The sequence below is a fragment of the Maniola hyperantus genome, chromosome 22, assembly GCF_902806685.2.
Source record: "Maniola hyperantus chromosome 22, iAphHyp1.2, whole genome shotgun sequence".
NCBI lineage: Eukaryota > Metazoa > Arthropoda > Insecta > Lepidoptera > Nymphalidae > Maniola > Maniola hyperantus.
Genome location: NC_048557.2, coordinates 3,323,884 through 3,574,551, shown reverse-complemented (window position 1 = coordinate 3,574,551; position 250,668 = coordinate 3,323,884). Strand labels below are relative to the sequence as shown.

Genomic DNA, 250,668 nt, shown 5'->3' with positions numbered 1-250,668 from the left:
AGTATAATGATCCTGATCCTGATGATTTTGTAGGCACGTGCGGCGGGGGCACGGCCGCGTGCGGTGCTGGCTGCACTTGCGGCCCGAGCTGCACCTGCGGCGATGGCAAGCCTTCTGGTAAGTGTACATACTAATGTTATAAACTAGATAGACTTCGTTTACGTGGATTTAGTTTGTTAAAATCCCGTGGGAACTCTGATTTCTCGGGGTAAAAAGTATCCGTCTACAGGATGCAAGCTATCTCTGTGCTAAGCAGACGATTTTTTGGGCTGGTTTTTGAAACCCCGAGAAGGAGTTCCCACGGAAATTCACAACTCCTAATTTAAGATTCCCGGGATAAAAATAGTAGCCCAGATGTCCTTCGCTAGTATGCAAGCTATCTTGTACCGAATATCATCAAAAACGGTTAAACAGAATGAGCCTTGAAAAAAAAAACAGAATATAAACAGACACATTTTCGCATTTGTAATATTAGGTAGGTACAGTATAATATGTACTTAACGTATTTTTAGTATGGATTTGAAAGTATATCTGTCTGTTTGTCTGCTACATTTTTCGTCAAATGAGTCAAAACACTTGTACCTACCTACCCTACCTACTAAATTTTTCACTAAAACTTTCAAAAATGTTTGTCTCATTTTTCAGGGGGCAAGCCCTGCTGCCAGGGAAAGTAACCTCCAGCCTTCTTAGCTCTACAGATCTTTTCAAAATGAAAATCTATTTAAAATATAATATTTACGCATTAGATATAGCTATAACGTAGACTTAATTATCGCAAACATGTAACTTAGTTATGGAAATTCTATATTTTATATCTAATAATAGGTAATAGGACAATGTTGTGTCGTCATGAAAATAAATGTTATTAGAATTACGCTTAAAGTATTAAAAAATCTTATTATCTACTTATATTATAATTATTATTATGTTATAGGCTATGTATCGTTAGGCTAGCAGATTGCTTATGTCTATTTACTAGATATTGCTAAGTGTATTAAGTAGTTTTATCACATTCAGTGTAATACTTCGTATATAAGATGGGTCTTTAGTACTGCAATACTCATTAATCTAAGCTAAATGTGTAAGCGCACGCACACACGCATAATGTGAGTGTATGATTATGGTTTAAATAAAGGTAAGCATAAACAAGAAGTGTTTTTTTTATAAGTCCGGCAAATTGCTAAAGCGTCATTTTAGTAACATCAGCAAACGTAGTCATTATATACTCTATACACGCGCAATAATATGTATTTATGTAGGTGTGACACAAGGTGCCAATAAGTTCAAAAAATTCCCGTTGTGTAACAGTGTTACTCAACGGGAATGTTTTGAAATTGTTGGCACCTTGTGTCACAGTGTTACACACGGGGGTGTGACTCAACGGGAATAACCCCAAAAAATTCCCGTTGTGTAACAGTGTGACTCAACGGGAATAACCCTTTGGTCAGCACTAGACTGAAGTTATTTAGTTAGTTTATTTCGGCTGACGTCAAAATGACGTGGTTCCAGCTCCATAGCAATTAGCGGGATTTATACGTACAATACAGTCAATGTGGGTAACATTTGAATCGTATTTAAAATTGTCATTCGATGATGAACATCGATCACAGTCCACAGATCGATGATGTTGAATGGAGATACGGAACCCTAAAAAAGTAGTAAGGATTGCAAAACATTTTTTTTTCGAAAGCTAATTTTTTACTAGGTAGGTAGGTACCTATCAGACCTACCTATTTCAGTAGAGGTTGAATTAGGTAAATAAAACTTAATTTTTACATCAAAATCTTTATTTTTACGCCATTATGTATATAATGTTACTACTAATTTATCATGGAAGCAACGTATGGGACTTTACTTACACTATATAATAATAAAATATAGGAATTCATATCTTACCTAATACTTACAAAAAATATATATTGCCACATACAACGTCAGCTAAGTATAATATAAGATTAATTCAAACATGAGAAATCTTCACAGCATTTTATGTTGCTTATAAATACGCACTGAACTCCAACCAATTAAATTGTTATGTTATAGTCAAAAGTTGAAACTCTAGCACTCTTAGGTTTGACTAGTTTAGTAAATCCTAAAGTATGCCAAGTTGTCTTAAAAATATTTTTGATAAACTTTGCCCAAATATTTGCTAGGAAAAGGTTTGGAGTTTGGACTAGGTATGACCTTAGGAGCTGATGAGTATGAACCATTGATAGTTTATAACTTCATAACACAACCAGTCAAACATATTTTATTAGATAAAAACCATTTTGATTCAATAAAATTAATAATAAATCCATCTGTAATGTGTCAATATGTTATTTCTTGATAAATAGCAACGTTGCTAAGTAACTTAGCGACAGATCACAGATAGTTTGATTATTTGTTAATGTCGACCTGGATTGGATGTTGCTAGTGCAAAAATAACTTATTTCTACCACTACTAGATATTAGACTGCACGCAGCAGACTGCACAAGCCACAAAGCGCGAACAAAATTTCAAAAAAATCACTATAGCAATCAGTTTAAAAAACTATTGTAAGGCAACGTGTAGGCATTGTACGCGACAGCGGGGCGCGGGGGTGCCGCCAAGCATTTCCCCGTGACCGCCGCAGGCGCGTCCCGCTCCTCCGTCTGCCCCTCAGTACTCCCATGTTCGACAACGTGCACGCACGCAAGACAGCGAGCTCGTCACGAGCCCTGCCGCGTTAACATTATTTACCTCGTGCCTATGTAATTCAAATGATTGTTATTTGTAATATACTTTTATTTTATGTGAGCCAAGCATTTTATTAGCTCATAGTGGCGCCCAACGTGGGGCACGAGGAAAGAACATTCAATCGGGAGTACATACATACCTACCTTTGTGTGGTTTCGTGGAATCGCGTTCGTTCGATTTTTTCCGTCGCGCTACTTGTGGCCAACGTCAACGGACATTTTGTTACGATCCATGAACACTGCCGTGCTAAAGTGAGGTCAACTCAATAGACGTTTTACGTAACGAACGGGGATACCTATCGCGTCGAGTTAATTACATCGCGTACGAGAGGTCCGTCGCGCTTCTGGGAAGCCAACGGCCATTTTGGGTGATTGTGAAGCGACACATCGCTACCTAACCCTACTACGACGCGATGACGACGCGCAGCAAGACCCGGACGGAGTCGAAAAACGAAGGGATGGCCAGCCCGGATGACCGGGAGCAAGAAGTAGAAGATCTCATCGGAAGCGCGACCCGGGAGTCGCCTTCTGCACTGATGATAACGGAGAGCCAGCTCGCCGCACTCATCCGAGGGATCTCGGGTGGAAATATCAGCACGCCGCCCGCGCCACCGCCATGCGGGACGTTCGCGAAGTGTTCGGCTCGCTTCGCGGGGAGTTTGCCGCGCGATCCCGACGTGCTAGAAGCTTTCATCGATGCAGTCGAGGTGTATAAGGACTGCACTAACGTCTCCGATGAACACGCTCTGCGAGGCCTACCCATGCTTCTCACTGGTGAGGCAGCTGTCTGGTGGCAAGGCGTGAAGGCAACAACGACCACGTGGGCCGCTGCGATAGAGTGTCTACGAGGCATGTTCGGCGCACCACGAGCTCCATACAAGATCTTCCGTGACGTTTTCGCCGCCGAGCAACAGGACAGCGAGCGTGCCGACGTGTTCGTCGCGCGCACTCGTGCGGCGCTTTCGAAACTTCCGTACAACCTCGAGGACCACATCCAAGTAGACATGTGTTATGGACTTTTACATAAACGCGTGCGTAAACGGTTGAAGCGTGAGGAATGCGTAAGTACTGAGGGGTTGTTACGTAGGGCTAGGGAAGTCGAAGAAAACATAGAAGAATTAGTAAACGTAAGTAGTAAACCTGTTTCAAAGAACTCTTCTCATAATAATAATATGGAAAGTTTGCCTAGTACTAGTCACGCTGACAAGGTAACTATTAAACCACGGCAGAGTCGCCCCAAGTGCAGCTTTTGTCATATTTTTGGGCATGTAGTGTCAGAATGCCGTAGGTTAAAAGACAAAGAGAAAGAAAAATCTGAATCAAGCTCTAAGAGCGACAATAGTAGTACGTTGCGGTGTTATGGATGTGGCCAGCTAGGGGTAGTGAGATCTCGGTGCACTACCTGCAGGGCTGCCAGTAACAATAATAAAGCAGGCGATAAACAAGTGGATTTTCACAGCTTTTCAGAAGTCAACGAACCTACTTCTGCACCGGCTCGCCCCGTGGTGCGGGTGAGCGCCGCGGGCCGAGCAGGCGTCGCCATGCTGGATACCGGAGCGACGCACTGCATCGCCAGCCCGGGACTGCATCACATCCTGCTGGATGCAGGGGTGCAGTTCTACGAGTCGCAACGATCAGTGAGACTCGCTGATGGGACTCGCCGGGTGAGTAGAATTTTCACCGGTGACACAGAACTCGAATTGGGAGGCCGCGATTTGCCCATTACCTTTATGGTACTACCTGATGCTGCCGATGCTAGAACTTTACTCGGCCTTGACTTTATTACTCAGGCAGGCATAATAGTTGATGCGCCTCAACAAGTCTGGTACTTTAGTGACTCTCCGAGTACCAAGTATGATTTTGTTACATACCACTTACCATCTAAAAACGATGACCACTCACCATCGCAAAATGATGAACTTCTCGCTTTAAATAATGATCAGTCTGTCTACCTTAGAGATGAAGAGGGTACTAAGCTTACTAGTGACCAGAGGTCCCAGCTGGATCAGCTGCTGTCCAAGTATGCCGACGTGTTCGCAGCTGATGGCCCGCCTACCGAGTACGCTATGCACTGCATTAAGGTGAAGAAGGGTCAACAACCTATTGCGTCACCACCCTATAGAATGTCTGCAGGTAAGAAGGAGATATTAGAAAAGGAGCTGCAAAAGTTACTCGAGCAGGACATAATAGAAGAATGCGAATCACCATGGGCTGCAAACGTTGTTTTAGTAGGAAAGAAAGATGGAGGAGTGCGCTTATGCGTAGACTATAGGAAGCTTAATTCAGTCACCGAACCCGACCGGTATCCACTTCCTCGGATGGAAGATATCCTTCACGAGGCAAAGGCGAGCAACTACATGTCAACTCTTGACCTTCGCTCGGGATACTTTCAGGCTTTAGTGCAGCCTGAAGATCGGGATAAGACTGCGTTTGTCACGCCGTTAGGGACTTATAGGTTCAAACGAATGCCGATGGGTCTGAGGAACTCGGGCGCTACCTTTCAAAGGTTGATGGACCGTTTTAAATCCAACCTACAGGATATCAATATATGGGCTTACCTTGATGATTTGTGCTTACTTTCAGACTCATACGAGAAGCACCTGGAAGACCTGGAGGCTGTTTTTCAACGCCTGCGGATGTTCAAGCTGCGCGTCCATCGAGGGAAAAGCTGTTTCGCTAGAGACTCCATAAGATTTTTGGGGCATGTGATAGTGCCAGGCGGCTTGTCCACGGACTGCCAGAAAGTGACCGCCATCGCAGCCATGACCCCACCACTAAATCTTAAGCATCTCAAGAGCTTCATTCAAGCCGCAAGTTGGTTCCGGCGTTTCATCCCTAACTTTGCTGCTACAGCCAAACCGCTGACGGATCTGCTGAAGAAGGCCAGCACCTGGCGATGGGAGCAACCCCAGCAAGATGCATTCGAACAGTTAAAGGTAAAACTTACATCTGCACCTATATTACGACAAGCTGATGGCACAAAACCCTACTCGCTGTACACTGATAGTAGTGGCTACGCCCTCGGGGCTGCTTTGATGCAAGGGGAGGGGCCTGACGAACGTCCAATCGAATACGCCAGCCGCCTACTCAATAGCGCCGAGAAAAACTACACGACGACGGAGAGAGAAGCGCTCGCGGTTGTATGGGCGGTGCAGAAATTTAGAGGATATATAGAAGGATCGACAGTACGTGTGATGACCGACCACCAACCGCTGAAATGGCTCATGAGCTTGAAATCGCCGAGTGGTCGTCTAGCACGCTGGGCGCTGTCGCTACAAGAGTATAATCTTGAGATAAATTATACACCAGGTAAAAAGAACGTTATCGCCGATGCACTATCGCGTCCATCGTGCGCTAACGATGATGCGTGCGATTTCTGTTATACTATCGTGGATATGCCCACGCGAAACCCGGCAGATATCAGAGAGAACCAGATGAAAGATCTTGAAGTCAAGAAAGTTATAGACGACATGGAATCGAACGATCCCTTTAAAGCGCGAATGTGGTCCGATAAAGGCTACGTCATGTCAGACGGCATTCTGTACAGGTGCTCAGCCGACGACGAGGACGTCGAGCAGCCCTGCCTCGTGGTGCCGCAGCACGAGCGCGCGCGCGCCCTCGCCGACCTGCACGACGCACCGACCGCTGGTCACTTTGGTGTCGAGCGCACCTTGGAACGTCTGAGAGCCAGATACTACTGGCCAGGCATGAGAGCCCAAGTAGCTGACTACATCAAGCGATGCGTTCCCTGTCAGAGATATAAAGTGGATACCCGGAAACCAGCTGGCCTAGTACAGACGCCAGCTACGGCGAGAAGGTTCGAAGTCATATCTATCGACTTGTTTGGTCCTCTCCCTGAGACCCAAGAAGGGAATCGCTGGATCTTTATAGTAGAAGATGTATGTAGTCGGTGGGTCGAGCTGTTCGCACTTAAAGCTGCTACGAGCGCAGAGTGTGCTAAAATTCTCATCAACGAAATTTACTTTAGGTACGGGACGAGCCGCCGGGTGATTTCCGATAACGGAGTCCAATTCATCAGTGACGTGATGCAGCAGGCGTGCCACGCCATGGGAGTCACCCAGGCACTCACCCCACTCTATCACCCGCAAAGTAACCCAATTGAGAGGAAGAATCGAGACCTCAAGCCACAGCTCGCTATATTAGTCGGCCGAGATCACACCTCGTGGGATACTCACCTCGCCGCTATCCGCTTTGCGATGAACTCAGCTGTGACTGCCAGTACCGGATTCTCACCTGCTTATCTCACCTTCGGGCGGGAACTCCGAGCTCCTAGCGATGCCACCACCGACGTCCGCGCCATTTTAGAAGAAGACAATTTCGTCCCTAGCTTTACGCCTTACCTGAAAAAGATGGCTAATGTACTAGCCCAAGCCAGAGATGTGCATGAACGCGCGCAAGCGGAATCAAAGAAGTACGCAGATGATGGGCGACGGCCGGCGCCTTTGTATAAGGAGGGTGATTTGGTCCTGCTGAAGACCCACGGCTCCAACGACGCTGCCAGAGGGCAAACGCCGAAACTACTGCCGCGTCGCGACGGCCCGTACCGCGTGCGCCAGGTGTGCGGTCCTGCTACTTTCCAGCTGGAGAAAATCAGCGATCAGGAGGTTATTGGTAAGTACCACTCGTCTGATCTTACTCCCTTCGTTGGTCACATCCAAGCGCCGCTTCAGGAAAAGCGTAAACGGGGCCGACCCCGTAAGTTAGGTGCTAGTCCTATTGGTACCATGCTACCACCAGGACTATAGGGGGGAGATGTAAGGCAACGTGTAGGCATTGTACGCGACAGCGGGGCGCGGGGGTGCCGCCAAGCATTTCCCCGTGACCGCCGCAGGCGCGTCCCGCTCCTCCGTCTGCCCCTCAGTACTCCCATGTTCGACAACGTGCACGCACGCAAGACAGCGAGCTCGTCACGAGCCCTGCCGCGTTAACATTATTTACCTCGTGCCTATGTAATTCAAATGATTGTTATTTGTAATATACTTTTATTTTATGTGAGCCAAGCATTTTATTAGCTCATACTATTCAAATTCCTAATAATTACATAGGAGAGTTAGGTAAGGTATAAATTAAGTGAGTAGTTAAGTAGGTACCTATTTAATATCGTCGATAATGGTAGGCACTACAAAGCACAAGGAATTATCGGATTCTCTCGAATTTAACCAAATTCCGACCAAAATAGGCAAATCACTTAGGAGTTGAGTTGAGACATATTATGTCACTTTAAGAATTAGAATTTAATGTAGACTTGGACTTGCCATTGTAATTAAAAATGGCTTTACAATATTTGAATGACATTTGATTCAAGTATCATTCAACAAGAAATTACTGCCATACTAAATATTAATTTATTTATAGTTTCTTTTATCAATTACTTTCAAGTTTTTTAACGCTTGCCCTATTTTAAGTTTTTAACATAAAAACTACTTCTAAATCTACTTTCAATTTGTATAAATAATTTTCTTGGTACCTAAATAGCATCGTTAATAAAATAAAATTCAATAGGTATAGTTATCAAAATATAATAGTTAGTATTTTTAACAAACAATTCAAGTGGCGTCGCCTTTAATAAAATCTGCTCATTATATTAACATAAGTTTATTTATTTGCTTTCTTCCCACTGGGCCATTGTTCACTTTTATAACTGCAATTTTGTCTGGGATTCGTCTATAATACGTAAAAATGAGTTTTCACGCGTCATTTTAACTTTATGTGTCAAAGTTCATGTCAAAAGTACGATTTTAGTCCTTATTTTAAAGGTGAAGGTGAACCGTACTTTTGACATGACAGTTGAGATAGTCATTTTGTACTGACTATACTTCTGATGTCAAATTTTTACGGTTTTACAGTGCGACAAGCCTCTCTTGGCACTTGAATGACATTGACAGGGGAGCGCTGTTGGAGAACAAAGGCTTAGACTATTCAAACAAGAATAAAGGGGACACTTGACCACAACGTTAGTTCCGATTTTCGTCACGCGCCAAGAGAACCTTGTCGCACTGTACACGTACCTAGTTTAAGATTTTAACGTCAGAGACATTAACAGCCTTTATAATCAGTCTATCCGTTTTCTGTCGATAGCGATGTTGTTAGTTGTCAAAAATGTCCGCTTTTGCCATAGATTTTTCCTTAGTAAGTTATCGACAGATTACAGATACGATTGATTATTTATTATTAATTTTGGTCGTTGGGGAAGAAAACATGTCAACTTCTTATTATTATAGAATTTCAACACACGTACAACAATTTAGAAATATATTTTATAGACTAACATTAATTATTCGACAATACCAGACTGTAGCAAATGCACTTCGTTTTCAATTGTGCATATAAATAGAAACTACTAAAAAAATATATATTTTTATAATGGCAATACTTAAATTACCTATAAAATATACGAGTAGATAATAATATAGTCGAAAACAGTTAAAATTTAGAGCCATAAGATCAGTTACAAAAAAAAATCTACATTTTGAACACACCGATAAAGATTAAATACGACATAGCAAAACTTGGGGAAACACAAAAGTGACCCGAATGAAAAAATAATAAGTACCTAAGTAATACAAATTATTAATAACAAAGTACAATGTCATTATTCTGAGTTTTATATGTGTTAAATACAAAAAATTATCTTAATTTTATTTTAACTCTTAATAAAACACTACGGACTGTAAATAAATTGCATTTATAATCACTGAGGAGGTCACCCAATCACAAATTCATCATAAACTGCCTTTTTATCAAAAGGCAACACACATACAGTAAACCGAAGTTTCTGTCGTACCTATAGAAATAAGATTAATTGAGAAAGAGACAACATATCTACTACAAAGTTAATAAAAATTATAAACAGTAGTTAGGCTTAACACATCTATAACAAATCGGGATAGCTATAATCTTTGCTTTTAGTGTCCAATCCGATCCAATCAAATTGATCCAATTAGATATTTGCCTATATCAGAAATAAATTATTTCTCAGTAGGTACCTACCTAATTATTAAATAGAGAGTCTTCCAAAACGTAAAATCCACGTTCTTAGTTAGTTTTAAGTATAATAACCGTTTTAAATTATCAATTAACCTAAAAAACTACGTCATTATGATGTGACGTCACATCACAGTATTTCATAGAATCTCGCATATTCAGCGCGTGCTTTGACGTTTGATAAAAAGATTAAAAAATTAGAAGAAAAAGATTAACTCTAGTTGTCAAATAATGTATTTTTTGATTACAATCAGATATTTGACAACTAGTCAAATCAGTATCTTCAGTATCTTTTTATAAACGTCAAAACGCGCGCTTGATACGCGAGATTCTATGAAATACCAGCATATGACGTCACAATCATTTGACGTGCTTTTTTAGTTTAATGGATAGTTTAAAATGGTTGTTACACTTAAAACTAACAAAGGACGTGGATTTTACGTATTTTGGAGGACCCTCTATTTAATAATCACTGAGAAATAATTTATTCTTGACATAAGTATACAAATACCGTAAAGTAAAGTTACCCCGATTTAAGATTTAATGTAAGTAGTATATTGTATCATAAATTCTATTTTTTTTCCAACATGGCCCAAGTTACAGTTTTGGCTGGAAAATTTATTATATTTATGGCACTGGTTCCTCTTCCGTGCCCTCTTCGGAGTCGTACACTGGGGCGCCATTTTTCATTTGAATCACAGATTTCTTTCTGTGTCTATGCTCTTTTAAAACTTTTTCCATGTTACTGAAATGCAAATAAATTATTTCAGTTCTATGATTTTACTTATTTCTTATTTGGGTGATTAAAGTAGGTAGGTAATTAAAAAACTAGCCGCGGCTGAGACTCAACAACATCATGTAGGTTCCATGACCACCAGAAATTGCATACACTTGCTTAAAGCCAATTTGTTATGGACCCAAAAAGAAATGGAATCCAGAACCACACGGAGTAAGGCGACTATTGCGATTTGTCTGAGTTACCTATCTACTTGTAAGATCAATAACTTAAAGATATTGGATGGTAATCACTTTTGTTTGAGTAAAATCCCCTGAGTAACTATTGGCTAAAATGCACAAAGATTTAGCAAGACAACCATTAGTTTCTATGCAAGCGCGCTCTAACTTAGACCTTCATCATTGCTTTCCATATGGACATGTTTGACATCATGCCCAGGCCTATCCTGTAATTGTAATAAATTGCCAAACGAGATTAGAGACGTATTTAGTGGAATGTGATAAACACAATTTTCGTACCAAAGGATTTAAAATATAATAAAAACAAAAACAAAAAGGCAAAACAAAATAAGGTTATATGGTAGGTACAATAGTGTTGTGTTAGTGTTTACAGGAGAAAGTCGGTTTCAATTTTTCAACAAAAGTAGCTATCAAGAGGCCTTAATCCTTACCTTGCACTAATCAGCGGATGCAAAGCATTCTTCAAACTGGCGAAGATATATGGATGCATACGTTCTTGACCGCTAAGGAGTTCCTTTGCAGCAGCCAATGGATCCATCAAGGATTCTTCAAGCGATCCAGATATAGTTTCAGTTAGAGGTGCCGATATAGATTCAGTTAGCTGGCCTTCGAGAGTGACGTCTTTTGTGTTGCTACAAGGCTCGGAAGCTGATCGGTTTAGTAGTTCAGGTTTGCTGGAAAAAGAGAAAATAATGTATTGTAATATTGTTGAGGTTTTCAAGGGTACATACTTGGGTGGCTGGTTGCACTTTCCAGATAAAGATTGGTACAAATTTATCTTAACACTTCCAAAAAGGAGGTGGTTCTCAATTCGGCCCGTTTTTTTTTATAAAAGCTGAAAGTTTATCTGCGCACTGTCCCCAATATGGAGGAACGATCCGCAACCATGAAGTTTGGACCATGGTAGCTTTGGCAGATAACAAGTAATAAAGACGTATAAAATCCTTCGTCAAAGTATAAAGTAATTTTTTTATATATTTTCTTTGGAACAGATCAGGACATGTACACGTCAGTGTGTCCGCCAAGTTCTAATAAGAGAATTAGAAATCACGTCATGCATTGTCAGATACTTAGTATCGTGGCAACCCCTTGTCAGACAGCCTTAAACTTTAATATGTCTTGGGTGATAAAATAGCGAAGGTCTGGCCCTCACCCCTCACAGGTACTTTCTCTATAATACATGTCCCTAAATTCGTGCTAAACAAGATTAAGAGGCATCTTACCTTTCATCAGTGTCAGTAGGCGGTGATTCAGGCGAATGGTGTCCAAAGAGTGGAAGCGCTTGAGACCAGCCAAACGCCTCCAGTGATCGTGCTCGCACGTAGATAAATGGTCGAATTATTCGAATGTTGTGTTCTCTGGAAGAGATATTTGGTTTTTAGTTTAAAACATGACGTACAACTTAGTTTTTTAATTTTTTTAATTTTTATTCATTACAGATATACGCCTGACCACAATCACACCTGATGGGAAGTTATGATGTGGCCTAAGATGGGACGCGTTTACCTAGAAGATGCCTATTCACTCTTGTTTTAAAGATACCCGGGTTGTAATTGGTAGGAAACACATATCGCGGAAGAGTATTCCAAACCTTAGCCATACGTATGAGGAATGATGACGCAAAACGTTTCGTGCGTGTAGATGGAATGTCGACGACATAATTATGTCGTTTACTTCAAATTACTGCAGAGTTTGCGTTTTCTCTTTCCTGGGTACCTACTCGTATCTAAAACGAGTGAATGGGTATCTCACAGACTAGCGCGTCAAATTATTATTTTTGGCCATTTATTTATTATTAATTTTTATTTATTATTCTAGAAATAAGATCGTTATTCATTATAGGTGCTACTTGCTACCTTGTTCCACAGTAGGGCATCAGGTACGTAAGTAAAAAAATGTTGGATTTTTCTGTCAAGAAATTCACTGAGAATGAGAACTGATCATGTAAGTAACACCGCCATATTACATTGTGTAAAAAATCTCAGAGATTTACTAGAGAGGGCACGTATGTGGAATACAGAGCCTACTCATCCTACGAAGTTGGCTTATCTCCTTTAGCTGAAATTCGGTCGGTAGAAGGAATCTTATAGGACGAGATGACTGTGTCAACCCTCAAGTTCTGAATTATTGTAACTACATAGCCGAGCCTTGAACTCTATTTTCAGACTGTTCCAAAAGATTTATCATAGCAAAGATCCCTTGTATCTAATGAGGGCCTTGAGGTACGGTCTTCTTACCCGGATAAGGCGCAAGGTAGCTCGGTACACTGGTGGTAATTTTCTATCCGGGATTGTGCTGGCCATGGAAACCCTGTAGGTGTCTAATGAAAATCTGATCTCACTTGACTCGATAATGTGCCTCAGTGCTTCTCAAAGCGCCTCCATATAGCGCGCTGGCCAGCCTTCGCAGCATGGTCCAAGTTTTCAGCGACGGCAGCGATTTCGTAGCTATATGCCGGACCACATATAACGTCCAACGATAGAGCTAGAAACGTTTGTATGCGTAGATCTCACCTGACTCGATAGTGTGCCTTAGTGCTTCTCAAAGCGCCTCCATATAGCGCGCTGGCCAGCCTTCGCAGCATGTTCCAAGTTTTCAGCGACGGCAGCGATTTCGTAGCTATATGCCGGACCACATATAACGTCCAACGATAGAGCTAGAAACGTTTGTATGCGTAGATCTCACCTGACTCGATAGTGTGCCTTAGTGCTTCTCAAAGCGCCTCCATATAGCGCGCTGGCCAGCCTTCGCAGCATGGTCCAAGTTTTCAGCGACGGCAGCGATTTCGTAGCTATATGCCGGACCACATATAACGACCAACGATAGAGCTAGAAACGTTTGTATGCGTAGATCTCACCTGACTCGATAGTGTGCCTTAGTGCTTCTCAAAGCGCTACCATATAGCGCGCTGGCCAGCCTTCGCAGCATGGTCCAAGTTTTCAGCGACGGCAGCGATTTCGTAGCTATATGCCGGACCACATATAACGACCAACGATAGAGCTAGAAACGTTTGTATGCGGAAATCTCACCTGACTCGATAGTGTGCCTTAGAACTTCTCAAAGTGCCTCCATATAGTGCGCTGGCCAGGAACGCCTTCGCAGCATGGTCCAAGTTCTGAGCGACTGCAGCCACCCCATAGCCATGTGCCGCTGCCGCTCCATACATGCGACGCCGCACCGCATGCGACGACCAACGATGGAGCTCGGAGCTTTTGGAACCGCTGTTCTGTCCTAAACCAAAGATCTCATTAATTATTTCAAGTGCTAAAGAAGATAATGGTACTGATTCTGAGCACAACTAAGTTTGAGAGCATTTACATCCTCTTCTTACTTAATGTGATATGAAAAGGACAGATACAGTTTGACAGTTTTAAATTTAATTTAGAGCTGTCAAATCTCGTGATCTTAACCTACTGTTTAAATTTGTAGCGTGCACTAAAATTTAGAGTCTTTAAAACGTAAAATTCACGTTCCGTAATTTTTTAGCAATATTAAAAAGAAAAGGATGCAGATACTCTAAATTTAGTTTAGAGGAAGACAACAGAATCGGCGCCAATAACGCCTAGTTTTTGCTAGCGTTCTTGTTACACACTGTAGAATAAAGGTTAAGCAAATTAAGAAAAATCCAGGCGATGGTGATATCTGAATATTATATCAAGTATTACTTTAGTGGAGTTACTCACTTTGTATTTCCTCGTGGTTCAGTTTGTCCTGATAAATGAACTTGACACCAAGTGTTCTGCAATATGCCATCAGGTGCAGAGGATCTACATCTGACTCGGGCTCTTGGATAAATAGTGCACCTAGAAACATAAGATAATACCAGTTACACAAGGTAGTTATAGTGCATTCAAAATAAACTGGCGTGTTTCCACTTGAGACCGTTATTAACAATAACAATAGGCAGTGGCGGATTAGCAGTCTTGGCCGCCCTAGGCCCCAGGTCATTTAGTAAGTACCAGTTGCCCCTTTCTCAACACCCATTAATCATGGCCGTAGCCAGGAATTGATGGGAGATTGGAGGTAATTAAAAATTTACCTTCGATTTGTCAGTAAAGTACAATCCAATGATAAATAGAAGCGCGAGCACAGCAGGAGCAATTTTTTTTGTTTTTAAGTACAAAAAAGTGATTTTTGTCACGATTGGCTAATATCGTAATTATATCTGGCCCGGGCCTACCGGGCCTAAGGGCAAATTCGCCACTGGCAATAGGATTAAGTCGTGGCGCGTGAATTCAAAAGTATCAACACTATGAGGTTAACCGGCTCCTTTAAAAATGAATGGGCTCTATGTGTGTTTGGTCTCCCCGACCTCGAATAGAAGGTCGACGTCACCACTTTCTATTGGGACCACTGGGACAGATACAGCATGCCAATATTTTTTTGCAAAAGTACTACGCCACCTCCTATGCTCACCGGCTATAAATTAGGACGAAGGAAACGAACATTATATCAAAGCACTCTGAAATACATCCTACTTGTCGCAACAAGGCTATCTTGGCGCGTGGCGAAAATCGGAACTAACATTGCCGTCAAGGAGAAGGTTTCCAGGCAACGCTAACTTTCATAGATGGCGCTGAATACATTATCACCACTAAAGACGAGGAATAATACCTATATCTATATCATATATGCTTTAAATTTTAAATTTAAATCTGATATTAAATTAATTAATTACTACTATTATAGTTCACACATTTTGTGGGGAAGAAACTTAAGGAAAATTGCAGTGCACGCTAGCTCTTACTCTTCATCTATGTCATTGATTGACACGACCTAAACATTAAAGCATAGATCATAAAGATATTGTTATTTTTCCTCTTCGTGGCGACCTATGCGAAATATTCAAGAGAGATCTATGAAAATTTTATTGAAGCTGTCCCTGAAACTTCCTCAGTGTCCCCTTTGTTCTTGTTTGAATAGTCTTTGTTATCCAACAGGGCCCCACTGTCAATGTCATTCAAGTGCCAAGAGAGCATCAAGAGAGCCTTATCGCCTTGCTTGTCGCACTGTAAATTCTATCATTTTTAAGATTGTCAAAGGTGTCAGAAGATTGTCTAAGAAGTCAGGGCTCCTTACCAATACTGAAGTGTGTCCCCTTAGACCTCGCGTAGAACTGGTATTGATGCATGGTGTGAAGCAGCGCTATGGAGTCGCGACTACCGGACAGGCAGACTAGAACCTTATCGCCAGGTCTGACCATGTTGTACTCGTGAATGGCCTGAAATTAATCACTACCCCTATTATAAATGCAAAAGTGTGTTTGTTTGTTGGTTTGTTGGTTTGTCGTTCAATCACGCCGCAACGGAGCAACGGATCGAGGTGATTTTTGCATGGGTATAGTTTAAGACCTGGAGAGTGACATAGGCTACTTTTATCCCGGAAAATCAAAGAGTTCCCAAGGGATTTTTAAAAACCTAAAGACTAAAATATCGATACAATCAATTATTCTACTTAGATTTTATTCTCTTAAAAGACTTCAGTCACGTGTAAACTTAATTTTAACATAATAAAATTTTTAACAAACTTCGCCATTAGGTAAGTAGGTAAGTACATTTAGTTAAGTAAACACTAATTCAATGCATTGGTTTAATTCAAAGTATTACTCATAATGTACGCAGCTAATTCTTTACGTTTCTTGCATATCCGCAGTGGTAATACATAAAAGGATTAGAATAGACGATTGATGGCATAATTCGAAATAAGTACGACATTTGCCTTCTCAAACTGCGCAAAAAATAGTCTGATAAGTAGGTACGTAATAATGGTGTTTCTGTATCGGAATAGATCAATTTATGAAATGATTCAATAGGGTAGTTGCATGGAATTATAGACTTTGACTAACCTCTATACATACTTAGTTTCTAGTTAAATCGACAGCCTACTAAAGCCTACGACCTATTAATGAACTAACAACGTTCTCGTTCAACGTTCAACGTTCGTTCTCAAAGAAACAATAATTCAGATCTCATAATCCAGCCAGGCCTTGGATTGAAATCGACAGTTTCAGTAATATTACCTCAACAGTAGCCTTCCAGACGTCTTTAGGCGGGCAATGCCACTTGCCCTCGTCGTCGAAGGTGAAGTCCGTAAGCGAAGTGTCGCTGCAGGCGCTGCTGTCGTCCCGCTCCTCCCAGCAGCAGTCGGCCTTGAAGCGGCATTCCGACTCACTGACAATGAAACCAGAATGTTATATTATATTATGGCATCAACGTTAATACTAAGCTGGAACCTTTTTAGGGTTCCGTACCTCAAAAGGAAAAAAGAAACCCTTATAGGATCACTTCGTTGTCTGTCTGTTCGTCTGTCGTGTTAGTCAAGAAAACCTATAGGGTACTTTCCGTTGACCTAGAATCATGAAATTTGGTAGGTTAGTAGGTTTTATAGTACAAGTAAAGGATTAAATCCGAAAACCGTGAATTTGTGGTTACATCACACAAAAAAAATTAAAATGTGATAATAAAAGGGCTTTATATGTATATTCTGAAACAGATTTTTATTTATTTTTAAGCATAAAAGTTTGTTGCAAAATGTCGAAAACAAAACCTGAGTGCGCGCGTCTAACTCGCACTTGGCTGGTTTTTTTTTTTACCAAATCGGCCTCAAAATTACAAACAAACTAGTCAGTTCTCTCCTCACCTTCGATCGTAAAACTGTTCATCATTAGAAGTCCTCGGTCCATCAGTGCCATATCCACTCGACCTGGAGCTTCGGTCAGAACAACTCGACGATGCATTGGATGACCTGCTCGATCTCTTCGAATCCATTGCTGAAGAAGTGTTTCTGCAATTGAAAGAAAATATTCTTTGGTGTTGTTGTTATAAGTTGTGGTTATAAGCCTGCGACTTCTATGTCTGTTTGTGGCATTGTATCGCTCAAATTGATAGGCTGATTTGAATGAGGTGTATCTAAAATACGTATTTTATTATTCAAATTTTACGCTATGTATGGATCATCATCATTATCAACTGATAAACGTCCACTGCTGGACATAGATCTCTTGTTGGGACTTCCACACGCCACGGTCTTGCGCCGCCGCCAGGACAACTCAAAGGATTAATGGATCATTTGAATCAAATTAATTTCCAAGATTTCGATTTCGATCGTGTAAACTTCTTAGGTCAGTTACAGTGCTCCACCGACCGTCAGTGCGTACGTCAGTCGCGCTTGTCATATGTATGAAAATTCATAAACCGTACAGTGCTAGACCGACCGTACGCACGCGTATTTTGCTACGCACTGCGTACGAGGACCGTCGGTCGAGCGCGTGCGCATGCGCAGCGTACCGTCGGTCGACTGACGCGCTATGTAAACAAATGAACGCGTTCAGTGCTGTACAGACCGGTGCACCGACCGCACGCATGCATGTATTATTGTTGTCAAAACACCAGTGACTTCGTAAAAACAAATATGAACAGATATACTGAACTGATGATACTGAACGCTTGATCACCGAAGTTCGTCTTCGTGAACCACTCTGGGATTTAGGCCACAAGTTATATAAAGACCGTGATGCCAGGCTAAAGGCTCTTTGGGCGACGATCGGGTGTACGTTGTATCTACGTGTTCTGTTTCGTCGACGTCTACGAAGATAATATGCAGCAATTAAACTATTTGTAAACGCGTCCATACGTCTACGCCACGACTTTGTCGCTACGAAAAACATGAACCTTATCGATACTGAAAGCGACTGTACACGTCCGGTCAGTTTACTGGTACGCAGAGCACTGAATGATACAAACAACGGTCGGTCATTGCGCATCATCAGCACCGACGGTACGCACTGACGGTCGGTGGAGCACTGTAACTGACCTTAAGGACTTTACTTTCATTATATATAATATCTGTCCCGGCTTTACTCTCGTAAAGTCGACTTAACAGTCGACGTTAGCCCGACTAGTTTCGAACCCATCCGGGGTCCTTTTTCAACGGAGTCAGTTCGCGCACGCATCGCGGTTGTGACTGAGTCATAACCGCGACGCGTGGGAGACTGGCTAACGTCGACTATACACGTGAGTAAAGCCGGCACAGATATTATATATAATGGAACCACTCACGATAGTTTAAACGCTAAAATAGACATTACTTTCCACAAATTTCCTCAAAATTACTCTAAACTCTACTACTTTAGAGTACTAATTTAACTCACTGATTACTAGCAAGTATCAACGATAACTACCACAACCAAAACGTTAAGAAATAGGCATAATAACATCTTACTTTCAAAACCACGTACCGATTCTGTCTCTCATCATCTTGTATCTGAAACACGACTCTCCCGGGATCAGTTTCGCTGAACGTCTTGTACGACCGCGTCTGATCAGCGGAACAGACGGGGACACCTTCGATGATGTCCGGAACCTCGCTCTTGTCGTGCCTTGGGCACATTCGGAGCCTGCCTTGCAGTTTCCGAACTTTGTTCGTCGTTGGATCTGAAGAAGTTCGCCATTTTACTGTAATTGTTTGGTAGAATGGAGAAAGAAAAACGAATAAATAAAACTTTTTTGATTTTTAGGGACAATTGTACGCTTGAACAATAATTTCATTACTTTAAGTTTGATATTGTGTAAAAGAAAACTTAACGTCCATAAAACTGTAGGGTTATCTTTATAAATTGATTTGAATTGTCAGAAATAATGTAAAATTACTAATTTATCTAATGCAGGTAGTTTAATAAAATCGATATATGCAGGTAGTTTAATAAAATCGATATTTCACTCATTCGATCACAATCGGTTTCGAAAAAGGTATCTGGAGTGAATTTGTATATAAATACGGGTATTTTAAAGGTTTTTTAGTATCCCTCTGAGATTTGGAACGGATTGTTATTGAATAGGTGCCCTGAGTGTTGAGATCGTGAACTGGATAATTAGATGTTACAATAGCAATCGTGCTCTAATTAAATAATTTGTTTTATCACTGGTTTTTTTTCTCGATTAAAACTCTCGGATGTAGGCGTTGAACCTGTGTTCCTCACATAGGTCTTGATAATTCGTTAAAATTATTTAAATAATAATCCTGCATTTCTAATTGACGCTTATACCAGATTAATAAAAAAATATTTTTTGTTATATCTTCTATAAGAAATTAAAAATGCTCACCATAATCTATATAAGACTCATCAGTAAAATTCATATTGATCCCACTGTCTTGAGAGCTGACTGAAGTATTTTGGCACCACGGTTTCTTAATACAACAATGTCTACAAATCACATCTGTACAACCAACTTCGTCATCAGACAATTTGTTTGAACTTAGAGATTTAGGAAGGACGGGAGAGTTTTGGTTGGTGGTCACCACTTGAATAATTGTGTCTGGTGTAGATGTTTCACTGGAGTTAAACGAGATACTGTTAGTTCCAGAGGCTTCATGTAAAGGAGTACATTGTGTTGATTTGGGCGAGAGTGTACTTGGAGATCTCTTATAGACACGATTTTCCTCCTCATCGTACTGCGATTGGAGGATTGGACTAGTCGGGCATTTCTTTAAACTCTGTGCAGTATTCGACTTATTCAAGTCCAAACCTAATTCAGGACCGGACCCCATTCTTTTTCTTATAGGTTGTGGAGGAGAACCTCGTCTCGAACCCGCCCCTGTGAGTTCAGGAGAAATCATTTCATCGACCCTGTTTACCATCTCTCGGATTTCATGTTTAACCTCCGAAGCCATTTCTTTGGACATGCCCATTAAATATTCTGCGACATCTATGACTGACACAGAATTTCTATCACTCACCTGACTAGAAATCGACGTCATGCTTAAATTGGCTTGTTCAAGAGAATCGGAATTCTCTAAAATATCATCCACTTGGGAGATCACTTCACGTATTTCTGATTTAATCTCCGTTGCTATTTCTTTTGTCATCTCTTTGACGTAGGCTTGAAGGTCTTCTGAAGTGTGCGAAGTGATCGAGGCCGTTGGTGACGTGCGACCCACTTGGCTGCAATCAGAGACCGATGTGCTGCTCTGTGTACTGTACGGGTATTTTTTGGTGGGTGATATTAAAACATCATCCAACGATGGCAGGTCAGTTTGACTGCCACAATGGCAAAAACTGCTACCCTTCTCAGTCGTATTCGGGCTCGCTTCCTTAAGTCCAAGATTCATTTTAGCTTGCGCACTCAGCGGTACCTGTGGTAAATCTGATCCTATAGAATAGCACCTCGACCTTGTTAGTGCAAGTTTTGTATTTTGAGGAACTATACGTAAAGGAGACACGGACTCTCCTACTGCAAATTGCACTGGGCGTGGTGAGAGCGAGACAGCCTCTTCTTTCCCAGTTTCTTTCAAACTAGATTCCCTTGAATAGAATTTTTGTCTTTGATTCAATCTGAATAAGTGACAATCATCGATAGCAGAGAGACTAAAATGTCTTGCGGAACATCCTAATATAGGAGATGAGGTATTGGAAGACCTAGATACGTGATTGAGACTTTTTCTTGCTCCTGTGTAGCCGGACGGATCGAATGGTACGATGTGTTTGACATTAGCAGATTTGCCCAACAGTAGGTCGTGTGCTTCCTTTGGCAACATAAACCATCTCAAATAATCTATTTTTGGATTGAAACCGAATTCAGGTTCAACTGTTGAACATTTCATTGCCAATTTTCTGGCTCTATTAAACAAATTCCTAGCTGTTTGCAAACATTCTGTGTATGTGTGTGGAAATATTCCTGGACCTGTAAACAATTGAATAATTTTTATTAGTCATACGTCTATATAAAAGACTTTTCCTGACCGACAGATCTATCAACGCAAAGCCCAAGCCCCAAACTGCTGGAAAGTAGGTTGCTTGTATGACGTAGGCACTCACTTTGATAGATTTTTTAGAAATTCCACCCAAAGGGGTTAAATTCTTAAGGGATGAAAATTTATATGAATGCCGTCGTTTTCCAAGCTATTTTATCGATGAATCGACTAAAAATAAAGAAAGAAGTGTTTCAAGATTTTTGGAAATTCCACGCCCTCTTTATCATTGCCGGTTCCGCAATTTTTGATTATGTATTTAAAAATTATTTATATTTTCTTACCCGATATTCGCCTCTCATGAGAGGTTATCTGTCCGTCATTGAATCTCAAAGAAAACAACGATTTCTTATCTCTAAGAACAGAGCACGCGTGGTGTCTCCATTGGCCTGTTTGCGAGTTGACGACATACTGCGGCAGAATCTTCCAGCCTTCAGTAGCCACCATCTTGAGAGCTTCCAAGACGAACGCCAGCTCGTTCTCTGACATGAAGAAAGGGAGGGATACTCTGCAGAAGCCAGGCCTGAGATGCTCATTGTGGATTGGTACTTCTGGGGACTTAACGACACTCAATTTCCGAACCCGTGCTATTTCTTTTTGTCTGAAAATTAAAAAAAAACCTTTTATTGACAGTCATCTCTATATATAAAATTGAATCGCTGAATGTGTTGCTGATCGCAAATCTCGAGAACAGCTGAACCGATTTCGCTAATTCTTTCAACTCTCTACCTATTGCGGTTCACGACATACAGCCCGGTGACAGACAGACGGACGGACCGACAGCGGAGGCTTAGTAATAGAGTTCCGTTGGAACCCTTCGGGTACGGACCCCTAAAAAGCAATGATGAGGTCTATAGGATATAGGATAGTCTTATGGTAGGCCAGATATCAGGCGTATTAGCGTTCCGGTACGATGCCGTGTAGAAACAAAAGGTGTATGGGTTTAATAAAAACTGCCGTACTCCTTCCAGGTTAGCCCACTTCCATCTTAGACTGCATCATCACTTACCACCAGGTGAGATTGCAGTCAAGGGCTAACTTGTACTTATCAGAAAAAAAATTACAAATCGGTCCAGAAACCTTGAAAAAATCGATGTACATACATAAAAAAAAAAACGGGCCGTACTGAGAACTACCTTCTTTTTGGAAGTCGGACTCCTGAGTTAGGTGACAAGACAATAAAAGACTCACGCTTCAACATCCAACAGTTTCTCGTACTCCTTAAGAAGCTTTTCATCAATCCCCAGAATATCAGCTCCGTAGCTCAAGTTGCTGTTCAGGCCGCCTCTCGCCTGGATCCCAAAGACATCGTTGAGCACGGCACAGACGAAGTTGTGGTGGAGGAAGGTTCCTCTTGGGTGCTTCACCATGAGGGAGAATATGGGCAATCTTCTCGTAGTACGAGAATCACTCCCGAGCAGGATTAATTCAGGAATATTTCTGATGTGTGATACAACTTGTCTGAAAAAGAAATAGAAATGACCACGTCAGTAAAATGTTACAATTGGGTATTTTCCTACTTTTGAATTTGATAAATATTATTACTTTATTATAAACTAGCGACCCGCCCCGGCTTCGCATGGATGCAACATAGATACTAATGTGGTGTAATACATTGTTTTCGTGTAACTTTGACCATTTAGGCAGCGCACGCATCGGAAACTCTCAAATGAGAGGATTTTTTCCACCCTAATTCACATTATTTCAATTTTCCTAGGGATCTCTAATTTTTTGAGAAATACTCTATACTTATAAACCTTCCTCTTGAATCACTCTATCTATTGGTCAAAACCGCTTTAAAGATCTGCTCTTAAAAGATCTACGCGTTCATAGTTCATACATACATACAGACGCGGGAAGCGACTTTATTTTATACTATGTAGAGACTAGGATAAAAAACCGGCCAAGTGCGAGTCAGGCTCGCGCAATGAGGGTTCCGTACTACAGTGGTATTTTTTCGACATTTTGCACGATAATTCAAAAACTATGATGCATAAAAATAAATAAAAATCTGTTTTAGAATGTACAGGTGAAGACCTTTCATATGATACCTTATTGATACCACTTGATATAGTCACTCACTTCGAAAGTTGAAAATACTAATTATTAGTTCATGACCACAATTTAATTTTTTTTGTGTGATCTAACCCTAAATTCACGGTTTTCAGATTTTTTCCCAAATGTCAGCTATAAGATCTACCTACCTGCCAAATTTCATGATTCTAGGTCAACGGGAAGTACCCTGTAGGTTTCTTGACACACAGACAGACAGACAGACAGACAGACAGACAGACAGACAGACAGACAGACAGACAGACAGACAGACAGACTACAAAGTGATCCTATAAGGGTTCCGTTTTTCCTTTTGAGGTACGGAACCCTAAAAAAGTTCCTTGTATAATTTTAAGAACTGATAGACGTTGGAGTTCCAAGGTGCTGGCACCAGAAATCGGTAGCCACCAGCGTTGGTTGACGCGTCACTAAATAGACAGAGAGACAATGGTGGATCGTGGTAGTAAGAAGTCTTTTCAAAATCAAAATTGTTTGCCGGGATTCCAATTTCCAACCTGTTACCCTATAGCATCTTATGTACCTAGGTTTAAAAATAGTTTATCTCTTTTAAAAATATAAATCCACGTGTCTTTTATTAAAACAATAAACACAATAAAGTTTGTAGCTATCATTTATTCAGTGCGTGACAATATAAATATTACGTCCACAAACATAAATTGGCATTATCAGTGTATGTAGATTGTAGGTACTAAGTAATAATATTTATAAGTAAAAACCTTCATTGTTATTATCAGGAATAATTAATTTAATCATGACTGTTATTAATTATGTAACTAAAACTAAAATCTCAAGTGTTTTTGTGTGAATACACTTAGGTAAGTAATAAATACCTCTATGTAGGTATTAAGTTCATAACGTTCACCTGGGGTACCAGAAAAGGGAGACCCCGGGGCACTAGGGTGCCAGACGACATCAAACGAGTAGTAGGGACTAGGGAGCCGCTGGATTCAAGTACAGAGTCACTAAAATGGCGGCCACGCGTATTAGCAATTTGCGGGACATATACAAGGTTTTGCATGACAACAAAATCGTAAAATGATGGCGGGGAACAGGGGAGAATGCTTTGTTGTGATTGGTGGACTCAAAAGTCACGTAATCAAGACAATGTGCAGATTGAGGTTACCGAACGGGCATGGCCTGACTTTTATGCTAAGCAACTGCCTAAGCTTCGCGATCGAGGGTGTGAGGCTATTAGGCGACTATAGATGGTGGTCTGAGGCTTTAAGGAAGTCCCACTATTTATATTACATTCACACATATTTATCACATTTATCACTTCTACATCATTGTATTGCAAATTTAGCAAGTAGGACCTAATAATCAGAAAGTGTATTACAATAACAGGTACCCAATCTGAATAAATAATTTGAGTTTGATTCCCCTACAAAAGACCTAAGTATGTCTACGGACATACTCTATGTCTCTACTCACCATACTTAGTAGTTTTTAATATTATTAGATACAATTCTTTCATGTCTTTTTTGCCTCATCGACTTATTGATGTAATGTATTTTTATTTTGTAACATATTTTTGTAAATGTTGTGTTAACTTGTAAATGGCGACTACATTTAGTAAGATATATGTTCAAAATAAGTATATTTTTAATATATTAGCGTAAGTAGCCGAAAGTTAACCTAATAAATAAATAAATAAAAAATGTCTAAGTCGAAGAAAAAGAAGACTGATTTGACAACCATACAAATGCTGATGATTTAAGTATCTAAGTAGTTTACGATTAGGCACTGTATGACGATTTCTTAAGCTAAAAAGAAAAAGTGATTCGAATCAATAACAATTTTTTACCGTATCTTATAATAAAAACATAGTAAACCACATCATATTAAAATATTATTAATAATATTATGTATATATCCTAAATATCTATTTATACTACCTACTACGTAACCGCAAACGTCTATTTATGTGTAAATTTATTCAAATTGTTTGTTTTCAGACATTAAGGAAGCTGGGATGGCGCCAGTTCGAGCAAATAAATTGTTATTTTAGGTGCCTTAATATTTGCGATTATTATAGCCATCTATATAAATGACAAGATACGGTCCAGCGAACAAAATTTTTCACGGGTTAGACACCAAATAAATCAGCGCCACCTCTTAGATACTATAAATGAACGACCCGTTTGAAATCCAGACGTTACTGAGGTTGTATTGGTGCATAAGCAGTAAGCACCAATGAGTCGGTGCCATTTTGTTTGTTCAATAACCCTGTCCATACGAAGTAATATAAGTCAATGCGATTAGCTAATTCTGCTAAATTCTATAAATTTGATGATGTTGACAGAAGACGAAAAACTATCAAGGATCATGTAAATATTTTATATTTTGGTTTATTACGGTAACGTTAGTAGGTAGCTCAAGATTTATGCGGTAGACTCTATTTTTGTCTGGCGATTATACAGTTTCTATTTTGTCTTTCTGTTATACTGAATAACTTTTATTCTTTCACTAGATCCATTATTGGTAGCTATACTGGATTTTTACGGTTTTATACCCATTGGGATCCTATTTCTTATTGAGTCTCCGCTGTCCGTCCGTCCGTCCGTCCATCAGCAGGCTGTATCTCATGATGAACCGTAATTGGTAGAGTGGTGGCGCTCATTACAGAAGTCCATGACGTCTAGCAGTAGACATCCAGTTGAAGTGAATCCAACAAAAGTATACCCTTATTATAAATGCGCAAGTGAGTTTGTTTGTTGGTTTGTCCTTTAATCACATTGCAACGGTGCAACGGATTGACGTGATTTTTGCATGGGTGACATAGGCTACTTTTATCTCCGAAAATCAAAGAGTTCCCACGGGATTTTTAAAAAACCTAATTTCACGCGGATGAAGTCGCGGGCATCAGCTAGTAAAATATAAATGCCTCCTATTTGGGGACTCCGGAGTCTGATCCCGGGTTTAACTTTTCGAAGTAAAGTGCGTTTTGAGCAATGAAAATCAATTGATTTAACCGTGAAGGAAAACATCGTGAGGAAACCTGCATTGCATACCTGAGAGTTCTCCATAATGGTCTCAAAGGTGTGTGAAGCCTGGCAATCTGCACTTGGCCAGCGTGGTAAACTACGATCAAACCACTCTGGTTCTGAGTACCCGTGCTCAGTAGATACTAGATAGTAAGCCGAGCGGCGATGGGTTGTTGATGATGATAAAACGTCAACGCTAGATAATAGCTTGTAAGGTCGAGAGGGCAATCGTGGGTGGGCACACAGCCCCCGCGCTAACCCGCGGAGTGGTTACGTATCTCGCGACAGGCTTGCGACAGACGTAAATCTCGCGATCATTGCTGTCAAACGTCACACGCAACAGCGGCTAGAGCGAGACAGCAATAGCCTCAAACTCAGAACAAGGACTGTTAGAAGTAGCCCTATTGTGACACTTACTGTTAGAGCGAGATAGCTAAATGCATTTAAGCTCTTGTTAGAACGTGACATAATGATTATGTTTTGTCCTTATCACCGTGGCCACTATTTGTTGTTTGCCAAAATGTATTTATACGTGAGTATTTGGCAAACAACGTGAAGTGTAGAAGGAATGAAGTTCACAAGTAAGAAAATCTGCTTGAGCGAGAGGGACTGAGGGGGCAACGCTAGTTGCAAATCTGGTCATATCTGTGCCCTCAAAGCAAAATAAGAAGAAGAAGAAGAAGAGAAATGCAAATGAACTGTCGCATTGCTACTGCTGTCACGTTGCTGTCGCTACTGCAACGTTTTAGCGGTGACGTGCGGGTGTGCAGGGCGTCCCCCTGCCTCATACCCGTTATGAAAGGATAGAAAACGCGGAGATGCTCTAAATAATCGATTCAACTCAGACAATCAGGCGGCGATGTAGGAAATGGGAGCAGATAAGCAACAGGAAACAGCGTCTAGGAGACGCGCGACCTGAATACAGATAGTACTTATTTGCTATCCTTAGTACTTTAAACACATACATCGTAAGAACGTGTTGGTTTATTTTAGTTAAGTTTGCAGAGATAAAATATTACTTAGCACTTAAAGTGATGTTTACTTTTGTAGGTTGTCTAGATTGATTGAGAAACTTTCTACGGCGTGTTCCTTAAAATTCTCACTATGACGCTGTTCATGCCTGCATATCACCCTTGCATGCCGCAGCCTTGCTTGTTGCAGCCCATGCGGCTCGTCATGATGCCCGCGACTCCGTCCGCATGGATTTAGGTTGTGTAAATATCCCGTGGGAACTCTTTGATTCTCCGGGATAAAAAGTAGCCTATGTCCGTCCCCGGGATGTAAGCTAGCTCACATAAAGTACCAAGTTTCATCAAAATTGGTAAAACTGTTGGGCCGTGAAAAGCTAGCAAACACACAGATAGACAGACACACTTTCGCCCTTATAATATTAGTATGGATTTATTAATGGATGGTGATGGTTTTACTTAACGTTTTTAATTCAGGTTTGATTTTGTTAGATCAACATCTCAAGTTTAATTTCAGTAATCAGTAATCACTTATTATTATCGCAGTGCAGTTATATCATCATATCGCTTATAATAATTTACACATGGTTATAATTAACTTTATCACGATCGCCACATTATAGCTTTAGCCTTGATTCGTTAACGGCTCTATCAATCAGTGCTTCTATTTCTCAGTACTCTCAGAATGATAATTTGTTATTTTCCCGCCTCTATAATGTAACAAATAGGTACCTAATGAAAATAATTGGACTTTTGTGTGTTTTATGTGCTTCAACATAACCACCTTATTTTATTTACTAGATGATACCTTTACTCTTTGATTTTTCGTCATAAAAAGTCCCATATCTAGTCCAAAGGATACAAGATAGCTATGTGCCAAATTTCGTCAAAATCGGTTAAACGGATGGGCCGTGAAAAGCTAGGAGTGCAGAGACGCGCACTTTCACATTCATAATCTGTTAGTTGACAAGCTAATCTGATCGCTGAAAATAATATAAGCAGTTCAGAAATGATTCTAAACAAGAGACTGAAGAAGACGTTGAAGTAAAGTAAAGAACACAGCAGGTCAAGGAACTGTCAGTTCTGAGTTTTACCTAAAATGTGTCATACAGGGCCCTCGGAATCTGGTGTAACTTTTGAATTTGTTATCGTTAACTGTGCGCTAATGTTTCAGAAGTGAAAGACACGGAAATAACCAACAAACACTAGACCGTACGTTCGATTTCTGGCGCGAGCGCGGTGCAATACTACCTAATAAGTGATACCCGCGCAACCGCCAGTCTGTGCCTGTCGCGGGACAAACATAGGTTTTAGTGGGTGCAAGCCCCACATAACCCCTCCGTTTCCCTGATGGAGGGGTATGCGTCAGGCATTTCCTGTATATAAAAAAGGTACCTTCGATTTAATGATCGAAGACCAGAAGGTAAGGTCACATTAGACTTTGATCTAAATCACACCTTAATTTGGTTCTACCGACGTTTTGGCAAATTTCCAGCTGCCGTGTGGTCACGAACAAGCTGATTTTAATCAGGGTTGATTGCTGTGGTAGATCAGAATCGTAGGAACTGTCTGTCAATGTTGCCTCAAATGAGCAGCTTAGATGCGACCATGGCATTCGTCTAGCGTTAAGGCAAGGTTGAGGTAAAACGTGCAATAGTCAGTTTCAGAACAGACTACAATCTAAGTGGGCTGTGGGACCATGGCATTAGTTTAGCGAACGTGTATATAGACGGGTCGAGGTAAAATTATTAAGGCTCGAATGGCTCGAACACAAAATGCGAATTTAACAGTCAGAATGTCATATCAAATAAGCGCTTATGCGTATTTTATTTATATTACGAGGGACTAAAAACACAATAGATAACAAGGCAGGTAACACAGCCTACACACACTATCCGCTGTGCGATTATACAAAGATAGATTATCGACCGATAGACGTCATGTGATTATTCATAAATAGATTATTATCAAACGATAGATTTTATCAACCGATATCGGTTTATAGGTTCGCCTCGAACCGTCATCTCAACTTGTCAGTTCGAAGTCTGACCTTAGAGCATTTGGTATTAGCTTGATGAATATTAATGAGGATTTGTGAAACCTTTTACAAATAAATTTGTAAAAAACTTAAAACACCGTGAGGAAACCTGCATGCCTGAGAGTTCTCATAATATTCTCAAAGGTGTGTGAAGTCTGGCAATCCGCATTTGGTCAGCGTGGTGGGCTATGGCCAAACCCTTCTTATTCTAAGAAGAGATCCGTGCATGATGCAGCTCAATAGTGAGCCGGCGACGATGACTTGATAATAATGATAAATGATAGGTACGTCATGTGATGATTTTTATTTATGAGTTCTTTTCTAAATTTTGTTTCGAATCTTTACCTGAACTGATTCATATAGAAATTGATAGTAAGTATAAGTACCTAGTGTTGTTCCATGATAGCATTGCACTGCAGTATATTCCTGTTCACCTAAATAACGAAAACTAAGGATCTTCTGGTTTTAAATTATTTGTAAAGAATTGCTATTATAATAACCAGTAAGAAGTTAAAACTAATCTACAAAAAAAAACTGAAAGAAATAATCGCGACTATGTTGAATGGCCTAGCAGCTAACTAGAGTGCCTATAGCTTTTCACATCTCCGACAGTGCACAGTCAAAGCAGTCAAAAGCGTCTCGACTAAAAGCTTTTACTCTTGAAATTAAACAAAGACCTATTTCAGAACATTGCAAGCATTATAAAGCTGAACTTTTTATTCAGCGACACCCTTTTGTTGAAATAATATATATCTACATTAACAGTTGATGTTGACACACACAGTTGATGTGCACACTGCCAGCAAGAACTCTCTGTCCATTAGTTTGTCGCAGCGACAAGAGCTATCAAAGAATGACTCGCTTAGCGACGCTCTCTTGGCGGTCAAAACACTAGCGTTGTTTGCGCAGGGATGAATAATATTACTCGCCCGCCGCATTCGCACACTCCTCATAGCACTGCGACAAAACTATCCCAACTAATATTCACTTCTCATTGTTAGTCATCTCGCTTTATAGATTTCAGCTCAACCCGTTTCTCGCTAATCATCAGCAGTCGACCAACCCTAAATTACAACGAGGAAGTTAGGTGTCGCGGATTCCGATCATTAGGATGTGGATAAGTTCCAATGGCTTCAATTATACATTTTAGGGTTATTATACAACGACTCCTTTATTTTTAATTTTTAAAAATAAAAATAAAATTTTCTTGGCTTTTTAAAATGTTTGATATCGGCGATAGAGCATAGTAACAATATATCTACTCGTGTGGTAACAACGTAACCTGAGTCTTATCCTCTAAAATGAAAGACGTCATTTTCTCCGACTTTGCATGGCTTCTTGCCAGTTAATTACATTGAATTTAATCACTTTTTTACACCCAAATTTTATTGTCGTCCCAAATTATCGCATTGACCCATTTCATGCCGGATTTCAATATCATTCTGACCCATTAAAAATTTAAATACACTGCCGTAATAATTATGTCTGTTACGTTAAATTGAGCTTCTCATGGTTCTTCCAATGCAATGGTCGTAACATTTACTTTTTACCAGAGAATATTATGTTCATTTAACTAATTTCATTAACATTCCCACCTTATTCCTTGTCTTCCACTTTATAAAAGTAAGTCCTTTTAGGGAGTACTTTTCCCAGGTACAGGCTGAGCGTTAAAGCATAGCTATTATTTCAAACCTAAAAATGTATAGCGTGCAAAACTCGCGGCACCTATCTACGCAACGTAGTAGTAGCGTCAGTCAGATGTTTTATTTGCAACACATTGCAAACTTTAAAAAATACAGGAAGTTATTTCGCGTTTTTTGTGGTATCTTATCAGTACCTACCTAACCTTATCATCATTATTATCTCCTTTCTTGGTTTTTGCTAGCATTATAGTTAAACCCTAATCTAGTTCTTTCATCTAGAAAGAACTAGATTAGGGCCATCAAAAATAAAGGAAGCGTAATTTAGACAATAAAAATAACTTTGTGTATATTCGCACAGTTATAATATCAGTTCTTCATAATATACATAGGTATGATGACTTGATAAGCCTTCCTTATTGTACTTACATTCTTCAATTAAGTACTGACTGTATAGTTACGACCAGAAAAAACTGGGCAAGTGCGAGTCAGGTCCGCGCAATGAGGATTCCGTACTAAAGTCGTATTTTTTCGACATTTTGCAGGATAATTCAAAAACTATGATATATAAAAATAAATAAAAATCTGTTTTAGAATGCACAGGTGAAGACCTTCCACATGATACCCACCCCACTTGATATAGTTATCTTACTTAGAAAATTGAAAATACTAATTATTAGTTCATGACCACAATTTTTTTTTGTGTTATGTAACCACAAATTCACTGTTTTCAGATTTTTCCCCAAATGTCAGCTATAAGATCTACCTACCTGCCAAATTTCACGATTCTAGGTCAACGGGAAGTTCCCTGTAGGTTTCTTGACAGACCGACAGACAGACAGACAGACAACAAAGTGATCCTATGAGGGTTCCGTTTTTCCTTTTGAGGTACGGTACCCTAAAAACCAATAGCAAATCCATAGCCAGCTGCCAGATCGAACTAGACCTATGCCAATTAAACTGACCCAATCGGGAAATGGGAATCGAAACCAGGACCTTACGGCTTTCACTTGTATGGAGTGATCGTTAAGTTTTTGTCACGTAGAACACAGAGAAGGAATAGTTTTATAATTATGTAATTACTTCCTACACTAATTACTCTCAATTAGTCATTTATACCTACCATATACGGCACACTACGGCAATATATTATTATGGTTCCTACATTTGTTATGACTGATGACAATTTCTTACAACTTACAAGACATTCCATAATATTATTATCCATATTATCCATACTTAATATTATAAATGCGAAAGTGTGTCTGTCTGTCTGTCTCCTAGCCTTTCACAGCACATCCATTCAACCAGTTTTAACCAAATTGGTACAGAGTTAGCTTTTTATCCCGTAAAATCAAAGAGTTCCCACAGGATTTTCAAAAAACCGAAATCCACACGGACGAAGTCGCGAGCATCATCTAGTATTAAATAATCTACAGAGTAGCCAAGTCATGGGCTTGGGCATCATCTGGTGCTTAATAATTTTTCTTTTACTTTGTAAAGTAATACAAAGTTAAAATAATTTTTCTTTTACTTTGTATTACTATACAAAGTAATAGAAAAATTATTAAGCACCAGATGATGCCCATGACATCGTCCGCGTGGCTTTAGGTTTTCTTAAAAATCCCGTGGGAACTGTTTAATTTCCGGGATAAAAAGTAATTCCACTCGAGCGAGGCTGAGGTATTTCAGCTATAAAGCTGAATTTCAGCTATATATAATTTTTTATAGTTTCTATTTTTAAATATAGGTTTAGTTTCTTTTATTAAAAACTTGTGTAACCGGCGGTATTTTTTCTTCGAAATAGATGTACATACATATAAATGTCACCGAATATCGGATTCTCGGCTTTTATTAGCAATAAATTCAACAATTATTGGGTCAGCTGTACAGAACTACCAGATCAAAGAGTTACGCAACAAAAACATCGGAAAATGGGACGAAAAAACAAGATTTGTAGTTTTCCTGCGAACAACCTCAAATCGGAGCAATAGACTCGTTCCGAAAAGATAATATAGGGTATGTGACATTTTTGGCAAAGTGTTTGACCGATTTTTGGTTTTTGCGTAGGTTTGTTAGCGCCTACTGTTGATGTTATCAGTACGTAAAGCACCATATTATATAATATTTGTATATTATTTGGGGCACTATATTGGTCCCTTGTCGCATTTAGTTGACACCACATTAGTAATCTGTATAATTCCTGACTGACTGACTGATGTATCAACGCACAGCCTAAACCGCTAGCTAGTCCTAGACGTGGAAGGGTGTGTTTTGTGAAGAGTAGGTATCCATTAAGAAAGGATTTTTCAAAATTCCACCCCTAAGTAGGTTAAATGGGGGTTTGAAATGTATGTAGTCCATGCGGACGAAGTATAGTCTAAATATATAAAAGGAAAATGTGACTGACTGTGACTAATCTCTCAACACACAGCATAAATTGCTGAACCGATGAGAATGTGGCATTCAGATGGCTATTATGACGTAGACATCCACGGACGGATTTTTGAAAATTCAACCCCTAAGGGGGTAAAATAGGGGTTTTAAATTTGTGTAGTCCACTTGAACGAAGTCGGACAAAACTCCCTTTTTCTTAAAACTGACATAATAATCAGCACAATCGTTTGCAAAGATTTTTTCGTTCTTTCTGGATACCTGAGTAAGAAAGAAAGAAAGGAAGAAAGAAAGGGCGTTTATTTTCCAAACTGTGTCACACATCACATCTTATAACTAAGAGCTATTCCGTTGTTATTACATAATATAAGTCTTGACATAATGACTTTCATATGTTGAAGTCGTTTGCAAAGGTTTTTTCTTTCTTTCTGGATACCGAGTCTTTGATATGTTGAAAAATAGAACGCCCGAGTAGTTCAATGCTCACAATATCAAAACTAACTGTCAATTTTCCGATATAAAATTATTTTTAAAACAATTTCTTTGGCGGAAGCACAGGCGAAAATCTCACGCAAAGACACTAGTGACCTTGATATACTGCGTTATGCGTTATTTTCGCGCGGCTATTTGCGCAAAGACTGGATTACGAGACGGTTTAAGATTTTACGTCAGCAAAAATAAACTGGGAACGATGTAAACAGATCCTCGGAGCGTAACTTTTTGCTTGAATGAAACTCGCTGACTCGAAGACATCAAAGAATATTTATCAACTATCTGCACCCTCATTATAAATGTGAAAGTGTGTTTGTTAGTTTGTCCTTCAATCACGTCGCAACGGTTTGACGTGATTTTTTGTATGGGTATAGATAAAGACGTGGCGAGTGACATAGCCTACTTTTTATCCCGGAAAATCAAACAGTTCCCACGGGATTTCTTAAAAAACCTAATTCCACGCGGATGAAGGCGCGGGCATCAGCTAGTAGAAAATGTACTTCAACTATTTCAAATATTTTACCCCCTTAGGGGTTGAATTTTCTAAAATTCTTTTTTATCTGATGTCTACTTCATAATAGCTATCTGCATGGCAAATTTCAGCCCGATCTGTCCAGTTAGTTTGACCTGTGCGTTGATAGATCAAACCCCCGACCTCTCGAAGAGAAGCCGGACGTCTTAACCACTAGGCTATCACCGCTTCTAGTCCGCTTCCTGTAGTAACAAAGTATAAAACTTTGGTACCACTGTGCCTCTCACTGTATTACCACAGTTTAACGAAATACTACCAGTTGTTCGACACCTTTGAAGTCGAGCGATGCCGCCGCTCGTGTAGGTATATACGTGTTCCTACGCAAATATGCAAGGGTTGTCACAAAAAACTGATAAACTTACCTCGCATCGCGGGGAAATCGGTGAAATTTAAAATTTTAGACCCTTGTTCTGTTTAGAATTCGTATAGCATCCGTAGACAGAACAGTAATGCACCATTTTATGATAGAACTTACTAAACGACACTTAAAATATTTAAAACCACGCTCACGTAAACCCTCGTCCATCAATCACGCAGACTACGCGAGTCTGCGTGCAGCGGGCCGCGCCGCCCGCGCTTCGCAACCCACCCCACCGTTGCTCTGTACAAGTACATTCGTAATTGGACTGTATATTTCAAGGCTGTGGTATTACTTTAATCAATCAGCTTGTTTGCGGCCACTGCTGGACATAGGCCTGTCCAAGAGCGCACCACCACATACGATCCTCTGCCTTGCTCATCCACCCACTTCCCGCTACCTTCTTAAGGTCGTCAGTCCAGTGAGTTGGAGGTCGTCCCACGCGCTTGCCAATACGCGGTCTCCACTCCAGAACACGTCTGCCCCAGCGGCTATCGGTTCTGCGGCAGATGTGGCCTGGCCACTGCCACTTCAGCTGGCTGTATCACTTACCAAAGTATAATTTTTATTTTTTTTAAAGAATATTAGCCATGTTAAATAACTAATATTCCCCTTTCCTCTCCAACTAAGCGTCAGGCTTGTGCTAGGAGTAGGTACGAAAATAGTGCAACGGGCGGGATTTGAACCGTCAACCTTTCGGTTTTCAGTCCAGTCCTTTACCGGTTGAGCTATTGAGGCTCTCACTCTACTTTGGTACTACAGTGCACACACAGCCAGTGGCGTGCACATAATTCGAAGCTAGGGTAGGCATTACTTCATTAAGTTACCTTTTTACTAAGTGTCATGATGAAAAATGAGGGCGAAGCTATTTCAACTTGGGTAAGCAGTGCTTTTATGCCTCTCTGAACTGCTCGCCACTGCACACAGTGCAGGACTGAACGGAAGTCAATAACGGTTCGTCAATTTGATGTCCTCGGCGCCTCACCAGCGCGGCGTAGCAACGCACTATTTTCGTCCAGTTAATTCCCACTGTGACCTATTTGCGCTGACCCACTCTCGGCAGACACAGTTTTGCGAGTACATGCAGTAGTTCACTAATTGATTCGATATCACTAGCAAATTGCAAACATAATGCAGATATCCGCTTATAAAGTCCAGAATTACATTTCTGGGTAGAGTTAGCAATAATATTAGCAAATAGCTGATGCCCGCGACTTCGTCCGCGTGGATTTAGGTTTTTAAAAAACTCATGGGGACCATTTGATTTTCCGGCATAAAATATACTAATAAATTTGATTTTCCGGCATATAAATAACTAAATAAACTAATAATAGCCTATATTATGTCCTTCCCCGGGATTCAAGCTATCTCTGTACCAAATTTCGTCAAAATCGGTTGGACGGATGGGCCGTGAAAGGCTAGCAGACAGACTTTCACATTTATAATATTATAGTAAAGTAGTAAATAGTACCTATAGTAGGTATATAGTAATAGTATAGTATGGAAATATGGATGGATAATAATTTATTTCATTGGCGATAACATATTGGCACATTATGACATAACTATAAGATAAGATAAAATTTATTTGGCACTACAACAAATATAACATAAACATAACAAGACATGAATTTAAATCCATACTAATATTATAAATGCTAAAGTGTGTCTGTCTATCTGTCTGCTAGCTTTCACGGCCCAACAGTTTAACCGATTTTAATAAAATTTGGTACAGAGTTAACTTATGGTACGTATTAAGAATGCCCGGGCTTTATTCGGAAAACCCAACAAATTGATAACATACTTGGACCTATATTGCGTTGCAGGTAGGTACAAGGAACAATCAATTGCACAGGTAATAGACTAACTGTCTCATTTCCACCTAATGGAAGGAACTTGGAAGGGAAGCGGTCTCAGGTGGAGGCTGAAACTTCAAATTGCTTCCAACGAGCTTCCTTCCCCTAGTTTGTTCCACTTTATTGGCCTTAACTACCTAATTAAGGTTGCAGGGCCTTATTTAGGTAGTGAGTTAAGGTGAGGGATGCTAGTTTTACGTGCAATTTTGTGGTTTCTATTTTAAGGAAAAAAGGAACCCTTATAGGATCACTTCGTTGTCTGTCTGTCTGTCAAGAAACCTATAGGGTACTTCCCGTTGACTTACATAGAATCATGAAGTTTGGCAGATAGGTCTCATAGTATGTACAGTACACGTAAGGGGAAAATCCGAAAACCGTGAATTTGCGGTTACATCACAAAAAAATTAAAATGTGGTCATGAACAAATAATTAGTATTTTCAACTTTCAAAGTAATATTACTATACCAAGTGGTGTATCATTTGAAAGGGCGTTACCTGTACATTCTAAAACAGATTTTTATTTATTTTTATGAATAATAGTTTTTGATTTATCGTGCAAAATGTAAAAATAATAGGACTGTAGTACGGAACGCTCAGTGCGTGAGTCTGACTAGCTTGACCGGTTTTTTACTACGAAACCCTAGAAATCCTTTCTCTATTTATAGTCACGAAAATGTGCAATTGAAATTCCTTGGTCCTACTCCTACGGCAATGGGCAGACCACATAATTCGTAAAACCAATAGACGTTGGGGTCCCAAGGTGCTAGAATGGCGACCTCGCAGCGGAAGACGCAGTGTTGGAAGACCCCCCACTAGGCGGACGGACGATATCAGACGAGTCGCAGGGAGCCGCTGGATTCAGGCGGCGCAAGACCGTGGCGTGTGGAAGTCCCTACAAGACACGACAAGACACCTATGTCCAGCAGTGGACGTCTATCGGTTGATGATGATGATGATGACTCTTACAAACCTCATCTGGCAAACAATGTCATAACTTTGTATTACGATAATAATATGGTAATTTCTGACATGTGCTATTTATCTGACCCTCGAACTGTCATGTGACGTAGTGGGCGTATAACCTAATATGTTAATGCCTTCTGAGGGTCAACTGGGAGATAAAAGAAATAACTTTGACTTATTCATTCAGTGAGCTTTTGTTAATATTGTTATTAATGTTATTCTTGACATATATAATTATTGATATGAAAATATTCTCTTGTATTTTGTTTTGCAACTTAAGTCAGCACAAGATCATAATATTAACAAGATCAGCTGACCCGCCCCGGATTCGCTCGGGTGGAGTTCAGAAAATTGTGGTGGGCGTTGAATTTCCAAAAATCCTGAAACACGTATTTCTTCATTTGTGACCGATAACCCAAATACCTACCAATTTTTATGTAAATAACTTTTAAAATGACCGACTTTCATACAAACATTCTTCCCCTATTTAACCCACTTAGGGTTACCCCTAGGTGGGTCAAAACTATAAATATACTATAACACCCAATACCACCACTAAGTGTATAGACGTCTCTATAAAAGTGTAGGTACTAGGTACTAATGTGTTGCGAAGCGGAAGTGGCAATGGGAAGAGCACATGTGAGAAAAACCCATAAACGTTGGGATCCTAAAGTGCTCGAATGGCGACCTCACACAAGAAAACACAACGTTAGAAGACTCCCTACTAGATGGACAGATGAGATTAAACGATTAGCAGGGAGCCACCAACGGGCTGGTGGTTGTGGTTCTACTGCGTTTACCTCTACGCCGTCTCTGCTGCAGAACGCTGCCCCATCAGTCGTCGGTTCTGCGACAGACATGATCTGCCCAAAGTGGCGTGCACAGGTACTCAAGCTTGGGTAGGCAATTAAATATGAACATATTTAGTCATAGTGAAAAATAGACATTGAGATTATTAGGACTAGGGTCAATAGGGTAAGCAGTGCATTTATGCCTCTATGACCTGCACGCCACTGCCTGCCCACTATCACTTCGGCTTGCTAATCCTTTGAGCTATGTCGATCGCTTATGTTCTTCTGCAAATCTCCTCGTTCCGGATTTTATCCCTGAGAGAGATTCCCGACATAGCTTGGCTCCATAGCGCGCTGAACGACTTTTAATTTGTGGACGGTTCCATACATTATTACGTAGGTCTACTCGTGTATTTTTTTCATATGAATCGCAATGGTTCATAATTCAATTTAATAATAAGCAAGCAAAATGATTTTATATTTAGGGAAATAGAACAGAATTTATGAATCGTCTGAGCTGTTATAAAAAATTCTTAGAAGTCAACGACTATTATTTATTGCACCTACTTTAACAATTACTCCATGTCGAACATGTATATAAATCATAAGAACTATTTATTAGACAATTCGATTGTCTACAGCTTTTTTTCTCTGCCAAATGTACTTAATGTTGTTAGATTTACTGCACTGTTTTTTGTCAAAGAATTACTGAGCTCAATGAAAATATGGTGACAATTTATTATTAAACAGAAGAAACGGATGATAACCTGCTTTCGTGAAATAGGTACAGTTCGTAATTTTGTTTAAAGAGATATTTATATAGGTAGATGCTGAAAACTTTGAGTTGTTTGAAGTAGGTTTACTGAAAACCAAAAGAAGCCCGCATCGCCACCCTCCTTATTCCAAACTTTAAATAAAGCTTAATTTAAGCAACAAATCGAATCAATTAAAAAAACGACGCTGCACATCGGTTCTACTCTGCAGGTGTGCCTTGCGCCTTAGAAGTACATACGACAACATTTCTAATCAAACAAAAGCTTTCGGTATTATAAGTAATGGATAAAATGTCCAAAGTTAGTATACTTCTATATGTCTATAATAATTTTCAAGCTAATGCAAAAACGTCGTATTTATTTAATTTATCAAAATAATCTTCGCGAATCCTAAAGGCAAACAACCTCTCAATCACTCATCCATTATGATTACACCCACATCAAATATCAGTATTTATAATGTTTCGTAATTATGTAGTTTCGGATGATAGCGTGTTATGTAAACCATCTTCAACCGCGTAAAATCAATATTTGAGATTCATAAATCCTTTATGTTATATTCATAAATTTCATACTCTGCACATTATATTTGTTAATAAGAATCAATTTGGAATTCTGTTAGTATAACACCGTTGTCGGGCATTGCGCTTAATTCTGATGTAGGTATATCTCTAATCTAAACAAATCGACAGGTCTAAATCTACTTAGTACCATCTTTGTCTACAGAAAACATTAAAAATGGCACTAAAAATGGCTAAAATTCTTGCAATATTTTGCAGGAAATACTAAATGACTATCATAATCCTTTGATTAACAGAGACTTGAATTCTTGAACTGTTAGCTAAAACAATGCCATACGAAAGCTGGCAGTATTTTTCAATTTAATTGAAAGCCAGTTTTGATGTGTAGACTAATCAGTCAAAATGGCTCCTTTACCTAAGTAGAAGACACTGATGTACGCTCTCTTGTCCTCAGAGAATCATAATATTATGGTGTGATGTCATAAATGCATGCTGAACTTCAATTTTATTTCGCTGGTGATTCGAAAACTTTTACGGTCCAGAACAGAGACCAAGCTAAGCCTACTTCGAAATGTGGTGCTTGAATGAACATACCACTCATCTGTGTTGTAAATAGATATTACCTCAGGAGGCAGGGCCTCACATTAAAGCTTGTTGTAAACTACATGTTTGTTAAGAAGATATTAAAGATTATTATTATAATGATTAGATTATTATTACACTTACCTCGTAATGTGGTCCTGTTTTTCAGCTATATTCTGTACGCCGATCGCGTCCCGAAGTTGCATAACAATCGCTGCTCTCACAGCTTCTGTGCATCTGTATTCTTCAATCCTTTCTGCCAGTACCTGATTGAATGAAACAAAAAAGTTAGAAATACTTTTGTAATTTTACCAAACCTACTTGAATTTGTATGTTTAGTTAAAATTCTACGGGGATTTGCAGGAAAATATTGCACCCAAAACGACCAAGATTTCGATTTTCAAGTCTAAGTAGTCCTGTTATATAGTTTTTGGCCTGGTGTTAAATCTACTTTATATCCGCTATGAATTTAGGTTTCCAGTCGATTTTTACGAGGAAATTAAAAGGAAATGAACAAACTAACTAGTGCAGGGAATCTCTAGCGATATCGTGTTTATATAACTCATCAATTAACATAAATAGAAATACACTTACATCAACATCATCAGAATATGACGGAGTATTCTTGAAAATATCCTTCTTCACAACCGCAACGTATGGCCCCTGAACTCCGCCAACAAACTTCTCGCAATTAAAGAACAGGGCATCCTTCTTAACCATTGCATCTTCAACACCCAAAAAGGTCGGATTCATGTCCACAGCAGACGTAGGAGCAACTAGTGTAAAATCCCAAAAAGACCAGGCTCCATATTGGTGTAACAGTAAGGTTGTTGCCACATCATCAGCCAAAACTCCTGTCAACTTTGAAGCTGCTGGGAAGAACCCTATCATACGCTTGCCAGTCCCTGTATTCTCTTGAAGTTTCAACTCCAAGTTGTTGAGATCAATGAACCCTTCCTTGGTTTCCGGGATCTTGATTATCTGGAAAGATAAGTGATATTAATATTCTGTAGGATCGCTTTGGCAGCATTGTTTTCATTGTTCGCACATCCTTTACTTAGGTAATAGGTAACAGTTTGGTTTTCTAGTTGTCTGCCTTTGAATTTGATGATAGATAATGTCTGGATCACTGACCTCTTAAACGGGGGAACTAGGGTTTGATTCCGGGCACTTCTAACTTTTCGGAGTTACAGTACGCGGACAAAAGTAATGTACATTGACCTTTAGAAAGAGATAGCAAATTTGTAGAGCACTGTCTCTGTCGTTGAGACTGACAAAACGTCATATAGGAATGAGTAAAATATATCACTTGGTTTATCGGTGAAGGAAAACATCGTGACGTAACCTACTTGCCGGAGAGTTCTCCATAATGTTCTCAAAGGTGTGTGAAGTCTATCAATCCGCACTTGGCTAGCCTGATAGACTAGGGCAAAACCCTTTTCATTCTGAGAGGAGATTCGTGCTCAGTAGGTAGCGATTGGGTTGATTATGTAGAATGTCTGGATAAGGAAATGATAAATTTTCTATGCTTATTATTTTTTCTTAATTTCTTTTGTGCGAATGCCCATCTTGCTAAAACAGAATGTACCAACAGAATGTAACAGAATGTACCCAGCGGATAAATATTTTGCGAAGACGTCAAATTATATCCATGTGAAATGACTTTTAAAGACCTTCGTTCGAAATGCATTCTCTGTCAACCAATCAAAATGGTACTCAATCATAAGTATTATACTTATGAGAGCCATGGCACGAGATTAACTTTATATTACTAGGCTATTAATTATATCGATCATGTAAACAACACATGTTATGCAGATACAACTATTTAACATTGGAGAAGCAATTGCTTCTCCAATGTTAAATAGTTGTTTCTGTAGTTTCAATTTCTAAGAAGTCAGCAATTGCTGTCGACTAGAAATAGCAACGCGATTCGGACTACTTGAACTTACGGCATTGGCAGAAGGTTAACAACCTTCCAAATATGCTTGTTATACTTACTTGCTAATGTAGATAGATAAATTGTCTGTCGAGATGGTAGGTACCTACCTAATGCAGGTAGATTTACATTAAAAAATGTTAGTGTTAGAGTGTTTTTTGTGTGATCTAAGCCTAAGGTTTTCAGATTTTTCACCAAATGTCAGCTATAAGATCTACCTACCTGCCAAATTTCATGATTCTAGGTCAACGGGAAGTACCATGTAGGATTCTTGACAGACAGACGGACAGACAGACAGACAGACAACAAAGTGATCCTATAAGGGTTCCGTTTTTCTTTTGAGGTACGGAACCCTAAAAATGAGACTTTATAATTTGACGTAAGATTTTATACATCTCTGTTACTTGTTATCTCCTAAAGTCACCGTGTTCCAAACTTCATAGTTCCTCCCTGTGTTGGGAATAATACTTTCAGATTTTATAAAATTACGAACATCTGGCACGCGCTGGCTCTCTCTATAACACAACCAAGGTCACTTTACACCTGTAGAAGGACAAATCTTGCCATTTGCGATAATATTGAAATTACGAACGCCATAACAATGTAGTTATATGGTCACTTTACATGTCCATGACAAACTAGCTGACCAGTCCCTGCACTCGGGTGATATTTCTGATTTTACGTTTTAACTAAAACCTACATGTATAAGTTTCTACACCCAGGACAGCGGTTTGAGCTGTAGATACGTTTGCATCTATTAACTTACAGGCTACAGTATTTTCTATAGGTTTGGATTTGGATTCAAGGCTCACTGAGTTTGAACTTTTCTCTGACCAAAGTTCCGATATCTTATTTAAAAGCTTTGTCACAGAATAAGCATATAATTATTAATATTAACTACAGAGGTTCGTTAAAGACAGAGCAATCGTGCGGTAAGTGCGGGATGCCTACGTAGTTACTGCCCTATGTTGTAGAATCATTGTGGTTGTCATGTACCACAAGATCAAAGGGTCGGACTATATTGTGTCTCTTCATATTGTAGCTTTATTCTTACCTCAGCATCATATTCCTTCCACGGTTCTAACTGCCTCTCAGTCTCTCTTGAGGACACGAAGAGTGCGACCCGTTGTGGACGCAGCGCTCGCAGGAACCGCGTCAGAGAAGCACCAAGTATCACCACATCGTCATTGCAAGCCCCAACCGATTTGCGGATGATTTCCTTTGATTCTGACCTTTTGAATGAGAAAAAACACGAAATTAAAAGCGTAGCGTAACGTAACCTGAGTGAGGCTGGTTTTCCATCAGAGATGTGACATGCTAAGTTGTTATGAATATGTGTGAACCAATAATTTTCAATACTCCACATAGCTTCGCATTGGTGGAAACGGGTTCAACGAAGCTATATGGACGGATGCGTGCTATGGATGAGAGCTACGGATGGGAGCTATTGATGGGAGCTACGGATACACGAGTGGTGTAGCTATGTGCAACAGTGCCCCGTTCTCTTCCTACCGTGGATGCATCGCTTAGCTCGAGTCGTACTACATCTACCTCGCGGCGTCGCATCTTCATAGCACATCATACCCGCTACAGTGCACCGCGGCTTAGCGTTAGTGGAAACGGTCGCATATAGTCTCGTAGCTTAGCTTTAACCTCCTCACAGCAGAGCTGCATAGCTCATATAGGATACACTTTGATTGTATGCTCAGGAACTTCACAACCTTGTTCCTCCTTCACCGTTATGTTGTCGACATACAATCTACTCGTACGAAGCATTTCTGCTCAACGTTTCTGATATGAACCGGCGTCCGTGTTTCCTGCCAAGTAGATTCCTTCCTTGACTACTGTGAATGAGTATTCAAGGACACTCTTGCCTTGAAGGTATTCAATAGGCATACCTACTGAATAGGCATCTTTTAGGCAAGCGCACTGCAACCTAGAATTCATCATTGCTCTGTTTCTCAGGCTGATTGTTGACCTGATTGTCGTCAGGTACAAGCCTATCTGACAAGAAAAAAAATCTGCAGCGGAAAAGTGACCTAAATATGAGAGTAAATGATCGTTGTGTGATGTCACATGATGATAGTGATAGAGTGAGAGGTTGCAGTCATGACTCACCGATAGATCTCGCTCTGTCCCGAGGTGACAGAGAGTGCGGTGCAGCGAGTGGCGTGCGCCGGGAGCACATCTCGCGTCACGTACTCTTCCACCCATTGCAAGGCTCGTCCCGACCCACTGTAGTCGCAGTACACAACTGGGGACAAAAGAAAACACTATAAGTATATGTTATATAGAAGCAGGCGTTACTTTGCGGAAATCCATGATATGAACCAAAAGCTTAATTTGCTATAATCCGCTAAAACAAATTAATACGCACAGATAAAAATCCGAAGAATATCCTAGCCGTAACAAAGAAATTGGAGTTCTTGGATGATATACTTCATGGTCTTTAGTATATAGCTTTCTACAGTCGATCATCCAAGGAAAGATATGCGGTAAAAGGAGCATGTTAGGAGAAAAGCATTCCAGCAGAAATTTTGTGCCATAGAGTCAATTAAAGCTGATGTGCCCAAATATCAGTTCTGGTTGCAGAAATAATCACCAGCTTTCGTTTGTTCAGAACTGATGATGTCCAAAGTTTACTTTACAACAATCACTAACCATCGACGTGCCAAAGAATAACTCGTCCATAAAGTTAACGTACCTACTGTTAATATGCTGCGAAGACATAAGCTCCAGAGTTTTCAAGAGTACAAAAAACAACTACCTAGCTAAATATGTATTTACCTGCTAAGTTACAATTTTTATCACGACCTCAATCTTAGAAAGACCAAAAATAAAGCTTACATAAGGCACGATATAGATGAACAGTATAATTTATGAGTTTGTAACAACAAGTTCAGTGAACCTTGAAGCCAATGTCAGACAGGTTGGACATGTGCAAAAACTGGGCAAGAGTGAACAGCGCGCGTCTAGACACTAGAGTTATTTTAGGAGGTCTAATTGAATAATTCTCTTTGATTCAATTTAACCTTTAAATATACTTACATCAGTTATATACCTAGCAGTAGGCGAATATTAGTTAATCGCCCAAAAAATTACAGGTAAATAGTTTGCGACAGGTGAGATAGCAATCGGAGTAAGGAAGGAGGCAGACGAGTCGCAGGGAGCCGCTGGATCCAGGCGGCGCAAGACCGTGGCGTGTGGAAGTCCCTACAAGAGACCTATGTCCAGCGACGTCTATTGGTTGATGATGATGATGATGATGATGATGATGATGATGATGATGATGATGATGATGATTATGATGATGATGATGATGATGACTCGTGGTAACTACACTTAACATTAGTTTTTAATGAGATTAGCAGTCAACACCGAATCCTCAATCTAAGCACTGAATAATCAGCAAAAGAGACCTACTTACGTCTATTAACGAAAAGGAAAAGTCTATAAACCATGACTTCAAAGCTCAAGGCACTGAAATAATGCGTTCTAAGTTTTCAAACATAATATTTGCTCATTCTAAAAAAGGAAAACGATTAGGTACCGCATGAACAGGCAAAACAAACAAGGAACAAAATCTTAATATATAAAAGGAAAAGGTGACTGACTGACTGACTGACTGATCTATCAACGCACAGCTCAAACTACTGGACGGATCGGGCTGAAATTTGGCACGCAGATAGCTATTAAGACGTAGGCATCCGCTAAGAAAGGATTTTTGAAAACTCAAACCCTAAGGGGGTGTAATAGGGGATTGAAGTTTATGTAGTCCACGCGGACGAAGTCGCGAGCATAAGCTAGTTATTAATAATAAAGTTCCAACCGGAAGTAATCAAAAGGAAGGCGGCTCGACCTTTACTATAATATGTAAGATAAAAAAAATAGTGTAATTTGCGAATTTATCACGCAAAGACTATCCGCATATGGTAACAAATTGCTCTTATGAAGGTGATAGGTAGGTATATAATGATCTTTTAGCCTAGTGAGATGTGACATAATAATAATAATAAAAAATTATTACGGTGTATGTAAGTGGTAATATGAATATCTTCGAGATATATTCTCGTCCAAAAATCTTCAATGCTTGAAGACCAAAGTCTTTGAAGAGTGCGTATTGTCAGTGATGACATCCGAGACATGATCGTTAACTATGGGTATGAGCCTCATAAGAAAGCTCAGAATCACTCAGCGGGCGATAGAGTGAGCTATGCTTGGAGTTCTAGTGATCAAAACAGAAATGAAGAGATCCATAGTAACCGACATCGCTCGGCGGGTTGAGAACCTAAATGGGCACATAATTCGAAAACCGATAGACGTTGGGGTGGCAAGACCTGAAGCTAAAGGGATGTTAAAAGGCTAAACAGTGGACTGAAGACATCATCAAGTCAAGAGAGATCTTCACTTGCCAGCAGGTGTGATTACAGCCAAGCCAGCCAATTTAAAAAAGCGAGCAAGAACTTGATGAGTAAAGAGAGCTACGGAAGCGCTTGAAAAAAAAATGAGCCATTATTCATCATTTACAAGGAAAATACACAAAAAATCTGTGCTCACTAACATAAGTCTCAATCAAGTAGCTATATGAAAACTCCTACGCACCTTCTTCAATAAATAACTTTGAGTGCCATTTCGCAAAAGGCAAGATAAGTTACGTGAAGTAAGATGAAGTGGCTCTTCTGTAACTTAATACAGGTTCTCAAGTACAAGGAAAATGTGAACTTTAAGATTTATCCCGGATGTCAGTCTATACGAATTTAGTATGGCTCATGATCATGAACAACAATGACAAGACGTAGTACTTGACTGCGATCTCACTTGGTAGTAACGATGATACAATCACGTGGAAGCGGGCTAACTTTTGTCTGGTGGGAGGCTTCGGCCGTGGCTAGTTACCACCCTACCGGCAAAGCCGTGCCGCCAAGCGATTTAGCGTTCCGGTACGATGCCGTGTAGAAACCAAAGGGGTATGGGTTTAATAAAATTGCAATATCTCTTCCAGGTTAGCCCGCATCCATCTTAGATTGCATCATCACTACCACCAGGTAAGATTGCAATCAAAGGCTAACTTGTATCTGAATAAAAAAATAAAAAAAACTTGGAAGAGCTATGGCAGTTTAAATTAAACTGTTTATACAAGGGACCGATCTACAAATTAGTGAAAAACCGTCTACGCACTAGAGGTTCTTCTGATGCTGCAAAATATGATCTTGCGCGGCGGTATCCATACTACTATCATAAATGCGAAAGTTTGTCTATCTGTCTGCTATCTTTTCACGGCCAATATGTTTAAGCGTTTTTGAGAAAATTTGGTACTGAGATACCTTGCATGCCAAGGAAGGACAAAGGACTTTTTGTCCTGGAAACATAAGAAGTTTTCAGAGGGATAAAAAAAACTAAATCCACGTGGTCAGTGCAGTTTTATGCTCAATTTAGAACTCGAGATAGTTAACATAAAATAAAAAGCATGGAAACGTAAAATCGCTTAAAAAACTGCAAACTATTAAAAATTACATGCGCTAAGGTGTTTGCAGCTATAGCTATAGCTATTTGCAGTGACAACAATAACCAAGTTTACTTACTTATCATTCATCCAAAGCGTGATGCGCCTTAGTCGTCAAATTACTAGAGCAGCAAATGTTCTACACAATGGACTCTGCTGGTGTTTAAGCAACAATCTGCACATTGATAGGCCCTCATACATAAAAAATCGGGCTCATAAAATCAATCTGATTTTCAAAGTTAGATTGATTTGGTCAATAGCTGTAAAAATGTTTAGGTTGGGTTTTAGTTGATACTTGATAATAATAATGCTGTCGTGCTTTATTAATTCTTGCAAAAAAAACATTCGGATAAACATCAAAAAATATATTTTACACGAGCACATGTTTGTGGACGCATTTATTATGGAATGGACAAGGACAGTCGTGTTTTCTGGTGTTCAGTAAATTGACGCTGGATTTGTTTTTCATTTATCTACTGTTTATAAATAATATCGCTATCTTTATGGCTGCGTTTACACCGCGTATGTAAGTTTTACTCACGTAAGTAGCTTACGTAATTAATTGACAACAAAATTACAAGACTAAGTTAAATGACACTTAAGTTTAGATTAGTCCCTAAATTTGTCGTAAGTTAATTATGTACGCTACTTACGTAAGTAAAACTTACAGTTGTAATTGCGGGCTTAGATTATGTGACGACGCTTTTTGGTAAATAGTTGTAAAACTTAGTTGAAAACGTTTACGTATTAGCTTAGCCCTTTAGTATTACTCATTTATGTGACAAGGTCTGTTGCTCTATGACTCTAACTCAATGCTCTAAAGTAAATCGAGTTAAGAATCATGAAATCTTTGAGCAAATAGTATAAAGATATTTAGTTTACCTAGATAAATAGGAACTCTCAAGGATTTACGAATGTGTTACAGTCAAAATGTGATTTGGCTTTGATTTTAAGCTGAAAATGCTGAAATTAAACCAAAATAGGTAAACATTTCAAAGAAATAACATTTTCACCTAAAAACCATCTACACGCGTCTTGAATCTTGATGGGTCTTGATACTTGAGAGTTAGATAGCCACCCCAATACACTTAACAATTCAATACACTCACTCCACTCATAAGTCATTGACAAAAATAATACAGCGCAAAAACAATTTTGACTCTTGAACTACCTATTGACACGAGTTATTTAATATCACTTTAGTATCATAAGATTCGCCAATTTAAATATATAACAGGAAAAGGTAACTGACTGACTGACTGACTGATCTATCAACAAACAGCTCAAACTACTGGACGGATCGGGCTGAAATTTGGTATGCAGATAGCTATTAAGAGGTAGGCATCCGCTAAGAAAGGATTTTGGAAAATTCAACCCCTACCCTAAGGTGGTGAAACAGGGGTTGGAAATTCATTTAGTCCACGCAGACGAAGTCGCGAGCATGCTAGTAATAATAACGATCGAGATTGAAGTGATTACTATCGCAGATTTTTTCAAGTGAAAACTTCTTTAGGCGCGTTGGGCGTTTTTGGGACGGCTAAAAACTAAAGTTTTCAAAAACCAAACTATCAATTGATTTGAAAATCTAAAAAAAATACTGTTGTATTACACAGTTTTAAATTTTCCATGCAGTGGGGACTGACTGCCAATTTTATTTTATTTTTTGTTAATTTTACTTTTCATAAAAAAAACGATTCTTCTAACATATTATGTGCGGGTGTGGGGGGCGTCATAAGTTTTATTACAGATCATAAAGCAATACCAGCAATACACAGTGATAGGATCAAAAGTGTACTTGTCCTCGAAGGTCGTCTGAGAATCGATTACAACAACACTAAAATTGTGATCGTTATCGATGTTGCGATTACTCGATTTGTCATGGACGTGGAAAACTGGAAATGGTAAATGGAAAGTAAATACTATGGAACATCTACCTTTTTGGGCATAGACCATTACTTGACTTCCTAAGATGTATAACTTATGTTTTTTCACGTCCTGTGTCCTGACTTAAACTTTGATTGACTATCCTTGCTTGTCCTTGAATTATTTCCCTTATTATTATCCTTACCTACATTTTGCACTTCGCAGACCGTCGTCGTTGGACAAATGCTAATAGGAGTGCAAATACCATGTATTCCGATAAGATTAAGTTGCTTACCCAACCGTCTGTGCTAATACGATAAATAAATACATGAATATTGCGTTTGTATAATAATTGACAAAACTATATTGTATTGAACTATTGTCGTAAGTAATATTAAAATGAACCCTACATACTTTACTGTCCACCATGGAACAAAACAATATACCAATAAACAATTTAACTTGTTCTAAGTTCGAATGGCAGCATTATCGCTTAGAAGTTGTAAGCGGTCTCTACCAGGCTCTCTCCACCAGTCAGCCAGTACCAGGCAGTCTCAACCACGTAAGCGATATTATAATGATCAGCGAATTTTTTTCAAAAATATTTAAAAACCGACTTCAATAACCACAAACACTAACAAGTAAAAAAAAATTATTAATCTATTAGTTTATTGATTTAACCCATCCGTGTCGAGCCCCGAGTCCCGAGCTCGCTTCGCTCGCTCTTGCATCATATTAAGTTCTCTGTGACTGTATTTTCCTTTATCATAAACTTCATTTATGGCGGAGTGAGTGGAGGGGGAGGGAAGAGACTCCCCCACTGCGATGGAGGCCAGGTCGACGGAGCCGCGCTTCGCTGGACTCCTTTTTCTAGGTGGTTTAAAAGAAATAATCACTAACCCATCCGAGTCGGAAAGCCCGAGTCCCGAGCTCGTTTCGCTCGCTCTTGCAACCTAAGTTCTCTGTGCCTGTTTTTTCATATCCTAAGTATAATATCATAAACTTAATTTATGGGGGAGGGCATGTTATCAAAAAAAAAGAACAATAAAATTGCTTTACAAAGTATTTCCAAGAATGGACAATAAATTAGTTCTAAGCCATACGCAGTTGCCAACTTTTCAAGTAGATAAGCATTTTCTCTATCGTTTTTTAATAAACAACATTCCGAATTTGGCAACGTTAGCTAAAATTTCACTAAAGTATCAAGACTGGGCCTGCGAGGAAATTAATAAAAACTTGTAGCGCAATAAAACGAAACGAAAGTTATTAGATAGGTACGACCTTATTCTCCGACTTCGTTCGCATGGCTTTAGTTTTTCTACAGAATGTACATATTTAAAAAATATGTGTTCTGTTTGATTTGGGTCTACCACCTAAGAATTATAAGGTGATATTAAAACACGTTTTCTTTCAGCGCTCAGTTTTGTAGGTAGAACCTTTATATTTCTGTGCAAACAAAATAATAATACATGACCCATATGCAATTTTAAAGTCCACATGCGTACCTACAATATGCTTTGATAACCCGTTCACATAAAAAGCGAAGGATGACATCATTCGACCACCAGTATCGATTTCCCCAACTTGCCGTTTGTATGTAAATGCAAAATTTAAAATTACTAGCTGGTGTCCACGACTTCGTCCGCGTGGAATTAGGTTTTTTATAAATCCCGTGGGAACTCTTTGATTTTCCGGGATAAAAAGTAGCCTATGTCACTCTCCAGGTCTTTATCTTTATCTGTACCCATGCAAAAAATCACGTCAATCCGTTGCACTGTTGCGACGTGATTGAAGGACAAACCAACAAACAAACACACTTTCGCATTTATAATAAGGGTACTGATCATCGTCATCATCATCATCAACCAATAGACGTCCACTGCTGGACATAGGTCTCTTGTAGGGACTTCCACACGCCACGGTCTTGCGCCGCCCGCCGCCCGCCTGAATCCAGGCGATGAACGGTACCTACTGATACGCTGTGGTTATTCAGCGTTGAAAACATTACTTTATTATCGCAAAATGTCCTTGGATATACAATATTTTATTGATGACTGGTTTATGACCGCGGTTACTAGGTATAATACTACTTATAATAATTACTATAGTAATGATTATATGCCAATAAACAACAATAAACGACCTTTTGATTGATAAAGTAGACCTGTCTGATACAATACAGGAAAGTACAGTATACTTACCTTGATTCCTATAAGTACTAATAGTTCGATGATAAAAATATATGCGTCACTCAAAAAGCAGGTAGGTTATCTAGGTATTATTCAAATAATTTTAACAACTTTATTGGAATGTCTCCCAAAACGCGAGGAACACAGGCTTTTTGGTTTTAATCTAAAAATAACTATTGACAAAATAAATAATTTAAATAAAGCGAGATTGCTAACAAAATGTAAAAATCCGCTAAGAAAGGATTTTTGAAAATTCAACCCCTAAGGGGCTAAAATACTTAGGTGTTTGAAAGTGTAGTCTACGCGTCGCCGGACAAAGCTTGTAATAATAATGAAAGCGAAGTCTCAAAAGCACGGAAAATAGTCGATTTCTTTTCTGTGCTCAAAAGATATTCAACTTTGACTAAATTAGCATCCCTGATCTTGGCTGTGACCCAGAAATAATGTTTTGAATTATTTATAACGGACGAATCGCGCGCTCAAAATATTTTTACAAGTCGCAATGGTAGTGTGTTGGTTCTGGTTGTTTCTTTTTCGACTTTGTTGCTAATATTTTAGTAGTATTCTATCACAGCTTTTTGATAGAGGCAATAGGTTGATCATGATGAATACATATTACCTATACTTAATTTTTATAGCAAGAATTTTCCACACAGCAGCTTGCGCAATGTTTCTAGTGCAACAAAATAAAGTGTTGTTTGTATTTAAAACAATAGCTTGTTGATAAAGCACCACTGATCGCGAGGCACGTACTGCCTCATATACCTACTTACTTATCCAAGTGTAAAACTGCAGCTAAGTATTAACAACTTTTAGGGTTCCGTACCTCAAAAGGAAAAACCGGCCAAGTGCGAGTCAGGCTCGCACACTGAGGGTTCCGTACTACAGTCGTATTTTTTCGATATTTTGCACGATAATTCAAAAACTATGATGCATAAAAATAAATAAAAATCTGTTTTAGAATGTACAGGTGAAGACCTTTCATATGATACCCCACTTGATATAGTCACTCACTTCGAAAGTTGAAAATACTAATTATTAGTTCATGACCACAATTTAATTTTTTTGTGTGATCTAACCCTAAATTCACGGTTTTCAGATTTTTCCCCAAATGTCAGCTATAAGATCTACCTACCTGCCAAATTTCATGATTCTAGGCCAACGGGAAGTACCCTGTAGGTTTCTTGACAGACAGACAGACAGACAGACAACAAAGTGATCCTATAAGGGTTCCATTTTTCCTTTTGAGGTACGGAACCCTAAAAACGTAACCCTTATAGGATCACTTTGTTGACTGTCTGTCTGTCGGTCAATAAACCTACGGGGTACTTCCCGTTGACCTAGAATCATGAAATTTGGCAGGAAGGTAGGTCTTACCTATAGCAGACATGAGGGAAAAAATCTAAAAACCGTGAATTTGTGGTTAAATCACAAGAAAAAAATTAAAATGTGTTCATGAACAAATATTGCTATTTTCAACTTTAAAAGGAAGATTACTATACCAACTGGGGTATTATATGAAAGCGCTTTACCTGTACATTCTAAAACAAATTCATTTTTATTTTTATGCATAATAGCTTTTGATTTATCGTCGAAAAAAATATATGATTGTAGTACGGAACGCTCGGTACGCGAGTCTGACTCGCACTTGGACGGTTTTATTATTATTATATTCAAATGTAAACTACCTAAATGTTTCTGTTCGTGTTCAGTAAATTCAATTTATGCGTCGCAAATTCTCCGTCATTAAGAATCAATATTGAAGTGCATCTGCAAAATCAACTATTTTAACGACCATTTTGATATTATTGTTTTGTTTACAACAGTCAGGTACAATCTATACGGAGTCCTTTTAAAATGTATATTAGTTAGTAGGTACTATACTAAGCATATTGACATTAATTGAGTTTTATATCTCCTTATGGATTTTTCCGTCTATCTTCTTAAAACAAGAAGCACCGTATAATTTATTAATGGAACCAAATTAAACCATTTCAATTCTTTCTAACTCGAATCTCGCTAACCACAACACAGACAGGTTAACCTTGAAATGAGGAATTTATGGCAAACACGTGCAGTTGCCTTAGCGCCAAAGGCAAGGTTACCTAATAGGTACCTACCCGTATCATCGACTTAGCAAAAGATTACCTTCTACGAGTATTAAGATGTATTTGTTCAGTTCTAATTTTCAGACTTTCATTTGATGGACAAAGGACATCAGGCAACTCGTAGAGAGTAGCTTTTTTTTATTCAGATAGGTACAAGTTAGCCCTTGACTGCAATCTCACCTGGTGGTAAGTGATGATGCTGTCTAAGATGGAAGCGAGCTAATCTGGACGGGGTATAGCAGTTTTTAATTAAACCCGTCACCCCTTTGGTTTCTACATGGCATCGTAACGGAACGTTAAATCGCTCAGCGACACGGCTTTGCCGGTAGGGTGGTAACTAGCCACGGCCGAAGCCTTCCACCAGACCAGACCAAAATTCCATACCCATCATAGTTTTTGAATTACATATCGTTCAAAAATGTCGAAAAAATAGACTGTAGTACGTAACCCTCGTTGCGCGAGCCTGACTCGCACTTGGCCGGTCTTTTCCAATATACTATTCCAATATACTATGACGACCTCCCTGGCGCAGTGGTGAGCGCTGTGGTCTTAATAGTGGGAGGTCCCGGGTTCGATTCCTGGCAGGGGTTTGGAATTTTATAATTTCTAAATTTCTGGTCTGGTCTGGTGGGAGGCTTCGGCCGTGGCTAGTTACCACCCTACCGGCAAAGCCGTGCCGCCAAGCGATTTAGCGTTCCGGTACGATGCCGTGTAGAAACCAAAGGGGTATGGGTTTAATAAAAACTGCCATACCCCTTCCAGGTTAGCCCGCTATCATCTTAGACTGCATCATCACTTACCACCACGTGAGATTGCAGTCAAGGGCTAACTTGTATCTGAATAAAATAAAAATAATAAAATAAAAATAAAACTATATCTATCTGCCATCGACTTTCTAGCCATAATCAGATTTTGGGTGTGGGTTTAAAATTAATTAAAATGGAAATATTTATATTCGCAATGTGTTTTTGTGAGCTGGAGCAAATGTAACCTTGCGTCACTGATAAAATTTAACGTAATCGATACTCCACTTCCACGTGTTTTATGCAATACGATGATAGTGTTATCGACATGTTTACATTTGAGGTTTCACTTCAAACACTGTTTGTTTGTGTATTTGTGATTTGCAATCTTTCCATAGGACTATAACTAGCAATTCAGTTTCAGTCCATTATAAACATTATTGACAAATATCGGAAAGATTTTCTTGAAGCACGCAATTTTAATCTAGTTTCTAGAGCATCAGCTCTTACCTATAAGTACAAATCAAATCAAATCAAATTATTTATTGCTTATTTGGATTTACAATGGTTCTTAGTCATAAATTGTGGTACAGCCAAATACCTTATATACTAAGGCATGCAATATTATATTAGAATTATTTTATGTAATTTTTTATTATTATTTTAAATTTGCTTATTTTACAAAAAAGAAAAAAATATATAATCTTAATATATAAAAGGAAAAGGTGACTGACTGACTGACTGACTGACTGACTGACTGAATGACTGACTGACTGACTGACTGATCTATCAACGCACAGCTCAAACTACTGGACGGATCGGGCTGAAATTTGGCATGCAGATAGCTATTATGACGTAGGCATCCGCTAAGAAAGGATTTTTGAAAATTCAACCCCTAAGGGGGGGAAAAAGGGGTTTGAAATTCGTGTAGTCCACGCGGACGAAGTCGCGAGCATAAGCTAGTTATATATAAAACCTACGTACGCGATAGGTTGAGATGGCAATCGGGGTATGAGGCGGGGGGACGCGGGCGCACACCTACACGTCATCCGCCGGGTTAGAGGTAGAGCGGTGGCTATACGCGTGTGCGGGGCGGGGCATTCGCTCGCCGATTGCCATCTCGACCTGTCGCAGACTATACCTACCTACATTTATAAGTCCCGCATATTGCTAATGCGCGTGGCCGTCATTTTAGTGACGTTAGCACTAGACTGACGTTTCGAGCTGATGGTATACTTTTACTTAAACATACGGCAATAGCAATTTGCGGGGCTTACCTAGGTACACTAAATCGCACATTTAGCGATTTGTCTAAAACGGAATCACATTTTAATCGTTTATGAAAATAACAATAAGTTTTATAAAGATACGTTCTTTGAAATGGCTAAATCGTGCGTGAAATAATACGCAGCAAAGCATGCGAAAAGTAACTTTTGATCTCACTGATGACGAAATGCCTGAAAGGATCCTTTGTCCCCTCTATTGATCCGGGAGGCGGGCCACGTTACTATCAGGGTCAACTTTGTTTGACAGTGACACCTCTCCCTCTCTAACAAATACGCCTGTCCCGCTCTATCAGTGTTGCCAAAATGGTATGCTAAAAACCACCAACAGCTGGTAGAGTGCCAAATAACATTAGTTTTTATAGTCAATAAATTCTAATGATCTGTCATTCTATGAAAGGTTTTTGCTGTAAATTATTATATTTCCGTATCATGGTTTGAATTATTTTAAAAAAAAGTGTTTTCAAAGTGGTTTGTATAAAAATAATACAACTAATTTAAACGATGTTTTGTGATTACATAATCTCTTTTCCAAGAAAAGCTCCACATTTAAAGGGTATTTAAACAAGATGATTGAAATAGGTATGTTTGGAATGAAGGCACCTTACCTACCCGGAACACAATCTAGTCTAGAAGTCTTAAAGATTTTTAAAAACTACATCCATGCAGACGAAGTCACCGGCGGCGCCGGTTCACTACTGAGAAAGGGTCTCCTCTCAGATTGAGAAACGTTTGACCCATTCTCGTTGGCCAAGTGCGGATTGGCAGATTTCACACACCTTTGAGAACATACTTTACCTACTCTACAGGCATGCAGGTTTCCTCGCGATGTTTTCTTTCACCGTTAAAAAAATCCGGCCAAGTGCGAGTCAGGCCCGCGCAACGAGGTTTCCGTACTACAGTCGTATTTTTTTCGACATTTTGCACGATAATTGAAAAACTATGGTGCATAAAAATAAATAAAAATCTGTTTTAGAATGCACAAGTGAAGACTATTCATATGACACCCCACTTGATATATTTATCTTACTTCGAAAATTGAAAATACTAATTATTAGTTCATGACCACAATTTAATTTTTTTTGTGTGATGTAACCACAAATTCACGGTTTGCAGATTTTTCCCCGAATGTGTGCTATAAGACCTACCAAACTACCTGCCAAATTTCACGATTCTAGGTCAACGGAAAGTAGCCTGTAGGTTTATTGACAGATCGACAGACAACAAAGTGGTCCTATAAGGGTTCCGTTTTTCCTTTTGAGGTATGGAACCCTAAAAAGTGTTATTTTATATCTTAAAACGCACATAACAAGAAATGTTAGAGTTGCGTGCGAAGTAATAAACATAAAAACAAAAATATATACCTACTTAACTTAATAATATTATAAACTATGGAGGATATTACATTGTGCTTATCTGAATATTGACATTGGAGCTCCGTGAAAAATTTGCCGGCTGTAAAGCAGACCTTCAAATCCTGGCAACCCAATAAACGCCCTTGACAACGACCGACCCCTCTGAAACGTGCCCGGAAATAGGCCACGAAACCTTGTTATTATTGCATCGACACTCGAGGCCTAAACCATGAAAACAGGCTTTGCGAGTTGAAAATGAAATTATGTATACTGTAGGTAGGTACTATAGTGGTACAGTACATGTATCACATAATGACATTTTTTAAATTCTAATAGGTACAAGTTTTTTTTTTTAATTTATAGACTAGCGCAATCAGACCTGGTGGCAAGTGATGATGCAGCCTAAGATGGAGCGCGCTAGCCTAGAAGATGCCTATTCACTCTTGACTTGAAGGTACCCATATTATAATTGGAGGGGAAAACCTATGCTGGAAGGGTGTTCCAGATCTTAGCGGTTCGGATTAGAAATGAGGAGGCAATGCGCTTCGTACGTATTCGTGGAATTTCGACTAGCGAATTAATTGACCTAGAGAGATCAGCTGTTATGTTGTAGGTACTAAAAATAGTAATTGTTGATACAACTCATCCATACGATGACGAAGGCGTTTGCGTTGGCGCCACGCCATTGTCGCACATTCAATTCTTTGTTTCGATTCCATTGTTGTATTTATACCTAAAGTATTGAAGAAATAATTATTTACTACCGCGACTTCTTACGCGTGGATTTGGATTTTTAAAAATCACGGCGGAACTCTTTGATTTTCCGGGGTGAAAAGTAGCCTATGTCACTCTCCAGGTAGGGTTCCGTACCTCAAAAGGAAAAAGAAACTCTTATAGGACCACTTTGTTGTCTGTCTAGACAGACAAACTCTAAATCTAAAAAAGTCTAAATTAAAACAATCCCTAAATAGGTAATTTCTATACGTTAGATTTACAGATGACAACCGGGTTAAAATATTCAAGTTATCAAGGCCAAGTAAGTACAATTTACATTTATGAATTTATGTATAAAACATACCGGCTATATAGTATACCTAATTAATTATACTTTTAATACCGTCTATATTGATCACATACAGTAGTATACGTGTTGTATGTATTATACCTACTTCGATCAATAATGTAAGCCTCAATAGCTCAACGGGTAAAGGAGTGGACTGAAAACCAAAAGGTCGACGGTTCAAACCCCGCCCGTTGCACTATTGTCGTACCTACTCCTACTTCCTAGCACAAGCTTGACACTTAGTTGGAGAGGAAAGGGGAATATTAGTCATTTAACATGGCTAATATTCTTAAAAAAAATGTATTTTCCAGTCATCAAAAACTGTCCGTAAATTAAACTTTTTCATAGAGAACCGACTTCAATAGCACCAAAAAGTATTAACCCTGTATTTCCTGTCGCGCAGTCAGGTAAAAAACCCAGCCAAGTGCGAGTCGGACTCGCACACGAAAGGTTCCGTACTATCGTACAAGATATTTTAACATTTTTATGTGTAACACTGCAAGATATTGACAACAGCACCATCTGTTGCTGGCGTTTTAACTAAAATGTGTTCACGAAATTTTTAATTATATTTTTCTGTGATGTATGCACAAATTCAGGTTTTTGGAATTATTCCTTTACTTGTGCTATAAAACCTACCTACCTACCAAATTTCATGATTCTAGGTCAACGGGAAGTAACCCTATAGGTTTTCTTGACAGACATGACGGATAGATGGACAGACAGACAGACAGACAACAAAGTGATCCTATAAGGGTTCCTTTTTTCCTTTTGAGGTACACAACTTTAAAAATGTTATAGATCTAGTAAGGATAGTACCGAAATACCTACGTACCAGCGTTGCCAGTTTTTTAATTGCCAAGTCGGGATTTTGGAACTTTTTGAGTGAAAAAAGCGGAATTCTTTCGTCGAAAGCGGGACATGTTAAAAAAAACGCATGCCTATAATCAGAAGTTTTTAAATATATATCTTTTTATTTGAATTCAAATGACGTTTGCGTGATAATAGATAGCAAAAATCGCGCGCTTATCTTCATTAGGTACACTCCACACTTCCCAACAAGAAAATAGTACTCCTAAAGGTATCATAAAGACAATAAGACAACTTACAATTTTTTTTTGTCGGGCTTGTCTGTGCCACCCGCTCACGTTTCCTCAGCACGCTGCACGCACGGTCGAGTTATCCCCGAAAAGCGGGACTGAGCCTGTCCCGCGCGGGTCATTTGCTTTTGACTTGAAAAATCGGGACGCCCCGCCAAAATCGGGACGTCTGGCAACGCTGCTACGTACCCACGCTAATACCTACACGAACATCTACGCACGTGGAGAGTGGAGACTATAAACAGATATTTGCTAAATGTTATGTTATTTACAACTATGTTCTCAAGGTATCAGAATATTTCTCACAATCGCCTAGCCATAAGAGGAAATGTCCGATAACAAAACGTCAGCCAGGTCATAATTCACGTGGCAAACATAAAGGCACTTAAGCTAGTGCAATGTAAACATCGGCTTCGAATTTCACGCATTTCTACTGCCACATTCCTTTGCCTTACTACGCGCCATTCTGAAGTTATTACATAACATGCACGAGGAAAAGAAACGGCCTCTGAGGAATTCCTTGCGGTAACCCGTGTATCTTACGCAGGGTCGTATCCACGGTCAAACCAACGGAACGCATTTTTTTTCTTTTCTGGGTTCCGTAGTTCAAAAGGAAAAAAGGAACCCTAATATCCTATAACGGTTCCTTTTTTCCTTCGTTTCACTTCGTTGTCTGTCTGTCCGTCTGTCTGTCGTGTCTGTCAAGAAAACCTATAAGGTACTTCCCGTTGACCTAGAAACCTAGAATCATGAAATTTGGCAGGTAGGTAGGTCTATTTATTGTCCATGCACATGCAAACTGTGGAATCAACCCCCTTCAGGGGTGTTCCCATTAGATTACAACATAATTATGGGGTTATTCAAAGGGCGGACCAACAAATTACATACGTGGTATATAAAAGATGCATAAAAATAAATAAAATCTGTTTTAGAATGCACAGGTAATGTGCGTGCCCTTTCATATGAGACCCCACTTGGTATAGTAATCTTACTTAAAAAGTTGAAAATACTAATTATTTGTTGATGACCACAATTTAATTTTTTTGTGTGATGTAATCACAAATTCACGGTTTTCAGATTTTTCCCCTAATATCTGCTTAGTATTACCTACCTGCCAAACATGATTCTATGTCAACGGGAAGTACCCTGTAGGTTTCTTGACAGACAGACAGACAGACAACAAAGTGATCCTATAAGGGTTCCGTTTTTCCTTTTGAGGCACGGAACCCTAAAAAACATTAACTGAAAAGTTTCACCTTTCGGGGCGTAAAATCCTGCCCTGGCCTATAACCCTATAGGTAACTACCGTTACGTGTTCATATAGATAAGCTGTCTTCATTAATAACTTGTTTGAAGCTGACTTTAATCTGTAATCGGAATGGCACATTCCTTTTTTCAGGATTCCGTCTTGGCAATGGAGTCATGAACGGGGATATGAACCTGATCCTATCAGAAATGAATGAATAACTATGCCTTATATGGTTTGCCTATTGAAATGCAATAAGTACATTTTTTGCTGTATTTACTACCTATCTGTAAACTCAATGGCTGTCGACATTTTATAGTGGCGCTTTGATTTTTAAAAGCTTTTCAATGTTGACTTGCATTTCGTTTGTTGTTATTCCGTGGCCAATTTCTCACTGAAAGAATTAAAATATTGAAGATTCGCAAAAACGAAGACGGGAGATAGTCCTCATGATGAGTGATATGATAACACAAAAAAACGCAAAAAAATCCTATATTTTGTAAAAGTTCACAAAATATTGCAAATAACATCTGACTGACGCTAGAGGTCAACGAACGTTGCGTAAGTAGGCCATTCGGAGTCAATGCTACGTCGTAGGTGGGGCTATGACCCGAGTTTTGCACGCTATACATTGTGGGTTTGAAAAATATTAAATCACTAAAACTACAAGATTAGGCAAATGGTTATTGGTATTGGATTATGTTTAGGTAGTATAACAATAACGCTAAGTTTTTGCTAGCGTTCTGGTTACACCCTGTATAACTATCAATTTTATGAATAAAAAAATAAATTAAAAGATTCATAGTTAACTGTATGAAACAGAAAATAATAATTTTGTTTTGATTTAGAATAAAGAGCATTTAAAGAGGTCATTTCAGTACGAGTGTGATTCAGTGTAGGTAGGTACAATACAAATCGCAATATGCGGTTTGCGAAGTAGGTCGATCAAAACAAGGCATAACTTTGCATGTGTTGCCCATGTTTACGACTTCAAAACAATGGCACCTACCAATGAAATGAAATGATTTATTTGTTTTAAAGGGTCTTTTTTAAAATTGTGCCAGGGACCCTGAAGTAAGTTTGCAAAACCTGTATCTCAGGGTCCCCGCTCTCCCTCCTCCATCATTAACAAATAAACACTTATACAAAACTAAATTTAGTGATATGATATGAATATGAAACTTATAAATACGCGCGTGTGTGTGTGTGTATGAGTGCGTGTGTGTACATATGTGTATCAGTGTGTATTGTGTGTGAGTGTGTGTATGTGTGTGTGAGTGTGTACATGTGTACATGTGTATATTTTTAATAACAAATAACAAATTTCAAATTTAACCTACCTATTTATATTCCTACAAGTAATTCTGTTTCGTCGTACGTTTTTTCTTGTAACCACTTAGACAATGACAATGACCAATGCCTTTGTAGCTACCTACAACAAACTTTCCAGGTTACATTGAAAGAATTTCACTGAAATCAATAATTTTTCCTTTGATTGATAGATACATTTTCGCTGATTTTGCTTCTTGCTTCATAGACCTTGTTTTCATAATATTCCATCTAGTTACTAGTAGGTATTATAATTTAATATCCATACTAATATTCTAAATGCAAAAGTGTGTCTGTCTGTCTGTTTGCCTGCCTAGCCTTTCATGGGCCCATCCGTTCAGGTGATTTTGACGAAATTTGGTGCAGATTTTTTGCATTTTGCATTTGCATCCCGGGGAAGGACATAGAGGCTACTTTTTAGGGTTCCGTACCTCAAAAGGAAAAACGGAACCCTTATAGGATCACTTTGTTGTCTGTCTGTCTGTCTGTCTGTCAAGAAACCTACAGGGTACTTCCCTAGACCTAGAATCATGAAATTTGGCAGGTAGGTAGATCTTATAGCTGTCATTTGGGGAAAAATCTGAAAACCGTGAATTTAGGGTTAGATCACACAAAAAAAATTAAATTGTGGTCATGAAATAATAATTAGTATTTTCAACTTTCCAAGTGAGTGACTATATCAAGTGGGGTATCATATGAAAGGTCTTCACCTGCACATTCTAAAACAGATTTTTATTTATTTTTATGCATCATAGTTTTTGAATTATCGTGCAAAATATCGAAAAAATACGACTGTAGTACGGAACCCTCATTGCGCGAGCCTGACTCGCACTTAGCCGGTTTTTTTTGATCCCGGAAAATCAAAGAGTTCCCACAGGATTTTTAAGAACCGCGCGATGGGTTGAATTTGATACTGATGATATTATTTTTAAATAAATTCTTAAAGGGACACTTAAATAGACTTTGTATGAGACATTTTTATATCTATAGAAATATACAGGGTGTAACCAGAACGCTAGAGCAAAAAGGATACCACAAAAAAAAGGCGAAAAATTTTTCCGTAAGAACCCCCGACGTCCGATTAGAAGGCGGACGTCCTAACCACTAGGCTATCACAGCTGTCTTTTATCTACTTAATTAAAAACAATCACACATCCTGGTGACTTCCTCGTAGTAATCTCTATGTTTTATCGCCAATACCCAATACCTAAAGTCCGCGACAGGTCGAGATGGCGTTCGGGGTATGAGTCGGCGGTACGCTCCGCACACCCGCATGTCACCCGCGCTTGTCCGCACCGGGTTAGCGCGGGGGCTGTGCGGGTGTGCGGGGCATTCCCTCCCCGATTGCCATCTCGACTTGTCGCGTACTATAGCCGTCTCAAGCGGCTCTTTCCGATAATAAAGCGGGTTAGAGTAAACAAAAACATAAATCCGTCATTAACTGTGTATTTGCGTAAATAGGTACCTACTTAACTGCATGTGTAAACTCATACCTATCTCTGTATATAATGTCATACTATGTAATGACATAGAAACTTCTGATAGAGTAACTTTCATAATTTTAATATAGAAAAGGGCAGTGGCGGATTATCTCTAAGGCAAACTAGGCACGTGCCTAGGGGCGCGAGGTTAAGATGGGGCGCAGGTGATGCTGTAGAGTTACCTGGCCTACCTAATTATCCCTACTAAGTACTAAATAATATTATCTTGGAGTGACTGAAACTGCATCTTCTCTACATAGTATAAAATAAAGTCGCTTCCCGCTGTCTGTATGTATGTATGTATGTATGGACGCGTAGATTTTTTTAACTACGCAACGGATTTTAATGCGGTTTCCACCTATTGATAGTGATTTAAGAGGAAGGTTTATAGGTATAGTTTAATAATAGTGTGTTTATTTGTTGAAATATGACGATGTTTGAACAAAATGTCGGAAAAAAATCAAGCTTCTATCGAAAATTAACAAATATTACGCGCAACAAAATGAGACCGAGGCGGCGGTGGTCGTATTTATAATATTATTATGGAAGTATGGATCACTCCTCACTGACACCACATTAGTATCTATAAGCCGGGGCGGGCCGCTAGTCTTTAATATCAGAGGCGTCTCTAGCCCTCGTGACGCCCGTGTGCAACCAGTACCCTGGCGCCCTCTAGTCTAGTAGGAGCAGGTTCAAAATGGAATACTAACAGTTATATTTTCAAACGGAAGTTCGGATGCAAATGGTGCAATTTTAAATGATGATTTTAAATGATGACGGCGTCGGCCATAACACGAGCGCAGGGTCTTTGAGAGCGCCGGCATCGACGCATCTTTAGAGGTGTCGCATTAGAGGTCGCTCGGCGCCCCCTTAGACCCGGCGCCCGTGTGCGCCGCACACCCTGCACCATAGGTAAAGACGCCTCTGTTTAATATAGCAAAGTGTCATGACGTGATGTTCTTCACTCCTTCACATAAATAAATATACCTAATCACCAACTACCAGCTATGCAATGAGAAGACACCTCGTTCTTTCGAAGTTAGTTAGTAAAATTTTAATATGGCAGTTAGAGGGGCGCCTGTGACTTGTGAGGTGCTTGCCTAGGGCGTTCTTGACATTTAATCCGACTCTGGAAAAGGGCTATGTTTATGCTATGTCCACTTTGTATGTGGATTTTGGCTTTAGGGTGAATAGTAAGTACTAATATTACAGAGGTATTTAGGATTTGAACTTACTCTAATTTTAGATTCCCGTAAAATTCGGAGGGGAATGATAAATCCGGACACATAGGCAGTAAGCACATGAGTAGACATAAGTACCTGTAACAAAAAATGTAAAATTTAAATACTTGCCTACTTTAAATAAATTATGCAATCCACATAAACAGGTTGCAAATTTTATATTAAAACATAGGTATTGTATGTAGATTCTAGATACCTCATGAACTCTGAAGTAGTAAAGAGCAAAGTTTAAGAATCAAATTAAAATCTACTTGACGCTGAGAAAAGTATAGAAAAAAATAAGCATAAAATCTTCTTTGCTATCTATTTAAAATTCAAAGTTCTGACTGACTGACTGACTGACTTATATATCAACGCACAGCCTAAACCGCTGCATGGAGACATGAAATTTGGAGGGACTATGTTCTTTGTAAAGAGTAGGTAGGTAGGTATCCACTAAGAAAGGATTTTTTCGAAATTCCACCCCTAAATAGAACTATCATAAAGCTGGGGAATTAGGGTATGGAAGTTTGTATGAAGTTTTTTTAAGTTACATCGATGAAAATTGGCTTTTAAGCTTTCGATATAATAAAATAAAATACGTATTTCACGATTTTTGAAAATTCAACTAACAAGGGTAACCCCCTAGGTAATAGGGGATGAAAGATTGTATGAAAGTCCGACATTTTTCTGGTTATTTCCATGAAAATTGATATTTGGGTTTTCGGTTACTATTTCATTTATTTTATTTTATTTATTTCTATTTCATTTGATAATTTTACCCCCACGCCGATTTTCTATATTCCACCAGAGCGAAGCCGGGACGGATCAGCTAGTCTATACTATTAAAATTATTGTAAAAGCGAAAGTGTGTCGGTCTGTAATGTTACCTTTCACGGCCCGTCCGTTTACCGATTTTGACGAAGGTTGGTTTGTCCTTCAATCACGTCCCAACGGAGCAGCGGATCGACGTGATTTTTTACATGGATATAGTTTAAGACTTGGAGAGTGACACTACTTTTTATCCCGGAAAAATCAAAGAGTTCCCACGGGATTTTTAAAAACCTAAATTCACGCGTCGCGGGCATCAGCTAGTAGTTAATATTCTTTAAAAAAAACTAGTACCTAACATATTATAACATCGTACTACACTTTAAAATACTAGTATTTTATGAAGATTTTATGCAGAAATGTAAACCAACAAACCATAACATAATCTAAAATTATTCGCAGCTCTTCTTAGACTCGCCGTGTTTTTGGAATGTGATAATGACTGACGTAAGTGATAATTTGGGTTTGAGAAACAACGTAGATGAGTCGGTACTCGGTACAGTACGCGGCCGAAATAAATGAAATTAAGGTAAATGACCTTAAGAATGAGTTACCTAGCAAAATAGACCACTGTCTCTGTCGTTGAGACCGACAAAACGTCATATAGGTATGAGTGACAGATACAACGCTCTACAAAGCCGAAATGTCATTCGTAAGGCCGATGTACATTAGTTTCGGCCGCGTACTGTACCTACCTAAACCAATACAGTAGGGTGTACTTAATAAAACCAAGGGCGTGTTTACGGTGTGTGGCCATGTTGCGACAACGAGGTATGTCAATAGATTTTATGATTAGGTAAAGATGGCTGTACAGCCGTGATAACCGTGGTTAAGACATCCACCCTTTAATCGAGAAGTCGAGAATTCGATCCCGGGCACGCACCTCCCAGGCACGGAGATTGCCCGTGAACGGGCCCTCTTTTGTGGCGCCGCGCCGCGGTGTCAAAACTTAAATTATTTTTTAAAAATGAGTAATTTTTTTCGATTATATGTTTTATTACGACTTTTCTTTCACTCTATTATCGAAAATATCCACAATTACAGTTAGAATCGTAAACATCCATTTATTTTGAAGAAGTATTAATTAAATATAACCTCAATATCAGCAACATAAAAAATAAGATTTCTTTATAACCAGGGTGAATAAATGGAAATCGTTTGCAGAATATAAAAAGGTAATTATTTGTCTACAAAATAAAATTAAAACCATGGTGACATAACAATTATATTTGGGGCGGAGTTATATGTATGTTCGTTTTAAACAATTAAATATCACTTGCTTTAGCGGTTAAGGAAAACACCGCTGGGAACCAGCTGCTCGATTGCGGTAGAATGACAGCTACAATGTCACCTCTGAATGGTCGATGCCCGCTCACTGTTGGCTATAACATATTGTTGCAACAAGAATCGCACAAATTCAGCTAATCACAACAATTGAGATTTTAATAATTTTATTGATGCCGGTTTTACGAAATTGACCTACTGCATAATGTTATCAAAGGTGTGCGAAGTCTGTCAATCCGCACTTGGCCAGCATGGCGGACTATAGCCTAAACCATTCTCATTCTGAGAGGAGACCCGTGCTCTGTAGTGGGCCAGCGATGGGTTGATGAGTCTGTGGTTGATGATGATGATGAATACATGAATCCTGATCCAAATTGGAATAATACAGGTTGAAAAAGTTCGTGAAAAAGATTAAAGAAAACACGAGGCATAGCCAAACCTAGCCAAAATACAATAAAACTATAAACATGTCCCAGACCTGTTGCGCCGTAAAAGTGTAACCTTGACATTGCTGAAGGCGAAACATATCGATTAGGTGTAGGAAGTCGATGAAAGCGAATCGATTAATGCAACTCGATGGAATGTTGCTCTTCGGGAAAGCAAGTATAACTATTTATTGAGACTAACTAAAGTATTTCCTGTAATACACTGGACAGCAAATAAACCGGACCACCCGCTACCTTGGAACTCAAATTCGATTTTCTCAAAATGTATACAACTTACAACTATCAAAATTATACCTACAGAAAGTACGTTTCATGATGATTAAAATGATTGGAAACTCATTGGGATTCATCAATTAATTTAGTGTTTATTAAGGATTTTACAAAGAAGAGTCGTTTTCCAGTCGTGTTAATCGTTGCAGATAGCTATTATGACGCAGACGACCGAAAGGTTTTTTGAAAATTCAACCCCTAACGGGGAAAACGGGGGTTTTTAATTTGCGTAGTCCACGCGTAAGAAGATAACGAGCATAAAGCTAGTTATTTACAAAAAGTGTGATAAACAAACAGCGCGATAATGTGCTTATTATGTTTATTGTTTGACACAGTGTTTGAGCAGAACAATCGCATTTAGCTCGCTAACAGTTGCATAACCTCTAACCGCAAGGGAACCACAATTACTTACCTACATGGTTACAGCTTCTGACTCAGTGATCGCATCAAACGTGAACGAGATATCAACGTCCCAACTCCCATGTTTATGTTAAACAAGGTATTAAAACCGTAGGATGAAGAATAAAATATGCTGATAAATGGATAACTAAAACTTTGTATGCAGGAATATAAAACTTATCTTCGAATTTATAGAAAACTAGCTGACGCCCGCGACTTCGTACGCGTGTCGATTTAGGTTTTTTGAAAATCCCGGGGGAAATCTTTGATTTTCCTGGATATAAAGTAGTCACTCTCCAGAACTTAAACTATACCTATGCAAAAAATCACGTCGATCCGTTGCTCCGTTGCGACGTGATTGAAGGACAAACCAACAAACAAACACACTTTCTCATTTATCTATACTAATATTATAAAGAAGTAATGTCGTTAAGTTTGTTTGTAGGAGGTAATCTTTGAAACTACTGAACCGATTTTAAAAATTCATTCACCAGTAGAAAGCTACATTATTCCTGAGTGACATAGGCTATACGGGATCTTTAAAAACCTAAATCCACGAGGGCGAAGCCGCGGGGATCAGCTAGTAATTTGTAATAGTGTTTTGAATATCTGTTAAGGAATTCTGAAGTGATGATGGAGGGACTGATGCTACGGAACCCTAAAAACTACATTTAATAGCCAGTAATAATTACTTGAAGAAAAACAAAGTGTATTAAGCTGAACTTAATGCAATTAATGACTTGGAAGCAACTTATAATAATGAAATGAAATACGCTAATAATGAAAATAAACAATTATTTAATGGCTGAACTTGCAGCAATCAATCTTGGGCTATAAAATGCGTCGGCGCACCGCCACCGCCACTGAACTAAATACCTGAACTCGAGGCGAGTTTCCATTGCGTCACGAGATATTGGCCCCGATTCTCTAGTCTCTCTCTAAACTAAATTTAAAATATCTGCATCCTTTTCTTTTTACTAATGCTAAAAAAGGAACGGAACATGACTTTCACATTTAAAGACTCTAAATTTTAGTGCACAATACAAATTTAAACAGTAGGTTCGCGAGTGCGTGCTAAAATCACGGGTTTTACCATCTAACAATTAAATTTAGAAATGTCAAACTGCTTCTGTCCTTTTCATATTACAATAGTAAGAAGAGGGTGCGAATACTCTAAAATTAGGTTGTGCTTAGAATCGGTGCCATTGACCAATAAGTTAACCTGAACGAAACACAACTGCTTGGAGGTACCTACGGTCAACAGCTTCAAGTCTTTTCAACACTGATAAATGATTATTCACCACCCATATTGTAAATCAGTACCCTTATTATATCTGTAGTAGGTACCCTTATTATAAACGCGAAAGGGTGTTTCTTTGTTGGTTTGTTGGTTTTTCCTTCAATCACGTCACAACGGAGTAACGGATCGACATGAGTTTTTGCATAGATATAGTTTAAGACCTGAAGAGTGACATAGGCTACTTTTTCTCGGAAAATCAGAGTTCCCACGGGATTTTTAAAACCTAAATCCACGCGTACGAAGTCGCCGGCATCAGCTAGTAAAATATATCAGTAAAGTTTAACGAATCATTAAAAAAATATGTACCTATTTTATTTACGGTTATTTTTCTTTGAGCAGTGGAAACGTCGACCGTCGATTCTAAGCGGCTTTGTATGAACATCGCCGTTTCTCGGAAAAGGACAGGGGCACATTGAATTGCAGACAGCCGCGTGCAGTTAAAGGCTTTTTATCTTATATACCAAGCATATACCTACACTACACGCGTTTATATACATCCTATGTATCAACTGTAACATTGTATAAATAGGCATTGAAATGGACATAATATACAAGTACGCTGGAAAAGGTGTGCCATACAAAATGCCGATTCGAAGTGTCCGAGCGTACAGGGAGTTACCTAAAATTGACACTTTGTATCAAATCATGCTCGATTGCGGTAGAATGACAGCTACAATGTCACGATCGCAATCACTTCTGATTGGTTGACGCTCGCTCACTATTGGCTACAACGCATTGTTGCAACAAGAATCGCACAAATTCAGCCAATCACAACAATTGAGATTGTAGTAATGATTGATGCAGATTTTACGAAATCGACCTAACGGTCTTCATATTGACACTATGATGACAGATGTCTCATAACTAACATTTAGTTCCGACTTCCGAGTAAGCTTACAATGGTACTGATTCTGAGCACAACCTAATTTTAGAGTATTCGCATCCTCTTCTTACTAATGTAATATGAAAAGGACAGACGCAGTTAGACCGTTTTAAATTTAATTTTTAGACGGTAAAACCCGTGATTTTAGCGCTACTGTTTAAATTTGTAGCGTGCACCAAAATTTAGAGTCTGTTCATGTTCTGTCCCTTTTTAGCATTGTTAAAAAGAAAAGGATGCAGATACTCTAAATTTAGTTTGGAGAAAAACAACGGTGCCAAAATGGTGAAAATCAAGTTGCTTCAAAAACAGATCGCCAGTCGCAGATCCAGTGTACTTGTATAAGTAGAGGTTATAGGATTGGCTTCGTTCGATCGGTGTATAGTTTTCCTCGTATGTAGCCCAAGGCTTGTACGCTTCAATTTCAATTTTCTTTATCAGTTTGTGTTATATGCTTTTGTACTTGAGTTTATATACATACTAGATGAAGCCCGCGACTTCGTCCGCGAGGTTATAGGTTTTTACAAATCCCGTGGGTACTCTTTGATTTTTTGATAAAATAGCCTACATCCTTCCACGGGATGTAAGCTAGATCTGTACCAGATTTCATCAAAATCTGTTAAACTGTGGGGCCGTGAAAAGCTAGCAGACAGACAGACACACTTTCGACCACCAACGGTTTCGTGTTTCTTGTTTTCTTGATCTTCTTAATCTTCTTGATTTTCTTCCCACAGGAATTGGGAAAAATCAAGCCTAATTTCTTGGACATTTCAGCTTTCTAGGGGTTTGGAGTTAGTCAGTGATTGAGTGGACTTTTCTTTTGAACCGACTTTAACTTTCCCGGCAAAAAGGAGGTGGTTCTCAACTCGGCTCATTTTCTCTTTTAATGTATGTTCTTTGGCAAGGATTAAGGTGGTTTGATACATCGTTAAAAAATTTGTTCCTCAAAGATAATTTTCTGAATTTTCCCAGATTTGCACAAGTATGAAGTAAATGAGTATTTTTGACCAAAGTTTTTATGGAAAAACATGTAGATGCATAAGTGTTATGCCCGCAAAACTCATTACTTACCATAAGCTTTCGATGTATGATTTGTCTACTATTTTCGAAAAACTAACTAAAATTTGAAGTTTCGCGGCCGGACCTTATGGCCGAATTTTTCGAAAATCACACGAGATAGGAGATAAAGAGGATTTATATTTTCGCTTAAAAATTACATTCGAGTGAAGCCGTTGCGGATTAGCTAGTCTACAATAATATTATTTTTAATTTATTTTACCTAATAATATATATTATTATATATAGATAAAATAACTAAACCTCAAAGATCTACCGCGATCTGCACATTCCTTTGATATATTACCGTTTAATAACAACCCAGAAGCTGCCTGCGTCATTAAAATTAAATGCAATAATTATTAAATTTTTCCGAAGTCCTCGGGCTCCTCCCCCGGGATTCAAGCTATCTCTGTACTAAATTTCGTCGAAATCGGTTGAACGGTTGAGCCGTGAAAGGCTAGCAGACAGACAGACAGACAGATAGACACACTTTCACATTTATAATATTAGTATGGAATTGATGAAGTAATTTAGAAAAATAAGTTCTTCCGCATTACGGGTTCCATTTGATACTACGAGTATTTTGACTCTGAAGACCATTCCTGACCGTTGCTCGTTAGTTTCATCATAATTATCAATCTGTCTGGTGGAAGGCTTCGGCCGTGGCTAGTTACTACCCTACCGGCAAAGCCGTGCCGCCAAGCGATTTAACGTTCCGGTACAATGCCGTGTAGAAACCAAACAGGTAGGTATATAAGGGTTTAATAAAAATTGCTATACCCCGTGCAGTTTAGTCCGCTTCCATCTTAGACTGCATCATCACTTACCACCAGGTGAGATTGCAGTCATGGGCTAACTTGTATCTGAAATTTATATAACCTATGGTACCTAGCAAGTGTACTAAGTATAGTATATAGTGGATTCAATATTAACTGGCGTGTTTCCACTTGAACGTAAACAATAGGGGTAATAAACCAAACACTCATAGAGCCCATTCATTTTTAAAGGAACCGGTTCAACCTTATATATTATGTTGCAAGCCAACCAGTGTTGATACTTTTGAATTCAACCGCCACGACTCAATCCTATTGCTATTGCTAATGACGGTCTCAAGTGGAAACACGCCAGTTAATATTGAATGCACTATACCTGTTCTATACTACCGTTGAAGTAGGTCTGTACGCCGTACGTACAGCAACTCGAACAACGCTACAGGAAATCTCCAATGCCTAGCGGGTGTGTAAACAATTTACACGTGGAACCAATCTGTCTAAAGTCTAAACTCTAAACATATCAACAACAAGGAATATGCATTCAATATTCAATGACACTCACGCCGCAATCATTATAGGCTAAGAGATGGCGAATATTTTGTTCTATGTGTTTTGCGTCATTATAGGAATATACCATTATAGGAACCAATCTGTCTAAAGTCTATATCAGCAACAAGGAATATGCATTCAATGACATTCAAATCGCAGTCATTATAGGCTGAGAAATGGCGAATATTTTGTTCCATGTGTTTTGCATCATTATATTCCTCACACGCATAGCTAAGGTATGGAATACTCTTCCGCGATCTGTGTTTCCTATCAATAAAATTATAACCCGAGTATCTTTAAAAAAAGTGTGAATAGGCATCTTCTAGGTAAACGCAACTTAGGCCACATCATCACTCTCCATCAGGTGTAATTGTGGTCAAGCGTGTACTATAATGAATTTAAAAAAACTGTTCGATGTTTTCATTTTAAAAAATCTTAAAAACTAAATATTGATAAAATATTTGCTGACGTTAAAATATTCTAAAAATGGATACCTACATTACAATGGATATACTTATTGTACAATCCATACTTCCATAATTAATATTATAAATGCGAAATTGTTTCTGTCTGTCTGCTAGCTTTTCACGGCCTATCCATTCAACCGATTTTGATGAAATTTGGTACAGAGATAGCTTGCATCCCGGGAAAGGACATAGGCTACTTTTCATCCCAGAAAATCAAAGAGTTCCCACGGAATTTTTAAAAACCTAAATTCACGCGGACAAAGTCGCGGGCATCATCTAGTTCAAAATATTTGCACAAAACTAGATTTTGTCATATTTAAAACAGACATTTTTGCCCTATACTGATCATATCAATTTTGAGATACATATCTCAAAATTACATATTCTAACTCAGTAAATGATTGTATATGTATGTAAAAATTATACATACACACTTGACCGATATTTTTTATATAAAATAGTCGACCTCCTTAGCCTTTCCCGCTGCCCACTGGTCTATCTAGACCTTGCATAGATATTAAGTGCATTAGTTCCCTATTCATGACTTGCTTTTTCTCACGACTTCGGCGTAGCAACACAAAATTCATGAGAACTAGAGACAATTTTTATAAAATATATAAATAACAAAAGCGGAAGTTCTCGATCTCTAAAAAGACGCCAAAAAGGAAGTCCAAAATAAACTTCATATTTTTAGGTGCTTATTGTTTTAGAGTAAGTTAATTACCAGGAATCCATAAATCATAGAGAGACATGCTAAAGACATGTTGACATGGTCCCAAAGTAGAGTAGATCGTGTAATGACCTATTTCCCATTTGTCTGGATAGACGTTTTCTTTCACGCCACTCTCTTTCGTCAGTTTCGTCAAGCAAAATTTCATATTTCATTTATTGAGGAATGCGGCCGAAAATATTTTCACTTTTATTTTTACACGTTCACATGCAAAAATAAAGCGAAAATGGTTTTCTTATCTTGAAATTTCGTCCAATTTTGGTAATGGAATTCTTTTCTTAAATTGGTTTGAAGAGGAAAATGAACGCGGAAGTTGGTTCGTTATGAGAGTACGAATAGCTTCAATTTTCATTCGGGATAGATTTTCTCTGCCAAATATTTCCGAACCTAATACTAGAGGTTACCTTGTTACTATCCTTTTACTTACTTGGTGTTCTTGTTGTTTAAATATCTATACTTTTTCGAACAATTCAAAACTCAAATAATTTACTCTTTTTGATAGTCGTTTGTTGGATTTGTAAGATATAGTGGTGACAATTGCACTGCAGAAAATCAGATAAAGAATTTGCTCTTTAATAGATTTCAAGATTCGATCAGATGTCAAACTAGTTACTCCTTAACAAATTATTATACAATATATATGACAATGCGAATGCAGTTCGATACATTAACAAAAAACAAAGTTTTCAACATGTTTAATGTTTCGTCAGTGCAAACTCACGGTAAGAGTCGTGCAATGTCGCAAGCCTTATAAAATGTAGCCTAAATGTTTATTTATTCACAGGGCATGAATACTCATACTTATGGCGAAAAAACTGTTACAAAAACTTTGCTAGCTCTTAGACTATTTGAGGTGTTAGCCAATATGCCTGCATTTTTATCGAGAGCGCAAATTTTATCGCATGTTGATGAAATAGTTGTAAAACGAGGAAAAACAATGCGTAAATTATACCTTTTTGCGACAAAAAAAAATATTTTGTTTACAAAAAAAGACGACCCCGTTTTTCTTACCAAGAAATGCAGTAAATCGAGGCCGAGTATGTTTACGAGTTATCTCAGAAACTACTTATTACTTATTCGTGTCAAACAAACAATTACCTACTCCTCAAAACTCATACGCTGAAATGCTGTAAACAACGGATGTAGTAGAATAAACTATTACAGTACGCGGCAGAAAATAATGTACATCGGTCTTTAGAATGACATTTCGGCTTTGTAGAGCGTTGTCATTGTCACTAATACCTATATCTATATGACGTTTTGTTGGTTTCAACGACAGACACAATGCTCTACAAAATCTCCTTTAAAGGTCGATGTACATTATTTTCTGCCGCGTACTGTATTATCATATTACTAGATGATGCCTGCGACTTCGTCCGCAGGGATTTAGGTTTTTAAAAATCCCGTGGGAACTCTTTGATTTTCCGTGAAAAAAGTAGCCTATTCCTTCCTTGGGATATAAGGTAACTGTGTAGGCAAATTTCATCAAAATCGATTGAACTGTTGGACCGTGAAAAGCTAGCAGACAGACAGACACACAGATACACTTTCGTATTTATAATATTAGTATGGATATACTTACCTATAGTACGCGACAGATCGAGATCTATCTATTGTTCTTAATCCTACTTCTTTATTTGTGAACCTACACGTTCCTACGCTTGATCTCTCGGGTCGAGTCGGAATGCCGTCCCGTCTCTTTCTCTTGCGAGTGGGGGAATATAAAGAGCGCACCTGTGTACTTATTGCATCCCCCCGGTGACGCTGTAGCGGCCAGTAGGGCCTACGCAGCATAGTCAATCCGAAACAACACACAAAAACTTATTGCAAATACTTGTGTACTAAATTCGTGTGAGATTGGCCGCCACCTTGTAGGTGGCCTGTGGCTGGGGCTGGTGAACATTAGGGTCGACACTCGACACCCACGGAGATTTTTTGCAACTGAAACTTCTCTTAACTTACCATACGCCGAGGTCGATAAACTTGAGGCGTCAAGCTGTCTGTGTTTAAAAACTACAACGGTGAAAAAACAGAGAACATACTTACATTTTTTATACGTTAATGGTTTTTGTAGAATTTTTTGTATTACGCACATACAATTTGCTTAGAATAACAAGTCAAGATGACCAAGGCGGAATGTACAGTACGCGGCAGAAAGTAATGTACTTCGACATGTAGAAGGAGATAGCAGATTTGTAGTGCGTTGTCCCTGTCATTGGGACCGACAAAACGTCATATAGGTATGAATGACAGAAACAACTCTGTACAAAGCCGAAATGTCATTCTAAAGGCCGATGTACATTACTGTCTACTGCGTACGCATAATATTATATACTCATAATTATCGTAATAACTCAAACATCTACTCAGAATTTTATTAGCTACTTGGCATAGCGGCGAAAGTCCATTCTTCAAGTTTCCTCCATTTTCGGGGTTCCGTACGTAAATATAGCCTAGCCTATGTCACTCGGGAATAATGTAGTTTTCTACTGGTGAAAGAATTTTCAAAATCGGTTCAGTAGCTTCAGAGATTACCCCCTACAAATTAATATTAGTATAGACATATTATCCATATCAAAATCTCAAGTCAATCTCTGTCAAAGATTTGAAACCCTGATCGCTTGCTGATCGACCTGCGCTAACCACAAAACTACCAGGGCAATATAAACGTGGGAATTTCAACTGAAGATCATTTATCACAATTCGGCGGGTTCAGTAACCCGCTGGTGTCACGCAGTCTGACAGGGATTCGTCAGCTCTATTAATAGCTCCAAATTTTGACGGCAAAAAATACAAGCGTAATTAAAATTACGGACAATCGAATTCGGTGTCCCCACGGTGTCCCTGTGGTAAAAAAGTTACTGTCAATCATTTTAGGGCTGTCACCCCGAATGTTTTCTTTCTAAATTCTAACGAAACAAGTCAAAATGTATTTTTTGAACGAATGTGTCTAGACTCTAGAATGTGTTTTTCAAAAATAAAGTAACCCATTCTCAGTCATGTCTTTGCACTCATTTTCTCTCATTCCAAACGATATGAAAAATAAATTGCCTTTGCGCAATTTATTTTTCAATTTGTTTTGTTCTTTGTATTTAATTCAATGTGAAGTCAAAGTAAAAAAAAATTAATCAAAGTAAATAGGTAAGTGCATTTTTGAAATTCATAAAAAGAAAAAAGAAGATAAATTCCCGCCTGCTCGTTTGCTCGCTATCTCAAAAAAAAAAAATTAAAATACAGTAAAAGACTATCTGCCGCACTCAGAGTCGCTTAATCATTACTTAAGGCATTAGTATGGATAACTAATGCCTTAAGTAACGATTAAGCGACTCTGAGTGCGGCTGTAAGGCAGAGAAAAGTGAAATTAGTGTAATAAAATATTGTGATAGAAAAAGCAGTGAGAGTGGTAACCCTATGGTTTCGGTAGCTTTTTCTAATTTCAACCAATTGTGAGGTCATTGCCCCCTATCCCTATCCCGTCTGGGATTTTGGGAAGCGAAGGTCGAAGGCCTGAGGGCTGAGGGCATTGGCTTACGTCTGTATGAAAACGAAGTACGGTAAACACAGGGAAAAAAAACCCGGCAAGTGCGAGTCGGACTCTCACACGAATCCGTGCTATTGTACAAAATATAACGCTATATGTATACCTACGTATTAATTATTTTTTTAATTTGCATTGCAGCCATTTTGAAATTCGCCATCTTGGTTTTTAGGGTTCCGTACCTCAAAAGGAAAAACGGAACCCTTATAGGATCACTTTGTTGTCTGTCTGTCGGTCTGTCTTGAAACCTACAGGGTACTTCCCGTTGACCTAGAATCATAAAATTTGGCAGGTAGGTAGATCTTATATCAGACATTTGGGGAAAAATCTGAAAACCGTGAATTTATGGTTACATCACACAAAAAAATTAAATTGTGGTCAGAAACAAATATTGCTATTTTCAACTTTCAAAGTAAGATTACTATACCAAGTGGGGTATCGGGTATTTCTATGCATCATAGTTTTTGAATTATCGTGCAAAATGACGAAAAAATACGACTCTAGTACGGAAACCTCGTTACGCGAGCCTGACTCGCACTTGGGCGGTTTTTTTAATAATCTGTTGTTATATAAACTTACACACTGAAAATTTCAACTCTATCTATTACTTTCATGAGATACAGCTCGCATACAGATATACGGACATCGGGCGGACAGCGAAGACTTAGAAATAGGATCCCATTGGCACCCTTCGGGTACGGAACCCTCAACAGTTACATGGTCTGCATTTTTGTCAGTTCAGATAACTAAGTAAAAGTTAATGAAATAAAAAGTTTATTGCGAAGTATAAATTCAATAATAAATTTAATACGAAAGCCTAACTGTATATTTACAGAGTCTAACGGCAAAAATTAGCCGATAAAAATTACCTACCATCTTTATTTTAAAAAATTATTGCTGATTACTTAATTAGCCTTATTAAGCTTCAAATTTATTGTTTCTCAGTTTGAGTTAACTTGTTAGAAATAATCAAAATTAATCCTAATACTTAAGGTAGGTATATTAACTAGCTGATGCCCGCGACTTCGTTTGCGTGGAATTGTGGGAACTCTTTGATTTTCCGGCATAAAAAGTAGTCTATGTCACTCTCCATCTATACCCATGCAAAAAATCACGTCAATCCGTTGCACCGTTGCGATGTGATTGAAGGACAAACCAACAAACAAACACACTTTCGCATTTATAATGGTGGGTACTGATAAATATGAAAGTTTGGAGTTTTGTTACTTTACGCCACATTGACAGAACCGATTTCGCTGAAATTTGGGATAAAGCTTAGACCCAGAACTAACACAATATCTAGGCTACATTTTATCCAGGGAATCAAATAATTCCCATGGTATTTTTAAAAGCCTAAATCTACAACGACTAATGACGAAGTCGCAAGCACCAGCTCGTTATACGTATTTTAAACAACACAAAAAAATATAGGTAGGTAAATATAACATGAAATCCGTAACATAGTACCTACTTAATAAAATTTGTATTATTTTCTCAGTATTTACTCATTGGCCCCTTTAGTTATCTGCCCTAGTTTTATTTATAAACTATATTTTAAGTACAGTTTTATAAGAAACGATCAAGTCTGATTTCAAAACCTGATTCGAATATTTTTTCCACTTGAGATTATAAACATCAAGTTATAAATTAATTAATGTATTTTCCACGAACTCGTTAAAATCATAACTTGAACACGGCTTTATCAAAAATAATTTAAATAATAAATAGCCATTAAAACTTTTCTTCGAATCGACATAACAAAAATATAATAGTTCTATGTTCTATTCAAAATTATAAATGGTTCTTACTTCTTATGTCTCACTAATTAAGTACCACCAACACAAAAATTAATTGTAAATAACCGTTATAATGTTTTTTGTTGACCATACATAATAAATACATAAATATATTATATTATATACCGAGCTTTATATAATCAAAAGGCATGCCGACTATTTGGATGAGATGGATGTGTTAAAAGTTGTCTTGAGGTTTTAATTATTTGCATTATAGTATGGTTGGATGTTCTAAAAACTGCAGGGTGGTAATCCGAAACGGGTATAGAGCAACAAACTTTGTAATGGAAAAACCGGCCAAGTGCGAGTCAGGCTCGCGCAACGAGGGTTCCGTACTACAGTCGTATTTTTTCGACATTTTGCACGATAATTCTAAAACTATGATGCATAAAAATAAATAAAAATCTGTTTTAGAATGCACAGGTGATGACCTTTCATAATATGATACCCCACTTGATATAGTTATCTTACGTACGGATGGACGGTTTGAGGTACGGAACCCTAAAAATGCAGAAAAAGAGCAATCATCACTTTTTTCAAGCGCAATAATAAAAAAAATAAAAACCAACAATTTTATATTTCAACATCATCATCATCATTATCAACCCATAAACGGCTACTGCTCGTCATAGATCTCTTGTCCGACTTCAACACGTTATGGTCTTGCGGCCTGAATCCAGCGGCTCCCTGCGACTCGTATAATGTCGTGTGTCCACCTAGGTCCTAGTGGGGATCTCCCGACCCTGCGCTTTCTGGTGCGAGATCGTCAAACCAACACCTCAGGATCCCAACATCTTTCGATTTTTCGAACTATGTCCTCACGGCCCTTCCCATTGTCACTTTAACGTGCTTTAACTCCGTAACCCTTTTAGCTATGCCGGTTTCTCTGGTTTTCCTACGGATCTTTTCATTTCTGATTAGATCACGTAGAGAAACTCCAAGCATATAGCTCTCTATCTCGCGCTGAGTGACTAAGCTTTATTATAAGGTCCTTAGTCAGTGACCATGTGATTTTAAGTTTATTGGCATCATGATCAATCCATCGCCGGCTCACTACAGAGCTCCTCTCAGAGTGAGAAGGGTTTTGGCTATAGTCTACCACGCTAGCCATGTACAGATTGGTAGACTTCACACCCCTTTGAGAACACTCAGGCATGCAGGTTTCCCCACAATGTTTTTCTTCACCGTTAACACATGTGAACTTAAAACGCACATAACTCCGAAAAGTTAGAGGGGCGTGCCCGGGATCGAACCCCTGACCTACCGATTAGAAGGCGGAAGTCCTAACCGCTAGGCGATCACAACTTTTTTGTACCTTCTTATATTTTCTTATCAATAAAGTTTATTGTACCTCCTAATATTTTCTTATCAATAAACTTAGCTACCAATAGGTTCGCTGACGAATATTTTCTTCTCAGCCACTTGTTGAAAAAAAAAATCTTTGTCACAAATCAATACTCGTCGTTAGGTATTTATGGTACGTCAACCTCTGGCCCAGTTTTTAAAATTCCAAGCGATTAGCTGAAACGTGGAAACGTGATATTATTTCAAACAACATTCGTTTGCTGAAAGTGGATGCACGGGTTGGCTTTCCTCGTTATTTGAATAGCTTGCTTATTTTTATTTTTAAACGTAGATAAAAAATATAGGTAACTATTTGACGGCTAAAAATATAGCCACTTTGTCATCGGATATGTTTTTATTGTTGTATAGAAGCAGGCGTCACTTTGCGGAAATCACATACAAAGAACCAAAAGCTTAATTTGCTATAATCCTCTGAAACAGATCAAATCTGTATGTTGCAACCTGCAGCATGCGACATGCACCGCCCGCCCTCCCACTGCTAAACATGCAGAGAATATGTATAATAAGGCAAGCTATGATACTGTTACACACCCCTACATTCAAATGTCGAGACAGAACACGTCGACGCTGAGCTGCGTTCCGCTCACACTCCATCAGTATTTAAGCAGGTTGCAGAAAGTCAATATACAGTCGTCCACAGAGTACTAATATCAGTCGTCTCTGGGACGTTGGAATGGAAGTTGTACACTTCTAAGATACCTTGTAATAATTAACTGGATTAAAGCAGACTATAATTAGTAATATTTAAAACCACATTATAATATTATGTAAATTCGTTAATCTATGCATTATTAGTCGATGTAAACACCGCGGATTGCAAAACTTCCTTCCAGCGATATAATTGTAATGTAAAAATCGATCAAGTGCGAGTCGAACTCGCACAAGAAGGGTTCCGTACCACCGTACAAAAATAACACTTTTTAATGGCAGCCATTTTGAAATTTTTATTATTTGTTGCTATAACCGATAGCGATAGAAATACACATTCTGTGAAAATTTCATCCTTCTACCTATTACCTACTGTTCATGAGATACAGCCCACTGACATACAGACGGACGGACGGACAGCGGAAGCCTAGTAATAGGGCACGTAGCCCGTTGGCCCCCATCGTGGACGGAATCCTAAAAATGCAAAATCAATCAATTTCCTATTCTCAGAAATAGCATAACATAGAATTGTAATGAGACATATTAATTACTGTTAAGTCGGAGTTTGGGTGGAGATAATTATGAAAATTTTTATTCATTTCCTGCGGTTATCATTATCTAGTCAGGATGATCTGACTACCGAGTCACTAAAATCTAAACATGTCGATGTCTGCTGGATTTTACATTTTTTTCTTTTCTAAAGAAATAATCCGTAAAGGGCTGACGATTAAGGTGCTGATAGACTTGAGCATTCACTTATAACAGAACATCGAGCATTCGCCGTTTTTATTTTTGTCGAACTGAACAACGAGCCGAGCCAAGCATAGAGCCAAATATTGCTACGAACATCTTGAGAATTCTAGCGAACGCTCTATTCGATGCTCGTCAATTCTTCGTGATGATGTCACACTGGAGAGCAACAGAGGTGCGGGGAGGGACGTCGCAGAGCGGCGGGGCGCGGAACGATGACTGAAGCTTGGCACGCCAAAAAGCTCCAAGCAAATCTGCTCGCTAGAATGCTCGCCAGAACGCTCGATAGAATGCTCACTAAAATGTTCATGTATTTTCTGTAATGTAACATTCGCACGAATGCTCATTACAAGTGAATGCTCAAGTCTATCAGCACATTTATGCCAACGTGGAGGCACCCCTGTGGAATAGTGGTAAACGCTGTGGTCATAAAAGTGGGGTATGGTTTCGATTCCGCCAGGGGCACTATGGAATCCTACATTTTATAACAAAAATAGCTGATGCCCGCGACTTCGTCCGCGTGAATTTAGTTTTTGAAAAACCCGTGGGATCTCTTTGATTTTCTAGGATAAAAAGTAGTACTGATATCAAAAGGCAAGGTTTTTGAGTTGAAACAGTTTTGATCTAGGCGCGATGACCGAATGTGTAAGTTACTGCAGTAGGTCTTAGTCGCTATAGATATAGGTTTATCTGTATAGTAGTCTAGACTCTGGGTTTCTACGAACAATAATTTATATTTTGTAACATGTAAATTACCTTTGATTCGACAAGTCATTCCTTATTGCATGCTTATTGCAATGTTTTATGAGCACGATATATTTTACCTGCAACAAAAACAAATAAAGCTTATTCTCGGAAATTTGTACAGCTGTAAGCACAGATATTTAATAGTACTAAGTTGTAAGTATTGTATTAATATTGCCGAATCATCCCAATCACTTTCGAGCGAGTCAATAAAGCTATTGAATAAGAATAAATTGACTCATGGGTAGGAAAATACCTAAGTAACGACAGAAAGCTGATAGTCTAGTGGTTAAGACGTTCGGTGGGCCGGGGCCCGGGGTTCGATCCCGGGTTCGACCACTAACTTTTTGGGCACACAGATTATCTACTCATGTGACGCAACTCTACTTTTCGGCGTTGTGTGCACAACTTTACGATATTAAAGCTGTGGTTATGTATGTAGAAAAACATCGTGAGGAAACCTGCATGCCTGAGAGTTCTCCATAATGTTCTCAAAGGTATGTGAACTCTGCCAATCCGCACTTAGCCAGTACTAGTGAGCCGGCAATGGGTGCAAAGATAGCTTGCATCCCGGGGACGGACACAGTCTACTTTTTATCTCGTAAGAAAGAAAGAAAACTAGTTTATTCATCTTGTGCCTAAGGTACAAACAAACTTAAAATTAATGGTTAGTAGGTAGTAGTTAGTAATAAAATACTTAATAATTACTTGAAATCAGTTCTTGCACCCACTTTGCACAGGATGAAATGGCTCCAGCTCAGCTTTAATGCTGTAGGTCTTAAAAAATAAAACCTGAGCGCTGGTATTTTGCCGGGACCAAAAAAAAATAAAGTAGTAGGTAAGTAGGTATATCTAATAATTTACCTAATTTAAAAAATATCCAGTTAATACAATTAAAATACTAGCTACGGCCAGCAAAAACACATAGTGATAACAAAAGTAAATTTAATCTATCCGTCCCGCTCTTATCGAAGGCGAAGCCAAATGTCAAGTGTATGAAAACAGTGCGGTGCGATAATGCGGCCCTACTGCTAACGTAATTGAATGAAAAGCGACACAAAACACGCTGAGAAGGTCATTTAGTTATGCAAAACACATTGGGGGTCAAATAGTATTTTTCGCAATATATCTTTCTATATATAAAAATGAATCGCCGAATGTGTTGCTGATCGCAAATCTCGAGAACTTCTTCTTTTTTCATAATATTCCTTGAAGTACGGGGATGGTTCTTACGGAGAGAAAAATTAAAAAAAATCGACTGTTAGGCGGTAGGTACGAAGTTCGCCGGGGCAGCTAGTTTATTATAATAATTTGACGAACTCCTCGGCACAGTGGTGAGCACTGTGGTCTTGTGAGAGGGTCCAGGCTAGATTCCTGGCGGGGACAAAGGACCTACAAGAGCAATTACAAATAAAAAAATTGTTTTTATTTCGTTTTAATAATTTGACCGAGTGCTGGCAGCTAACTTGGTCAAAACAAGTCGTTTGGCCATCCAAAGGGGTAATGCTGCCAGCATCTTGATACGGTGGTCTTGATGAGGTTTTAGATTTAATTTAATTTATTTTAGTATTAATTCTTAAAACGTTTTACTTAGATTTAAGTTTATTTAATATAATTGTCTATCCCTTAAAAAAATAAACGTTTAATGATTTAGATTTAGTAATAGTTTTAGTTAATTTAAAAGTAAACCAAACGCATCTGTTGTCTTCCTCCTACGTAGTAAATACTTAAATAATTTATATTTGACTAGCGACTAACCCCGGCTTCGCACGGGTGCAATGGAGATACAATGTAGGTACTTAGTGTTAGTGTGGTTATTTTATTATAGTATTTCAAGTTTTCGATGAAAGCTCTCAGTCGCTGGATTTCTTCCGACATCTTGAACAATTATCAAAATCAGTTGCGTAGTTTAAAAGATCAAAGCGTACAGAGACATTGTTTTATACTATGTAGAAGATACATAATAGAAGCTAGCACAATATTATGCATAAATTAGAAAATTTACTTGCTATAAATTCAAGGTGAAGCGATAACGAGTGAATCCTTTGCCAAGACAACAAACAACACAAGATTTTACAATTTACATCACAGTATATTATTATGTAAGTATAATTATAAAGTAATACAATGTGAGGAAAATGCGTAAAATGGAGTTGCTTCTATATCATGCCAAGATGCATTAATATAATGTCTGCCAGGCGAATAAATGTGTGTTAGTTTGTAATAATCATCTGTTCCATCGAAGCTCATATTTTGGCAAAATAGTTTGGGATTGCAACACACATGAAGTATTAGGAGCGGTCTACTTTAGTCTAGTTTAGAGTTTTAGACTATTTGATCTGAATATAAAAATATATTTGTACCAATAACTTACAGCTAATAATTTCTGAATAAGTTGAAGTGAGTAAAATATGGGTTACTAGATGATGCCCGCAACTGCGTCCGCGTGGATTTTGGTTTTTTAAATCCCGCGAGAACGGAGTAGGTACCGAAGGATAATTTAAAAAAAGTGCACGCGCATGCTTCGCTCTCGCTTATATGCTATGATGACTGTATTATTGTTCTCTGTTGGTTTTCGAATCTATAGTAAAAAATCCGTCTACAGTCCTGCAAAACTTTTACAAAATTGTAGTCACCACTTCTGACTTTCACTTTAAACTTCGCTCTCCACTGACAGCATCAAGAAGCACCAAAAGAGGCCAGAGGCCTCATTTAGTAATACCGTCCGGTCCTGTGCCTCCAACGCCGTTGGAGGGGCAGGAGGGGGAGGAGGTATGAGGGGGTGCCTTAGAAATTTAACCCAGGGCGCTGGTAGCACAGGTTCGAAGGATGCAAGGACTGCACAAACCTTAGAAGGTTTTCTACGGATTGTGGAACTCTAAAAATTATTCTAATAATCTAAGAAAAAACAAATACCCAAGTAAGTGAAGTCATCTCTATCATGGCAAGTCGCCTTCATGTCTGTCGGTCGTTTTGCGTAATTATGTGTAATGTGCCTAGTTACATAATTTTACCGTTTATGCAGTTTTCTTGGGAGTGGTGATCATGTTTAACTGTTTATAGCTAAAATTATATAATCAGTATAATCATTTTGAATTAAACAGCGATAAATCAACATTTATGTCATATGTGTGATAGTTTGCAATAGACCAAGCCTATATCTATTTCAAAGAAAAAAAACCGGCCAAGTGCGAGCCAAATTCGCGCACAGATCGTTCTGATAAATCAAAAACTGTTATGCATAAAAATAAATAAAAATCTGTATTAGAATGTGCAGGTAAAGTTCTTTCAATTATGATACCGCATTTGGTAATTATTTGTTCATAAACTCATTTTAACATATTTTTTTGTAATGTAACCACAAATTCACGGTTTTCATATATTTTTCCTTATGTCTGATTTAAGACCTACCTGCCTGCCAAATTTCATGAATCTAGATCAACTTGAAGTACTGAAAAATGCGCCACTTGTAGCAAAGCTAAGAATGTGATCTCATAGTAATATAAATAGAGTAATATTCATTTTATTATGCACATCGCAACACTGTATCTATGAGAGATAAACTACAAGAGTAAGCATCTAACCATATAAGTACCTACCTATTATCTTGGTAGGGTAAATTAATGCAGGTATTTAAATTAGGTAGGTAAATTAGCATTAATCAAGTGGTAGGTATCTAACAAAACAAAACAGGCTCTCAATGTGTATTGTTAACATTATTATCTACGTGCCAGTATCCGCGAGATTTTAAAAGTTAAAACACAATAATATTACAGCAATACAGCAACAGGTTTTCCTTATAATTACGGTATGGTATTTATAGTTACATACTTATATGGCACCCCTATCAAAACTGTTTCAATTCAAAAACACATTTTTTCAGTAACAATAACGAATGGGAATATCTGCTACCAACATTCGCGAATGCGAATATTCCGTTTTTGTTTAAATTTGGCGCCATTTGTCTATGGCAATGGCTTGGTGACCTTGGCGGCAGTCCCGTTACCAAATGATAAAGAGACGACTGATAATGTGATTAAGAGGTTAAGTTACTTTTTATTACATTAAAAAACGTAAGAAATTAATGGGTTTTGTTTTATTAACCAACTAGTATGTACATAATTTTTTTCTTATTCGAAAAACATTCGCAGTAATTTTTGCAGAATGCGAATGCGAATATGCAAAAATATGCGAATATCCGCGACTTGCCTCGTGTCTGTGCTCGTGTTCACATCATAATAGCTGTAGCACGCGTCCTATAAACCGATAAAACAGATGTTTTGTGTACTAAGTAATATGCATAGGAGCCAAGGAGATCATTATCTATGTCTAAAATGACAGCCTTTAGTAATTCCTGTTAGCATTATTAGAATGCATAATAAGGCGTTTAGTATTTAGCACACAGTTTAAGCATGACAGACTGTTTACTATAATGATACATACAGTGGCGTGCAGGTCATAAAGGCATAAATGCACTGCTTACCCCAGTTGTAATAGCTCATTTTTCATTATGACCTGCATGTAAACAGCCTACCTAACTAATGCCTACCCTGGCTTCGAACACTGTGCACGCCACTGGATACATACACTATGTATACTTATTGGTAGTTGGTAATTGGTATGTCTATAGATCGTTCATATAGTCTCCTCAAACTGAGCAAGGCAAAAAAAAATATTGAGAAAATTCCCATAATACACCTCCTCAATTAGGTAGGTACTCAAAAAGGCTCAATAGCTCAACGATAGAGGAGCGGACTGAATTCCGAAAGGTCAGCGGTTCAAACCCCACCCGTTGCACTATTGTCGTACCTATTCCTAGCACAAACTTTACGCTTTTAAGAATGTTAATCATGATTAACATTAATTATTCTTTAAGAAAAAAATATATATCTTTTTTTCAAATAAGTAGGTAAGAAATATGCTGTATCTACATCTAATAATAACACAAACCTACCTATTACCTAGTAATATTCTGCGCTTGTAACCATTGACTTATATATTACTTCGTAAGGACAGGGCCATTGAACAAGCAAAATGGCACCGACTCATTGGTCCTAAAATGTTTATTTAGCACCAATGCAACCTCAGTTACGTCTGGATTTCAAACGGCTCGTTCATTAGTATCTAAGAGGTGGCGCTGATTTATTTGGTTCCAAAACCATGAAATATTTTGTTCGCTTGGGCATATTATCTTGTCATTTATATCGATGCAGTTGTAATACAATTTATTTGATGCATTTCAGCACTCATTGGGTAACTCGATACGAATTACGAACATCCTTTGAGCACGTCAACGTGGCGTGTTTGTAAACAACACAATAAATTTTGTACTTCCCTACGTACGTGTAATATATTTTTAATACTAGCTGATGCCCGCGACCTCATCCACGTGAATTTAGGTTTTTGAGGGAACTCTTTGATTTTTCGAAATAAAAAGTAGTCTATGCCACTCTCCGGGTTTTAACTATACCAACCCATGCAAAAAATCACGTCGATCCATTTTGGTGACGTTATTGAAGTACAAACCAACAAACAAACACACTTTCACATTTATACTATGGGTAGTGATTCAAGCCACAATGCCACAATCAATAATTTCAATGAAAATGCGGACGAATGAAATTAACAAGTTATAATTAAAAAATTAAAACACAACGCCCCGCCGCGAGCGTATTGAATTTTATTCGAAAAACTAGCTTATGCTCGCGACTTCATCTGCGTGGCCTACATAAATTTAAAACCCCCATTTAACCCACTTAGGGGTGGAATTTCGAAAAATCCTTTCTTAGTGGTATCTACTTACTTTTTACATAGAACACATCCTCCAAATTTCATGTCTTTAGGACCAACGGTTTAGGCTATGCGTTGATATACATAATATAAGTCAGTCAGTCAGGGCTTTCAATCTAAATATATAGAAGGAAAACGTGACTGACTGACTGACTGACTGATCTATCAACGTACAGCTCAAACTTCTGGACGGATCGGGCTGAAATTTGGCATGTAGATAACTATTATGACGTAGGCGTCCGCTAAGAAAGGATTTTTGAAAAATCAACCCCTAAGGGGTTTCAAAATTTGTGTAGTTCACGCGGACGAAGTCGCGAGCATAAGCTAGTTTTACATATTATACAGATAACTGTGGCAACCTGAAAGGGGTATGAAATGGCATATACCATGAATTGTATCCCTCGTAAATTAAATAAAAACCGGTCAAGTGCCAGTCGGACTCACACGCGAAGGTTCCGTACCATCGTGCAAAGAAATACTTTACATTTTTAATTTTTTTTGTGATGTTATCCCAAATAAACAATTTTCGGATTTTTCGTGCTATAAGACATTGCTACCTGCCTTTCATGATTCTAGGTCAACGGGAAGTACTCTAGGTTTTGATTTCCTTGACAGGCAGACAGAAAAACAGACAATGAAGTGATCCAATAAGGATTCCTTTTTCTCTGAACATACGGAACCCTAAAAAAACACCAAGTAGACTTTCATCCCCAAAAATAAGGAAAAAGCATTAAAAAAAACAAATTAATTTCTCCGTGCCTCGTAACTGCTGCCGATTACTTGAAAACATTTGCATATCAATTTGATACTTAAATCGATAATCATAAGGCTCATAATGATATAAACATGTATTCTTATAGTGACATGGAGGTTTTTGCTCCCGTCTGCCAGGAACTATTACCCATATAACCTGTTTTTTCGGTGAATGCCTTTCACCCGAGTTTTTTCTCGAAATCTTAAGAGGAAGCTAGCAGTTTTATCACAGCTTTCTGTCTATAAATATTTAATTAAATAAACGACTCACATCCAGTTTCCTTTGCTGATATTATACTTATGCCCGCGACTTCATCCGTATGGTTTACACCAAACCACTATTTTACCCTCTTAGGGGTTAATTTTCAAAAAATCCTTAGTAGATGTCTACGTCATAATAGCTATCTGCATGCCAAAATCCAGTAGTTTAAGCTGTGCGTTGATAGATCAGTCAGTCAGTGACTTTTTCCTCTTATAGGTATATTTGGGGCCCCAAGGTGCTGGAATGGCGACCTCGCACCGGAAAGCGTTTGCAAGACCCAGTAGGTGAAGACATGAAACGAGTCGCATGGGACCACTGAATTCGGGCTGGCGCAAGACCGTGGCGTGTGGAAGTCCCTACAAGAAACCTTTGTTCAGCTGTGGACGTCTATCGGTCGATGATGATGCGACGGCGAAACAGGTTTAATTTGCAGTCAGTTTAATTTCAGTTCATATTAGATATATTTCGGAGAGTGTGCTCAAGAACTTTTCGATCTTGTCCCCCCTTCACCATTTTACCACCGAACCGCAGGAAGTCGAGCGAGTTTCCATCCTTATGTCGTCGACATCCCATATACACGCACGAAACGTTTTGCGTCATCATTCCTCATACGCATGGCTAAGGTTTGGAATACTCTTCCACGATATGTGTTTCCTACCAATTACAACCCGGGTATCTTTAAAACAAGAGTGAATAGGCATCTTCTAGGTAAACGCATCCCATCTTAGGCCACATCATCTCTTTCCATCAGGTGTGATTTTGGTCAAGCGTTTGCCTATAATGAATTTAAAAAAAAAATTGTACACATAATTTGTGTAACTTTGTACAAATTAATCTTATTAGTCGTATATTGATAAAACACAGCGTGGCATATAATTCCATCTGGTTTCTATCAGACGTTTCCGTTGCTCGGCACGCGTAAACATACTCATTGATGAAATTCGGCTCTTTTATATTATTTTATAAATAGAGCAAAATAGAAGTAGAAGCCAGAAGGTCAGGATTCCAGGAAAAGAGACAGTTGTATACGCACAGAAATATTGTGGTGTAAGCAATAAGCATGGACTTGTGTAAACCATAAAATACCTACTTAATAGTACTTACTTACCTACCTTCCAGAAAAACGCCAGAAAGAATATTAGATATAGGCATCGATATAAGTGACAGACATTATAGTCAAGCGAACAAAATTTTTCACGGTTTTGGAACCAAATAAATCAGCGCCACCTCAGTAATGAACGACCCGTTTGAAATCCAGACGTTTGCACTGAGGTTGCATTGGTGCTAATGCACCACTGAGTCGGTGCCGTTTTGTTTGTTCAATAGCCCTGTCCATACGAAGTAATATATATAAGTCAGTTAGTATAGTTTTTGATATATCGTGTAAAACGTCGAAAAAATACGACTGTAATACGGAACCCTGGGTGCGCGAGTCTGACTCGCACTTGGCCGGTTATTTTTTTACATTTTCTTTGGAACAGTACTAGAAATAACGTCATGCATTGCCAGACACTTGTGTCCTGGCAACCCCCTGCCAGACGACCTTAAAGTTTAATAAATTGTTAAAGTTTAATGTTGCCTGGCAGGGGGTTACCACCATACGATAGAACGCGTTAAAATCAGGTCTTACTAAATCTCAGGTTCTATTAATTTATCGCTTGTGATCAAACTGAGTGCAGTACTAATTGCTTACGAACCGTGAAAGTTGCGCCTCGATCGGTCCAGTGATTTTGTGTGGTGCACGCACAAACAAATAACAAATTATCACGTAATTAGTTAGTAATAGAGGAAATGCAAAGATATTATAAAACTCCAGATGGGCAAACTAGTAAATAAGTTGAAGAACAATGTATTTATTTGATCACTGCGACCTACTGTAGGTAGACCAGAATCATATGAAATGAAATTCCAAATTTAGCAACACTGTACTCCGCGAACACCCCATGTACATAATACTCTGTGGTGAATATTAATAATTCACCACAATATTCACCACAGTGCACTATGTACACAGGATACTCATAGAGTACAGCGCTGATAACTCCTGAATCCCACTTCAGTCCACCTATAATACCTAATGCCTTTATGGTGTTAAAACGTGGACACTGACGGCTAGGCTTGTCCACTAAAACCAAATCTCTCAGCTTCAGATTTACATGATCAACCCATCGCCGGCCTATTACTATGCACGGGTCTTCTCTTAGAATGAGAAGGGTTTAGGCCATCGTCTCCCATGCCGGCCCAGTGCGGATTAGCGCACTTTACACACATTTGATAACATTATGGAGAACTCTGAGGCATGAGAGGCTCCCTGAAAAAAATACGAGCGTAACCCTTTCCAGTGCAGTAGCAGTAATAGAGGTCGACCTTCGATTCGGGGAGTCGGGGGTTCGATCCCGGGCGCGCACTTACAACTTTTCAGAGTTATGTGCATTTTGAGAGGTATTAACTTTTAAGCAAAAAATCACGTCTTGCTTTTACGGTGAAGGAAAACATCGTGAGGAAACCTGCATGCCTATAATTCTCCATAATGTTCTCAAAGTTGTCAGACTTCACACACCACCACCAACCCTCACTTGGCCGGAGCGTGGTGGACTATGGTCAACCCCTTCTCATTCTGAGAGGAGACCCGTGCTCAGTAATCAGCCGGCAATGAGTTGATAATGATGATGATGCCGATGAATAGGTGCTAGAAAGACTATGGCTATTTCGATTTGCATCTATTTAAGTTCACGAATGTTTGTGAAGACGACAATATGCTGACATTGCTGAGTGGCTGACGCGTTTGATACGCATACACATTCATCATGTCCATGTACCCAACATTTATACGGTATTAGAATGTAGGGCTGCCAACTTATTTTGGTTATTGATTTACATTTACATTACATCGTGATCAACCCATCGCCGCCGGCTCGCCCGCGCCGCGCTGCCAGCCGGCTTCACACACCTTTGAAAACATTAATAGAGAACACTCATCATCATCATCATAAATCCTTTATTTTGCAAGAATACATGTGACAATGATAGTTTTGCATGGCATGCAGATTTCCTTACGATCACTATTCACTTTCGTCTCGACGACGTCACCATCTTAATTTACCACGTCTTGTTAGTAAAGTTTGCTCTAAGTACGCAAAACAATTATTCGCCTGTTAATACGACAGACGAATTATTTTACACGCATAAATATAAAAAAAATTATAAGTACATGAAAAAACACCCGTAAATGGGCAATCCCAACCCTAGTTAATATTTCCAAATATTTGGACATGATCGCATGTGATTAGACAGTTCAAGGTGTTTTATGTTTTATGGATTTTCACTAATCATATACCTACCTACTTTCTGTGCCTAATTACGCACCTAAATTCTATCTCTGAATAAGTGTGGAAATTTTTGAATAGCATGCGTCATGCAAATCAGGAGGCTAGCATGTAAAAATATAGAGCGTAAGTTGTAACATGCATGTATGTAAGGAATGTTATAATAATATTGTGAATTTTCGTGAATACCTACTTAAACTTTGTAATTAATTTAAGTCCAATTTTCTTACCTAACTCTTTTATCAGAAAGAAAATACCTACTCAAGATAGAGATTACGCTTTTATAATTTATCAATTTTAAAAAAATAATGGAAAAGCTGTGATAAATTATTATGATAAAATTATTTATCACACCAGTTTTTCCATGACTCTTTTTATATTAATTAGTTCTTGGAGTCAGGTAGGTACATAATATATTAACTATGTTATTATCATCATCATCATCAACCCATATAACTCACTCACTCACTACTGAGCACGGGTCTCCTCTCAGAATAAGAAGGGTTTCCCATAGTCTACCACGCTAGCTAAGTGCGGATTAGCAGACTTCACACACCTTTGAGAACGTTAGGTAGGTATGGAGAACTCTCAGGCATGCAGGTTTCCTCACGATGTTTTTCTTCACTGTTAAAGCAATGCACACAACGCCGAAAAGTAGAGTTGCGTCACATGAGTAGATAATACCTATGCGTGCCCGAGATTGAACCCCGGACCCCGGCTAGGAGGCCGACGTCTTAACAACTAGGCTACCACAGCCTAATATGAGTACGAGTATTTTTTTTTTCACAACATTTTACATAGGGTACCTATCTATTTGTGTCTGCAATAGGTATGAATTAATTATGTATGCGAAAAATAAATTGCGTGCTATTTTCAAACCGTTTTGACTTCACGGCGAGATTGCCAACAAAAAATAAAAAAATATTAAGTAGGTACCTTTTCGTCGTCCGAAAGGCCCGCAGAAAGAATCCCCTTTGCCAATGATGTTCTCATCGATAAACTTGATCAACTTCCCAGAGTCCTCAGCCTTGTGTGGCCTGACATACCATCCAGACGGCAGGTCTTCTTGCATTGACTCCGATTTTCCTTTTGTACCCCGAGATTTCTTCAACACACTCGTCATACTCAATACTAACCCATTTAATTTACCCGCACAAAACACACAATTTTTGTTTAATTATAATTACACTATAATTTATAGCGACACTTTTTTTATTGATATATTTTTTAGCACCGGTTGATTTTCCGAAATACGCAAAGCACGCTCGAGCATGAAATACGTCGTAACGAGGTTACTTCATCGAGCGAATGAGCTAACCTTGTGCTCGGCGTACTACTACTTTACGATGAACGATATCGCGTACGACGTACATCGCCGCATTTTCAATGTTGTTGCGCCTGAAAATTTCTACCATTTAGTAGTTTTGAGGATTCCGTACCTCTGTCACTTCGTTGTCTGTCTGTCTGTCTGTCAAGACTCGGGAATCAATATTTATTGTAGTGCCAGACCATGACACTAGTGTCGTGGCAACACCCTGCCAGACGCCTTTAAACTTTTAAAATAACGAAGGTCTGGCACTCGCTGGCTTTCTCTCCATATAGGCAGGTCTTTGAGTCCAAATCTGGGTTTTATAATTTTCAGCTGATTTTCAGATGTCAATAAAATACGAATTTAGTTGCCAAAGTTGCTATGACAACTAAATAAACCATTTTTGTTAAATCGTTGGCCGCAAGTGTTTTTTATATGGTTTTTGATATATTTCGTGTACATTTCTCAGTTGCGAAGGCTTTTTGGAAACGATAGACATAGCCATGCTGAAGCTACAGATTGCCAATGCTCAGGATCGAAAGGAGGCTCAGAACAGAGAAAGGAGGAGACAATGCGAGTTGGAGAGAAGATCCCGGATCTTCAATGCCAGGAACAGGAAAATCGGTGTGAGTGGTTTTTCCTGGAAATAAGACGTTTACACCATGAGGTTTATTATACTTAGCTGATGTATAGTACCTACGCTACAGGTCGAGATGGCAATCGGCAATGGCAATCGCACAGCCCCCGCGCTAGCCCGGGGCGTTGACGTGGGGGTGTGCGGGGCGTCCCCTCGCCTCATACCCCGATTGCCAACTCAACCTTAAATGAACAAAAAAAAATTACGTTGTGTTAAAAGGAAAACCACTTTGATATAGGTACTTTAACATACATTTTAATCACTGTTTCTTATTTAATTAATTTACAAGTCGGTACAATGAACTATTCATATTCTAAGCGTCACCATAGAGTCCAGTCTAGACTATAACCAAAACCCACCTAACAGTTGATGCCATGAGTGCTCTTAGGTAATACGAAATCATGTGTATTATTGAAATACCAGTTCTTCTATCCTCTCTGTATGATTATTTTATGTATTCAGGTCGATCTGCCATTCCTCGAGCGTCAAGTGGCAGAAAAGCGCGCTGAGCGAGAGGAGCAGGAAAGAAAGAATCTGGCATTCGCTCAGCAGATGATCAAAGACAGCAACCTCGCTGCTGTACTTGAGGCAAGGGAGAACGAAGTGAGTTTTTATGACTAATCTTTATTTTTTTCGATGATGAGTTAACCTTTGATTGCGATCTCACCTGGTGCATGGTAAGGCTGCAGTTTAGATGGAAGAGGGCTAACTTGGAAGGCGGACAGTTTAATCCATTTCATATACCTTAGCCTTAGCCCTTAATCGGTTTTTACACGGGATTTACTGCCTTTGCCTAGTAACGGCTGAATAGTTACATTCTAGACAAGACCAGAGACATTTTAGAAACTACGAATTCAGAAATTGCCGCTATTGGAAATGGAACCCAGGACCTCCAAGCTCCAACTTAACAAAAGAGCAGCGCTCATCACTGCGCTATTGAGCTTGTGATTTTTTTTATTATTTGACTACGATTTCACCTAAGTGCTAGTAGTAGTAGTAGTAGTAGTAGTAGTAGTAGTAGTAGTAAAGGACACGAACCACTGCAGGATGCGTCTAACATGGAACAAGTACAATTATCAGCAAATAGTACTTAGCTAAGCTGTGATAGCCTAGTGGTTAAGACATCCGCCTCCTAATCGGAGGTCTAGGGTTCGATGCCAGGCGGAGACCCGTGCTCTGTAGTGAGCCGGCCATGGGTTGATCATCATGATGATAATGATGACTTACCTAAGTATTACAAATTTTAAACTCACAGGGAAATTACCTTTAGAATGAGATTTCGGCTTTGTATAGCGTTGTCTCTGTCACTCATACGTATAGACTATAGTGACGTTTTGTTACAATATTTTCTGCCGCGTACTGTACCCAGTAGTAAATATTAACATTTCAGGAGCGTCGTCGCATAGGCGTTGAAATAGATGAATACCGTCAGAGGTATCAGCGGAAAGAAGACAGCCGCGAATATGATCTGAACAACCCTGACGTTCTCAAGATGCAGCTTCCACCGAGGGCATCTGATGGTGAACCCGTTGGCCTGTCCAGCGCACAAAAGTAAATAAAATATCACGACCTTTGCGATCAATTTTTTTTATTAATTCCTAGCGGATGCCTGCGACTTCGTCGCGTGGATTTAGTTTTTTACAAATCCCGTCAGAGCTCTTTGATTTTCCGGGATAAAAAGTAGCCTACGTCACTCTCTAGGTCTTTATCTACACCCATGCAAAAGATACAAAAAATCAGCACAATCCGTTGCTCCGTTACGACGTGATTGAAGGACAACGCAATAAACCAAAAAACAAACACACTTTCGCATTTATAATATGGGTAGTGATGAACACACTCACACCTGATGCAAAGTGATGAAAGATGGGACGGGGCGTTTACCAAATCGGAGCAGAACTCTTTTATTTATGCATGGGTGTATTTCAAATGTCACTTGTTCAAATTGCAATGATGAATGGTTAAGACGTTGGAGTCCTATTCAGGAGGTCGGGAGTGTTCCAGGATTTTTGGAAATTCTATCCCCTCACTGATTTAAAAAAATCCACTCGAGTCAGTCGTGGCGGATATGCTAGTAATATCTAAAAAAATATTTATCACAGATTCGAAGGCGAAGACCTTGAATACGAAGAGCGTAAGAAGATAATGGCCGCCCAGAAGAACGCATGGCTGGAACAACAGGTGCAGGAACGCAAGGCTGCTCAGGAGGAACGAAGGCAGGCTGAGGCTGCTTACATGGTAACCTTTAAGGCCCTTCATACATTACGAAACTCGCAAGAGACGATACCGCAGTCGCATGCCAGTAAAAACAAAAAATTCTTTTTGAACTGTAATGTAATGTCAAACTGCTGATCCGCCGCCATTTTCCCGAGATTCTTAGGATATGCGACGCGCGGGCGATAAATTCCGCCGCCGGTGCTGCCTGAATTCAGCGTCTCCCTGCGACTTGTTTGATGTCGTCTGTCTACCTAGTGGGGAGGTCTTTCAGAGTAATCTTACTTCAAATCGATCTAGGAGCTCGACAGCACTTTATATTATTACGAGAGAAACCTAAGCATATTAATTATTATTGTTACTATTTATTGGGTTTACGATCCTTACTAGGTACCTACAGTTCTTGCAATTCACGAAGGCGAGTGGACTTTACTTGTGGTTACGTCGGATACACGGGAATTGCGTAAGTGTGCGTGCATATCGGACCAATCAGTCGCGAGCAAGCGCTCGCAAACGCACACATTCAGTGCACCTTACTTATACCGATACGACTTAAACACAAGCATGAGCCACTCGCCTTCGTGAATTGCAAGAACTGTACCAACATGGCACCTACGTACTTAATTAGGATTACGATGCATGAAACAGTTCTATGTAATAAAGAATGTGGATATTTCAGATGGCAATAAAAGCGCGAGATGCACGCGCGGGAGAGTTGGATAAACTGGAAAGAGAATGCAGATATAGGCTGGGCCAGGCCAATCTACGTTACAACGAGGCGTTGGTACGTACCTATTCATCATCATCGTGTGACCTCTTCGAAACAAAGTTGGGCATTCATCACTCAAAAAACCTCTCTATTTAATAGCGCTTCTTTTAATTTCGGTTAATTAAGCCCTCAAGTTCTTTGGGCACATTACAAGGATGAGTGGTACCATCGAACACCTCGTGGTACAAGGTCGAGTGGAGGGCACACGTCCACGTGGACATTCCCCAACTAGGTGAACGGACTTAATCCGCTCTGCAACAAACACGCCTGTCTCTGTGTGTGCACATAATGCCACCAACAGAAGTCGCTGGAGGGAGATAACACGAGCAGCAGCGAAGAAGTCATAGCCGCAACCACTCTGTCAAGAGTGAACGATTGAGAAGAAGAATTAAGCCCTGTCCTCCCTCTTATATCGTCAAACCACTTACGTCTTGGCGACCTGGAGCTCTTTTACCTGTCATTCTTCCTTTCAACACTAATCATAAATATTTCCTTTCGAATATCGATCAATGTAGGCTAGTTGTGGTCGCTTTTATAGTTTTACATTTTTTAGGCAACGGAAAAGAAACAACTGGAACAGATAATAAAGGAGCAAGAGGAGGCCGATAACACCGCCGAGATGTACAACAATCTCACATCGGATATGCTCACTGAAAACCCTGACGTTGCTAAGAGCGCTCTTGGGAAGAACAGGTAAGTATACCTTCATAGATTCACCACTTTTGGGGAAGCTTCAGAGTCTTGATCACCGCCGTAAGGTTGCCGGCCTATCGGTGTTTTACAGGATATATTTCGGAGAGTGTGTTCAAGAGCTGTTCGATCTTGTCCCCGCCTCACCTTTTTACCACCGTACCGCAAAACGCCGGGCAAGTTTCCACCCCTATGTAGTCAACATTCCATCGAAACGCGTGCAAAATGTCGAAAAAATACGACTGTAGTACGGAACCCTCAGTGCGCGAGCCTGACTCAACTTGGCCGGCTTTTTTTGTGCTAAGTATAAAATGACCAGACAATAACCTAATCTACTTGTTTTAGAGCCATTGGCTTTATGTACAAAGGCATGAACCAGGAAGAACTAAAGAAGTTTTACGCAGCGCAGAAAGAACAAATGGCTGCAGCTAAGGTATTTCTCTTACACTGAAATTCAGTCAAGATAGGGGCATCTTTAGAGGACGATTCAAACGATACCTATGTGTTATATTCAACCTTTACATGGGTATTAAGGTTGTGTATGACACATGTCGTCTGAATCGTCCTCTAAAGAAGCCCCTATCTTGACTATGAATTCCTGTGTTATTTTTAATTATATTTATTACACTCTATTATTAGATATAATTATTTTTCGTAAACTACTTACTTATCTTAAACTGTGATAGCCTAGTGGTTAGGACGCCCGCTTTCTAATCGGAGGTCGGGGGTTCGATCCCAGGCACGCACCTTTAACTTTTACGGAGTTATGTACCTATGAAACCTGCATGCCTGAGAGTTCTCCATAATGTTCTCAAAGGTTGTGACGTCTACCAATCTGCACATGGCTAGCGTGGTAGATATACTATGGCAAAGATTCTTCTCACTCTGAGAGGAGACCCGTGCTCTGTAGTGAGCCGGCGATGATGAAACCTACCTATCTCAGAAACTAGCTGCTCAGTCCAGCTATTTTTGTGCTAGAACTGACCATGTTAAGGCTCCGATAAACGTGCTGTTTTACTGGCAATTCTTGATTGCAATTATGGATCCATGCTGATAGATATACCTACCTAGTGATTAAAACGAACTACTTACACTGGAATTCATAGTCAAGATAAGGTCTTTTTTAGAAGACGATTCAAACGACATGTGTCGTTATTCACCCTTTATGGTTGAGTATGACACGATGTAAGTCTTTCGGCAATTCCTCAATCAAATCATTTGAACTATTAAAACTATAGATTTTTGTAATACTTAGATACATATTTCAGGCAAAGCGTGAAGAACAAGATAAAATGGAGGCAGAATGGCAGGCTCTCGCCAAATCCATACAGAACGAAGTTGCAAGACTTGACATTCAAGACAACCGAAAGAGAAGGTAAGCTTAAGAATTTAAACAATTAGATTTTGATAACTTACAGCTTACGTAACGTAGAAATGACTCTCGAAGAAAATTGTATCTAAGTATCAATCTATTGGGTGGTTCGGAACGAGATGCGAGGCGGGTGTCTGTGTCCTAGCTACTGGTTTGTCAATCAACCGATCGCTTCTTGCGCTGCTTTAGGAAAGTAGGTACATTATGCACCTGCAGTTCCCTCTACAGTCGTCCAGGGTTATTTTGATGCCAACTGTACCAAACGCAAGAAAGCACATTAGTCATTTTTCAGCGTCGCAAATCACAGGTAGTTTATTTATTGGTTTGTCTTTCAATCACGCTGCAACGGAGCAACCGGATCGATGTAATTTTTACATGGATGTAGTTAAAGAGTTGGGAGAGTGACATAGGCTTTTATTCTGGAAAATCAGAGTTCCCGCGAGATTTTTATATCCGCGAGCATCATCCAGGTAATTTGGGCGATTACGTAAAACTTGCATCAATCATTATTACTTACAATCTCAATTGTTGTGATTGGCTGAATTAGTGCATTTCTTGTTGCAACAATGCATTGTAGCCAGTAGTGAGCGAGCATCGACCAATCAGAGATGATTGCGATCGTGACATTGTAGCTGTCATTCTACCACAACAACAATAATTTTAGTCCTTCTTATTTCTCAGGGAAATCGCTCGTCAACTCATGGAAGAGAATCAGCTCTTGGCTCTACAGCAGAAGGAAAAGGAGAAATATTTCAGAGAAGTCGTGTACAACAATACTCCAACCGACGAATATTATTCCCAATTCAATACTTCTACTAGATAAATTGATAAATGTTCTGCAAAAAAAAAATGCACTTCATAAATTTTAATTTTCTAAGCCTCAATAGATCAACGGTTAAAGGAGCGGACTGTAATCCGGAAGGACGGCGGTTCAAACCCACCCGTTGCACTACTGTCGTCCCTACTTCTAGCACAAGCTTTACGCTTAATTGGAGGGGAAAGGGGAATGATTAACATGTCAAAATCAAATGATTTATTCAAAATAGGTAATAAATTACTCTTTTCGATTGTCAGTTGTTGGATTTAGTATATAGTGGTGATAATTATTACGCAAACGCGCCCAGGTCTGAGCCACCTCCAACTCTCTCTGAACCAAACTCCACTTGTATGGAGGGCGCTCCGAATACAATCCGAGCCTACCAAAAATACACTTGAATAATGGTAGGTAGTTGACTAGTTGAAGTAAAACAACAGTTTGAGTGAAAATAAATATGTTTTACTGATAGAATTACATTCCACAGCTCAATATCACAATAATACAGGTAAGTACATGGTACATCTAGACATTTTATTTGATTTACTTTTATTTGGCTAATTCTTTCGTGAAATGACGCGCGCGAGTTACAGTACACGGCAGAAAGTAATGTACATCGACCTTTAGAAGGAGGTAACAGATTTGTAGAGTGTTGTCTCTGTCGCTGAGAGCGACAAAACGTCATATAGGTATGAGTGACAGAGACAACGCTCTACAATGCCGAAATGTCATTCTAAAGACCGATGTACATTACTTTCTGCCGCGTACTATCAATTTGTTCGTCGAACATGAATCAGCGTATAGACCCAGCTTTATGTTAAAATATTACACCAATTGAATTTTATAATTAAAATAGTTCAATTATTACTAAGTAGTAGGTACGTACCAAATATTTTATAATTATACAAAATACATAGAGTACGTAATTTATTTTGGCACTAAGAAGTTTCAAAATTTGAGATCAATCACATAAAATTACATTATGTAATTTAATTACAAAGATTACACCTACCTACATGTAAATAAAAAGATTATTTTGATGATTTAAAAAAAACCGGCCAAGTGAGAGTCAGGCTTATTGTTATCAAGCATAATATAGATGGAATATAGATAGATATATAAACTCTTTTATTTAAAAAATAAAAAAACCGGCCAAGTGCGAGTCAGGCTCGCGCAATGAGGGTTCCGTACTACAGTCGTATTTTTTCGACATTTTGCACGATAATTAAAAGGCTATGATGCATAAAAATAAATAAAAATCTGTTTTAGAATGTACAGGTGAAGACCTTTCATATGATACCCCACTTGGTATATACACTCACTTCGAAAGTTGAAAATACTAATTATTAGTTCATGACCACAATTTAATTTTTTTGTGTGATCTAACCCTAAATTCACGGTTTTCAGATTTTCCCCCAAATTTCAGCTATAAGATCTACCTACCTACCAAATTTCATGATTCTAGGTCAACGGGAAGTACCCTGTAGGTTTCTTGACAGACAGACAGACAGACAACAAAGCGATCCTATAAGGGTTCCGTTTTTCCTTTTGAGGTACGGAACCCTAAAAATACTATAGGTACCTACATTAAATATGCACCAATATTTTAATACTCTGTTTAAAATAATACTACTTGATTGTTAAAAAAACCAACTTAAAATAAAATCAAAACAAATAACATAATATAATTATTGTTTTACAATAAATTGTTACACAAAAATAAACAATATCATATCTGATTTGATATAATAAAAAAATTGTAAATAATTCATATTAATTACATAAAACTTAAAACAAAATGGCGAAATAAATCCATTTGAAAAAAAGGACATTTTTTCCAAAATCTACAATTCCATTTGGAATGGTTAGGTTAGTAACCAGGTACATAGTCTTTTCGTAATGCTAAGTTATAAGTATATGAAATATTATATGATAAAGCCATTATTAAATGGAATGTTAATGCTAACATTACTTCATTCATAAGAAAATCATATAAAAAAATTGCGGGGTGATTCACTAAATTAGTGTCTAACACTGACTGATAGTCACCGAGCTTATTTGACACTAGCTGATGCCCGAGACTTCGTCCGTGTGGAATTAGGTTTTTTAAAATTCCCGTGGGAACTCTTTGATTTTCCGGGATAGAAAGTAGCCTATGTCACTCTCCAGGTCTTTATCTATACCCATGCAAAAAATCACGTCAATCCGTTGCACCGTGATTGAAGGACAAACCAACAAACAAACACACCTTCGCATTTATAATAAGGGTACTGATTTATTTTCGAATCAGTAGGGCGATTGTCTAAAATCTGCATCAATCATTATTATAATCTCAATTGTTCTGATTGGCTGAATTTGTGCGATTCTTGTTGCAACAATGCATTGTAGCCAATAGTGAGCAAGCGACAACTGCCTAATGTAGTTCAGATCACTCCTTGAGCCGGTATCCGATGAGGCCCTTGCTCTTGAGGTTCATGATGGAGTCTGCAATGATCTTGGCGGTCTTACGTAAGTACCCACCACTCGTCAGCATCACCACCGGAATATGGTGCTCTTTGCACATCTCGAATACGAACTCGTCGCGTTTTATTATACCCTGGAAAAACATGAAAAAATCTGTGATTACATCATCCCATCGCCGGTCCACTACTGAGGATAAATCTCCTTTCAGAAGAGGGTTTAAGCCACAGTCGACCACGCCAAGTGCAGATCAATCACGCCGCAACAACGACGGATCGACGTGATTTTTTGCATTATATTTAAAGACCTGGAGAGTAATATAGGCTAGAGTAATTTATCCCGGAAAATCAAAGAGTTCCCATGGGATTTATCAAAACCTTAATCCACGCGGTCGAAATTGCAGGCCTCAGCTAGTAAATAAATAAATAAGTAGAATCGCTGTAATTTCGGCTCTAGCCACAATCATCATTGTCATCATCAAGCGATAGACGCCCACGGTTGGACATAGGTTTCTTGTAGGGACTTCCACACGCCACGGTCTTGCGCCGCCTGAATCCAGCGGCTTCCTGCGACTCGTCGGATATCGTCTGTCCACCTAGTGGGGGGAGGAGGGGGGGGGGGGGGGCCTATTCCGGTGCGAATAGTGCAAATTAATTAATTGGGTTAGGAATTAAGATATTGACAAAACTTACAACTTCACTAATCCTCATGTGGCCGAGCGGGTCTGAGTCCAGGATGTCGGTCCCAGCGTTGTACACCAGAATGTCCGGCTTGAATTCATGTAGAGCTGCTTTTAAATTCCTGCAGGATATAAACTTTGGATAGTAATAATGTTCTTCCAACTGAATTTTTTCTTCAAATCAGGTTCGATCCTGGACACGCACTTTTGACTTTTCGGAATAATATCACTTGCTTTTTTATTATTACAAGATGGACTTGCGCTTGACGACAATCATGCCTAAAAAAGCAATGATGAATTTGAAGTCTCTACCTATTAAGGTTCACGAGATATAGCCCGGTGACAAATAGACGGACGGACAGTGGCTTCATTGGCACCCTTTGGGTACGGAACCCTGAAAACTAATAGATGTTGAAATCCCGTGGTAGTCTGTGGCGATATTATCATATTATTATAATAATATCAGCAGAGAATGTCTATTGGTTGGGATGGTGACCTTAAAAAGTCACAAAAATTCAACTCACTTCCTCAACTTGAGCATATACTCCAAGTCCTCAACCTTGTTCCCCAGCTCAATCTTGCGTCGTATAGCGCGCTTGGCTTCCTCGTCTTTGGGGTAGATGTGTCGGTTATACATATCCATTATGTACACTTCTGGCACACCGAGAAAATCGCGCTGGTAGCCGTTGCCCTGGTCAAAAAAGTCGAGGTTATTTTGGGGACCTCCCTGGGCAAGTGGTAAGCGTCCAACACACCCTAACCACTTTGCAATTGCGTCTAACACACCCTAAGTCCACAGACTTAGGGTGTGTTAGACCCAATCAGTACTCGAAATCTCAACTCCGCATCAGCGGAAACTGTGCAAGTGGAGTGGAGCGGACTTTCAAATATATGAACACGCGCCCTAAGCCGGACAGAACGGAATCGAGGAGGCTGTGGTGCCAAACGGAGGGTAGCTGGACGCTGCGGCGTGGCGAGTAGAGTAGAACTTTGACTGATCGTAATAAGCCTCAATGCAGCTGTAGTCTGCTCAGCTCAGCTCAGCTCCGACTCCAAAAGGTTCCTGATATCCCATGTCTGAGTAGAAGCAGAAGCCGCCACGTCCGTCACTGCATGCTGTAAGAAGGTCACCTCACTTGATGCGCGTCCAAGTCGACGATCATAGCGTTCTGCACGCCACAGTGCAGCAGCAGGTTCCTGATGAGCAGCGTGATGTCTGCGTAGGGACAGAAGCCGCCACACTGCATGCTGTAAGAAGGTCACCTCACTTGATGCGCGTCCAAGTCGACGATCATAGCGTTCTGCACGCCGCAGTGCAGCAGCAGGTTCCTGATGAGCAGTGTGATGTCTGCATAGGGACAGAAGCCGCCGCCTCGCGACGCGCTGCAATGGTGAAAGCCGCCGCCCACGTTTATAGCCCAGCCTCGGTCTAGCGCCAGCTTACCCGCTAACACTGATCCGCCTGTTTGTAACCTGTCCATTTACGAGTACAATCAGTACCCTTATTATAAATGCGAAAGTGTTTGCTTGTTGGTTTGTCCTTCAATCACGTCGCAACGGTGAAACGGATTGACGTGATTTTTTCATGTGTATAAATAAAGACCTGGAGAGTGACATAGGCTACTTTTTATCCCGGAAAATCAAACAGTTCCCAAGGGATTTTTAAAAACCTAAATCGACGTGGACCATGTTGCCGGCATTATCTAGTTGTAAATAAATTGCAATAAATTGCAAATAAAATGCAGTTTACCAGACGCTTCGCTCTCTCTCTATCACATAAACTTTTAACTGAATTGAAGAAAGAAGAAGAAGAAGAAAAGTTGATTACAAAAGTCAATTTTTCTTAATTTTCAAAATTCAAATATTATGAACTATAAATGCTTAGTTTCTTCATCAGCTGAAACCCACAACAGGGTGCTATCTTGCGTAGACATAATAAAACTTAGACCTTCCACTACAATCTCACTTACCTCATAGGCTTCAAGTAAGCATGCTGCACTAGTATATTAGGAACACAAGCAACCACTGGCACCTCTGCTATCATTGCAACTTTGCCACTCCACTGAAAAAAATAAAGTCAAAGTCAAATATTTTATTCAAAATAGATCATAAATGACACTTTTTGATGGTCGGTTGTTGGATTTGTAAGATGATATAGTGGATAATAATTTTATATCACCACATTTTTTGTTGTCCCATTCTCTCTCTGTCAATCCCTTTGTAGTTATTTATGACAAAAACTATTTTTTTATTTTGCATTTTTTTTGCAACTAAGAAATAATTTTCAAAAATTCTTTACTACAGCAAAAGTACAAAAGTATTATTATTCATCTAGCTTAATATAAAACACTTACTTTAAGAGATTTGAGGTACTTTTTAGTATGCACCAATAGCAACTCATTCTCCTTTGCTTCGAGTGGCTTGACCAGACATTCTCGGGTTATAAAGTTTGCTTCTATGAGATACTGCAAGATATTAAATATACACTGGGTGCTATTCAGAGGCTAACTAACTGCGAAAGAAGGAGGAATCATCTCATTGCATAACTGGTAGTTTTGCATAGAAACTAAGATATTTGAAGCGCAAACTCTCGCTAATTCAACTCTACACGGCCGCGCGCGCCCCTTCGTAACCTCGTGCCCCTTACTCACGTGCCTAGTTTGCCTTAGGGATAATCCGCCACTGGTGGTACTTCAATTACAGAGAGGAATTTAGTTTGTCATCATCATAGCTCATTACTGAGCATGCATCTCCTCTCAGAATTAGAAGGATTTGGCTATAGTCTACCATGCCAGCCAAGTATGGATTGGCAGACTTCACACATATTATTTTGAGAACATCTCTCAGGTATGCAGATGTTTTTCTTTTACCGTTAAAGCATGTGGTTAGAATACACTTAAGTAATTGCTTGAAACGCTCAGAACTCCGAAAAGTTACAGATGAATGTCAGGGATCGAACCCTCTGGGGTTAGATCCCTCCCGAATAGAAGACCGACGTCTTAACCACTAGGCTATCACCACTCATCAAATCAAAAGTATCATACTTGTACAATATTACGCCATTTCTTTGCATCGAATACATGGAACTTCTCGAAGCCGCAGAACGACACATTGTACTTGTCGTCGTAAACAAGCGGCCACTGGTCCTCTCTGATGTCGAAATAAAGGCTAAAAGTCAGAAAGACGCAATTAATCATAAAGTTAAAAACACCGCATTGCATCAATCCATTTTCTGGTGATATGCTGAACTTACCTTGACATAGTGGCACGATGAACTCACGTTAACATCAGTAGTAATTCCAAGTCTTTAATTTTTTTACATTTCTGTCATTAAAAAAGGCAGAAACTTTCGCAAAAAGCTCAAAATAAAATTGAAAACAATTATTTGCAATTTGCGATGCAATTGTTTTGAAAATTCGCTGTCACAACTCACATTGACATTTGTCAAATCGATGATAACACATCGTTCAAAATCTGAATCATATCTGAATACTTTGTTTTCGTTGTGGATTTTCAATAATTTTTACAATAATAATTAATAGTAGGTTAAATATTATGATATTTATCATCATAATTAATATAATTTTCGATAGTGTGACGAAATAAACATTAAAATCTTAAATCTTCATTAAATTCGCTTCAGCTCGATTGATATTTTTGAACACAAAATAGCTAGATAACGATTTCGTTGCCAGGCAACCACCAACACCGCGCGAAATGTAAACAAAACTCAAAACTAGTTTGAGATGAGATTTCAGAATAAACTTTTATTATTTTACTGACTTTCATAATGTTGTTATCTCAAGTTGAACACAATAATGGAGTCAACAGATAATTCCAACTTAGAAGCTTTACAAAATGAAGTTCAATTTTACAGGGTAAGTAATAAACTTCATTACCTACCTGGGTATTATGTAAAGATTAGATAGTACCTACTACCTACCATGCTCACACGTGGCGTGTCTTTATAGGTTAGAATTCCACTTCAAACCAGGCAAACCCAATTTTTTCAACAGGTATAATTTTCTGCCTGAGCCTTCCAAGTACAGAGTCAGACCACTAATAAGTATATTTATTACTAACAAAGAGAGCACATAGGTATATCTACAGGTACTTATAATAAAACTAATAGGTCAAATTCGGGTCTCCCCCAGAATGAAAAGGGTCCTGCCCATAGTCCACCACACTGGCCAAGTGCGAATTGGCAAATTTCACACACCTTTACCACCACCACCAAACATAGAGAACTCCCAGACATGCAGGCTTCCTCACGATGCTTTTCTTCACCACCAAAGCAAGTGATACCCAATTGCTTACAACATACCAACCTTAATAAAAGTTAGAGGTGCGCCCGGGATCGAACCTCCGACCTCCCGAGTGGAAGGCCGATGTTTTAATCACTAGGCCATCACCGCTTAGATTACTATTTATAGCAAAACCAAGCTGTCGTAGAGCAAGAGATAAGGACTCTTATAGCCGACAATCAAAAGCTGTCGGCGCAATTAGGAGCCTTACTGAGGGAAAAACTCCAGCACGCGCAGCGGGCGCACGTGAACAACGGCCACACTCACGAACTTGATGAGCTGAGGAGACAAGTGGTTTTACTTACCAAGGTAAATACCTATGCTCACTAGAAAAACTTTTATGTTACGAAAAACAAAGAGTTCCCAAGGGATTTTTATTAACCTAAATCCTTGGTTACAGGAAAGAGATTCTCTCCATGTTCTATGGCAGACTTCGCAGAAAACTATTGATGCTTTAGATATAGAATTAAAAACATACCAGACTTACGATAGTAATAGAAGAGGAGACCAAGTAAGTATTTATATCTTCAAGTTATTAAAATAGCCTGTATGTTTAAAATTATGACAACTTTAAAACAGAAATAAATAGGTACGTTTTATTGGTTTATTCAGAAAACAACAGATGAAAGAAGAGACTTAGAACTTAAGTTAGAAACAGCTTTGGCTGATTACATTGAACTAGAATCAAAATACAAAAGAATATACAACGAACACAATTCATTAGAAGCTGAATTAAAAGCTAGAGACAAAGAAATAGCTTTGTATAAGGAAAGAGGAAAAGAGCTTGAAGACGAATTAGCAGAGATCAAAAAATGTTTGGAAGAACATAAAATAAATTTATCTTCCGAAATAAAGAGTCGCGATGATATTAAAACACAACTGCTACTATGCCAAAAAGAATGTGTTGATAAAATTAAAAAGGAAGCAGAAGCCAAATCCAAGGTATAAGACGTAATAGATATAGAAATATCTGATATACATTTATAACCAGTACATTCTTATTTTGTGATATCTTATTACAGGTTGCAGAAGCATTGCAACTTTTTGATTTAGTATCCGGTCAAAAGAATGAAGCTTATAAGAAAATTGCAGAAGTTACAGGTAATTTTCTTCTCTAAATCATATTTAATTACACATATCATCTTAAAAAGATACAGATTCACAAGAAATAAACCAATAGCTTTAATCATAATAAAACTTTTCGATTTTTTTTAATTTCAGCCGAGTTATCAACACTAAAGCAAACGTTAGCTAATGTACAACGTGACACAGAAGCAGGTTATAGAAGAGAAATAGACGAAGTTAAAGAGCAATACAACGAAAAGGTTTCCGATATGCTTCAACATATCAGGAATCTTGACAGTGAGCTGGTTGAAAAGGGACTTTTACTGAACAAAACATTAAGGTAAAATATGCTACCCTAACAATGGCAATTAGCTAAGCCAATAGAACAATTTGGTATACCTATAGTAAGCTGTATAGTCAAGGTCACATGAATGCACACTTCTTTTTGATAAAGAAAATCACAACAGATTTTTAAATTTTTGTTTTATTTAAAGGGAAGTAAAAGTTCTACAAGCAACAAATGAAAGTTACATGAAACAGCAACAAAACAATATAAACTCTACAGAGCCTAAACTAGCGCTCGCTGAGCAGAGACTTGAAGCTATGTTCCAAGAACTGGTAAGCAGCTTCATTAAAATAAAATGGTCACAAAACACAACCCTGTAGAACACCTTGCAAAAATGTTTTACATCAAAATGATTGCTCGCAAATCCAATATTTATTTTACTATTACTGCTTATAATCACTGCAAGTTAACAAGACAAACAAAAAGTTCTTGAATTAAAAAATTCATTACAAATTTTAAATGTGAAGAGGTATGGTTGACAATGTCGAAAGCTTTTTATTGAACAAGAACTCTTAATACTGTAGGTGTCATCAGAACGTCGCAACATTCAACTAGTGTGCGAGAAACAGTGCCTCATAATGGACATACAGAGAATTCAAGATGCACATACCAGAGACAGGAAAAGACGAGATTGGGAAGAGAATCTTATGAAGACGCAAATTGATGAACTGAAGTAAGAGTCAATCTGTTAAGAAATTTTAGTTTCATTTAAATATACTTCAAATTATTTTTTCTTCCCTAATGGCTGTTTATTACATATTATGATGTTCCCTATTTCTTGGTTTTTTTTTGTTTCAGACTACAGATAGATCATCTCCAAAAATCATTGGATGAAACTCATGAAATGATTAACAAATTACAAACTATGTTATCATCAAGAACTGAATTAAGCCAAAAGTATGTATTTTTAGAAACTAAAAACTAAATACTTGAAGTTGATAAAGTAAATTTTTTAAATACAATTTATTTCAGAATGGTATCCACAAAAGAAGAGGAATTATTGGAACTAAATAAACATCTAGAGAATCAAATGGAACTTAATAAAAAGTAAGTAACAAAAATAGAGACTAAACTTTGACAAAGTAATTTTGTACAGGAAAGTTAAAATGACAAAACAAAAATAAAAAGGAATGTTCATTTTCAGATGGAAGGATTCCTATATTGATATGACAGAAAAACTGAAGAAGAAATTAGACACTTTGGATAAAGAAAATAAAGAGCTCAGAAATCAGTTAAACATGTCTTTTATCAATTCAACAAATAATGAAAACAGTAGATCTAGTTAACAACACACTGATATAGATATAGAATAGCTTTGACTATTCTTGAATTAGCGAAATTCAATGCATTTTATTAAAAAAATAAGAGGGAGAGGAGGAATAAAGTGAATGGTGGTTACGGTAAAATCTTCGTTAATAAAGAATTTGTATAGAAGTCAGTGACTACAAAATTTTACAATTATTGATGTTTGCTAGATCTCAGAACAATCATTGATTCCAGGTGTTTTGTGACCCAAACCACCCAAATATTTAATGTACATATTTGAAATAATTTATATTGTGCAATATTAAATTAGTAAGACATATAAGAGAGTAATTCAATTTATTTACAGATTTTAAATAAAAAATATTAACAATTTCGTGTTCTTCATTACTTAGATTTTAAGATCAATCTAAGCCTGCCATAAATACACATGTATTTACAAAATATACATAATATATCATAAAATTGATAAATGATGAAATGATAGTTTGATTACGATATACGATTAACATACATCTCTATAGCACTAAACTAAATTGATGGGTCTAAAATCAACACTATCTTTTTTACAATCTTCATTGTGGAAAAGGATGCGACTTCTTTTAGACATGTCACTTAGTTTAGTTTAGAGATGAATAGAACCATATAGGCACCATTGACACAAATAATAAAATTTAACACATATAGTACAGGGTGTAGGTAAGTAGAATGCTAGCAAAAACGAAGATTGATTACTGATATAAGATACCACAAAAAAAGAACGCGAAAATCATAATAAAAAAATCTTGTAATTTCTAAAAGTTTGCAATATATCACTACCCATATTATATAAATGCGAAAATGTGTTTGTTTGTTGGTTTATTGGTTTGTCCTTCAATCACGTCGCATCGGAGCAACGGATCATCGTAATTTTTTTGCATGGGTATAGTTAAAGACCCGGAGAGTGACATAGGCTACTTTTTATCCCGGAAAATCAAAGTTATCTCACGCGAATTTTAAAACCTAAATCCACGTGAACTAGTTGCAAATAAAACTACTAATGGCACTAGACTGGCACTAGAGGTCAGCGAACGTTGCGCAAATAAGTGCTGCGGGTAAGACCCGTCAACGACGCGGCATTAACCCTTATGTTTTGCACGCTATACATTGCTGGTTTGAAAAATACTAAATCACTAAACTACAAGTATAAGGCAAATGTTTGTTGGTATTGGATTGTGTATAGGTAGTATAATAATAGCACTAAGTTTTTGCTAGCGTTCTAATTACACCCTGTAGAACAATATAGTTTTACTTGGTACCAGAAATATTTTCTATGATGCGGAAACACACTCCGAGAACATGCTCGGGAACCAGTAGAGGGTTTCCTTTCGGTCCTGATTGTCAACCCAAGCCAGACCTTCCTTCACCATGTGGTTTAGGGCGTTTTCTGCTCTGGTTTCACTCCAACTGAAAATAACAAGTTTAAAATTAATAATTCCTTTGTTTTCTGATAAATGTTCCAAGTTATGGTTGAGATAAGTACATACTATGAACAAGCTGATTACGCTGAGCAATTACAGGATTACGATAAAATAATCATCATCATCATCAACCCGTCACCTCACCACTGAGCATAGGTATCCTCTCAGAATGAGAAGGGTTCATTGAGTCATAGTTCGCCTCGCTGGCCAAGTGCAAATTGACAGACTTCCCACACCTTTCAGAACATTATGGAGAATTCTCACACATGCAAATTTCCTCTTGATGTTTTCCTTCACCATTAAAGCAAGTATGAGAGAGCTACTAGGATAAGTATCATAAAAAAGTGTAATATATTGTAAGCCAAGGGGTTTGAGTTTCATAAAACTGACATAACTGACAGCTTCTAAGTTAGCTAGCTTCCATCTTAGATTGTAGTAGCTTATGCTCGCGACTTCGTCCACGTTGACTACACAAATTTCAAACCCCTATTTCACCCCCTTAGGGATTGAATTTTCAAAAATCCTTTCTTAACGGATACCTACGTTATAATAGCTATCTGCATGCCAAATTTCAGTCCGATCCGTCCAGTAGTTTGAGCTGTGCGTTGATAGATCAGTCAGTCAGTCAGTCAGTCAAGTCAGTCAGTCACCTTTTCCTTTTATATATTTAAGATAATCGCTTATCACCAGGTGAAATCTTAGTCAAGGATTAATTTGTAATTGATAAAATAAAATAAAGCTTACTTCAAATCATCAATAAGAATGCTTGTCGACACCCAACCTGTGCCTAATGTGCTTGTCTTCTGCAAGACTAGTGTTTGGTCCAAGTTCAACTCGCCAGGTATTGACTGGACGAGCCACTTGCCTTTACCTATTGGAACTACTGTGAACCTGTAGACAAAAGGTGAAACAATACATGAAAAAACTGGCATAAAAAATTATTATGAGCTCATATTAGAAACTAGCTTATGCTCGCGACTTCGTCCGTGGACTACACAAACTTTAAACCCCTATTTCATCCCCTTAGGGGTTGAATTTTCAAAAATCCTTTCTTAGCAGATGCCTACGTCCTACGTATTAGATGCATGCCAAATTTCAGCCCAATCTGTCTAGTAGTTTGAACTGTGCGTTGATAGATCAGTCAATCAGTCAGTCAGTCAGTCAGTCACCTTTTCCTTTCGGATATTGAGATGAGTTGTAACAAAAAAATATATAAGTCCTACAATAGACAAAAGGGTGCAACTATGTACGTAGATATTTCTTTTGTAAGTTAGTATAGGGCTCTCTCTCTGCTACAAATGACAAAGACAAAACTCTTTCTAAAGGACGATGTACCATATTTTCTGCAGCGTACTATACAGAAATCATTACAGACAAGTACTAGTTACTAGTTTACCCATTTCCAAATATCCTAAGTTTCTTCACAGCAGCCAACAGGTCCTCACTGGTGATGTCCTGGTGTTTCTTGGCCTTGCCCCTTGCTGCTATGAGCCTGGTTCGTAGCTCCTCTAATGTGATGAGTCCACCGTTTTTGTGATTTGTCGCTAAACACACCTCTACTATTTGCACACCAAGTTCATAGTAAAAGTCACCAATGCCTAGAAAAAGAGGCAAAGATTCAGATAAGATGATCTGTGACTGCAGTGCAGCCTATAATAATTTAATTGTGGGTCCAAATCTTGGGATTTGTATAAAAACTTTAATTGTGTGTAAAATGTATAGCTTGTTCCACACAACAGCTAGAAAACATGTCTAAGTCGAACCTGCCTAGAATGAAGAAAAAAAATGCAGTCTCTGACATTTCATGGATTAAGGTTTCACTATTATTACTTGAACACTGCTTAGTGCCATACGATGATTGTTTTTTATTTATTTATAGACTAGCACTTAGCTGCAATCAGACCTGTGGGGTGATTCTCTAACTCAGTGTCTAACACTGAACGATAGCCACAGAGCTCATTTTTTAATCCGTTGAAGGTTTTCTACGAAAAGATATTTTTGGTGGCTTATTACCTTGGTGGCTATCATTCTGTGTTAGACACTGAGTTAGCGTATCACCTAGCTGGTGGCAGTTAATTTAACAACTATGAATAACTAGTGACAGCGCGTGGTTATAGGTACGCCCATGGAACATGGAAAAATGCAGCCTTATGGTTTAGTAAAGACTCAGTCAGTGAGTCAGGCCTTTTCTTTTTATTCTATGAGATAAACAATCAAAATAATTTATGAATAATAAAGATAGTAGTCAAGTTGTTGTACCTAACACTGACCAAAACCCTTTTCCAGAAGCTAGAGGGTCAACACCAATAGCCGCGCACATCTCCTGAAACTGGCGTCGAAACTGTGCATTCTTCTTTATCTCGCTCTTGTGTTTAGTTGCAAACTCTTCAAGGTTGTCTCTATAACAAGAAAATGAAGTTCTAACAACATGAAAGTCAAAATTAGCAACTTTCTAGTAAACAGTCAAACTACAACAATGCTATTATCTAGCGACAATGAGTTAAATATTTTCTGAATCTACCTGAAAACTTCAAGTTGTTTGGACATTTGCTGAAATTGGTTTTCCTGGATCTCCGATCCCTTTTCCCTGTATTTCTCTTGCTCCAGTCGCTGCTTATGAATAGCACCAACTCCTGCACGACGCCTCATGTTTGTTTATTCTCAGATTTTTAACTTTTTGGTGAATAATAATTCTTACTTATTTTTGTTTTGTTCACCAACCTAAAATAAAATCTATGAAAATCATTAACACTAAAATGCACCGCTAAAATGACAAAAGCTTAGATGACAAATGTCATTTTTTTTGGTTGACAACTTTGTGGTTGACAATGACAAGATATGACAACTCAACTCACAATCACAGATTGAATATATATTTAGAATTTAATATTTTATTATCAATGGTTAACAAATAAACTATTAATAAACTTAAATCTAAAAAAAACAACATTAAATTAAAACTAAAATAAATTAAATTAAATCTAAAACCTCGTCGAGACCACCGCAGCGAGGCATTGTACCCAAGATGCTGGCAGCATTACCCATTAGATGGCAAAACTAATTCTTTGACCAAGGTAGCTGCCAGCTCTCGGGTCCTCAGTTGACTCGATACCTACCTAACTCTTTTCGCAATTTCTTTAAAAAGAGCTTTAAACATGCTTTAAATCACAGATTAAAAAGTTTCCGATTTTGGCCGATCTATCATCTATGGTCTAATTAATCTCGTGTCGTCATGTCATTCTATCGCACCGTGCAAAGTGTGCCTTATGTGGCCTTATGTGGTACGTTTTCATTTTGGATGGTGGTTTTCATGGTTTTCACATTATCTGACACAATATAGATACGATATTCAAATTGATTATTTTTGTAAAAAATTATGCAGAAATCGCAGAAATGATGCATAAAATCCTTGCTGACTGGCTACATTCTACAACCACGCTACAACTGATATCAATGCGGGTAGGTACAGTAACAGGCAAGAAATATTGTACATCGACCTTTAGAATGAGATTCCGGCTTTGTAGAGCGTTATCTTTGTCACTCATACCAAATATTATCTTTGCTCATACCTATGTTACGTTCGTTTTGTCCGTTTCAACGACAGAGACAACGCTCTACGAAACCGCGATCTCTTTCTACAGGTTGACGCACAATATTTTCTGCCGCGTACTGTGTGTGCGTACTGTACAAACATTTTAATATTGCGAGCATATTAGTTGTGTGTTGTATAAAACATACTGAGGCGCACTTAAAGAAAACTAACTAGTAAGAATAGGTATAATCAGAAGTTAAACAATATCATTGAATTTTTCTGCATTTATAAAAAAAATACCTATTGCATTGCAGCACATGCATCTGCATGACCTCTTGATAAAAATCAGTGCAGATGATTTTTTGCAAGATTTTTGGTACATGGATAAATGATAGAGAGCTACGTAACTGAGGAACCTACTTATAATAATATTAATTGGTATGAAATTCTACAAGTGCCGGGCCGGGGTATGTTTAAGTTTTTAAACTAATTTTATTTTTAGCCGATCTTAGATGAAGTTTAAATAAAAATTATTAATTAATAAAAACCAAAAAGGAATATATTGCCCATCCCTGGTGGGGATCGAACCCACGACCTTTGGATTAGAAGTCCAACGCGCTATCCTCTGCGCCACAGGGACTGATGGGTATTGATGCGAAATAGTTGTCAGCTCTATATAGACATTCCTCTACCCAACATTGCATACATTTCTTACCAACTTTCAAAAAAAGAGGATAAAATTATCAAATCGGTTCGTCTTTTTACCAAATTATTTCACTTCTTACTGAAAATAAATTATAATAAATAGTAAAAGACAATTAATTTAATTTATCTATAATAAATAGCATTTTTTAGAAAAACTATGTTTTAACAAACATTTAAAAAAACATTAAAATTAAAATTCCGGTGGCGTTGGCAACCGGATGTGTCAACAGAAAATAATAATGTCAAAAAAGATGTTTGGGAATTTTGAAATTTTCGTTTATTGAAGAAATAAAATATTTGAAAACTGGCCTATAAATAAAGTAAACTTTGAATTAACTTACACTATGAGTTGCACTGCTGAAGAAGAAGCGACAAACTTTTATCGGACTCCTGATAACAATGATTCTGAGTCTTCAGAGAACTTCCAAAAGTTTATCACTGAGCTTTTTGAAAAAAAAGGTATTTTGAACGACTTACGGGCTTATTTACGAGGACACATCGTTGATGTTTTAAAAAGTGCTGAAACAGGTACGTCTGAGCTTTATTAGTTAAGTACGTAATTAAAATATTACCTAGGTACCTAATATAGAATAGAATAGTTAGTTACAATTAGTATATAGTACGCGACAGGGCGAGATGACCATCTACGTAAGTACCTACTATAGGTACCTGTATAAATTAAAAGGTCTATGAGTATAACATACAATGCATACTTTGTTATTTTATAAGAGACATATTATTATAACTATATTGTTGTACCTAGTCTTTTTGCAAGATATGCCTGTCCACAGGTACCATAGGTACAGTCTGTACCTACCTAGTGTACCTAGTGTACAGACACTACAGTCAGCTTTCAGCAATTTATTATTTAAGTAGTTATATAGGTACCTATATATTATACCTGTATTAACTGTATTAATTAAGTAGTACCTATTTAACAATTTTTTGAACACAACTTTTTAGGTGCGCCACCTGCTTGCCAGAAGCATTTCACCCAACGTTTGGAATTGGTCTACCAAGCATTGAACATGTTGATAGCTGAATATTTGCTTAGATTAGTAAGTACCTACTACTAACACATTTTGCGTCTAGTAGTTTTGAAAAGGATAGGCTAAGAGTTATTAATACAATTAAAATGTGTTTGTTAGAAAATGAATCAATCCTAATATTTTGTGTGTTTCTAACATATCCCTGGCACATCGTTGGTAGAAAGGCAGTTAAAACATGACTGGCAGTGGCTACTATTAGGTACCTCTCTTTTGGTATAACTAGCTTATGCTCTTGACTTCGTTCGCGTGGACTACACAAATTTCTAACCCCTATTTTATTCCCTTACACGTTGAATTTTCAAAAATCCTTTCCTAGTGGAGGCCTACATCATAATAGATATCTGCATGCCTGATCCTTCCAGTGGTTTGAGCTGTGCACTGATAGATCAGTTATGTACTATACCTATAGTATACAATATGGTGTTTAAATTTTTGTTCCAAGCTTGGTTTTGCAGAGTAGGTATAGTGTAAATCGAAATTATCAAAAATTTGAGACATGATTGTTACCAGTTCACATGACTTATTTTGTTAGTAATAAAAATAATTTTCATAAAAAGTAAACTAATTGAAAAATCCTATTACAATGTAAAGGATTATTTAAATGATAAGCAAGCTTGGGAATGAGTTGCTTAACGGCTTTGTGATAGTTCTAATAAGTTTAATTTATGATTTTGTAAAGTGGTGATAATAAAAAGAATACCCGGCTGAGTTTGTTGTGCGCTCTTCCCAGACCTGGGCGCGTTTGGAACCCTCATAGCTTTACATAATTATCACCATTATTACCAACAACTGACCATCAAAAAGAGTAATTTATTAACTGTTTTGAATAAATCATTTGACTTTGAGTTTGAATACAAACTTTACTTTATTAAAGACTTTACTTTACTTTATTGCTTTACTAAAGACATTTAAAGAATTTTTGTAGGCACATGACTATATAATTAATTCATTTAAAATTTTTCAGGAATTCAGCTACAGCCTATCAGTGTTTGTATCTGAAATACCACTGGCTAATATGGTGTTTGACTTTGCGAAGAATTTCAGGCAGACCACTGAAACAAATATTTCTGGGCTAAGGTTTCGTGAGAGTGATGTATGGTCCGTTTTAAATTATTTAGGTAAGTTATTCTAACTAATGCAGAGCTGTTCCAAAGATTATTTTTTTAAATGGAGATTTATTTAATCATAGGATTGGACTCTATAGGATTCTTGTGATGAAATTAGTTTAAATGTGTAAGTTTATGTACTTATAAGTAAGTTATTAACATTAATTGTACCTACCTATTTATATTCGGGCGAAAAACTGGCTTCCTATAGCACAGGGAATCCTAGTTTGGGGGCCAGGAACTTTGCATTGCTACTACCAGGGTTATGTACCTATATATATCTACCTACCTTGTAAATTGTTATCATATAAAGATTTATAGATTCATCATCAAGTTTTTTGATTATCATGTTCTATCAATAATAATTATCATACGAATTCAACAATGACCAATCCAAGAGTGCACCTAACTATAGTAAGCGACAGGTCAAAATGGCGATCGGGAAGGGAACGCCCCGCACACCCGTACAGCCCCCGCGCTAACCCGGTGCGGGCGGGTGACGTGCGGGGCGTCCCCCCCGCTCCATGCCCTGATTGCGATCTCAACCTGTCGCAGACCAATTTAAAGAGTGTACTTATCTACAATAGTAGGTACCTATCTAAATATATAAAAGGAAAAGGTGACTGACTGACTGATTGATCTATCATCGCACAGCTCAAACTACTGGACGGATCAGGCTGAAATTTGGCATGCAGATAGCTATCATGACGTAGGCATCCGCTATGAAAGGATTTTTGAAAATTCAACCCCTAAGGGGGTAAAATGGGGGTTCGAAATTTGTGTAGGCCACGCGGATAAAGTCGCGGGCATAAGCTAGTTCTGAATAAATGACTATGACTTTATATTTTTAGGTATAAAATGTGACTCCTTGCACGCATCTAAAATCGTAGATTTATACAAGAGTGGGGAATCACCACTTTTATACTGTATTCTCAAATGTATACCTATGTACAATAAGGAGCAAGTTTGCATAGAAGATGGTAAGTATTATGATATTTATGAAAAACATCTAAAATTATTAAATAAAATGTCTGTGACATACATATGGACAGACAGACTGTTAACAAACGGATAAATATATGTATAATTTTTCCTATTCTAGATAACTATTTATTAGGTCTTAGTCTGCCACTTATAATGATAAAAACAAATGTAGGTATAATCAATTATTATTCAATAATTTACATCTGTATCAAATTCAAATAGAATTGTAATTGAATTCAAAATAAGTTGCAAATTGTAATGAAATAGTTGCCATCTTTCGGAGGCTCGGGGTACTTTATCACTGCTTGCGCTGAGTAAGTGCTTTAATTACGCAGCTTGTTAATGACGGCGAGCTATATGTAAATGCCGATAGATGGCGCTGGACGTTTTAGTTGGAATATTATATTATCATAGTGGAGTCAATGAAGCCATTTCGTCGGAAGTCCTCAGAAACAGTTCCGATTTTGATGATTTTTTTAATTTTTGTTTTTATATATTATTGAAAATCAGAAATCTTTTGAAGCGGGGAAATAATTATTAATATTTTTTTAAACCATATGAAATATTTATACACTAGCTGATGCCCGCGACTTCGTTCGCGTGGATTTAATTTTTGAAATCCCGTGGGAACTCTTTGATTTTCCGGGATAAAAAGCAGCATATGTCACTTTCCAGGTCTTTAACTATATCCATGCAAAAAATCACGTCAATCCGTTACTCCGTTGCCGCGTTATTGAAGCACAAACCAATAAACACACTTTCGCATTTATAATATGGGTAGTGAGGCAGTGATGCCAGCAGTGGCGTGCACAGGGTTTGATGCCAGGGTAGGCATTAATTAGGTAGGAACCTGTTCACTGGCAGGTCATAATAAAAAATTTGCATTGAGCTATTACAACTGGGGTAACCAGTGCATTTATGCTTCTTAGCGTGAGATCTATAGAGCACACTCTGACTTAGCTTAGACTTAAGACAGAGTTTAAACGAGACAAAGCTGTATCTCTCACATAAATCGGTCTCGTTTGAACTCAATCTTAAGCCTGAGCAAAGTCAAAGTGTGCTCTATAGATCTCAGCCTTACTGCCATTTAGTGATGTTAATAATTCCTTACTACATTTCTACATCTAGTTGTTACATCAGACGAGTGCCTGTCCTCGAGCGACAAAAGCGCGGAGTCGTATGAAAAATCTACGAAGCGAAGTCACAGAGGTGATGCCCACAAATGCAAGCACTACGCCTTCTGTAAGAGTTGCCAAAGCCGGTTAAAAAGACTGAAAGAGAAATATAAAAAAAGAAAAATGAAGATGGAAAAGGTATATTTTGTGTACTTATTTACTACTAACTGATTCTCGCGACTTCGCACGCGTAGATTTAGGTTTAAAAAATCCTGTCGGAACTTTTTCGATTTCCCGGAATAAAAAGTAGCCTAGTCAGTTTCCTGGTCTTAAACTATACCCATGTAAGAAACCACGTCGATCCGTTGCTCCGTTGCGACGTGATTGAAGAACAAACATACACACTTTAGCATTTATAATAAGGGTAGTGATTTACAACGCCCCTGGTGCATTAGTGAATTGTGGTCTTATATGTGAAAGGACCTAGGACAGGTTTGATTCTATGAGTTCCCCATAATGTTTTCAAAAGTGTGTAAAATTTACTACCACATTTGGCGCCGACTAACTATATCTCTCAATCTGAGAGGAAACCCGTGCTTAGTAACCTATCTAATATTGGTAGATGCAAGCTAAGTACATCAAATTCGTCAAAAACGATAAAGGAGTGGGCTGTGAAAAGATAGCAGAAAGACAAACAGGCACACTCGTACATTTATCATATTATTAAAATATTAATAACATAATATTAAATTGCAGAACGAAAAAAAGTCGAGCATGAATTCACTGAATGTTCAATCGCTTATGAACAGCGTTAGTGTGATGGAAAAAGGTCTAATTGACGAGGTGCATGCTATTTAAATATAATATGTATTATTAATAATTTGTTAAAACTATACCTAAGTTCGCCTTGTTTTGCTTAGGAACCCTCAAAACTGCAATTTTGGTGTGTACTTCAAAACAAGATAGGTAACTTATTCATGGTATCCACCAGTTAAATGTAGGTAAACTTCCCATCAAAAAAATCGAAACACCTCGCAACGCCTTTTAGTTTGGAAGTGTGTCCCTACAAGAGACCTATGTCCAGCTGTGGACGTCTATCGGTTGATGATGATGATGATGATTACTAGCCTCCGCTGTTCGTCCGTCTGTCTGTCAGCGGGTTATATCTCGTGAACCGTAATAGGTACAGAGTTGAAATTTTGACAGAATATGTACGAGTATATCTATTGCCGCTACAACAAAATATAATAAAGATTTCAAAATGTCTAGGTACATTCCAAATTAAAAATAAAATAAAAGTGCTATTTCTTGTACTATAGTACGGAACCCTTCGTGTTCAACTCGCACTTGATCGGGTTTTTATGAGAAGTACCTTTAGGTACATGATGTAACCAGAAAGCTTGCAAAAACTTAGCGTTATTGTTATACTACCTAAACACAATCCAATACCAATAACCATTTGCCTCATTTTGTAGTTTTAGTGATTTAGTATTTCTCAAATCCGCAAAACTCGGGTCAGTGGCCCCGCCTACGATGCGACATTGACTCTGACTGGCTTACTTACGCTACGTTCGTTGACCTGTAGCGTCACTCAGATGTTGTATTTGAAACAAATCGTAAACTTTTACAAAATTATAGGATTTTTAAATTTTTTCTGCGTTTTTTTTGTCTATCATCAGTACTATCACCTGTCTTCATTTTTGCCAGCGTTCTTGTTAAACCCTGTATAATTTATTAACTTAACTCTCCAGATGTTCCAACAAGTACAATCAGTATACGAGGCCGAAGTGGACACGATAAAGGAGGAGGAAGAGAGGAAGATCAAAAGATCAATCGCTAATCACGCTTTACAGCTACAAACATGCCGAGAAGAGGTAAGAGTGGCGTGCAGATCATAGAGGCATAAAAGCACTGCTTACCCTAGTTGAAATAGCTGTGTACAGTACGCGACAGAAAACGGATGTCTACGACATACAGTGGCGTGCAGGTCATAGAGGCATAAATGCACTGCTTACCCCAGTTGTAATAGCTCAATGCATATTTTTCATTATGACCTGCCAGTAAACAGGTTCACACCTAACTAATACCTACCCTGGCTTCAAACCCTGTGCACGCCACTGACGACATAATAGCTACCTACATACCAAATTTCAATCCAATCCATACTGTGCTGTGTGTTGGTAGATCAGTCACAGTCAGTCAATCAGTCAGCTTTCCTTTTATATAAGTACTAGGTGATGCCCGCGACCTCGTCCGCGTGGATTTAGGTTTTGAAAAATCCCGCGGGAACTCTTCTTTTCCGGGATAAAAGTAGCCCATGTCCTTCCCCGGGATGTAAGCTAACTCTATACCAAATTTCATTAAAATCGGTTAAACTGTTGGGCCGTGAAAAGCTAGCAGACAGACAGACACACACACTTTCGCAATTGTAATATTAGTATGGATTTAGATTAAGTAGTTTCACAATATTTCCGACAATCCGCACTTGGTCAGCGTGGTAGATATGACCAAACCCTTCTACTTCTGAGAGAAGACCCATGCTCAATAGTGAGCCAGCGATGGGTTGATCATAATGATGACAAAATCCATACTTCCATATCCAAACTTCCATACTTAATATTATAAATGCGAAAGTGTGTCTGTCTGTCTGTATGTCTGTCTGCTAGCTTTTCACGGCCCATCCGTTCAACGGATTTTGACGAAATTTGGTACAAAGATAGCTTGCATCCCGGGGATGGACATAGTCTACTTTTTATCCCGGAAAGTCAAAGAGTTCCCACGGGATTTTTAAAAATCTAAATCCACGCGTACGAAGTCGCGGGCATCAGCTAGTATTTTGATATAATATCCCCACATGAAAGATGGAGGAATCATTCAAAGTTCGTCAGCAAGAGCTAGAAAGGAGCGTGAACCAAAAGAAGACGTTCCTCTGGGGTCTAGCACGAGCGCTGCGGGCCCAGCACGAGCAGATGACGCTGGCTATGAGAGACGTACAGTATGAGACGAAAAGACTTGCGGAAAAGGTGATAAGTTTTTCAATAGATACTAGTAAGTAGGTACATAATTATATTCGTTAAGTTACAAAAAGACTTACAGAAAAAATGTTTTCAATACTTACATTTTGTCTTTAAAGTGGCTTTTATTTCATTGGTACCTGTTGGAAGGTAGACTTTTATCGGACATGTATGGCATTAGAACACTAGATGATGCCCGCGACTTCGTCCGAATGAATTTAGTTTTTAAAAATCCCGTGGGAACTCTTTGATTGTCTGGAATCAAAAGTAGCCTAGATGTCCTTCCCCGGTATGCAAGCTATCTCTGTACCAAATTTCATCAAAATCGATTAAACGTGAAAAGCTAGCAAACAGACAGACAGATAAACGGACCGACAGACAGGCACACTTTCGCATTTATAATATTAATAGTATGGATAGTATGGATGAATAGTTTCCACATACAGCGATAGTGGTGTAATTATTGCATGTAATTACACCACTAAACACGTAAGTAATATTTGATATACATGGCCGCCAAACAGAACAGCTATTTTGAGTTTTACATGGAGATATTTCTTATTTGATGACAAGTTAGGTCGTGACTGCGATATGACCCTGTCATAACTAATGGGGTAGTCTAAGATGAAAGCGGGCCGACATGGAAGACGTATGACATTTTTTTATTAATCCCATACCGCAACTTTAAATAAACCATTCTGAATATTTGACAAGCACCGATTCCGTTGTCTTTCTCTAAACTAAATTTAGAGTATCTGCATCCTTTTCTTTTTAACAATGCTAAAAAGGGACAGAACATGAACTTTACATTTAAAGACTCTAAATTTTAGTGCAGTAGGCTCGCAACTGTGCACTAAAATCACGGGGCTTACCATCATAAAATTAAATTTAAAACTGTCAAACTGGGTCTGTCCTTTTCATATTACATTAGTAAGAAGAGGATGCGAATACTCTAAGATTAGGTCGTGCTTAGAATCAGTACCAATATTTTATTGCGACATTTCACATGGACAAACGCAAGGAAAAATTCCATTAAAAAATATTTCAATTTTACTATTTTCCAGGAATCTAGTATAAAAATACAACTTGGCGAAGCGGAACAAATCCTCAAAAAGCGTGGTGAAGAAATGCGAAACCAGATATCTGAAGAACTCTTAATTCTCGAAGGCCATCTAGAGACCATGAAGAGAGAGCGAGACAGCATCAACAAAGAGAGAGACGAACTAGAAAACCTCAAAAACACTTACGAAAAAAACAGCAAAATTATGAAACAACATGACATTGATGAAACTGTAGATTTAAAAACACATTATAATACTCTAAAAGATGAAATGATTATACTTAGAAAATATATTGAATCTACTAAGTTGCAATCTAAAAGTTTTATAGAAAGAGGCACTGTGATGGATTTGGGTGACGGAGTGATGAATAACAGTGTGGGGGTTAGAGGTGATGATGATGATGATAGATTACAGGGCAGTCAGGTGATCAATGATCTGAAGAAACAGAAAAATGTTAATTTTAGCCAGGTAAGGATGATTAGTTTTAGTATAATCTATGGGATGTTGATCTATGAAATAACAGCAAAATCGTGAAATTCTATGACACAGGTAAACTAACTAAGTATAGGTATAGCCAGTGGCGTGCAGCTCATAGAGGCATAAAAGCACTGCTTACCCAAGAAATAGTTACCCTAGTTGAAATAGCTTAAAATACTCAATGTAAGTAGGTACCTTCCTAACTACTGCTTACCCTGGCTTTGAACTCTGTGCACTGTGCACATCAAAAAGATAAAAACGAAATTTTTATACTTAGGTATACTGAAAAAGTACATCGAATTTAAATATTTGGTGTCTAAAAGTTTTTTATAGAAAGGTCGCAGGGAGCCGCTGGATACAGGCGGCGCTAGGTCGTGGCGAGTGGAAGTCCCTACAAGAGATCTATGTCCTGAGTAAACGTATATCGGTTGATGATGATGATGATGATGATGATGATGATGATGTTTGTTTATGCTCGTGCACCTAACCCCGAAATTGAAATTAACTGCGCAGTTTCAACTCGATGACGCGTGTGTGACCGATGCAGGTATGTTTAACCGACTTCCAAAAAGGAGGTTTCAAGGATTTTTTCGAGGTTTCTGAACCGATTTGCAATTATTTTTTCAGTCAAACCTAGACGAAATCTACCGCCAACTGAGTCGTTCGCACAGCAGATCTATAACCAGCGGTCGCGACGACAGCACCACACATATACGGGGTTCGGATCCCGACTGTGGCACGTGTGACGAATGCACTAGTGACCAGTGACCACTATAACCCCATCAATGAGGCGGTTAAGAGTAACCATTGTGATGGTTGTCACACTTGTAACCGAGATGCTGCAAGCTGCTGGATTCAGGCGGCGCAAGAGTCCCTATAAGAGACCTATGTCCAGCAGTGGACATCTATCGGTTGACGATGATGATGATAATGTTTGTCCCGCCCTAGGTTGCCTCACCTCGAAATTGAAATTCCCTCAACTTGAAATTTACTGCGCAGTTTCAACTTACGTGACGCGTGACTAATTATTATTTCAGTCAAACCTAGACGAAATCTACCGGCAACTGAGTCGTTCGCACAGCAGATCTATAACCGACAGCACCACACATATACGGGGTTCGGATCCCGACTGTGCCACTTGCGACGACCGCGCTAGTGATGGCTGTAACCCCATCAATGAGGCGGTTAAGAGTAACCATTGTGACACTTGTCACACGTGTTACCGCGATGAGATGGTGCAGCTTCGTGAGGAGAATGATAGGCTGAAGACCTTCGCTAGACAGGTAAAGAAACCGGCCAAGTGCGAGTCAGGCTCGCGCAACGAGAGTTCCGTACTACAGTCGTATTTTTTCGACATTTTGCACGATAATTCAAAAACTATGATGCATAAAAATAAACAAAAATTTATTTTACAATACACAGGTGAAGCCCTTTCATATGGTACTCCACTTGATATAGTTATCTTACTTTGAAAATTGAAAATACTAATTATTAGTTCATGACCACAATTTAATTTTTTTTTGTATGATGTGACCACAAGTACATGTCTGCTATAAGACCTACCTACCTGGCAAATTTCATAGTTCTAGGTCAAAGGAAAGTACTATGCAGGATTCTTGACAGACAGACAGACAACAAAGTCATCCTAAAAGGGTTCCGTTTGTCTTTTGAGGTACGGAACCCTAAAAATCCCACTTTTAGGAAAAAGTAAAGTTTAAAGTGTTTTGGCCATAGTCTACCACGCTGGCCATGTGCGAATTGGTAGACTTCACACACCTTGAGAACATTATGGATAACTCTCAGGCATGCAGGTTTCCTCACGATGTTTTCCTTCACCGTTAAAGCAAGTGATATTTAGTTAATTGAAACGCACATAACTATGAAAAGTTAGAGGTGCGTGGCCGGAATCGAACCCCCGACCTCCGATTAGAAGGCGGATGTCCTAACCACTAGGCTATCACAGCTTATTTATAGGTTAAGATAAAGGATTTTTTAATTTTAGTAAGAACTAGCTGATGCCCGCTACTTCGTCTGTATGGAACTAGGTTTTTAAAAATCCCATATGGGAGCTCTTTGATTTTCCGGCATAAAAAGTAGCCTATGTCACTCTCCAGGTCTTTATCTATACCCATGCAAAAATCACGCCAATCCGTTGCACCGTTGCGACGTGATTGAAGGACAAACCAACAAACAAACACTTTTGCATTTATAATAAGGGTAGTGATATATTTTAGCAACGGGAGCACATAGACGCCCTGTGTTGCGAGCGCGGACGTTTACAAGCACGCGTAACCAACTCCCGGCCGCGCACTGCGCCCTCTGTCATGGGGAACACTTATTTCTCGTCGAATAGGTAAGACTGGGGCCGATTCTCTTGTACACAATCTCTAAACTAAACTAAATTAACATGTCTAAATATAGTGCTATCCTTTTCCGCAAGCAACATTATGAAAGGGATAGCAATAGGTTTAGACGTGCCATTTTAGTTTAGATTAGAGATTGTGTACAACGGAATTGGCCAAATTACCTCGTTATCATCATTATGCCCGCGACTTCGCACGCGTGGTTTAGATTTTTAAAAATCCCGTGGGAACTCTTTGGTTTCCGGGGATAAAAGTAGCGTCGATCCGTTGCTCCGTTGCGACGTGATTGAAGGACAAACCAACAAGCCAATAAACCAACAAACACACTTTTACATTTATATAATACGGGTACTGATTTACTTTAAGTTTCCTCAGTGCTTGAAGACCAAAGTCTTCGAACAGTGTGTGTTGCCAGTAATGATATATGGGTCCGAGACATGGTCGCTAACCATGGGCTTCATAAGAAAGTTCAGAGTCACTCAGCGGGCGATGGAGAGAGCTATGCTTGGAGTTTCTCTACGTGATCAAATCAGAAATGAGGAGATCCATAGGAGAACTAGAGTAACCGACATGACAATGGGCAGGGCACATAGTTCGTACAACCGATAGACGTCAGATGAGTCGCAGGGAGCCGCTGGATGTCGGCGGCGCAAAACCGTGGTGTGTGGAAGTCCCTATAAGAGACCTATGTCCAGCAGTGGACGTCTATCGGTTGTTTTTTTAAAATTAAAATGGCGAGCAAACGAGCGGCGTTAGGTGTTAGGTGATTACTGCCGCCCATGAACATTTGTAGTACCAGAGGAACCACCAATGCGTTGCCGGTTTTTCAGGAATTTGTTGGTCCACCCCTTGAATAACCCCCATGTTGATGATGATGATGATTCCTATTCGGCATTCCGAACCACTGGTAAATTAAACTACCTGACGATTCAAAAGCACTTGTAAACAAACAGTTTACTTGAATCTATATATAAAAATGAAGCACTGAATGTGTCGCTGATCGCAAATCTCGAGAACAGCTGAACCGATTTCGTGAATTCTTTTTTTATAATATTCCTTGAAGTACGAGGATGGTTCTTACGGAGAGAAAAATTTTAAAAAAATCCCGAAAAAGAATAGACTGTTAGGCGGTACGAAGTTCGCCGGGGCAGCTAGTAAAAAATATATTATTCTATTCTATTCTATTGTAGAATGAATCCGACTACAAACGCAAACGCGTTCGGTTCCCGCTTGGGCGCAGGAGAGGAGTTGAACGTGTTCTGCAGCAGCGAGCCGCGGGTTCTACTCCCGGGGGATGCATTGCCTTTCATCGGCGTGCTGAGGGACCGGAATATCGATACTAGAAGGTATTTCTGTTTTTTCTGTTCCGTGAGGTATTTCTAAATAATCTCTATATTATATAAAACTAGCTTATGCTCGCGACTTCGTCCGCGTGGACTACTCAAATTTCAAACCCCTATTGCACCCCCTTAGGGGTTGAATTTTCAAAAATCCTTTCTTAGCGGATGCCTACGTCATAATAGCTATCTGCATGCCAAATTTCAGCCCGATCTGTCCAGTAGTTTGAGCTGTGCGTTGATAGATCAGTCAGTCAGTCAGTCAGTCAGTCAGTCAGTCACCTTTTCCTTTTATATATTTAGATGAATCGCTGAATGTGTTGCTAAGCGCAAATCTCGAGAACATCTGAACCGATTGCGCTAATCCTTTTTTTATAATATTCCTTGAAGTACGAGGATGGTTCTTACGGAGAGAAAATTTAAAAATTGTAAGTATAAAAAAATAATTAAAGAATCGCCTGTTAGACGGTACGAAGTTCGCCGGGTCAGCTAGTTTTAAATACATACATATCAAAATTGCGGACCGACAGGAATCGAACCCGCGTCTCCGGGGATCGCGCCCGTAGCTCTAACAACTAAGCTACAGCTCGCTTGCTGCCAGTGACGTTTCATGATTCTAGGTCAACGGGCAGTACGCTGTAGGTTTCTTGACAGACCGACAGACAGAGAGACGACAAAGTATTTTATTTTGTTTTGTATTCAATATTCTCCTTATAGTAATTATTATTGATGACTTATTTATATTAGGTATAAATAATATATAACATTATTATTGGGAACACCACTGTGCCATCAGCACAGATGTCCGTGTGGAAAAGAGGTTGATAAATTTGGAATCCACGGACTCTCCTGCCAAAGGAGCTCTGGTAGGCTGTTTAGGCATGGCTCTCTTAACGATACAATTAAAAGAGCTCTTGCCACCATAAATATTCCTGCGCTCATTGAGCCGGCAGGGATTAGTCGGGATGATGGCAAGAGACCTGATGGATTGACGCTGGTTCCCTGGGAACGGGGACGGGCGCTAATGTGGGACGCAACTTGCGTTGACACATTGGCCCCGTGTCATATCAGGAAGGCAGCATCAAGACCGGGAGCCGCAGCAGAAATAGCTGAAAACGGCAAGCGGCGCAAGTATGCCTCTCTTATAGAGAGTTACATTTTTGTGCCGTTTGCCGTGGAGACCCTGGGGCCATGGAGTCTTAGTGCTAAAAATTTTTTACGAGACATTTCACCGCGATTAATAGCCTCATCTGGTGACAAAAGGGCTGGCTCATTTTTTGCGCAACGGATCAGCCTGGCTGTCCAGCGCGGAAATGCAGCCAGTATTCTTGGCACCATTCCACGCGGTCATGATTTATATAGTAACTAGCTTATGCCCGCGACTTTGTCCGCGTGGACTACACAAATTTCAAACCCCTATTTCATCCCCTTAGGGGTTGAATTTTCAAAAATCCTTTCTTAGCGGATGCCTACGTCATAATAGCTATCTGCATGCCAAATTTCAGCCCGATCCGTCCAGTAGTTTGAGCTGTGCGTTGATAGATCAGTCAGTCAGTCAGTCAGTCAGTCAGTCACCTTTTCCTTTTATATATTTAAGATATAGTAACTAGCTTATGCCCGCGACTTTGTCCGCGTGGACTACACAAATTTCAAACCCCTATTTCATCCCCTTAGGGGTTGAATTTTCAAAAATCCTTTCTTAGCGGATGCCTACGTCATAATAGCTATCTGCATGCCAAATTTCAGCCCGATCCGTCCAGTAGTTTGAGCTGTGCGTTGATAGATCAGTCAGTCAGTCAGTCATTCAGTCAATCAGTCAGTCAGTCAGTCAGTCACCTTTTCCTTTTATATATTTAAGATATAGTAACTAGCTTATGCCCGCGACTTTGTCCGCGTGGACTACACAAATTTCAAACCCCTATTTCATCCCCTTAGGGGTTGAATTTTCAAAAATCCTTTCTTAGCGGATGCCTACGTCATAATAGCTATCTGCATGCCAAATTTCAGCCCGATCCGTCCAGTAGTTTGAGCTGTGCGTTGATAGATCAGTCAGTCAGTCAGTCATTCAGTCAGTCAGTCAGTCAGTCAGTCAGTCACCTTTTCCTTTTATATATTTAAGATTAGATAAGGCTAGCTTTAAGTTTTATTGTAATAATAATAAATTAGGTATATATAATTGACGTTTATTGTACCTACTTAATAACATTGCACGCCAAACTTGGTAATACACTGCTTCCAAAAAATATTGTAACACCACTTCAAGTATAAATACTATCTGTCCCGGCTTACTCACGTGTGTAGTCGACGTTAGCCCGACTAGTTTCGAACCCATACGGGGTCCTTTTTCAAGGGAGTCCGTCCGTATTTATAATGGAAATCACTCACGGTAGTTTAAACGCTAAAATAACCACTTCAAGTGTATTTTTTGCAATAAAGAATTATGAATTATGAATTAAAGTGATCCTATAAGGGTTCCGTTTTTCCTTTTGAGGTACGGAACCCTAAAAAGATATATCTTGTACTTATACTTGTACGGTGGTAAGGAACCCTTCATGTGCGAGTCTGACTCACACTTACCGGTTTTGTTAGTAATTTCTGCTGGAAAAAGTTCGAAGTAGATAAGTGTCGATTTTGAATGAATAAACATATTTGAATCTTTATCAGACATTTGATAAGCACTTGGCGGGCTCTGCGGCGACGCCTCTCCACGCACACCCATCCGAGACAAGGCGCACCTCAACAACGCAGCTCACAAGAATCTACGGGTACGTATAATTTAGTATTATCTAAATATATAAAAGGAAAAGGTGACTGACTGACTGACTGACTGACTGACTGACTGATCTATCAACGCACAGCTCAAACTACTGGACGGATCGGGCTAAAATTTGGCATGCACATAGCTATTATGACGTAGGCATCCGCTAAGAAAGGATTTTTGAAAATTCAACTCCTAAGGGGGTGAAATAGGGGTTTGAAATTTGTGTAGTCCACGCGGACGAAGTCGCGGGCATAAGGTAGTCGTTATATAATTTTTGTTATTCATAAAAATATACTCCTATTGGTGGCTGGTGATATCCTAGTGGTTAAGACGTCCGCCTTATTTTCGGGAGGTCGTGGGTTCGATCCCGGGCACACACCACTAACTTTTCGGAGCTATGCGCGTTTAAAACATATCACTTGCTTTAACGGTGAAGGAAAACATCGTGAGGAAACCTGCATTCCTGAGAGTTCTCCATGTTCTCAAAGATGTGTGAAATCTGGCGATCCGCATTGGGCCAACGTGGCAGACGACCTTAACCCTGAGAAGACCTGAAGTAATGGGTTGATCATGATGACTCTTATTCTCTAATTCATAGAGTTTCTTGCTGGTTTTTCTCGGTAGGAACGTCATTAACCAGTGGTTAATTAAACTAGTTAACGATTCAAAAGCACTTGTAATAAGTCTACTTGAATAAAATAAATTCTATTCTATTCTATTCATAATTTCAGATAATCCCGAAGTAAACGGGAGCACTCGTACAACCCAGCTTCTAAATGCTAACGGAACAAACTGCACATCTCCACACACGAATATCGGGTAAATCAATAATCACACACACATACACCCTCACACATTTATTAATCTAAACATATAAAAGGAAAAGGTGACTGACTGACTGACTGATCTATCAACGCACAGCTGAAACTACTTAGACGGATCGGGCTGAAATTTGGCTTGCAGCCTAGCTATTATGATAGACATCCGCTAAGAAAATTTTGGATTTTTGAAAATTCAACCCCTAAGGGGGTAAAATAGGAATTTGTGTATTCTACGCGGACGAAATCGCGAGCGTAAACTAGTATTACGCGACAGGTTGGGATGGCAATCGGGGTATGAGGCGGGGGGACGCCTCGCTTTCGGCCGCCCTGGCTTAGCGCGGGGCTGTGCGGGTGTGCGGGTCGTTCACTCCCCGATTGCCATCTCTACCTGTCGCGTACCATACTATACAAATCATGCCCGCGTGGAATGGTGCCAAGAATACTGGCTGCATTTCCACGCTGAACAGCCAGGCTGATCCGTTGCGCAGCTTTTCTGTCACCAGATGAGGCTATTAATTTATTTTTTGACATATCTTAACATTTCATTGGATGACGGGCAAGAGGCGTGTGTTTACGTAAAACGTATTGTTTGATGATTTTTTTTTATTTTAAGGGAGGGCCCACAACGAATAAAACAAGTGTTCGATAAACAAAGGGAAAAAAGTCCGAAATCAGTTTTGCGGGAGGCTAAGGAAAAGTTAAAGAAGTAAGTTATTTCTTCTTTAACAAAATCTTTAGCGCAGCACTGGTGTGCAGTGGCCCCAGGTTCGATTCCCAGCTGTGCTAATTTAGGATTTCATAAAAAGTGCTGATTGCGGTTAGACTTGGGCCTCCTATTCACTTGCTTTAAAGGTGAAGGAAACCTGTATGCCTGAGAGTTCTGCATAATGTTCTTAAAGGTGTGCGAACTGATGTCTGTCAGTCCACACTTGGCCAGTGTGGTGGACTACGGCCTTAACTCTCCTCATTCTGAAAAGAGATCTGTAGTCAATGGGTTTAGATGATGATTTGTATCTATGATTTATAAACTGTTATAATTATCATATTAGTCTTCATCTTTTGAAATAAAAGGGCACTGATTTCATATTTTGGTTTGGAAAAAATTAAATATATATTACAGAATACCATTTTATATTTAAATCTAGCTGCCCCGGCGAACTTCGTACCGCCTAACAGTCGATTCTTTTTCAGGATTTTTTTTTAAATTTTTCTCTCCGTAAGAACCATCCTCGTACTTCAAGGATTATTATGAAAAAAGAATTAGCGAAGTCGGTTCAGCTGTTCTCGAGATTTGCGATCAGCAACACATTCAGCGATTCATTTTTATATATAGAGAAGATTATTGTAATTTCTTAAACCTACATTTTACAAATTTCTTTAATGCATATTTTATTAGTCAACACACACTCGTTACTTAAGGATCCAGTAAACATGTTATTACACAAAACATGTAACTATAAAGTGTCAGAATATAAAAAGAGTAGATCTCTTTTTATATTCAGACAGATTTGTGTACCTTTTCAAAAAAAAAAATTCCAGCAACGTAATAAAAGACCCGCCGGCACCGAGAGACAAAAGTCCAAACGCGGTCTTACGTGAAGCCAAAATGCGGCTCCGGAAGTTGGAAATTGAGGCGGAGGCTGTAGAAAAGTCGTATTTGGGCTTTAGAAAACGGCAGTCAGAGTTAAGGGAGGAACGACAGAATCTGGTCTTAGCTGAAAGCTCCGCGATGAAAAGTGTTAGCCAATTGGGTGAGTTGAAATTGTGAAGGGTTTTCAATAGGGACGCTCGAACTTTAATAGCGTATAAGGTGAGATCATAAACGCTGACTTATCATAGAATTGAGGTACAGTACGCTGCCAAAAGTGATGAATATCGATCTTTAGTAGGAGACAGCAAATTTGTAGACCACTGTCTCGGTCGTTGAGAGCGACAAAGCGTCATATGGGTATGAGTGACAGAGACAACGCTCTACAAAGATGAAATGACATTCTAAAAGCCGATGTTCATCACTTTCGGCCGCGTACTGTACCTAAACTAGCCTCATTCAGTAACTACTGTACCTACACAAAATATCTCCATAATATGTTCTTATAGGGTTCCGTACCGAAGGCTGCCAAGGGGACCCTATTACTAAGCCGCTATCCATCTGTTTGTCTATCAGCATGCTTATATCTCGTGAACCGTAATGGGTAGAGTTGAAATTTTCACAGAATGTGTATTTCTATTGTCGCTATAATAACAAATAATAAAAATCCAATTTGAACACCATGAAAATTAAAGTGTTATTTCTTGTACCCTTCCGGCGATTACGCACTGTGCTTCCGTCATCCAAGTTCTATCCGTCATCCGTGAGAATATCAACGATTATCTGCGACATATTATGTCATAAGCTCACCGTACACAACAAAAAGGAACGTATTTTCACGGACTCGGATCGGATGAGTGCGTAACCGCCGTTTATGTGCGAGTCCGACTCGAAATTATTTTTATTTTATTTGCAGAACTAAAACCAAGTCACACATTACAAAGAGTAAAAATAACAGAAAACATAGCATCCAATGACACAATTGACTATGAAAGGTCAACGGAAAATCTAAGGAAGGACTTCGACAAATATCTGCGCGAGTACCAAACTAAATTCGACATAGGACATCTACATTTCCGTAACAAGAACTCAGTTGCCCAACGAATAAAACCTATTCCACCATTTTACGCCGAAATATGTAAAGATGATAAAGACGAAGAACCGAAAGGAAAAAACGTTAATTATCTGGAAAAACCTTTAACAGAATTTAGAAAATTATACCAAACTCAACATAAAAAGAAAATAAACCAAAAAGATGATTTTAATTGCGTTCCAAATCCGCTGCATAACAATAATTTTCATACCAAAAGTCCTATTCCTAGCTCGATAGAAAAACCAGAAAGTGACAAAAGCAGTGAATTGAAAAGCGAAAAGAATAAGCGAGAAATCATTCAAAAAATAAAAGATAAACAAGCTGAATTGGAAATTTTAAAACAAAATATTAATAAAATTTATCCCGAAACTAGTACACCTAATCAAACAGAATTAGATATTCCTAAAAATATAGAAATGGAAAATTTAGAGGGTACAGAGGAAAATGCCGGAAATAATAGACAAGCTGAATTGGAAATTTCAAAGCAAAATATTAATAAAGTTTATGACGAAACGAGTACACCTAATCAAACAGAATTAGATATTTCTAAAAATATAATCGATGATAATACAGAAACAGAAAATTTAGAAGAAATAGAAGAAAATGTAGTCAAAGAAAACAAACTCACATTGCAAGTTGAACATGTATGTGAAACTATCAACGTAGGTGTTACTGAATCGAAACAAGACCTTTTACTAGTTGTCGAAAGTTCAGTTGACAATAGAGAAATAGATTCATCAGAAAATGAAAACGAGGAACAAAAAATTTCTACACAAATGACTATTATCGTGAGTCCCAATCCAACAAAATCGAAATCACCTAGAGAACATACAGAAAAACTTGCTGAATTGACCAATAATGATGCCTTAAATGCGATTTTTCATGCAAATAATGATAATGAATTGTCCAGTGTCGATATACAATTCGAATTGACCAAAGAATATCTAGAATCCGAAGTCGACAAGGATCTGGTACAAGAGGGATATCTTGATGACTTTTCTGCAGATGTAGACAATTATTACAACAGCATGTCCGAAGGCGGTAAAAACTCGCCTATTTCCTTACCAAAAACCTCAGAAGACGATAATTTTTGGGACAGCTAAATTATTTGTAAACTGGGGCTATATAGCCTACAGGTATACTGTTTCACTAGGACGGCTCGTAAGGTAGTCCGCGGGTTGCTAGAGGCCGACTGTTTGACGTTTAATCTAAGGAATTCGTCGCTGTCACCCTCTAGCAACCTGTACGCTTTTTGTCTCACCAACGTGAATAGTATTCGAGTGTCGAAACACTTTTGCGTTATAGTAAACTGGATCTTAACTGCCTTGTTTCAAAGCTCAAGTTTGTCTACACATCTACAGTCAGCGCTGCAAGCGAAAACGTTGCGAACTTAAAATCAGTGGCATTCAATTTTTGACTTTAATTCAGAAACAGAAAATTTAGAAGAAATAGAAGAAAATGTAGTCAAAGAAAACAAACTCACATTGCAAGTTGAACATGTATGTGAAACTATCAACGTACGAGTAGGTGTTTTTGAATCGAAACAAGACCATTTAGTAGGTAGTTGTTGAAAGTTCAGTTGATAATAGAGAAATAGATTCATCAGGAAATGAAAACGAGGAACAAAAAAATTCTGTACAATTCAAGGCTCTTTAGGTCCATTTTACTTTGACGTTATTGTGTTTCGACTCTCGAATTCTCGACTCTAGCACCCTACCCCACGATCCGTTTCAGTCAAGCGGTTACACCTACAATTTGGTTGTAAACAATCTCTAAACTACATTAAATTGACAGACCTAAAAAAATTGTGCTATCCCTTTCAAAATCTCCCCTGAGAAAGAGGATAGCATTACTTTTAAACCTGTCGATTTATTTTAGCCCTAGATTGTGGTCAGCTAAAGTATCCGTAAATGTGTGTGAAATGAAACGCAAAAAAAAGTTAACCAGTCATAATTTATTTATTTATCTAATGTCGTGAACATTAAAATATATAAACATACATTTTTATTTTTGTTATTTACATTAATTTTATCCTCATCTAAATATAAAAGTACAAACATTCTCTAAACATATTTCTATCAGAGCAAAATTCCATTTAACGTTTGGAGTTTGCGAACTATATGGCGTTGTCCAACGCGATTACGCGATCATCGCGCGAGTAAGCGACGCGGCCATCGCGTGCTTGCGTCGAATACCGCTATCGCTAGAATACCGATCATCGCGCGATTGCCCATTAAGACATTTTGATCGCGAGTAAAATTCGCGCGAACTTGCGACGATCGCGTAATCGCGTTGTATTAGGACAGCGCCTAAAGCAGTGTCCACTAGCAATAAAATTTGCAGAAGAAAGAAATTGCAGCAGTCACATTCCAATGGAAAACTTGCAGAGATTGACTTGCTGAGAAAGTTAACTAAGTGCAATTGTCTTCTGGAAGTTTGATTGTCAGTGGACACAACATAATATTATGCTAAGATCACATTAGCGACTTTTTGTCTTGTCCCTTTTCGTGAATAAACTGGTTGCGACAGTGCAAGACTATTTTGTCTTAGTCGTCAGGCACTAAATTCTATCATACATTGATCCCAAGCAATCGACCAATCACTCGCCGAAAGGCTGTTTTACGTTGAAGTAACATACGCGGCAGATAGTAATGTACATCGGCCTTTAGAATGACATTTCGGCTTTGTAGAGCATTGTCTCTGTCACTCATACTTATGTGACGTTTTGTCAATCTGAATGACAGAGACAATACTCTACAAATCCGCTATCTCCTTCTAAAGGTCGATGTACATTACTTTCTGCCGCGTACTGTGCTTCAATACATGCTACAAATCGAAACATTAACAATGGAATTCATATACAGGGATAGGCGCTTCTTCAGGGGACCATTCAGACGATATCATATTCAACCTTTATGCAATGCATTTATGTTGAATATGACACATGTCGTCTGAATGGTCCCCTAAAGAAGCTCCAATCTCGACTATGAATTTCGGTGTAAGTTTCAGTGTTCGACCGAAGGTAGATTTCTGGCCAAAGCTGACTTAGCGACTATCAAACGCCTAAGGATCTTAGCAGAATTAGGGCACATTGGCTGGTTCTTACCAAATACGTCGTGGGGCTAATGTGTACTGGTACCTTAAACTTTTCGTCGTGCCAATACATTATTATCACCTTTTTAAATACAAGGTGTAGCAAGTTTAGTCGCCAGCGAGATCTTAACGCTTTGACAACTCATATTTCTGAACAATCAACATTAAATGCGTTAACGCGAGGACGTTATTGTCACAATAAACGGCGAACTTGGAATTGTATTGTAAAAATGCAACTAGAAATAACATTAAACACAACTGAACCTGGTGTTTACTATAGCTCATTGGGCCTAAAGGTAGAGGTTACTTAGTGCATATGAACGCAACGTGCGTTGAACGCAGCCGTACTGCGTTCAACGCGTCCAACCAAACTATGGGCCCTTTCACAATATTTGCGACGACGTCGCTCGTCAAACTCTACGACAAAGCACAACTCATCGTGGGAATTTACATAGAAATCTCAAAAGGCCCAGTTAAAGATGTTGTAACATCTATTTATTTCTAGCTATGACGTCACAATATGGCGAACACGAACTCCCTTAGTTTGGACACAAAAACACTTTTAATCGTGTGAATGGTTCTATACGAACTGTATGCACCACTACTTATTCGGTAAGATTCCGTTCACAACAGTTTTTTCAAGTAAAAACCGGTCAAGTGCGAGTCAGGCTCGCACAATGAGGGTTCCGTACTACAGTCGTATTTTTTCGACATTTTGCACGATAATTCAAAACTATGATACATAAAAATAAATAAAAATCTGTTTTAGAATGCACAGGTGAAGACCTTCATATAATACCCCCACTTGATATAGTTATCTTACTTCGAAAATTGAAAATTCTAATTATTAGTTTATGACCACAATTTATTTATTTTGCGTGATGTAACCACAAATTTTCGGTTTTCAGATTTTTCCCCGAATGCCAGCTATAAGACCTACCTGCCAAATTTCATGGTTCTAGGTCAACGGGAAGTAAGTACCCTGTAGGTTTCTTGATAGACAGACAGACAGACAACAAAGTGATCCTATAAGGGTTCCGTTTTTCCTTTTGAGGTATGGAATCCTAAAAACAACGTGTGAATGGTTCTATACTCGATCTAGGCGCTACTTACATATTTGGCTAGATTTGTCCTGCAAAAGTATGCGGTGTTAGAGGGCGCGCACTGCGGTGCGGCGAGTTGCGGTTAAATTAAAATCTATTAAAATCCCGTGCGGAATTAGTTCCGGAGTGCGCGCGCTTCTATGCAGTTTTATACTTCACAGATTTTGCGGGGGAAAAATATACGGTACAAATGTAAAATGTACCGTGGTTCGCGATAGCTCTAAATGTATGTCGCGTAAATGGGATCCACCCAGTATAACGGCTCATTATAATATTTTGTCATTAACTATAGTAAACACCAGGTCCATAACTAAATCTATCACAAACAAAATCAGCTTTATTAAAAAATTATTATACAAAATTTGAGATTATCATTTTACTTTCAGTGTTAATATAATAATTGTGATGAAAAATAAATAATATTATTTAATTTGTTACTTTTGGGTAGGTATATCAGAAGAATATTTTTGTAGGTAAGTATTTTCTACTTTGAATTTATAATTAAAAAAAATAGTATAGTAAGAACAAACGTGACGTATACGTCCCGCAAATTGCTAATGCGCATGGCCGCCATTTTAGTGACATCAGCACTAGACTGAAGTTTTGAGCTGATGGTATATTTTTATTTCGGCTGATGTCAAAATTACTTAATTTCGATGTTAATGAAACACGGTTCCAGCGCAATAGTAATTTGCGGGACTTATACCCATAGTTTAAAAAATAATAATATATCCATATTGACACTGGGCAGAAGTGCAAAATTAATAACGAAAAAATTAGAAACTAGCGAAACTACAAGACACATGCAGTTTAATATCAATTTAAAAAAAATATTATTAAAAAAAAAAACAAGTTTAACGCGCTTAAAACAGCAGGCCTAGCACCAAAGCTTGATAGTTACAAGGTGAAAATCGCAATCACGAATGGCTGACACTTTGCTTCTATAGCCGAATTTTTAATTAAACAACACGTTTTGCCATTAGCTAATGTCAAATCGTAAAATAATGATACCATATTTAAGATGTTAGTGATGTATGTGGTTCAGTTGTGTCGTGTGAATGAGTCAATGAACCAGTTCCTGCTTCTCTTATTTTACATAGAGCTCACACAAGCAGAGTAAAAAGAAAGCATTATAAAACTAGTAAATAATTACTGAAATAAAATAAGTACATAGAGGTATCCTAGAAGATTGGTATAATAGAGCTTTCAAAAAGGGTTTTAGGATATAATTTACGTAATTAGGTGGTCTTAGATATTAATAAACAATTTACATCAGGTGATTGAGTTTTTATAATTTCTACTATACCATCAATTTAATTGAATCATCGACTAACAATGTCTGACACCTTTTTAAAGTTACCCGTAGCTATATTGTACCAACTCAGTTGGCGATTCTTTTTGCCCCTCGCACTATGCATTTTTCATAAAAATGAAATGTTAGCAATGGAAATGTCAAAAAATTCCACTATAAAGTATAAACTAATTAAATCATAGTTGTAGTATAAAATCATTGCATGGCATCTAGCCAATTAGAATAATTACAATTATCGCAAATTAATAATCACAACTTTGGTGCTAGCACCACAGAATTACTATCCTAGAATTTATTATGTCATATTTATATTATCACCAGATTTACATAAAAGTACTACGTATATTATACTATAGACAAATACAAAATAAAATGTCAATATTACATCAAAACAATTATTTTCTCTGCAGTACGCGGCTGATAGTAATGTACATCGGCCTTTAGAATGACATTTCGGCTTTGTAGAGCGTTGTCTCTGTCACTCATACCTATATGACGTTTTGTCGGTCTCAACGACAGAGACAGTGCCCTACAAATTTGCTCTCCTTCTAAAGGTCAATGTACATTACTTTCAGCCGCGTACTGTACTCGTAAATACAGGGGTAGTTGCGAATCGCAATTGCAATCACAACCGTTTACAATTTTGATTGCAATAGCCATTTTACATTTACAGTAAACTAACTAAATTAACAAAACTAAAATAAGCTGTCGTTTTTTTTAAACATTAAAAAGGATGCAACTTTTAGTCACGTCAATTTACGTACATACACATTATTAGATTCTAAATATCGCCTGTGAACTGGCAACTGGGAATCAGGACGATACCTAGAAAATGTTTACCGTAAAAACCGTTTATTGCCTGTATAATATTTAAGCCACGCGCACATATTTTATTTTTAATGGATCCAATCGTTTGATCCATTCCATTTTGGGATCATATTTAAGTACTTTGAATATTATTTTTAGTACCTAATCTAAAAATTTGATGATGATGATGATGATCCAAAACTACTAATGTACGCCTTAGGGCCTTTGTGCACTCATCCCTGATTTGACAGATCCGTGAAAAAAATACGCATCGAATGTACGTATTTGTACGACTGTCACTTCGAAGAATCACGGATACGAACCGAATACGGATGTGTGCACAAACACCCTTAGTCATTTAATTTTAGACAATTTTTCCAGTCTCATTAAAGCATCATAAATTATGCCCATTGGTTAAGTATAATTACTGGTCATGTGTATTTTCAGAACACAAACGAAGTAGGGTTCCATAGTCGTATTTATAAAAACTGTCTTAACGTAAACAGAATAGAAAACTAATTTGAAACTTAAGTTATTTTTTCTGTAATTTTTTCCCAATTTAAGTATGGGTATAAAATTTTAATTTCTATCCTATTATATTGTTTGTTCAAAATTCACAGTGAACGGACCGAATTATATTGCTCGATTAAATAATAGTTTTTGGATACTAGTTATCGATCGAACTTTTCATAATCCTGTAACTAAAAAGCTGTTAATAGCGAAAAATAGTTTTTGAGTTGTCGCTAAAACGCGGTATTTTAAAAACATTTTTTTAAAGTACCTAATGCTAGTAAGACCACGGTTTTTAGTTGTAGGTTTGTCAGGAAACTTTTTTTTAGAAATATCAAGTTTTCTAAAATCCCATATTTATTGGCGATAACTTTCAAAGCCAAATTTCAACTTTACAGCTTAGTTGTCCTTTTAAAATGGCCGAGTCGCAGATAGACTGGACTAACTACAGGAGTCCCTTGTTTTACTACAGAACCCCAAAAATTAAGAAAAAACCTATAACATAAGACTAGGAAGAAACTAAAAGTACTCTATAAACATTAAAACTAACTTTAAATCTTACCGAATACGTAGTGGCGTATATACTAAGTATACAACCGTTCACACAAGTAGAACTGTGCACAGTACTACAGTACGCGACAGAAAATAATGTACACTGACCTTTGAAAAGAGATAGCAGTCTTGTAGTGCATTGTCTCTGTTGTTGAGACCGACAAAACGTCATATAGGTATGAGTGACAGAGGCACAAAGCCGAAATGTCATTCTAAAGGCATATTATACGTTTATTCATACTGTACGTGTGAACAGTTGTAGAACTATGCGCCACGCATAATATAGTACGCGACAGGTCAAGATGGCAATCGGGGACGACGACGACGCCCCGCACTATCCCGGTGCGGGCGAGCGCGGACGCTGTGCGGGGCGTCCCCCCGCCTCATACCCCGATTGCAATCTCGACCTGTCGAGTACTATACGTATTTGGTAAGATTTAGATCCCTTCACACGACATTAATTAACACATCTCGTTTTTTAGCAGGAGACATCTTACCGAATACGTAGTGACGCATACATTGTATATAGAATCGTTCACACGTTATTTGCGCTGAAGAAATGTAGATAGTTTTAACCGTGCGAGCGATTCTCTACTCAATGTTACATGCGGTACTATGTATTCGGTAAATATTATCCTGCGAAAAACGTATGATGCAAATGCCGTATGAACGGGGTCTGACTGCTGACTTGGAAAAGGTAAACAAATCGATGACAAACAACTATTTGAGAAACGCGCAAGCGACCCGCGGGGCGATTACGTAAAACGTTGCAGTAGCGGCAGAAACGCGACAGCAGTAGCAATGCGACAGTTCATTTGCTGTCTCTTTTCTTCTTCTTCTTATTTTGCTTTGTGGCTATTGCTGTCTCTCTCTAGCCGGACGTTTGACAGCAATGATCGCGAGATACATAATCACCCCGCCGTTTTGCTCGGATTTCTGTTAGATTTTTCACTGTTATAACTATTTCATTGTTAGTTCGATGTAAGAACGTCTTATACGCCATACTTTGCGCGTTTCAGTGCGAAGCGACTAGTTTACTGCTCAAGTCAGCTATAGAAAATGTAATGTTATAAAAAAGTACGTACATACTACTATATTCGTAAATATCACTATAATAAAATAATAACGACCTCTACGTACTACGCGCTAGATGAGTCATTCCGAACAAAAATCTTTGAAGCTGTCAAAATAAGTATGAGTGACGTCGATTCTGTTTTTCTCTAAACTAAATTTAGAGTATCTGCATCTTTTTCTTTTTAATATTGCTAAAAAAGGACGGAAAATGAATTTTTTATACCATAGGCTCATGACTGGCACCTAAAGTCACGAGGTATGACAGTTTTATTAAGTTTGTCCGTCCTTTTTTTATTATTTTGGTAAGAAAAAGATGTGAATATTCTAAAATTTTGTTGTGCACAGAATTACTACCACTGGTCATCAAGTAAGAAACAAAAGCAAGTTGCATCCAACAATATTTAGGATTCCGTACCAAAATGGTAAAAATAGAACCGTCCGTCGACACAGCTGATTATTTTTATTCGTAACTAGCTTATGCTCGCGATGTCGTTCCCGTGGACTTCAAAAATTTCAACCCTTATTTTACTCCCTTAGGGGTTGAATTTTCAAAAATCCCTTCTTAGCGGATGCCTAGCTCAACCCCTCAGTAGTTTCAGCTGTGCGTTGATAGATCAGTCAGTCAGTCAGTTACCTTTTCATTTTATATGATCTGTCTAGTGCGTAGTACAGAGAGGTCGTTGTAAAATAATATCTAAAAACCGAAGCTAACGTTGTGTGGGACGTTTTTAGCTGCTAACGCGGAGCGTGGTGAATGCGGCCCTGTTACTCGGAGCCAGTTGGATACCTGACAAGATAAAGGAAAAATACTTGGATTCAACTGTAAAGCTGGAAATCACTATTCACATTAATAAATGCAAGAATGTGTTTGTTACTTGGTTTGTCCTTCAATCACATCGCAACGGCCCGACGTGATTTTTCGGGTCAGTTAAAGGGTCTAGTGTGCTCACCAGCACATGTCGACAAATATAAACATCAAATTAATCCTGGTGTGTACCCGTTATATACATTAAAATAATATGCTCTCCAGCACTTGTAACTTTGTAAGAGTGTAGTTAAAGTTTAGTTTACCTTGGAGCGTGAAGGCGTCGCGTCGTATCGCTTCAACTCTGCAGCAATGTGCCTTGAGCTTAACACATACCTGCAGAGGTAGCGTCCTGTCACCCCGCGAGTCTCGTACGTCTCGCGAGTCCTTGTGCGGCGTGCTGCATCGACTCCTCATTTTGCATATGCGGGGGCTTCACTCCATTGACCACAATTCCCAACAACAACTGTACAAAGTTTTTAATAGGACGAACGCATATAAAATAGCGCAGTTAAAGTTCAGTTTACCTTAAAATATAAAGAAAAGACGCGTGGTATCGCTTCAACTCTGCAGCAATGTGCCTTCAGCTTAACACATACCTGCAGAGGTAGTGTCCTGTCACCCCGCGAGTCTCGCAAGTCCTTGTGCGGCGTGCTGCATCGACTCCTCATTTTGCATATGCGGGGACTTTCCCCCATTGACCAGGAGACACAAGATGTCATACTGTCGTCCAGACTTGCCGGCGCTTGCCATCTGGAAATGGATAGGACAGGGTGAGAAAGAAAACATTTTTTTAAATGTATTCAGATACAAAGTTAGCCCTTGGTATTCGGTAAAAATTCGAATTATTTTCTATTTTTTAGTGTTTGTGGTTATTGAAGTCGGTTTTTTTGGATATGTTTGATTCAATCAATCAACCTGTTTGCGTCCACTGGTGGACATTACTACTACTACTTTTATCCCAGAAAAAAAATAGTTGCCATGACGAAAACGTGTAAAACTAATTATTGGATATTATTACATATTAAATTACATATAAGGAACACAAAAAATACTTATAATACAGATAAAAAAAACAAGTAATAACAATTAAGTAGACCTAGGTCTAGTAGACGTAATAGTAACTTACTGGTCTCTCTCTGCGGGAGTGTACAGTGACACGGTGTGCCTCCAGCGGTATATGTTGGGGAATGTGTCAGGCGTGACCCGGCACTCCGATATCGCCTCGAACACCAGGCGGTCCATTTTTGTGGGCTCTTCACTGAAACAATATCGATATTTTTTTATCAAGAATTTACAGGAAGTTATCGTAATTTAGCCAGTGTTTTAATTATTACCCCACTAAAAGTAGGGGGCATACAGGGTCTAACCAGAGCGCTGGCAAAAACGAAGACAGGTGATAGTACTGATGATTACTGATATGATACCACAAAAAACGCAACCGCAAGATACGCTTTCTCGCCGTCCGACTGATACGAGGCTACCGACTCATCATAATAACACACTCACCCGTAAATAAATGGTTCAGTGACCGCCGGTCGCTAGCGTCCTGCATCGTTTCCGCGTCAGAGTCTTTGCACGGGTCCTCGGACGCCGTCTGATACGCTTCCTCGCCGTCCGACTGACACGAGGCTACCGACTCATCATAATAACACACTCACCCGTAAATAAATGGTTCAGTGACCGCCCGGTCGCTAGCGTCCTGCATCGTCTCCGCGTCCGAGTCTTTGCACGGGTCCTCGGACGCCGTCTGATACGCTTCCTCGCCGTCCGACTGAGACGAGGCTACCGACTCATCATAATAACAAACTCACCCGTAAATAAATGGTTCAGTGAGCGCCCGGTCGCTAGCGTCCTGCATCGTCTCCGCGTCCGAGTCTTTGGACGGGTCCTCGGACGCCGTCTGATACGCTTCCTCGCCGTCCGACTGACACGAGGCTACCGACTCATCATAATAACACACTCACCCGTAAATAAATGGTTCAGTGACCGCCGGTCGCTAGCGTCCTGCATCGTTTCCGCGTCCGAGTCTTTGGACGGTTTCTCGGACGCCGTCTGATACGCTTCCTCGCCGTCCGACTGACACGAGGCTACCGACTCATCATAATAACACACTCACCCGTAAATAAATGGTTCAGTGACCGCCGGTCGCTAGCGTCCTGCATCGTTTCCGCGTCAGAGTCTTTGGACGGGTCCTCGGACGCCGTCTGATACGCTTCCTCGCCGTCCGACTGACACGAGGCTACCGACTCATCATAATAACACACTCACCCGTAAATAAATGGTTCAGTGAGCGCCCGGTCGCTAGCGTCCTGCATCGTTTCCGCGTCAGAGTCTTTGGACGGGTCCTCGGACGCCGTCTGATACGCTTCCTCGCCGTCCGACAGACACGAGGCTACCGACTCATCATAATAACACACTCACCCGTAAATAAATGGTTCAGTGAGCGCCGGTCGCTAGCGTCCTGCATCGTCTCCGCGTCCGAGTCTTTGCACGGGTCCTCGGACGCCGTCTGATACGCTTCCTCGCCGTCCGACTGAGACGAGGCTACCGACTCATCATAATAGCACACTCACCCGTAAATAAACGGTTCAGTGACCGCCCGGTCGCTAGCGTCCTGCATCGTTTCCGCGTCCGAGTCTTTGGACGGGTCCTCGGACGCCGTCTGATATGCGTCCTCGCCGTCCGACAGACACGAGGCTACCGATTCATCGTCCGAAATCTAGAGAAAAGTATTAAATTAAGTACTAGCGTTTAATATTTTCCGAACTCAGATATACTCAGGTCTACAATTCCTTGGAACAAATCAAACTTCTAAGTCAACACATTCACAAATATGGCAACGGTCCCTGCGGAAAGGGATGCCACTAGATTTAGACATATGTCAATTTGGTTTTTTTAAAATCCACTATAGGCACATACTTGAACGCGTCGTGTTTGTCTACAGGGTGCCTATTTACTCTTGCTGTAAAGACACCCGGATTATAACTGGAAAGCAACACTGATCTCGGAAGAGTCCAAACCAAGACAATATCTAAATATATAAAAGGAAAGGGTGACTGACTGACTGACTGATCTATCAACGCACAGCTCAAACTGCTGGACGGATCGGGCTGAAATTTGGCATGCAGATAGCTATTATGACGTAGGCATCCGCTAAGAAAGGATTTTTGAAAATTCAACCCCTAAGGGGGTGAAATAGGGGTTTGAAATTTGTGAAGTCCACGCGGACGAAGTCGCGAGCATAAGCTAGTCTTGAATAATTATCGTCATATTTCAATTTGAGCGGGCTCAAGAGTCAAGAGAGAGAAAAAGAGAGAGAGAGAGAGGGGGGGGCTTTAGAGATTATGTACAGTAGAATTGGTCACAATATTCCTTACCTCTGGGTCCATAACCCGGCACTTGGCCACATCAACGCTGTACAGCGTCGGTGCACTGTCGCCCGCGGGTGAGTTCACGCTCACAGGCTTTTCTGACTCGGCGTGTTGTAATTTTCCATCGCCTGCAACATTTTCATTAAATCTTCTAAATATATATAATGAAAAGGTGATTGACTGACTAACTGATCTATCAACGCACAGCTCAAGCTACTGGACCGATCAGGTTGAAATTTGGCATACAGATAGCTACAGTGTGACAAGGCTCTCTTGGCACTTGAATGACATTGACAGGGGGGCGCTGTTGGAGAACAAAGGCTAAAGAATATTTAAACAAGAACGAAGGGGACACTTGCCAAGATAGCCTTGTCGCACTTCCGCCAGAAAGGATCCGCTCTGAAAGGAATTTTGAAAATGCAACCCCTAAGGGTAAAATTTGTGTAGTCCACGCGGACCAAGTCACGGGAGTAAGCTATATAAGCTAAGCTAAGTAGTATAATTTTGTTAAAAAAATGTTCCTATAACACATGCTAATAAAGAATAGAGTTGGACAGAGTAGTCGAACTCCTGGGGTCGGGCGCGATCCCAGGAGACGCGGGTTCGATTCCTGCCGGTTCGCAATTTTTGATATGTATTTAAAATACTATCATAATAGCAGGTTTATAAAATACAAGAAATTTTAAAAAAGACCCCACACGACACGAAGACACACGATGTTTCAAAAATGAGTGCGACCAACCAAGGGTTTAGACTAAAAATTTTCCTTCTTGCTTGTAAAGACCCTGAAATTTACAAAAAATTACAATAATTATATCCACTTACCGATTTCATTATCGAAAGTGAGCCTCCTTATAAGACTATCGGTCTTCGGACTCGTAGACAAAATCGATCTGTTTTTCCTGAACGACGCATTTTTCTTGCTATTCCTTTCGTAAACCTCTATCTTCCAGTCGCACCTACACTTCCCCGCCTTTTCCCAAATCTCCCCACATTCCAACTCAGAAACCGCTGGTCCCTTAGTTTCGTCCGATTCAGTCAACTCCTCGCATAGGAAACTAGCTAAGCATCTAACATGGCTATCTATTACATGGTTAATTTTAACCCTATTAGTTCTGTATGAAAAAGGCTTTCTTTCGTCATCCGAACTGAATATATCGTCGTTCGGACAACGGAGTTTGACTAAAAATTCTACAAGATTTTTTATATCATCCAATTCTTTTGTCTGCTGTTTCAATTTGAACACTACTAGTTGCGCTAATCTCGAATGGATTAAGGCGAAGTTAATATCTTTGAATCTTTCATCGTCCATATATGTATTTATTGTGTGTTGAAGATGTTTCGCTTCAGATTTTAATGAATCACCAGCGACTTCTAATTCTGCAGTTAAAGAGAACATTAAGGCATCTGCTATTCTTTTCGCAAACACTTGACATGTCCTTTCTATGCATAATAACTGACTGACTGTGTGATTGAGCGCTGGAGAGTCTCCGTTAGTTACTATCGGTTTGGGATTGGGCTGTCTACATAGACGTTGTCGTATCGGGTCAGTTTTCGACCAATGGGGAGGTCTGTCAGTTATTTTACAAGTCTTCATAGCAACGCATAGTTCTGAAATCGGACTTAAGATTTGTTCTGGGGTGGGACTGTTTTGGGATATGTTTCCTAAGCTAATTCTCGAGATAGACAAGTCATCGGATGTAAGTTGCGCGTGGCTTAGGTTAATGGTGTCGCTATAGGCGAAAGAGCAGGCGGTTTCGTATTTGGCTTTGAGGTAGTCCTCGAAAAGTTTGAGCCCCTCTGGCGATCTGAGGTCCGTGAATGTGTCTAAGAAGGGCCAATATTCCTTCCAACCCACGCTCATTTTTTCCGCTAGATTCCTGCAACAAAAAATATTATTTTGAAAAATTAAATCATGATTTAATTTGGAATGTTCTTCATGAAACATGTTTTTGGAAAATTCAATCTGGAATGTTCAACGTTTCATATTGTACTTGGAAGAGTAAGATTTGAACATTTACTACTATAGATTTATTAATCAGAACATCATATTAGCTTATATTAAGTTATTTTATTCAGGCACTCACATACTCGCACACAAGCACAAACACTCATTGACACACGCAAGCGCACATACAACCTTTGTATTTGGTCCTAATTAATTTTAAATTCAACTACTATGTATGCGAAGGCACCGGCCCTTGAGATGTTATTTTTAAAAATCCATCGTTAGATCAAACGTACGTCATATGAGCAACTGATTCATTGTACAGATGATAAAAACATTTCTAGCGTGACAGGACTCTATATAGCGCCATCTAGTTTATTACGCGGAAGTTGGTATAAAAAGTTTACCTGCCAACAGCCTCCAATCCTTTGGTCATGTCCTTCAACCTGAAGGTGGATTTGGCAGATCTCGGGGGCGCCTTTCATCATAGACAGCACAGATGATACAAATACCTCTAGCGTGATTGACTTATATAGAGCTCCATCTAGTTTATTACGCGGAAGTTGGTATAAAAAATTTACCTGCCAACAGCCTCCAACCCTTTGGTCATTTCCTTCAACCTAAAGGTGGGTTTAGCGGATCTCGGGGGCGTCTTCCATCGTCGCCGGAATGATTCTGCATCATTTGCTTCCATTGGTCCGGCGAAAGCACGTATTTCGTACCGCGGCGATAGGGGGTCTTGGTTTAGCTCCTATTACAGAAACATACTAGTTATTCTTCTCTCAATTAAGTTGAGAATAAAGGCGGAAACAAACTATCGGACGTGTCCGTAAGCCGCGGCTGACAAGTGTGCACAGTCGTTTAGGTCGCGGCTTGTGCAATCTGTTTGCGGCTGACAAAATCCATCCGGCCAGATCCAATAGGAGAAATCCAGCGGGCCAGATTTCTATCGGACGCCCGGACGCTCAATGACAGCCCAAGGTTACATTCGCTAATTACGTCCAATAGTTTGCATAGTTCAGTGTATATTTTATTATCCAGACACCTATAAGTCGCGGCGGTCAGCCGCGTCTGTCAGCCGCGTCCGATAATTTGTTTACGCCTATACGATTGTTAGGACGGATATGTTGAGGACTGTATTGCTTTGTTGTGAGAGCTTATATTAATTTTACTATTTACATATTATTTACTATTTAAGTAGGTAATTTTTTTTGACTCAAGCCAAACATATTTCTTATATTTCTATTGTTTTAGTTTTGGTGTACAATAAAGAATATTTTTACTTTTACTTTACTTGAGAAACTATGAGTTATGGGGATGAAATATCATGACTCGCATTAACTCACAAAGGTGGCAAGGTGGGTTGTTGGTACTTGGTGGGTTACACTTACAGGTGGCTTGGTGGGCGTGAAAGGTCTGCCGATAATGGGGGCGCCACTGTCGTCCTCGATGTGCAGCACTGGCACGTAGAAGCGCTCATGTAGCATCGCCTTTATACGACGTATCGTTTCCGGGGACGTGGTGGATGATCGACTGCAGATTATCTGAAGAAAAAAAATATAGATATACAGAAGGAAAAGGCTGACTGACTGGCTAACTAATCTATCAACGCACTGCTCAAACTACTGGGCGGGTCGGGTTGAAATTTGGTACGCAGATCCAGTATATTTTTTAGAGTCTGTGCCTCAAAAGGAACCCTTATAGGATCACTTCGTTGTCCGTCTGTCTGTTGTGTCTGTCCAGAAACCTATAGGGTACTTCCCGTTGACCTAGAACCCTGAAATTTGGCAGGTAGGTAGGTCTTATAGCACACTTAAAGGGAACAATCCCAAAACCGTGAATTTGTGGTTACATCGCAAAAAAAAAATTAAAATCTGGTCATGAACAAATAATTCGTATTTTCAACTTTCAAAGTAAAATTACTATACCAAGTGGGGTATCTTATGAAAAGGCTTTACCACAGATTTTTATTTATTTTTATGCATAACAATTTTTGATTTATGCAAAATGTCGAAAAAGTACGACTGTAGTACGGAAGCCTCGGTGCGCGAGTGATTTGCAGTTGGCCGGTTTTATTTTAAGAATAACTAGTTGCAACTCACATCTTTCGCCATTTCACCGTACTTGTTGGTGGCGAGTTTGTTGCACTGCGGGAACGAAGTGAGCACGTCGACCACACTCTCGGCGCCGTATTTCGCGGCGAAGTGTAGTGGAGTCTCGTTCATCGCCTTGTCCGGAGTGTTGAGGTACATATCCACTAGGTACCCGGCGAATTCCTTTAACAAACATTCCCAATGAAACTTCTAAAACGGCTTTGGGTCAGATCCGACCGAGCACGTGACCAAGACTGTCGGTAATTTGTGTCTGATCTGACCCGGTCGCGTTTCAGGCGATTTTAAGCTTTATCCCTATAGAAATAGAGTTTAATATTCTTTGCGTATGAATCTGAATGAAACAATTGACCATAAACAACATTCACTCAAACCTAAGTTCATACTAAAAAAAAAAACATTCAAAGTCATAGCGCGCGGTTCTGTGACAAGACGGGTGGCGCCGATCGTTATATTGGGCATACAATCGGCCATAGATAATACATAATATCAATCGGCCATGTTTGCCGTCCTAAAATTATTTTAAGGCATTTCATATTCTGGCTGTTAAAAGAAGAAAATAGAAACTTAAAAACGGTCTTATTAAATAGGAAAAAAAAAAACAGTAAAGTGCGAGTCGGACACGCACACAATGGGTTCCATACTATCGTACAATAAATAAACAACATCTTTTTATTTTTCTGTGATGGAACCACAAATTCACGGTTTTCGGATTTTTTCCTTTACTTTGTTCTATAAGACATGCTACCTGCCAAATTTCATGATTCTATGCCCACGAGAAGTACCCTACAGATTTTGATTCCCTTTACGGGTCTTGACAGAGACAGACAACAAAGTGATCCTATAAGGGTTCCTTTTTAGGGTTCCGTACCTCAAATGGAAAAACGGAACCCTTATAGGATCACTTTGTTGTCTGTCTGTCTGTCAAGAAACCTACAGGGTACTTCCCGTTGACCTAGAATCATGAAATTTGGCAGGTAGGTAGATCTTATAGCTGACATTTGGGGAAAAATCTGAAAACCGTGAAGTAGATCACACAAAAAAAATTAAATTGTGGTCATGAACTAACAATTAGTATTTTTAACTTTTGAAGTGAGTGACTATACCAAGTGGGGTATCATATGAAAGGTCTTCACCTGTACATTCTAAAACAGATTTTTATTTATTTTTATGCATCATAGTTTTTGAATTATCGTGCAAAATGTCGAAAAATACGACTGTAGTACGGAACCCTAATTGCGCGAGCCTGACTCGCACTTGGCCGGTTTTTCTCTGGAACTTTTACTCACCTTGCAGAAGTTAGCATCGGCGTCCGATCCGGACAGAGTCTGTACGAAGGCCGGGTTGCCGACCGTTGTCAGTAACAAGTTGCAGATTTCGGCGTTCATTGCCTTCGCCGCCACGTGTAAAGCGTTGTAGCGGGAACCTTCCTGTTGAAAACAAAACTAATCACTACTCATATTATTATAAATGCATAAGTGTGTTTTTTGTTAGTTTGTCCTTCAATCACGTTGCAACGAAGCAACTAAGTAGTCACATGAGCGAAAAATCTGTCAAAGACGTTGGCGTTCGTCCTAGACGACCTCTCTGGTGCAGTGGTGAGCGCTGTGGTCTTATCAATGTGGGAGGTTTCGGGTTCGATTCCCGGCAGGGGAAATTTGGAATATTATAGTTTCTAAATTTCCTTCGGTCTTGTCAGGTGGGAGGTTTCGGCCGTGGCTATAGTTACCATCCTGACGGCAAAGCTGTGCCGCCAAGCAATTTAGCGTTTCAGTACCATGCCGTGTAGAAACCAAAGGAGTACGGGTTTAATAAAAACTGCCATACCCCTTCCAGGTTAGCCTGCTTCCATCTTAGACTGCGTCATCACTTACCATCAAGTGAGATGGCAGACAAAGGGTTAACTTGTATCTGAATTTAAAAAAGGGTTACCTGAACAATAGCGGGCGTGTTTCCACTGCTGACTAGATACCGCGGGTTGTCCCATATGCGGTCCCGCACCGTGCTCACCAGGCCGGCCTCGATGGCCTTACGTAGCGCCACCATGTCTTGAGGAGACGGCGCTTTGAACGGGTACGGCTTTTCACTCATTATCGCTGAAACAATACATGACAATGGAAACTATTCATTTTGTGGTAGATGCATCCGACTATTCGTAAGCACTTGTAAAAGTTTATACGAATAAAAAAGATTTTCATTTCATTTTTCATTTCATTTCATTTCATTTTCAAATGTGTCAGTGATCTTCAGAAAACCCGTTAAAGTGCGATCGCACATAGGATCCCATACTATCAAACATTTTTTTTATGTAATCACAAATTCAGTTTTCAATTGTTTTCTCTTTACATGTGCTATAATAATGTTCTTTATTTCAGGAAAAATGTACCCATATTATTACAGAAGTCAATAAAAATTAAAAATTAAATAGAAAAAAAAATTAAATTTTAAAATTAAAATAATTGAAGGGGGTTGAAATAGGGCTTTGAAATTTGTGTAGTCCACGCGGACGAAGTCGTGAGCATAAGCTAGTGTATTTTATATTTACACCGTTTAATTTTAAGCTGTTTATATATGCTTTAAATGCTTTTATGTATATAATATATGTTATTTAAGTCGTTTAAATAGTGTGTTGCACAATTTTATTTTATTGTCTACATTTGTATCAATTGTATGTAGATTACTTTTCGCCAATAACGACCTTCGGCCGCAATTCATTCGCGTGTCGTTAATTAATTCCTAATTAGTATCTTCGTTGGCAGCACACACGAACTTGTCTTTTGTCAAGTGCTTACCAAAGTCAATGAACCTAGTTATTTATATACTCAGAACGATCTATACCTGCATGCATATTATATTATTATTCTGATGTATGACACAGAGATACTGTATTATAAGATCTATTGTATTGCATTGCACGTCTTTTAAAATTATTCATATGAAATCTCTTATGCAACAACTCATATTGGGTTTTTTTATTCAGATACAAGTTAGCTCTTGAATGCAATCTCACCTGGTGGTAAGTGAAATGCAGTCTAAGATGGAAGCAGGCTAACCTTGAAGGGGTATGGCAGTTTTATTAAACCCCTTTGGTTTCTACACTACATCGTGCCGGAATGCTAAATCGCTTGGCGGCACGGCTTTGCTGGTAGGGTAGTAACTAGCCACGGCCGAAGCCTCCCACCAGACAAAAAGGGCTGTTTCAGTGTTCAAGCTTGCTTAGGACTTTGTCAAAGTTACTGGCACTCAGACTTTTTTTACAAAATGACTTATATTACATCTTCTCAGATTTGATTTGAGGGTGTTGACTGATAGCTACAAAGACGCGAAGGTGTTTAATTTCTGACTAGATGATAGATTTAGCCTGCGTGAATTTTGATTTTTCAAAATCCCGCGGAGACTCGACATTTTCTGGTATAATTCAATTCAATTCAAAGCCTTTATTTATTCCTTATCTTAATTTTTCTGGTATAATATCCAATTATAATTATAAAGCAGATACCTGTATCCGCCTTCCAGATGGAGAGCTCACGGGCATGCTGGTTTCTTCACGATGCTTTTTTTAAATTCTAAGGAAGTGATAATTGATTGCTTAAAATGCACATAGCTATGAAAAGTTAGATGTGCCTGCAGTGTATCGAACGCCGTACACCTAAATAGGAGGCCATTATTTTAACCACTTAGCTATCAGCCTATCACCCCTACATATCATCTTTATAATAGGTATCTAGTAGAAATAAAACACCTTTGTCTTTTCATAGCTATCAGTCAATGCCCTCATATCAAATCTTGAAGATATATTACTCTGACCTGCTTTTACTTTATCTTAACAGGCTTGACAAGTTGATTGTCTATTACTTACTACAGCTTCAAGTGTAATTGTGATTTTGTCAAAATTGCATTGTTTCAATATTAATGGCCCATTAAAAATTAATTACATGTAAAGGGGTTTGAATATTTTAGTATGGAGCCTGGCCTATCTAGTAGTCCGCCGTTTTTTGTTTATTTGAAAATAAAGGCCATGCATAATACCTTTTTTAATTTTTTAATTAAAAGAGTTATCTATATTATTACTATCTATATTCTATCTATTACTATCTATATAATAACAATGGTGGTCAGTTTGCGGTAACAAAATCATACGGGCGGCATAATATAGTGCACCTCATACACATTTCAGCGAGAAGCTACTTATTTACTTTTTAAGTAAACTAAAGCAAACTAAAATACAATGTTGACAGAATTACAAAATACAACCAATGCAACCTAATAAAAAGCTTAAAAACCGGCCAAGTGCGAGTCAGGCTCGCGCTATGAGGGTTCCGTACTACAGTCGTACTTTTTCCGTACCTCAAAAGGAAAAACGGAACCCTTATAGGATCACTTTGTTGTCTGTCTGTCTGTCCGTCTGTCTGTCAAGAAACCTACAGGGTACTTCCCGTTGACCTAGAATCATGAAATTTGGCAGGTAGGTAGATCTTATAGCTGACATTTGGGGAAAAATCTGAAAACAGTGAATTTAGGGTTAGATCACACAAAAAAAATTAAATTGTGGTCATGAACTAATAATTAGTATTTTCAACTTTCGAAGTGAGTGACTATATCAAGTGGGGTATCATATGAAAGCTCTTCACCTGTACATTCTAAAACAGATTTTTATTTATTTTTATGCATCATAGCTATTGAACTATTGCGCAAATGTCGAAAAAATACGACTGTAGTACGGAACCCTCATTGCGCGAGCCTGACTCGCACTTGGCCGGTTTTTCCTTCTGAGGTACAGAACCCTAAAAAACAGCTACATACAGTTACCATTTCCTTCGTGGGTCTCCACAGGTTCCGCTCCCCTCAGAGCAAAGGACACAGCATCCTGATGGTTTCGGAAGGCTTTAAACCTCGCAGACTTGTATCTACGCACTAGCTCCAACGCCTCCACTTTGTTCTCATAAACATGAAGTGCTTCTGTAACAGAAAATTATCAAATTAATTTATTGCAGCATCATCATGTTCATGGGCGGCGGTAATCACTTAACATCAGCTGACCCGCCAACTCGTTTGCTCGCTATCTCTATTTTTAAAAAAATCGTCACCTATCACCGACCCACTACTGAGTATGGGCCTCTTCTTTGAATGACACAGGGTTTGGCCTTTCAACCATCTAATATGTATTTAAGACAAATGAATGTAAAAGAATCTATGCCTAATGCCTATTTAGTATTTACCTATTAACAGCAATACTAAGAATTTTTATGAAGTAGCAAAAGGATTTTTTTGGTTTTAATTACATAAATGTAAGTAAATTCTCCTGTGATGCCCAAATAAGATTTCTGCCTCCTATTCAGGAGTCTGACGTTTATACTTGGGCACTCAAAATTTCAGTTATTACATTTTAAAGAATTAAAATAAACATCACTTTCTTTATTACTAAAGGAAAACATCGTGAGGAAACCTGCATGCCTCTATTTCTCCATATTGTATATCATTAGTTCTCCATAATGTTCTCGATGTCTGTCAATCAGCCCTTCCCCAGTTTAGTGGATAGCCTTTTTATTGTTTATATGTAGGTATATTAAATCTGGATTAACTAAATAACATAACATTTTATGTTTATGTTGAAAAGACAAACTATACAACTGTACACTGTTAATGATTCAATAGGACCATACATATTCATGATTGTTAATACTATAGGTGACTAGATAGATAATTAAAACAAGAACCATTATTATTTACTTAAAATAAAAGATAGAAAATCAAATCAAGATATCATTTATTATAAGATATAAACTATAAATAGTTCCTAACCACTGCTGACCTATATTATAGAATGATAAATCGCATGATAGCAGGATAAGGCTGTGATAATACTGCTTTGTATACAAACCTTCATCAGGTCCTTTCTTGATTTCGCAAGGTATATAAACTCCATAATAAGTAGTCAGGGGCTCAGTAGTAGGAGTTTTGGGGCCATTCTGACGCTTCCCAAGCGAATCCAAGCGCAATAGTCTGCTAAATAGAGAAATAGCGCCGTCTTTCTTATCGCTAGGCGAAAGACTAATCTCATCCTTAATGCCGCCAATATCTTTATTGCACTCAGGAATAACCACAGCCTTCGACATTTCGCCTCAAGATCTGAGAATAGTAAACAAAAAATTACTGTTTTGTTGTGACGCAAATGGGTGGCAACGTTTATTTTTACATTTAAACTTTACACTCACCTGTGTATTGTATAGGTCATGAAAACATATCAGCAACTTGCAAACAATTTATTTTCCTTTGTCTCAACACATTTTGCACAATTTTAACGCACGATTATTATAATAGGAGTGTTCCAAAAACCGAAAATTGAAAAATACAAATTAAAAATCGTACGATGCCAGTGACGCGGTGACGTTTTAGACCCATAGACAAAAGTTGTAACTGACATTTGAGTTTTGACAGTTATTGCATAGATAATTTTAATTATTATCTATGCTTTGTACGATTTAAGGCGGGCTTTGAGGCACGCAATCATAATTCGCAATTTAGTAGTTTACAAAAAAATCACTATGTGCAGAAAATATATCGAATGGAGTATGTTTAAAAGTGGCACTATTTTTCTGCTTTTATTAGGTATTTTCTACTAGCCCTAACCTACCTAAGGAGAAACAGTCTCTATTGTTAGTTCTATTTTTTCTGTAAAGGTCTATTTTATTAAAACAAACAACAATAATTTAAGTAAAGGTTTATTGAGTCTTATTTTTATTCATTTTCTTTTTAGGATTAGAATCTTCAGATTTCAATGCTTTTCCAATTGCTACAGTATATAAATTAGAATTGATTCTTTTCATCTTTTCTAGTTCATCTTTGAGCATCGCCTCCCTGTGTTTGATGTCCAAATCTATTTCTGCTGCATCACTATCAATGTTACTCACGTATTGAGGCCAGAAGTTATTTTTCTTAGTAACAAGAACTTCTATTTCTACAATTTCATCACTATTATTTTCCAAAGTTCGCTCTAAGTTATGTAGTATGATACTAGGAGCGAAGTCTTGTTTGTAAATTGCTTTATGATTTAGTGTGAAAAAAGCATTTGTTATGGGCCCTTTATGCTTTATCACTCTAATTGGTTGCTGGCTTCTTATGTGCCATAATATAACCTGTTCATCGTTGCCGCCTGACATAAGTAACTCTCCATTTAGAGATACAGATAAACAAGAGACAGCTTTTGTGTGAGCAGAAAATACAATATTTTTATCATCATTAACAAGAATATCTCTTCCTCTCGGTGGATTGGTGAGACTGAACTGAACAATTCTCCCTTCAGTCGAACCTACAAAAGCATTTAATTCCAACACATCTAGAACAATCGCTGACAGTGGCTCGTCGAATACTAAGTTTAGAACCATTTCCCCAGATGTTAAGTCATAAATTTTACATGTTCTATCACTGGATACTGTGAATAAACGTCCGTGTATGCCCATTTTACTTATACACATGTCTGTTACTGGTAAGAAATGATCAGAGAATATGTAGACAGGGTCATGTTGCCCTGCAACCGTCTGAGTTACTAGTTCCACTTCAGGGTTAGCTGCCACAGTGACTAACGACCACACCATTACCATGCCGTCTTCAGCTGCAGATACAAAGAAACGTCCATCGCTTGTAAACTTTAGCAGGTTAACTTTTTGGTAATGACGGTTTATTATAGTTAGTAAATTGCCTGACGCGATCTGCCATAAATAAATTTTCTCATCGATGCCTGCTATACAGTACGAACCGTCCGGTGTCACCGCAAAAGCAGTCGCTTTCCCGGGCAGTATGAAACGCATTCCTTGCACAGTCTGCTGGGAATTTAGTGGCCATACGTGCAAAATAGGCTTTGTTCTTTCCACCGCAGCGAAATAATCACTGCCTATGAAGCAAGCTGTACGGTTTTCGGCGGTCCCACCGCCTTTATAAGTCATCAAGTTTGTACCGTTATGGGGATCCCAAATACTGCTCGTCCATAACGTATTGTTTGAGTCACACGTAATTAATACTTCCAGCAAGTTAGACATTACAAAGTTTATTTATAAAGCGAATTTAAAAAATAGAAAAATACCATGCGGTCGTCAAAATCAAAACAATTTCCACAGAGTACATTGAATATACGGGTATAGAGTCATCAGTCCCTATTTTTTGGTAACGCCATCTATTGAGCTGAGTTGCAACTACAGGATCTGCTATATATACTAATCCCTATAGGTACAGTATATACGCTACCTAGATAGGTACCTATATATAGGTTTTAAATTTTCTTTTATTTCTATTTTTCTATGGTTAATTTCAATAAAACACATAAATAAGGTAATAATCTTTTATTTATTTTTATAACTGGGCACACACTTTTTTTCTGTTATTACAGCAAATCGTAGTCCGAGAAACGTAGTCGGGGTTATATTAGTTAGGTACTTATAGAGCTCTTCTTTTTTCTTGTTTTATGGCTTTTTCCATCACATCCAGATCAGCACAATGCACTGTAAATCCATACTTTGCAGTTTCGAATAGCTAAAGAGGTACAAAGAAATAAAGAAAGTTGCTCGGTAGAGTTGTCAGAGTTCAAAATAAAGCACAAGTCACTTCACTATAACAGAATCACCAAAATCCAACTAACAAAGTCAAGTCGTTGGAAAATATCACATAAACACCTTGATATAATGGAAAACCTCGGAAAAAAGTGGTTGAAAATAAATAATTTTTAATAGACACAGACCACAGACTTGACAATTTGTGACTGTGCCAATGTTTCCATATGTAAATCAAGAATTACCGTGTTGTAAGGTTAAAAATACGGTGTTTCTTGATTAAATTACGGTGGATGAGCTAAAAGAATACCGTGTAATTTTTAAAAAGAAAAAAAAAACGTTACGAATTTGCTTTTTAATTAATTATTAATATTATTCTGAGTCTGACCCTCCTAGCATAGCAATGTCTTTTCATATATTTTTTTTATTGCATTCATCCATCACATTTAAGAATTTTTACATTTCACTTCTTGCTAATTGCTTGAATAAGGACGAAAATAGATTGCCAAGATTAATAATTGATACTTTAACTGTGTGTGTGTGAGTGTGGCGATAGATTAGAAAAATAATAAGATTAGATAAGTGGGGCGATAGATTAGAAAAATAATAAGGATTTCCTTGAAATCTGCCACAATCTACCACTTTGTTAAATCGTCAGCTTTTTCTGCCAGAGTTAAAATTTAGGAGCCAAATCTGCCCAAATGGCAGAAATCTGCCACAAACGGTCACACTGCTGACCGGCCACAAAATTTACAAGTAGTGCCACCTGTTGCGCGTGGTTGGCAACAAAACTTACTACTAGTGCCATCTGTCGAGCTAAGTCTGAGTCAATGTACCCTGTGCGATTTTGTACTGTGGCTAAAATGTACTGAGTGAAAAGACCCTGACAATTTCAGACATGACCACAGAGTACTTTTAACATATGGAAATAGAGTACTATCTCGCGAGCTAATAGTGGCAACAGCTTAGTAGCGCCATCTGTATCTGACGAATGGAACTAATATTTATAATATGTACATACCTACCTATATATATATAGACTGCTTTATAGGTTCATACCTATACATATAATACATACATATAGGACTGCTATGGAAGGTAGGATTGTGTTCAGATTAATTATTTATTAATATTTGACTCCCTTACAATTTAACATATCATGTAAATTTAAAAAAAATCTATAATAATTAATCTGAACACATATTTTTAAATAATAGAAATTTTTGGATTCTAATCTTTATTTTTACCAAAATTAATCCTAATCACTCTTCCTTATCCTAAAACAGTTTATAAAGTTGCCTGAGGACTGGGGTCTGGTGCCGAGTAGTTTAGTTTCAAGATATCAATATTATGAATCCAGGTCATAAAACGATCCAAATCTTTTACACGATTTGGAAATTCATGCAGGACATTTTCTAAACCTGAAAAGTAAAAATATGAGTATCTTAGTATGGTCACAAGTTCATAACATGTTCACTAAATCTGACTCAATCAATCTAATCACATCTAATCTGAAGTCGGGGGTTCAATCTAGGGCATGCACCTCTAACTTTTCGGAGTTATGTGTGTTTTAACTAATTAAATATCACTTTCTTTAACGGTGAAGGAAAACATCGTGAGGAAACCTGCATGCCTGAAAGTTCTCCATAATGTTATCAAAGGGTGTGAAGTCTACCAATCCGCACATGGCCAGTGTGGTAGACTATGGCTAAACCCCTTCTCACTCTAAGAAGTGACCCGTGCTCTGTAGTGAGCCAGCGATGGGTTGATCATGATAGGAATTTGGTCTAGAAAAACTAAAGAAATACCTACTTCTTTATTCAAATAAACTTGTAAATAGGTGCTTTCGAATCGTCAAGAGAATCTATCACTGGATCGGAACGCCCAATACTTAAAGAAAAACCTATGCGTGAACCATATTGTCATCAAGTTCAAGGAATTTAATAAAAATTGCATTCAAGGATTAAAGTAGATATGACGGTATTGCAATGGCATTTACAAACCTGCAGTGAACCTGAACAGCCTGGAATACAGCCCCTCTTGTAAGAAATGTTCACTAAACTTAACTAGTACCTAACTACAACTATACTGGAGTCCTGTCTCGTAAATAAACACTGGAGTTCTATCTCAAAACACTGGAGTCCTGTCTCAAAACACTGGAAGTCTCTGTTTCAAACATGGGTATGGAAAACTTAAAATTTCTTTGGTCTCAAAACACTAGAATCTCTGACAGCTTACTTAGCGTGGGTTAGGTTCACTGGTTTGCTAAACGTAGCGTGAAATCACTAAAAACTGGCTTTAAATAGTTTTGTACAAAACAAAAGGTACAAAAGGTATTGAAAATAGCAAAATCAGAAAACATTACGACCGCCAGCACAGACCACGTTGTTTGCCCAATTTCTACCATATCAATAGCAAAAAATTGTCTGACAATTTTATTTTGAAGAATATTTATTAAATCAATGATACATACCAAAGGTAGAACCAAATAAAATATTGGTAAATAGAAATTAATGGTTAGAGAATATTTTTTTCTTTAAAATACAAATATGTTAATGTAAACTAAACTACCAATTTGGTAGAAAAATTAAACATGGGATGCCTTGACCACAGAATAATATATCGAATTTGTCCAGTCACAGTAGCGCGGTCTGCTATTGCCTTTTGGTACTAAATGAATTGAAGTACCATGCTATTTGTTCTAAGATTGATGACCCTGGACATGACCTTTTCGGTGGACTGTGGACATGACATTGACACGCAAACTTTTATGTTGTTCTGTAACATTTAAGCTCTGGCTTCAAGCTTTTTGAATACCTACAATCGAGACGTCTTGGGATGGGATACCATGGGGATACTATACAGTCTATATACGATACCTATACACAGTGCACACGCAAGTTGAGTTGGATCCACGCTGAATGCTCAGCAAAGAGTATTATAATATACAGGGATGCTCAGGCACAGCGATCTCTGTAGTCTGTACCTACTCAGTATGGCTCAGGTTCATAAATTGACGCATGGCCTTGTGACAACCATAATAATCAATCGTTTGCGATTATTTGCTGCTCGCTCACTGCACGCACTACATTTATTCAATGTACTCTGTGATTTTAATGAATGCACCGCGTAGAACACCTTAAGCTAGATCACCTAGCTAGATTCTAGACGTTATGGTTTGGAAAGGGTTGGTTTTCATATTATCTGTTAACTAAGTTGATAATCTGTGCTTTATTTTCATTGGTAGATATTGTAGCCAATTATGTCCATGTATTTTGTATGATGCAGATTTGTAATTGGCTAAAAATATTTTGTAGTATTTTTGATAATTCTGTGATTGTGACCAAACTTTCGTGATCTAGTGAATTTTAAGCTGTAAAAAATATTACATTGGATTTATAGTGCATTATTATACTGTCAACATGTTCAAAAAGTAAGTACGCAAAATTATTTATCCGAATAAGCATGTCAAATAGATATAATCGCAAAGTAAAGAAAAGTTTTAGGTTATCACTTTGCTTTGTCAAAAAATTATTGACGTAACATTTTATTGACCAATCATAGAAAAGTATCGGGGTGACGATGTTCGTGACGTTGTAATCCAATAATAGTGATGTCTATAATTTTTTTGCACTAGTACCTACGAAAGCAAAAAAGAAACAAATATATAAGCGAGTTTGACGTTGATACTTTTTCTTCTTATTGTTCTTTGTGGCTTTTGATACTTTTTAATTTTTGGTCTATTATAATAGAGTCAACGAGAGATTGCGTTTTTACTTTTTGACATATCTGTCGGTTACATACAAAAAAATATTGTGTGCTCTCGCGAGAGAGCACACAAGATAATGTAATGTGTGCGAACACATTACTTTAATAATATCTGAGAACGAAAAGTCAAAACGCAATGTCTCGTTGGCTCTTCAAAAAATTAATTTGATAGTATTTAAATGAAAAAGGTTGGCAGACCTTATCCTTGCTCACAGACCACAGAGTGGTTTGTGTCCTTATACTACACAAACTAGCATGCATTTTGATATGCCTTACTTGTGATAATAGTCAATTCTAAGGTTAAAATATTATGGGAAAAAAATTGTTCGTAAGAAATTAATATATTTGAAATTAAAATATTTGAAATTAAATAATTTTTCTTTCTTGCCTACGTCAATAGCCTTAATAATTTCATTGGTTACAACACTATGAAACAATGTAAGCAAATTCAAGCATAATTGGATGATAGAGATAGTGATATATCTCAGGCACTTGAGCAAGCGAGATAGAAGTTGTAAAATGGAGAATGGTTTTCGGTTGACGATTCGCTACAGACAGTTCTTTGCAGCTGTTCAAAATTGATTGTTGTATTGTCGCTACGTTTCAAGTTTCAACTCTTTATAATGTTAAAAGTTTTTTACCCGAATTTTTAGACAGCGTTAAATCTAATTAGAACATTTCACAATACTGTGAACAAAAAGACAAAAGAGATTGTGGGTGCAGTGTTTCTATTCCGTGACGTAACTGGATTTTCTCGTGGAACGCGACGAAGTAACTGTACATTGGAGTGTAACCAAGGTCACTTTGGCCGATGGTTACTACGTTTCCGTAATTGCGTAACGGGACGCTGACAAAATGTGGGAAGTCGACTCTGACTCGGGGTCGCAGAGCGCGTCGTCGGACGGGCTTCGACGGCGACAGGGATGGGATCCGGAGGGCGAGAGTCTGGCTTCTCAAATCGACGAACTCGACGAGGTCCTCGCCGAGGAGGAGGAAGGATGTCCGCTGCCTTCGACGCCCGAGGACCAGCATCTGCTCGACGCGGAAATGGCGGAGGTGTTAAAAGCTGGCGTGCTATCCGACGAGATCGACTTGGGAGCGCTGGCCCATAACGCCGCGGAGCAGGCGGAGGAGTTTGTGCGCAAAGTGTGGGAGGCTTCTTGGAACGTGTGCCACTTTAGACACCTGCCACGTTGGCTGCAAGACAACGACTATTTACACAAAGGCCATCGGCCGCCGCTGCCGTCTTTCAGCGCGTGCTTCGCGTCCATCTTCCGAATCCACACGGAAACCGGTAACATCTGGACACATTTGCTCGGCTGCGTCGCCTTCATCGGCGTCGCGATCTATTTCCTCACGCGGCCCTCCATCGAAATTCAGATGCAGGAGAAGATGATCTTCGGAGTGTTCTTCATCGGCGCGATCGTGTGCCTCGGCTTCTCGTTTGCCTACCACACGCTGTACTGCCACTCGGAAATGGTCGGCAAGCTTTTCTCCAAGTTGGACTACTGTGGCATAGCGCTACTCATTATGGGGTCATTTGTTCCTTGGCTATATTACAGTTTCTACTGCCATTATAGACCTAAGATTATATACCTATCCGTAGTAATTGTGCTAGGTATATTGTCGATTATAGTATCACTTTGGGATAGATTCTCAGAGCCCCGCCTCCGTCCACTTCGTGCAGGAGTGTTCATGGGTTTCGGTCTGTCGGGAGTAGTGCCAGCGATCCACTATGGTATCACCGAGGGCTGGTTTGATCAGGTTAGCAAGGCGTCTCTGGGTTGGCTAGTGTTGATGGGTCTACTATACATTTTGGGTGCAATGTTCTACGCCCTCCGAGTGCCTGAACGCTGGTTCCCTGGGAAGTGTGATATTTGGTTCCAATCTCACCAGATCTTCCACGTCCTAGTGATTGTAGCTGCGTTTGTCCATTACCACGGCATCAGTGAGTTGGCGTCCTACAGAGTCACCGTCGGGGAGTGCTCCATGCCCCCTTCCTCTATTGCATTCTAGCCTCGCCCCCTACCAATTGTGATAGTAGACCATAGATAATTTTAAGTAGGTTACAAACATTAAAATAGTTTCATTGTATATTTTTTTAACATAGAAATCTAACACAATTTTCTAAGTTTTTTACAAAACCGGTACGTTGGTTTATTGCAGTGAGGCTGTTTATAATGTTTGAGACTAATAATATTGAAAAGATGTTCTTTCCTATAGGGGGGTTTCAAGATTAAATTACACTATTTTATGATTATTATTGTTTTATTTATTTATTCTAGGTATGTTATAGTAAAATATGACTTCTTGCAATAGTTAAATAATACAAAACTAAAGTACCATCTTTAAATGTATTGTATGGTTTCAAAGTTACATTTTTCTGAAATCTTCTTAGCATGTACTTAATTTTCAGTATCCTATTTCTTCTTAAAGAAACTCAACTTATGCCCTAATTTTTTAAGTTCTCTTTGGTAGGTACCTATAATTTTTAAATCTGTGCAGGATGTTACTTTCTGTATATTAATATGTAATTGAACTTAATACTACATTGGGGCCGATTCTCTTGTACACAATATCTAAACTAAACTAAATTAACAGGTCTAAATCTAGTGCCATCCTTTTCTGCAAGCCAAATTATGAAAGGGATAGTATTAGATTTAGACATGTAATTTTAGTTTAGTTTAGAGATTGTGTACAATGGAATTAGCCACAGCATCTTAAAATATGTGACTACATAAGCTAGTTAAGTGCAGTGTGTTTTCTTTTAAAACTATTTTACATTCCATCGCTTTTACCTCAATGATATCAAGACACTGAATAAAGTTTTATAGGTATTTTTTTAAATAATTATACCTAATAATATGCTAAAATCATTTTAACTACACTAAAAACTCTGGTATGAAAAAAATAAGGGTCTCCTTTTTTGAAAAATATGCTGTAAAGAGGATGGTGTCAATTTGATTCATAATAACAGTTTATTGTGTGCAAAAATTAATTATTGTTGTCTTTATATTATACTAATTGTAATTATTGGTAAACTAAAAAAGGGGGCATAAAAGTTTTCAATTATATATGTACATAATATTATATTATGTGTAATACCTGTGTTTCTTATAATTGTAATAATGAAAAAAAGTATATTCTAAATTTTCATAAGTGTTCATAAATATAAATATTTTACGAAAACAATAATAAAAGAATTGAAAAAAAAGTAAAAAAAAAACAAACAACTGTAAATATTAAAAAGCCGAGCTCTAGAAAGTCTTGATAAGTAAGTACATTACTATAAGATGTTGGAAAATTACAAAATTTAGTTGTAGGAAAACTGGGTTGTAATGAATATTCACATTTTTGAAATACAATATTCGAGTTGTAAAGTCAGGGTGCATTATCAAAGTTGAAGGGCATAGTAGACAAGGTTTAAGCATCAGCAACCTACGATATCGTTGCTTTTCGGAAGCTCGATGCTGCGATTGGACACTCTAATCTCTAGTAACAACATAACAACAATCAAATCGATTCAATTTATTATTGCAATACAGAGATCGGACGCTTGACAGTCGTCAAAACGCATCAAAGCAATCGCTAAAATACAGCAATCGAATCGTTGATCGCCGATGGTAAAAGTATCGTGTCTGCCATGGCCTTTAAATGAACATTACCTTTTGTTACTTCATAATTATTTAGCAATGAAGAGAAGGAAATTATAATTTGTCTAGAATGGTAAGTCTTGGAAGAGATAATATACCTAATTAAGCTGCTTTATAAAATTGTGGATTTTGAGAATGTTTGTGTATGTGTCTTGTGTGCTAAACTTCAACACTATATACCCTACTATAAGTTATAGTCACTGTAGTACTAATTTCTTACACAAATGACCTTTGTAGTGAATAATATAAGTACTGTCTGTCTGTAAAAATATTATCAATTCACTTTGTATTTTAAAAATGAAACTGGCTATCACGAAATTTTCGCGGTTTAGCCCATATACAAACGCACGTGTTTCACGTTAGTTTAAACCTTGATTAAGTTTTTGTGGTGAGACCATAATAAGTGTTGTATTAATGTTGTAAGAAAAACTATATTCATTACAACTCTATAGAAAATAATCGAGTAAAATTATTATAGGTAACGTGGATTGGGCTCAGGCTTTTTTGTATTTCTTGCACTGCACTTATAATTTCAAAGTGAAGGCATGCACATAATATCTGGATACATTTTCATTTATTTTATACATATACTATTTTGTTTATATATTTCGGGATGGTATAGAAATTTTTTGGCATATCAAAGAATTTAGACAAAAAGTATAGAGAACAAAAATTAGAGTATATTGCAGTAGCCCAAATATTGGGGACTGATGAAGAAAGACAATATTTTTTCATATATATGTTACATGTAAAGTCTAATAAAAACTTGATTTCACTATTACTTCTCTGATGGGAACTAGTAACTAGTACAATTTATTTAACAATTTTTTTCTATGAAAACAGTAAAGTTATATTTTGTTGTTAGCCCTAAACGAATTTGAAAATTTAAATTTTAGAAATTAGCGCTTTTTTGATCTTTTTTTCCTGTATTTGTTAATATCCTTTTTGTTTGTTTGAAGGGATTCAAATATGATTATGCAATAAAGATAAATTTAAAAGAAAATCTTGTTTTTTATTGATTCTGTTATGACGCCCGCGTGGATTTAAAATTTTTCAAAAATTCCAAGGAATTTTCGATTTTCCGGAATAAAAAGAACCTTATGAATACGCAATAACCCCACTGTCTAGGGTCAAAAATACTATTTATTATTAATTTACACAGAACCAACCTACCTAAAGGTAAAAGTTTCATCGTGAGTCGTGACGCATAAAAACTTTTCTGGGGCAAACAATGTATTGGGGAGTGACCATCTCCTTTTAGGAACAATCATCATCATCAACATAGTGATCAACCCATCGCCAGCTCACTACAGAGCACGGGTCTCCTCTCAGAGTGAGAAGGGTTTTGGCCAAAGTCTACCACGCTGGCCATGTGCGGATTGGTAGACTTCACACACCTTTGAGAACATTGTGGGGAACTCTCAGGCATGCATGTTTCCTCACGATGTTTTCCTTTACCGTTAAAGCAAGTGATATTTAATTAATTTAAACGCTCATAACTCTGAAAAGTTAGAGGTGCGTGCCCAGGATCGAACTCCCGACCTCCGATTAGAAGACGGACGTCCTAACCACTTGGTTATCACAGCTTCAGCATTTTCAGGAAAAATATGCTACTGAAAATTCTTTGCCTGAAAACGTGTCGTGATCAACTATTGACCTATTTCGGTATCTAGTATATTACACTCTATCTAACTATAAATGGTAAGTCTACACGTGTTTTGCTAGTTTGGGTTACTTAAATTCGACTTTGTTTTGTCCTCCAAAATTCGGCATAGGTAATAGGTAGCGAACCTAAATGCCGATAGCCGACTTTGGCAATTGGCATCCTATTCTCAGAGGGCCCGGGGTTTAATCCCGGGCACTTAACTTTTGGAGTTAGTTTTTATTAATTATTCAGATACAAGTTAGCCCTTAATTGCAATCTCACCTGGTGATGATGCAATCTAAGATGGAGGGGTATGACAGTTTTTATTAAACCCATTTCCCTTTTGGTTTCTACACGGCATCGTACTGGAGCGCTAAATCGCTTGGCGGCACGGCTTTGCCGGTAGGGTGATAATAACTAGCCACGACCGAAGCCTCCCACAAGACCAGACTTGAAATTATAAATTTCTAAACCCCTGCCGGGAATCGAACCCGGGACCTCCCACTACTAATAAGACCACAGTGCTTACCGTTACCACTGCGCCAGGGAGGTCGTCAAAAAGATATGTGCTGCTTCCAACGCCGCGCTTTCTGGTGCGAGGTCTCCATTCTAGCACCTTGAGACCTCCGATGATTTTCGAATTATGATCTCTGACCATTGCCACTGTAGCCTCGCATCGCACCCCGTTGAGCTATATAGGTTACTCTGGTTCTCCTACAGATCTCCTCGTTTCTGAGAAACTCCAAGCATAGCTCTCTCCGTCGTCCGCTGAGTGACTCTGAGCTTTCTTATGAGGCCCATAGTTAGCTATCATGTCACTGATCGGTATCCTTTGCTTTTTATTGGTGGTCAAAGCTTAACCGTAGGTAACGCAACTTTAACCGCCTGTCTTGCAACTGGACCTTAATAGATTACAGTTCTTGCAATTCACGAAGGCTAGTAAACTTTGCTTGTGGTAACGTCGTTTTCATGGTCATTGCGTAAGTGTGCGTGCATGTCGGACCAATCAGTCGCGAGCAAGCGCTGTCAAACGCACACATTTAGTGTACCTTACGTATACCGATTTAAACACAAGCATGAGTCAGTGGCCTTCGTGAAATGCAAGAACTATAGAAACATATTCAATATCATAGTCGCTAACTAGATAGGCAATAAAACCCGCACCCTTGCTCTAGTGGTACCTAAATGATAGATAATGGTATTTATTGATTGCGAGTGACCTTCCTACCTAGAAAGGTGAGGCAGAGGTCGCGAATCGCGATGTGCGGGCCATAGGTTAAATAGTCACTTTCATATCAAACGTAGATCTTACCTAGTTACCTACGTAATATTGTAATCTAAATATTAGGTAGGTATATAAAAGGAAAAGATGTCTGACTGATTGATCTATCAACGCACAGCTCAAACTACTGGACGGATCGGGCTGAGATCTGGCATGCAGATAGCTATTATGATGTAGACATCCGCTAAGAAAGTATTTTTGAAAATTGAACCCCTAAGAGGTTGAAATAGGGGTTTGTAATCCTATCCTGAAGTCAGGACTTTGATTTTTATATATCCACATACTAATATTATAAATGCGAAAATGTGTCTGTCTGGTAGCTTTTCATGGCCCAACAGTTTATAGATTTGAGCCTTTTCCCGCTCTATATATTTCAGCTTTAGAATCCTTAGAAACATAGTTTACAAAATCTGATAAACACGTGCAAAACATAGAACGTCCGTCGTACTGTAACGTCGGTTGAGAAACACTTAATATCGTTGCCAAATTACATAAAGAAAAAATATTCGACCCATATAGGCGTCTTCTTGTCGTAATAGGCGATTACCACGAATAGAAATTGCACACAAAAGCCGAGCCGGTTGCCTCATTTGAGAAAGGGTCTCTCTACACGCGCGCTAAATCTTAATCCCAAAGTCCAATTTACGTTCCAATCTCGTCCGTAGTCCGTACTCAACTAGATTATAAAAAAGTAGAGTAAAGTAAAATATGCTTTATTGTACAGCAAAACCAAAACAATAGAAACATAGTTTAGATAGCATGTACAATAGGCGGCCTTATCGCTAAAATAGCTATCTCAAATTCAAGGTATTTTTATTATTGTATTATTATAGTGGTGATAATTATTACTAAAGCTACTAGGGCTCCAAACGCGCCCTCTGAGCCCACAACAAACTCAGCAAAAATCTCTTCCAGGCAACCTTAGGGTAGAGGGTATTATACAAATTAAAGAAAGCGTAAGGGAATAAATGCGAAAATGTGTTTGTTTGTTGGTTTGATTCATAGTTTTTTAATATTATTATTAATAATTATAGACGCACGCTTGACCACGATCACACCAGATGGGAAGTGATGATGTGGCCTAAGATGGGATGCGCTTGCCTAGAAGGTGCCTATATTCACTCTTGTTTTAAAGATACCCGGATTATAATAATGGCAAGAAACACTGATCTCGGAATGAGCATTCCGTTAAGGAATGATGACGCAAAGCGTTTCGTACGCAATACGCATAGATGGAATATTGACGACATAGGGGTGGAAACTTGCCCGGTATCTCGCGGTACGGTGGTAGAAAGGTGAGGGAGGGACAAGATAGTTTATTGGTTTGTGCTACAATCATGTTGATATGGAGCAATAGGTCGATGTGTTTTTGCATGGGTAGGTATAGTTAAAGATCTTGGAGAGTGACATTGGGGCCGATTCTCTTGTACACAATATCTAAACTAAACTAAATTAACAGGTCTACATCTAGTGCTACCCTTTTCCGCAAGCAACACTATGACAGGGATAGCAATAGATAATATAGGCGTGTTATTTTAGTTTAGTTTAGAGATTGTGTACAAGAGAATCGGCCCCATTATTAGGCTACTTTTATTCCGGAAAATCAAAGATTCCCACGGGATTTTAAAGAAACCTAAATTCACATTGACGAAGCTACGAGCGAAGTCTAGTACCTAAACGTAAGTTGGGAGTTGTTTAAATTGGTACCTACGATTGGTACGTGTATAGGCGCGAACACAAACATGCGGTCAATTAACCATGTTTCAAGCAAACTGATACATTTCCGTGTGCAAATTACAATGCCACGTTAAAACTTAACGATCCTTACACTTTTCATAATGAAACAGCAATGTAATTGATACTTACCGATGTTGTTTTGTCTTTGCTAAATCTAAGCTTAGCACGTGATATCAGTAAGGAATATGTATAATATCTATAATTATTTCTGTTTGTACAAAAGTAGGCCCACGTGTAGTAATTTGACAAGCGCAGATATTAGACAAGATACTCTTGTAGCCAAAATGATATTCATATATACCTAAAGTTTATTGGATTTTATAATATAGCAGAAAGCTCTGCACGAGTGATAGGCTGAGGGCTGACATGTAAGGAGCGCAATTTGAATTTGCTTAAATTAAAACGATACAGATTAATTTCAGCGTTATACCTACTGTTGTCTCGTTTTAACTGAGCAACTGTCTTAAGTCTGAGCAAAGTCATCTGTCAACCGACTTCCAAAATCACTACAAAGTATTTATTTTTTTATATTATTTTTTACTTTGTAGTGGTTTTGGAAGTCGGTTTTTAGAGATCCGTAGTAAACAAGGAACCCTTATAGTTTCGCCATGTCCGTCTGTCCGTCCGTCCGTCCTCGGTTAATCTAGACTATTAGTGCTAGAAATCTGTTATTTGGCATGGGTATAAATATTAATCACGCCGACAAAGTGGTGAAGGAAAATTGTGATAAATATTTTTTTAGCTCCCCTACATCTAAAGTGGGGATGAATTTTTTTTTGTCGTCGATACCCCATAGTGTGGGGTATCGTTGAATAAGTCTTTTAAAAATACTGTGGGTGTGGGAACATCATTTCTTGATTTCTAGATCCGTTTGTAAAATATGATGCTTTAAAGTGCTAATTTTTATTAGACTCAAGTGGTCCCCCCCCCCCCTATATCAGCCAAATGGTAGTATATAGGAACGTGAAAAAATTCACAGCAGTAGTATATATAGGTAATCAATTTTAAAGGAAAACTATCATGTAGGTACACTACATAAGTAGGGTTCACAGTTATATCTGTTTTTCGAGGTTAATTGTGACTACGGAACCCTACACTGCGCGTGGCCCGCCACACACTTGGCCGGTTTTTAAATATATTTTTTGTGCATCGCTCGTCGCACTCAAGCAGCAGTGAGTCGCACGTTACACGCAACGCGTTGAATTCGGATGATATTTATCTCGCAGCCCATTCGTGCTTGTGGCGTAACTCGCAAAACTTACCTACTTAAAAATGCGAATGTGAAAAATTATGTTTTCGTAGCAATTCAAATCCCTGGCGAGGCCGAGCCTTCGAATGTGTTATGTATATATTGTATAAATAAAACATATACGTTGCTCTATAAATATAATTAGGGTTGCCAACTTTATGTACAGCTTACCCATAGTAATATTATAAATGCGAAAGAGTGTCTGTCTGTTCGTCTGTCTGCTAGCTTTTCACTGCCCAACAGTTTATATTTAGATACAGAGTTAGCTTACATCCCAGGGAAAGACATAGGCTACTTTTTATACCGGAAAATCGGGGAGTTCCAACAAGATTTTTAGGAAACTTAAATCCACGCGGACGAAGTCACGGGCTTCATCTAGTAAGTAATAAAGGAAGGACAATAAACAGTGTTTTGGAAAAAATACTCAAATAAGTAGTATTTTCCAATGATTTAAATTCACGTTTCTTAGTGAAGCACAACATGCAACTTATCAATTTCTAAAAAGTTTCGTTATCCGCACTAGGTAGGGTAGGTATACATTTAAAACAAAAATTAAAATAAATAAATATATACTTTATTTTTATTGAACAGCAAACAATAAATATAATATTAATAATAATCACTAGGTACCCATGTAATAAAAATGAGAAAGTGTGTTTGTTTGTTGGTTTGTTTGGTTTGTCCTTCAATCACGTCGCAACGGATTGACGTGATTTTTTTGCATGTGTATGGTTAAAGACCTGGAGAGTGACATAGGCTACTTTTAATCCCGGAAAATCAAAGAGTTCTCCTGGAATTTTTACAAACCTATATCCACGCGAACGGAGTCGCTGGCATCGGCTAGTAAAGTCCTATAATGCTGTTTTTAATATTTGGTAACCCTAATTGTGACTATTGTAAATTAAATAATTAATATGGTATTTATTGCGTATATACACAAAAACCTCAAACATAACAACAACAATATTTGACTGATAAGCCTGATAACGTAGGTAGGTACAATGTACACAAGGGCGGATCCGGGGGGGGGGGGGTCATGGGGGTCATGACCCCCCCCCCCCCCTGGGCTGCGTCCAGGACCTAGGTGGACCACTAATTAAAATTGTTAAACATAATGTTTTTTATATTTTTATATACCTAGATTTTATGTAAGTTCCTTCAATACTTAATCAATTTAATATAATATTTTGTATGATGGCAAAAACAATATGTTCTTGCGAACAAACGCATCCAAAATTTGAATTTTACCGCGCCACCGCTACCTTTCGTCGAGATGTCACATTTCGTGTGACGTTCTTCAATGATTGAAGAACATCACACGGCACTTGCCCAGGGCCCACGATCGATTGGGGCCCAGTAGTCCCTGCCAGATCACCAAACTATAACAGACCACCCGATATTTTAATTCCCAAAAACATATTTATTTCGATAAAATCGAGGAGGATAAAGGACCGTAGAGATTGTTAAATAGTCAAGACTGACTTATATCCGATCTTTATTGTCTTTACTGATAACGCAAATGATATAATATTTCATTATTTTTCACACTTTTAAAAAATTCCCGACAGTAAAAACCTCTAAAAGTAAAAAATAATATGTATTATATACCAATAATGTATTGGTCGGATTGGTCCTTTACGTTTATTATTTATAGCAAAGTTTTTATTATCCAAGCGCTCGTTGCATCTGGGGACCCCTAAAGATAATAGAACTATTCTTTATACAACAGATGACTTTATAGTTTTTAGTACAAAATTTCTGGCATTTATCTATATCGTAATACAATATTTCTGACATTTATCTTTTCTTTTTTTGTAAATGTCATAAATTTTGCGCTCGCTTCGCTCGCACGTTCTGTTCCCTACGATTAAAAATCCCTTCCGAGATGCAAGCTATCACTGAGTAGTACCTACCTACCTACATTTGGCCGTGAAAAAGTACCTAACAAGATGATAGACAGACAGAAAATTTCGCGCTCGCTTCGCTCGCGCTTTCGCTCTGTATTAGTTGTTGTCCGCCCGTAACCTTGTCCGCATTGTTTTAGGCTTTCAAAAAACCATAGGATCTCTTTGATTTTCCGCATAAAAAGTGTATGCAGGTTTCCGGGATGAAAGCTTTCTCTGTGTAGTACCTGGTCAAAAAGATAGACCGTCAAATGGTAACAGATAAGTAGATAGACACGCTTTCGCATTTATAATATTAGTAGCTACCTTATGATTTTTTCGTAAATATATGAAAAATTTCGCGCTCGCTTCGCTCGCGCTTTTACTTTATATTGGTTGATGCCCGCAACTTCGTCCACATAGATTTAGTTTTTTAAAATTTCAGTGAGAACCCTTTAATTTTCCGGGATAAAAAGCCGTTTTCGAGTGTAAACTATATCTGAATAGTACCAAATTTTGATTTAGAATATGGACTTTGAAAAGATAACAGATAGATAGAAACATTCGCATTTATAATACGTCTAGAACGTGACTTATCTGCTTTCTTTGCCTAGTCCAAGAAAATAGTACCTACTCTGTCAAGATCATAGGGGCCCCGTTATTCTAATGTGCCCAGGGCCTCCAATAGATTAAAGACGGCCCTGCGTGCGGGTGTGCGGAGCGTCCCCCCCCAACCCCCGCTCGTCATACCCCTATTACCAACTCGACCTGTCGCAAGAGGTCGAGATGTTGTGACTTGACCACGACTATGTGACCCCCCCCCTGGCACCAAAGCTGGATCCGCCCTTGAATGTACATAGAAGATAACAATATCGTATGTAATATAAGTACTACCCGAATATCTAGTGACCTTGTTTCGTTTCATCGACTATGGAGTTCAGCCAAATGTAGGTTTTATTGGGTGTTTAGTTTTTAGGGTACCGTACCTCAAAAAGAAAAAAGGAACTTATAGGATCACTTCGTTGTCTGTCTGTCTGTCATGTCCGTCAAGAAAACCTATAGGGTACATTCCGTTGACCTAGAATCATGAAATTTGGCAGGTAAATAGGTCTTATAGCACAAGTAGAGGAAGGAATCCGAAAACCGTGGATTTGTGGTTACATCACAAAAATTAATTAAAATGTGCTTATAAATAAATAATTAGTATTTTCAAAGTAAGATACTTAACTGTATCAAGTGGGGTATCATTAGAAAGGGGTTTACCTGTACATTCTAAAACAGATTTTTATTTATTTATATGCATAATAGTTTTTGATTTATCGTGCAAAATGTCGAGAAAAATACGACTGTAGTACGGAACCCTCGCCTCGGTGCGCGGGTCTGACTCGCACTTGGCTGGTTTTTTTATAAGTAGGTGCTAATGTTTATTGTATTGTATGATACTTGTATATTTTAGTAACATTGAGAAAGTGCTCGATTTAAAGATTTTGTGCTCTTGTGATGGCCCATATTTACAAAAATGGTTTGTAATATAATTATAGAAATCACTTTATCACGATAATTATGTACCTACCTATTTATATCGCAACCTTGGAGGGCTGACACGGAAGGAAGTAGTGATTATAATTTTATCAAATTTTAGCATAGTCTTAATCGCAATTGTAGTAAATAGCCACTATAGCTGAATACTATGGTATTCCTGCTGCAAGTGTACCTGCATTTTAGCCAATAGTGACGGAGTGTCGTCAGAGTGAACTAGAGTGAGCGAACTCTTGGCTTGATCCTGAATCGACGATATTATGTCAAATATAAAGGTGCTGATAGACCTTAGCATTCACTTGTAACAGAACATCGAGCATTCGCCGTTTTTATTTTTGTCGAACTGAACACCGAGCCGAGCCAAGCATAGAGCCAAATATTGCTACGAACATCTTGAGAATTCTAGCGAACGCTCTATTCGATGCTCGTCAATTCTTCATGAAGATATCAGACTTGATGGTCGCGTGTGCTGCATTTATACTCATTGGTTATGTTAAAAAAAAAGAAGAAAAGAAAAAAAGAATGGCAAACTAATCTGTTTCGTCTTAGAAGCAAATCTGCTCGCCAGAATGCTCGCTAAAATGCTCTCGTAATTTTCTGTGATGTAACATTCGCACGAATGCTCATTACAAGTGAATACTCAAGTCTATCAGCACCTTAAGGCTACGCCGGTAAGGTTACGCTAAAAAACCTAAATCCAAGTCGCGAGCATTATCTAGTATATTATATTACATATTGTCCAGTATCCACTGCTGAAGTACACAATAGACCAGCTGGCCTGATATCCGTATCATATCGGTAATCGGCGGACCTACACATGAAATATGCAGGTCTGATATCGTATCAACTTCCAACTTCCCAAGCAACTTTAAAGGCAAGATGGACACTCATAATCCATGAATATTTTATTTTGCACCGATATCTCCGAAAGGTACCATAATTGGATTGGATAACGTGGAAATTCTGTAGGAACAATTTCGATTGCCTGTTTTTCTTACCTCAGTAATGCAGTCTATATTTTGACAGAATTCCTATATATTAGCAAGCAAGTTATTTAAATCACTACCCATATACGAGTAACTACCCAGTAGGTACCTACTACCTACCCATATTATAAATGCGAAAGTGTGTTTGTTCTTCAATCACGTCGCAATGGAGCAACGGACGGACCACATGATTTTTTGCATAGGTTCTTAAGACGAAGTCGCGGGCATCATCTAGAATTCTAGAATATCAGCCCTAGTATGCGATCTTCTTTTAGCGGCTTAAAATGAGAGGAGGCTTACAGATTTTATTAAAATTTACATTTAGGTTTTTTTTGAGTAAGATGACAACGTTGTTTATCGTCGCTATTTCGTATAAATAAGCTGTTTCGTAGCATGAAATTACGTAGGTAGTAGGTAATTTAAATACCTACGACTAGCTAGTTAGTGTTATTTCGTTAATGTGAAAAAATATTTTTGAAACATCTACCTAGTATTTGCGTAATATGTTGCGTAGACCGATGTGCTGATACGATTCAGTAAATACCTACTTAGTAGCTAATGCGTATTGCGTGGGCTCTTCCTTTAGCTAATGCGTAAGCAATTTTCTGATAGTCCGCTACAGGTTGAGATGTCAATCGGGGTACGGGGGGGGGGGGGGCGTTCTGTGTGTGTGGCGAAGTCCAAAGGAGGATTATTCATTTCTCACACATTCTTTAATCAAACTCAAATTATTAGATATTTATTCAGAATTGGTAAAATTTTACGCTTCCTGATTGTCAAAGTTTTTTATTTGTAAGATGATATGATACCTATAGTGGTGATAATTAATACGTACTTAAAATTTAAGCTACGAGGGTTCCAAACGCGCCCAGTTCTGAAAGGAGCCCACAACAAACTCAGCTCACTCAAACTGTGGGTGGGGATGTAGGTAATAGAGTACAATTAGGTACATTTTAATTTCCTTCAGTTTGTATACAGGCTGCAAATATCTGCTAGGTATATCACATAATCAGGCAGCTAGGCAAGGAAGTTTCGTCATTGATGTTACAAAATAAAACCGTTCAAAGAACTCATTTATCATGTTTCGCCGAATTTATGTAGACTGTAGAGTGAACCGGAAGCTATAAACTTGATAATTTTTAAACGACTTGTACTATATTACATACACGACATAATACAACGATATATAACATTAAATTATCTAATTTTAATTAAAAATAATAGGTAGATAAATGTATTAATAGTATTCCTTTAATAAACCTAGACTGTTCGGTCTATATTCACAGTGCGACAAGGCTCTCTTGGCACCAGAATGACATTGACAGGGGGGCGCTGTTGGAGAACAAAGGCTTAGAATATTTAAACAAGAACAAAGGAAATACTTGACAGAAACGTTAGTTCCGATTTTTGCCACGCGCCAAGGTAGCATTGTCGCACTGTAACTTCAACGCACATGCAAACTGTGGAATCAACTCCCATCGGTGATGTTCCCACTGGATTACAACATGGGGTTATTCAAGGGGCGGATCAACAAATTCCTAAAAGGCCGGCAATGCATCGGCTGTTCCTCAGGCTGCAAATGTTCATGAGCAGGTGACCCGCCTGCTCGTTTGCTCGCTATCTCTATTTAAAAAAAAACTGCTTATGCATTGACCTATGTTAAAAGATAAGTATAAGTCAATATAGATTATAGTGCTATTGCCGAAAATAGGTAGCTACTACCAGTAGTATGTATGTTTTTGATGCAAATGAAAGAAACCAGACAGATAACGCTTCAAGAGACGAGTTTTAGGACGTCATATTGAGTCCGCACGAATCTCTACAGAATTTGGTATTTGACTATACATCAAAAATAAATTATTATTTCTCAGTGATTGTCTTCCAAAATAAGTAAAATCCACGTCCTTTTTTAGTTTTAATTTAAGTGTAATATAAATAACCATTTTAAATTAAGTATCGATTAAACTAAAAAGTACGTTATGACGTACTTTACCTTTAGATAACAGGTCTGTAATTGGTAATAAGTAGAGACCGGATTATATGCATTTGCATATTCGCATATGCATTTGCATATTGTAGCCATTCTCAGCGGTAATAGCATATTTTACCTAAGATCTAGTTATGATGCATATTATCGGTACATTTACAATATTTTTCACTCACCCTGCGTTCCGAAATGTGACCAAATTTAATAATAACTAAGTAATAACAATAACAGTCACGAAATATAAGGACTTAGCTATTGAGTAATAATTGTGACTTTTTTTTTGATGAGAGATATTTAATTTGCAATAGGTATATCGTAAACTTTAACAAAATAATAGGGTTTTTTATATATTTTTTCGCGGGTTTTTTGTGGTATCATATTAGTAATCATTAGTACTACACATAACCTGTCTTCGTTTTTGCCAGCGTTCTGGTTACACCCTGTATAATTGTCTAACCTTATGCCCAAGCCCCAAGAGTATCTTAAAGTTACCTTGGGGCTTACTTACCTAGTACCTATCGTTAGTTTTGTTGTAAGGATTCAGGTACCTAAGTACTTTCTTTCGTCGCAACTTTCTAGTTTCTAGAATCTAGACTGTTGTTACGGGATAAAGTTTCGTGGAGTGTTTGACCTTCTTAGTTCTTACGTTTTGTTAGGTTTCCGTTGTTTTGTGCGCAAAGCTATTTTAATTCTTAGTTAGGCAAGTAGGTACCTACCTACCCATATCTTTTTTATATTATTTGCTTAATAAAAATTTTATTTTCAAAAACAATGACGTTTAAGTTGATGAAGTGATGACGCTTAGGAAAAGCCAATGGGAAAATATGGCAAACAACATATCCCTATGTATTTTATGTTTAGTAATTTTGTTTTTGGTTTTCCTGTAATTTATAGCACAGTCATTAAATCACCTTAAAATATAGCACCACCTACCTAATTCGAAATCGATCGGCAGGTTTTTGAAAATTGGTAATAGATACAATATATTTACTTTCCCATTAAAAGGTTTTGCCCATAATGACCGTGCTGGGTATAACGACATCAAACGAGTCGCTGCTAACTGCTGGATTCAGGCAGGCGCGGCGCAAGACCGTGGCGTGTGGATTGTGGAAGTCCCTACAAGATACCTACCAGCTGTGGACGTCTATCGGTTGTCGATGATGATGATGATGATTATGTAGTATAACTACAGTACGCGGCCTAAAATATTGCACCTACATCGACCTTTTGTAGAGAGTTATTATCATTGTCGTTGAGACCGGAAAACGTCACATAGGTATGAGTGACAGAGACAAACAAGGTTTTACAAAGCCGAAATCTCATTCTAAAGGCCAATCCCAACTTTCCGACTAATATTATAAAGGCGAAAATTTGTATGTGTGTGTGTGTGTGTGCGTGTGTGCGCGCGTGTGTGTGTGTGTGTATGTTTGTTACTCCTTCACGCAAAAACTACTGGACGGATTTGGCTGAAATTTTGAATGAAGATAGATTAGACTCTGGATTAACACATAGGCTAATTTTTATCCCGGAAAATCAAAGAGTTCCCACGGGATTTTTCAAAACCAAATTCCACGCGGACGAAGTCGCGGGCATCAGCTAGTGTACAATATTTCTTACCGGCTACTGTGCTTAAGTTGCAGAATCAGCGCCTACGAAGTCGCGTACAAACTCAAGTAGGTACATGCAGGCAGCATACAATCATAACGCATACAATGTTGTTTATCTCGAACACGTGACAGACTGACTGCACGTGCCGCATACTCAGCAACGGCACAGGCAATGGCATTGCAGCTTAGTACATCCGCGTCGTCCCGCGATACCCTACCTAGCGTATGGCTGCTTTACATTGCAGCAGTAAGTATAAAATATACTTAAATACACACGAGCCGCACAGTTATCTAACTTTCCAGTTATCTTATGTATAAGAGCCGTTTCAGATTAGCGCTTTTTTGGAACTCGTTTTGGACGCACTCCTTTTGTTATACAGTGCGACAAGGCACTCATGGCGCGTGACGAAAATGACGAAACAGAACTAACGCTGCCGTCAAGTGTCCCCTTTGTTCTTGTTTGAATATTCTAAACATTTGTTCTCCAACAGCGCCCTCCTGTCAATGTCATTCAAGTGCCATGAGAGCCTTGTCGCACTGTATACCATGGACGCGCTTAATGTTATAAGCTTGTATGTAACGCGCGGGCCGCGATCTTTTCATGTGCTGTGACGGACGCCAATCTATACCTATTGCTATGTACTGAATACTGAAGCCTGAGATCTGTAGTCTTTTTGCTCAGACTTAGAACAGAGTTAAAACGAGACAGATTTATATCTCTAAGCAAAGTTTTATAGACTATAGCGCATTCGCTGCAATCAGACCTGCTGACAAGTGATGATGCAGCCTAAGATGGAACGCGCTTTCCTAGAAGACACCTATTCACTCTTGACTTGAAGGCACCTATATTAAAAGTGGAGGGGAAAAACTGATGCTGGAAGGGCGTTCCATATCCTAACGGTTAGAATTAGAAACGAGAAGGCAAATCGCTTCGTACGCGTCCGTGGATTTTCCACTACGTAGTTACCTACGTATGGATGCAGACCTTGACGATGCTCGCACGTCTGTGGCCCTACCGCGGTTGTTTGACAGCTACAATGTCACGATCGCAATCATCTCTGATTGGTTAATGCTCGCTCACTATTGGCCACAATGCATTGTTGCAACAAGAATCGCACAAATACAGCCAATCAGAACAATTGAGATTGTAATAATGATTGATGCAGGTTTTAGACAATCGCCCTACTGTGGCCCTACCGCGGTTGTTTGACAGCTACAATGTCACGATCGCAATCATCTCTGATTGGTTAATGCTCGCTCACTATTGGCCACAATGCATTGTTGCAACAAGAATCGCACAAATTCAGCCAATCAGAACAATTGAGATTGTAATAATGATTGATGCAGGTTTTAGACAATCGCCCTACTGATTTAAGTCAAAGTAAGCTATAGCAATCTATAGATTGCAGTCTGACTAACTCACTGGTTTGAGCGAATACGTCAAAATGAGCATATGCGTTCGATTTATTGGAGCGCGAACTTGTAGCGTTCATGTAAGTAAAATGAGCGCAAATCGCGCAGAAAAAGACTAGTCTGAAACCACCCTTATACAATATGCTAACTTTCGAATTTCGATACAGTCTTAACTTTTATGATTTGACCTAGCACATTAAGTAATGTAATAATTATTATGTAACCAGGCACACAATTTGATAATGTGCTGTAGGCCCTAGTATGAGTTTCAAAGTCAGTTCAAAAAATTCAAATTCAGTTAAAGTAGTTTTTGTGAGTTTTGCTTTCGATATTGTAACGATAGAACTAAAGATCCTTATTTTAAAATTGTGCAATCTGTAGGTACCTACTGCCATGCTAAGAGATTGAAGTACAATATTTAAAACACTTGTCTCTACTTCACTTCATGTACGATCAATAAAGGAAACCGCTCAGCAATTTCGCAAGGGTAATAAACTAGGTTAAGCTAGTAGGTATACTTTAGGTGTTGTTGCAATAAGCCTATCTAGAAAATCGATAGGATGCCATTAAAACGTCTAAGTTTAGAAACTATACTCGTCAACACGGTAGATTACATACATTTACTAGTAATTATAACGTTGCAAGGGAAATTGCATTTGAAATTACACACTATCGCTTCGAACGGAAATATTTCATGTGAAATCTTCATGTTTTTCCATTTCTCATGAAATATTCAACCGTTTGCTCATCTACTACACCTACATATCAATTGAGAATTGAGATTGTCATCTCGCATGTCTTTCACCGAACCAATTACATAAATAATAATCATCATCATCATCACCATCAACCGATAGAGGTCCACTGCCAGACATAGGTCTCTTGTAGGGACTTCCACGCGCCACGGTCTTGCACCGCCTAAATCCAGCGGCTCCCTGCTAATCATTTGATGTCGTCCGTCAACCTAGTCACTAGTGGGGATCTTCCAACGCTTTCCGAGGTCGCCATTCCAGCACCTTGAGACCACAAAGTCTATCGGTTTTTCGAAGTATGTGACCTATGTGCCCCTTGCCACTTCAGCTTCGCCACTCGCTGAGCTACATTATGTCGGTTACTCTATTATTGTATGCCACACGCCAAAAGAAGACTATACGCGGCCAACCTACCTGCCACGCTGGTATAACCATGTCAAGTCACTCACTGACCTTCCATTTACAACTCTATGATAATTCGACAACGGAACATATTGAAAGGCTATAAGCAGCGTTACGAAGACCCTGAAGAATTGCGGACACGACCTTCGCCTATAACGAATACAACCAAGAAGAAGAATATTAATTATCCACATTTACATAAACACATATGATCTACACACGCATGCGTATAATCATAAGCCCAAGCAAAAACGAAACCAATACTTATAGACTAGCGCTTGGCTACAATCCAATCAGAACTGGTGGCAGGTGATGATGCAGCCTAAGATGGAGTGCGCTTGCCTAGAAGATGCCTATTCACTCTTGTCTTGAAGGTACCCATATTATAATTGGAGGAGAGAACTGATGCTGTTGAACTGAACTGATGGGTGTTCCAAATCTTAGCGGTTCGAATTAGAAATGAGGAGGCAAATCGCTTCGTACGTATCCAAATACAATATAATACTTAATACAAACTTTACTCATCATCAGAAGGTTATGGAGAGTGTATGTACCTATGTTTGCACACGCAATTGTGAACTATATCTTCTGCGTAATTGGTTAATCTCCATTGAGATTGGGCCATAATCATCATCATCATCAGGACGTCCACTGTTGGACATGGGCCTTCCCTAAAGAGCGCCGACACTCGGTCCTCAGCCTTCCACATCCAGCCACTTTATATCGTCGGTCCATCATGCTGGAGGGCATCCATCGCCTGTACGACAGGCATGACCTGCCCATTGCCACTTCAGCTTGCTAATAGTTTGGGCTATGTCAGTGACCTTGGTTCTCCTCATTTCGTATTGATGAGGGATTATAAGATTGGGTACCTGGACTGAAATTCGGTCTAGAGAACATTATTGTCATGAGGTGTTCATATCAGGTACTTGTGGCACATACGTATCTACATATTTTTTTCTAATCACGTGTTGGGGCGATTGCAAACTGCAATGGCTTCTTCTATTAGATAAGTAGCTAGGTACCTCATGTCTACAGCATATCACGTTTACTGTCGCAAGCGGTCACGTTTCGTTTTATAATGAGGCTTAAGAAAAATACATTGAGGTAGGCGGGCGGGAAAAAACTGCTTTTCCGCTAGAACTGATGTGGAATATTTTATAGATTATCTAGCTGATATTACCTACTCGTTTCCACCAAAACTACACCCTTACTTTAGTATCATAAATGCGAAAGCGTGTCTGTCTGTTTGTCTGACTGCTTACTAGATAATAATAATCCTTTCAGGTTGGCCAGCTCAGCCAGCCATAATACAATCTATCTTGGACTGCATTATGTCTCTTACAACCAGATTAGACAGAACTTAACTTACACAGAAAGCATACTACACAATTGAAGATTATCTAAATGATAAAAGAGCGTGGATTTGACCTGCAGGTTGTTCCAGCAACGCACAGGACTGCAAATACTTTTTTATACATGGCATAATCTTGTATATCAAATATTTGAAAAGAGCAACCGCCGAGTTTCTTGCTGGTTTTTCTCGGTAGGAAAGGCATTCCGAACCAGTGGTAGATGCATCCGACGATTCGAAAGCGCTTGTAAAGTTTATTTGCATAAAAAAGATTTTTATTTTTACTTGTCATTGAATAAGAAAGCTAAACCATGAAAATGAAGCAATTCTATTTAAGTAGAACTCATGTACATTCACATCTTAGATTGACATCCGACGACACTTAAGAGTTCCAAAGACTATCATCTAGAACTCTGTGTGTGTCGTTTCACTTCGCCTCCTATTCGGGAGATCGGGGGTTCGGTCCAGGACAGAAAACCTTCATGCCTGGTAGTTCTCCATAATGTTTTCAAAGATGTGGGAATTCTGCTAATCCACACTTGGCCAGTGTGGTGGACTACGACCAAACCCTTCTCTGAGAGGAGAACATCAGTAGTGAGTCGGGGATGGGTTGATCATGATGTGCTTAAAATCTGTCTTTGTATGGAGAAGTCAATCAAGAAGTTTTACAGTAAACTTTTTCTACACACTAAATCGTCAGTCCATCGTGCTGGATGGCGCGTTACACTGTAGGTCCCGCAAATCGCTAATGCGCGTGGCCGCCATTTTAGTGACGTCAGCACTAGACTGGAGTTTCGAGTATGGTATATTTTTATTTCGGCTGACGTCAAAATGACGTCATTTCGATGTTAATGAGACATGGTCCCAGCGCAATAGCAATTTGCGGGACTTATACTTAGTTGTATGTGGTTTTCTCTCTAGGACTCTTGAGCTCCAACGGCCCCCACACTTGTTAATGTGCTGCTGATTGGAATTGTATCGTTATTTTTCAGATTCGATGAGAAGGAGAGCATCTCAGGCGTCCAACAGCTCAAGTCCTCAGTGCAGAAGGGGATCCGCTCACGTCTTCTGGAGCTGTACCCTCACTTGGAGAACCACATCGACCAAGTGCTGCCCAAGAAGGACACTTTTCGAATTGTCAAATGGTACCTATCTATACAATTTTTTGCCGTAGTTTACTCGTATTTCGTTCAAATCTTAGAACGCATCTTACGCTAGGGCCTAGTAGTTAATGTTATTAATATTACAGGAACATAATATAAAGTAGGTCTATACTTACGTAGTTCTTGCTTTTGACTTAGTTAAGTGTAGGTCGCGCCAATTAAATAGGTACCTAGGTAGCAATAGCATTTTTTAGGCGTCAGTGGGGCGCGCGACGCGAGGGAGCGGAACACACCAACACGCGCGCCGCATCCCGCGTTCGCCATCTGCATTAGTGTGAGTGCTACATTGGTACACAGTACACGAGCGCGTGGAACAATACCTGCGCGGCTCGCACTTGCATCGTAGGTCAGACACGACTCTGCACATGAAAGGATAAATTGGCTGACTGACATCATAATATATCAACGAAACTGCTAGGTCTCGAAACTTGACACTTTTCAAGAAGGTTTTTTTCTATAGCGCATCTACCTAAATATCAACTAAGAAAGGATTTTCAGAAATTTTAATAGATTTAGTAATAAAGGGAAACCCAAGGGGAAACCCGACATTAAGAAATTTCGCAAACGTATTATTCCTACAAAAGAAGAGCATAATAATTTATTGTTCTTTCAGAATACCACCCCGTAAAAAAATATCTATTCAAAGATCAAACTGAAATGATATCTAAGAAAATATCGGTAGATGGTAATATTAACATAAATACAATATTTCCTTCCGAACATTAATCAGATAGATACTTGATGGATGTCTCGAAAACATGGAAAATAATATACTACATTTCAACAAAGTTGTTTCTAACTAAAAGCGCCTAAGTAACGAAAATCTTCCATCTGCGGTGTTCTCTAAAATACTACTTATGGGGTTATTCAAGGGGTTTACAACAAAAAATTCTAAGGCATAATGAATTGGCAGTTGTTCTGATGCTGCAGATGATCTACCATCTTGTTTGCTCCCTATAAGGACAAGACATGTAATACTCTACATCTTCTTCTTCGCTCTGGGCTGGTTTCCGCACTTAAACGTTTCCGTCTGTTGTGCGTTAATACTCTACATGTTTCTATACATAACAATTCTCTCCATTTATATACAGTCAGCGCCCCAAGTGAAACACTTTGTGAACTAAAAATCGGTAGAACAAAACTCAGGATCGACTGCCAGTACTTGAATCACTGTTGTATGATTCACGTGCTGGCAAATCGATCCTGTCCTAATTTAAATAGTTATAGATTTTTTACTAACAAATCGGCTTAAGTTTCGTGTAATTACTAACACTAATATTAATAATTACTAACAATTAGGTTTAAGTTTCGTGTAATTACTAACACCAATATGATCCTTGATGGTCGAAATAAAAACATTTTATTTTTTTATTTTTTTAAAACGTTATTCAAACGCATCGAAAATCATCAAAGTTTTCGAGATGTGAAAACTTACACTAGGTATTTTCAAATTGTACGGAATGACTAAATCAGATAAGTACTTACCTAAGTTGTTCTTATATCTAAATATATAAAAGGAAAAGGTGACTGACTGACTGACTGACTGGCTGATCTATCAACACCTGTGATCAACACACAGCTAAAACTACTGGACGGATTGGGCTGAAATTTGGCATGCAGATAGCTATTATGACGTAGGCATCCGCTAAGAAAGGATTTTTCAAAATTCAACCCTTAGGGGGTGAAATAGGGGTTTGAAATTTGTGTAGTCCACGCGGACGAAGCGAGCATAAGCTAATAATGATATTAAAAAAAACTAAATCTCACTTAGCCTCTTTTAAACAAGCCGATCACATAATACATCCTAATGAAATTATTTAGATGCGTGGGTGTTATTTCTCTCTGAAATAAGCGATTTTAAACCATAAATTTATAGCTATAGCGTTGAATATTCAATGGAGGTGTTTGTAGATCGTACTTACCAGTCATGTTGATAGCTCTAGGTATAAAGGTCAATAATTCTAGTTCCTATTACTCCATGACGTCGTAAGGTCGCGGTGCTAATAAGTACTAAGTGGTTTAAAACACATCTATGTAAACTTACATCCTTGTGAGAATTTGTCAACCAAGAAGCTAGAATTTGTAATTAGATCCCAACGACCTTAGTATTACTACTTTAGATAGAGTCAGAGGCGTCAGAATGCGACACCTCCAAAGATGCGTCGATGCCGACGCTCTTAAAGACCCTGCGCTCGTGTTATGGCCGACGCCGTCATCATTTAAAATTGCACCATTTGCATCCGAATTTCCGTTTGAAAATATAACTGTTAGTATTCCATTTTGACCCTGCTCCTACTAGACTAGAGGGCGCCAGGGTACTGGTTGCACACGGGCGCCACAAGGGCTAGAGACGCCTCTGGATAGAGTGATACATGATATAAATAAATTAGGTACATTTTTACTAAAAAATAAAGAATATTAGCCAAGTTAAAGTGAAGTAAATGATAGAGTGAACGATAATGAGGCTAAATTCTGTTGTCACTCTAAACTAAAATAAATTGACAGGTCTAAATCTAGTGCTATTCTTTTCCGCGGGGAGTATGAAAGGTAGACATTTCGATAGCTCAACGGTTAAAGGAGCGGACTGAAAACCGAAAGGTCGCTGGTTCAAATCCTACCCGTTGCACATTGCCGTACCTACTCCTTTTTTTCTTTCTTTTCGCTGGGAAATGCTTTTACGCATCCTCCCCGGAAGCAACGCAGTTGACCACGTTTCTTCCGGGGAGGTAATGTGGGACTCACTGTAACACACGAGAATACCCACTAAAACCCAGCGGACCCGTCAACGCCATGACGAGGCGGCCGGCCCAGGAACGCAGTTTGCATACTACTATGCCGGTCGTACCTACTCCTAACTCAAGGCAATTTAAGGGCATTCTTGCTGCGATAGTACCTATACCCTATCCGCGCGCGCGCTACATTCAGGCTCTCTTCTCTAGAATCTAAAGGCAGTATTCGGATCTCGGCAGTCGCGACCCAGCAGCCGCGACTCGGCAGCCGTGACTTGGCAGCCGCGACCGCGGTCCTAATAAAATTAATACACTTTTTCATGCGCGGCCAAGTCTATCTTAGACTTAGTTGATTTTTTCTTCAAGAATTTTTTCGGCGCTAACACCGCAAAGTAGGACACGATGGTTCAGTTCGAGGTGAACCACTAATATTATCTTTCTTAATATTTAGTAGGTTTACTTTACAAGAATAAATTAGGTAGATTAGGCACCTACCTACTTACCTAATTATTATAATTGTTTCTTGCAGTCACGATCACATCGAGATCATGGTGAACAGCGCTGGCGAACTCTTGTTCTTCAGACACCGAGAGGGACCCTGGATGCCCACATTGAGGCTGCTGCATAAATGTAAGATATTCCTGATACACATAGAATCTTACACGTTCATCACCTCAAGTCTCAACCTATCGCAGACCCGCTTCTGAGCATGGGCCATCGCTTAGACAAGAGTTGAGGCCAATAAATAGTCTACCAGACCACCACGCATGCCATTAGTGTGGATTAGTAGACTTTACACACCTTTGAGAACTTTATGGCGAACTCTCAGGCATGCAGGTTTCCTCACGACCTTTTTCCTTCATTGAAGCAAGAGTTGTCTAAAAACTCCGAAAAGTTAGAGCATACTTGGAATAAAACGTCGGGCCTTTCGAATAGACAGCCAAAGTTGGAACCACTAGGCTATATATCATTGCTTTTAAAACCTATAGTAATTATCTCCAGAATAGCTCAAACTTTAGTCACTGACAGAGTAGATCAATAACATCAGTAAATAAGCTCTAATAGTAGGTAACTAGTCACAGATTCAGTTCAGATTGGGTCTTTTCCAAATTAGTTTGGATCTGATTGGATAGGGGGATTGATTCAGCCGTGGCACATCGTAGATAATGTAGAACAGCCAATTTATTACTTCACATCAAACATCGACTTAGCATTCCTGTGCAATGCAAGTAGAATCGATTAGGTCTTAGGGGCAGAAATAATAGCTACCTATCTCTGGGTGTAAATAGTTCCTCATTATTCTTTCAGACCCCTTCTTCCTGCCAATGGAGCAAGTTGACAAAGGGGCGATCCGCTTCGTCCTCAGCGGGGCAAATATAATGTGCCCTGGTTTGACGTCGCCCGGGGCAAGAATGTCGACAGTAGACAAGGGCAGCGTTGTCGCCGTGATGGCTGAAGGGAAACAGCACGCGCTCGCTGTGGGCATCACGTCTCTTTCTACCAATGACATGTGAGTAATTTATATATGTCGACGTGCCCCGATCTGACGTCATCCAGGGCAAGGAAGTCAAAAATGGGCAAATCATTATTAGTGTTTAGTTCTTTTAAGAGACAGGTGTGAAAGGAGTTTAGGATACTAATGGGCTTATTCCACCTTCCTAAATAAGACGTCCTAAATGGTATAGTTACCGTCAAACTAGCCAACTTTGCCACTCAATGATACTTTACTCAAAAAGCAATTTTGAAAAGGCCTTTCATATGATGCCCTATTTGATATAGTTATCTTACTTAGAAAATTGAAAATACTAATTATTAGTTCATGACCATAATTTAATTTTGTTTGTTTGATGTAACCACAAATTCACGGTTTTCAGACGGAGATCAGAAAATGTCAGCTACCTGCCAAATTTCATGATTCTAGGTCAACGGGAAGTATCCTGTAGGTTTCGTGACAAACCGACAGACAGACAGACCGACAGACAGACAGACAGACAGACAACAAAGTGATCCTATAAGGGTTCCGTTTTTCCTTTTGAGGTACGGAACCCTAAAAAACCAACAGAACAACAATATTATCCTTGTTTAAATCAAATTTTAAAAATATGTTTCTTTTTCAGTGCCAAAGTGAACAAAGGCGTAGGAATAGAGAACTGCCACTATCTGAACGATGGACTGTGGCAGATGAAGCCAGTGAAGTGAAGCACAGGAGTCTAGAAATACGCTCATCTTCTAAAATTGTTATAAGTTTCTTTTCTAATATAATAATGTAACTGATAAATTAAAAGGTTTTTTTTTTAAGATTTATGTTTCATTTACCCCATATTTTATATATATTTATATATATAATATTTAACTATTTTATAAACTACGAATTTTAGGATGTTTTGGATTACATTTTCTAAATTTCTGGTCTGGTCTGGTGGGAGGCTTCGGCCGTGGCTAGTTACCACCCTACCGGCAAAGCCGTGCCGCCAAGCGATTTAGCGTTTCGGTACGATGCCGTGTAGAAACCAAAGGGGAATGGGTTTAATAAAAACTGCCATACCCCTTCCAGGTTAGCCCGCTATCATCTTAGACTGCATCATCACTTATCAGCAGGTGTGATTGCAGTCAAGGGCTAACTTGTATCTGAATAAAAAAAATAAAAAAAAAACATTACACTGCTCGCCTAAAAGACTACCAAACGTTATTAGGCCGTTAGACGTTGCATAGGTACTCGTATATTACGCTGTGATAGCTTAGTGGTTAGGACGTCCACCTCCTATATGGGAGGGCGGGGATTCAATCCGAGGTACGCACCTGTAAAAATATCGTGAAGAAACCTGCATACCTGTGAGTTCTCCAAAAGGTGTGTGAAGTCTTCCAATCTGCTCATGGCCAGCGTGGTGGACTATGGTCAAACCATTCTCATTCTGAGAGGAGACCCGTGCTCTGTAGTGAGCCGGCGATGGGTTAATTATGATGAATAAGAATAATTATTACTTGCTAAATCCATGATGAAATATTTGAGAAATACACTCAGTTTAAATTGTCCGCGCTTTAACGTTCCATTTCAATATGTAATGATGTCAACATTTAAACGTAATCATTATTTGATTTTATATGAAAATCTTTAAATGTTTAACAACAATTTGAGTAATTATTTGGGAAGGTAATCGTGCGAATATAAAATAACATTCACAAATCAATTTTATGCAATATATGTACAACATGACCGATTTTGTTTTCAATAATAATTTTCAAGTTTGACAGTTGTGGCGAAATGGGAAGCTGAGGAGTAAACGGAACGTATGTTTTTGTAAAAATGGCGACAGCACTTGTTAGTTCGTCTCGTCAGGGTAAATAATTATTTTTTAAGCGCACAAAAGTTCAAAATAACTTAATAGTTATCTAAATTGTCTGCGTGGTAACGTATAATTAAACTATGAATAATTTTTAAACTTTAACATTCGTAAAACACTTGTTCCATAGTGACGTTGACCATCAGCTGTTCGAATTAATTTTCGAATATTAGGAGATTTTTTTGTGAAATTGATTTAGAAAATTAATAAAAAGTCATTTGTTTATAATAAATATGCCAAATATGTGAATTGTTAAGAGTTTCCATTACGCAATCTTAATTTCAAATATAGAAGTTCAAAGTTCATAATAACCTCATCAATTGTTTTGGTTGAAAACTTGCAATAGAAAAGTGAAGAAAAGTGAATTATTTTTCAGTGGGGAGGCTAACAAATGCTGCTAAAAGACTTTATTCTGATGTTTATCCCAAGATAACCACTCATTATACAATTCATCCCCGAGATAAAGATCCAAGATGGAAAGGTAAGTGATTGTTTTAAAACTACATGTTATCTGCTCAATGTTTACTTTGATAATAATTTGGAACATTTTTATCGTTTTTTATCTTACCTATACTTAAGTAATATACATTAAGGCACATTTATTTAAATTTTGAAATGAATTCTCATCATCATCTTTAAATATATAAAAGGAAAAGGTGACTTACTGACTGACTGATCTATCAACGCACAGCTCAAACTACTGGACGGATCAGGCTGAAATTTGGCATGCAGATAGCTATTATGATGCAGGCATTTGCTAAGAAAGGATTATTGAAAATTCAACCCCTGAGGGTGTGAAATAGGGGTTTGAAATTTGTGTAGTCCACGCAGACGAAGTCGCGAGCATAAGCTAGTCATTTATAAGTTGATACATCAGTCAGTCTGTTTCTCTTCTTATAAATATAGGTTACTAGCTGACAGAGACCTTATCCAAGCTTTATCCTCATGAATTTAGGTTTTTAAAAATCCCATGGGAACTCTTCAATTTTCCAGGATAAAAGTAGCCTGTCACTCTAGGTTTAGGTATTTAATTAGATCTATACAAAAAATTGTGTGGATCCCTTGATTGAAAGACAAATCAACATACACATGCATTTTTGCATTTAACTGAGAACCTATTATTAGCTCCTAGTTACCTAATTTTAAGATTATTAAGATCAATTTAAACTATTGGTTTTCCAAAGAAAAAGAAATTGTAATATGGGTGGTGATTCTAATTTTCAGACATAAGCATGGAGCGTGTGGCAGAGGAGACAGATATCCTCATCATAGGAGGAGGCCCAGCAGGAATGGCCGCTGCCATCAGAGCACGTCAGATTGCAGAGGAAAAGGGGGCTGTATGTATTCTTATTATCACTTATTTTGCTTATAATATGCAAACTACTATTTACATTCACCATCATCTGTATGTATATAAATAAAATAAAAATAAAAATAAAATATTTTTAACTCGACCAACAACAGGATCATATTGGTGTTAGTAAGTACACGAAACTTAAACCTATTTGTTAGTAAAACATCTATAACTACTTAAATTAGGACAGGATCGATTTGCCAGCACGTGAATCATACAACAGTGATTCAAGTACTGGCAGTCGATCCTGTCAGAAAATACCTTCTGGAGGCTATTGGAGCTGGACCGGACTCTATGCAACAAGGATGTGCATCGCTTTCGCATAGTAGTATAGAAACATTCTACATGAAATAAAAGACTGTCTGGCAAAAAATGAACAGTGTTACTGACATATCAACGTAGCCAAAAAATCAGTTATCAATAGTTTTGACCAAATGACAACTTAAATGAACAAGTCAAACTAATAAAAATATTAACTTTTACAGGAATTACGAGTAACGCTTTTAGAAAAAGCAGCAGAAGCAGGAGGTCACATACTTTCCGGTGCCTGCGTAGACCCCATAGCTTTAAACGAGCTAATACCCGACTGGCAAGAGAAAGGAGCTCCTATAAACACACCAGTGACCTCTGACAAGTTTGGACTTTTAACCAAGAGTGGCAGGATACCAATACCTGTTTTTCGTGGTAAGATTTCTGTTGTTAACTCATAATGGCTAGTTATGTCGTATACGCACTGGCACCGATTCCGTTGTCTTTCTCTAAACTAAATTTAGATTATCTGCATCCTTTTCTTTTTAACAATGCTAAAAAGAGACAGAACATGAAGTTAACATTTAAAGACTCTAAATTTTAGTGCACGCTACAAATTTAAACAGTACAAGTCAGCTCGTGACTGTGCGCTAAAATCACGGGTTTTACCATCTAAAAATTAATATTAAAACCACGGAACAGAAAATCCGTGATTAAAACTGTCAAACTGTGTCTGTCCTTTTCATATTACATTAGTAAAAAGAGGATGCGAATACTCTAAAATTAGGTTGTGCTCACTTCTCAGACCTGGACGCAATTGGAACTGTTCAACCCTTAGTTTTAAGTTCACATAATGAATTATCACCACTACACATGATTGTATTGCAAATTAAACAATTGACCATCAGAAAGTGTACAATAGTAGGTACCCAATAAATGATTTTGACTTTGATTGCTATAAAGTAAAAACCCTAAATTCACACAGATTCACGGGCAAAGCTTTTATGCCATATTTTTACTTGTTTTTCAGGGCTACCAAATTACAACCATGGTAATTACGTTGTAAGGTTAGGCCACTTGGTGAGATGGATGTCGGAACAAGCCGAGGCAGCTGGTGCAGAGGTGAGAACTTGTGAACTTGATTTCTGAGGATATTAACCCTTTTTAGTGGTTTAACGACATATTTTTATGTAGATGACGTGACGGGTACCTACCACGATCAATTTGTGTATAAGATCGACTGCAGCTGTAAGTAGCTCTTACATTGGTCAATCAAAGAGACTCATAGCAACTTGAGTATCAGAAAATATTAAAGCGGTCAATGGAGCGATCGTGGAGCATATTCTACAGCCAGGCCCAAAACATTGGATTGAACTCCACAATTCCCGAGTTCTCTCCACAGACCGCCACTACGCGAAGCGATTGAAATTCGCAAACACCAGAATTTCAATCGCCAGGATGACTTTAAACTAGCATGTATGTGGAATCCAGTGGTAGAATTATGCAAACTAAGACATCATCGTACGACATCGAAAGTTAATAGTGACGTTGAGTGTATTTTGCCGGACAGCTCGTGAAGTTCCAGCGAAAAGACCAAGAAAGAGGGTAGTTTGTTTCTGCCCATGACAACTCGAACTTCATTTCTCGCAGCACTGCAGTCCAGTCGTGACCACGACCCGTTCAATTGGGTTGAAATATCGATAATATGGCATATATAACATACTAGCTTATGCTCGCGACTTCGTACGCTTGGACTACGCAAATTTAAAACCACTATTTTACCCCCTTAGGGGTTGAATTTTGAAAAACGATGCCTACATCATAATAGCTTTCTGCATGCCAAAATTCAGCCCGATCCGTCCTATGGTTTGATCTGTGCGTTTATAGATCAGTCAGTCAGTCACCTTTTCCTTTTATATATTTAGATTTATTACTCAATAGAAATTAAGTTGTTTATTTTAGTTGATTTTTATTTTATGGAGAACACTTTCGTTGTCGGGTCGTGACACTAGGGCTCTGCCTGAAAATCAGCGCTGCAGTAGTCAAATACTGCAGCATCATGCTCATCACACATCACACAAGACATCATTTTAGTTTTTAGTACTGTCGAGCTCGTAGTTTTAAGTTTACCTAGTATTTTTTTTTTTAATTTGTAACATTTGGTTTATATGTTTTGCTTTTTTGTTTTGTTTTTTTCTTGTTTTGTGAGCTGAATAAACTTTTATTTATTTATTTATAAATAATGTCAGATGTCTAATGATGATCACGATGATGAATAGCAGCTCTTATTTCCAGGTGTGGCCGGGATGCGCAGCTGCAGAACTTTTGTATAGAGATGATGGTTCCCTCAAAGGAGTAGCGACGGGTGACGTCGGTATTGCCAAGGACGGAAGCCCTAAGGATATGTTCGAACGGGGCATGGAGTTCCATTCCAAGATCACCATATTTGCTGAAGGTTAGTGGATTCATTAGTTTTTACAGTCTTGAACTGGAGTTCCTTCATCTTTCTTTAATAATTAATTATATTAGCTTTTGAATTGGCGTCGTAGCGTAGTCAATTAAATAAAAAAGAATTGGCATCATAAAGTCATTAGGGTAGACAAATAAATAAAAAATAAGAATAATGATATTAACGATAAACCATTAAAATCCAGAATTAGCTGAATAAAAATTTATCTTTTACACTCAATTCTATCTGTGAATTAATAAATTATTCTTTCTGTGTTTTACATAGAAGTTTAAAAGTTAAAACATTTAAACTATTTTTATATATAACAGATACAGAGTCGTGGTTTTGCGCTTGCGCTAACTTCTCTTGGCTCTCTAAGGAAGTTAAGACTGAGTTAAAACGACAGAGCTATATCTCTCACATAAATCTGTCTCGTTTTTACTTAATCTTAAGTCTGAGCTAAGTCAAAGTGCGCTCTATAGATCTCAGCCTTATTGAATTTATGATGTTGCACAATAATTTCTTTCTTTTCTAGGATGCCACGGACACTTAACAAAGATGGTATCCAATAAATTTAATCTTAGAGAGAAAAGTGAACCACAATCTTATGGCATTGGATTGAAAGAACTTTGGGAAGTCAAACCAGAGGTGAGTTTACAATAAATAAGTGTGTGTATGTAAGTGTTCAATAATTATTGTAATATGTTCTCTCTGTTGTACAGTACGCGGCAGAAAATAATGTACCTTTAGAATGAGATTTTGGCTTTGTCGAGCGTTGTCTCTGTCACTCATACCTATGTGACGTTTTGTTGGTCTCAACGACAGATAATGCTCTGCAAAACCACTGTCTCTTTCTAAAGGTCGATGTACATTATTTTCTGCCGCGTACTGTACTGAACATTTCCTAAGGTTATGTAACATTCCGTAAACCAGTCTCTAAAAGAAAAACATTTTTAGTCCCCTATAGGAATAGGGGGCTAAAATTTTTCTTTCAGAGACAAGGCTAGCTATTTTCCTACATTCTAGAAAATTCCTTAATTTGCTAGAAAATTTGGGTTTTCTATGTTAAGATTTTTTTTTTTTTTTTTTAAGAATATTAGCCATGTTAAATGACTAATATTCCCCTTTCCTCTCCAACTAAGCGTCAGGCTTGTGCTAGAAGTAGGTACGACAATAGTGCAACGGGCGGGATTTGAACCGTCGACCTTTATTCCCTTATTTTTAGAATTGTTTTGTTATTTCTGCAGAACCATAAGCCTGGTCTGGTAGAACACACAGTAGGCTGGCCCCTAGACAAGAACACGTATGGGGGCTCCTTTATATACCACCTCAAAGTGGAAGAAGGCGAAGCTCCCTTAGTCGCGGTCGGCTTTGTGGTGGGCTTGGACTACGTCAACCCCTACCTCAGCCCCTTCAGAGAATTCCAGAAGTTTAAGACTCACCCCTATGTTAAACCTATGTTTGAAGGTAAGATCTAGACATGCCTTTTATAGCAAATCTTAAGTCCTAGATGTAGAATATTTTATACTCATAATAATCATCAAATCAATACTTCCATACTAGTATTATAAATGTGAAAGTATGTTTGTCCGTCCGTCTGTCGTAGCAGACAGACAGACAGACATACGTCTGTCTGTCTGTCTGCTAGTCTGCTAGCTTTTCACGGCCCAAAAGTTTGATGGTGTGTTGCGCGTTTGTGGCGCGTGTGTTGCGTTGCGTGTGTTGCGCGTTTGTGGCGTGTGTGTTGTGCGTTTGTGTCGCGTCTGTTGCGCATGTGTGGCGGCGTGCGGCGCGTGTTTTGCGCGGGTGTGGCGCGCGATATGACTTGTCCTTTTTATGCAGTGCGCATTATAAGTGTGAGCGACCTTCTCTCCAAGGGATAAAAACCAACCCTTATAAAAATCAATCATTTTTTTAGGTGGCACGCGCATAGCATACGGAGCCAGGGCGCTAGTAGAGGGTGGGTGGCAGTGCCTGCCTGTGCCGGTGTTCCCTGGGGGCTGCCTGGCGGGGGACACTGCGGGGTACCTCAACGTGCCGCGGATCAAGGGCACCCACAATGCCATGAAGAGCGGTAAGTTGTATTGAAGGTGGAACATAGCATACGGAGCCAGGGCGCTAGTAGAGGGTGGGTGGCAGTGCCTGCCTGTGCCGGTGTTCCCTGGGGGCTGCCTGGCGGGGGACACTGCGGGGTACCTCAACGTGCCGCGGATCAAGGGCACCCACAATGCCATGAAGAGCGGTAAGTTGTATTGAAGGTGGAACATAGCATACGGAGCCAGGGCGCTAGTAGAGGGTGGGTGGCAGTGCCTGCCTGTGCCGGTGTTCCCTGGGGGCTGCCTGGCGGGGGACACTGCGGGGTACCTCAACGTGCCGCGGATCAAGGGCACCCACAATGCCATGAAGAGCGGTAAGTTGTATTGAAGGTGGAACATAGCATACGGAGCCAGGGCGCTAGTAGAGGGTGGGTGGCAGTGCCTGCCTGTGCCGGTGTTCCCTGGGGGCTGCCTGGCGGGGGACACTGCGGGGTACCTCAACGTGCCGCGGATCAAGGGCACCCACAATGCCATGAAGAGCGGTAAGTTGTATTGAAGGTGGAACATAGCATACGGAGCCAGGGCGCTAGTAGAGGGTGGGTGGCAGTGCCTGCCTGTGCCGGTGTTCCCTGGGGGCTGCCTGGCGGGGGACACTGCGGGGTACCTCAACGTGCCGCGGATCAAGGGCACCCACAATGCCATGAAGAGCGGTAAGTTGTATTGAAGGTGGAACATAGCATACGGAGCCAGGGCGCTAGTAGAGGGTGGGTGGCAGTGCCTGCCTGTGCCGGTGTTCCCTGGGGGCTGCCTGGCGGGGGACACTGCGGGGTACCTCAACGTGCCGCGGATCAAGGGCACCCACAATGCCATGAAGAGCGGTAAGTTGTATTGAAGGTGGAACATAGCATACGGAGCCAGGGCGCTAGTAGAGGGTGGGTGGCAGTGCCTGCCTGTGCCGGTGTTCCCTGGGGGCTGCCTGGCGGGGGACACTGCGGGGTACCTCAACGTGCCGCGGATCAAGGGCACCCACAATGCCATGAAGAGCGGTAAGTTGTATTGAAGGTGGAACATAGCATACGGAGCCAGGGCGCTAGTAGAGGGTGGGTGGCAGTGCCTGCCTGTGCCGGTGTTCCCTGGGGGCTGCCTGGCGGGGGACACTGCGGGGTACCTCAACGTGCCGCGGATCAAGGGCACCCACAATGCCATGAAGAGCGGTAAGTTGTATTGAAGGTGGAACATAGCATACGGAGCCAGGGCGCTAGTAGAGGGTGGGTGGCAGTGCCTGCCTGTGCCGGTGTTCCCTGGGGGCTGCCTGGCGGGGGACACTGCGGGGTACCTCAACGTGCCGCGGATCAAGGGCACCCACAATGCCATGAAGAGCGGTAAGTTGTATTGAAGGTGGAACATAGCATACGGAGCCAGGGCGCTAGTAGAGGGTGGGTGGCAGTGCCTGCCTGTGCCGGTGTTCCCTGGGGGCTGCCTGGCGGGGGACACTGCGGGGTACCTCAACGTGCCGCGGATCAAGGGCACCCACAATGCCATGAAGAGCGGTAAGTTGTATTGAAGGTGGAACATAGCATACGGAGCCAGGGCTAGTAGAGGGTGATGGTGGTGATGGCGTTATAAGTTGAAAATATTACATTTTTAAAATTTCTTTGTGCATATGAAAAAAAAATATCCTACAATTTTATACACAAAAGTTTAGCGAGACACAAACATTGGTACTGATTCTGTGCACACCTAAATTTTAGAGTATTCGCATCCTCTTCTTACTAATGCATTTAGGAAAGAACAGATACAGTTTGACAGTTTTAAATTTAATTTAGAACTGTCAAACCTTGTGACTGTAGGCTGCCAGTCGCGAGCCTGTTGTTTAAATTTGTAGCGTGCACTAAAATTTAGAGTCTTTAATAATGTAAAATTCATGTTCCGTCCCTTTTTAGCAATATTACCCCATCCAGGTTAGCCCGCTATCATCTTAGACTGCATCATCACTTACCATCAGGTGAGATTGCAGTCAAGGGCTAACTTGTATCTGAATAAAAAAAAAAATTAAAAAGAAAAAGATGTAGATAAAAAAAATTAAAAAGAAAAAGATGAAGATGTAAATTTAGACTAAATTTAGTTTAGAGAAATACAAGAGAATCGGCGCCATTATTTTGTGAGGTGACCAAACGTCATATAGCGCTGTTCGTTCTCCTGTCGTGTTTATAATATTAAGTATGGATTATGTTTCTTCAGGTATGTTGGCGGCCGAGACCGCGGTAGATTTGGTGCTGTCGGGCGAAGCGACGCACGACAAGGGGGCCACGCCTACCGCGTACGAAGACAAACTGAGAGAATCATACGTTTATAAGGAACTGAAGGTAATACTGAAGTTGGTAACGCAACCTCCTGCGCCATCCTTATAGAGTTCCGTATCCGAAGAGTGCCAGCGGGACCCTATTACTAAGCTTCTGTGGCTGTGAACCGTATTAAGGTAGATAGTTGAAATTTTCACAGAATGTGTATTTCTATTGTCGCTATAACAACAAATAATAAAAATTTGAAAATGCCTGCAATGAGAATTAAAAAAATAAGCTAGGGCCTTGATATTTTAAACATACTCGTAGGTCGGAAATAGATGACTATCCAATATTAACTCACATTCTTATTTGTCTATTTGCTTGTCTATCTATACTTAATATTATAAATGTGAAAATGTGTTTGTCTGTCTATCTGTCTGTCTGTCTGTTCTCTGTTTGTTTGTTTGTCTGCTAGTTTTTCACAGCCCAACAGTTTTGCTGATTTTGATAAAATTAGGCACAGGTTTAGCTTACATTCCGGGGACGGACATAGACTACTTTTTATCTCGAAGAATCTGAGTTCCCACGGGATTTTCAAAAACCTAAATCCATGCATCATCATCGAGTTCTGTATAAATTTTGTGTGTACAAAAATCGATTTTAACCTAATTTCATAAGCTAGGGACTTTTCATGTCATCTGCTACTCGACAAACATTCAAACGGTCCTTCGACGTCACAGAAGTTTCTGCAAGTTCATTTCCACAAACAGCTGTTTGCAGGGTTTTACATTGGAGTTTCTATTTTTTTAAGTCCTTATATCTCCCACGAGTATCGCGCTACAAGGCTCGTAATTTTTTTTGACACACCGGTTCTAACCTCAGCTTGCTTGACATTGGTACTAATTCTCAGCGCAACTAAATTTTAGGGTATTAGCATCTTTTTCTCACCAATGTTATAAGAAAAGGACAGACAAACTTAATTTAATTTAGATCTGTCAAACCTCGTGACTTCAGGTGACAGTCGTAAGCCTATTGATTAAATTGGTTTAAAATAATTCATTTTCCGTCCTTTTCTGGCAATACTAAAAAGAAAAAGATGCAGATACTCTAAATTTAGTTTAGAGATAAATATCAAAATCGGCATCTTCATCGAACACCTTGTGTAGTAATATGATGAGTTTACCGTATTTTATTGCAGCAAGTCCGGAACTGCCGGCCGTCGTTCCACACGTCGCTCGGCTTGTATGGGGGTGTGGCGTATTCTGCGTTGTCTACGCTCATGCGCGGGAAGGAACCTTGGACCTTGAGCCATGGTGGTAACGTATATTTTATTGTAGCAAGTCCGGAACTGCCGGCCGTTGTTCCACACGTCGCTCGGCTTGTATGGGGGTGTGGCGTATTCTGCGTTGTCTACGCTCATGCGCGGGAAGGAACCTTGGACCTTGAGCCATGGTGGTAACGTATATTTTATTGTAGCAAGTCCGGAACTGCCGGCCGTCGTTCCACACGTCGCTCGGCTTGTATGGGGGTGTGGCGTATTCTGCGTTCTCTACGCTCATGCGCGGGAAGGAACCTTGGACCTTGAGCCATGGTGGTAACGTATATTTTATTGTAGCAAGTCCGGAACTGCCGGCCGTTGTTCCACACGTCGCTCGGCTTGTATGGGGGTGTGGCGTATTCTGCGTTGTCTACGCTCATGCGCGGGAAGGAACCTTGGACCTTGAGCCATGGTGGTAACGTATATTTTATTGTAGCAAGTCCGGAACTGCCGGCCGTTGTTCCACACGTCGCTCGGCTTGTATGGGGGTGTGGCGTATTCTGCGTTCTCTACGCTCATGCGCGGGAAGGAACCTTGGACCTTGAGCCATGGTGGTAACGTATATTTTATTGTAGCAAGTCCGGAACTGCCGGCCGTCGTTCCACACGTCGCTCGGCTTGTATGGGGGTGTGGCGTATTCTGCGTTCTCTACGCTCATGCGCGGGAAGGAACCTTGGACCTTGAGCCATGGTGGTAACGTATATTTTATTGTAGCAAGTCCGGAACTGCCGGCCGTCGTTCCACACGTCGCTCGGCTTGTATGGGGGTGTGGCGTATTCTGCGTTCTCTACGCTCATGCGCGGGAAGGAACCTTGGACCTTGAGCCATGGTGGTAACGTATATTTTATTGTAGCAAGTCCGGAACTGCCGGCCGTCGTTCCACACGTCGCTCGGCTTGTATGGGGGTGTGGCGTATTCTGCGTTCTCTACGCTCATGCGCGGGAAGGAACCTTGGACCTTGAGCCATGGTGGTAACGTATATTTTATTGTAGCAAGTCCGGAACTGCCGGCCGTTGTTCCACACGTCGCTCGGCTTGTATGGGGGTGTGGCGTATTCTGCGTTCTCTACGCTCATGCGCGGGAAGGAACCTTGGACCTTGAGCCATGGTGGTAACGTATATTTTATTGTAGCAAGTCCGGAACTGCCGGCCGTTGTTCCACACGTCGCTCGGCTTGTATGGGGGTGTGGCGTATTCTGCGTTCTCTACGCTCATGCGCGGGAAGGAACCTTGGACCTTGAGCCATGGTGGTAACGTATATTTTATTGTAGCAAGTCCGGAATCGCCGGCCGTTCGCGTCGTTCCACACGTCGCTCGGCTTGTATGGGGGTGTGGCGTATTCTGCGTTCTCTACGCTCATGCGCGGGAAGGAACCTTGGACCTTGAGCCATGGTGGTAACGTATATTTTATTGTAGCAAGTCCGGAATCGCCGGCCGTTCGCGTCGTTCCACACGTCGCTCGGCTTGTATGGGGGTGTGGCGTATTCTGCGTTCTCTACGCTCATGCGCGGGAAGGAACCTTGGACCTTGAGCCATGGCGGTAACGTATATTTTAACTTAGATTGACTTGTTATTACGTCGCAATTGGTAACAGATTTTTCGGCTACTTTGTGTCCGATTGAGCTGAAATGGGGACACTTGGGGTTTGAATGGAAATACACTAAACTTGGCTGAGATTGTATTTTACGTACTTTTATTTTGCTTAGACTTTACTTACGGATAACTGGGAGGGCGTTTCATTAAACTCTCCTCCATTCTTTGCGGTATTGTACCACAACGCTTAATCGCTTGGCGACACGGCTTTGCCGGTAAGGTGGTGAAGCCGAAGCCAGCCGACCAGACCAGACCAGACCAAAGACAATTTAGAAATTATGAATTTCCAAATTACCACTGCCGAGGGGGCCTCCCACTTATTTCAAAACGTTCATCACCGCGCTAGGGAGGTCATCACAGATTTATATCTGTTACATAAATCTGTTTTTTTTTAATTCTTAAAAAGTTAAGTCTGAGCAAAGTAGGTACCTACCCAACCTGGAGCAAATACAATTTATTGATTATTGAAAAGTCAAAGTACACTCCAGTACACGACACAGTACTAGAGGCTAGACCTCACCCAGTCTCTCCACGGGAAACTAAAAATTTCATAAAATAAAACTAACATAATTTTAAAATGAATCCAGGCGCGGACCACGCGCGCTTAAAAGCAGCTAAAGAGTGTCAACCTATCGAGTATCCCAAACCTGATGGAGTCTTAACCTTCGACTTGCTGTCATCTGTGGCGTTAACTGGTAAGTGTTTGATAAGTCATCATCATTATCAACCGATAGACATCGACTACTGGACATAGATCTTTTGTAGGGACTTCCACACGCTACGGCCGTGCCGAGTTTTCCAACGCTACGTTTTCTGGTACGAGGTCGCTATTCTAGCACCTTGGGACCCCAACGTCTATCGGTTTTTCGAACTATGTGCTCCGCCCATTGCCACTTCAGTTTCGCAACCGTTGAGCTATGTTGCTCTAGTTCTCTTATGGATCTCCTCATTTCTGATTTGATCATGTAGAGAAAGTTCAAGCATAGTTCTCTCCATTGCCCGCTGAGTGACTCTGATTTTTCTTATGAGGCCCATAGTCAGCTATTTTTAATGGAAAACTAGCTGACGCCCGCGACATCGTCTGCGTGGATTTAGTTTTTTAACAATCCCGTGGGAACTCTATGGTTTTCCGGGATAAAAAGTAACCGGGATAAAATGTAAATAAAGAGTGTCATCAGGACCCTTATACTCTTACTAGCTTATGCTCGCGACTTCGTCCGCGTGGACTACACAAATTTCAAACACCTATTTCACCCGCTTAGGGGTTGAATTTTCAAAAATCCTTTCTTAGCGGATGCCTACGTCATAATAGCTATCTGCATGCCAAATTTCAGCCCGATCCGTCCAGTAGTTTGAGCTGTGCGTTGATAGATCAGTCAGTCAGTCAGTCACCTTTTCCTTTTATATATTTAGATTAATTCGATTATGAATGCGAATAAGGGTACAGATTCATCAGTGACCATGGAAAGTACTCTTGAATAACAAGTTAAACATTAAATTAAACTTAAAGCTAGCCTTATCTAATTACTATATAAATCATGACCGCGTGGAATGGTGCCAAGAATACTGGCTGCATTTCCGCGCTGGACAGCCAGGCTGATCCGTTGCGCAAAAAATGAGCCAGCCCTTCTGTCACCAGATGAGGCTATTAAACATTAAATTGATAGTTGTTTTTGTATTTGCATAGGAACGAACCACGAAGCAGATCAACCAGCACACTTGACACTGAAAGATGATACAGTACCTGTGAAGAGAAATCTTGCTGTCTTCGATGGACCAGAGGCGAGGTTTTGTCCTGCAGGTATAACATCATCATCATCATCATCAACCAATAGACGTCCACTGCTGGACATAGGTCTCTTGTAGGGACTTCCACACGCCACGGTCTTGGCGCCGCCTGAATCCAGCGGATCCTTGCGACTCGTCTGATGTCGTCCGTCCACCTAGTGGGGGGTCCCATTCCAGCACCTTGGGACCCCAACGTCTATCGGTTTTACGAACTATGTGCTCAGCCCATTGCCACTTCAGCTTCGCAACCCGTTGAGCTATGTCGGTTACTCTAGTTCTCCTCCATCATCATGCAGGTATAACATACAAACTTTAAAAGTATTCATTTTTTACATGACTAAAAAAATTTCTGAGAGGGTTCATGTATGTATGCGTGTGAGTTCCTTTGTTCCACCATAACTTCTGGATGCCTAGACAGATATGGATGTATGAGATATCGTTAGGATCCTTACACAATCTCGAGTGAACTGGCTGTACAGGATGCGCCCAAAAGTGATGAGCATCGATCTTTAGAAGGAGACAGCAGATTTGTAGAGCACTTTCTCGGTCTTTAAGACCGACAAAGCGTCATATGGGTATGAGTGGCAGAGAGAACGCTCTACAAAGCCGAAATGTAATTTTAAAGGCCGATGTACCGTACTCCCGCCGCCGCCCTGCTTCTCTCTCTCTCTCCCTCCCTCCCTCTCCCCCCCCCCTCTCTCTCTCTCTCTCTTCCGCGTACTGTAACATAGTATTTTTTACGTATATTCTAGCTAATTAGTAATTTTTATTCGTAGGAGTGTACGAGTTCGTGCCTCTAGAGACTGGTGATGGACAGAGGTTACAAATCAACGCACAAAATTGTATACACTGTAAGTAGAACATAAAAAATATATTATAAACAAACCGGCCAAGTGCGAGTCGGACTCGCACGCGAAGGGTTCAGTACCATCGTACAAGAAATCTCAAACCAGCATAGTAAACATTTTTATGGCTCCAACAGCTGTACAGCTAGCTGTACTGCAAGTTAATGACGAACAGCGCCATATTGATGTGATTTAGTAAACTAATTAGCTGGTCGTGTCACACTAATTTTTAATTTAGTATCCACTAATTAAAGGTTTTCGGGTTTTTTCTTTACTTGTGCTGTAAGACATTGCTACCTGCCAAATTTCATAATTCTAGGTCAAAAGGAAGTACGGGTTTTGCTTCCTCCGAATTCTTTCGAATCCGAATAGACAGACAAACAACGAAGTGGATTTTTCCTTTTGAGGCACGGAACCCTAAAAAGAGCGAAATTTAAAACTGGTTACTTTATCTATTGGGGTGTCGTAATATGAAAGGGTTTCATTTGCATATTCTAAAACATTTTTTTAAGCCCACTCATGTTTGACTTATAATCAAAAATTCCAAAAAAAGACTTACTTACTTAACATATCTTTTGAATTTTCAGGTAAAACATGTGACATCAAGGATCCTTCACAAAATATCAACTGGGTAGTGCCCGAAGGCGGTGGCGGCCCTGCGTACAACGGAATGTAAACTAATTTTTTTTACATACAGCCTGAACAGAAAAATAAAATAACTTGCCATATTGCGGAAAATACCTGGAACTAATTTATACAAATCCATTGGGGCTGATTCTCTTGTACACAATCTTTCTCTCTCTCCGGTCGTTCCTTCATTGCTGAAGGTCGTGGTCCTGGCTCCATCGGCTTCTGTCGGTGGCCATTTTACAATCTTTACACTACTACACAATCTTTAAACTGAACTAAATTAACAGGTCTAAATCTAGTGCTATCCTTTTCCGCAAGCAACATTATGATAGAGATAGCAATAGATTTAGACGTGTCATTTTAGTTTAGTTTAGAGATTGTGACAAGAGAATCGGCCCCATACTACTTACTGACCATAGACTACTTACTACTTAGTGACCATAGACTAGATCATATACTAGTGGCGCCCCCAGACCATTATTTCATATTTCTGGTCAGGCTTTAACACCAATTTTTTAGAACAGATGAAATTATTATGGTGATAATTTAGAACACAAAATAAATACAAAAAGTCATGTATACATACAGGGTGTAACCAGAACACTAGCAAAATCTTAGCGTTACTGTTATACTATCTAAACACAATCCAATACCAATAACCATTTGCCTCATTTTGTAGTTTTAGTGATTTAGTATTTTCCAAACCTGCAATGTATAGCGTGCAAAACTGGGGTAAATGCCTCCGAGTGGCATACTTACGCAACGTTAGTTGACCTCTTGTGTCAGTCAGATATTTTGGTTACATCCTGTATTTAACAATAATTTCATAGGCTATAATAATATTATTTTAATTTTAGAAATAATAAATCAATTCCTGTTTGGCAACTGAATTTTTTATGATTGAATAATGTTTGTATTTTTGCGTAAATTGATCATTAAAGCCAAAGGCAGTGGTCTGACCGCCGCCGGCGAGAAAAGAAACGCACATTCCGTGTAAACGAAAGAGATGCATAATATATCAAAATTGCTCTCCGACTGTTTACACTGCCGGCGACGATTTGCTTTACTAGTTTTATCGTTGAGCGACGAGCTTTCAAAGATAAACTCGCTTAGCGATATTCGTTCAGCGATACTCGCTCGCTTGATCACATGAGGTTTGCACAGGACTGAACTGCCGCGGGCGAATGGCGCGAGTAATCGCTCGGAGCCCGGCGACAAAACCATCGAAACTACACACTCGCTTCCCGCTGATCGCCAACTCGTTTATAGTTTCTAGTTCTACTCGTTTCTCGTTCATCGTCGGCGGTCGAACCACTGCCAAACTGATGCGAATTCCGTGCGGGATTGAAGCTATACGCTACGCTTTAATATTAGTGTGATTCAAATGACGGGGTGGTTCTGACTAGAGGCGGAAATATATTAACGTGTTGCGGCGTGTCGTGACGCGCCAAAGTTTCATACATTTAATATGGTTTGAGCACAGACCGCCACCTATAGACGCCTAATAGCCGGACACACCCGATCGCCAAGCTAAGGCTTAGCATAAAAGTCGGCCCACGCCCGTTCGGTACCCTCATTGTCTTGATTACGTGACCTTTAAGCCAGTCGATCAGTATATATTTTCTGACGTGTTTGTTACTACCCGTCTGCGGCGAAGCCCAAAGGAGGGTTGTGTGTTTGACGTGTATGTATGCCCGTTCCTATGTCCGCTCGTAACAAACCCATTTTGATAAATGATACGTCTTTTATCAAAATCGATCATGTTGATGGCGCGAGTGTCAAGCTGGCTACATACAATTATTGAAAAATCGTAATGAAGCGGATCGGGCTAAGAAGATGCAGTCAGGGGTTTAAAAAAAATGTTTTTTATATTATTTTATTAGACCGTCATTTATTTCAATTTTATTAATTTTACACATTTTCATGTTTAGGTGAGAAACGGTGGTTTTTAGCCAAACTACCTCCAATTTACTATCAATAATCAACAAAAATAATAAAATAGATATAAATGAGATAGATAAAAAAAATAAGTATACATATTTTCATTAGAAAATATGTATATGTATGTAATAATAGAATTTTTTTTTATCTATTTACCAAACTGCATTGTATTTTTGTAACATTTTTACAAATCATAGAAATGATTAGGTAAATATTTAAATTAGTATTTTATAATAATTGTATATAATATAATATGATAAGTATGCAATTTATGTTTTATGTAATATATTTGAGAAATATTTACTGTACATAAAATCTCATTTTGATTAGAAGTGTGTAAGAATAATGAATGAACCTAAGTAGTACCTACCTAAGTGTTAATTTTTGAAAAACCTTTAATAAAGGAGTTTTATAATATTTTTTCTTTTTTTATATAATCCGTCCCTATGCGAACAAAGGGATGATTCACCAGAGAAAAAAGAATTTACACATTGGCCCCGTGTCATATCAGGAAGACAGCATCAAGACCGGGAGCCGCAGCAGAAACAGCTGAAAACGGCAAGCGGCGCAAGTATGCCTCTCTTATAGAGAGTTACATTTTTGGGCCGTTTGCCGTGGAGACCCTGGGGCCATGGAGTCTTAGTGCTAAATTTTTTTACGAGACATTTCACCGCGATTAATAGCCTCATCTGGTGACAGAAGGGCTGGCTCATTTTTTGCGCAACGGATCAGCCTGGCTGCCCAGCGCGGAAATGCAGCCAGTATTCTTGGCACCATTCCACGCGGTCATGATTTATATAGTAATTAGATAAGGCTAGCTTTAAGTTTTATTAAGAATCAAAATAAGCAATTTAGAGAAAAACTTATCACTTGGTCCGAACCAGGAAGAGAACCTATAGTACTCAGGACCTGTCGTTAATGCGTTAAACGGACTTAAGGCAAATATAGTCCGTACAAACTGACTCCTCACGCGCCATTTTAACTCTATGGGTCAACTGTCACGCCAAAAGTTGAGTAACCCCAAGTAACCCATATAGTTAAATTGGCGCGTGAAAGTCATTTTGTACGGACTATACATATTATGTATATTCTATTCTAAACGTCCGATTGTCAATGTACCTATCAAAAATCACCACAACAACAAGATATGAGTTTTTTTCAATAAAAATTTAGGTTAAAAAATTAGTAATGTGGACAAAATGCTTGCCACAGCGTTCTTCCTGGCAGTTCTCTTCATGGAGGTAAGTAACTAGGTTTGCCCTCGAACAAAGTTACGACTTATGAGGGCCTGTAGTCCAAGCACAGCTGTGTGCCAATGCTGAACTTTCCGTTGTGAGCTCGCCTGTCCATAGATTAATTATTATTGGTCTCGCTATGACCTATACGTATACGTATGCCACATAGTACAAAAATACTGTTAGGTCCTAAAGTGCTAGAATGGCCACCGAAAAGCGCAGTGTTGGAAGACGCCCTAACCACCTCTCGCCTCGCTCGCTCGCTCTGAGCTCGCCTGTTATACCATACCATAGATTAATTATTGGTCTCGCTATGACCTATACGTATGCCACATAGTACAAAAAATACTGTTAGGTCCTAAAGTGCTAGAATGGCCACCGAAAAGCGCAGTGTTGGAAGACGCCCTTCTACAGACGACGTCAAACGATGCAGGGAGCCGCTGGATTGAGGCGACGCAAGACCGTGGCGTGTGGAAATCACTACAAGGGACATATTATATCCAGCAGTGGACGCGTCTATCGGTTGTTAGGTGATGATGAGGGATTAAAATAGCAGGAAAGTACTAGGTCAAAGGCATCGTATAGTACGCGACAGGTCGAGATACCCCGCACATGTGTGTGGGGCGTCCCCTTTCCGATTGCCATGTCGGCCTGTCACGAACTATAGATAGGCAATAAGTAAATTTGAGTGTAATTCTACATTCGCGTTTTATTGGCTCATAAACGTGCATGTTTCGTCCATTATCGGAGTTATAGCTGTAAAACATACTTTACGACTCGTAGCCACCTGTTTCAAAGAGTAACAAATGTTACAATGTGTATCCCGATGGCCTTTTTGCCAATTACCTTATGACTGATGGTCAATAAAAGAGCTTTTTTTTCGTAATCCGAGGCATTTAAATGTAAGCTTTTTTAATTTTTCTGGCTGTAAATGGCCAGGGACAAATCTAGAGGATAATCGCCAGTGGATTTCCACGTGGAAATTCTTTTCATCAGCGCATAATTTTCCTCTCCAAACATTTTCATACATCACCGGGTCACAGCTGAAAGTCAGTGTCCTGCATTTTATGCGTGTTGACGCATATGACGCAAGACACTACCTATATGCTGAGCTGTACACTTATTTGAGGTGGTGTCACAGATGAAAATGTTAGGTACATTTGAATCAATCAATCAGCCTGTTTGCGTCCACTGCTGGACATAGGCCTACCCAAGAGCGCGCCACCACACACGATCCCCTCCTCTGCCTTCCTCATCCACCCACTTCCCGCTACCTCAGTCATACATTTGAATGCTTTGTTATCTGTAACACCAACGACAAATAAATGCATTTTCTTTCTTTCTTTTCTTTATTTCCTTATTCCGCGTTGCTTCTGCCTTAAATTGCGTCAGTAAATTTCGCCACAGAATGCTTTATAATATCTACAAATACAGAAGGCTCACTCCGCAAAGACGTTTTAAAATAAAAAGCGACTGTTGTTACCACGCCGCCGCGACGCAAAGAAGTGCAATTCTCTTTCTATCGTGTACCTACCTAAACTCTTATTTCTTATTTCTCTCTCTCTAATGAGAGCTTTCGAAGGTGCGCCGCATACTTCTCGGATCAAGTGAGCCCAGTTTGCATGGTTTCAACTCGTCAACAGATCTATCTTCTCTTTTTTTTTTTTTTTTTAAAGAATATTAGCCATGTTAAGTGACTAATATTCCCATTTCCTCTCCAACTAAGCGTCAAGCTTGTACTAGGAGTAGGTACGACAATAGTGCAACGGGCGGGGTTTGAACCGTCGACCTTTCGGTTTTCAGTCCACTCCTTTACCTGTTGAGCTATTGAGGCTCTCTTCTTTGGCCCGTCTTTTTTCTCCTCTTGTCTTATCTCTCACCTTTTTATGTAGTAGGTATCTTTAGCCTATCATCTTCGAGTTGCGTAATCCTCCTATTAGGCATCATAGCTTGTTTGATCATAATCCGTACCTATTTAAGAGTATTCTGGCTCACAAACCTTTGTTTAGTGTTTACTACCCAGTCCGTTATTCAACCAGCTAATCAGCTTTGTTATTTTACTTCACTCCATTCCCTATTTCTACATTTCCCAAATGAAGCTACGGGCAAACATTGGGTCGCCGGCACTATATCATAAATAAGCTTACATGCTTCCATCCTCACGTTTATTCGAAAATTACTTTTCGGTTTTATTGCCTCATAAATGAATGTTCTGTGTCCATTTGGCAACACTTTTACTTCTGTAGAACAGGCTTTATGTCCGATATAACCTACCTACCTACCTATCTGTCCATGTTTTGCTAATGGATTTTTCTTTCATCCTCGGTTTTTGTCAATTAATATGATTGATGCACAATCCACGTATTGATTCAGTTCAGTAATCTATAACTGTCCCACTACTATCTGATTTGATTTGGAAATCCTCTATTAAGATAGGTGCTTAATTTGAAGGTGACAGACAAAATTATTATAAAAATATCGTACCGAGATACCTAGGTAGATATTAAAATCAGAAATCATCATTTTCAAACCATGATGTTTCCTCCCATGAGGGTGGCATGTTAAGTGTATAAACAAACCCTCCGTAAAAAACTAGAATTAAAAAAAAACTAACTTAGTACTCACTTTTTTTTTCGATATAATTTTTTCTAAAAGACTGAATAAAAGCTTATTCTTATAACTCAGTTCCCATTCCATCGGTAACTTAATTAGGGAACCTTGAAATGTATCACATCCGACCTTTAGCGCTTCCCACGGGACCCTTGCGTGTGAACTTTACGAAATTAAGAAATTTTTCCCATAGGAATTGAGTTTTTTCGTGGGTAAATATTTAAGGAATTAAGGTTAGAGGTTAACCTAATTTTTGCTGGTTGGAACGTGGTCGGAACATTTATCTGGCGGCATTCGAGTTTTGTAGTTTGTATGGAATTTAAATTAATAGAAATTTTAAAATAGTAAGATCATTATTATCATCTCACTAGCTGATGCCCGCGACTTCGTCCGCGTGGAATTAGGTTTTTCAAAAATCCCGTGGGAACTCCTTGATTTTCCGGGATAAAAAGCCTATGTCACTCCCCAGGTCTTTATTTATACCCATGCAAAAAAGCACATCAATCCGTTGCATCGTTGCGACGTGATTGAAAGTCAAACCAACTATATACTATAACTATAATACTTGTATAATTTTTAAGTCAGTTAAGAAAGAATAGATTATACAACCCCATTCATCCAATGTAACGACCCCTTAGCTCTCATTTTGCGGTAAATAAACCTTAATTAAATTAAACAAAGGTAAGCGGAAAATAAGATCTTAGGGGTGAAATTTATGTATGTAATAAAGTCACCAAGCCTCTTTTGGGTGATGGACTAGCAACCATTTTACAAACTAAATTTGTTTTTGCCTAAATAGCTTATTAGCGACCCGCCCCGGATTCGCACTGGTAATTATTACTATCTTCGTAAAGATCTGTAATTCTTGTGAAAATAAAATATAGCTAGCCCATGTCAGTCAGGAATGGTGAAAGAATTTTCAAAATCGGTTCAGTAGTTCCAGAGATTACTTCCTACAAACAAACATTACCTCTTTATAATCCACTAGCGACCCGCCCCGGCGTCGCACGGGTAGTGGAATAAAATGTAGCCTATGTCACTCAATAGGCAGGCTTTTCACTGGAAAAAGATTTTTCATAATCAGTTCAATAATTCCAGAGATTACTTCCTACAAACAAATTTAGGTACCTCTTTAAAATATTTGATTATGATTATTACTATAGCCTTTAGAGAATGATGCGATCCATCTGCAGACTGAAAGAATTTTCAGAAACGGATCAGTTCCGGAGACTACCCTTTACATACATGGACGCCAGCGTGTACCTAGAATAAATTAGAAATTGTAAGGAAGACGCGTGGACGTATCAGCTAATCGAGAACGGGTGCCGAGCGGCATGGAACGTATGGCATCGCGCCTGCTGCTCGCCCGCAGAACGCACCCGCTCGCGCTCCGCAGGCGGAGAGTCTAGGTAACAGGGAAAGACCAAAAATGTTTTTCTTAAGAAACGTGGTCTACGGTTCAGTGATTTGAGCTGTTTATCTTTTTCTTTTGCCTTGTTTAGACCTTGTTAACCTTTGTCACTTAGCAATTTTATCGTAAAATTGAACAAACTCATTTATACCGTCATTTTGACTTCAAAAGAAGTCCGAATTGAAAAAGTTTGTGTTCAATTATAAATTCTGGAGCGTTAAAGGCCCGTACACATACACTTGACAGCTCGACTTCATCTCTCGCAGCGCTGCAGTCGTGTAAAACGTAATGATTATATTATACTCTTTGGTCGTGACCACGACCCGTGCAATTGGGTTGAAATATCGATAAATAAAAACAAAAATTAATCGTGGAATATGCCGTTAAACCACGAAATAAGCTTAAAATCATTAGTATACTAGTAAAGATTTGCGTCCCTTTACGTCTGTCGAAGACCTAAATAAACGTCTAAATTTTCAGTTTTCTGCCATAGGTAGGTACACTCTCCAGGTTAAACCGCATCCATATTAGAGTGTACAGTTTAGGTATACTTAGCCTTTTTTATTGAACTAAGTAGGTATGTATATTTAAACTATAGTCTAAATCACTGAATTAAAAATCAGACATTTTATTTAAAAAACTTCAAAACATCGTAGTCAACGGCTAATCATAGAATAAGGTCCCTATCCCACTGGCGTTATGCGAGCGTTGGCGTTTCTTCAACGTCTGCGCAGCGTTGTCATTAGAGACTCTCAACGTTGACGTCGCGTCAACGCGACGTTGTCGCTGCGCAGACATTGCAGGCATTGGAGAAACGCTAACGCTCGCATAACGCCAGTGGGATAGGGGCCTTATAGAGTAGGTAGACCTTTCAGTACAAGTAGGTGGGTATATGGGCACACAAGTAGATCCTACTCTGTGATATGGGCATTGGGCGTGCCAGGAAATCCATACATTTTTGTACTACACTTTGTACGCTAAAATATTATGTACCGTGATAACTAAATAAATAATAAGGACTAGCTCAGTGTAAACGGACCATTATTAAATGTATTCTTTACTTATTGAGAGGATTATCTTCAACAAAGAGTACATAATAGGAAAACTTTTGTTCAAAAAAGGAACTTATTAAACTAAGTTGTAGGCTTAATAGCTTTCGAAGTAACTTCTTATAATATTTTCCTGGAAAAATACGAGTTCAGTGTTAATGATCATTTTCAAGATTATGATGCTTTATTTAAATTTTAATATCTAATAGATAATTTAATAGATATTAAAGAGCAAAATTGCTCTGAAATATTTATTATTCGAAGAAAATCTTTGATCGAGGATATTATAATTTTTTAATGTCTAAATTTTTGAGTCTAACAAAAATTTATGCCTAGGTCAACTCCTAATAACCGTATTATTTAGCGTAGGTATTATATTATAAGTCCCGCAAATTACTAAATGCGCTGGAAACATGTATCATTAACATCGAAATGACGTCATTTTGACGTCACCCGAAATAAAAATATTCCATCAGCTCGAAACTTCAGTCTAGTGCTGACGTCACTAAAATGGCGGCCACGCGCATATGCGATTTGCGGGACTTATACTACGTAACCTACATAATAGGTAGCTTGTGTTTAGTGTGTGAAGACCCTAACGAGAAACAAAGTTGCTCTTTAATCTCTATATACAAAAAATTAATCTCTGAATGTGTTGCTGATCGCAAATCTCGAGGACAGCTGAGCCGATTTCGCTAATTCTTTTTTTCATAATATTCCTTGAAGTACGGGGATGGTTCTTACGGAGAGAAAAATTTAAAAAAAATCCTGAAAAAGAAACTACTGTTAGGCGGAACGAAGTTCGCCGGGGCAGCTAGTTTTTACTTAAAAATATCTTAAAAATTGTCGTAAAACTCAGTTAGGTAGGTGGTTTATTGCGCGTTTATTACATAGCATTTTATTTCACGTTCAACTTTTGTGTGCTGTAAAACTTAATGTTTTGTTCGTGAACAAAATGTGTCCGAGCCAATGAAATATATTGTACAACTAGGTACGGTATTGTACGTAGTAATATTATATGGGACCGGAAATACAGTAAAATGTTGCCAATTTTGTAGTCCCCGCTTTTATTTTCTTTTATTTATTTTGGGGGTGCACTATTGTAGCTAAAAAGAATAAAAATTGAGGATACCTATTTTGTTTTTCAAGCTTAGCTTATTTTCATCTCAGAAACGCAATAGCTTACAGCTTGCATGAGTTAAATGAAATCTTGCTTCAACTTTGTAAGGTAAGTAAGTATATTTTTAAGATAATTTTATTGTTATTCTTTTCGCCATGTTGTTTTTCCTGAATATCCGAATGTTTTTTGTACAGTTGTTAAATTTCTAAATGATGCCGGATGCCCGCGACGTCCGTCCATCTCACGGGATCTATTTGATTTTCCGGAATAAAAGTGTAGGGTAGGGTAATTATATAAGCTATCTTTTATATTATAGTACCTACTAGATGATAAAAAAACAGCGGCGAGAACTTTTTGGTTAAGACGTCGCGTCGGCTCCTATTCAGGAGGTTGCGAGTTTGATCCGGGGACGCACCTCTATAACTTTTCGGAGTTATGCGCGTTTTGACTAATTAAATATCACTTGTTTTATGAAGTAAAACATGCATGCCCGAGAGTTCTCCTTAATGCTTTCGAAGGCGTTAGAAGTTTACCAATCCATACTTGGCCAGTATAGTGGACTATTGCCTAAACCGTGGAGATCAGTGCTCAATATTTAGTAGGTTGATGATGATGATTTTTTCTAGTGTGCCACAGAAGACTACTACTACAACCCTCACAATATATCCCGCTCTACTCTCTCTGGTATAGCCGCGTACAGATCCTCGCTAACCCTGGACTGGTTAGCAGCCGAGGATACTCGTCAAAGGGAACTGGCATTGGCCTTCGACACAGATGCGACGCCTGTAAAGGCAATCAGCACGGATTGCATCGCTTACCCGCGACCTGCGCCCGGGAAAATTGGGAGACTTATGCTTGAACTACTTAAGTATGCACCTTTTAGATTTCGATGAGTTTTTTTTTAAATATTCAGATACAAGCTAGCCCTTGACTGCAATCGCATCTGGTGGTAAGTGATGATGCAGTCTAAGATGGAAACGGGCTAACCTGGAAGGGGTATGGCATTTTTAGGGTTCTGTACCTCAAAAGGAAAAACGGAACCCTTATAGGATCACTTTGTTGTCTGTCTGTCAAGAAACCTAGACTACTAGGGATACTTACCGTTGACCTAGAATCATGAAATTTGGCAGGTAGGTACATCTTATAGCTGACATTTGGGGAAAATCTGAAAACCTTGAATTTAGGGTTAGACCACACAAAAAAAATTAAATTGTGGTCATGAACTAATAATTAGTATTTTCAACTTTCGAAGTGAGATAACTATATCAAGTGGGGTATCATATGAAAGGTCTTCACCTGTACATTCTAAAACAGATTTTTATTTATTTTTATGCATGATCGTTTTTGAATTATCATGCAAAATGTCGAAAAAATACGACTGTAATACGGAACCCTCATTGCGCGAGCCTGACACGCACTTGGCCGGTTTTTTTTATTAAAGCTACGGCCGTGGTTGGTTACCACCATAGATAAAGGAAGCAGCATATCCCTTCTAAGTAAGCCCGTTTCCACCTCGTGCTCAGTGTGGGCCGGTGGTAGGTAGATCATGCGGTGCCGATGATGACTCTGCCTTTATTTATTTTTTTCTATACAGGAACTTAGAAGGAGACGAAGGAACTCTAGTATCCGAGCTGATTCAAGTGTTAATACGTACCAAAATACTAGTTGAGACGTCCTTCTTGGAAATGGAACCTGATCTGGAGTCCTTGGTGAAGACTCCTGGCATGATGATGGGGGAGCCTCACACGACCTTCCCTAGGATTGTGGCTCTTATATGGATGCTGGTGACAGATCCGGCGTCTAATAGGAAGTACGGATGGTGTCCCATACAAAATGTTGGTTCTAGGTTTTTAAATTCTCTTCTGACTTGACTATATTGTCTATACGGAAATAATATCTTAGTTCATCATCATCATCATGATCAACCCATCACCGGCCCACTACTGAGTACAGGTCCCCTCTTAGACTATAGTTTAGGTAGGCCATAGTCCGCTACGCTGGTCAAGTGCGGATTGGCAGATTTCACACCTTTGAGAAAATTATGCAGGACTCTCAGGCATTCAGGTTTCCTTAATTTTTAGTTACATTATGTTTTATGTACCTATCCAAATTTCATTAATTTCTTCTAAATATTTTTTTACGGTTTTAATAACTTTTGTAAATTATCACAAATCTGTTTTCTCAGTTTCTGGAACACTTTTCACTTTTTTTTTTAACAGTTGAAACAGTTTTGATCTAGGGGTACGACATGGGGTTTTCAAATTCTAGGTAAACCAGTACCTCAGGATATCGAAGCCACACGAGATCGCAAAGAAGATGCGTACCCTCGAGCTGGTGGTGGCACGCGCCCGTTTCATCATGGAGGAGTTCATCCAAAACGTCACCCCAGTTAATATGTACCAGAAGAAAACACCACGGCACAAGCAAAAGGTTTGCTTGAATCACCTGTGAAGCTAAATTTTGTACGTGTGGTCTGTTTGCGACACGCATATCAGTTTTTTTGGGCTGATTAAGCAGCATTGAACCCGATCGGTAACTGGGTGGGTGACTGACTTTGGAGGTCAAAATTTGGGCTTTTCTTTTCTTCCGCGCCATCCGAGCATGTTAAGTAATCGGTCTTATTATTATTACTAACAGCTATTAGACCTAAGAGTCTCAAATCCCGTACTCTTTAGTTGAGTCATATGCGGACGGATCTGGGAGCCCACCGCAATACCTATTATCCTAAGAAAAACTCCAAGCATCATATGACTGAAAAGCCAAAACCTTCAGCAATGAAAAAATGACGCAGAGAGCTTTTCTTAAGATTCTATACTTTAGGTATATTATATACTTACTTTCGATTTTTAACCGACTTCTAAAAAGGAGGTGGTTCTCACTTCGGCCCGTATTTTTTTCGACTTTTTTTTAAATGTATGTACCTACATCGATTTTTTATTCTACAAAATCATAGCGAGGCGGCAGGTAGCTTGATGTTTTATGCAGACGTAGCAACAGAAGAACTGGTAGGTAAGTGTAGTGGTAAGGAATTTGTTTATCTGCTTGTTGGATAGCCCCATATCTTAGTTTTGGGGGATAATATGTGGAACGAAGTTCCATAATTTACAGGGGCGTGGAAAAATGACTTAGCATAGTGCAAAATGTTAATTTATGTATATATCATATAATATTACATAGTATCTATTATGTTCTTTTCATGAATATATCTATCTTCTTTTTGTACCTATTCTACTCCCTTTACAACCTCTCGCACTGCCAAGTGCCAAGGGTCACTGGTAGAGATCTCTCATAGAGATAAGTGCTTCCCTGTCCACTTTTACCCTCTTTTTCTGTTTACTATAAATGTTTTTTCGTAAAAAAAATGCTAGAGTACCAGGCATTCAGGTGGTGAAGGTGTAACTTTTTTCTGCTACGTGAGTTGCGTTCATAGAGTAGGAAAATATATATCAGTTTAAACAGCTCTCTAGAATACCTCCCGTTACCTTTCGCAGGTACCACATGAAGGTCTTACTACCCAGCACCATGCGATAAAACAACGTGCTAATGAAAAGGTCTGTGTCATGAAATTCTTAAAAAAATCAAAATAGCGGATTTTATACGCTTTATTGTGCGAGCTGAAAAAGATCCCGTGCAAATCGCAGTTGAGTTTTTTTTTGAAAACTTTTAAATTCATCATCAGCCTGTGGACATCCACTGTTGGACATAGGCGTTCCTAAAGAGCGCCACCACACACGGTCCTCATCCAGCCTGCCTTCTTATATCGTCGGTCCATCATGCTGGAGGGCGTCCCCAACTACGCTTGCTTGTACGCGGCCTCCACTCAAGGACTTTCCGGCTCCAACAGCCATCGCCTCTACGACAGGCATGACCTGCCCACTGCCACTTCAGATTGCTTATATTTAGGCTATGTCAGTGACCTTGGTTCTAATTTCTAATTCCAAATTCTTGATTCTGGTTTAAATTACCTACTTGTTTATAGGTTCACGTCCCACACCAGTTTGGGTACACGCACCCTACCAGCGTATCGGAACGATCGCAGCCAGGATTTGAGGTGTTAGATGGAAACGAAATCGATGTCACTAATGCTTGTGCCGCAGTTTTGTCAAATTTGAGGTTTTTGGTGCCGTTTGTATTTCTGGTATAATAAAATTTGCCTGTGTGTACCAATGTCTTTCTTCTTTTTGAATAGAATAGAATAGAATAATGTTTATTCGAGGTATATAGATGGTACATGGTGTAGGTAGTATCGTCCTGTGCAGCAGTGCAACACCTCGAACAGGTAGGCCACTCAGCTTGTGTTGAGACGTCGTGTCGGGCCCCTCAGATACAAACCTCTATAGCAAATATCTGAGGTACCAGACGCCCCAACGCTGATTTTCAGTGACCGCCTTTTATGTCACCCAAACGTCAGTGGCATAGGATATGTAAAGTTGGCGAGTAAATCTAAATATATAAAAGGAAAAGGTGACTGACTGACTGACTGACTGACTGACTGACTGACTGACTGACTGATCTATCAACGCACAGCTCAAACTACTGGATGGATCTAGCTGAAATTTGGCATGAAGATAGCTATTATGACGTAGGCATCCGCTAAGGAAGGATTTTTGAAAATTCATCCCCTGAGGGGGTGAAATAAGGGTTTGAAATTTTTATAGTCCACGCGGACGAAGTCGCGAGCATAAGCTAGTGGATAAATAAAATGAAATAAAGTTTTTAAATTTAAAGTGATTTAGAGCATAAAAGAAGAAATAAGAAATAAAACATTTAAATAGATGTTGTAAATTGTAAGATTCGGAAAATTGTACGATAGTTTTTGGTATCATCGTCATCATCATCATCAACCCATCGCCGGGTAATAACTGAAACTGACAGACGACTGACCTGGCGAAGGCCACATTCGGATCTCCAGAGACGGTCACCCATCCAGTGACCGGTTCAACGTTGCTTAACCGGTATAATCGACCGACATACGTTGTTGCTACTAGGCCATACGTCACGCCAATAAAATGAAGCTACTATCTATGTATTAACTAGCTTATGCTCGCGACTTCGTCCGCGTGGACTACACAAATTTCAAATACCTATTTCACCCCTTTAGAGGTTGAATTTTTAAAAAATCCTTTCTTAGCGGATGCCTACGTCATAATAGCATGGATAATTTCAGCCCGATCCGTCCAGTAGTTTGAGCTGTGCGTTGATAGATCAGTCAATCAATCAGTCAGTCAGTCAGTCACTCGCCCTTTCCTTTTATATATTTAAGATTATGATTGGAGCAGCTCTTTGTAAGGTGGTATTTTTATACGACTGCAATAATACTTCATGAACGAAGGCGCGGCTATGATTTTTATTGTCACGGCAGTAACATAACGTGACACAGAGTAATGAATTGATTCATCCGTCGTGCAAATAAGCTTTCAGGTCCAAAGCATACCTTTGAAGTGGAGAGATATATTTACGAAGTGGAGTCTAGGCGTATCATCTATTTTAGTAACAACTTAAATTAAGCCTTATTTCCATCAAAATAGGTTTCAAATTTTTATAATGAAAACACAGACCACCTCCTTATAGCCGGACACCCACGATCTCCAAGCTTAGGCATTTGCTTAGCATAAAAGTCGGCCCACGCCCGTTCGGTACCCTCGGTACTGAAAGAAAAATTATTTATTTTATAGGTATATCGCCGAAAATAGCTCGATAATATGGAGCCGATTCTCTTGTACACAATCTCTAAACTAAACTAAAATGACATGTCTAAAATCTATTGCTGTCCCTGTCATAATGTTGCTTGCGGAAAAGGATAGCACTAGATTTAGACCTGTTAATTTAGTTTAGTTTAGAGATAAACTTTATTACCTACCTTAAAATAATAATAACATACAATTCTATTAAATAAACTTAAATCTAAATTGAAATTACTTAAAAATATTAAAATAAAACATATCTACAAACTCAAGTAAACCTTGCCAACTTAAAATTAAACGTCGTCAAAAAGTCCGCCCCTGGTTGCCCCTGGGCGAAAGGTACCCATTAAGCTGGCACTATTGCCACGCTGAATGGCGAGTTTAGAGATTGTGTACAAGAGAATTAGCCCAATTGTTTAGAATCCTAGGCATTTTATACTTACTTGAAACATTACCATTGCAAAAGTAAACTCAGTCTACATTCATCATAATTTAATGTACTTAAGCTGAAACTAAATGTATAATCCTACATCCCGAAACGTAGAATTTAATCTACATAGAATTAAGTTCCGTACAAACTTTCAAAGGAAGCTCTCGAAATAATATTAATATTAAATTCGGTATGTCTTGTGTCATCTGTTATTACAAATTACTCTGTGCAGCATCGCGTCTGTGTCTGCACCTGCGACACTCTTTATTAAACTAGTGAAATTGCCCAACGTTACCGCTAGAGGGTATGCTCCTTTTTATAGCGATTTTGTCAAATGTCCGCTTTTGGCGGAACTTAAAAAGCTCGCTTCAGCGATTAGTGGTAACCAGTCAGGTGAAAGGAAAATAGCACACATAATAGGTCAAGGTCAAGCAACAAGGTCTTAAACTATGGTACTTAGAAGTCTTATACCTATACCTAATACGATGGAGTGCACTGTGCACCGGAAAAATTGAATATTTTTATCAGATGATTTGTGTGAGACGCTCTAAGATCCAAAGCTAACAGCGATTAACGCCATGTGTGTACAATTTACATATTGATGTGCCTCCGGAAAACATACAGCATTTATGTATGAAGAAGCAATTATGTACTCACCGCATATATGCGCGCTTCATCCATAAACATGTATATTCCTATGCAATAATGTAGTTTACCTTACCGGATATAGGGGCGCTAGTGTCTCACCCAGCAAGGCAGTGAGCCGCTGCCATCTTGGATGTCATAGCGTTGTGTACTTTCGCCGCGTGCGCGTCGAATCTAAAATTATATCGTTAATCCGTCTTCCTTTGCAAAAAAATTATTTTCAATAAGTGCAATAAATGTGATAATACGGTGATCATGATATATATTTTCTTATTATTTCGTAATATTACCGTAGGGACATTTTGGTTGGACCCCACGTGCGCGAACAATGTCGATAGGCTACGTAAGCTAATCGATCTGGTGTTTCGCGCTTATTGGTGCCTGAGAGGGCTCTTGAAAAAGGGGATACCTCGACATCCAGCAGCGATTCAAGCAACGAGCAGGATTGAGAGTGACTCCCGAGAGAAACGGCGAGAAATTACCAGGTAACGATCGATCCTCGGATCGATGCGTTATACAACCAGGTGAGTTTTCTTACATATCTTATAATGCATTTACCATATTGTGTATCTAATGCAAATGAGATGCTAATTGAGAAACCAAATTAAACAAATGGCGATTTGGTTGACGAACGTGTCGACACCGACACCGAAATCTAAATCTGGATCTAGGTTTCTTTAATACAAATTTTGGCGAGGAAAAGTCCCAATGGCTACCTATAATCGGTTATTGAATCTATTTATTTTATGTACAAAGTTAATTGAGTGCAATTTAAATTTTACGCCAGTGAATCGAATGATAACATTTTATCTCGCCCACGTGGCGAGATGTTTGTTATAACAAGACATTGGTTAAATTGCTCATTTAAAGGGGTTTCGTAAACTGAAAATAACGGAGAACTGTACTCACTAAACAATAGCTAACACTTATTTGGCCCCACTGATGACATCATGGCCGTTACCACCATTGCTTTATTATACCAAACAGAACTCAGTTAAGAATCCAGATACCCCCTTTAATAAATGACTGAAACATTCAGATGATAAAGTCGCCCTTTGGTCTAAGTATCTCCTGCATTTTTATTCTTTTGAATATAATGATTAGCAATAAAGATGGTTAAATAAATAAATAACATTCAGCAAATCATCTTTGTCTTAAAAATTATCAGAACAAACTTTACAAATTGTTTGGGTAACAGGCGAATGTATAGCATAATATATTATGTAAGGCGCAGGAGATGAATATCAGACAGAATTTTCATGGAGATGTTTATTTTAAATACTCTAAGGAAATTTTGGATACGGTATTTGCATATGTCAAAAGTGAATGGTTTCTCAGTGATGGTTGAATGGAGGGTCTTCCACTGGAAGCCTCTCGGACCTCACATATCTGATATGTGAGGTCCGCACCCTTTGTTAGTTTTGGGTGTGATAACCATTTTAAATTATTGATTAAGCTGGAAAAGTACGTCAAATCATTGTGACGTCACATGCCAGTGTTTCATGGGGCCTCGCGTGCTGAGCGTGTGTTTTAACGCTTTATAGGATACTGATTTGACTAGTTGTCAAATACCGGATTGGCTTTTAACAATAGTGACGAGGTTCTTTTTGGATAAAGCAACACTCACTGCGTTTATGCAATCCCCTGGTGGCCCATATTTATAAATATTACAGCTATAAATGCCTACAATTGAAAAACCTATCCAACACAATATGTTACAGGTTATGTAATGACATTCTAATATCGTTGGCAAGCTTTTGATGCAAACAGTTTTTGTAAATGTCAATTACGGTATTTCGAATACCCTAATACAAGAAACTACCCCCGGTAATGCCCACAAAACAAATAATGCAACATGCAACCTGGTCACCTGTCACGACTTAAATGACACAAGAATTACTGGACCAAAACTAGTAGAAGTGGTTCACAAGGAAATGCCCAGTTTTATCCCCGAGCTTTTTCTGCGGAAGGAAAACGTTGGATCGATGCGTCTGATTTTCGACCCCTCGAGAACGAAACAAATTTGTGAAACAAAACTATCCCGTCTGATTTGTCATACCGGTTCGTAGCTTTCTACAACAAAAGTTGGACAACCTGTCTAATTTTTGGGTCTGGCGGCAGCGCCCCACCTGTAACATGCTCGGTTGCGGAAACCTTGCATGCGAAGGAATGTCGAGTGCTAGTCTACCTAGACGACTTCCTTCTGGTCAATCAAGACCAATCCAAGTTATGTCTTCAGGCTGCGGAAGCCGTGAGGCACTTGGAACTTCTGGGCTGGCAATTCTGGTCAACTAAGACCAATCCAGGTTATGCCTTCACGCTGCGGAAGCGTGAGGTCCTTGGAACTTCGGGGCAGGGGGATCAATTACCAAAAGCCAACGTCCATACCATGTTGAAGACACCGGTTCTCGTCCGATCACCGAAGTTAAGCAACATCGGGATCAATTACTAAAAGTCAATTCTAACACTCACACAAGACCTACAATACCTGGGTATTCGTTGGCAGACTATAAGAAAATTCAATGTTCTTGCCCATAATAAAGAGTAAAAAACTATCAACGAGACCTTTGAGAGAATTATTACTGAAAATATCTGAAATCACTCTTCACGAAATGCAACGGTTGCTAGGACAGTCAGACTTCGCCAGTTTAGTAACTCCCAGAAGCAGACTACATTCTGATCAGATCCAAATACGCCTCAAACGTTTCGATAATATGTTTTAGACTGCTGAATCCACAATCGTGGAACAGGGAATGACATGGCGGCGCGGAACCACATGTCTCAGGCTGCCAATATGTACACCTAAAACCTGCCATCCACTGCTTGGCGAATAATGCCTCTGATTGGCTTTTAGTGCCCAATTAAACGGGAAATTAATGCCAGAAACTTGGTGAGTGCATCAAAAATGATAGCACAGCAATAGAAGGAACTTTATGCAGTTATAGTGGCAATTGAAGACAGCACAAGAACTCTGTAAAAATCGCAAGTCTTAGTTCAATCGAACACTCATTCGTTCACTCACTCGTTCGTTCTAACGTTCATTTTAATGAACAAAGTCGTGGGTTTTACTGATTCTAACAATCGAACTCCCGCACATAACAGATTACATTATTGGCTCAAGGCTGTCACGAGGAAAACCTCCCACAGAGTGTCATCTTTTCCCTCAAGCGCCGTCCGAGATCGATTTGGTTGCAGCACAACAGATTACTGTAGTAGGGAATAAAGATGGTGTGATGTCTTTATCGACTGCAAAGATTGATCGGCAAGTTATAGATGCTTTCAACAGGTCATTGAGACATCAATTTAGCATGGGTGTTTTCTTCTCCAAACTAATTGCCAAAAGTACTGACTTACTTGAACAAGTGCAGCTGGGGTGTACTTAAATGTGGCTCAAATGAACTATAGAACCTATCAGGGACTCTGATAGATGTCACGACATTAGTGTCCACCAGACATTTACACGGAAGCTGAAAAAATTGAGGATGGGTGCCCAAATAAAGGAGTAGTCTATACGAGAAGTAAAGAACAGGTGCTTGTTGGAAGCAATTTTTGTCCTACCTACCTACCAGACATCAAAAATGGTTAAACTGGTGCGAAACCTGGTGGCGGTTAACTTTCTATGATCCACATGTGGACACTAGGCAATTATTGACGTGGCTAAACTCAAAATTACTAAACCATTTATCATACAGGACCTTAAGGTAGAGCTCAAGCGCTAACTACAGAAGCTCTCATTTAAGCACACACTTCCCGAGATATCTAGACGAACCTATATGGACAATTGTTGCCCTGGAACGAAGGGTTGACAACTGAAAGTCTGTGTCACCGGGAAAAATATATTATATACTTTATTTGGCCCAAAGACTGACACTCACTCTTAACATAAATACGGATGGACACTTTCAAAACATAATAGTATAACAGAAAACATAATTCTCTATTAATGTACTAGTATACTACAGTAGTACTACATGTATGTCTTTGACACAGGAAAATAGGTCAAGCAGAATGAAGTTAAGAATTTAAATATATTGTAATCTTTTTATCACCAACTGTAATGAAACTGAAGCCGCATCACGTACTGTAATAGATCACTGGAACAGTTCAGTTCTTAAGCAATTTGGCAGCATTCCTGTATCCCCAGGGATTCATCAGTGGATCAACAGTAGTTTCTTTGGGGACAGATAACCAATCAATGGACGATATACTCGTATCTCGTGGTAACTGGAGATTACCAGACACTCTTGTTGAAATCATTATTGCCCGGAGGAGATCTCAAAATAACTGAAGCTTATTTTTCAATATAATCATTATATGGTCCGGTTTGAGTTTTAGTAATCCTTATCAAAATTACAGACATAAATCATTTAAATTGTTTGTCTTTTAGACATTATATTTTAACTTATTAACCCTGGTTAGAAATAACAATAACTTTAATAGGTGACAATGAATGAAGGGGACGTGGTTATTTGATCTTACTTAACGATTAATATTTTTGTTATTCAATTGACAGATTAACTCCCTTTGATTCATCATAGCGTTGTGGGTAATACATTTCACCAGCAGATAACAAACACGTCTTCATACATAAATGCTGTATGTTTTCCGGAGGCACATCAATATGACGGTTTTACATTACAATAAAACCGATATTATGTGCCGAGAGGGAAAACATACAGCATTGCAGGAACTTCTTCCTGGTGAAGACTATGACATCCAAGATGGCAGCGGCTCACTGCCTTGCTGGGTGAGACACTAGCGCCCCTATATCCGGTAAGGTAAACTACATTATTGCATAGGAATATACATGTTTATGGATGAAGCGCGCATATATGCGGTGAGTACATAATTGCTTCTTCATACATAAATGCTGTATGTTTTCCCTCTCGGCACATAATATCGGTTTTATTGTAATGTAAAACCGTCATAATATCAGCGGTCAGGCAACTCAAAAAACCAAGATCAAAACAAGAAAGAAAGATTTTTATGCAAATGTACTTTCATAAGGTATTATTAACTAGCTGCCCCGGCGAACTTCGTACCGCCTAACAGTCGATTCTTTTTCAGGATTTTTTTAAATTTTTCTTTCCGTAAAAACCATCATCGTACTTCAAGGAATATTATGAAAAAAGAATTAGCGAAATCGGTTCAGCTGTTCTCGAGATTTTCGATCAGCAACACATTTTAGCGATTCATTTTTATATATAGAGATAGGACCATGAGAGAGTCATCTGTATTGCGTAATAGCTTTGTTATTGTTTTATTGTGCTATGCTTTACTAGATGATTGCAAAATATCCTACATAATTACAATAATTTACATTCAAATTCTAATGTAACCTTGATACGTCAGGAAAATGGTTAGGAAAAAGATAAAGGAAATAATTATATTACACTGAATGTCAACAGTAATTATTGTTGTACTATTTTCATATAATACTAGCTGATGCCACTGATGCCCAGCGTGAGTTGCAATGCAACTCGCGCGCCATCTATTGTTTGTTCACGATGCTACTAGTGCTATTTATGTCAGAAACCTTCGTAATCGTGCATGTATCAACAGCAATAACAGTACCAGTACAAAGTTTTAACTCGATCGAATGAATGAACGAACGAACGAACAACAAACAAAAAACGTTGCGCTCGCGATCAGTCGGCCCAACCTTTCCAAGTAAGCCTAATGCTTTTCCCGCACCTGCCGACTACACGTGAGACACTAAATGTAGCATGCACCTCTACGACTGCCTAATGCACCGCATGCATGCAATTTGAACTGCGAACTTTATGAGATATGCGGCTGGCCTTTCGACAATTGAATTTGAGACGTCGAGAACTTAGGTCCCGAATCGAATTGAAACTTCCTACTTCGGTAGTGGTTTTGGGAAATAAATCTTTCCTTTTTGTTCTTTACTGTTTGGAACTCCTCGAGTATGTAGGTTGGCGCAGTCAATTTTGCGGTAAAAGACCTGATATCTATATTTTTCCCTGGCATGTGGAGGAAGGTTTTAGCTTTGTCAGCCCCCAGGTTTTCCGTACAAAGTTCTTCAAACTTTCCAGAAATATACGTTACTATTTCTGTTATTATGATGCATTTTATATTAGTTAGGTAGCGTTATTTTCTTGCCTTCCTTTTTACAGGAAAAAAACGTTATGGAACTTTTCAGTTAACGGGTAGTTTTATCGAAGAAGTTTACTGAAATAAGTAAAAATTTTGTTGCTAATGGTAAAAGTTTGATAGAATAAACTAGATACTTACGAAATACCTATCGATGGACTTTTCATATTTTGTTGGTCTTCACATAATTTTACATTTTGGGATAATAGACGATGGTCCCAAGGTCCCAAAAACCGAAATCCATGCGAATGAAGTCGCAGGCATCGTCTGGTTTACAATATTATGCCATGTAGGTACCTATATGTAAGTGCTGGAGCGATCTGCGAGTCAGACACAAAATTTCTAAAGCGGGGTTCCCAATAAAAAAAAATCCGGAAGCTACGGTGAAGTTGTTTCAGTTTTCATAATAAAGCGGTCTACCACATCGTTCCTATATGACACTAAAGTTTATAAATGGACCACTATCTATGTGTGTCACAGCCCATCTGGCGGAGTCCATTCATTCGCACGATGCCAAAGCATAACTGAAAGCAATATTCATTAACACTGCAGTGTGGTCGGCACTTTACAGAAAACTAATCGGCCAACCACCGGAACAAGTGGGGACATGTTTTAGAATTTTGTTAGAATTGTCTGACATGTTTTGCATGTGTATATTTAGTTTGAAAGCCTATCTATTAAATCTCTCAATAAGGTAATATAGAGATTGAATTTTCAAAAATCCTTATCCTTAGCGGATGTTTACGTCATAATAGCTATCTGCGTGTGTGCGTTGATAGATCAGTCAGTCAGTCAGTCAGTCTTTTACTTTTATATGTTTATATTTTATTGCACACCCGCGAGGCACTTCACTTCTATTACATATGATTTTGAATTCAGTGGTTCAGTGGTTCTAGTAATAAAAATTCAATTGGAAAAGCAATGTAATACCTCAGCGACAGTTTGCTGGGCGTCAGGAATATTTCACAGACCACAGCGTTGCCGCTGCCGCGGTTTTTGTGCGAAAAAATCTGGCCAAGTGAGAGTCAGGCTCGCGCACCGAGAGTTCCGTACTACAGTCGTATTTTTCGACATTTTGCACGATAATTCAAAAACTATGATGCATAAAAATAAATAAAAAATCTGTTTTAGGATGAATATGATACCCCACTTGATATATTATCTTACTTCGAAGATTGAACATACTAATTTTTATTAATACATATTTTTTTTGTGTGATGTATGTTCACGGTTTTTAGATTTTCCCCTTATGTCTGCTATAAGACCTACCTACCTGCCAAATTTCATGATTCTAAGTCAATGGGAAGTACTCCGTAGGTTTCTTGACCGACAGACAGACAGACAGACAACAAAGTGATCCTATAAGGTTCCTCCTTTTAAGGTGTTTCCTTTTAAGGTAGGTACGGAACCCTACAAAGTGTCAATGTAGCACAAACAGTCTCGCCAGTAATTTGGAGAGTGTCGGACAGTTGCCGGCCTACATTTCGCGACACTTTTACTCTTTAAATCTCACTTTAAATGTTGCAAAACTTTAGTAGTTTTGTTGGGGCTCAATTAATCAATAGCTCAACGGTTGACGGTCAGAATGGCTGACCACTTTGATTATAAAATTTCTCCCTATTTATCGAGGTACTAATTATTTGATGTCAGGTACCAAATAGGTACTAAATCCTAGCATGGCTTAAGCTTCCAAATTCTCTGGTGGTCCAGCCATCCTGACGTTCACTGTCGGCCAGCGGTTCAAACCCCACCCTTTGCACTATTAGTCGTAATCTACTCCTAGCACAAGCTTTATGCTTAGTTGGATGGAAAAGGGGGATATTAGTTACGATTTACATGGCTAATTTACTTTTTTTTATTTTTTTTTTATTGAATTTTACTAAGGGTGCCTGTCCACTGAAGCGGAGCGGAGAGGAGCAGTGACGTGATAATTCTGAAAAATCTTGTTGGTCGAATAAACACAACTACCCTCCATTCCATTTCAGTGGACAGGTTTTTTCATAATTTTTCATGATCAACCCGTCGACGGTCCACTACTGAGAACAAGTCTCCTCTCATTGATAAAAGCTACGAAAATAAATCAAAATATTGTCAACCAAGGTTTTTAATTAGTTCTTTGAGATATCGGAGGTCCCTCTTGTCGTGAATTTCTTCTTCATCTAGTTCTGGAGCAGTGGTAGTCTTTGATCGCGTAGCGGTTGGTGACCCCGGTAGCTCCCACACGAATATTCGAACCTGTGTTGAAAATATAATATTATATTTAAAAAAATATATATATCTAATACTTTATTATAAAATACTAGCTGCCCCGGCGAACTTCGTACCGCCTAACAGTCGATTCTTTTTCAGGCAATTTTTCAATTTTTTCCCTCCGTAAGAACCATCCTCGTACTTCAAGGAATATTATAAAAAAGAATTAGCGAAATCGGTTCAGCTGTTCTCGAGATTTGCGATGACCAACACATTTAGCGATTCATTTTTATATATAGAGATAATATTTTACTGTATCTTGCTCTTGTATAAGCTGCGATAGCCTAGCAGTTAGGACGTCCGTCTTCTAATCGTAGGTCGGGGGTTCGATCGGGCACGCACCTCTAACTTTTCGGATGTTATGTGCGTTTTAAGTAATTAAATAGGTATCACTTGCTTTAACGGTGAAGGAAAACATTGTGAAGAAACCTGCGTGCCTCAAAGCTCTCCATAATGTTCTCAAAGGTGTGTGAAGTCTACCAATCCGTACATGGCCAGCATGGTGGACTATGGCCATGGCGTCAGCGTAGAGAATCGAGACAGTTTGGCATGCAGATAGCTATTATGACGTAGATATTTGCTAAGAAAGGATTGTTGAAAATTCAACCCCTGAGGGGGTAAAATAGGGATATGAAATTTGTGTTGACAAAGTCGCAGGCATAAGCTAAGCAGTTAAAAATAAAATTTTATTTCAAAGTTAACAAACCCGGACTTATGCAGTTTTCATTTTCGCAATTCTAAGGGTTTTAAATTAGACTAGCTTATGATCGCGACTTCGTCCGCGTGGACTACACTTTCAAACTCCTATTTCACCCCCTTAGGGGTTGAATTTTCAAAAATCCTTTCTTAACGGATGCCTACGTCATAATAGCTATGTGCATGCCAAATTTCAGCCCGATCGATCCAGTAGTTTGAGCTGTGCGTTGATAGATCAGTCAGTCAGTCAGTCAGTCACCTTTTCCTTTTATATATTTAGATAAACCGGAAGCTCTGTACCTTTCGATTTACAGTTCTAAAATTTTGAAGCAATTTCAGAGATGAACGTTTTTCAGTCGGATGCGATATTTGATATAAACGAACCGCGCGGTGAAACTGAAACAAATGATTTTGTTAATGATACATCATAAAATGATAGCCAGATTAATATTTATCTTTCCCCTCCAACTAAACGTGAAACTTGTGCTAGGAGTGGGTACGACAATAGTGCAACGAGAGGGGTTTGAATTGAACCACCGGTCTACCTTTCAGATTTCAATCCGTTGAGCCTTTGAAGAAGAAAAAGTAAAGTGTTTGTTATAAGTAGAAGTGTTCATAGTGCTCAGTCAACTTGTAATATTTTATTCAGGTGAAATGGAAGCACAAACTAGAAGCGGTTTCAGCCGACCTCGTCTTATTTAAAGTAGAACATTTTACCGGTAATGAAACATAAATAACTCTTCATTGCTTGTCCATTTCTTTCCACAGAGAATTAAATTCTCTCCCTACCTCCATATTATAAATGCGAAAGTGTGTTGGGCATCATTTGCAAAACTACGTCAGGTCTGCGAGTTGTGCTACCACAAAACCAAATCAAAGTCTACAATTGAGTATGTCCTACGTCTGTAATGACAAATGGACTGGATACGTGGACACTGATAGTTCGCCTCGTCCACAAATTAGCCACTCAGCGCGCTATCGAGTGAGCTATGTTGGGTGTGTGCTCAGGGATAAAATTGGAAGCAAAATCAAAGTGACTGGCATAGCTCAAAGGCTTGGCAAGATAAAGTGGCAGTGCACGTTTTTTTTATTTTTTTTATTCGTTATAGGCGCACGCTTGACCACGATCACACCTGATGGAAAGTGATGATATGACCTAAGATGGGACGCGTTTGCCTAGAAGGTGCCTATTCACTCTTGTTTTAAAGATACCCGGATTATAATTGACAGGAAACACTGATCTAGGAAGAGTACTCCAGTGCACATGGGTTATGTTTGATGCAGAACCGGCGGTGGATGGAGCAGACGTCTTCTGATTGGAGACCGCGTGCCAGTAAGCACTAAGCGCAGTGTAGCGATCTTTAGTCCACTGGACAGGTGGCCCCAAGAAGGTAGCGGGAAGCGGGAGGATGTGGAAGCCACTTTAGGCTGCGTCATCATTTGCCAGCAAGTTTAATTGCAGCCAAGCACTAGTATTAAACTGTGATAGGACGTCCGCCTCCTAATCGGAGGTTGGGGGTTCGATCCCGGGCACGCATACCTCTAACTTTTCGGAATTACTTGTTTTTTAAGAAATTGGTGAAGGAAAACATCGATCGAGCAGACGTCTTCTGGAGTGGAGATCGCGTGCCAGCAGCAGTAAGCGTAGTGTAGGACCACCATTAGTCCACTGGACAAGTGGCCTCAAGAAAGTTGCGGGAAGCAGGTGGATGTGGAAGGCACTTTAGTCTGCGTCATCATTTGCCAGCAAGTTTAATTGCAGCCAAGCACTAGTATTAAGCTGTGATAGCCTAGTGGTAAGGACGTTCGCCTCCTAATCGGAGGTCAGGGGTTAGAGCCCGGGCACGCACCTCTAACTTTTCGGAGTTATGAACGTTTTAAGTAATTAAATATCACTTGCTTTAACGGTGAAGGAAAACATCGTGAGGAAACCTGCATGCCTGAGAGTTCTCTATAATGTTCTCAAAGGTGTGTGAAGTCTACCAATGCGCATATGGTCAGCGTAGTAGACTATGGCCAAAACCCTTCTCACTCTGAGACGAGACCCGTGCTCTTAGTGAGCCGGCGGTGGGTTGATGATGATGATGATGACAATATTTAATAAAAATACCCTCTCCAAAAGACACCAGGTGTCTCTATAGTTCTGTAGGAAGACCAGTGGAGTTAGCACGGCTGCATAGAATGATGCCTCTTTATCCAGTAGGTCGTCTCCTTCCGACATGCTGTGCACTGTTGCTCTGAACTTGCGCAAAAACGCCGAGTTAGAGTGGTCCTTGTCAAAGCTAAAAAGGTAAAGTTTTACCTACTTACATGATTGAAATCAGTAGCCCTATATACTATTACTAATATACTATTTTACGTCACACCAAACGTTGCTAGAATTCGAACGTCGAAACACTTCTGCGTTATATTAAACTGGATCTTAATTGCCTTGTTTTAAAGCTCAAGTTTATCTACACATCTACAGCCAGCGCTCCAAGCGGAAACGTTGCGAAATTAAAATCAGTGGCATTGAATTTTTGACTTCAATTCAAGGCTCTTTAGGTCCATTTTACTTTGATGTTTTTGTGTTTCGATTCTCGAATTCTAGCAACGTTTGGTGAGACGTAAAATCTTATACTACGGGTACAGTACCCTTATCAGTAAACTTAATATAAATGCGAATGTGTGTTTGTTTGTTGGTTTGTTGGTTTGTCCTTCAATCACGTCGCAACGGAGCAACGGATCGACGTGATTTTTTGCATGGGTATAGTTTAAGACATAACATAGGCTACTTTTTATCCCAGAAAATTAATGAGTTACCACGGGATTTTTAAAACCTAAATCCACGTGTACGAAGTCGCGGGCATCAGCTAGCAATATCTAAAAACCAGTTAAGTGCGCGTCGGGCTTGCATACAAAGGGTTCCGTACCATCGTACAAGAAATAACACTTTTTTTGTGATGTAACCACATTTTCGTGGTTTTCCGAAAGCCGCTTTTAAACGGATGGGTTGTGAAAATATAGCAGAGAGATAGATGCAGTTTCGTATTTGCAATATTAATATGGATGACTAACTAACGCTCGCGACTTCTTCTGCGTGGACTACACAAATTTCAAACCCCTATTTCACCCCCTTAGGGGTTGAATTTTAAAAAATACTTTCTTAGCGGATGCCTACGTAGTAATAGCTATCAGCATGCCAAATTTCAACCCGACCCATACCTACAGTAGTTTGAGTAGTGCGTTGATAGATCAGACAGTCACCTTTTCCTTTTTAACCGATTTCAAAAAAAGGAGGAGGTTCTCAATTCGACTGTATGTTTTTTTTGTATGTTTGTTATATATATTTAGATAAACTTTCACAACACAAAACCGACGAAGTATTCTTGCCAAAAATACATCTTTCGAAATTTGGGTCACGTTACACGTCAGTATTTAGGCAGTTCCAAGTGGCTTTCTGCCCCTTATTGTATCTACTCTCGGCACTGACCTCTACTAATACAAGTGCGCTGGACTTGCAATTGCCGACCTGTTTTTACAGCAATTTGATTTTCCCCGTTTTGGCCCTGATAGCAGCAGTGAGCGTCATGTGACGTTCTCGGAACTAAATGTTAGTAATGAGACATCTACAGTGCGACAAGGCTCTTTTGGCGCGTGGCGAAAATCTGAACTAACGTTGCTGTCAAGTGTCCCCTTTGTTCTTGTTTCAATAGTCAAGGAATAGTCTAAGCATTTGTTCTACAACTACACCCCCCTGTCAATGTCATTAAAGTGCCAAAAGTGCCTTGTCGTACTGTATATAGACATAAAACCAACACGACGACAGAGTGAACTAGAGTGAGAAAGCTCTCGGTTTGATCCTGAATCGACATCTGTCAAATATCAGGCATTTGAACACTAGGGCAGGAAGCAGGAGGTTTTGTTACAAGTTTCATATCTGTTGTGAACAGTGACGACGGTCATTTGACACAAAGTGTTAATTTTGATTCTCGGTACAATCGGTGAGGCGCTTCGAACCGGCACATAAAAATATGATGTACACAAAATAATGTAACACATTTAGTATGGCACACCGTTTCCAGCGTTGTATGTATATTGTGTCCATTTAAGTGACTCTCGGACGAAACAAAAGCCGTCTCATAATATGGGATGTCCACTCGACCCAGCGACCTTTTTATTTAAGCTGGAACATTTTAGCGTTAATGAAATATAAACAACGTTTCGTCGCTTATATAATTATTATGAAAATTGTGCGCGAAATAACTCATTGTATTATGTAAATCACTTACATACATAGGTCCATAGTAAATGTATTGTCCAAACGTGAAAAACTGGTTAGGTACTATAATTACAGAGAGACGTATCAAAAAATTCCTCTAAAAAAAGCAGTGATAGCCTAGTGGTTAGGACGTCCGCCTTCTAATCGGAGGTCGGGGGTTCGATCCCGGGCACGCACCTCTAACTTTTCGGAATTATGTGCGTTTTAATTAATTAAATATCACTTGCTTTAACAGTGAAGGAAAACATCGTGAGTAAACCTGCATGCCTGAGAGTCCTCCATAATGTTCTCAAAGGTGTGTGAAGTCTACCAATCCGCACATGGCCAGCGTGGTAGACTATAGCCAAAACCCTTCTCACTCTGAGAGGAGACCCGCGCTCTGTAGTAAGCCGGTGATGGGTTGATCATGATGATGATGATGATGTATCAAAAAATTAATAGTATTTTAATACTAGCTGAAGCCCGCGACTCCGTCCGCGTGGAATTCGGTTTTTAAAAATCCCCGTGGGAACTCTTTGATTTTCCGGGATAAAAAGTAGCCTATGTCACTCTCCACGTCTTTATCTATACCCATGCAAAAAATCACATCAATCCGTTGCACCGTTGCGACTTGATTGAAGGACAAACCAACAAACAAACACACTTTCGCATTTATAATAAGGGTACTGATTTTAAATACGAAAGTATGTCTGTTTGTCTGCTACCTTTCACCATTTCAAACACTGAACCAATCTTTACAGTTGAACAAAAGTTCAAGAAGATGCTTCATGTATATCCTGGAAAATCAAAGAGTTTCCACGGGATTTTAAAAACCTAAATCCACGTGGATGAATCTGCTATCAGTGTGCCTAGTGGGAGAATTTCCTACCTATTCGATCGCGTAAAAGTTAACTACGATTTGTATATAATTGAAACAGCGCCATCTAGTGCCAAGTAGGAGAAACATAAATAGGGAGTGCAAGTTTTTTACGTCCTCGGGACCGACTAATGTTTACCGACTCGCATTCGAAAGTGACAACGTGAGCGCACGTGATTGGTCGATTTAAGCATTAGGTGAGTGTGAGTTTCAAATTTGGACAACTTGCGAAGTAAATCGAGTAAACACGACGCTAACGCGATCAATAAGTTGTCACATAGATTTTTACAGTGAGAGTAGGGTGAGAACTAATAATAAAGACATTTATTTTCATTTAAGCGGTGATAGCTTGGGGTGAAGATGATGGTCTCCTAGTTGGTGGGTCCGGGGTTCAATCCCGCGCATGCAACTCTTACTTTTCGGAGTTATATTTGTGTTTTAAGGAATTATAATATTATATCCCTTGCTTTAACGGTGAAGGAAAACCCGTACTTGTCAGATTTGCATTCTGCGAGAAGAACCGTACTCAGTAGTGGGTCGGCTATGGATTGATGATGATGATGATGATGATGATTTTCAATTAACTTTTGTGTGACCATGGCACTTACTTAAACTAATATTATTAAAAAGTCTTGTGCAGTCAAAACTACTTTTAATTTACTTTTCTAGGCTCTAAAATAATTTTAAAAATGTGTTCATAAACATACCTAATTAGTTTTCTAAATCACATATAGATGACGCTGTTGTCATTAACTTACAGTTTTGCTCAAAAAATTATTAAAATATCTTGTACGATGGTGCGAAAGCCTTCGTGTGCGAGTACGACTCGCACTTGACCGGTTTTTAAATAATGAAATCAAATTGTCTTCATTTTTAATACATAATGATGACGTACACAGTAGACACTAGGACCTACCTACCTACAAAGACGATGATTTCAAAACATAAACATAGACAGTAGATATAACCAGTTTAATTTTAATAGACAGCTGCTTCCATACAATCACTTCATAGAAATTTCATTCTAAATTTGGTTGGTTTATATCACGACGCCAACAAAAATAATAAACGCCATTCACGGTGAGTACACGCGTATGGGCTGGTTAGCTTCGGTGGTAACTCACACTCGCTTGCTCGCGATTCTCGATGCGTTTGAGGTTAGCTCGATTAACGCAGTAGTGAAGTCATTTGAATAATTTTGTGGAACTCCCACTCGGCACACAGTACCCGTAGTACAAGATTTTACGTCTCACCAAACGAAACCAAATTCGAGAGTCGAAATACTTCCGCGTTACAGTAAAATGGACCTAAACAGCCTTGAATTGAAGTCAAATATTCAATGCCACTGATTTTAATTTCGCAATGTTTCCGCTTGGAGCGCTGGCTGTAGAAGTGTAGACAAACTTGAGCTTTAAAACAAGGCATTTAAGATCCAGTTTACTGTAACGCGGAAGTATTTCGACTCTCGAATTTGGTTTCGTTTAGTGAGACGTAAAATCTTGTACTACGGGTACAGCTAGTTATAGAATAATAAAGCTAAATGGGCCGTGAAAACATAGCAGACAGACAGACACTTACGCATTTATAATAATATTAGTATGGAAGTATGGATATATTTAGGTATGGATAACTTACTATGGCAATATAGCATGGAATCTCTTATTGATATCTCTACTGGAGGGATGGACGCGCAAGCAGGCCTCGGCGGAAAATTCAGGCCTCTTCGCACTACGGTACATGAAGTTATCCTCGCGAGAAAATTCGTAATCCGTTTCATCCAAATCCGTAGTGTTTGAGGGCCACTAAAATATTAGTAGTAATATGAAAATTAATGAATAACCATGAGCGTACCTACCAGCCACTAAAAAAATAGTAGCCCCGCAAGCGCGTGGTAGCCATTTTAGTGACGTCAGCACCAGACTGAAGTTTCGAGCTGATGGTATATTTTTATTTCGGCTGACGTCAAAATGACGTCATTTCAATGTTAATGATACATGGTTCCAGCGCAATAGCAATTGCGGGACATATACCTTCATGAAATACCAATAGGTGTCTAGAGGAATTTTCTTTCAATTGAACCTCTGTTATTTTAATACCAACAGTTTCACTTTAAAGTGGAATAGGTATTGATGGGTACTTACAGTTTTGATATAATATGTATTATCTATAAGTTCTTCTCAGCCATTTCAGGCGAATTTCAGCCGCGGCGGCCAACCTCCAACCAACCAAATGACACTAGATACATATTTGCTAACTGCGTAGAAGATTTTGTAGAATAATGTATGTAATAATGCAAACACAGGTGCAGTCTTTATTCCCTCACGTCACAGTGCAGTGGAACGCCAATCCGACACGACCGGAGAGAGATCAAGCGCAGATCAACGGCTCTACAGTACGCGGCAGAAAGTTATGTACATCGACCTTTAGAAGGAGATAGTAGATTTGTAGAGCATTTGTGCGTGTAAGCGCGGGTGACGAGCGGGTGTGCGAGGCGTTCCCCCGGGTCGTACCCCGATTGCCACCTCGACCTGTCGCGAACTATATCTTACATATACTTTAACTTACGATCAACAAAACCCAAAGTAAGACATGGTACGTCCGAGACTCCATGTCCACAGTTTTAATTCATTCATTGTAAAATTACACTTTTAGGTTATTATGTCAATTTTGAATCTCCAATATGGTATAGGTACATTTTATTATTATTATGAATTATATTAGAATTATTATAAATCACCCAAATACAAAACAACCTGTTTGAAAACTTTAACTGTCAAAAATGTATAACGCGTAAAATTTAACTCCTCACGCGCCATTTTAATTTGATGTGTCAAATTTCAGGTCAAAAGTACGATATTAGTCGTAGACGGAGTAAAAAATCTAGACAAAGGAACGTTTGATTTCTCATTCATACTAAAAAGAGAGCACAGATAAAGTTACTAATGTGATAAACAGAGACGCAGCTAACCTATTTTTTGTCCCTTATCGTGTAACCGGGTTTTTTCAAGGACTACAACTTTAGTTTCAAAACAAATTTTGAGAATTCGTGTCGTCATTGTTACTTGTTTTCACATACATAAACTTTTAATACAAATGTTGTTGATCGGTTAGTACAAATATTGACTACGAAACAATGGTAATTGTCGTGTTATTCATCGTTACGTCGTGCTATCGCTATCTCAGATGCGGTTACACATAACACAGTACTTTAGTCTAACTTTTTTACTCAGTCTACGATTTTAGTCCTTATTTTAAAGGTGAACAGTGGCTCTACCGCGGTTGTTTGATAGCTACAATGTCACGATCGCAATCATCTCTGAATGCTCGCTCACTATTGGCTACAATGCATTGTTGCAACAAGAATCGATCGCACAAATTCAGCCAATCAGAACAATTGAGATTGTAATAATGATTGATGCAGGTTTTAGACAATCGCCTTACCGTACTTTTGACATGACAGTTGACCCATACAGTTAAAATGACGCGTGAGGAGTCATTTTGTGCGGACTATAAATTGTTATTTTGGTTTTGACATGGTCTTGACAGTGCCTTATACAGATAAAAAATCTACGACAGCAATGTTGCGTCAAGGTCCATGGTAGCGATGCTTCATCAAAAAAGTCTAAAGTTAGGTTTATTATAATGAATTTGAGTAAGGCCGGGCTCTCACAGGCTTGTAAGGGCCACACCAGACCTTTGTTATTTTATAAAAGCTGAAAGTTTCTCTGCGCATTGTTCTCAACACAGTGTAAGGTTATTTTTAAAAATTGATTTGAATCGTCTATAATTTTTTTTTATTTTTTTATTTTTTATTCAGATACAAGTTAGCCCTTGACTGCAATCTCACCTGGTGGTAAGTGATGATGCAGTCTAAGATGATAGCGGGCTAACCTGGAAGGGGTATGGCAGTTTTTATTAAACCCATACCCCTTTGGTTTCTACACGGCATCGTACCGGAACGCTAAATCGCTTGGCGGCACGGCTTTGCCGGTAGGGTGGTAACTAGCCACGGCCGAAGCCTCCCACCAGACCAGACCAGAAATTTAGAAATTATAAAATTCCAAACCCCTGCCAGGAATCGAACCCGGGACCTCCCACTATTAAGACCACAGCGCTCACCACTGCGCCAGGAAGGTCATCAGAAAAGTATAAAGTGTACTTTTTTATATTTTTTGGGAATAGTATTAGAAATCACGTCATGCATTGCCAGACAGTCAAAGTCAAAGTCAAATTCAAAGACAAAGTCAAATGATTTATTCAAAATAGGTAATAAATTACTGTTTTTGATAGTCAGATGTTGGCTTTGTAAGATATAGTGGTGATAGTTATTACGCAAACTTAAAACTAAAGCTACGAGGGTTCCAAACGCGCCCAGGTCTGAGAAGAGCCCACAACAAACTCAGCCGGGTATTACTTAGTATCGTGGAACCCTGTGCCAAACACACCCTTTAGTTTTAGTTTAAGAGTCTGGCAGGGGGCTGCCATGATAGTCGGAAGAATATTCAAGAATCAAGCGACAAACAGAATAGGCTAGTTGACACTTTTTTTAAGTTGGTCTTAAATGGTTAATATTTGTCCTATTAGATCAAAAAAATTAACACTATATTTTTTTGCGCCCTAAAAACCGTAAAACTTTAATTTAAAAATATATTTTTCTTAGACAGCTGAAAACACTGTCGGCCATGTTTGACCGATAGATTATCTGTGCTCTGACGTCATGCATTTGTAAACAACAGCATAACCTCCCAAAGTTTAATAAACATGACTTCTATACTAGTTTACATGAAAACTATAGTAAATATCGTTATTGTATCATCCGAGAATGTAAAAACGCATCGATAAAGACCACAGGAAAGTTGTGGATTAGAGTGCCCAGTGAAATAAATATACGTAACACGCGAAGACTTGCTTAAAGGGATCCTATATGACTAACGACTGTTGTAAGTCTTACTTAATAACTTATTCAATTTATAAAGAGAAAACGATATTTTTTTACGTTTACTATGATTTTTTAGAAATATATAAAAACTAGCTTATGCTCGTGACTTCGCCCGCGTGGACTTCATAAATTTCAAACCCCCATTAACCCACTCAGGGGTGGAATTTCAAAAAATCTTTTCCTAGTGGATACCTTCTCTTTACCTACAAAGAACACACCACTAAATTTCATGTATCTAGGACCAGCTGTTTAGATGTTTAGGCTGTGCGTTGATATATAAGTGAGTCAGGACTTTAAATTTTATATATATGGATACTACGTTAGTCCCCGCGTGACATAGGGATGACATTTCTTTGTTTACATATTTAATGACGTCACATCATGGCTGACAACGTTTTCTGCGTTTCAAATAAAAATAAAAACTGTATTTTTTTAAATTGGATTTATATATCCATCCTGCGTTTTTAATAATTGTTATTGATATATTTCGTTGTCTTAAGCAAAATACTATAATAAATAATCATTTATTGGATGAAATTAGATATGAGTCAAGTAGCCTATTTCCCGCTGTATTGAGTTTAAGGAAAGTTTTAGATTAGATGGGTACTAATGTAGCAATCCAATCACATACATGTAACCACATGTTACTTACTCGATTTGCGTCAAAGTGTCATAAAAGCTCGCCAGATTTCTCACGAGCATTACGAATAAGTGAATTTAACTAACTTTTGACGTGTCGGGACGCATCGGGACATTTAGTTAGCTAATCCGACTAAGTTACAGTACCGGGCAGGAAACATTGTAGGTACATCGATCTTTATGAAGGGATAGCGGTTTCGTAGAGCGTTGTCTCTGTCGTTGAGACCGACAAAACGTCACATAGGAGTGCCAGAGACACCGCTCTACAAAGCCGAAATCTCATTGTTAAGGTCAATGTACAATATTTCTTGCCGGCTGCTATAGTGCTCTCCATGGTCGGTTGAAATCGAGCGTGAGAGCATGCTATTCCCCCCGATATCCCCTTCCTGATGTTGGATTTTTTTGGTTCAGATTTAAATTAAATAAATAAATTATCAAACCATGATAAGATATTACTTACCATTTATTATAATATAATAGTAAGTATATTAAATTATATAATATACTATAATATATTAAAATACAAAAGAATATTTTAATAATAATACTTAATTATTTACTCTTATGAATACCTATTAGGTATGTGAAAATATTCATATTTTCTTTTTTCACATGAGGAAAATTTTGGAGAAATAATTTTTTGTTATATCCATGACTCTTTCAAATCCAAATGAATTTGTACCATTTTCAACTTTTGTCATGCCGATGGCCTGAAAAAATCAAGACATACTTACTTCATGAAGAGTCGTTATTTCAGAAAAGATACATTACTTCTTTGTATTCTGGAACTTGTTTTTGGATTTTGTAGCCTGAATATCTAACTATTGTTCATGCTTAGGGTATCTTAAATGCTTAATCTCATTATAGTAGAAAGATAACATGAGGACAAGATGAACACATATATTTTGTAAGTTCGAATCTAACTCGCTGGTCATATTATATTACAGTGAAATTATACTAAAACCAGGTATACTTATCATTCTATGAAAAAGTTAATTCTTGGGTTTTGTTTCTACATTTTAGAACATAAAAGTACTCACCATCATCACCATCATCATCATCAACCGACAGACGTCCACTGCTGGACAAATATCTCTTACCTTAGGGACTTCCATACGCCACGGTCTTGTGCCGCCTGAATCCAGCGGCTCCCTGCGACTCGTCTGATATCGTCCGTCTACCTAGTGGGGGTCTTCCAACGCTGCGTCTTCCGGTGCGAGGTCGCGATTCCAGCACCTTGAGACGTCCAACCCAACGTCTCGGTTTTACGAACTATGTGCTCTGCCCATTGCCACTTCAGCTTCGCAACCCGTTGAGCTATGTCGGTAACTCTAGTTCTCTTACGGATCTCCTCATTCCTGATTTGATCACGTAGAGAAACTCCAAGCATAGCTCTCTCCATCGCCCGCTGAGTGACTCTGAGCTTTCTTATGAAGCCCACCAAAAATATAAAATACTCACCAAGAAAAACAAAAGTACTATATTAAATATCAATTTTCCAAACATCTTGCTATCTTGCACACGGTGAAATAATTGTAACAAACCTTTTTGAGTGCAATTTGTGTAACTAATCTTCGTGATACGGTTATATAAGCGTGAATTATTAAAGAAACGTGTAATTAATTTTGCGTGCAATTTGCGTAACTTATCTTTTTAATACGGTTATTCAAGCGTGAATTAAAGAAACGTGTAAATGTAATATTTAAAATATTTTTTTTTCAATGATTAAATTAAATTTTTTATTTTACTTACTAAATTAAACGATTGATTCTGCGAGAATTGTATCTAGAAACTGCTAAAAATACTACAAATATAATTTTTAGGAATCTGAAGAAAATCTATAACTGAAAGGTATATTTTCATACATTTTACGTGTCCAGATAGGTACCTATTGGTTCTATAACGATTTTTCGGATTATGTGAAATCACTCCAATATAAATTGTATGCATACTCTATAATCATTAGAGTGCTTAGATAATAATTATATTGTGAATCCATTAGAGTCTAATGCATTCACAATACATTACCTATGTACCCAGTTTCGTCATATTCGTAATAATTATATCATGAATTTTTATTTCTTTAGTTATCTACTAAAATGGTTTAAGTTTGAAGTGTCAATTTAGTCTCTTCATAACTTTAACTTAGTTAAGTTACTGTAACGTGCTGTAAATTAGTAACATTAGCACCAAGACTGCACATTTTCGAGAATTTAATATCGTCTTTATTTTGAAGACGCTGCCTCCAAACGTCCGTCCTAACATCTGTTATTAACGTCATACAAAACGCCTCAGATGTAGGGTGACTGTGTTCCTAAATGTTTTGAGACTGAGTTCAATCTAATAGTTTTTAAATCCATCCATACTATCCATACTAATATTATTAACGAAAAAGTGTGTCTGTCTGCTAGCCTTTCACGGCCCAACGGTTCAACCGATTTCGACGAAATTTGATACAGAGTTATCTTACATCCCGGGGAAGGACATAGGCTACGTTTATCCCGGAAAATCAGAGTTCCCACGGGATTATTAAAGGCCCATCAGTTTAACCCGTGGTACAGAGGTAGCTTACATCCCGGAAATCGACCTAGGCAACTTTTTATCCCGGAAAATCAAATAGTTCTCACGCGATTTTTGAAAACCTAAATCCACGCGGACGAAGTCGCGGACATCATCTAGTCATCTTTAAATAGTCACAGAAAGAGTTTTATTTCATAGACTCACTACCACAGACTATATAAATAAATTTGGATTTTTTATTTTGCGCTCAATAACTAATAGCTGTGATAGCCTAATAGTTAGGACGTCCGCCTTTTAATCGGAGGTCGGGGTTCGATCCCTGGCACGCACCTCTAACTTTTCGGAGTTATGTGCGTTTTAAGTAATTAAATATCACTTGCTTTAACGGTGAAGGAAAACATCGTGAGGAATGAGATGAGAGTTCTCCATAATGTTCTCAAAGGTGTTTGAAGTCTACCAATCCGCCCATGGCCAGCGTGGGTACACTATGGCCAAACCCTTCTCACTTTGCAGTGAGCTGGCGATTGGTTGATCTTGAATCATCTCTTGACTCAACAACCCAATAAACGAGTTGCTATTCGACAAGACGATTTCTTCTAATTACTAACTTCGAAGCGTCCTAATTATAAAATGGCACGCATTTGGCATCCGAGAGTCTCGCTCTTGGCGAATTTTTTACCCAAAATACTTACCTTTCAAGAATGATTTTTCATTATCTTCCTACGTAGACTGTTTAAAATTCATGGGGTCTTAATAACTTTAGCCAGGTATTTATATTTCTTTAATCTGATACTTGTATATATAAATCAAAACGCAATTAAATATTCGTCATTATAAACATTTAAATCCTGAATTAATTCCTCAAACCGTTGTCCAAACAGCAAGAAATATTTCTCATTTCGTTTTGCCGGTTTTTAGGAATAAAATTCTCGAACAAAGCGCTTCGCAACAAGAGAAGTGTCGGGGAGCAGTTAATAAATAATTTATAAGAAGATCCCGCTTATCTTAGCCCGCAGGGTGATTTTTTTCGCGGCTTAGGAGTCAAATTATTTATTTAAACGTGATAAATCAGTTTTAAGTTTCTCGAAGGTTTTTGTTAAGTATAATTTTGATGAAGTCTGCTGTATGGTGATTGTATTAATACGACAAGATACCTTAAAAAGTACAAGAGCACAAATCTGTGTGTCCGTCTATCTGCTTGCCTATCTATTCGGGTTAATATTCGGTACAGCTGTACTTACCGATTTTGCAGACTAACAGCGATTACGCACTGCACTGCCGTCATCTGAGTTCTATCCGTCATCCGTGAGAATACCAGCGATTTATCTACAAACAAAAAGGAATGTATTTTCACGGACTCGGATCGGATGAGTGCGTAACCGCCGTAAGGCAGATAAAAAGTTCCTTTTTATTCCAGGAAAATATAGAGGTTCATGTGTTCTTTTACCTAAAGCGCTGACAAAATTCCAGACAAGAGACCCAAATCAGAAACGAGGAGGCAAATCGCTTCGTACCTACATGCTCGTGGAATTTCGAGGAAAAAGAGAAGGAGAGATGAGATGTAGAGTAAGGAGGTTACAAAAATAAAATACGGTACTGTGATAGCCTAGTGGCTAGGCCCGCCTCCTAATCTGAGGTCGGGTGTTCGATCCCGGGCACGCACCTCTAACTTGTTTTAACGGTGAAGGAACACATAGTGAGGGAACCTGCTGCATACCTGAGAGTTCTCCATAATGTTCTCCATAGATTACAACATGGGGTTATTCAAGAGTGTTCAAGACAAACAAATTCCTGAAAGGCCGGCAACGCATTGGTGGTTCCTCTGGTAGGTACTGCAAATGTTCATGGGTGGCGGTTATCACTTAACATCAGGTGACCCGCCTGCTTGTTTGCTCACCATTATTTAAAAAAAAATGTTCTCAAAGGTGTGTGAAGTCTGCCAATCCGCACTTGGCCAGCGTGGTAGAATATCGCCAAAAACCCTTCTTACTCTGAGAGACCTGTGCTCTGTCGTAAGCCGGTTATTGGTTGATCATGATGATGATGATGATGGCTAGTACCTAACAATTGTTGTGTTGATCGAAACTCAACCTACTTTTTTGTATGCGATGTGTTCGCGACATATTTTCTTTGTTTTGCGAACACCCTGTTTGCAATCACGCGGACCATCCCACAGGAAACAGTGGATTACCTTCCAGCTTTATTCGTGGATTGGACTTTCGGGTCAGGCGCATTCATGAGCGGAGCGGATTGTATATTACACTAGATGATACCCGCGACTTTGTGGTATAGGTTTTTAAAAATCCCGTGGGAACTCTTTAATTTTCCGGGATAAAAAGTAGCCTATGTCCTTCCCCGGGATGCATGCTATCGCTGTACCAAATTTCGTCAAAATCAGTTGAACGGATGGGCCGTGAAAGGCTAGCAGACAGACAGACAGCCACAGACTTTCGCATTTATAATATAACTTAGTATGGAAGTATGGATTGGGAATTCGTTTGTGATTAATTTGTAAGTTGGAAACGTATACGCTGACTAAGAAAAATATTTACCTTAGTGTAGGTGATTAAAATTATAAGGTTAGAATTTAGAAGCTTTATAATACAACACTTCTTTCTGCATAGGATATGATATAAGAGTTACATAATCGAAACAAGACAGTTTCATCGGTGTACCAATTTTATTTTGATTTTCTAAGAGACGCCGACGCGCGACGACGCGTCTTGCTTGTGTAAAGAGTGTGTAGCTTGATTCACAGCACCGCTACGCTTATTAACCCGCTCCGTTTATGAATCCGCTCTGCTCTTACCACGGTCGCAGCACGCCATAGTATTTGAGTTTACACAGTGGAGTGGAGCCCGCGTACAAATGTTGCATAAATCTGCGGATCAAGAATCTCCGTGAAATTGTTTCGCCTCAGAATGTCTCTATTGTTTCACGAGTGGAGTTATTGTTATTTTTGTCAGATATGGGTGTCTCTAGTCTCTACACTCTACAGTATTGTTGAGGCTGTTTTCTGAGACCCGTTTCTGTACCTTTATGAAAATAATAAACGCTTACAATCTTACATGAAAGTTAAAACATGCATGAAACAATGACTTCTATGTGACTGGACGGACTAGACAAGTTATTACAAACAAAAAAAATTGCGTTCTGCAAGTCGATCGATAGTAGAGTCTTGACTTATATAATAAGTACTAGCTTATTCCAGCGACTACGTCCGCGTGGACTACATAAATTTCAAGCCCCTATTTTACCCCTTAGAAAATACACCCCATTTTCAAAACTCCTTTCTTAGCGGATGTCTACGTCATAATAGCTATCGGCATGCCAAATGTCAGCCCAGCCCGATCCGTCCAGTAGTTTCAGGTGTGTCAGTAGGTCAGTCAATGAGTCAGTCAGCTTTCCTTTTATATATTCAGATTAATCGTCCTAATAAGTTGACCTACAAATATTTATTTTCATTTTCACATGTCACTGTTAACTCAAAAAGTTACATGAATATAATGTAGTAGGTATAGTATTGAACGTATATTACATTACTGTTACGATAATATCTCATTAAGTTAATAAGTCACTAAAGTACGCTATTGTTAAGTGCAAATGAGAAGTGCTGACGATGTCGGTTGGTTCGTAAACAGTTTTTAGTTGCTGGGAACTTTATTGCACTATGTAGGGTTGCAACTAAGTGAAAAATAATAATATTTTTTCCGAATATCCGAAAAACTTTGAATTTTTTGTCGCATTTTCCGGGAAAAAATCCGACTTAGAGAATCAATAAAAAGTGAAATAGCATATAGGCTTGTCATACTCGTAAGGCTCCAGTACACATCAGACCAAACTGTTCGGCAAGTGCCGACTATGTTTTTGACGACCTCCCTGGCGCAGTGATGAGCGCTGTGGTCTTATTAGTGGGAGGTCCCGGGTTCGATTCCTGGCAGGGGTTTGGAATTTCATAATTTCTAAATTTCTGGTCTGGTGGGAGGCTTCGGCCGTGGCTAGTTACCACCCTACCGGCAAAGACGATTTAGCGTTCCGGTACGATGCCGTGTAGAAACCAAAGGGGTATGTATGGGTTTAATAAAAACTGCCATACTCCTTCCAGGTGACGAAAATTGTGATATGTATGTTCACTCACTGTTGTATGGACTTGTTTTTCTCACAGCTGTTGTTAGGCCGCGATTACACCTATAAATTTTACTCACGTGCCGTGTTAACAACAAAACAAAGGTAAATATCTATATATATAAAAGGAAAAGGTGACTGACTGACTGACTGACTGACTGATCTATCAACGCACAGCTCAAACTACTGGACGAATCGGGCTGAAATTTGGCATGCAGATAGCTATTATGACGTAGGCATCCGCTAAGAAAGGATTTTTGAAAATTCAACTCCTAAGGGGGTGAAATAGGGGTTTGAATTTTGTAGTCCACGCGGACGAAGTCGCGAGCATAAGCTAGTGTGCTTATAAGAGTGTTTATCTTAATAGTCGTTAGTTAATCACGTTAAATTTACAGGTGTATCCGCAGCCTTATACTCGTAGCTGTTGTCCCTAGCTAACTCAGAGCTGCATATTTTTGGAAAGTGCCATTTTTGTTTTGTGCGAAGTGTAAAGCTTTACGTTTATGTACGTAACGAACCCATAGAACATAACGTGAGAGCGTTTTCTTTTACAAAATAAGCAAAAGACGCTCTCGAAATCGAAAAGAAAAATTATTATATTAGTATTATCATAGTAAAATTTAAAAATTGAATTTGTAATGCATGCGTCTGTGTTAGTAGTTACTAAAATGTATATATAATTAATCTTAATGTAAG

At 38.9% G+C, this 250,668-nt stretch overlaps 13 protein-coding genes and 1 non-coding gene across 23 annotated transcripts; 7 read left to right on the top strand and 7 right to left on the bottom strand.

Moving 5' to 3' along the window:
- Window positions 1–8,242: 8,242 nt before the first annotated feature.
- LOC117992978 (uncharacterized) lies at window positions 8,243–94,125 on the bottom strand. 2 transcript variants are annotated; one of them, XM_034980718.2, is made up of 17 exons: window positions 93,728–94,125; window positions 44,467–44,602; window positions 43,403–43,580; window positions 41,004–41,390; window positions 40,554–40,675; window positions 22,636–22,905; window positions 21,729–22,045; window positions 19,800–21,377; window positions 18,935–19,151; window positions 17,338–17,481; window positions 16,718–16,868; window positions 15,778–15,919; window positions 14,382–14,501; window positions 13,728–13,929; window positions 11,922–12,056; window positions 11,130–11,372; window positions 8,243–10,468 (listed from the first exon to the last, which is right to left on the bottom strand). In XM_034980718.2, the coding sequence occupies exons 1-17, from the start codon at window positions 93,912–93,914 to the stop codon at window positions 10,351–10,353; spliced, it is 4,647 nt and encodes a 1,548-aa protein (XP_034836609.1). In that variant the 5' UTR covers window positions 93,915–94,125; the 3' UTR covers window positions 8,243–10,350. The 2 variants fall into 2 exon arrangements, with proteins under 2 accessions (XP_034836609.1, XP_034836611.1); XM_034980720.2 differs by having other exon boundaries at window positions 18,935–19,130.
- Window positions 94,126–94,527: 402 nt separating this feature from the next.
- Window positions 94,528–100,623, top strand: LOC117992979 (RIB43A-like with coiled-coils protein 2). The gene is made up of 9 exons (XM_034980721.2): window positions 94,528–94,726; window positions 95,200–95,340; window positions 96,128–96,288; window positions 96,840–96,975; window positions 97,631–97,735; window positions 98,274–98,413; window positions 98,756–98,843; window positions 99,679–99,785; window positions 100,464–100,623. The coding sequence occupies exons 1-9, from the start codon at window positions 94,604–94,606 to the stop codon at window positions 100,603–100,605; spliced, it is 1,143 nt and encodes a 380-aa protein (XP_034836612.1). The 5' UTR covers window positions 94,528–94,603; the 3' UTR covers window positions 100,606–100,623.
- Window positions 100,624–101,036: 413 nt separating this feature from the next.
- Window positions 101,037–107,414, bottom strand: HDAC11 (Histone deacetylase 11). Its single transcript, XM_034980722.2, has 8 exons — window positions 106,989–107,414; window positions 106,780–106,903; window positions 106,090–106,200; window positions 105,706–105,797; window positions 105,004–105,208; window positions 104,260–104,426; window positions 103,749–103,857; window positions 101,037–103,192 (listed from the first exon to the last, which is right to left on the bottom strand). The coding sequence occupies exons 1-8, from the start codon at window positions 106,994–106,996 to the stop codon at window positions 103,025–103,027; spliced, it is 984 nt and encodes a 327-aa protein (XP_034836613.1). The 5' UTR covers window positions 106,997–107,414; the 3' UTR covers window positions 101,037–103,024.
- Window positions 107,415–107,432: 18 nt separating this feature from the next.
- Window positions 107,433–111,008, top strand: LOC117992917 (sodium channel and clathrin linker 1-like). Its single transcript, XM_034980637.2, has 11 exons — window positions 107,433–107,613; window positions 108,169–108,348; window positions 108,440–108,550; window positions 108,652–108,981; window positions 109,062–109,140; window positions 109,261–109,444; window positions 109,599–109,722; window positions 109,975–110,123; window positions 110,249–110,347; window positions 110,423–110,497; window positions 110,595–111,008. Exons 1-11 carry the CDS (start codon window positions 107,554–107,556, stop codon window positions 110,734–110,736), a joined length of 1,533 nt encoding a protein of 510 aa, XP_034836528.1. The 5' UTR covers window positions 107,433–107,553; the 3' UTR covers window positions 110,737–111,008.
- Window positions 111,009–111,035: 27 nt separating this feature from the next.
- On the bottom strand, window positions 111,036–114,942 carry lsn (vacuolar-sorting protein SNF8). Its single transcript, XM_069506082.1, has 5 exons — window positions 114,695–114,942; window positions 114,433–114,572; window positions 113,570–113,771; window positions 112,918–113,064; window positions 111,036–112,159 (listed from the first exon to the last, which is right to left on the bottom strand). Exons 1-5 carry the CDS (start codon window positions 114,820–114,822, stop codon window positions 112,024–112,026), a joined length of 753 nt encoding a protein of 250 aa, XP_069362183.1. The 5' UTR covers window positions 114,823–114,942; the 3' UTR covers window positions 111,036–112,023.
- Window positions 114,943–116,272: 1,330 nt separating this feature from the next.
- On the bottom strand, window positions 116,273–116,345 carry TRNAR-UCU (transfer RNA arginine (anticodon UCU)). Its single transcript has one exon. It is a non-coding gene; the product is annotated as a tRNA-Arg (tRNA).
- A 287-nt stretch (window positions 116,346–116,632) lies between these two features.
- On the top strand, window positions 116,633–137,180 carry LOC117992695 (uncharacterized). 4 transcript variants are annotated; one of them, XM_069506166.1, is made up of 17 exons: window positions 116,633–116,938; window positions 117,374–117,468; window positions 118,424–118,577; window positions 119,417–119,545; window positions 120,678–120,862; window positions 121,421–121,507; window positions 122,416–122,538; window positions 123,526–123,687; window positions 124,743–125,207; window positions 126,254–126,499; window positions 127,451–127,569; window positions 128,770–128,925; window positions 131,581–131,681; window positions 132,409–132,496; window positions 133,112–133,204; window positions 134,038–134,249; window positions 135,003–137,180. In XM_069506166.1, the coding sequence occupies exons 1-17, from the start codon at window positions 116,755–116,757 to the stop codon at window positions 136,280–136,282; spliced, it is 3,879 nt and encodes a 1,292-aa protein (XP_069362267.1). In that variant the 5' UTR covers window positions 116,633–116,754; the 3' UTR covers window positions 136,283–137,180. The 4 variants fall into 4 exon arrangements, with proteins under 4 accessions (XP_069362267.1, XP_069362269.1, XP_069362268.1 ...); XM_069506168.1 differs by lacking the exon at window positions 119,417–119,545; XM_069506167.1 differs by lacking the exon at window positions 121,421–121,507.
- Ankle2 (ankyrin repeat and LEM domain-containing protein 2) lies at window positions 137,115–158,246 on the bottom strand. Of its 4 annotated transcripts, XM_069506192.1 has the most exons (16): window positions 158,084–158,246; window positions 157,750–157,997; window positions 156,672–156,827; window positions 153,801–153,964; window positions 153,158–153,298; window positions 151,860–152,033; window positions 151,149–151,301; window positions 150,378–150,508; window positions 150,165–150,203; window positions 148,635–149,689; window positions 147,816–147,937; window positions 147,012–147,157; window positions 145,565–145,696; window positions 145,058–145,188; window positions 144,772–144,803; window positions 137,115–144,417 (listed from the first exon to the last, which is right to left on the bottom strand). In XM_069506192.1, exons 2-16 carry the CDS (start codon window positions 157,982–157,984, stop codon window positions 144,325–144,327), a joined length of 2,904 nt encoding a protein of 967 aa, XP_069362293.1. In that variant the 5' UTR covers window positions 157,985–157,997; window positions 158,084–158,246; the 3' UTR covers window positions 137,115–144,324. The 4 variants fall into 4 exon arrangements, with proteins under 4 accessions (XP_069362293.1, XP_069362292.1, XP_069362294.1 ...); XM_069506191.1 differs by lacking the exon at window positions 150,165–150,203 and having other exon boundaries at window positions 150,339–150,508; XM_069506193.1 differs by lacking the exon at window positions 150,165–150,203 and having other exon boundaries at window positions 150,339–150,508; window positions 156,678–156,827.
- Window positions 158,247–158,574: 328 nt separating this feature from the next.
- LOC117992821 (WD repeat-containing protein 18) lies at window positions 158,575–160,615 on the bottom strand. The gene has a single exon (XM_034980534.2). It carries the CDS (start codon window positions 159,902–159,904, stop codon window positions 158,591–158,593), a length of 1,314 nt encoding a protein of 437 aa, XP_034836425.1. The 5' UTR covers window positions 159,905–160,615; the 3' UTR covers window positions 158,575–158,590.
- A 3,071-nt stretch (window positions 160,616–163,686) lies between these two features.
- Window positions 163,687–191,858, top strand: MCTS1 (malignant T-cell-amplified sequence 1 homolog). Its single transcript, XM_034980536.2, has 5 exons — window positions 163,687–163,844; window positions 186,661–186,813; window positions 190,090–190,190; window positions 190,869–191,070; window positions 191,678–191,858. The coding sequence occupies exons 1-5, from the start codon at window positions 163,834–163,836 to the stop codon at window positions 191,757–191,759; spliced, it is 549 nt and encodes a 182-aa protein (XP_034836427.1). The 5' UTR covers window positions 163,687–163,833; the 3' UTR covers window positions 191,760–191,858.
- AdipoR (adiponectin receptor) lies at window positions 164,695–166,439 on the top strand. Its single transcript, XM_034980535.2, has one exon. The coding sequence runs from the start codon at window positions 165,035–165,037 to the stop codon at window positions 166,193–166,195; it is 1,161 nt and encodes a 386-aa protein (XP_034836426.1). The 5' UTR covers window positions 164,695–165,034; the 3' UTR covers window positions 166,196–166,439.
- A 961-nt stretch (window positions 191,859–192,819) lies between the features above and the next one.
- Etf-QO (electron transfer flavoprotein-ubiquinone oxidoreductase) lies at window positions 192,820–207,498 on the top strand. Its single transcript, XM_034980538.2, has 15 exons — window positions 192,820–192,898; window positions 193,278–193,382; window positions 194,126–194,238; window positions 194,741–194,939; window positions 195,535–195,626; window positions 196,800–196,959; window positions 197,489–197,601; window positions 198,201–198,420; window positions 198,872–199,027; window positions 201,231–201,355; window positions 202,751–202,868; window positions 204,772–204,879; window positions 205,872–205,985; window positions 206,749–206,823; window positions 207,405–207,498. The coding sequence occupies exons 1-15, from the start codon at window positions 192,865–192,867 to the stop codon at window positions 207,491–207,493; spliced, it is 1,821 nt and encodes a 606-aa protein (XP_034836429.1). The 5' UTR covers window positions 192,820–192,864; the 3' UTR covers window positions 207,494–207,498.
- Window positions 207,499–216,693: 9,195 nt separating this feature from the next.
- Window positions 216,694–220,976, top strand: LOC117992693 (uncharacterized). Of its 3 annotated transcripts, none has more exons than XM_069506302.1 (6): window positions 216,694–216,921; window positions 217,440–217,681; window positions 218,408–218,648; window positions 219,082–219,243; window positions 220,305–220,364; window positions 220,793–220,976. In XM_069506302.1, exons 2-6 carry the CDS (start codon window positions 217,665–217,667, stop codon window positions 220,955–220,957), a joined length of 645 nt encoding a protein of 214 aa, XP_069362403.1. In that variant the 5' UTR covers window positions 216,694–216,921; window positions 217,440–217,664; the 3' UTR covers window positions 220,958–220,976. The 3 variants fall into 3 exon arrangements, with proteins under 3 accessions (XP_069362403.1, XP_069362405.1, XP_069362404.1); XM_069506304.1 differs by having other exon boundaries at window positions 216,694–216,925; XM_069506303.1 differs by lacking the exon at window positions 216,694–216,921 and adding an exon at window positions 216,971–217,093.
- A 10,801-nt stretch (window positions 220,977–231,777) lies between these two features.
- Window positions 231,778–240,359, bottom strand: LOC117992692 (uncharacterized). The gene is made up of 5 exons (XM_034980402.1): window positions 240,315–240,359; window positions 239,385–239,551; window positions 234,743–234,914; window positions 232,933–233,028; window positions 231,778–231,921 (listed from the first exon to the last, which is right to left on the bottom strand). The coding sequence occupies exons 1-5, from the start codon at window positions 240,357–240,359 to the stop codon at window positions 231,778–231,780; spliced, it is 624 nt and encodes a 207-aa protein (XP_034836293.1).
- Between the last annotated feature and the right edge of the window lie 10,309 nt (window positions 240,360–250,668).

What these genes read in the sequence shown, in the direction of transcription:
- LOC117992978 (XM_034980718.2), bottom strand. Translation starts at nt 93,914, where the DNA reads ATGACGAGTGTGTTGAAGAAATCTCGGGGTACAAAAGGAAAATCGGAG. An exon ending in GCCTTTCGGACGACGAAAAG is followed by an intron (nt 44,603 to 93,727) that starts GTACCTACTTAA and finishes TTTTGTCCCCAG; the next exon opens with TTGTGTACTGCGACTACAGT. An exon ending in AAACAGGACCACATTACGAG is followed by an intron (nt 22,906 to 40,553) that starts GTAAGTGTAATA and finishes TTTCTTTTTCAG; the next exon opens with ACAAGTTGTATCACACATCA.
- LOC117992979 (XM_034980721.2), top strand. Translation starts at nt 94,604, where the DNA reads ATGCTGAAGCTACAGATTGCCAATGCTCAGGATCGAAAGGAGGCTCAG. An exon ending in CCAGGAACAGGAAAATCGGT is followed by an intron (nt 94,727 to 95,199) that starts GTGAGTGGTTTT and finishes TTATGTATTCAG; the next exon opens with GTCGATCTGCCATTCCTCGA. An exon ending in AGGCTGAGGCTGCTTACATG is followed by an intron (nt 96,976 to 97,630) that starts GTAACCTTTAAG and finishes TGGATATTTCAG; the next exon opens with ATGGCAATAAAAGCGCGAGA.
- HDAC11 (XM_034980722.2), bottom strand. An exon ending in AGTACCTCAAATCTCTTAAA is followed by an intron (nt 105,798 to 106,089) that starts GTAAGTGTTTTA and finishes TATTTTTTTCAG; the next exon opens with TGGAGTGGCAAAGTTGCAAT. An exon ending in ACATGAGGATTAGTGAAGTT is followed by an intron (nt 103,193 to 103,748) that starts GTAAGTTTTGTC and finishes ATGTTTTTCCAG; the next exon opens with GGTATAATAAAACGCGACGA.
- LOC117992917 (XM_034980637.2), top strand. Translation starts at nt 107,554, where the DNA reads ATGGAGTCAACAGATAATTCCAACTTAGAAGCTTTACAAAATGAAGTT. An exon ending in AAGCAGAAGCCAAATCCAAG is followed by an intron (nt 108,982 to 109,061) that starts GTATAAGACGTA and finishes ATCTTATTACAG; the next exon opens with GTTGCAGAAGCATTGCAACT. An exon ending in TTACTGAACAAAACATTAAG is followed by an intron (nt 109,445 to 109,598) that starts GTAAAATATGCT and finishes TTTTATTTAAAG; the next exon opens with GGAAGTAAAAGTTCTACAAG.
- lsn (XM_069506082.1), bottom strand. Translation starts at nt 114,822, where the DNA reads ATGAGGCGTCGTGCAGGAGTTGGTGCTATTCATAAGCAGCGACTGGAG. An exon ending in AGGGTTTTGGTCAGTGTTAG is followed by an intron (nt 113,772 to 114,432) that starts GTACAACAACTT and finishes CTCTTTTTCTAG; the next exon opens with GCATTGGTGACTTTTACTAT. An exon ending in ATTCTTATTGATGATTTGAA is followed by an intron (nt 112,160 to 112,917) that starts GTAAGCTTTATT and finishes TGTTATTTTCAG; the next exon opens with TTGGAGTGAAACCAGAGCAG.
- LOC117992695 (XM_069506166.1), top strand. Translation starts at nt 116,755, where the DNA reads ATGAGTTGCACTGCTGAAGAAGAAGCGACAAACTTTTATCGGACTCCT. An exon ending in AAAAAGGTCTAATTGACGAG is followed by an intron (nt 121,508 to 122,415) that starts GTGCATGCTATT and finishes TTAACTCTCCAG; the next exon opens with ATGTTCCAACAAGTACAATC. An exon ending in TGAAGACCTTCGCTAGACAG is followed by an intron (nt 126,500 to 127,450) that starts GTAAAGAAACCG and finishes GATATATTTTAG; the next exon opens with CAACGGGAGCACATAGACGC.
- Ankle2 (XM_069506191.1), bottom strand. Translation starts at nt 157,984, where the DNA reads ATGTCGAAGGCTGTGGTTATTCCTGAGTGCAATAAAGATATTGGCGGC. An exon ending in ACACGCCCGCTATTGTTCAG is followed by an intron (nt 153,299 to 153,800) that starts GTAACCCTTTTT and finishes TGTTTTCAACAG; the next exon opens with GAAGGTTCCCGCTACAACGC. An exon ending in GCCGGGTTATGGACCCAGAG is followed by an intron (nt 147,158 to 147,815) that starts GTAAGGAATATT and finishes ACTTTTCTCTAG; the next exon opens with ATTTCGGACGATGAATCGGT.
- LOC117992821 (XM_034980534.2), bottom strand. Translation starts at nt 159,904, where the DNA reads ATGTCTAACTTGCTGGAAGTATTAATTACGTGTGACTCAAACAATACG.
- MCTS1 (XM_034980536.2), top strand. An exon ending in ATTGAGGCTGCTGCATAAAT is followed by an intron (nt 190,191 to 190,868) that starts GTAAGATATTCC and finishes TTATTCTTTCAG; the next exon opens with ACCCCTTCTTCCTGCCAATG. An exon ending in TCTCTTTCTACCAATGACAT is followed by an intron (nt 191,071 to 191,677) that starts GTGAGTAATTTA and finishes TTTCTTTTTCAG; the next exon opens with TGCCAAAGTGAACAAAGGCG.
- AdipoR (XM_034980535.2), top strand. Translation starts at nt 165,035, where the DNA reads ATGTGGGAAGTCGACTCTGACTCGGGGTCGCAGAGCGCGTCGTCGGAC.
- Etf-QO (XM_034980538.2), top strand. Translation starts at nt 192,865, where the DNA reads ATGGCGACAGCACTTGTTAGTTCGTCTCGTCAGG. An exon ending in CCGAGGCAGCTGGTGCAGAG is followed by an intron (nt 195,627 to 196,799) that starts GTGAGAACTTGT and finishes TCTTATTTCCAG; the next exon opens with GTGTGGCCGGGATGCGCAGC. An exon ending in ACGTTTATAAGGAACTGAAG is followed by an intron (nt 201,356 to 202,750) that starts GTAATACTGAAG and finishes ATTTTATTGTAG; the next exon opens with CAAGTCCGGAACTGCCGGCC.
- LOC117992693 (XM_069506302.1), top strand. An exon ending in CACCACGGCACAAGCAAAAG is followed by an intron (nt 219,244 to 220,304) that starts GTTTGCTTGAAT and finishes TACCTTTCGCAG; the next exon opens with GTACCACATGAAGGTCTTAC. An exon ending in AACAACGTGCTAATGAAAAG is followed by an intron (nt 220,365 to 220,792) that starts GTCTGTGTCATG and finishes ACTTGTTTATAG; the next exon opens with GTTCACGTCCCACACCAGTT.
- LOC117992692 (XM_034980402.1), bottom strand. Translation starts at nt 240,359, where the DNA reads ATGGAGTCTCGGACGTACCATGTCTTACTTTGGGTTTTGTTGATC. An exon ending in TACTTTGGGTTTTGTTGATC is followed by an intron (nt 239,552 to 240,314) that starts GTAAGTTAAAGT and finishes CTAATATTTTAG; the next exon opens with TGGCCCTCAAACACTACGGA. An exon ending in TTAGAACTGTAAATCGAAAG is followed by an intron (nt 231,922 to 232,932) that starts GTACAGAGCTTC and finishes TTTTCAACACAG; the next exon opens with GTTCGAATATTCGTGTGGGA.